The 288358-nt window shown below is 38.4% G+C and overlaps 4 protein-coding genes across 10 annotated transcripts; 1 reads left to right on the forward strand and 3 right to left on the reverse strand.

The window, feature by feature from the left end:
* Positions 11622-38616, forward strand: TMEM165 (transmembrane protein 165). The gene is made up of 6 exons (XM_018049465.1): positions 11622-12071; positions 22201-22426; positions 32286-32461; positions 33005-33187; positions 36914-37019; positions 37793-38616. The coding sequence occupies exons 1-6, from the start codon at positions 11865-11867 to the stop codon at positions 37867-37869; spliced, it is 975 nt and encodes a 324-aa protein (XP_017904954.1). The 5' UTR covers positions 11622-11864; the 3' UTR covers positions 37870-38616.
* CLOCK (clock circadian regulator) lies at positions 39971-168846 on the reverse strand. 7 transcript variants are annotated; one of them, XM_018049470.1, is made up of 24 exons: positions 168356-168846; positions 167028-167102; positions 134213-134299; positions 109565-109655; positions 106031-106120; positions 103219-103278; positions 99578-99726; positions 96482-96573; positions 89404-89493; positions 80119-80239; positions 76204-76317; positions 75949-76067; positions 74119-74201; positions 73801-73907; positions 70881-71028; positions 70197-70272; positions 63192-63333; positions 61353-61453; positions 60726-60815; positions 56280-56432; positions 55228-55437; positions 54298-54500; positions 50282-50531; positions 39971-47635 (listed from the first exon to the last, which is right to left on the reverse strand). In XM_018049470.1, the coding sequence occupies exons 5-24, from the start codon at positions 106075-106077 to the stop codon at positions 47456-47458; spliced, it is 2535 nt and encodes an 844-aa protein (XP_017904959.1). In that variant the 5' UTR covers positions 106078-106120; positions 109565-109655; positions 134213-134299; positions 167028-167102; positions 168356-168846; the 3' UTR covers positions 39971-47455. The 7 variants fall into 7 exon arrangements, with proteins under 7 accessions (XP_017904959.1, XP_017904955.1, XP_017904957.1 ...); XM_018049466.1 differs by having other exon boundaries at positions 54298-54503; XM_018049468.1 differs by lacking the exon at positions 168356-168846 and adding an exon at positions 168056-168220 and having other exon boundaries at positions 54298-54503.
* Positions 177083-199625, reverse strand: PDCL2 (phosducin like 2). Its single transcript, XM_013964523.1, has 5 exons — positions 199511-199625; positions 198776-198866; positions 191857-192000; positions 183104-183312; positions 177083-177260 (listed from the first exon to the last, which is right to left on the reverse strand). Exons 1-5 carry the CDS (start codon positions 199539-199541, stop codon positions 177103-177105), a joined length of 633 nt encoding a protein of 210 aa, XP_013819977.1. The 5' UTR covers positions 199542-199625; the 3' UTR covers positions 177083-177102.
* On the reverse strand, positions 222354-252685 carry NMU (neuromedin U). Its single transcript, XM_013964524.2, has 10 exons — positions 252450-252685; positions 245246-245304; positions 238447-238494; positions 234581-234640; positions 233151-233180; positions 233008-233058; positions 231163-231237; positions 228111-228164; positions 227316-227355; positions 222354-222537 (listed from the first exon to the last, which is right to left on the reverse strand). The coding sequence occupies exons 1-9, from the start codon at positions 252556-252558 to the stop codon at positions 227320-227322; spliced, it is 522 nt and encodes a 173-aa protein (XP_013819978.2). The 5' UTR covers positions 252559-252685; the 3' UTR covers positions 222354-222537; positions 227316-227319.

Here is a 288358-nt window from a genome sequence, read left to right on the forward strand (position 1 = left end):
ATCCCACTGCTCTACATCGTCATGGAGCTCTGAACTGAGCTCCGTGCTGTACAGGCACTTCCCACTAGCTATGTGTTTTACATGTGGTGATTCATGGGGTCACAAAGAGTCAGACACGACTGAGAGACTGAACTGAACTGAACTGAGTGTATAGTCATTACTACTTTCCCAGTTTTTCCTACCCTCTCCTTCTTCTCCTGTGAATGAACCGGTTTTTAATGAGGAAAGCCATAGGGAATTAATTTTCTTTCCTTGTAATTGAAGCTAAAATGACAGAAAGCTTAAACAAGATTTTCAAATTATAGTCAAATCACAAAGTCACTTTCAGTTACTTGTACAACCTCCACAAGTTTCAAGAAACATTGCTTTATAACTGAGGAAACATTAAAATGACATTATGCACACTCATACTTTAAACTCAGACTTACGTAAAACAAAGCCATGTGAAAAATTAAATCTGTTTAGAAAAATAGTCCCACAAGAACCAACACTCGAATAGACTAGAACTACTAAAATATCTATTTCAAAATAAGTCATTAGAAATGCATCTTAGTGTTGTCACAGCCTATAAAATATTCTCAGCAGTTGCATTAGCAGAAAGATCCTTTCAAAATGAAAATGATCATAAGTTGTGATCTTACATTTGCTGAGTGACTGATAATGCTTTCAGGCATAGCTCTTGAAAAAGAAACTAAATGGAATGAATTTCTTACCTGTTAAAATGACAAGTGTAAATCTTAATTTGCAGACAAGTGAGCCAAAACAATGTTCATAATAAATCAAGATATCATATGAATATACTATTGTAGTTTATTGTATTATACAGAATATTGACGACCCCCCCCATATTACTTTTGCAGTTTTCAGATTCACTGAGTTTCCCATTTACCACCATTACTCCTATTAAGCTAGTACCTTTAGCTGCCCTTTTTCCCCCTGCTTTTGAACAGGGGTCCCACATTTTCATTCTGCACCTGACCAAGCAAATTATGTAGCCAACCTTGGTCAGGTAAGAGTATGACAGATTTTTCATCATAAGCCATCATTACTCAAGACAGTTTGTGTTGTGAATGCTTAAGAACATAGAAAAGAGCAAGAAATACAAAAAACAAAAAAGATGCCTGTTCTTAATGTGTTCCATACAAAATCTATCAGCTGGTGGGCATTTTATCTATGTTAAGAGGAAAACTGTGTAATACAATGAGTCAGAGTGCAGAATTTGGCATAAGGAGAAATCTGCATTTGATCCAAAATGGATGTCACAAAAAAACAGTTTGGGACAATCCCTCCAGTGGGTTGGCATCCTGATTAAAATTACAGCGTTTGCGGTCCAAAGCATAAGTTTAGCAGGGATAAACACCCATTCACATGAGGGTCAAACTCGTACTTTATAAGCAGTAAGTCAGTCAGATTGTCCTGTCAGTATGCTGAGATTTTCAAGTAGGAAGAGCTATTTTTTCCCCAAATCAAAGAAATGGCATCACAATATGGGCCCTCCCCTCCTAGGCTTCTTCAGAATTGACAACTTCCAATAAGCTTTAGTGAAAGTTGCTCAGTCATGTCCGACTTTTTGCGACCCCATGGATATATAGTTCATGGAATTCTCCAGGCCAGAATACTGGAGTGGGTAGCCTTTCCCTTCTCCAGGGGATCTTTCCAACCCAGGGATTGAACCCAGGTCTCCCGTATTACAGGCAGATTCTTTACCAGCTGAGCCACAAGGGAAGCTACAAAATCACCATAGACATGACTTATATTTGAAAATGAAATATCAGGGAAAATCACCTAAATCAGATAAATCAAATTTGCTTTCCATAGAGCTAAAAAAAGATCCATTAATTATAATTATTTTATTTTATTTTATGATTGTAATATAAAACAACTTTAAAAGAAGATGCATATTTACCCAAAACAAATTTAGTTCTATCTTCTGACTTTGAAAGAAGTTATGGATTTCTAAGTGATATAATTTGTTTATCAATGCTTTTAGCAAGTAAGTGAAGTCACTCCGTTGTGTCCGACTCTTTGCGACCCCTTGGACTGTAGCCTACCAGGCTTCTCCGTCCACGAGATTCTCCAGGCAAGAATACTGGAGTGAGTTACCATTTCCTTATCCAATCAATGCTTTTAAATGGTCCCATTTCTAGTATCTATAATGTTAAAATAGACTGAGAAAAGCTATAAGAATGTACAGAATTACAGAGAAAGGCATGATAAACAGGGTTTCTAAAATTAGGAAAAACAATAGCAATACATATAAGAATAAGAAAATAAATTTCATAATGTGTAAAGCCCTCTTACAAATTAGTGACAAAATGACTTGGCAGCAGGCTTCTGTTTTCTAGGCTGACTATATCAAAGTTAGCTTCGAAGGACAAAAGCAAGTTTAAAAAAAATGTCCGAGGAGAGTGTGGAAAAGAGTGGCCTTCCTCTGTCTTTGTGGTCCTCAGAGAACGGAGTGACTGGTGATTGATGACAGATGGAAAAGTCACAGGGCTTTAGCAGCCAAAATGCCACCCCACCTACCACCTCAATCCTCCTTCCTGTGCCGCTCTAAACCACTGGCATCAGAAAGCTTGGAATTTACAGTGAAAATAATTTGATGAGCTAGAACAAGGACAAAGAGAAAAGGATGTTATCAGATACCATCAACACAGCAGTGAAACAGAAATAAAAACAGAAACACACATACACACAAAAAACCTGAGACTAGCTATTTATCTAGATAGAGTCTCCAGAAAAGGGTGGGACCTCAGGCCTCTTATTATCACATAGGTGTGATTCCAGCCGTGTTGGGGGTGTATGGGGTTGTTATACATGTATAGGGTTAAAGAACCAAACTTTGCTCTAGTGTAGGCAAAGGATTGCAGACCAGCAGCCTGAAACCCAAATTGGACTCACAATTTAGTTCAGTCATTCAGTCGGGTATGACTCTTTGCAACCCCATGGACTGCAGCACACCAGGTTTCACTATCCATCACCAGCTCCCTGAGCTTGCTTAAACTCATGTCCATTGAGTCAGTGATGCCATCCAACCATCTCATCCTCTGTTGTCCCATTCCCCTCCTGCCTTCGATCTTTCCCAGCATCAGGGTCTTTTCCAGTGGGTCAATTCTTCACATCAGGTGGCCAAAGTATTGGAGTTTCAGCTTTAGCATCAGTCCTTCCAATGAATATTAAGGACTGATTTCCTTGGGATTGACTGGTTTGAGCTCTTTGCAGTCCAAGGGACTCTCAAGAGTCTTCTCCAACACCACAGTTCAAAAGCATCAACTCTTCTGTGCTCAGCTTTCTTTATAGCCCAACTGTCACATCCATACATGACTACTGAAAAACCATAGCTTTGACTAGATGGACCTTTGTTGGCAAAGTAACATCCCTGCTTTTTAATATGCTGTCTAGATTGGGCATAGCTTTTCTCCCAAGGAGCAAGCGTCTTTTAATTTCATGGCTGCAGTCACCATCTGCAGTGATTTTGAAGCCCAAGAAAATAAAGTCTGTCACTGTTTCCATTGTTTACCCATCTATTTGCCATGAAGAGATGGGACCGGATGCCATGGTCTTAGCTTTTTGAATGTTGAGTTTTAAGCCAGCTTTTTCACTCTCCTCTTTCACTGTCATCAAGAAACTCTTCAGTTCCTCTTCACTTTCTGCCATAAGGGTGGTGTCATCTGCATATCTGAGGTTATTGATATTTCTCCCAGCAATCTTGATTCCAGCTTGTGCTTCATCCAGCCTGGCATTACACATGATGTACTCTGCATATAAGTTAAATAAGCAGGGTGACAGTATACAGCCTTGACGTACTCCTTTCCCAATTTGGAGCCAGTCTGTTGTTCCATGTCCAGTTCTAACTGTTGCTTCTTGACCTGGTTTTTCAGATAGGTGCTATTTTGCCTGTACAGTTTTAAACAGTTCTGTTTTTTAAAAAAAATAATTTTGGCCATTCTACATAACTTGTGGAATCTTATTTCCCTGACCAGGGGATGAACCCAGACCTCAGCAGTGAAAGCACAGAGTCCTCATCACTGGACCACCGGGAAATTCCTGGAGAGGCTGACTTTAGATGGATGGGCAGGAAGTTGTCTTTGAGGAAGTAATATTTATCCTAAATGACCCAAACCAGATCTGAAAAAAAGTATTCTAAAAAGAGAAACAGCAAGTAGAAAGGTCCTGAGGTGGAACCAAGCTTGACTGGGCAGGGCATATGAGGTAGAGAAAGAGATGAAGTCACACAGAAGGCAGGGTTTAGATCACATAGAACTTTAATTCAGACTTGGACTTTATTCTAAGGACATTAACTGGACTTAATTATAAGGGCATTTGGAAGCTGTTCAGTTCAGTTGCTCAGTCGTGTCCGACTCTTTGTGACCCCATGAATCACAGCACACCAGGCCTCCCTGTCCATCACCATCTCCCGGAGTTCACACAGACTCACGTCCATCGAGTCACTGATGCCATCCAGCCATCTCATCCTTGGTCGTCCCCTTCTCCTCCTGCCCCCAATCCCTCCCAGCATCAAAGTCTTTCCCAATGAGTCAACTCTTCGCATGAGGTGGCCAAAGTACTGGAGTTTCAGCTTTAGCATCATTCCTTCCAAAGAAATCCCAGGGTTGATCTCCTTCAGAATGGACTGGTTGGATCTCCTTGTAGTCCAAGGGACTCTCAAGAGTCTTCTCCAACACCACAGTTCAAAAGCATCAATTCTTTGGTGCTCAGCCTTCTTCACAGTCCAACTCTCACATCCATACATGACCACTAGAAAAACCATAGCCTTGACTAGACGGACCTTAGTCGGCAAAGTAATGTCTCTGCTTTTGAATATACTATCTAGGTTGGTCATAACTTTTCTTCCAAGGAGTAAGCGTCTTTTACTGCAGTGATTTTGGAGCCCAAAAAAAAAAAAGTCTGACACTGTTTCCACTGTTTCCCCATCTCTTTCCCATGAAGTGATGGGACCGGATGCCATGATCTTCGTTTTCTGAATGTTGAGCTTTAAGCCAACTTTTTCACTCTCCTCTTTTACTTTCATCAAGAGGCTTTTTAGCTCCTCTTCACTTTCTGCCATAAGGGTGGTGTCATCTGCATATCTGAGGTGATTGATATTTCTCCTAGCAATCTTGATTCCAGCTTGTGTTTCTTCCAGTCCAGCATTTCTCATGATGTACTCTGCATAGAAGTTAAATAAGCAGGGTGACAATATACAGCCTTGACGTACTCCTTTTCCTATTTGGAACCAGTCTGTTGTTCCATGTCCAGTTCTAACTGTTACTTCCTGACCTGCATACAGATTTCTCAAGAGGCAGGTCAGGTGGTCTGGTATGCCCATCTCTTTCAGAATTTTCCACAGTTGATTGTGATCCACACAGTCAAAGGCTTTGGCATAGTCAATAAAGCAGAAATAGATGTTTTTCTGGAACTCTCTTGCTTTTTCCATGATCCAGCAGATGTTGGCAATTTGATCTCTGGTTCCTCTGTCTTTTCTAAAACCAGCTTGAACATAATGTTAAACAGGGGGATGCACTGATATATTAATTTTGAAAGCTTCTTCTGGACACTGGTTAGATTATAGATTGGCAGTTGTGCAAGAGGGGAGGCCAAGTAGGAGCCATTGTAACAATCCAGGTAAGAAATGACACCTAGTCTAGACAAGGTGGTAATAGTGGAGATAGAGGCAGATTCAGGATCTGTTTTAGAGACAGAGACAACAGAACTTAGCAGGGGGACTGGATTCAAGGCAGGAGCAAATGAGAGGACTCTGCAGGGGTATGCTGCTTCCCTCCACGGAGATGGGAGACTGAAGGAGCAGGATTTCCCAGGCTTTATTTGAAATGCCTATGAAACACCTAGATGGAGATGGCAGGCATATAGGTGGATAAATAAGAATTCATGGAGCACGTGTTTAGCATTCTTTTGGGAATTTTCATCCTGCCTGTGGAAACCTAGAAATGTTCAAGAATGGACCTGAAAGGGCAGTTCCCCTTTACTCAGGAGCAGAGGAGTTGTCCTACAAGGTCCAGATCACCATCACCTAAAGGGTTTAAGCACACCTAGGGCAATGGGATGCTTCATTTCACATAGCAGAAGTGCTTTAAAGAATTGTGCGCGTCAAGCAAATTGCAAATTGCTATTTGCCCTTCATTTACATTTCAATTTGCCAAGTACCTTCTCCTTAGTTTTGAATGATCTTCAGTTGAGCCTGGTGGGCCACAGTCCACGGGGTCGCAAAGAGTCGGACACGACTGAGCGACTTCACTTCGCTTTCAGTTGACACTTAGCGGGAAGTTTCTAGTTTCTGCTTCCCCTTCTCCATCCTCATCACTCTGGTGCCCTGGCTTTTCTAACCAGCCTTTACTCTGTGGACTGTTTCAAGCTGAAAAGCTTAAATTCACCCTCTATGATTCCGGGGTGCAGGGAGAGGTCTCTAAGAAAAGATACAGCTCAGGAAATAGCTGGCCTCTTCCCTACTTCTGAAAAGTTGAGAAAGAAAACAAAAGAGGGAGACCAGCCCCCAGAAGTGATTTTAGGTCTGGTAGCCAGGTGTGCTGAGCTAATACTGAATTCCAGAATGAAGGGCTGTCTCCACCCAGTTCCAAGCAGCTCTAGGCTGGGAGCATGCAGGCCCTGGGAAGAGCAGCAGAAATTAGTTTTTCCCTGTGGGTTGTATCTCCCAAGAGGAAGAAAAAGGCAGAAATGAGCCTGGTATACTCAATTACTCTGCCCAAATTTACTTTCCATCATCAGAGGTGAGATGCTTAAGCCTTGGAGAGAAGCCAAGAAACAGTCCCCCTCATGGAAACTTGGAGTGGAGAAAGGACATTCTCCTCTAATGATAATAGAAATGTTCATTAATTGGCTGGTTTTGTATGTTTGGCTTTTCAGTAAGTAAGACACAGTTAAGTTCAACAAGCAGATACAAGCACAAGTCTGACACAAACTATGCAATTTGGGGAAAGTTATTTGAGCTGTTTCAGGTTTCTCATTTGTAGAAATAAGGATAAGAGTATCTACCTCATGAGATCATTCATGTAACACACAAAATGCACTGCATGGATCAAAAGACGCATTCGATAAAGATTTGCCACTACTATTACTAAGGCGAGGATGACTATCACTATCACCAAGTTAGAAAATCTGTTAGGTGCCAGGGATAAAAAAGATAAAAGATAGCTTTTATATATAAAAGATTTAAAAGATAAAACATAGCCCACCAGGTTCCTCTGTCCATGGGGATTCTCCAGGCAAGAACACTGGAGTGGGTTGCCATGCCTTCCTCCAGGGGATCTTCCCAACCCAGGTCTCTGCCTTGCAGGCAGATTTTTTACAGCCTGAGCCATCAGGGAAGCCCATTTAAAGCTAAGGAGACAGGAATTTTGAAAACAACAACTTTAAAATACAGTGGTATGCACATGTAGTAGAGTTTCTTGCCAGAGGGGTGCCTACTAGCGATTCCATTTTAGTGAGACTACATCTATGCAGGCCAGGACCAAAAAAAATCATCTTGGAATTGTTGAGCATCCAACATCTTTATTGGGTGGGGGTCATGTAAGTAGCTCTGTCTGCAAGAGAGATTATCAGGAAACTGCTTGTTTTTAGGTGTTTTTTTTTCTTTTTTTCGAAAGGAGTTAGTTATCAGTGATGACTAAAACAATGATGGCTCTAAATCTTCAAGGCAGTGAAAGCTAGAACCAGCTTTGATTTAGCACACAAGGGCATGGAAAGAGCTGATCACTTTGGAGTCTGACACTTGTAGCCTAAATTGGCAGAGTCTGAGGGCCCCTGACTCTCAGACTGAGAGTTCCAAAGAATAGCAAGAAGAGATAAGAAAGCCTTCTTCAGCGGTCAATGCAAAGAAATAGAAGAAAACAACAGAATGGGAAAGACTAGAGATCTCTTCAAGAAAAGCAGAGATACCAAGGGAACATTTCATGTAAAGATGGGCTCAATAAAGGACAGAAATGGTATGGACCTAACAGAAGCAGAAGATATTAAGAAGAGGTGGCAAGAATACACAGAAGAACTCTGCAAAAAAGATCTTCACGACCCAGATAATCACGATGGTGTGATCGCTCATCTAGAGCCAGACATCCTGGAATGTGAAGTCAAGTGGGCCTTAGAAAGCATCACTATGAACAAAGCTAGTGGAGGTGATGGAATTCCAGTGGAGCTATTTCAAATCCTGAAAGATGATGCTGTGAAAGTGCTGCACTCAATATGCCAGCACATTTGGAAAACTCAGCAGTGGCCACAGGACTGGAAAAGGTCAGTTTTCATTCCAATCCCAAAGAAAGGCAATGCCAAAGAATGCTCAAACTACCGCACAATTGCGCTCATCTCACACACTGGTAAAGTAATGCTTAAAATTCTCCAAGCCAGGCTTCAGCAATACGTGAACCGTGAATTTCCAGATGTTCAAGCTGGTTTTAGAAAAGGCAGAGGAACCAGAGATTAAATTGCCAACATCTGCTGGATCATGGAAAAAGCAAGAGAGTTCCAGAAAAACATCTATTTCTGCTTTATTGACTATGCCAAAGCCTTTGACTGTGTGGATCACAACAAACTGTGGAAAATTCTGAAAGACGTGGGCATGCCAGACCACCTGACCTGCCTTGAGAAATCTGTATGCAGGTCAGGAAGCAATAGTTAGAACTGGACATGGAACAACAGACCGGTTTCAAATAGGAAAAGGAGTACGTCAAGGCTGTATATTGTCACCCTGCTTATTTAACTTCTATGCAGAGTACATCATGAGAAATGCTGGACTGGAAGAAACACAAGCTGGAATCAAGATTGCCAGGAGAAATATCAATAACCTCAGATATGCAGATGACACCACCCTTATGGCAGAAAGTGAAGAGGAACTAAAAAGCCTCTTGATGAAGGTGAAAGAGGAGAGTGAAAAAACTGGCTTAAAGCTCAACATTCAGAAAACGAAGATCATGGCATCCGGTCCCATCACTTCATGGGAAAGAGATGGGGAAACAGTGGAAACAGTGTCAGACTTTATTTTTTGGGGCTCCAAAATCACTACAGATGGTGACTTCAGCCATGAAATTAAAAGACGCTTACTCCTTGGAAGAAAAGTTATGAGCAACCTAGATAGCATATTCAAAAGCAGAGACATTACTTTGCCGATTAAGGTCCATCTAGTCAAGGCTATGGAGAAGGCAATGGCACCCCACTCCAGCACTTTTGCCTGGAAAATCCCGTGGACGGAGGAGCCTGGTAGGCTGCAGTCCATGGGGTCGCTGAGCGTCAGACTCAACTGAGCGACTTCACTTTCACTTTTCACTTTCATGCATTGGAGAAGGAAATGGCAACCCACTCAGGTATTCTTGCCTGGAGAATCCCAGAGACAGAGGAGCCTAGTAGGTTGCTGTCTGTGGGGTCGCACAGAGTCAGACACGACTGAAGCGACTTAGCAGCAGCAGCAGCAGCAGCAGCAGTCAAGGCTATGGTTTTTCTAGTGGTCATGTATGGATGTGAGAGTTGGACTGTGAAGAAGGCTGAGCGCCGAAGAATTGATGCTTTTGAACTGTGGTGTTGCAGAAGACTCTTGAGGGTCTCTTGGACTGCAAGGAGATCCAACCAGTCTATTCTGAAGGAGATCAGCCCTGGGATTTCTTTGGAAGGAATGATGCTAAAGCTGAAACTCCAGTACTTTGGCCACCTCATGCGAAGAGTTGACTCATTGGCAAAGACTCTGATGCTGGGAAGGATTGGGGGCAGGAGGAGAAGGGGACGGCAGAGGATGAGATGGCTGGATGGCATCAGTGACTCGATGGACGTGAGTCTGAGTGAACTCCAGGAGTTGGTGATGGACAGGGAGGCCTGGCGTGCTGCGATTCATGGGGTCGCAAAGAGTGGGACATGACTGAGCGACTGAACTGAACTGAACTGAGGGCCCCTGACTCAGAGTGACATTGAAACAGGCCAATAGGGCCCCACTCTGGCCAAATTCTGACACTGCACTGACCTCCTGGCAAGTGCCCCCTGAGGGCAAGGCTGTTCACATCTGCTAAATAGCTTTGCTGCCTTGCCCGAGCCACCCCTCACCCACAGACATCCTGCAGCTTAACCCATAAGTCCTCATTGCCACACTTGCTGAGGTGACTGGGAATTCAGCCATGAGTACTTCCTGTTAGCTCTGGAGTATGTGAGCCCACCCCCAGAAAATAAGCCAAGCATCTTCCAGGAACCGGGGACACATGGCCTGTTTTGTTGCATTTATCCTCTGCCTCAGCCATTAGACTGAGCCACCAGACTTCCCTTCAGGTAGCTCTCAAGCACTGCTCGGCTGTAGGCATGGAGGAGAGGGAGTTGCAGGGGGAGGACAGTTCACACCTCTGGGTTCTCTATTACTAGTTTGTGAGGCTCAAACATTTGCACCCTAGGGATACATTGGGAGGCAAAACAGTTGTATGCCAAACTGTAAGGCATCCTTGTTACTAACACAGTAATACATCATGCATTAGGTACAGCAGCATGAAGCAAGTAGTGATGAATTCTGTAACAGGAGGTGTTTAGGGAAGACTTCTGAGTGCTCAGATTTCAAAGTAGGAGTAGGAGTTTACAGTGACAGAATGGAGGAAGTTAATTACAGACAGGAAAAGTGGCATGGACAAAAGCTTTACTAACCCATGACATAACATGGTATCTTCAATGAATTAAAAGGTTTGTCCACTCTGCCACAGATTGTTTTGGCGGATTCGTTTCTTGTTCCACTATTTACTGATAACCTTCCTTAGTTTTTTCACAATGCCCAGGTTTAATATATGTAATATATATAAAGAATAATGGTGCCTGGCACATGTTAGCACAACCTTAGTCACACTTAATAGCTCAACTTTTTTTAATAGGATGGAAAAATATTCTCAGCCAATCGTTCTTTTCTGTTTTCTATTTTTACCTACGCCATTCTCATCCTTCAAAAATCCTAAACACTCCATTTCAAAAGCCAAACAAATATGTTAAGAGGCCAGTCTAAAATCGATATGGCCCAAAACATGTAAAACAAAAAGGCGTTGCAGTAAAAGGGTAATGTTAGATGTTTTTGATCTGGGGGTGATTATAGGCAAACAATATCTAAAACAAAGCTTGAAATTTTTCTTCTGTTATTTCCTAAGTCTCATTTCAAAGGTTTGTTCACATAATCGCATCTTGAAGCTCAAGAATACTGTCCTCAGTAGATCACCAGGTCGGAGACGGCACCGAGAATCCGTGAAGTGAGGAACCTGTCTAAGGCGTGGCGATTCCCGTAAGTGCCACGTAACCAGGACGCCCGAACTAACTTGACATTTAGGAAAGGCTGAGAAGAGATGGGGGTGGGGGGGACGGTCTGGATATTAGGGCAGAAGACTCAGGAGGAAACAAGAAATAAAGAGCCGCACGGTTCTGGGACGGTGGGCACAGCGAGATGAAGAGGCTCCAGAGCGGGCCGCGGGAAGGATGCGAGACGAGGAAGGTCACGGGGCTCCCAGCACCTCGGGAGCGCCGGGTCCAAAGGAAGGAGGGCGCGAGCCGCATCTCAACCTGCCCGAGGACGTCACGACGCCGAGGCGGACGCCGGGCCAATGGGAGGCCGTCACAGGCAGGGGCGGGGCCCGGAGGAATTGGGCCGGGCCGCACTGAGACAGTTGGCAGAGTCGTGTGGTCAGGGCCGGGGGAGGACCAGTCGCCGGCGGTAGACGCCGGCCCGCCCTGTCTCACGTCCTCCGTTGGTTACTTCCCGCATGCTGCAGGCTCCTCCCTGAGCCGCGGCGGCGAGGCGTGGGGGGCGCGTCCAGGAACGGCTTGGGGTCGAAGCTTCCAGTCGCCCGCACTTCCTCCTGAGACGCCGGTCCGCGGCCGTCTCGGCGGGCGGGATGGCGGCGGCGGCCCGGGGTAGCGGCCGCGCATCTGCGCCCGGGCTGTTTCTGCTCCTGCTGGTTCCTCTGCTGTGGGCCCCGGCCGGGGTCCGGGCCGTACCCGACGAAGCCCTCAGCCACCGGAACAAGGAACCCCCGGCGCCTGCCCAGCAGCTGCAGCCGCAGCCCGCGGCTGTGCAGGGCCCCGAGCCGGCCCGGGTCGAGGTGAGCGGGACGGGCCCGGGAGGGCGAGGCTGCGGAGCCGGCGGCGCCGGGTACCAGGCTCGCCGCTGCCGGAGCGCCGCCCTCGACTCAGGCTGCCGGCGCGAGGAGGGGACCTCGGCCCCGGCTTCCCGGGGTGGAAGACCTGGGAGTGTGCCCTTCCCGGGTGGGCCCTGGCCTCGCCCGGCTCCTTATGGGGGAGGGGAGAGCAGAGCTGGGAGGCCACTGTAAACCTTTAGTTCGGGAGGATGCAGATGCTGCTGAGGAAGGGGGCGTCTTGTTGATCAGATGGATCCTAGAGAACTGGAAATACTCATCCCAAGTAGAAAAGTTTTAACGGAGGGCAGCTGGGAGCCTTTTCTTATTCTCTGAGAATAATAACATCTGCCATTTCATTGTTGAAGCAGCTATCCCGAACTGTTTACCAAATTCAGTTCTGCACAACTTGTGATTTTTGCCAAATATATGTGGATAAGGAAGGGTGACTGTTAAAAACGTGCTCCGGCTTGTAGTAAGTAACCCTGAGGAATGCAGAGGAATAGTCTGTCTTTGTATGCAAGCAGTGTGGGATGCCAAAGACTAAATTTTTAAGTGTACCAGAATCTTGCATTTTGGCCCTCACTAAGTAGATGTTAACATCTTAATTTATGTTAATAGAATCACTTAGTGATCAGTGTTCAAAATCTCAGCAGCGTTTTTTATATTTAATCCCACTCTGGGTCCTGAGCTTTCTCCTCGTTTCCAGTTTGGATTTCTGAACTCAGATCCTCTGTAGTCTTTTCTAGTAGAGGACATGGGCACTCAACCATCACATTTCCACCCCAGGCTACCTCCAGCCTGTCCTCACCTAACTAATCTTCCTACCATTGAATTGCATTTTCCTTCTCAGAAATCGTCAGTGAGTTGCCTGGCTTACTGATTTCAGTCCAGCCTCTTCAGCAGGATATTCAGGTTTCTTGGTAATCTGACTGCAGTCAACCCCTCCAGGCTTTTTAGCCCCACTCCCAGTCATACCACTACTCACATCCAAGGCCTGCCATGTGCTCTGTTGCTTTCCAACAAAGACCTATAAATAAAAGGGGATTAATGAGCTTGAAGCCCACTGATCAGAACCTTTCCCACTTTTCAAGAAGCAGCCGGTTATCTCCTCTCTGAAGACTTCCCTGAAATTTCCTGACTTAGATGATTTCTCTCTCCTGCCTGTGACTCCTGGATCCAGCTGACCCAGCTTGCCATGTCCACTTCCAAAATTGAACTGAAATGCTGATTCATGAAATTCATTCTTAATGTTCATCTTTTAGCCTTCTGTCATTTCACTCTTTATCAGAAGTTTATTTTAAAGCAATAAGTATTTTGGGTTATGTAATTTTCCAGGTCTTACATTAAAGTTTTGGTCATATAGTGATTTTTGAGATACAAATAGTGGTAGGTATGCCGGTTGATACCCTTTTAGACAGCTGGGAGAAGTATAGCTGTGTAAAAAAAAAAAAAAGGCAAGAGTGTCCAGTGACCGTATTTAAGTGTCCGAAGAATCCTGTCTTTAAAACTGGGGGTGTGGAGGGAAGGGACAGGCACAATATAATTTTTGTTTTTCTATTTTGATACATTCATGGTGGTTCTTCTTAGACACTAGGAACTTTTTCTGTATTTTAGTAGAATCTAATTATTTTGTTTTTAATTGTATTTTCATGTAACTTTTTGTTTTGGCTCAAGTGTTGGCTTTTTTTTTCCTCTTGTATTACAGTATGTTGGAAGAGGTTTTTTTTTCCCCACATATTTGCTAAACTATGTAATGTCAATATCATTTGCTTTTTTTTGTCCACTTGGTAGAAGTAAGATATCATCAGAGTTAAGTTTAATAGCCATGTAGGCAAGGATTCAGCATCACCAAATATCAAAAAGTTTCAACTGTTTTGCTTTGCAGCTACATGCAACAGATCTTTTAAAAGTGTAGGATACATCAATATATGTTTTCATGCCACTATGTTAGTTTCCTCTTTTGAAAATGGAGAGGGAAAAAAAAATCTCCTTTATTAGGGAGCTTTCAAATGTAAGATGTATTGTAAAAATGTAGTTGTATTTTATAGGGTGCTTTGAAGCAAGATTACTGAACTTCTAATAGGATTTTCTACATTGGATTTTTTTTTCTCTCTCCATAATCAGGTGAAAAAAAGTTGAGGGAGTTTACTCTGAACTTATAAATAAACCGCATTTCACAAACCCATGAAAAAAGCCCTGTTGATCACTAGGATCCTTTCATTTATGCAGTTCACCTCTAGTGACATACTCAATTTTTTCTTAATTTCTTTCCTGTCGCGAGTATGAACTCCAAGAGGCATTAAGTCCCTTTAGGTCAGGGAGTTCAGATAGATTTAATAGAGGTAATTTGTAATTTGCTGTGTATTCTGGAAGACTAAAGAGGGACTGCTCTGGTTGCAAAGCACTGTTGATAAATCCACAGAAGCCTACCACTTGACCCAGAACAAATTCTCTATACTGTATTTCTACTTTACTATTTCTTGGCATTTCTTTTATGTAGTATCTTTTAACACAAAGGCCTTTCACACAATATTTTAAACTTTTGTCTGTTTTCATTAAGTTTCAGTCCTGCTCCATCCAATCCAAACTCCCAGTTCTAACGTCTTTACACCTAAGACTGAAGCTATCAGGCATGAAGACCCTTGTCTTACTCATTGTTGCTTCAGAATGAAGTGATCTGATGTTACTGCATTTATTTGTTGGTGTTCTACTATCAGAGCAGTTAATTTTAAAAAAAATCAATGAAACAATACATTTCAAATGTCAAAATTTATAAACACATTGCAAAACCATAACATTTATATAAGCAAACATAAACATTCATTAAGATAAAAATGTAATTGTTAAATATATTATTCTGATATGAATTAACAGTAAATTCATAAAAAATACTTAAAAAGCTAAGCCATTCACAAAAAGACGATCATGAGTATTTATAATAAAATGTAATTTTATTTATTTTAAGGTCATCTTTCAAAACCAAGCTTATCAATGGTGTCGCGGTTTAAGTTATACATGTATTTTTACACACATTTTTTCAACTTTGGAAAGGTTTTTCTGGCTTGATACAATAAAGCAATGGCAAGGAGACAGTTATAAGCCAGTTTTAAGCGCTTTCCTCTAACTCCTTTATCTTCAAATAATCTCACTTCTTGTGTGGTAACTTGTTGAGGGACTTTTGTTTTTATTTTTGCAGGGACATCAATCTTTTTCTTGGTAGCAGGCTGTAGATTTTGTTTAAAAGAAAGCATCTTCATCTTCTCTAGTTTCATTATGTGTAGATGGAGATTCTGATGCAGCTATCTGTATGAATTTTAATACATATGTGTTCATTTGAACTCTGGAACTAGAAATTATTTTTTTCATTGTTAATTGTTATTTTCTTCCTTTTCTTGAAGATAAAGGGAAGAATCTTTAGATATTTAGAATATTTTTATTCTAAAGAATAAAAGGTTATTCTCTAAATGAAGGTGCTTTTTCACAGTTTTTCAATTTCAAACTAATTTTAGCTTTAAGTAAAGAAGAGTTTTCTTAAGTTTTTTGTCTTTAGTTTTTAATTATAGGTTATTGACCCTACTCTTAGGATGTAAATAATTTGGATTTTAGATCCAAATCTGCAAGAATGGTATTTGTACTGAGGAGAAGAGTGTATTTCATTACTTTGACGCTGTGTAACTGACCAGTGGAATGCCAAAATTGGAGTTATAGTCACTGCCTCTGACCTTCCTGTACTAATCTAAATGTTCGCTTCTATGCTAGTACTTTCTGCCTTCCTTCTGTAATGGGCAAACTATCACCCTTTCCATACCTCCTCTCTCCCTGTGCCCGTACTCCTGACCTCTAGTACTTTACTTCCTCAGTATCTTTATTCTCTCCTTTTCTTTGGGTCCTTTTTATCTGCTTACACATTCCCACAGGTTTCTCCTGTTTGGAAGGGGGGAGGGGAAAGGCAGTTGTTTTAACTGCTTGCTTGTATTAGTTTCTTTTCTTCAGCTTTATAAATGAAATTTCTAACTAGAGAGTTAGCGGCTTTTTCACCTTGCTTTAGTCTTCTGTTATCTGGCGTCATCCCATGTCTTTATACTGAAAGTTCATTTTTGAAGGATACCTGTAACCTAATTAATTGCTAAATCCAGGGCTCTTTTTCAGTTCTTCTTTAACACTGTTAACTCTCTGTTTTTAAGAGTCCTACTCTTACCTCGGTTTGCGTGAACTTGAGGAAGTTATTTAACCCTATTGGTTCTCAGTTTCTTCTTTTATGTTAAATTGGGATAACAGCTTTAAGGTTTTGAGTGTCAAATAAAACTGTGTATGAAAATCCATGGCATTTAGTTAGTAGCTCAGTGAAATGATGATTGCCCCTAACTTGACCATCTGTGGTGTTCTTCTGCCTGCCTCTCTAAATATCCAAGACAATTTTCTCTTTGTTTCCCTCCTCCACTCCCTTCCCTAAATATAGACATTGTCTGAAGCTCATTTTTTTTCAGTGTAATTTCTGCCTTTTCCCATAGAAATCTAGTCTTGCAAAGCTCTAGCTGATAAATTCAGGTTGCCAGCAACCGAATACATACTTTGAGACTATGCTGGCCTAAACTCAGGTGTTTCATTTCTGAAATCTCTTGGATTTCCAAACCTCTTGGAAATCTTTATTTGAAATGCTTTTTATCCTCAAGTCGAACATGTGTGAAACCAGGCCCCTTATTTTTATTCCTCTTTCCCATATACCTTAGAGGAATATGGATAGTATCTTTGATTCTTTGCCTTTTAAAAATTTCATAATTTTTCTTTCTCATCATGTACAGGATTTTTTCCTTTATTTTGTCTTCAACATGAGTCTTGTGCAGTAGACCTCCTAATTAATTGGTTCAGTGGCTGGTATTCTTTACTTTCTGTCCTGATCTATTAGTCACGGTGCCTTAATTACGTTTGTGTCTTCTACTCAAAAACTTTAAAAGGCTTCTCCCTTGCCTCTTAGTTGGTCCATAAACATACAGGCGTTTCAGTGTGGGCCCAGTTTATCTTTCTTATCTTACTCCAGTCATTCACCTGATGGTTTACTCCCTGTTCTCAGAATAAAGCCTGTTTTCTTTCAAATTGTCAGTCCAGGGAAGGAGGTCGATGTACCTCATGAATTTTCAAGTTATCTGCTCCATGAGTGACTAGCACACATCCTGCTGAGACTTTCCAGGAGCTTTATGAAATGAACCTCAGAATTGATTCCTCGGTATTGGTAAAAGATTGGCCCGTAGAGTTTGATTCCTCCACACTTCTGGGTAGTGTAGTGAATAAGGGTGTGCAGAACAGTTATTTTCTGGTTGGATCTGCCTGAAGCCAGTTACAGCTTGCAGAATTGATCATCCATGGCTGGGGTAAGAGATTGGGTCAAGTGATTTTTGAAGTGGGGCATAATAGGTGTCTTTAATCATGAGCATGGTGAAAAATCCAAAAGGTAAAAGTGTGTCTCCTCTTGTATTCTAGCTCAGGGGTCAGCAAACTAGTTTACCACTGATTGCGTCTTATTGTAAGTAAAGTTTTATTAGAATAGAGCTAGGCCATTCACTGGAGAAGGAAATGGCAACCCACTCCAGTGTTCTTGCCTGGAGAAGCCCAGGGATGGGGGAGCCTGGTGGGAGGCCATCTATAGGGTCGCACAGAGTCGGACACGACTGAAGTGACTTAGCAGGAGCAGCAGCAGCTGGCCATTCATTTAAGTATTACCTATGGCTGATCTCAGACCATAGCACCAATTGGGTAATTACCAGAGAAACTTTATGGCCCAAGAGGTTAAATATTTGGCCCCTTAAGAGAAAGTTTGCCCACACCTGTTCTAGTCATCCTGGTTCCTTCCCTGGCCACTGTTACTGTTTCCTGAGATTTCTTGAGCATTAGCAACTGTGTGTATACTTTATAAACCTGCCTGACTCTCCACCCCATAACATAATACAGTGACCACATACGTAGGACATACTTTTTTCAACTTAAAAATGTCTTAGTGATTTTTTTCTTACTAGTGTATATAAAACATTCTTACTTTCAGCCCATAATATTCCAGTAAATGCAGCTACCATTTATTAATCAGTTCCCTGTGTATGGGCATTTAATTATTTTGTCTCTTTTAACTATTTCAAATGATAACAGTATGTTTATACTTGTTTCTAATACAAAAAGTTTAACTCCCTGAGTGTTCCTGTCTCAAACTATTTCCGTTATGTACTTGCCATGACTCATTGCCCACAGCATGCCTTCAGTTTGAGGAGAGTGGGATCCTTAGGGGCTGGAGTTGTTGGGGTAGGCATTGCTCAACAGGTTCCACAGAAGTTGGATCTTGAGGAATCTAGATAAATAGGAGGATAATAGGATGGTAGGAAGGGAAGTAGGACTGCATGATAGAAAGTTTGTGGTTACCAAAAGCTCGTACTCTTGAACTGCACTGTTCAGTACTACAGCTATGAGCCGTGTGACTGTTCTTAACCACCTGAAAAGATGTGGCAGGTCCGAATTGAGAGGTGCATGAGATGTGTGCAGTGAGTAGATACACACTAGCATTGGAAGATTTGTTGAGGAAAAAAAGAGGGTTAAATATCTCATTAATTGAAAAATATTCCTAGAGTAGTATTTTGGGTCTATTGGGTCAAATAAAATAATATTAAAAATAATTTTATCTGTTTTTATTGTTTAATATCTGGCTAACCACTGGACTGCTAAGAAATTCTCTAGAAATTAAAAAATTACATTATGTGCCTTGCATTATTTACTGTTGGACAGTGTTGCTCTGGCTCATCCTTCACTAGGAAATGTAAGATTCATTTTGGGAATTAGTATGTGATTACATGGGACATATTGTATAGTTACCAGAATTAAGTATTTGTATTTTATGTTCTAGGCTTAAGGTCATGAGGAAATTAGTTTTGGGATGATTTAACTGGTCATTTGTGATGTGCTGGAATAACTAACTGTAACTGTTTACTGTGTATTAGGCACCATTCTCAGGGCTTTACGTGTAGTAATTCATTTAATCCTAACACCAACCTTATCAATCTATGATAGATACCCCTCATCATAGAGACGTAACTTGAGTCACAGGGAGGTAAACTTACTGGCCCAAGGTCATACAGTAACCAGTAATGTCTTGGCTACGAACGCTGACAGTCTGACTCCAGAACCCATGTATTAACCATTACATTCTGCCCCTCTGGAGATGAACTAGGAAAAGAAGCTGGTCCCTGCACATAGTAATTACTTGGGTAATTGACAACAAATGAATGAATAGTAATTGATCATTTTCTGCATTTATCAACCTTTTAAGTTTTTAAATCCTCTGTCTTCATAGTGGGCTTCCCAGGTGGCCCAGTGGTAAGAATTCGCCTGCCAATGCAGGAGCTGCCCAAGATGCAGATTCCATTTCTGGGTCGGGAAGATCCCCTGGAGGAGGAAATGACAGCGACTCCGTATTCTTGTTTGGAAGATTCCACGGATAGGGGAGCCTGGTGGGTTACAGTCCATGGGGTCACAAATGGACACAATTGAGTGTACACACACACACACACACACACACACACACATATCTTCATAATACCCTGATACGTTTTTTTTTAATTCTTAATCACACCATGGTTGGTGGCTGTTTAACACTAATTTGGGCTATCCAGGATCAGCTCAATATATAACAAAAACTATAAGTTGATTTTTTTTTATGCTCTGTAAATAGAAAGATTTTAAGAATATATAGTTTTGGTTTTGCTGTTGTTGAGTCACTGAGTTGTTTCTGATTCTTTGTGACCCCATTTACTGCAGCATGCCAAGCTTCCTTGTCCTTTACTATCTCCCTGAGTTTGCTCACACACGAGTTTGCTCGTGTCCATTGAATTGATGATGCCACCCAACCATCTTATCCTCTGTTGTCCCCTTCTCCTCCTGCTTTCAATCTTTCCCAGCATCAGGGTCTTTTCCAGTGAGTTGGCTCTTCGCATCAGGTGGCCAAAGTATTGGTAGCTTCAGCTTAAGCTTCTAATGAATATTCTTTTAGGATTGACTGGTTTGATCTCCTTGCTTTCCAAGGGACTCTTGAGAGTCTTCTCCAACACCACAGTTCACAAGCATCAGCTTTTGTTTTGCTTTGTGCTTACAAGGCAAGATTTATTTTATCCTCATAATTTCATAGAGGAATGGAGAGGCTATGTGGCCTCTGTTTTATAGCTGGGAAATAAGAAACTATGAAAATATGTGTTTTGATCACTATTGTGTTTGTTTTTAAAAGTAAACATTTTCTGTTTGAAATTGGTTGTAAATGGTATATATATATTCCTAAAATATTTTCTTGGATTTCAGGTCCTAAATATTTTGCAACAAGATTTTTTCATACAAAAAGTATTTCCAAGAGGAAAATACTGCATTAGTGAAAACTGAATGAAAATGCATATTTTTTTTATCATGTTTAATGCTCTTAGGGTATTTAAATAGAAAGGAAACTCATTTTCAAAAGAAAACCAGCATAGTTGGAATTAAAATGATGATGGAGAGAAAGCTAGAATAAATGGTACTTGGTTAATCACGAGCTGGCCTTCCAAGGCTGCCCTTTCAATTTAGCCCTAATGCCAAATATTTTCTGAATTGTTAAATTTCCCAAATCTTTACCTTAGAGGTCTAGTCTGAGTAATGCTTTAATAAAGTTTTCTGATCCTTATCGTGGACTTTGGGAGTCAAGTTTATGTCATATGGGCTTCCCAGGTAGCTCAGGGGTAAAGAATCAGCCTGTCAATGTAGGAGACGCTAGTGTCATCCCTGGGTCGGGAAGGCCCCCTGGAGGAGGAAATGGCAACCCACTCCCGATATTCTTGCCTGAAAAATTCTATGGACTGAGGAGCGTGGCAGGCTACAATCCATGGGGTCACAGAGAGTTGGACACAACTGAGAATGCACGCAGGCTAGCAGTGCGTTTCAACCTCTGGAAACCCTCATGAGGTAGAACTCTCTTCTCTGTGCTCAGCTATATATAACCTGCCACCTGTAACTTTACTTCTACCTCTTGGGCCCACAGAGACTTTCATATAGACTTTCTCAGTTATTGGAACATTAGGTACCCAGTCCATATGTGATTGTTTTAGAGCCTGAGTTAGCAAACCTTTTTTTTTGGTCATGGGCCAGGTAATAAATATTTTAGGTTTGGCCACATATTTGTAGGCTCCCTTAAGGTCTCTGTTGCCTAATGTTCCTTTCCTACTTCTCTCCAACCCTCTCCCTTCCTCCTTCCCTTTTTCTTTTTTTTGCAATCCCATAAAAAACGGAAAAGTCATTTTCAGCTGGATCTGCTCTTACCAGTAGCTTGCCAGCCCCTGGTTTTAGAGTCTCTTCTGTCTGAGGTTACCTTCAGAGGGCGGTGGTGCCTTAGAATGTGGTGCCTCAGAGCCAGTACAGAACTTTGAGGAAGGACTGTGAGGCACAGAAGATGAACTTGTCATTAACTCTTTAAAGTGCTTGGTGCTTTTTTGGAACTTTGTCACATTTGCAACTCAAAATGGCCTTAACAGCAACAAAAACTCAGCTTATCTTCTGTGTTAGGCCACGTTACAGCCTAGGGTATTGGTGTAGGACCATCCATATATCCAGTGATATTAGATCTCAGCTTAGCTACTAGAGCCAGCTCTTCCTTTAGCCTACTGAGCTTTCAGATCCTGCTTTGTTCTTTTAAGTGTTCATGAAATTTCTGTCAGCTTCCTGTTACTTGAAAGTTTGATAAGGATACCTTGGGTCTTACACCTAAATTATGAACAAAGATTTGAATGAGGCATAGCTAAGAACTCAGTTCACATGCATTTAGAAAATAGGATAATCTTAATGTGTGGCTAGAGCTGGTCTCTGCTCTTTTTCTAAATTGTTTTGTAGACTTGTGCTTGGATTTCCATTTTAACAACCATCAATCAGAGGTTGCTGTCATCATTGAGGCAGTGGTTAGACAGTAAATAAGTCTAATGACTACAATAGAAAAACAATTTCAATTCACCTACAAGTTAAATAATTTAAAATAATGCTATTATTATTTTTATTTTTATTATTTTTAATAATAAAACAGCTAATATGTATTTTCTAATTTCAGAAAGGATTTACACCAGCTGCTCCAGTTCATACCAATAAAGAAGATCCAGCTACCCAGACTAATTTGGGATTTATCCATGCATTTGTGGCTGCCATATCAGTTATCATTGTATCTGAACTGGGTGATAAGACGTTTTTTATAGCAGCCATCATGGCAATGCGCTATAACCGTTTGACAGTATTGGCTGGTGCAATGCTTGCCTTGGGCCTAATGACGTGTTTATCAGGTGAGTGCTTTTTCCTCTTGATGAGTTCACTGCATTTAAGAGAAAGCATGATCGCCCTGAGGGGCCCCCTTAGTGGCTGAGCACACATGCGCACGACAGCGTTGAGTCACTGGATCGTTCACACAGTTATGTTGGAATTTGGTTTGTGCTCCAGAACTTAGGAAACAGAAAATGTTTATAGTACAAAAATTCCTAAAAACCATATTGCACTTTTAAAATTAAATTTTTAGCTATTCACAATCAAGATACATGCCCCTCATTTTTTTTTTAAGATTCTTTTCCCATTTAGTCCATTATAGAGCATTAAGTAGAGTTTCCTGTGCTATGCAGCAGGTTACTGTTAGTTACCTATTTTATATATAGTAGTGTGTATATGTCAGTCCCATTTTCCCAGTTTATCTCTTGCCACCCAGCCTCCCCCTGCCCTTATTCCCTGGTAACCATAAGCTTGTTTTCCGTATCCATGACTCTTTCTGTTTTGTAAATAAGTTCATTTGTATCCCTACCCTTTTTTAATTTTTTTAGATTCCACGTGTAATCTGTGGGCTTCCCTGGTAGCACAGATGGCACAGAATCTGCCTGCAATGCAGGAGACCTGAGTTCGATCCCTGGGTCAGGAAGATCCCATGGAGAAGGGAGTCGCAACCCACTCTAGGCAAGAAACTTAGAGAACTCCCATGGATAGACCATGGGTTGCAAAGAGTCAGACACGGCTGGCTGACTTTCACTCACTCACTATAAGCAGTGTCATATAGTATTTGTCTTTCTGTGTCTTACTGGCTTTACTCAGTATGACAAGCTCTGGTTCTATCCATATTGCTGCAAATAGCATTATTTTGTTCTTTTTTTTCTTTTTTACTGCTGAGTAACATTCTGTTGTATATATGTGCACATCTTCTTGATCTGCTTCTCTGTTGGTAGACATTTAGATTGCTTCCACGTCCTGGCTGTCGTGGGCTGCAGTTGCCATTTGGGTGCATGTATCTTTTTGAGTTATGGTTTTCTCTGGGTATATGCCCACCTGGGTCATACAGTAGTTCTGTTTTTAGTTTTTCAAGGAAACTCCACATAATTCTCCATAGTGGCTGTACCAGTTGATATTCCCACCAACAGTGTAGGAGGGTTCCCTTTTCTTCACACCTTCTCCATAATTTACAGACTTTTTGATGATGGCTGTTCTGACCGGTGTGAGGTAATGCCTCACTGTACTTTTGATTTGCATTTTGCTAATAATTAGTGATGATGAGCATCTTTTCATGTGCTTTTTGGCCATTTGTATATCTTTAGAGAAATGTGTATTTAGGTCTTCCATTTTTTGATTCGGTTATTTAGTTTTTTAATAATGAGCTGCTGGAGCTGTTTGTATATTTTGGAGATTAATCCCTTGTCAGTTGTTTTGTTTACAAATATTTCCTCCCATTCCAAGGATTGTCTTTTTCTTTTGTTTATGGTTTCCTTTTGCTGTGCTAAAGCTTTTAATTAGATACCATTTGTTTATTTTTGTTTTTATTTTAATTACTATAGGAAGTGAATCAAAAAAGATCTTGCTGAGATTTATGTCAAAGAATCTTCTGCCTTCGTTTTCCTCTAAGAGTTTTATAGTACCCGGTCTTATATTTAGGTCTTTTAATCCACTTTGAGTTCATTTTTGTGTCTAGTGTTTAGGGAGTATTCTGATTTCATTCTTTTACATGTAGCTGTCCAGTGTTCCCAGCACCACTTACTGAAGATACATACTCCTCATTTATTCACTAATGCTAATATCCAAATGGAAAAAATAGTAAAATTATATATTTGATTCAAAGTACTCATTATAACATGTTTAAAATGACAGATTTTAGCAAGCACATGTAATATGAATTTAAATATTATGTAATAAATGTTAAAACACTTAAAAGACAAACATTTTAAAAAAACAACTGTAACAATTTTACCCACTATACCAAACATTAGATCTTTGAAACTCCTTGAACTTAAGATGAAAAGTGAGAGGGCTTAAGTAGTTTTTCAAAATGATTTTAGAGATATGCAAGGAAGAGGTTTGAAGACCACCGATACAGCTTGTTCCTTTAAATAGTCCAGGTGAAAGGAGCTGTCAGTACCTTGATCCTTGCTTTCACTATGGATATTTTTGCTTTCTTTTCTTCTTGTTAAGTCCAGATAAGTTTATTTATATCTGATATCTAAGAAATAGGACTCAAGCCACCACAGAGAAATGCGTGTTTCCTGTTGGTGGATATTTGGAAGTCAGATAATGAGGAATCATGTTCAGTGTATTGTGTACTATTAAGCTATTCTTACCCATTATCAGTAAAGGAATGAAACATTCTTAGAGTCCCAGTTTGTATTACTATTTGAGTTACTATTATATAGGCTTCAGTTTTTCAAAAAAAAAAAATTAAGACCAAGAGAATGTAAACCTTACACTAAATAACTGAACATATTTTAGTCTCTGATTCAGAAGCTACCTTGAGCCATGTAGTTGGGTGGAAAAGAACAAGTTTCCCCCTTAGCATCAAACTTGGATTAAAGTTTAATTCTGCCGTGTTTTAACCTAATGACAAGTTACCTAACCTCTTGGGGCTTCAATTCCCCCTCTGTTAACTGGAGATAGTATATAACTGCCTCATGGGGTTGTGGTTTGTATTAAAACAAGCTCTTATATTTCAAGTACTCATTCACCCTTCTCTTTCAGCATGCAGCAGATTTCTCCTGAAACACAGTATGGGACAGGTTCTATTACTGGCTGCTTAGATGCTTGTTAAAGTCTGTCTTTTTAAACATAATGAGTATTTTATTGAATTTAAAAATTTACTACTTTTCACATTTGGGTATTAGCATTATTCATATTTCACAATGAAAACAACTTTCTCTTCAAAAGCAAATTCTGATTCTAGGAAATAGGATAAGTGGGACAGGTTGTAAATGGTGAAGTCACTTGTTTGGAATGAGTTTGAGTAATACCAGAGAATTTTATTTTTGAAACTTCCATCTTTAAGGACCACTGGAAGACTGTCCTCTCTCTGCCCATTCCCTGCTCGGAACCTGGCTCCATACATTCTCCCTGCTCTGCTTGGGTTTAGCTTGGGTTTAGCTCCTGTCCCTTAGCTCTGAGCAGGGCTGATCTCTTCTGTCCTGACTGTTGGCCTGTCTCCCTCTGACTGCTGGCACTGATAGCTCCTCACGTGGACTATTTGAAGGAACAGGCTGTATCAGTGGTCTTCAAGCCTCTTCCCTGTATATCTCTAAAATCATTAAAAGACTATGTGCCCCCTCTCACTTTTCATCTTAAATTCAAGAAGTTTCAAAGATGTAATTTTGGGTATGTTGAACGTTAAATTGTTATAGTTGGTTTTTTTTTTAAATCTTATCAGTGTTTTAACATTTATTATACAGTATTTAAATACATATTGCATTTGCAAACTGATGAAAAAAGAAATTCCAAAACGAAAGAAGTCCCTTATGTCATGCATGTTTAGCAGTCTTTCAGGGCAGGTTAAACCCTGCTGCGCTGCTCAGATCTGTTTGCCACTCTGTTTTCTCATCAGCCTTGTCCATACTGAACTGATGCACCCTAGACGGTTGAGTTCAGTGCTGGCGAATTTCAGCAGTCTGTAAGTGTGGGGATATTGCTTTCCTTTGTGAAATTTCCAGTTTGACAGTTTTTTTTTCTTGTTAGCATTCCAGATTTGCTCCTAAACTGGCTTGCCTTTGCATCCTGAGCCCTTTCTCTGCGTTCTATTTAGGGGCCTGGAGCTGCTTTTGGAGGGTGCAAGTGGCAGGAAAGGCATGGAATCTGACAGCTTGAACCTGGGGCTGAATCCAGCCTCTACTGCCTGCTCATTATGCAAACAGGAGCAGTCACGTGGCTGCTGTCTGCTGAGCGCCATCTGTGTGCATGACACTTCAGGGCCTCTTTAGGGCAAGCCCTCTCCTGGTACAGATGGACAGAGAGAGGGACATATCATCCGTCCATGGCTCACAGGCAGTGGAGCTGGGATTCAGAGGCAGCTGTGTCTGACTCTGAATCCAAGGGTTTCCAATGGCTTTCTTCAGGATGAGAGGTTCTGCAGGGAGAGGGGGATGAAGCCTGGAGGCTACGCAGTCGGGTGAGCTATGGGCCCCCAGTCTTTCCTTTGAGAAAAATTTTACTGTCATCTGCTTGATAATTGAGACTTTGTTGGGAAAAGGTTTGAAGCTAAAAAGTGATTGGAAAATAATTACATTTTTACTCCACTGTCTAAGTTATTTAAGCCCCTGGAGAATCTTTGCTGTAAACTCAGGATAATATTAGCACCATCCTTAAAGAATAGTAAGATTAGATGAAATAAAACAAGCAAGCCATCTTGTTAGTTCTACACCAGTTAGCTCTCTTCCTCCTTATCATAAAAGGGCTTTGCATCTAGGTATGGCCCAGCTGTGCCCAGGACACAACTGTTGAACCATTTATTTCGATATTTTCACATTATTTGCAATGCATGCTTAGTTGCTCAGTCGTGTCCAACTCCGTGACCCTTTGGATTTGGACTGTTGCCCACCAGTCTCCTCTGTCATTGGGATTCTCCAGGCAAGAATACTGGAGTGGGTTGCCATTTCGGTTCTCCAGGGGATCCTCTCCAGCCAGGGTTCGAACCCAAGTCTCCTGTATCTCCTGCATTGGAGGCCGATTCTTTACCCGCTGAGCCATTCAGGGAAGCCCTTAATTACAATTAATTCAATAGATACTTGTTTAGAACCAACTGCTTGCCTAGAAATGTGTTGGGTCTGTGACCAGGGATGCCTGGTGGAAGTGGGATGGGCAATACAGCGGTTCTGAGAGTGTCTCCTCCTACATCCCACCGTGAAGAGAGCTTGATGTCTGAACAGCCTCCATCTGGCATTCCTGTCTTTAGCTTTTTTCAAAATTTCTCACTAAAATTCAGACCCATCAAGAGAGGCAGTTTCTCTGTTTTTGTGAGTTTGTTCCTTGGGAGGAGCGACCATAGAAAACTCAAGGCAGATCTGGATGAGGGCCTCGAAGGGACGAGCTGGGAGATAGAGCAGCTGTGGGCTTGCTGGTGGCACTAGCGGTAAAGAACCTGCCTGCCAATGCGGGAGACCTGGGTTTGATCCCTGGGTCAGGAAGATCCTCTGGAGAAGGAGATGACAGCCCACTCCAGTATTCTTGCCTGGAGAATCCCATGGACAGCGGAGCCTGGCAGGCTACAGTCCATGGGGTCTCAGAGAGTCGGGCACAACTGAGCAACTAAACAAGAGGCAGCTGTAAGGTTGCCATTGATTTTCTTCTGACTTGGCCAAAGTGGGCCTGTGCCAGTTGTCCCAGGTCTTGGGTCTACTTGCCCTTTTCTTTTAAAATACACCCAATGGTGGACTCTGCTGTGCTGTGCTGCCATTGCAGGAAATGTGGGTTCGATCCCTGGTGAGTGAAGTTCCATATGCTGAGATGTGGCCAAAAATAAGATACACCCAGTGGAATCTAAATACCATTGGGAGTTTGATCCTTAGCTTTACCAACACCATCATTCCTTTAATATTAAATAAACATTTGGAAATTTACATTGTTCTTTTCTCTCCTTTAATTCTTATTTTCATTTACTTTCCTCACAGAATTTTATCCCTATGATAAATTTTTTGCTTGAAAGTCTTCTGTGGATCACATTGTCATATTTATCTGTAGCAAAAACGCCTTTAAATTGGATTATAGAACATAGTGAAAATTTCCTTTATTAAGTCTATAAATGTTAAATTTTTTTATCAGTTGAATTATAGTTACTAGGACAGAGTTGATCATAATAAAATATATCACAAATTTAAGTAAACATTTTTTAAAAGTTGGAAATGCATCTTGTAATGAGATGATAGAACTGTACTTTTAAAATTATCCATTTTTTATACTTATCGCTAGAATGAAGCTAGGTTTAAAGTCAATTCTGATCTTTAAAAAGAAACATAGATATAAGGGCTGAGATATTTTATTCACAAAAGCAGACAGGAAGGAATTTTGTTATAGCCTTGTCACTCAGTTCATTGAACTCTTGGGTTATATGCTAAAAATCACATATTAGTCTGTCACCAAGTGATTTCAAGTGATTTACCAACTGACAACTTAATAAGGCCTTCTGTCAATTTTGTTAAAAGCATTTGGATACCATCACGTATAGCAAAAAAATTTTTCTAAAATTAATCAAATGACTGTACTTATACATATTAGTCTTTTATTTAGAGGTCCTTTGTTTAACTGGATATATTTAGAAGGAAGTAATTGAGAAAATTGAAATATTTTTGATTTCAGTGTACTTTTATCAATAAGGGATTTTAAAGTTGTGTCATATTACATGTTTAATGGGGCCTTGGAGCCACAGATTTAGCTCATTCAGTTTATGAAAAATGTCTGTCACACTGCTATGACAATTGGTCCATAGTAAACCATCTAAATCAGGTTTATTTTGTATCAGCAAACATTTACTTGGTTTTTTAACTTAATAAACATGATATATGTCCATGGCAACTGTCTGTTTAGAATTCTGATTCTAAAATGACTGGCTGGCGAGACTGGGCCTGGAAGCCCAGCTAGGCTTGAGCTGCATGGGAAAGTAAGCCACTGAGATTTAGTATCTTTGTGATGCTCTCTTTGTTATAGCAAGACTCTGCCTTAGGGAAGAGCATGCCCCTGGTTTGGGGATGAAAGAAGCACAATTTCTAAGTAAAACTTATTGAAGCCAAAAGACTCTCTTTCTCATCCACGGCCATTGTTTGCAGTGCCTGTCACGCTCTTATTTCAGTGCCACGGCATCAGAAACTTGTGTAAGACAGGGAGGACCGAAGCCCCATCTCTGGTTTATGATGTCTTGACTAGGTGTATCAGTATTTCAGACCCTCTCTTTGGTGCCCTATGATACCTTTTTATGCTGTGAGAAAGGCACTGTAGGAAGCTGCGTGAAAGTCATCTTGGTTAGAGGGGCAGAGGGCAGCTGTGAAGGGATGTGGGCATGGAGGACCCGCATGTGCGAATGTGCCTGTGGAAGTTGAACTTAGGGAAATAGATCTCATAAACTTCATCTTCCACAAACTGGAAACTCTTTGTGTTTCAAAGCCTTCAGTAATCAGCTTTCCTAATTACAGAGTTCAGTTTTCATTTTAATGAGCCCCTCTTACCACATTCATGGGCATTCTCATCTTTTTATTCTCTTGGTTTCTAAGACATCCCCTGCTTCTAGTTACATTCTTATCTCTGAAAAAGAAGGTACCGTAAATATTGACATTCCGCCTAGTTTTTAACCCTTGGCCCGTTTATTCCCCCACAACTAATATTCTTGTGCCACATGTTTTCAGTTTAATTACTTGTAAGTCAGTGATTTTTGACTTGATGCAAATCACTTGCTTAAAGAGAAATAACCTCTCATTGTTCACAGAACCAAAGTACTCAAGTGTCTGAGGAAAGGCTTCCAAAGAAAGAGGAAATAGAGGGACAGTAACCAGGGGAAGAAGAACAGTGTTAGAGTGCCAGATAGTTTTTTGCTCTCTATGGAGATGTCAAGGCAGAAATCATGGGACTGTGTCAGTAAGTAGTTCTTTTAGATTATCTGAAGATAAAAGGAAAACTAAATTGAGGAGATTTAAAAGATCTGCTGCATTTCTTTCTAAAATTTTAAAAACCATTTATGGAAAATATTTTAAATTTACAAAGTTGCAAAAATAAGATCGTCAGATACCTATATACCTTTTATCCAGATTCACCTGTTAACATTTTTACCACATTTTCTTTAGCATTTGTGACCTCTCTCTTTATATCTCTATGTATCTCTAGGTGTACAATATGCACATTTTATATATCTGTAGAGAAAGTATATATGCACAGTATACATCTTTATAGACATAGGTTGATACGTTAATCTTATCATCCATATTTTAATTTTGTCAGTTGATCTGATAATAGTCTCTGTCCTCCTGTAGAGGATCTAGTCTAGGTCAGATAATGCATTTAGTTCTCTTTAGCTTTTAATCTGAAATGTTTCTATAGGCCTTTCTTATGTATAATACTTTTTCGAAGCTACATCCCCCTCCCCCTTTAATGGGCAGCTCCTCATATTGTGTTTGTGTGGTTTTTGCCTCGTGACTGGGTTGGGGTTATGCATTCTTGACTAGAACCCCGCAGAGCTGACGGGTGCCCCTCTGAAGAGAGTCACACCTGGAAGCACGAGGCGCCCACTTGTCCCTCACTGATGGTCTCCCAGTAAAGGCTACACTGTCTTTATCCTCCCTCACAGTTAATTTGTAATCTTTTGGGAGACATTTTAAGACAGTACAGATAACCCTACTCCCCATTGTTTAGCATCAGTTGATGGCTCTTACATGATCTGAACTCTGCCTCGATGCTTGCAAAATAATGGCTAATTCCAAAACCCCATCCACATTTACCAGTGAGCCCTGATATGCTATTCCAAGAAAGAACTCTCCCCACTCACATTGGTTTGTCTGTTTATTATTAATGTAAACTGATGAACTCCTTTTTTTCAGTGGTTTATAGTTAATTACTTAACTATATTGTTCCTTAAATTACCCAAGATAGGGCAGCTGGGAACCCCTCCAGGCCGATGACTCCTGTGTCCTTGTGACATGCTTTTTTTTGTTTTTGTTCTTCCTTTTTTTCTAATATAACAAGATAGTGCAGGTTCATCTTATACCTGCTTTGCCCGGTCCTGGAATTAGCAATTTCTCTGAAGAGCCTTTTAGTGGGAAACACATTAGAAACCAAGAGCTGAGTGCAAAGTTCGAACATTCATTGTTACTGAGACATTTGGGCCTTCTCAGTGGACAGAACTAGAAAATATGTCTGTATTATGTGTGTGTGTGTGGGGGGGCACATATATACACATATGTGTATAACATATATTGATATGCACAGAAGCATAGACTTACATTTCTAAACATGATTTTAAAGTCTTTTTCATTTTGTAATATAATGATTCAGGGAATGGTTCACCTATGCAGTTATATATCCGATTAGGCAGTTTTATAAGTGTTGTGCCCATTTTAGAAAAAGAGCTGGTAAAATGAAGAGTAATTGTATTTATTATATATATGGAAATGCCCTCTGGCCCTGCCATAGTTTTTAATTACTAACTTTATATTATCAATGTGAATGTGTTTCACAGTTAGGGTTTGGATTCTTGATATAGTTCCAGGTGTAGATTTTTGTGTAACTTAGAGTTATCCCTCTATACTTTAATGAGAGGAAAGAATAATACTGAGGAAGTTTGAGTCTGTTATGTATATATGTGTGTGTATATGTATATATGTATGGAATTATTTTCCTTCATAAAGTATTTTTATTTTAAATAGTTGCAAAGAAGCATAGTTTGAACATGCCACATAAGAATCTTGTCATGATTCTTCACGATAGAGGTTTGTAACTTAGATCTGTGATGAAGAAATATCATGTAGGACAGTTGTATATAGCTTCCAGGTTATAAGATCATGAGATGTGTAGAGTACATCAAAGTTACTCTCCTAACTAAAGAACTGTGCCCTGCATGACCTGTGGCAAGCCAGCCTCTGGCGGAAGGTGTCTGAAGAGATGATTATCTTCAGATCTCCCGAGAGTCTGTGTGGAACCTCTGCCACCTTCAGCTGCACCACTGATTTCTTGCTAAACTGTGATAGATAGGTCATTGGTTAGACGTAAGGGCTCAATATTATTGGAGAGAAAGAAGTAGAATTTAAGGTTCTTACCTGTTAGCTTCTAATGTGGACCATTTTCCCTTTAAAACGGGTAAATGATGACTTCTGAAGTTAGCTGTTTCTTTGGTTGGTGTATAATCTGCTAATTAATCAGACACATCATTGCATTTTCTTGCAGTTTTGTTTGGTTATGCCACCACTGTCATCCCCAGGGTGTATACATACTATGTTTCAACTGCATTATTTGCCATTTTTGGCATTAGAATGCTTCGGGAAGGCTTAAAGATGAGTCCAGATGAAGGTCAAGAGGAACTAGAAGAAGTTCAAGCAGAATTAAAGAAAAAAGATGAAGAAGTAAGTCAGAGTGCGGTTAAAAAGGCACTCAACTATTAAGAGTAAACACGATATAGAATTTTTTCAGTGGTCATCCATATCTGTGAGATGTGTGGGCTACACAGAAATAGCTTATTTTGTTTGGTTTCCATTCTTACATCTGGCTGTGATAGGACTGGGTTAGTGGAAATCTGGTAGAGAAGGGCCTCAGGGATAAATATTGAACACCTGTAATCAGGTTTCTTAATTAGATGGATTATAAGCTCCTGAAAAATAGGAACTTGTTTATAATTTTCCCTGTTTCTTTCCACAGCATCTAGGGTAACAAGTGATCAATAAATGTTTTATTTATTTTGTTGGGAAGAATTGGAAAAATTGAGAATATTGCATTTGTTGCCATATGAGACCAGTGGTTCACAAAATAAGTTGGGATCAACATAACTTTAGCTTCTGAGAGCATATTCCCATAGACTTTAAACACTCTTTAAAAGAAAGATTAAGCATTTTGGGCTATACTGGCTTGGTTTCTGGGGTTACTGTCTTTTTTTTTTTTTTTTAATTTAGTTTCAACGAACCAAACTCTTAAATGGACCAGGAGATGTTGAAACTGGTACAAGCACAACAATACCTCAGAAAAAGTGGCTGCATTTTATTTCACCCATCTTTGTTCAGGCTCTTACATTAACATTCTTAGCAGAATGGGGTGATCGCTCTCAACTGACTACAATTGTTTTGGCAGCTAGAGAGGTAAGTGGTACTTGGAGACAATTGCTTCTGTATTAAAACTATCATTACTTTGCTCCAGAGGTCACTGGACAGAGTCAAGGTGGGTCAAGGGATGACTTCATATGCTTGACAATATGTTTTAGGTCTAATAACAATGCTAACCTTTAAAACTGACCTTTCCCCAGTTTCTACAATCAGTCAGATTACTCTCTTCTGATTCCTCTTTGAGTTTTGCCAAAATGACAGTGTGGCTGTTGTTTTGGCTTAGTTTTTTTTTTTTTTTTTTCTTTTTCTTTTCTCAGAACCTTCCTTTATATATTTGTTGAAAACATAAACTGGTATATAATTATTAAAGGCCAGTTTGGCAAATACCTAAAGCATTAAAAGTAGATATCTCTGGTTTCTTCCATTCCTTGTGCTAAAAAAATTATTTGAGTGTTGCAAAGGTTACTTAGAAAATTTAAGTCTTAGCCCTAGGCTACTCAGTCCTAAGATACTAAGGCAGAGGAGATCTCAGATCATCTTGTCCTAGCCTTTTCTTTATAGATCAATTCCTGAGGCCCAGAGAGACTGGGTGGTTTGTCACTAGGACAGAAGCTAGTTGTTGGTAGCAAGGTCAAGGACTAGAGCCAAGACTGTCTGCCTTCTAGGCGTTTCTCCTGTATCTTGTTCAGAGTTGTCAGGTGCCACTCTGTAAAAGATACCTTTTTAAAGAAAATGTTAAATCCTTATTTATTTTGAAGGGAATAGTAAAGTTTACATGAGGGTCTGTTGTTCACACGGATTAAGATCTGCTGAGGAAACAGTTGTGGGACAGAAATGCTGCTACTTTTCAGCTCTTGTTGATCTTAACTAATGCTATTTCTTATTTTATATCTATTAAATCACATTGTTTTTAGTCAGATGAAAAGATTTTAGATAGTAAGCTTGATTTGAATTTGTTTTTAACTCCTAGGAGGTATCTACCATAAAAGAATGAGTTGCGTAGGCTGCAGTTCAGAATATAAAACAAGAATTGAAGGCCAGGGCTAAAATAGTTAAAGCTGGACAGTTTTGTCAAAGCAGCCTCAAAAATGTTGTATTTTTGGGGGAAAAAAGGGAACTCAATTTTTTGAGTCCTATGTTTAAAAATAAACTTTCTTTTTAAATGTCATTTTAATCGCTTTGCCCTATGTTTGTCTTGATTTATAGCCTTTTTTACTGGCATTCAGATTGCCAGAACTGGGACTTGAAAGTAAGTGATCATTTCATGGTGGTGGTGGTGGTTCTGCCATGTGAGATGTCATGATGGCGGAATCGTTGCTTTTTTCCTAATACTGTCACCTAAATGGCCCAGAGTAACTTGGGACAGGCTCAACATTCCCTGGGTTCCTGTGGCCCACTGCTTGCCTGCCAGCAGTGCAGTGAATGCTTCCTGGGGTCGAGTCTCTTGCCACGTGAGCACATGACTGCAGCATCTGCTTCCTGGGTGGTTTGGGGCTGAAACTAGACAATGCATGTGGGGTCCCAGACACAGGGGGCACTGGGTGTTAGCCACCTTCTACACTCAGCACCACAGGGACAGGTAATGAGCTCTTCAGGGGCACAGATGTACTTGTCTGTTTTTGTTACTTTAATATTCTTAATTTGGGGGGGCAACGTTTTTGTATAATCCATGCTGTAGTCTGATTCACTCCATTTTAGTCTAAACTTCATTTCTGTTTCCAGTAGAATTCAGCATTCCCACTTTGAATTTCACAGAATCCTCTAGTGCCCTTTGAGATGTTGATAGGTACTAAACAACAACAAAGAAAAAGGTTGAGGAAAAAGGTTCCAATGTCCAGTAAATTTGGCAAATACTATAACGTGGTTTTTCATTTTGAAGATGGAATATACAAAATAACAAAGACTGAAAAATCCTGTATTAAAGGAACCATTTAATTTTATTTAATCCAGTGATTTTTCAGGTGTCATTTTTAAATAGAATGAAACCATCTTCTGTTAGTTTTACAGGGTGTGATGCACAGAATTTGTGGAATGCGGTCCCACTTTTCTGTTCCGCATGAACACATTTCCAGTTGTCTCCATTTCCCCAGTTGGCACACACACTGCCCACCCCAGCAAATGGGCCTGCTTCCTACTTCACGGAGGAAAGCAGAAGTCGTTTCTTCATTGCCACCCGTCACAGTGGTAGTCCTCTCCCGCCTGTTCGGGTCTCAGCCCTCTATGCTCCACTTAAAGCTTAGAATCTCTGCCTTCCTTCCAGCCCAGTCTTGTTAGCATTTTAGCATGCACGAGTGTTTCTCATCTAAAAAAGTTCTACCCCTTCCTTAATTCTGCTTCTCTTCCAAATATAAAGCTTCTTCGTGCCCTACTTCCCTCAGCCTCGGAGAGCTTGGCTGTGATGGGAACAGGAGTTGGCTCTACTTCCTTGCTTGCCAAACACACTGGACTCAGTTTCTGACTCAGCGGTGCTTTAAGCTCACTGCGGCCACGGATGGGTCCTGCTGTGGTGTTCTTGGGAGGCTACTTGCTTGGTCACCTGCTTAGTCTCCCTTGGGCTCCTCTCTGCTGTCATCCTTCAGTGTTGCCTTCCTCATGACCGTATCGTCAACACCTTCCGCCCTGCTCTCCTGGGATTATTACTTTCAGTCCCATCGCTGCTTCTCCAGCGACCCCAGCTGACTCTTGAACTTCTCTACGTTTAACGTCTGTCGGCATCCACACCCCCTTCTCCATTTTCCTTTATTCCTCTGCCTGTTTTACTCACCTTGGTATCACTACAATTCATCTAGAGAATTATGGGTGAGGAACTTGAGTGTCAAGTCTGATTTTTTTCATACCTGTCATTTGTCATTAAGATGTATCAGTCATGTTTCAGTTTCTCTCAGAATCTATCTGCTTTTTTCTGCCTGGGCTCCATGCCAGTCCAGGCCAGCATTCTCTTCCCAGGGCTACTGGAGGAATTTCTCAGTTGATCACTTGGTTTTGTCTTCTTTCCCTCCAGTTCACTGTAGACTTAACTTTTAAAACACAACCTGTCATGTCACTCCCCAGTTAGAAACCAGTCAGTGTCTTAAAAAGTCTAAACTCGAGGCTTCATGACACACCCCCTCCTACCATGATGGACTCCTTGCTTGTGACTGACTGGTTCTCTCTAGAAACACACAGGTGTTTCATGGCTGTCTCCTGCTGCTGGCCTGCTGCCAAGTCAGGTGATCCAGCTTGTCTTTCAGTGCTGTCTTTTCTGGGAAACTCTCACTGGTCTCCCAGTCTGAGTGCCTCCAGTCTGCCTTGGTGGCAATTGTCTACTGAATGATGCTGTGTCCTGGTGCTTTAGCTCAGCAGAGGCTGAGAGGCACGGTCTCTTCTTAGGAAGCACCATCAGACAACACTGTAAAGGCTGGCCTAGTTTCTTAGAGAGTATCAAATACTGCCTGAGGGAAGAGGTGTCCAGGCTGTCTCCTTAGCACTCACTTGAGTGAAATATTGCCTGTGAGATAGGGTTAGCAACTGCTGAGAGACTGCATTAGTTTTTTTTGATCTTGCACATTGAGTTTATTTTCCTTTTATCTCTAGTCCTAGGTATAATTGGAACATATTCCTTCAAGCAGCCATTACCCATTTTATAAATTACACACCTGAATTTGTAGAACTTTTTCCTGCTTTGGTGTTGTTGCTGACCTCTTTTCATGGCTGGAAAGTAGTCATCTTTCTCAGGTGGCAGTTTCCACCTTGGTTTTAGATTAACGGTGCCCTTGTTTCCAGGATCCCTATGGTGTAGCAGTGGGCGGAACAGTGGGACACTGCCTCTGCACTGGACTGGCCGTCATTGGAGGAAGAATGATAGCACAGAAAATCTCCGTCAGAACTGGTAAGTCTTTTATTTTTATTTTAATTAGAAAATACCATTTAACTTTTAGCATCACTGAGGTTAGAAAAAGAATGTGTGTCTTCAAAAGTAAACTATGTCTTTGTTACGATAATCAGAAGTCCAGCGTATCGGTTCTGCTATTGCAAACATGGGCTGTTTTTCACATGTGTAGATGTTAGTAAAATATAAAGTCACGTCAAAGCATTACTGGATTCATAGTAGGTTTTTGTCAAGTTATGTGGACACTTGAGAAATTTTAAGCTTTGAAACATATACGGAATTGGAAATCATAGGTGGAGATTATATTTACTGATTCAGCTGAAAATTTCCTATGTACCTGATCTTAAAAATGAAATAGAAATAGTCCCTTTGCTTGTTCAGAAGTTGCTGAAAATTTTTATAATTTTTTTTAGTTGGAGTAAAATTGCTTTGCAATATTGTTTCTGCTGTACAAAAGTGAATCAGCTATATGTATATATATCCCCTCCCTTTTGAGCCTTTCTACTCCTTCAACCCCCATAACTGGCTTTTAAGATGAGTTATAGTTCTGTTGTTGCCTATCAGCATTGTCTGAATTTAATGTAATTGTTTTTAAAACAGTGCTGGAAAATAAGTTGATTCTTACCTGTTTAGTGTTGGGCACGTTAAGTATTTTACTGTGGAAATGAGGTTGAAGTGTTTCTAATTTTTTTTTAATGTGAGTTTATTAGAAGAAGAGGCAATTATCATGACTTAGAGGAATTTGCCTTTAACTTTTTTCTGTTCTCTTACAGTGACAATCATAGGAGGCATTGTATTTTTGGCGTTTGCATTTTCTGCACTATTTATAAGTCCCGATTCTGGTTTTTAATGTGCTATTGTTCATTTGTATTTAGTTTAAGATAGGTAACTTTATGTACATAGTGTATATTATAACTAAAAGTGATGGAAAATACTGTATTTTGTAGCATTGATTTGTGAGTTTGACCCACTTAATGGAAGTATTATGTCCAAAAGAAATAATCACTGATTCTATTTGCAAAATGGAGTTTTAAAAGAAACCTGATACTTGTGTGAGTTTTTCCTTTTCTCCAGCATAATTATGTTACTATAAAGTCCATTTTTATTTTATTGGCTTTTCCTTTTTGGCTGGGGGTGAGGTGGGCGTAGTATTATATAGAGAACCATTGTTCAGGGGAGTCTGCCACTTGATTTTTTTTCAGCACTGACTGATCCCTTTGTAAAGAATATAAATTTTCTCCTGGATAACCGGGTGTTTTAAGATGTTTACCTTAAAATTCTTCCTGGAGGAAAGAATGAATTAATTTCTGTCTTTTAAAACATTTTCCTGAGCCAGTAAGCAGTAGTTTAATCAGAAGTCTTTTCAAAATTTGTCTTTTAAGAGCAAGAGAAAGGTATTGCTGTTATTAACATGACAACTGTTTGCCAGGTCCTTTCTTCCTCTTTCTTAATTGGGTAGAAGACCCAATACAGTAACAGTCAATATTTGACCATGTGGAATTACCAAATTAAGAGAATACTGTGAGTGTATTCATATTTTTTCTATATTGAATAAACAATGTAACATACAACATAAATAAAAGTGGTATGACCAGTGCTTGTTTTTCCTTGTGTGTTACGCTAGCTCCTAATTTCCTAATTTATCAAAGTCATATTGGTATTTATAGACCAGTTTCTGAAGTTGACTGTTTTAAACCACTATCTTAGCCTTCACAATCCTAAAGGAAATCAACCCTGAATAGTCACTGGAAGGACTGATGCTGAAGCTCCAATAGTTTGGCCACCTGATACAAAGAGCTGACTCATTGGAAAAGACCCTGATGCAAAGATTGCGGGCAGAGGAGAAGGGGGCATCAGGATGAGATGGCTGGATAGCATCACCAACCCAATGGATATGAGTTTGAACAAACTCCGGGAGATGATGAAGGACAGGGAAGCCTGGCGTCGCCAAGAGTCAGACATGACTTAGCGACTGAATAAGCCTTCACAAAGTTCTGTGAGGTAGTAGGTACTAAATGTTAAGTTTTTTTAAAAGGTTAACTCTTGGTACAGCAGGGGGTCAAATTGGACAGTTTAGTTCTAGAGACCACAATCACTGATTATGGTGAAGGCTGCCTCATCATAGCAATTTCAGTAATCACTGTCATTTAAGTTGTAACTTGGCGTACCAAATGTTCCATCCAAGCAGCATACCTGCCTTCTCCCAGCCTGATGTGCTCTATTACCACGTGCGGTAACACTGCTACCAGAAGCTGCTACAGACCTGAAGAACAGTTCTATAGAAACCTCCACGTGTTCCTTGTGTGAAGTATATATAATAGGAGACCCAGAGCAAGTCAGGTTTACTGAGCTACTTACAAAGTGCACAGTGTATGGTCATTGGTAACTTGAAGAGACTGTGAAATAACCCAGTTAATCACCCAGCATTCTCAACACAGCAGTCATTCTGCAGTAGTAACTTTGTGGGAGACAGCTGACCACTATTGTGAGGAGATCTAAACATGATTGTCAATTAAAAAGCAGCAGTTCACGTATTTCTGAAAAAGTCATTTTTAGAAACTTTTCTACCATGAAAAGTGTGTATTACAGGGTAGAAAAACACAATGTCCATAAAACACTGCAACGAAATCTCAGGTTAAGTCCCCAGACTATACCAGAAATCTCTGCAGTTAAAATATCCCTAATACTGCCTTAAATTGTTACAAACAGAATTAAGTGAGGAACTGTATTACTTCCTTGTTAGAAAGTAGCTGGTACACCTGGCAGTGAAGGCAGCCTGGTCCCAGCACCAGCCTAGCGAGTAACGATGAGGCTTTCTGAGGCCCCACACGCTCGTAACAGGACACAACTACTCAAGAGAATTCGGCAGATCAGAGCTTGCTTAGCTACCAGGCAAAAATTGCTAAATGCTGCTAACTCCATGGCTGAATAAAAGAGAAAAATGTCATTAGTAGTGATTTTAAAATATTTAATATTCTTTAAAATCCAAAATAATGTGATTCTTACAAGTTATGTGCCACATAAAGCAGGTGTTAAATTGAGAAATGTAGGTGATACTGGGAAACACAGCACTGAGGTATTTTTATTTTTAAAACTGAATAGGAAACAAAGTGAATCTAATTTTTACATTTATAAAAAAAACAAAATGCTACTGCTTGGCTCTTTTCATTGTCAATTTAGGTTCTGAATACATTACAGGAGCCTGTGGGAAAAAGCATTATAATAGAGAACATATAGTTTTTAAAAACTGCACATCATAACCTGAAAAAATGACCATACAGCAAGAGGCCTGAGTGGAGGTAGGCTAATAACACACTTTACACTCTTCTCAAAGGACAGCTCTGAGAAACAAGTGTAACCAATTTAAACACCAAATCAGAATGGCAATATTAAATCGGTAACAAAATGATCCACATTTTATACAATACTGTATTTCCAAACAGGTCGTGAAGATTAGCAGAGAACCTATTATAGCACCGTTAAAACCATTATTACCCATCATGCTGCTGTGTATTTTAGGATTTGGGCTGAAGACATTACTTGGAAAATGTCAGCCTTGTTTTTTTGTATATCAATCTGGATTTTAATGAAATGTTTGCTTTAGGAAAAATAGGTATTCTCAGCCATTTACAGCTCCACCCTTTCAGAAGGAAGAATGACAGGCTATATCTAATTTTAATTTTAAACCAAGAACCAAGCAGTAAGGACATACCAATGTCAAGAGTAGCACACTAAGAACCACACAGAACATAATAGAAATAATTTGGTGTGTGTTTTTACAACTACCAACTGATGTTAACAATTAAAAATTTACAGAGATAAATTTTTTTTTTTTTTTTTTGCACTAACTGGTTTCAATACAGCACTGAATTTAACTCGTCTTTGGGCTTCAGTCTTTACATAGAATGAATGTGCAAGTGCCATACTGAGGACCTTCCCCAACTTACTTACACCATGATAAAACAGATCTCAAAGTGACTCCAGGATGATCTAAATGACAGCTGTTCTGGCTGGCTGAAATCTATAAAGGAAAATGACACTTCCTGGCCAGTTGTTTTTTTTTCTTTTTGCATGATTGTCTGGTTACATAATACATCCACCTGAACACAATATAGCTTCTACATTTTAACTCTAGTATTGGCACAACCATTGCCAGTGGTGAATCTGCACCAGTACAGGCCAACTCAAAACACACATCATAAAACATCTGAATGTCACTTTCAAAGCGATGTCACAGTTTGTTTCCTCAGAAACCTAAAAGCATACATTTAAGAACAGGAGCGCTCCAATTTACCCTTAAAGAGTCAAGAAACACTTTTTACATCATTAAATCCAACGTGTGGTTGACTTGTTTTAATTACCGTTCTCTAAGGGTTCCCAAAGCTGGAGTGCACTCTGGATGTGGCCTGTGGGACTCAAAAGCCCTAAGGTGGACAATTCTGTTCCAATGCAGACCAGCAATAAGTATCCTCAAATTTCTAGGCTTTAGATGTTCACACACTGCTTTTATTGGACGGTGCTGTGTAGGAAGGTTTGGTTTGGCTTTGGTTTTAAAGGACCACGCAACATTATATATAAAAGACAGCGCACGTTATTTTTCTTTGCAGAAGAGTTTGCAGTATTTATACATTGTTCCGCCTATATTTAAGGACTTTAGATGGATTTTAATATGGATATGAGTGATGGCCATCAGAAGATGCTGATTGTTTTAGTAACATTTTCTAAATGGGCAAAACGGGCAACGTGTGCCATGGGTTCTGTCATACTGGCCTTGGGCTGTGTTGGGGAAGTTATATAAAAAGTGCCCATTAAATAGAAAAGGCAGCAAGTGAAACTAGAAAAAAGTTGGCGTTACTTTTACTTTTTCTTAACGAAGTTGAGAACAGGAGGGGAGCCTTCGGGGCACCTGGGCTGGGCTCCACCGCTGTGCTGAAGTGGAACAGATTTGGAGCGCCACCAAGAGGTGTCGCAAGGGCTGAGGACCACACGCACTCCCAGGAGGCAGAGCCAGTCCTCTGCACAGAAGATACGAGGCAGAACAAAACAAACCACAATTAAATACACGACACTGAAATCACGCTGATGAGGAAACAGAACGCAAAGATATTTAAAAATATAAATAAATACATGTAGCCATTTTTATTTAAGAAACCCAGACAACTACTTTCAAAGCAACTGCTTCTTTAAAAACCCTTTTTTCAATTCTCCTATAAATACTATTTTGATTGTCACTTAATGCAGCACCTCAGTGTTTGCTGGTGGTGGTAATGGGATTTCACTTAATGTCTTTTCATGAACTATATCCTGTTTCACCTAAGAACATTTTCCCTAGGAAAACCCGGGCAGCTTAGAAAATAACTTGCTAAATACTCAAAAACAGAACCCGCAAAGTTATTTTATTTAAGAAAAACAAGGAATGTAGTGTTAAATTATGACATGGGGATAAAGTATGCAAACAGTCACATGGAAAGAGTTTTAATTTTTCAATCCATTCACGGTTGCTTAATTTGTGAGCTGTTCAATACTGTTTCAAATATCCTGAAAATAACTGTACCAACAAAATTCATCCCCAGTGTTTCCACAGGAGACATTAAAATACGACCAAATTTTTTTTTTTCCTTTTCTTCAACCAAAGTAGTATTTCTCAGTTCTTTTTGTGCAAAAGCATTACAAGAGCAATTCAAATGGAAACACTGAAATGACATGCCAACATTTCAGAGCACATTTAAAACACTCAGAATAATTCTTGAAATTACTGGATTCTAAAATATGACTACCAATCACTTTTAGGTTAGTTCTATACATCTATTTCACACTGATGCAATTCTCCTAGACCTCTGAAAACAAACAGGCTCATTGGTCTCTTTTGGTGTCCACACAATAGGCAAGATAGGTTTACAATAGTGTCTAAATGGAACTAGGCATTTACAATCCCTTGACTCTACCACATTCAAAACAAAAGTCAAAGTTCATTTGGCTACCTTGAAATCACTCCCTTAAACCTACTATGGTTCACTGCATCTAAACATTTCTCAGAAATGTGTCATTTAAAAATTTCACCTAAGTGATGAGTTGGGGATCCTTTAGAAATGGTAATATCTAAGATAATAAACTTTATCAAAATGAATAATTGCAATAAAGTGCTTGTTACCTTTCAGAATGATGCTTTTCGACTGTGGTGTGATGTCTGCAAAGTGTGTGCTATTCCTACATAAAGGATCCCCAGGCATGAGAGTTGGGTCTTCTCACCTGTCTCAGAAAGCAGCAGCACTATCTTTTGGTAGGCTGACAATAGGCACGGTACCCATGCGGATGAGGCTATGCTAGTGCTATGGCAATGGGGGAAGTAAACTAGAAAAGTGGGAGGCATGTGAAGGGTTCCTATTATATTCATAGTTATATACAAATATATTAAATATACTATAAAAATAGTCAACTCTTTTCCTTTGCAACTACTTCAGAAGCTCCTTTTAGAAGAATGCTCACCCGCCCCAAACGAAAAAGACTCTTTTTTCTCTGATCACTAGAAAAATGGCAAGCGCCTTTGTGCTGTTTCTTTTCCTCCATTTAAAAATTCCCATCAGCTTATTTCTGGCTAGACTCACTCAGCAATAGTAATATCCAGTGTTTATACCTTCCAACACTGACTCCCGAGGGACTAAGAACAGGGTCACAGATATTGGAAAGGTTATAGACGTGAATGAGTTTTACACAAATGTTCATCAACAAACTTTCAATCACCAAAGAAATACAGAAAAAAAAGTAAAAATGTGCAATACCAGAGCAAAATGTTATTTGCAGTCCACTTTAAAAAATAGTTTACCTCAATGTAGTGGAAAATTTTAAAACTTGTTGAGTAATATCCAGTTTAAAATAATTTTCCCCTGTCTGTGTAGAGCAGGCAAACAAGTTCTATTTTAAGGGGCCCCTTTCTAAGGCTTCTTGAACAAGGGTTCATCTCCCTTCAACACACAGTGCCCTTAACTAACTGCAAGCAGAATGCTTTAAGGCAATGACCATCAACCCAAGCACTTTTGAAAAATTCCAGTAACATTTTCACTAATCTGCATTGCGTACTCTGTAACAAACTATTCAAAGTTACTGGCATCCCTTTATTACTAGTACATTCTTACACCAGATTTAAGTGATAGAGCACAGGACTCAAATTCCCCCTTCAACTTGGGACAGAGTTGGGAGATGGAACTATAGTTATTTACTTACATGTTATCCCCGTCCCCCGCATATGCTTTTCCACCAATATTTTCACTCAAATAATAAAGTACTTTAAAGTGTCTTGATTCTGCTTTGACACCACTCTCAGTAGCAACTTTATTAATCCTTATAATCCTCACTGGTAGTTTAAAAACAATAGTGACTCACCCAGGGCCACAGCAGTTCAAAGCAGCTAACACCTGACAATTTCCACCCAGAAAAAAAGTGTTTTTTTTAAGAAAAATGGAATATCAATGAGAGTAAAGAAGAGGGAAGATAAGATTTTTAAGTAGCAGAAAAGTGTCCCTATTTGGTATTTTTTCATGACTGAGATTTGGATTTCAATTAACAGCTTTGGCTACAGAAATGAAAGAATTACAGGCAACTGCTGAATCTTCCATCAGGATGCTCAAGTCTCGATTCATGGAGGAGGGGGTGGGAACCGCTTTTCGGTCCAAGTTCCAGGGAAGCAGGAGGAAAACAAAGTTAAAGAAGGAGCTGAGAGGCAGTTACTAGCTCTTCGGACACAACACTTCGTTCTGACAGCAAATGAAAAGCAGCCAGCTGCTTCTTTAAATGTAGCAACCATTTCTAAGCAGGAAAAAAGTGAGCTGTGAGAACAATAGGATTTATAAAGCAAAATCTTGTCTAATTTGCTTTCCCAAATATTTGAGGATGGAAAAATACTTGAAGGGATAGGGAGAGGAGAATGTGAATGAACTGTCTACAAATTTACCTTGTGGCTTGTCTCACACTTTGCTTGTGTTACTAAGTACACAGTACTCATGGTTCACCATCTTTCTTTTCACATATGGGACTTGGAAGATAAACTATAACAGTTCTTCATACCTTTTGTTTGCTAAATTTGCATCACTATATATTGCCAATAAATAGATGAGGCACAACTCAGAATATATGGAATGGCATGATAAGGTTAGGAAAGGCAAGTTTGAAGGGGAAAAAAAAATACTGTTGCCATACTCTACAACATCAACGTTGCCCATTGTGGGCATATGCTTAAGTACACACATATTATGACATCTATTCTTGACATTCATGACAAAGTCAGAAATCTCTTCTGGATGGTCATTTAGCTAGAAGATGAGCTCCTTGATATGTTAATTACTGATTGGCATCTAGTAACACTTCTTTTGTAGAAGGGTAGGTACCAACTTTCTTTGGTTGTTTTCTTTCAACATGAATTTTCTAGTTTAAGTGTGGCCAGGTATGATTTTCTACAGAAAGATAAAGTATATCCCTTAAGGATGATAGCTAAGCTAAGAACAGAAAAGTCTTAAGAACCAACTGAGAGTTCCCCTGACACCTTTATCTAGCAATTCGGTATTATTTTCATTGCCAAAATCTTTTGTTTAACCACCTCAATTCTGTTATACGTTTTAAGGTTAATTTTGATTTCTTACAGCTTCCTATCTTCCCTTTCCTCAGTAATAATTTTTGATAGCCAATAAGATATTTTCCCATTAATTTTCCTTTGTTCTCTAGTTATAAATTTAATTATTAGTACCATAGAATCTATAAAATGCTTTTTTTAATGTATGCAATTCTGGTTGGAACTTACTACCTTTAGAATATGGTATCACCAAACGAAATCTTAGTTCATATTTATAAAGCACGTGAGTTACAAGATTCTAGCGCTATAGTGAAGATAAAGCCAATCCCTAACCCTTCTTTTGTTTTTGCAGGATTTTAAGATCACACTGAGAAAATATTTACTGGTAATTCCTAAATGAATAAATTTAAGGAAAATGCTAATTTAGAAAAACAACTTTGTGGTCACAATAGTAACTCTGATAGTGTCACTAGGATGTTATCTTTTCTTTTGAAATTATTTGTACCTCTAATCCAAGAGAGTCTTCATTAGGAACTTCATGGTGCTGACACCCACATGCTATTAAAAATGTACCAAGATTTCAAAACTGCTACTGAAACTAGACAATGAGTTTAAGATGGTGAGTAATCACCTGAATGAAAATCAAGGCACTATGGGTTTTTTTTTTCTTTTTTCCCTTAAATAACCCTGAATCATTTCTGATTAAAATAAGCACTGAAACTGTGGAGGATAATAAAAAGATTCCAACAAATCCTAAAAGTTAAAATTCCCACCAGTGAGAACATTAAAAAGTGCCTAAAATATTTTGTGTGCAAATTCACTCCTATAACTGAAACATACTTGAAATAACTGTCAAGCTTGTTAAAAACCGTTTACACAACTATTTCCAACTAGGAACTAGATCAAAATATGTGCTCAAAACTCCCAACCATCTTAAAATAAAGCAGTGCAAATCCTATTCTTAAACATAATTGAAGAATAATGAAATGAAGGATATTTCTGAGTAACTTGAAAATCCTGTTTCAAATAATTTAACCTGAAAAAAAAAAAACAAAAAACTCCATTCCCAGCAGCACATCATACCTCACTGAACAAACTGTGACATCACAGTCAAAGTATGAACCAAAAAAAAAAGACTTGTGCCCCGGAAGAGTGAATAGAACACTACCATACTGTAAACAAAAGGGAAAAGAGGATGTATTAGTCTGCACATGGCGTCAGAATCTAAGGAAATGTACTCATACCTAAAGGAAGAGATAATGCTTTCATGCAGCATACAAAATGTTTTGCTTTCTCTCCTTTTATCCAGACATATACATAGTATTATTTTTACAGCATCTGTACATAGAGAATTTGAACCCACACAACATTCTGAAATTAATTACTATTCCATCATTATCTGAAAAGGGAAGGGGGGTCTACTGAGTCTACTGGACTGTCTTCATGGCATCATCGTAAGCAAACCCCTGACATGGATGGCAGTGGTGTGTCCTCTGTAACACTTGAAAACAGGCACAGAACCACTCAAAGTTACTAATGTTATTAGTGCCTTTCTGATTCACTGGAGGTCCTTTTTCATAGCTGAGCTTCTTAACATTTGGCAATATACTCTTTTCCCATTAAAAAATATCTGGGCAAGTAAAACACTGTCAGAATTGGCTGTGGCCCTATGATCACCTCCTGCTGGCTGGTATTTAATGTACATCTGCAGTGCTAGGCAGCATTTTCCCTGCTAACTAATTCCAGGAACTAGAACACTCAGTATTGCATCCCATGAAACCGCTGGAACTTTTCATCATATCCTTAGATCATCCGAGCAACTCTTTATGGACCACCCCCATCCTCCCTTGAGGGCAGAGAGGATGCATGTGTGCTACTGTGGTTGAACCTTGGAAGGATCCGTCAAGCTTTCAGTCCTGTGCCGACTCAGTTGCTGCTGTTGCTGCGACTGGTGTTGCTGGTGATGTGACTGAGGGAAAGTGCTCTGCTGTAGAGGAAATGCAGCAGAGAGGATAAGCTGAGTTGAAGGGTTCCCATGGAGCAACCTGGAAGTCTAAAAAGACAAGCGGATTATGCAACACTGCTTCACCCCCATTATACTGGGTACATTAAGACTACTCAAGTTTTCCACTTATCCATAGGGTCAAAACCTGTACATAAGTCTTGTTTTTGCTTTTGTTTTGTTTTTTTTTCTACTTAAAAATAGTATTCTGGAAAATGCTTATGAGCATTTCCCTCTTTTTGAAGGATATCAGAATTTCACTTTTTAGAAGGAAATTGAGCTAGAGATAATATGATACAGAAAGCTATTTATGTCCTGAGACAAACCACACATACTCTTTTACTTTATGTCCTAAAGACCACATTTTTAAACAGATGACACAATTTAAGCATTGCTAAGAGCACACGACATATGAACAATCTGTGGGCAAACAGAAAACACCTTCTGCACCAGCTTTTTGGCTGGTTAGAGCAGCAGTGGCCAGGAGCATGGGCCCCGAGGTACACCGCCTGGGTTCAAACCCTGGCTGCCCAGTTCACCAGATGTGCAACTTGGTCAAGATATTCACATCTCTGGACCTCATTTTCTTCATTTACAAAATAAGGATAGTCAGAGTACCTCCCACACTGGGTTTTTACGAAGATTAAATATTAACATTATTATTTAAAAGTACCATAAAACTGAGGACACAATTACAGACTTATGTCCTTTATGTAACAGTGTGATAAACAAAGAACAGAACAGAACAAGAGCACAGGATCTGAAAGCAGAAGCAGCCCTGGCTTTGAGCTTTGCTCTCTATTTATTAGGCCTTGGGCAAGTGTCAGCTCCATGAACCTCAGTTTCTTTTGCCTAATTTTCTCCTTCTAGAGATACAAAGGAAACTAGTCAAAAGAAAGTGGAATTTTAAAATTAGTATCTTTCTTCACTAAGGACAATATGTCTTAATGCAGGGTTCATAATTTTTAAAAGGAACTGTAGTCAGTGATTTCTGCAAATGTGTATGAAAGACACCTATACAAACACACAGAAGGATAGATCTCTGAAACTTAAAGGCCACTGAGCTTTGCTAAGCACTTGGAGACATTTTCTTTTTCTCACTGTTATTAGGAAAAGCTTTTGTAAGATAAAAGAATTCAGGGTATTTATGAGCCTTATAGGGTTACAACAAAAGTATATTTTGCAACTAGGTGTTACATAATCAGAAAAGACAAATTGTGTATTTCTATCTACATATTAGTGTATTTCTAAAGGATACTGCCTATCTTGCTTCTTAGAAATGTTTTTTTTTCCCAGAAGTGGAAGAGAATGTTCATTCTTTTAAGAGCCTTTGTTCTCTGAGAGACTCAGAAAACTGAGTTCCTAGGGCAAGTCTTCTTCCTTTCTAAGCTTCTGCCTAATTCTCACTACATACATTTCCCCTAGAGAATAGTTTCTAACTTATCATAAATTCTTGTCATTAATTCATTTGTAACAATTGCTAACCCAGTCATTAATGGCTTAATGTCTAAAGGGCTGTATGACTCTCAAGAGATAATTAAGTAACTAGCCTCTTTTTGTTTAGCACATCATCAAGTTAAGAAATATATCTGCACCAGAACACCAATGATGATGAACTAACAGTGTATTTATGCGTGAGTATATAGTATAATACTGAAATCTTCTAATTATACCATATGTTGTATAACTTTAAAAACTGATGATATTTGCCTGGAATAAGTGGAATGGTATCCAGCACAAATTGTGGCTTAGCCTATATTCAACAGTGCTGGCCTCTTGGACCAGTAAGGAAAAAGCTGGATTTTCAGATATCACAATCTGCTATTGTGATGCCCCAAAGAGGGCACTGAGGCCCAGAAACCTGCCTGCTGCTTTGCTGAGGACCCCAATCTAGGTGGCTCTGTCCTGCATCCTGCAGATAAGCAGGTCTTGTCTGCTGTGCCCATAAGACATCTGTGTCTGCATTTTGGTTAATCTGAGTATCTATTACATTATTCAAGATAGTGGTCATTTATGAAGGCAAGTTATACTTAAAAGGTGTTTAAGTATATACCTTATACCAGCCTCAGTGATTCACTTGCATCTTACTCATGAGATATGAATGACTAGCACCGCCATATCATAGATGAGGAAACTGATCTGAGCAAGTTAAGTAAACTGCCAAAGTTCACACAGCATGTGGTGCAGCAGTAACTCAATCTCAGAACAGCCTGTGCCTTCACAGTATTTTTCTTCCAATATTAATTTATAACAAAAAAGTTATAAAATTTAATTCAATAATTTAACATAATGCCTAAAGTAATTAAAAAAAAAAAACCCTTTCAATACTTATGATCTGTAGAGAGCACAGCTTGATGGGCCCTAGAGTAACAAGAGAAGAGAGAATGGTGCCTTTGCTTGAGTTCCAGAAACTCTAGCCAGACAGAGCTCTCTGTAAATTGCCTTGATATGGGTAGGAAGCAGCCACGTATTGTATCCACCAATTTAGATAACTGGGTATCTCCACAGCAGTACTAAAAGTTTCCTAAGAGAAGAAAAAGTAGCCAACTGGGATAAGCTTTCTGTATTTATAGAAATTTAAGTTGTACAATAAGTTTTTGCAGATTTTTCAGCTCATTTACAGAACTTATCATTTAATCCCTAATTTCCCTATAAAAAGGTAAACACGTTTGGGACATTCTTCCCAGGGAGAATTACCTGTAAAAACTGCTGCGGTGGTTGAGTCAGCTGAGCCTGAGATGGTTGCTGAACTGAAGGGAGAGGCTGTTCCTGGGAACTCTGCTGCTGCTGCGTGACTGACAGTGTCTGTGACTGCGGTTGTTGTGGAGCAAAGGTAGGGTAGGCAGTCACTACCTGACCCATAAGCATAGCGCTAGGTACCATGACCGCCCCACAGGCTACAGGAGCAGTTACTAATTTGGTCACAAGTTGCTGACCTTGAGAAAATCTGTTAAGAGGAAAGAAAGGGAAGGGGAGTCAGAAGTACAAGTATACACTATGAAAGGCAGTGGGCTGAATATTTCTCTAAGATAATACCCATGATATTACCAATTTAGCTTTTTAAAAGCCGTATGTTCCAATTTTGTTTCCCTTCAGGATACCAGTGAAACAAATGTACAGAGCAAAATGAAGCGATCACAAACAAAAATACAAGCTCTTTTTTTGATATCCCCATGCAAAAGAATGAAATTTGACCTTTACATCATATAAAAATTATATAAAAATTAAGTCAAAATGGATTAAAGACTTAATAAACATAAATGTCGAAAACTGAAACTCTTAGCATAAAACACAGGGAGAAAGTTTCATGACACTGGACTGGGCAATAATTTCTTAGGTTATGACATTAAAAGCATACACAACAAAAGAAAAAACAGGTAAACTGAAAAACAAATTGAAAATTTTTTATGTAGCAAGGGACACTACCAACATAGTAAAAGGGCACTCTAGAGTGGGAGAAAATATTTACAAATCATGGATCTGGTAAGGGATTAATAACTAGAAAATATAAAACAATACTACAACATAGCAACAAACAATCTGATTAAAAAACTGCCAAGGGTCCTAAATGATATTTCTTCACACTATATACAACTGGTTAAGAAGCACTGAAAAGATGCTCAATATGACTAATCATTAGGGAAATGCAAATCAAAACCACTATGAGATACATCACATTCATTAGGATGGCTACTATCAAACAAAGTAATTGTGTTGACAAGGATGTGGAGAAACTGGAACTTCTGTGCACTGTTGGTGGGAATATAAAGTGGTTTATCCATTATGGAAAATAGTATGGTGGTCTTTCATCAAAACTAAAAATGTAACAACCATATGATCCAGCAATTCCATTTCTGTACATATGCTCAAAAGAATGGAAAATAGGGACTCAAACAGTTGCACACCAATGTTCACAGCAGCTATTCACAATTTTCAAAAGATGGATATAACCCAAGTGTCCATCAGTAGACAAATGGGTCAACAAAATGTGGTATATATGTTACAACTGAATAACACTTAGCCTTAAAGAGGAAGGAAATTCTGATGCATGCTATAACATGGCTGAACCTTGAAGACATTATGGCAAGTGAAATAAGCCAGGTAGAAAAGACATACATTATATGATTCCATTTACATACAGTATCTAGAGTAGTCAAACTCACAGACTTATGTGCTTAGAAAGTAGAATGGTGGTTTCTAAGAGTTAGGTGGAAGAGGAATGGATATTGTCTGATTAATATAGATTTTTAGTTTGGGAAGAAGAAAAAATTTCTGGAGATTGATGGTAGTGACTGTCACAATGGTGCCAACCTGCTCATATGTCAATGAACTGCACATGTGAAAATGGTTAACATAGTGAGTATTTTGTTATGTGTATTTCACCACAATAAAAAAATGTAATGCACGCATGCAAAAAATTCTTAATCTGTTAAAAATATCAACTTTTTTCTTTTTATAAAACTACTAGGTACTTGGGAGTTAGATATATGTGACACATGGTTCATTTTGCTAATCAAACTTAAACCTGTGCTGAAGGAATTATTTTAAAAAAACCTCTAAGTTTATAGATGTTTACATTGTAAGTTGTGTCTTATAAACATAACTGACATTTATGTTTCAAAACTAAATGACATTCTAACAGCATATAAAAATACCCTCAATTTACAAATTTATCAAGAGGCATAGTACCCACTGTACTATGTACTATTACAATTCACTAATATTCCATCCCACCCACTATCTTCATGCTTCCACAGTTTTTAATAAAAGAACAACAGAAAACAATGCCTTTTCAGGGAAAAATATCATTTCTATCTGCCTTTTCTGTGAGATAAAGTTAGTTTCTAACATTGGTCACTAAGGTGAGGAAATCAAGATAAGACTCTACTGTAGATTTAACATGACCTAACTGCAATTACAACCTGTTTTAAGGTAGATAATTATAACTACACTTAGCATATCTATGCTAACAGTTTAAATGTTCCACAAGACAAAACAATTCTATTTTGAATCCATGCAAAATCTTAAAAATAAAGCATTGTATATTATGTACTTTAGGATTAAAGTTATTATTTAATACAAAAACACATATAATGAAAAATTTACAAGCAAATAACATTACAGAGTGGCTTAATCACAGAAGTGCTAAGCACTAATTCCTCTGTAATCTTAAAAGAATTTAGTATCTGAATTGCCCAACTGCCCACTGCTAAGTATGAGAATATCTCATTCCTCTCTGGCACCAAAAGACATTCTGCAATTTACTTTGGCTTTAACTTCTTTCTTTGTATACACTGCTCCCTCTGCCTAGAATACCCTCCTGTGACTCTCTGCTACACACATATCTAAAGCAATGTGCTTCAGACACAGGCCAAGTATCTCCTCCCTGAAATTTTCCCTGACCACATTCCTCTCTTCACCTGCTTGCCTCAACCCATAAAACTGCTCACTTCCTCCTTTTCAAAGATCTACTACGTATTTATCATATCAAATAATACTGATTTATTCACCTTTCTACAGCTTTGACTATTCTGATCTTTTCTGGGATAAAGAATGTGCCATACTCATAAAGCAGGCACTCAAATATTTGCTGAAGTTGTTTTTCCCCCTTCAAATACAGCTGTCTACAAATAGTTGCTAAACCGTGTCCTCTAAAATGCATGTCAACATTCTATGTTAATAGATTTTCCCTTGGGCTTTAAATCTAGCCCTTTATAATATTTCTATGGAGTATATTCATGACACTTCCTTTGAAAGCTGGACTTTTTAACTTGAAGGAACTGAGTCCCAAAAAAGCAGCAGTGAGTTTCTCTCTGATCTTATTGCTTCTGCAATCTAGCAGCTTCCTCACACTCTGGAAAGTATTAATAGAGTTTCAATAAAATCTACTACAAAGTCTAATACAACAGCAAGATTTTATTATAAAAGCAGCAGTCTACTTATATTGCACTAAAATTAAAAAAATGCATTTAAAATGTAATTTTTAAGACTACAGAAATCCTATAGTTTTGAAAGATATCTTTCTTCCTAATATTTGAAAAGGTTATTTTTTTAAAAGTATCTATTTCTAGGTCAGCTACTTGGAAGACCAAAATTAGCCACAGATAGTGATTTTTTTCTAGAATTGCCCATAAAACTTTAGTGTAGTGTATGTTTCAGTACTTGAGCTCTGAAATCAGACACCCAGTTTTGAATTCAGATCCTCTTCTTCACTCCCTTCACAGCTTCAGACCTTTGACCAAATTTTTTATTCTTTCCTGGGAAATAAAGACCCTCACACATTTTTTTTAATAAGAATTAAATGAGATAATATACTTTGAGCACTTAGTACAGTACTTAACAAAACTCAAGAAAGGTGAGCTAAACTTACTCCATAACACATATAAACCGTGGTAGCATATACCTTAACCATTGCTACTGCATTGACAACACAAGAGCAGCTGTACTGAAAAGATAAAAGTTTTATAGTGATACAGACAAAACCTATCATAAAACCTGTGTAGAATTTGGATTCTACCATATGTTAGCACATTTTTGAACATGAAATAAAATGAAATAAATTTGCTGTTTCTCTTTTATTATAAAGTACTTCAACAAGGATACATTGTTTTTATTTCAAATTCTAGAGTGAGCAATAAATTAAAATCTCATTAAAAAACCCAAGTATTGTTTTATTATCAAACAACTGACATCTTTGGAAACATGACAACTACCTGATCTGTCTGTCCTGAGTGAATGTAGTTACTGCAGCACTCTGGGAACTGTTTTGTGGCATACTAGATGGAATCTGGACCATGCTTCCGGCCGTCGGCTGAGAAATCACCATAGTGTTATACAGTGGGGCTGCAAGAGTGCTCTGTGTCTGACTGGGAAGAGATGTTTGTTGACTGTGCCCACTCAGTACATTCTGTTGACTCTGCTAGAAAACAGAAGATTTTACAGATAGAAAAAAATTTATTCAGGAATTATGCTTCTACTACTAATCATTCTAACAATAGTTGACATGACAGAAAAAGAAGTGGCAGAACATACTACTCTGGGAGAAACTGAACCATCAAGGAATAACTTGTAATATCTGAGAATGAATTAATCTTCAATATCTCGCTGGAAGGTAAGCTATGATTTTCGAAAAGGAGCATGGTCTTAACAAGGATGACATAAAATATACATGAAGAACTACTAAACACCCAAAGTAACTGACATTTGACATTTTTATGTATTTCATTCGAAGTCTTGAGATTTACAATCACAGATGCATGTCAATTACCAAAATTTCCTAGAATGTTAATTAAGCCATCACTGCCCTAACAAAATACATTCTTCACATATGGTAACATATATCCTGGTCAGAATCCTGCAACTTTCTTTTTTTTTTCCACACACAGAAGTAGTTTGTATATTCATTTCAAGCAAACTGCAAAAAAATCTCTGAATGTTGAACTACAGGAAGCATTCAACATTCAACAATTTAAGAACAATTTTGCACAAAATACTTCATCACTCTCAATACTATAGTTTCTAATTATTACTATTAAAGTTTTACATATGATATTGTTCAAAATGAAGCTTTTGTTTTTGTTTTAGCGACACCACACATTTCAATCACTGAACATTCCCTAGCCCACTGTACTCAATAACGTTACCTGACTTGATGTACTTTGTAAAGTCTGCTGTTGTATCATATGCTGAGTTGTGCCAATGTGTCCAGTATTCATTCCACTTTGAATCTGGTTAGTTTGAACAACCTGGCTTTGCATATTTATAGGTGCAAGCTGCTGGATATTAGATGAATTTCCCGAAGAAAGTTGAACAGAACCAAAATTCAATCCAGGGGTTGACTGTTGTAAAAACATCTTTAAAAATAAAGATTACGTTTAAATGATCTTTTTAAATTAAAAAGAATGAGAGCATTTTTAGCAAAAATAGCTAAAAATTAAGTTTTAAAAGCAAGTAACAAGAAGACTAAGCATTCTGAATGAACAATGAGCAACAAATAATTACTGAATAAAATATGATACTCATTTTCATTCTTTCAATCATCCTAACCCCTAATCATGTTTCTAATTGCCAGAAAAAGTGTTATAAATTTCAAAACCTCTACTTGCTTGACACTTTACATGTTGAGGATTATTATACACGCTAATGTTACCCAAACTCAGCTACTCAAAGGTCTGTGGATTGGAAGCTCTGCATCACTCATCATTTATAATTCATGGCATTAGAGAGAAGTGGTTTTCACTTGAAGTTTTTACCAAAGTCCTAGTTGCATCGGATAGATATAACTTTGGCCCTGTTGGTTGACCAAATAAGACTATAATTTGAATCATACCTACCAGTAAGCTATTCAAAAAATTACTGATGATTAATTTTAAATTCTGTACCTACATATACCTAAAAGTCTATGTAAAGTATTATTTTGATATTATGGGAATTTAAGCTTACTAATAATTAGACTGCTAAAACAGATGACTCTAATCTGGAGAAACAAAAATGCTGATGGAAACACTCTTAGGAATCAAATTATCTTTAGCGACTGTAAATGCAATCATAATGAGTAGATAACCAATGAGTATTTACTGAACTAAATGGATGAAACATATCTTTTGCATCTCACTTTTTATTAAGAAAAGTCAATTTCCTAAGAAGCCAAAATACAAACGGCATGCTTTGTTTGTAATCAAATGTAGTAACTTACCTGCAGTCCTTGACCATGGACCATTTGAAGCTGTTCTTGAATTTTTCTTAGTTCTTCTTGTTGCCGATGAATATTCGCCTCTATCATTCGAGTCCGTTGCTCCAATTGGTCTTTGAGATGCTGCATGGCTCCTAACTGAGCTGAGAACTGAAACTTAAGTATTGTGGATGGAAAAAGTGTAACATATTTTACAATCACTTCTCATAATTGTAAAATGTGAAATGCAAGCAGTATAACATGAATTAAGACTGTCATGCCAGTTACTAATTTATTGCTTCTCAACGCCTAATTCACCTATCCTTGCTCAGCTTTGTGGTGCTAGAGCTGGACCCCATAAATGTTTCTCCTTAATCAGCAGGCACCAGCAGTCATGTCAGTGATGATGTGGAGGGATACTGTAAAGGGAGAATGGGTTACCTCTCTGGTTCTAGTGCTTTTCCTTCGTGCTCTTATGCCAGTGGGCAGCATCCTACTGAGTGTCATCAGCATCCAGCAGCTGGCTTTCCAGCAAGTCTCACTGGCTTGCTAGTGGGCAGCTTCCCAGCAAATTTTACTGGTATCCCAGCAAGTGGCTGCTTGCTCCCCAGCCCAAGTCTGTGGCACTTCAGTGAATGTGTGTACCATTCAGTGGCTATAGCCACAGCATCTCCAATGGGACCTGAGTCTCAGCTTGGCCTGGAGGAGCAGTTCAGGAGGGTCGAAGGAGTCTTCTGAGCTGTTGCCCCTTGGCAACTCTCCCTTTCATTTACCTTTAGTGGCTGCTCTCTACACCGGTCTTCCCTGTATCCTTCTGAATTCTCTTAACTGCTCTCAGTAGTTAATCTCTGTTACCATTTAATAATTTTTTATATAATCTCTGTTCAAATTTCTCATCCAGCTCCTGACTAGAGCTTGACTGATTACAAATGACTTCATAACACTGGCTTTTAAAGACCTAAGTTCCTACTGTGGTGCTACTACTTGATAGAACAAGTTCCTGAACTTCATTCCTGATCTTTAAACAAATGAAAAAGTGGTCTGCACCTAGAGTTATTCACATAAAATTCTGTCATCCCAAGAATGTCCTCTTTGTGTAGGTCATTACATATCTGACAGACTAACCAACCATAAAATTTTCAACAAATTGTTCTCAAACACAAAAACCTAGGCTTTTAAAGACTAAGCAATTATAAGTGAATGCACCATATGCGAACAAAAGCACAGTTATTCTACTTACAGAGTAAGGTTTTCAATCTCACTTCTATCTGCTTCACCTGAGTTATAGACAGCTTCTATTTACTACTGCTTGAAACTAAGCACATTTAGTGATTCACCACTTAAGTTTAAATAGGCTCATTTACTTATTTCCAGGAATATTCAGCACAGGATGCAGTATAAAAGCAGAAAGAATCTCACTTCATTGGAAATCTGTCTTACCCTAAGAGTCTCCTACAATGCATGTAAAAGCAAATGACACCCCAAAAGCTTTTTTACCCTATCTTTGAAAGTTTGTTTTGAGAATATTGAACATTACTTTTCAAAGTATACAACTCTGACTTCTGAAGTTGACAATAACCAGATCAAACATCAGATTACACTAGGTATGAAAAAATATTACAAATTTAATATCCTCATGCCTTAATTTTTTATTTGAAATTTTATATTTATATTTATATCATATAAATATATTGTATCCTAAAGTTATTTATACACTTAGGTAAACATCATACTGTCACCGCTTGAAGAATTTCTATTAAATACAAATAAGAAAATAAAAATAAACACAGCAGAATAATGGGAAATAATATCAAAGAACTAAGAGGAAAAGTGTTTGGCTTTATCACTGAATGAAATGAGATTTGAATACTTATTTGAGGATTCAGTGCTGATAAAAACTACTCCAGATACTATTTAATAATATAGTGCTGCTATAAATACCTTACACAATTATGTGTTGCTACAAGTCAAGATTATGACAATTAGATTGTTAGATTATGACAGTTTACAGCAATGTCAATATATTTGTACAAGTATCATAATATATAATAGCTATAATTATATATGTCTGGTGGCTCAGATGGTAAAGAATCTGCCTGCAATGCAGGAGACCTGGGTTCAATCCCTGGGTTGGGAAGATCCCCTGAAGGAGGGCATGGCAACCCACTCCAGTATTCTTGCCTGGAGAACCACATGGACAGAGGAGTCTGGTGGGCTACAGTCCTTGGGGTCACAAAGAGTTGGACATGATTGAGCAACTAAGCACAACTGAAGTAACAACCATATACGATAAAGGTATTTTTAGATACCTAGTGCTAATATTAGAGAAGGCAATGGCAACCCACTCCAGTACTCTTGCCTGGCAAATCCCATGGACAGAAGAGCCTGGTAGGCTGCAGTTCATGGGGTCGCTAGGACTGTTTATAATAGCTAGGACATGGAAACAACCTAGATGTCCATCAGCAGATGAATGGATAAGAAAGCTGTGGTACATATACACGATGGAGTATTACTCAGCCGTTAAAAAGAATTCATTTGAATCAGTTCTGATGAGATGGATGAAACTGGAGCCGATTATACAGAGTGAAGTAAGCCAGAAAGAAAAACACCAATACAGTATACTAACACATATATATGGAATTTAGGAAGATGGCAATGACGACCCTGTATGCAAGACAGGGAAAGAGACACAGATGTGTATAATGGACTTTTGGACTCAGAGGGAGAGGGAGAGGGTGGGATGACTTGGGAGAATGACATTCTAACATGTATACTATCATGTAAGAATTGAATCGCCAGTCTATGTCTGATGCAGGATACAGCATGCTTGGGGCTGGTGCATGGGGATGACCCAGAGAGATGTTATGGGGAGGGAGGTGGGAGGGGGGTTCATGTTTGGGAACGCATGTAAGAATTAAAGATTTTAAAATTTAAAAAAAAATAAAATAAAATAAAACATTAAAAAAAAAAATGGGGTCGCTAGGAGTCGGACAAGACTGAGTGACTTGACTTTCACTTTTCACTTTCATGCATTGGAAAAGGAAATGGCAACCCATTCCAGTGTTCTTGCCTGGAGGATCCCAGGGACGGGGGAGCCTGGTGGGCTGCCGTCTATGGGGTCGCACAGAGTCGGACACGACTGAAGCGACTTAGCAGCAGCAGCAGCAGTGTTAATATTATTTGAAATTAAGACAATGTGGAGATAGCTTCAGCATCAAACAAAACAGAAAATTTTGGATCATTTCTAGCACAACTTAGTACTTTTCATTTGTCTGAGGCACTGAGTGAGTGCAGTGATAAAAGTTGCGAAGTTATAATCAAAAGTGTCACTTTTATAATACCTCTCCTTTGTCTTGCTAGCTTTTATATTTAAGCCTCCTTTGGGACTCAGCCTAAGTAACAATTCTTCCAGAAAATTCTTTCACTTCCTCAGCAATTAAGAGTCCATCTAATGTGCTCACGTGTCAAGCTTTAGACCTTGAGCATAGATATTTGTAGTTATCTATCATTCCCTCTAGATGTAATAAAGTTTCTTAGTATAGATATATTTGCACTGCCAGCACCTACAATATCTGATAAGGAGCTTAATAAATGGCTTATATATAAACAAATGAATATATGAATAAAATTACTAAATTCTTCCAATATCCATGGGAAGAACAAAATGGACAACTACATTTCATCTTTAATATTTTTCTATGAAAAGTGAAAGTGTTAGTCACTCAGTCATGTCCAACTCTTTGTGACCTCATGGACTATAGACCTCTAGGCCTCTCTGTCCACGGAATTCTCCAGGCAAGAATACTGGAGTCGGTAGCCACTCCTTTTACCAGGGAATCTTCCTAACCTAGGGATCAAACCCAGGTCTTCTGTACTGCAGGCAGATTCTTTACCATCTGAGCCACCACAGTATTTCTCAACAGGGATTAATCGGGATAGCTTTTTGTTGTGCCAAAACTGTCATGAATCCTAAAGACAACTAAAGTACCAGAGGCACCCCAATATCACTGACAATCAAAAAATCCCCAGGTATTCTAAACGTCCACAATTGAGATTTACTCCATTACTCTATATTTTTAAAAATCACTAGTAGCTTGAAAGTGAAAGTCACTCAGTTGTGTCTGACTCTTTGCAACCCCATGGACTATACAGTCCATGAAATTCTCCAGGCCAGAATACTGGAGTGGGTAGCCTTTCCCTTCTCCAGGGGATCTTCCCAACCGAGGGATCGAACTCAGGTCTCCCACATTGCAGGCAGATTCTTTACCAGCTGAGCCACAAGGGAAGCCCAAGAATACTGGAGGGGGTAGCCTATCCCTTCTCCAACAGATCTTCCCGACCCAGGAATCGAACTGGGGTCTCCTGCATTGCAGGCAGATTCTTTACCGACTGAGCTGTGAGGGAAGCCCCACTAGTAGCTTAAAGACTATTTATAATTAAAAAATATTTAACAGAAACAAATAAAAATACCTGGGACATGCCTTGTGGAACTGGTAAATTTGCAGATTGAGACATCACAGGCTGTGTTAATGACTGACCAACAGTCTGGGAATTTATAGACTAGAAGCAAAATAAAAAACAAAACTGGGTGACAATCATTTCTATACATGAATACTCCCACCAGAAACACCACCATGGCATCTTTATAACTGAATTACAGCTTTCAGATGAGCCTCCTACATTTTCAGATGAGCACAGGCCTGTCTCTCCCTCTAAGCTGGAAATGCTTGGTCCCTATCTATCTTTCTATCTTTCAAGGCATCTGGTACATTATCTCGCATGGGCTCTCAATAAGAGTTGCCTGGACTTTACTGAAAGTGACTGGTATTTGAAATTAGATATAAAATGGCTCTAAATTATCAGCTTTCCATAATTTAAAAAAAATCTAACATTTTATCTGAAAAATAATCAAAAGGACTTGTATGTTTGACTACTACACAAAAAAATGAAGACCTTGAGTAACTGTTGTATATCAACAACTATTTTGAATTTCATAGCAAGGGATAATGAATAAATGAATTTATGAATATTTAGATGATTCCCCCCCACCCCTTTTAATAAATCTTTATTCAGAAACATACTATATGAAGAGTTTACCTGACTACTAAATGATGATCTCCTTTGTGCCATCTTTTCATGAGCTGGTAAATGTTGTCTAGGAGGAGTGCTAGTATCTGTTGGCATCTTTGTTGGTGTAGCTAAGGTTGGTCAACAGAAACAGAATAGCATTAGTACTTGAAAAATACAATTTTCAAAGATCAATCTCAAAATGCTTTCCAGTGAATAAAAGTGGTCTGTAAAAGAGTTGTTTTTCTAAATGATACAATAAAAGTGAAGTCTGTGACAACAAGATGATTTATTTTAATTACCTCTTTTTAAGGATAAAGAAAACATCTGAAATAGGAAAATTTCAAATATAAAATGGTTACTACCCCTACAATTCTATAATAGAAAAAACCAATAACTTAATTTAAAAATGGCCTAAGGACTTGAATAGATATTTACTCAAACAAGACACAGAGATGGCCAGTGTATGTGAAATAATACTCAATATTCCACTAAATATCAGGGAAATGCAAATCAAAACCACAATGAGACATCACCTCTACCTCTAAAGAATGGTTACTATCAAAAAATCACATTGTAAATCAACAACAACAAAAAAACCTTATCAACTGTTCAAAAAAAAAAATCTAAAGACAAGTATTGGTGAGAACTTTTGTGAAGGTCTGGAAACTTTGCACACTGTTGATGGGGATGAGAAATGATATAGATACTGTGGAAACAGTATGGCCATTTTTCAAAAGAATTAAGATTAGAACTACCATATATGAACCAGAAATCCCACTTCTGAGTATTCATGAAGAAAAACTGAAGCCAGCATCTCAAAGAGATGATAGCGCTCCAGTGTGCACTGCAGCGCCATTCACAACAGACAAGCTGTGGAGACAATCTAAATGTTTGTTGACAGGTGAAAGGGCTAATAAAAGGTGATCTATACATACAATGAAATACTGCTATTCATCCTGAAAAAGGAAGGCTATTCTACAATATGTTGCATGAATGAAACTTTAGGCCATGATGCTAAATGAAATAGGCAATGACAGAAAAAACAAGTATCTCATAATGATATGAGGTTACTTAAAACAGTCAAACGCATTGAAACAAAGCACAATGGTAACTGCCAAGGTGGGGGGCGGGGAATGGGGAGTTATTAATTAGTGGGCATAAAGTTTCAGAAAAGCACAATGAATAAACTCTGGAGATCTGCAGTAAAATATTATACCTAGAGTCAACAATAATGTATCATACACTTAAAGGATTTCATTTTAAGTCTGCTTACAACAGTAAAATAAATTTTTTTCTTTAAAAAGAAATACCTATAATAAGGACATTTTTTCCCCTAAAATCTCAGATATTCTATGTTTAACCACTTTGATGTTCCACCCATGATGTAGATGTCAAGTAGTTCAAACAAGTCCCTTTTTCATTATAGTCAGTTTTAGTATCTGAGAAATAAAAGTGCTAGATTCTTCTAAAAAAATTTTAAAGTGTATTAATTTAATGACAATCATGCATGTTTTCATAAAGACAAAATACACACTAAACACTTTCAAAAAAGTAAACCAAGAACACTTACAGGTGCTATCAATAAAAAAGGAATTACTGTAATAGTTTTGCTTTCTGTCTGAGGGATGATTAAAAATACCAATACCAACATCACTACCTACATGTTTTATAGGTTACTTTATAAATTAATTCTTTGCCAAATGTGAACAATGTGCCTCTTGCTCACTGCAAAAGTTACTGTATTTCAGAAATGTAAACACTCATCATTTGAAAGTGGCAGCTGATGAAAAACGCTGGTAACAATAATGCAAACAATTTAGAAGGGCATCTTTAAAGGGAAGTCTACTTTCAAGCTAGGGTACTCACAGGAAGGGTCCGAGACCGCTGTGTGAGATGATTTTCTTGAACTCCGGGAGGAAGCAGAAGGAGTTGGGCTGTGATCAAACCTTTCCAACGCTTCCTTGAGACTGACTGTATTTATACGATTATCAGACCCAGAATCTTGGCTCTAAGGAGACAAGAGTAAAGTAAATGTCTTCTGTGGTTCAGTTCAGAGGTCCCAAATTAGTATATCGCTTGCTAATTTCCCCTCCCCAAATTCAGTTTTCAACCATAACAAGGCAAGTGTACCTGTGTAATAACTAGGTAAAGAAGTGAAAATTTATTTTTTATAGCCAGAAAGTTTTGGTTTCCTTCTCTACTGAAAGAAACAACAGATGCAAAGGAATAAAGTTGGACTATTACCTTATACCATATATAAACGTTAACTCAAAATGGATCAAAGATCTAAACTTTAGAACTAAAACTATAAAACTTTTAGGGAAAAAAGGAGGGAGGCTTTATAACACTTCACTGGGCAATGATTTCTTGGATATGACACTAAAGCACAGGCAACCGTAATGCACTATGAACAAAGTGGAAATGTACCACGGAATGGGAGAAAACGTTTGTAAGTCATTTAGTTGATAAAGAATTAACACTCAGAATATATAAAGAGCTCCTACCACTCAACAGCAAAAAAAAAAAACCAAAAAATTCAATTAAAAAATAGGTAAAAGTCTTGCATAGAGATTTCCTCCAAGAAGATATATAAATGGCCAATAAATACATGAAAAGATACTTAGTATCATTAATCATTAGGGAAATGCAAATCAAAACCAAGAAATACACTTTACATCTATCAAGATGGCTATTACCAAAAAAATTAGAAAATAACGAGTGTTGGTGAGGATATGAAGAAACTAGCACCCTTGTGCAATGCCACTGGGGGTGGGGGTGTTCAGCTGCTTAGTCACGTCCAACTCTTTGCGACCCTACGAACTGCAGCCCACCAGGCTCCTCTGTCCATGGGATTCTCCAGGCAAGAATACTGGAGTGGGTTGCCATTTCCTCCTCCAGGGGATCTTCCCGAGCCAAGGACTGAACTCAAATCTCCTGTGTCTTCTGCAATGGCAGGTGGATTCTCTACCACTGAGCCACCTGGGAAGCGTGATAAGAATGCATAAAACATTTCCATAGCGACTGAAGTGACTTAGCAGCAGCAGCAGCAGCAGAGCTACTATGGAAAAGTGTAACAGCTCCTCAAAAAATTAAATATAGAATTACTATATGATCCAACAATTTCATTTCTGGGTATATGCCCAAGAATTAAAAGCAGGGAGTCAAATGTGTATTTGTAAGCCATGTTCCTAGCAGCATTAACCACAACAGTCAAAAAGATGGATGCAACTCATGTCCATCGATGGATGAATGAATAAACAAAACATGGTATATATACACACAATGGAATACTGTTTATCTTTCAAAAGGAAACTCTGACACATTACAATATAGATGAACCTTGAGAATATTATGCTGAGTGAAATAAGTCAATCATATACAGACAAATACTGTATGATTCCACTTACATAAGGTACCTATAGGAATCAAAGTCACAGTCGTAAGGTGGCTGCCCAGGGTTGGAGAGGAGGGAATGGGGAGTTGCTGTTGAGTGGGTATGGAATTTCAGTTTGGAAAGATGAAAAAGTTTTGGTGATGGATGGTGGTAATGCTTACACAACACTGTGAATGTACTTAACACCACTGAACTTAAAACTGGTTGAGATGGTAAATTTTGTTACATATATTTCAAATCAGATTAAAAAAAAAAAACAACCAACAGACACTTTAGTTTATAAAGGCACTGTAAGTATCTTTGGAACTCAGCATTTGACTGCTCAAAATCATCTTCTTCACACCAACTCTGACCTTCTCCAGAATTCAGTATCTATATGGATGATTCATGCAATACCCTGTCCTGGCCTCTCAGCTTTCTAGGAACTCCTCATTGCTAATAACTTCTTCCTCTGTTCTACCTGATTCAGTCTCTACTCTTCATTACCAGATTACTCTAAATCTGGTAATCTGTGTGCCTCTAAAAACACAAATTAAAATCCAACTTTAAACCACACTTCCCTGTCTGAGCTTTCCAGTTCACTTGTTCCTTTAGAGACAATTACAGTCAACTTAAAATGATACATAACACTAAGCAGAAACATTACGTTTTCCAGCGGGCTCACTTTCCTACTCTCCACAGTTATTCCATACTTTCCAGAAGTTCTTAAACCTCTTTCTCCCTCTCTCTCCACAGAGAGCTCTGTTTTATATAGATGAAAATACTTGCCACCACCATATATGTAACTCTACGTATTAACATGCTGTGCTATGCTTAGTCACTCAGTCATGTCCAACTCTGTGACCCCATGGACTGTAGCCTGCCAGTCTCCTCTGTCCACAGGATTTCCCAGGCAACAATACTGGAGTAGGTAGCCATTTCCTTCTCCAGGGGATCCTCCCAATTCAGGAATCAAACTGGGGTCTCCTGCATTGCAGGCGGAGTCTTTACCAGCTGAGCCCACCTATTAACATACCAGGTATATAAATAGACCCATCTTCTGTTTGCTCATTATAGTGGAGCAAAGTGTCAAAGAGGGTCCGTCAAAGAACCTCCATATGCAACAGTGAATTAAGCAACAATAAATACTATTCCCTATTGCAGGGAAGCTACATAGAAGGCAATGTGTGCGTATACACAGATATAAATAAATATGATTTCAAAATTACTACTATCACAAAAGGAAAAAATGGGTTATGTGACACAACGCCCACTGTCCTGCACTCTAATTGCTCTTCACATCCTGTTTTGTCTCCATCTCCCACCCTCTCCCAGCTCCTGAAACCCTTCTGCCTGCCTTCAGTTTCCCTAAGCAGCAAAAGCTGTATTCTCAACCTCACTGATGAACATTCCTTCATTGGCGTCCTCTGACTAAAACCTAGAACCCCCCACCCCCTACCCCCAAAGGATACCACTTTCCTTGTAGGTCTCTTAGGCAGCTGGAGTTTCCTTTCCCTCAATCTTCAGACCTCTGCTCCGGAGGTAGAACAGAAGTCTTCCTACTGCTCTGGCCTGAACATTCTCCCTTCCACCTTTCCCAAAACTCACAGCTATGAACGCCACATTATCACACCAAGTAACTCACTATCTCTCCTTGCTGTAGTCATTTACTCACCTTGTGCTTACTCCTCACTAAGTAGCTGAATTAAAGTTTCTCTACTCCTGGCTCAGTACTGTCCTTACTGATTTTTTTTTAAATTGGAGTATAGATGATTTACAACATTGCATTACTTTCTGATGTACAGCAAGGTGATTTTTTTGTATATATATCTATCCTTTTTCTAATTCTTTTCCCATAGGTTATTACAGAGTATTGGGTAGAGTTTTCTGTGCTATACAGTAGGTCCTTGTTGATTAGCTGTTTTATATATAATACTGCACATATATGTTAATCCCAACACCCTAATTTATCCCTCCCACCTACCTTTCCCCTTCAGTAACCACAAGTCTGTTCTCTAAGTCTGTGAGACTATTTCTGTTTTGTAAATAAGTTGATCTGTATCATTTTTTAGATTTCACATATAAGCAATATGATTCTTTCTCTGACTGACTTCACTTGGTATGATAATCTCTAGGGACATCCATGTTGCTGCCTTCTTTTTTATGGCTAAGTAATATCCCACTGTATATATGTGCCACAACTTCTTTATCCATTCATCTACTGATGGACACTTAGGGTGCTACCATATCCTGAATATTGTAAATAGTGTTGCAACTGAACGCTGGGGTGCATGTATCCTTTCAAATTACGGATTCTGCAGATATATGCCCAGGAGGGGGACTGCTGGATCATCTGGGAGCTCTCTTTTTGTTTGTTGAGGAACCTCCCAAACTGTTCTCCATAGTGGTTGTGCTTATTTACATTCCCACTAAAAGTAGGACGGCTCCCTCTTCTCCACATCCTCTTCAGCTGTTACTGATGGTCACTTTTTGATAATGGTCATTCTGCCCAGTGTGAGGTGATACCCTCATTGTAGTTTTTATCTGTAATTCTCTAATGATGAGCGATGCTGAACAATCTTCTCATGTGCCTACTGGCCATCTGTATGTCTTCTTTAGAGAAATGTCTATTCAGATCTTCTGCCCATCTTTTGGTTGAGTCATTTGTTTTTTGATAATGAGCTTCATGAGCTATCTGCATATTTTGGAGATTAATCCCTTGTCAGTTACTTCGTTTGCCAGTGTTTTCTCCCATTCTTCCCATGTCTTTTCATTATGTTTACGGTTTCCTTTGCTGTACAAAAGCTTTTAAGCTTAATTAGGTACCATTTATTTTTGTTTCAATTCCAAAAGACTTTGTATGGGGACTAGACACATTCATTTTGTAATATATTTAAATGCTGAATCACTATGTTGTATACCTAAAACTAATAAATTTTGCATCTTCTATATTTCAATTTAAAAATTGCCTTCCATGGCTCAAGATGCTGAGAATATAGCAGCAAATAACACAGACAAGTTCTCTGCTCTCATGGGTCCCACATGGAAGAATTTTTCCAAAAAGACTATGACGGCTTAGAGGAAAAAGATCCATTATGTTTTAATAAAAGATATTTTCTGAGGAAAGCACTTATAATTTTTCTTATGCTATGGCATATTTTACAACTGAAAGTTTACACCTCTTAACCCCCTTCACCTATTTTGCCCCATCTCACACCCCAATGCCTCACTCTGGCAATCAGCAGTTTGTTCTCTATGAGTCTGGTCTGCTTGCTCATTTGTTTTGTTTTTTAAATTCTACATATAAGTGAGATAATTTGTCTTTTTTGACTTATTTCCCTTAGTATCATGGCCCCAAGATCCATTCATACTGTCACAAAAAGCAATATTTCATTTTTTATGATTGAGTCTACTATATGTATATACCACATCTTTACTTGTTTCTGTATCTTCAGTTCAGTTCAGTTGCTCAGTCGTGTCTGACTCTTTGTGACCCCATGAATCGCAGCACGCCAGGCCTCCCTGTCCATCACCAACTCCTGGAGTTCACTCAGACTCACATCCATTGAGTCCGTGATGCCAGCCAGCCATCTCATCCTCTGTCGTCCCCTTTTCCTCCTGCCCTCAATCCCTCCCAGCATCAGAGTCTTTTCCAATGAGTCAACTCTTCGCATGAGGTGGCCAAAGTACTGCAGATTCAGCTTTAGCATCATTCCTTCCAAAGAAATACCAGGGCTGATCTCCTTCAGAATGGACTGGTTGGATCTCCTTGCAGTCCATGGGACTCTCAAGAGTTTTCTCCAACAGCACAGTTCAAAAGCATCTATTCTTCGGCGCTCAGCCTTCTTCACAGTCCAACCCTCACATCCATACATGACCACAGGAAAAACCATAGCCTTGACTAGACGGACCTTAGTCGGCAAAGTAATGTCTCTGCTTTTGAATATACTATCTAGGTTGGTCATAACTTTTCTTCCAAGGAGTAAGCATCTTTTAATTTCATGGCTGAAGTCACCATCTGTAGTGATTTTGGAGCCCAGAAAAATAAAGTCTGACACTGTTTCCACTGTTTCCCCATCTCTTTCCCATGAAGTGATGGGACCAGATGCCATGATCTTCGTTTTCTGAATGTTGAGCTTTAGGCCAACTTTTTCACTCTCCACTTTCACTCTCATCAAAAGGCTTTTTAGTTCCTCTTCACTTTCTGCCATAAGGGTGGTATCATCTGCATCTCTGAGATTATTGATATTTCTCCTGGCAATCTTGATTCCAGCTTGTGTTTCTTCTAGCCCAGCATTTCTCATGATGTACTCTGCATGTAAGTTAAATAAGCAGAGTGACAATATACAGCCTTGACATACTCCTTTTCCTATTTGGAACCAGTCTGTTGTTCCATGTCCAGTTCTAACTGTTGCTTCCTGACCTGCATACAGATTTCTCAAAAGGCAGGTCAGGTGGTTTGGTATTCTGTATCTTAGTTATTGTAAATAATCCTGCAATGAACATAGGGATATATAAGTCTTTACAATTGTTTTTTCTTCAGGTAAATACTAAGAAGTGAAACTGTTCTATCATACTATTTTTATTTTTTTTATCATACTATTTTTAATTTCTTGAGGAATTTCCATACTATTTTCTGTAGTGACTGCACCAACTTACAATCCCACCAACAGTTCATGAGGGTTCCCTTTTCTCCATATCCTTGCCAATACTTGCTATTTATTGCCTTTCTGATAACAGCCATTCTTACAGGTATGAAGTGATATCCTGTTGTGGTGTTCATATGCATTTCAACCACTAAGTGAGCCTGGAAAGAGAACCTGGAGATGACTGTGGCTCCACTGACACCTTGATTACAGGCTTGTGAGGGACCCTGGACTGAAACCTTGAGTACAGACCCATGACCAATTCTGAAGCAGAGTGCCCAACTAAACTGTGTCTGGATTCTTGACTCACAGAAACTACTGAGATAATATATGTATGTTATTTTATATCATTAAGGTTTGTTACATAGCAATAGGTAGCTAATACACTATATTTCTACCTGATATAATAAAAAAAGAAACCAGTGTTCAAAATCTGACTATAACTTTCCAGTCAGGAGTCTTTAAGCTCAGCTTTAATATTTTCAAAGTGGGGATATATTCACTTTGAGACTTTAAGCTCAGTTTTAATATTTTCAAAGTGGGGATATAAGGATGTCTGAGAAATAAACGACATTTCATGTTTCATATAAAAACCAGAGCCTAGCAGATTGTAATAAATGTTAGTTTAATTCTGAGATCATACATGTTTCATATAATGATCTCTAAATAGCAGGCCCATCAAATCTTTTTTAAAAACACATGAGGTTTTAAAATATTAAATTTAATATAAAAATAAATACTATAGTTATAATTACAAGTAAATGAAATATTTGAAAAACAATTTTTCTATAAATTATTGTCTTGTTATTCATTGAGAAGAAATAATTTTTTAAAAACATGTAAGATACATACTTTGTCAGCAGCTGTCTCTGGAAGAGACTCTTCAATGCCAAGTTCTCGTCGTCTTTCAGCCCTAACTTCTGCATAACTACAAGTGGAAAAAAACGGAATTTCAGTGTTTGATCATTCATTTAAAACACTGCAGAGGTGCAACAATTCAATGTTCATTATGTATCTCATTTGTTCATCACAAATTTGACTATTTTCTATGTACCAAAAAAACCCTAAAACATATACATATATAGCACTATATAGAGTGTATCTTAATTCAAATTTCTTTTTTTTACATATCTAAAAAGTTTAATGTACTACTATAAATGATCTGTAACCACACAGGACCTAAATCAAGAGGAATTAAATAAAGGAACAGTATGCTTTATCTACTCCAGCTCTCCTTTTGCATGACTGACTGTGGTATACAAAAGACAGTTACAACATCTGCTCTAAACCATAAAACTTATGTCAGAAATTATGTTATCTTTATTTCTATCTAATGCCTATAAGTAAATTTAATAATAAATTGAAAATATGAATATTTTCAATAATATAGAAAATAATACTGAATATTGAAAAAAATACTGAGAAATAAAAGAGAAAAAAATCACTCTGTACTTTGTAATAAGTCATACATAAAACTACATTCCAGAATCATTATGAATGTTTCCATATTCAGAAATTCTATAAAAGAAGTATTACCTTACTACGGTATGAGTACAAACAATAAACTCTGGCCTTGAATTCCACTGATGGTAAGTGATATAATAATGAGTTTGAAGCCAAATCCACTGCTGTCCTTTGGTCAGGAACCTATAGTAACAAGATTTGCCTTTTCCGTATTGCATTACTAAGAAGAAAAAATATTTTTTGATTTGTATTACTAGATTTTTACTCAAAGGTATCATTCATATTCATATCTATCTATCTATCTATCATTCTTCTGGCTTTTCAATAACATATAGTAAATCTTCCATAGCACCCAACTTTTAGCCTGTTATTGCTGATCGTAGGTATTTTTCATACACAATAAATGTCCAAATACTTGACAATAAATTATTCACATACTGACTCTCTCCTGCTAAGATATTAAGGATAACAGCAATAAGTAATCACACCTGAGCTGTACTCCCCATACCCTACCCCTCACCCTCTGCAAACACAGCATCTTTTATTTTTTGGCTGTACTGGGTCTTCGTTGCTACATCCAAGCTTTCTCTAGTTTTGGGTGAGCTGAGGCTCTGCTCCAGCTGCGGTGTGCGGGCTTCTTACTAAAATGGTCTCTCTTATTGCAGAGCACAGGCTCCACGGCGTGGGCTTCAACAGTTGTGGTACACAGGCTTAGTTTCCCTGCAGCCTGTGGGACCTTCCCAGACCAGGAACTTGAACCCATGTCCTCTGCAGTGGCAGGTGGATTTTTAACCACTGGACCACCAGGAAGTCCAAGTATAGCATTTTAGAGGCATTTACTTCTAAACCTTAACTTACCAAAATCAGAAAAACTTAATTATTTCAAGTAGCTGGTTTCCCAAAACAGTATTTCAAGCAGTATTTCCCAAAACATTCTTTGCAGATTATAAGTTCAAAAGTCTTTTAGCAGATATTAAGCATAAAATGGGATCTGTGTTAAATTAACTTGGGAAAATTTGTTCTTCTCAAAGCCTTGAGTATGCTAATCCGTCAAGATTCTGGTGTTGGAGAGATTATGAACTCTTACCTAATTTTCTTTGACCATAAAATTCATTTTTAATAGACTGGTATTCAGTGGACAAAACCTTAACACAGGCTGGACCGGAATCGTGTTCGTGCTCTCTCCTCCAACCCGTCACTATTCATGAGGAAATCAAAGTCTACATACTTAAAATTGCTTGTCGAAAATTATCCAGCTAGTTAATAGAGGTGTCAGGTTTTTTTTAATACATCACGGAGCCTAGTGCCCATATCACTCGAAGTGAAAAATATTTCTTTCGTGATATTATGTAACATGCTTTATTTTCATAGAGAGAGGTTTATAAACCAGCCTAAGACATGAAGCTACATTAAATATCTAATTAAGCTTTAGAGGACACTCAAGATGAAAGATTTGGGAAGGAGGATCAGAGAGGCAAATGAAACCTATTTATTAAAACAAACTTCTGAAACAAAGAATGAACAAACAGCATGTGGTAAAGAAGGAGGTCCAGACTCTAATCCTATTTCTGCCACCAAGGTTGTTTGTTTTTTTAATTGGAGGCTAATTACTTTACAATATTGTGGTGGTTTCTGCCACACATCGGAATGAATCAGCCACGTCTACCTGTATCCCCCAATCCTGAACCCCCTCCCATCTCGCTCCCCATCCCATCCCTCTGGGTTGTACCAGTGCACCAGTTTTGAGTGCCCTATTTCATGCATTGAACTTGGACTGGTCATCTATTTCACATATGGTAATACACATGTTTCAATGCTATTCTCTCAAATCATCCCACCCTCACCTTCTCCCACAGAAAAGTCTGTTCTTTACATCTATGTCTCTTTTGCTGTCTTACATATAGGATCATCGTTACCATTTTTCTAAATTCCATATATATGTGTTAATATACTGTACTGCTGTTTTTCTTTCTGACTTACTTCACTCTGTATAATAGGTTCGAGTTTCATCTACCTCATTAGAACTGACTCAAATGCATTCTTTTCAATAGCTGAATAGTATTCCATTGTGTATAAGTACCACAGCTTTCTTATCCATTCATCTGCTGATGGACATCTAGGTTGCTTCCATGTCCTGGCTATTATAAACAGTGCTGCAATGAACACTGGGGTACACGTGTCTCTTTCAGTTCTGGTTTCCTCAGTGTGTATGTACGACTGCTGGGTACAGCAGTTCTATTTCCAGTTTTTTAAGGAATCTCCATGCTGTTCTCCACAGTGGCTGTACTAGTTTGCATTCCCTCCAACAGTGTAAGAGGGTTCCCTTTTCTCCACACCCTCTCCAGCATTTATTGTTTGTAGACTTTTTGACGTCTGCCACCAATGTTATGGGACTGTAAATAAATTAGTTAGCCTTTCTGTGTCTCAGTTTACTTGTGGAGATAATAACAGTACCTACTTTCTATTATACAACTGTGACTATGAATAATGAAAATAATACATGTAAGTTGTTCAGAACAGGGCAAAATGAGATGAGAATGTTCCTTCCATTAATATAACAATGGATGGTAACATTAATGAAGCGCTCGCTGAGTTTTCTGTAACAGATTCTTTAAATGTGGCATTACCTCCCTGTGCAGACTCACATGCCTAGAAATAAAAATTCATGAAACAGTGTTCTAATATAATTTTCAAAGGAATCGACTTCTCTTACTCTAAATATAGAACTTCTATACTTCAAAACAAGGTTTATTAGATGCCATATTATAAAACTGTATTACTACTATAGATTGAAATATATAAAATGGAGGAAGTTTAATTTAGACTTGATCTAGGATTCCTATTAGAAGTAGTTATGCATACAAAAGAAATTTTTCCAATACATTTCAAAAATACAAAAATGGTCTGTTTTACCACTATTAATAACTATTAATATGATAGTTATTTACAGATTAAAAAAGTATTACCACCCGAAGTATTAAAATCTACTTACAGTGCTCATGACATTTTGCCAAATTTTCTAGGTCATCCACATGATAGTAATCATAGCCTGATGTTCCCAGAACTTCAAATGGCAAATATCCTATTATGGGTGGTGCCCTAAATTACATATAAAACAATCAATATTATGACTTTTTCCATTAATAAGAAGTACTCAACTACAAACCAATTTTGGGAGGAAACTTTATTTCTTAAAAATAATGGATAATGAGTTTGAGCATCCTGACTAGAAAAAGTTTGTCTTTGAAATCCAATAATTTCAAGAATTATAATGATTAACCTTTTTATAGAATTTAAAAATGGGAGTTACCTGTGATCTAGAAATAGAAACTTCCACTCTAAACTATGTCTAGATGTAAACTCTTCATTGGGTTCTTCAACAGTGCACATTTCCTACAAATAAATAATTAAAATTGAGAAATACTTTTCTGTATACTCAGCAAATTCCTAAATATTGCTATCTGTATAAGTCATTTTTAGCTAATTTTTCCTTAAACATTTTTTTAAAAAAACATTTTTATTTTCTAGTACTAAGGAATGTGGCAACAAACACATGCAGGCTTCTGGGGGAGTACTTCTCACTCCACACATTTCTCTATTCACTCACATGCCTAAAAAGTCTCATTCTAATCTCTCTCCTGAATTATAGTTCTATATTTCTGTCTGGATGTTTCCACGTACCACAAGCTCAACATGTCCTAAAATGAACCAACTATTTTAATCCTCATATCCAGTTACATAATGTTCCAGCCCATTAATGGAGGGATACCTGTACTGTTCCATTAAATCTAAAATCTAATAATCACAATACACTCATTTTCACCTTTCACCATCTAAATGGCCACTACTAAATCCTTTTGGTCTCACCAAGTTTTTTTTTTTTTTAATCTATTCAATCCCATCCATCTTCAGGGTCTTAGTTTAGACTCTAGTTGCCACCATTGGCTCACATTATTGCAAAATATTCCAAACAAGTTTCCCTGTCCTTCAACTCATCTTCTATTCTGGCCACAATGACCTTATAAATACTCAAACACGATTGTATAATTTCCCTGACAGAAAAATCTTAATAGCTGATAATTCCATTAGGACAAAATCTAAACAAGGAGAAACAAACAACAAAGAAAGAAACATATATCACTGCCATTACTTTTCTAACCTCATCTCTCAACATCCCTACCCTCCCTCCATTCACAGTAACCCTAGACTCTAGTCATACTCAACAATGTATTCCAACCTGCCCGTCTTCTTGAATGACCTTCTGCAGCACAATGTAGTGATTAAGAGTTTGGGTTTAGAAAGAAAAGGAATTAGAATCAATCTCAGTTCTACTACTTAATAGCTGTGACTCTGGGTAAGTAACTTAACTCCCCTAAGCCACAGTTTCCTTATATATAAAATGGTGATCATACCACCATTTGTAAGTATTAAATGAGATAATGCACGTAAACAGCATGTGGTAAGCATGCAAAAAGCATGCTACCACTGCCATTATTTTCTACAATCAAAACAAGTAGAGTCAGAGTGGTTTAAGATCCTCTAACTGCTAATTCAGTACTTTGTCCTATGTATTTCCCTAAATTTAAAATCTTAGCCTGGCTTATTTTCAGCCACTTTGCAGTGACTGAAGTCTTTCATTTTCTGACTTTCCTACTAATCACCTACTTCCTGGACCCAGGATATGAAAATAAAATTATTTAATTGACTTTTTAAATTGAAAAGGTAAATTAAATGTAATAAGAAGGTCACCTGTGTATTTCAAAAGAAAATTTCAAAAGCACTCTTTGGCCTTTCCCCTTTAATGTATTTGTGAACTATACAACAAAAGCACCTTAAAATTTTGCACAAAAGCAGGACAATGGTGATATATAACCACTGGTTAACAGCCAAAAATTTCACAAACCCAACTGAAATTTTTGGCCAACCCAACACAAGGTATATTATCAAAAAATTAGTTCTATAATTTGATGAGTACTTTGATAACTCACGATTTGCTTCAAAAATATTATGATCATACATGTTTAATGACTCATGGCCATTACTACTTTAATGTTTACAGGAAGTATCTGGAAACAATAAAAAAAACAACAGATAGGACCCATAATATGAAGTGAAACCCCTGTGGGAAACAGAAACATACCTTGATGAACTGAGGTGTAGCTAATCTGACAGTAGCTACAAAACAAACTCTATCTTCATAAGAAGGCCTATGCGTGCGTTGTATTGTTCCTTCAAAACCATTGTGTGCTGAAGTGGATACTAAAGCAATAAGGACATAAATGTCATCAGTTACTCCAGTAAAAATCTAGTTTTTACTAATGCTTGAACATTTGTCTTTATGAGCTTAAAAGAATAACAAGTGAAAATACACTGTAAGAGAAGCATTTTAACTTACCACTGTTTAAAGATTTGAAATTTCCTATAAATTTCACATATTCATAAGTAGATGGTTCCTTTGGGTCTATTGTTCCTCGAAGCATATGACAACAAAATTCTAACTGATTTTTTGCTGAAATAAGAGAAAAAATATAACATATTTTGTGATTTATCATAAATAAGCCACACAAAGTGAGATTCTAACAGCTGTGTAAGTTTACAATTACTATTTTCTCATACAGAGGTCCCCAATGACATTGTGTTTAGTCCATAAAAGCAGAGTCTCTTCAGGAGATGATCTCACGTTGTCCTTAATAAAGACAGATCTTCTGATACAAGTAACTCCATGTTCCTCCATGTTTATTTGTCCTGCCTTGTCATTCATCACTAATCTCAAAGAAAGGTCTTGCTTCCTATTCCAATTCTTCTATCTCTACTTTAAACAGTCTTTCCCATCTTCCTTCTCTAGGACACCAGAACCATTCATTTCTTTAGCATTCACACATTATCTTCTTTGGGTCCTTACTGTCTACTTTTAATTTACTCAGGTCTTTTTTCATGCTATTCTATTTAGTAACACAGATCTCCTTCCTTCTCATTATGTGCTCTAGTTCCCGTATGTTCACCCTCCTTAACTTCATGTATTGTGGCTTTTGCCCTCACACTTCTACAGAAATGGCTCTTCACTGTTTCTACCTCTTCTTAAAACTCACAAGTTTTCATTCCCATAGCATGAAACTTACCTTCCTACCTTATTGCCTATTTCCCTCCCTTCTATTAATCAGTCAACAAACTATAGACATTCACGAAAGTTCTTTTGATTGTAATCTATTATGCTTTACAAACTTACCAGCACTGACAAACTTATTTACTCCTAAATCTCTCTCATCAATTTTAACATTTTATCTAAGACCAAGTCTCATATCTGGAGAAGGAAATGGCAACCCACTCCAGTACTCTTGCCTGGAAAATCCCATGGAGGGAGGAGCCTGGTAGGCTACAGTCCATGGGGTCGCAAAGAGTCGGACACAACTGAGCAACTTCACTTTCACTTCACTAAGTCTCATATCACTATTTTTCAGAACATCTGTACCTGACTGTTCCATCAGTAACTTAAATTCAAAATACTTGAAAGTGAATTTTTCCTTCTATCTTCCTAAGGCAGCTGTCATTCCCCTCTGTCCTATCTCCTTAGTTAGAAATCACATCAATTTGTTTTCTCTTCATATCACCAGGTCAAAAACTAAATCTGTAACCAGGATCTGCTGTTTATTATACCAAGAATGCTCTGGTGAGTCATTTTTTCCCATGAGCAGCCAGAACCACCATTTTGGTACCGATGTAAATGACCTTGCATCTAGGTAACTGCAAAAATGTATTCTCTATGCCTCCACACTCCTACCACTCAGACTCACCCTTGCCTACTACTCTTAGATTAGTATTACTTTCACCATTATTATTTCAGTACTCAAGGACTAATAACACCTCTCTTCACTTACAGTATCCAACTCATATTCTTCTGTTATTATCATCAATGGCTTTATCATTAAACTCAGCCAGTTCAAACTCTTACCTTCTTCCTAAAACCTTCCCTACTGACGATCTCTAGCTGTGTGACACCAGTGCCTAACACCAAGTCCTACTGCTGCTGCTGAGTCACTTCAGTCGTGTCTGACTCTGTGCGACCCCACAGACAGCAGCCCACCAGGCTCCCCCGTCCCTGAGATTCTCCAGGCAAGAACACTGGAGTGGGTTGCCATTTCCTTCTCCAATGCATAAAAGTGAAAGGGAAGTCGCTCAGTCGTGTCCGACCCTCAGCGACCCTGTGGACTGCAGCCTACAAGGCTCCTCCGTCCATGGGATTTTCCAGGCAGCAGCACTGGAGTGGGGTGCCACTGCCTCCTCCACAAGTCCTACTGAGTTCACCTCAACACTCACAGGCATGCTTTCCTCTCCATCCTTACTTCTACTGCTGTCCTTTTCATCTCAAGTCTAGTCATTTTTCCAAAATTTTCCACCTGAGAGATTTTCTTTTTGAACCACAAAACCACCCAAATCCCCTTTCTGCTGGCTTCTCATGAAGTAAAAAATAAAAACCAAACTGTTAAGGATGAAATATCAGGCTTTATTTCCTTCTCTAGACACAAACACATCATTTGTACTACCTTACCTTCATTATGATACAAATGACCTATTTGTAGAATCCTGAATTTTCCTAGCAATTTCCCCTCTGTTTTAAGTCATGTTCATTCCTTTGGCATGAAACATCCTTTTCATCTGTGGAAATAACTTTATTTTGTATATCAGTCTATTGGGTCGCAAAGAGTGGGATGCGACTCAACTGAACTGACTTCAAATATTGTTGTTTACAGGTGTATAACTGTCCTCTGCATCATTATATCCAACCCAAATCTTTCTCCTAGATGAAAGACTAGAGTAGTCGCTTAGTCGTCTCATAAGAATTTGGTTTTTTAACAAGTATAAATAAGCTTCAAATGTATTCTCCTGGTCTCTTAACTCCTCTCAACTTCTGAAAGGCTATTCTCATCAAAAACATACATTCACACATACTTACATGTGTGTGTATGTGTATCTCAACGGTTGAACAGTTAGTGTTTTACATAATCGAAGGTTCAAAATATGAAAACCTTTAAAATGATTAATGTCAGCTTCCCTTGTAGCTCAGTCGGTAAAGGATCTGCCTGCAATGCAGGAGACCTGGGTTAATCCCTGGGTCAGGAAGATCCCCTGGAGAAGGAAATGACAACCCACTCCGGTATTTTTGCCTGGAGAATCCCATGGACAGAGGAGCCTGGTGGGCTATGGTCCATGGGGTTGCAAGAGTTGGACACCACTTAGCAACTAAACCATCACCACTATAAGAAAAGTCAAAATTTAAAAGCCATGAAAAAAGTAGTTAAAGAAGACATCTAATAGCTAATGGCCAAATGTAGAGCTGTCATGATTTCAGCCTTTACACAGGATAATTTATTCAAGAAAACGAGGGTGGGAGGGAAGATCCAGAGGGAGGGGCCATATGTATACTTATGGCTGATTCACACTGCTGTGTGGCAGAAACCAACACATCATAAAACAATTAGCTTCCAGTTTAAAAAGAAAAAAAAAAAAACAACTAACAGAAAACAAGGTATTCTGGTCAATAAACCCAGAAGAAAAGTCAGATTATACGTCAATATTTTATACTTATTAAAGGCAGGACTATACTTCCCTATTCTTGGCATTTCTATTATATAGCACAAGTGTCTGCTACACTGCTGCTTTGTTGTTTACTCGCCAAGTCACATCCGACTCTTTTGCGACCCCATGGACTGTACCACGCCAGGCTCCTATGTCCATGGGATTTCCCAGGCAAGAACACTGGAGTGGGTTGGAGTGGGTTGTCATTTCCTTCTCCACGGAGTCTTCCCAACCTAGGAATCAAACCTGCATCTCTGCATTGGCAGGGGGATTCCCATCTGGCACATTAGACATATCCAATAAATTATTTTTTAATTCTGCTTAATAGAGCACAAAATTTCTTTGATTAAGTAATTTTATAAAGAACATGTTTTGTCTCATAGTTTCAGTGTTCAATTGGTTAGTGATGGTGAAAATAAAAGCCCTTAATTTTCTCTTACTACAGTAAGATTTTTGTATAAAAATTAATAAGAATATATTGCTGAGTTCCATTTTTCTATAAAATAGTTTTATGGCATATTATAACAGATGAGATTTCACTGTATTCTGGAACAGAGTTCAGACTTTTAACATGGTCATAATTCCATTATATTTTAATATTTAAAAAGGATCTAATAGGGATTGGGGATGATGCTATGTGTTAATTTGGTTAAACATATCTCTGTCACGAAATTACAAAAGTAAAGGATAATGCAACCAAATCCGTGTAACTTTTCGCTTAAGAGGTACTACTTACATTTTAAATATTCAGGGGTTAATGAATCACTTTCCAGCAGATGGGTAGAGAGTATTTTATAAACTTCTGAATGTTCCCCCTCTGGGATAAAATTAAATATACTTTGATCCACAAGGTCTGACTGGAAAAAAAAATTTTTTTAAATCAAATAATTACAGTGATTCAAGAGAAATTTATTTTAAAAATATATAATCACTCTTAAACATCAGACAAGCATATGGTTGACGTTTCATTATCTGTAAACAGTGACAAATATCAAGTTTCAAGTACAACTCAAAAGACAAGATTGAGAAGGTGAAAAAAGTTTCCATAATCTCACTGTCTCTGATATTAGCATCATCAGATTCTTGATCAATATGACCTTTGAAAGTTTTGAAAATTGTAAGTTTCACCACACGTGAACATGTAAAATATAACAGGACTAAGAAAGCTTATTAGAAGAATCTCTGGCTACCAGATGTAGCCTTACATACCAATTTCTGGTGAGTGGGGTATACACTACAAATAAAGGACCACAGGACGAGCCACAGGCTACATGAAGAGAAGACTTGACTTTGCTGTCAGTTCCGTTGCCCAATGTGTCCTTTCTTTATTTCATCTTTTCCAGTCATCTAACCTGTATCCCACTGTCAAAAAGTCATGCTTTAAGATAAATACCTCTTCCCAAAAAAGATGACTTACATGCTGAGCATTATAATCTATGCTAAGATATGGCTTTGATCAACAGTAATCTGACCAGCAAGAGGTTGCCTACAATGTGACATGGCTGTGGAATCCAAAGCGAATAGGACAGCATCAGCCCATAAGAACCATGGACAATAAAATTTTAGTGAAATCATGTATGTGTGTGTGGTAAGTTGCTTCAGTCATGTCTGACTCTGTGCAACCCCATGGACTGTAGCCTTGTCAGACCCCTCTGTCCATGAGATTCTCTAGTCAAGAATACAGGAGTGGGTTGCCATGCCCTTCTCTAGGGGATCTTCCCGACCCAGGGATCCAACCCACATCTCATGTCTCCTGAACTGGCAGGTGAGTTCTTTACCACTACATTTCCTGCCAAATCCCATCCAGGCTACTTGGTTTCTCTGCATTTCAAACTGCTCTGTGAAATCCTGGGGATAATGAAGTGATAGCTCCAAGACTATGGAAGGCAAGGGAGGTGAAGACAGGGCTAAGGGCTCCACTAAGTAGTTTCACTTTTATTTCCTATTTCAAATATTTTTAAGATTGTTCAAAACAAAAAACCTCAAACAATAACAAAAAACAGAGAGCCACTGAGGATGGTAAGAAGCAGGATAGGGGTGTTAACCACTCTCATACAAGCCATATACACTTTCTTCAGTCCTTTCCCTAGCCTTCAAGGTACACCTCATGAAGTGAATCTTTCCTCTCTCACCACATTTGTACTCTTCTGTCTTTCACAGACCAGCTGAAATTACTCCCTCCAAAAATATGTCTTTTAACTGCATTGCTGTTTATTGTCCAGTTGTTAACTCATGTCCAACTCTTTGTGACCCCATGGACTGCAGCACGCCAGGCTCCTCACTCCTCCACTAACTCCTAGAGTTTGTTCAAATTCATGTCCATTGAGTTGGTGATGCTATCTAACCACCTCATCCTCTGTTACCCCCATCTCCATTTGCCTTCAATCTTTCCCAGCATCAGGGTTTTTTCAAATGAGTCAGCTCTGCACACCAGGTGATGAAAGTACTGGAGCTTCAGCTTTAGCATCAGTCCTTCCAATGAATATTCAGGCAGGATTGATTTCCTTTAGGACTGACTGGTTTGATCTCCTTGCTGTCCAAGGGACTCTCAAGAGTCTTCTCAAGCACCTCCATTCAAAAGCATCAATTCTTTGGTGCCGAGCCTCCTCTATGGTTCAACTCTCACATCTATATAACTACTAGGAAAACCATAGCTTTGACTATTAATATATGGACCTTTGTCATCAAAGTGATGTTTCTGCTTTCTAATATGCTGTCTAGATTTGTCATAGCTTTTCCAAAGAGCAAGTCTTTTATTTCATGGCTACAGTCATTGTCTGCAGTGATTTTGGAACCCCCCAAAATAAAACTATCCCTGCTTCCACTTTTTCCCCTTCTATTTGCCCAGAAGTGATGGGATCAGCTGCCATAATCTTAATTTTTTAATGCTGAGTTTCAAGTCAGTTTTTTCACTCTCTTCTTTCACTCTCATCAAGAGGTTCTTTACTTCCTCTTCATTTTCTGCCATTAGATTGGTATCCTGTACATATCTGAGGATGTAGGTATTTCTCCTGGTAATCTTGATTCTAGCTTGTGATTCATGCACCTCTGCATTTTACATGATGTACCCTGCATAGAAGTTAAATAAGCAGAATGACAGAATACAGCTTTGTCACACTCCTTCCCCAATTCTGAACCAGTCCCTTGCTCCATGTCTGGATCTAACTGTTGCTTCTTGACCAGCATACAGTTTTCTTGGGAAAGAGAAAGGTGATCTGGTACTCCCATCTCTTGAAGAATTTTTCAGTTTGTTGTGATCCACAGGGTCAAAGGCTATAGCATAGTCAATAAAGCTGAATTAGATGTTTTTCTGGAATTCCCTTGCTTTATTCATGACCCAACAAACGTTGGCAATTTGATCTCTGGTTCCTCTGACTCTTCTAAACCCAACTTGGAAGTTCTTGGTTCACATAAGTGTTAAAGTCTAACTTGAAGGATTTTGAGCATAGCCTTGTTAGCATGTGAAATGAGCACAACTGTACAGTAGTTTAAACATTCTTTGACACTGGAATGAAAACTGACTTTTTCCAGTCCAGTGGCCACTGCTGAGTTTTTCAAATTTGTTGTAACACTGAGCACAGCACTTTAAAGCACCATCTTTCAGCGTTTTAAATAGCTGAGCTGGAATCCCATCACCTCCACTAGCTTTATTCATAGTAATGTTTACTAAGGCCCACTTGACTTCTCACTTCAGGATGTCCAGGTTTAGGTGAATGACTACACCATCATGGTTATCTGGGTCATGAAGATCTGTTTTGAAGAGTTCTTCTGTGTATTCTTGACATCTCTTAATCTCATCTGCTTCTGTTAGGTCCATAACATTTCTGTCCTTTACTGTGCCCATCCTTGCATGAAATGTTATCTTCATATCTCCAGTTTCATAGAAGAGGTCGCTAGTCTTTTCCTTTCTATTGTCTTCCTCTATTTCTTTTCATTGTTCATTAAAGAAGCCCTTTTTATCGTTCCTTGCTCTTCTGTGGAACTCTCTGCATTCAGTTGCATATACCTTTCCCTTTCTCCTTTGCCTTTCGCTTCTCTTCTTTCCTAAGCTATTTGTAATGCTTCCTCAGACAACCACCTTGCCTTCTTGCATTTCTTCTTCTTGGGGATGGTTTTGGTCACTGCCTCCTGTACCATGTTAGGAACCTCTGTCCATTGTTCTTCAGGCACTTTGTCTACCAGATTTAATCCCTTGAATATATTCATCACCTCCACTGTATAATCAAAAGGGATTTGATTTAGGTTATATCTGAATGGCCTAGTGGTTATCCGTACATTCCTCAACTCTTTTTGACAGTCTCTTGGACAAAAAGGAGATGAAACCAGTCAGTCCTAAAATAAATTAACCCTGAATATTCACTGGAAAGATTGACGCTGAAGCTGAAGCTTCAATACTTTGGCCACCTGAAGCCAAGAGCCAACTCACTGGAAAAGACCCTGATGCTGGAAAAGACTGAGGGCAGGAGGAAAAGGGGGTATGAGATGATTGGATGGCATCATCGACATAATGCACATGAGTTTGAGCAAACTGGGAGATAGTGAAGGACAGGGAAGCCTGGCTTGCTGCAGTTCACGGGGTTGCAAAGAGTTGCACACAACTTAGCAACTGAACAACCACAGAGAATGAAGTGGGTCAAAGTGGTGAAGATGTTCAGTTGAGCATGTGTCTAGTGGTGAAAGTAAAGTTCAAAGCTGTAAATAACAGTACTGCTGTTATTAATTATAGGAACTTGGAATATTAGGTCCAGGAATCAAGGTAAATTGGAAGTGATCAAGCAGGAGATGGCAAGAGTGAACAACGACATCTTAGCAATCAGTGAACTAAAATGGATGGAAACGGGTGAATTTAATTCAAATGACCATTATATCTACTACTATGGGCAAGAATCCCTTAGAAGAAATGGAGTAGCCCTTATAGTCAACAAAAGGGTCAAAAATGCAGAACTTGGGTACAACCTCAAAATCGACAGAATGATCTCGGTTCATTTCCAAGGCAAACCATTCAACATCACAGTAATATGCTCCAATCACTGATGCCAAAGAAGCTGAAGTTAACCAGTTCTATGAAGACCTACAACACCTTCTAGAACTAACACCAGAAAAAGATGTCCTTTTCATCATAGGGGATTGGAATGCAAAAGTAGGAAGTCAAGAGATACCTGGAGTAACAGGGAAGTTTGGCCTTTGGAGTACAAAATGAAGCAGGGCAAAGGCTAACAGAGTTTTGTCAAGAGAATGTGCTAGTCACAGCAAACAACCTTTTCCAACAACTCTACACATGGACATCACCAGATGGTCAATACCAAAATCACACTGATTATGTTCTTTGCAGCCAAGATGAAGAAGTTCTATACAGTTAGCAAAAACAAGACCTGGAGCTGACTGTGGCACAGATCATAAGCTCCTTTTTGCAAAATTCAGGCTTAAATTGAAGAAGGTAGGACATTCAGATATGACCTAAATCAAATCCCTTATGATTATGCCATGGAAGAGATGAATAGATTCAAGGGTAAGAGTGCCTGAAGAGCTACGGACAGAGCATAAGGGGCAAAGATTCTGGCCCTTTTGATAGGCTTTATTTACTTCCTTCAAATATTTGTTTTCTTATTAAAAATATTTATTTGCAAATAGAGAAGTCCAAATAATCATATAACTACTTTAAAAATTCTAGATTTTTATTTCTGCATACTGCATTTACACCAAACATTGTACTGACTTTCTTAAGACACACTTGTGTTTATATTTCAAAATTTTCAAGTTAAGAAAAATAGATAATGAAAGGCTCATACAATATCTTAATAATAGCAGTGTTATTCCTGGACTCTATCAAAAGTGAAGTGAAGTGAAGTCGCTCAGTTGTGTCTGACTCTTTGCGACCCCATGGACTGTAGTCCACCAGGCTCCTCGGTCCACGGGATTCTCCAGGCAAGAATACTGGAGTGGGTTGCCATTTCCTTCTCTAGGGGATCTTCCCGACCCAGATCTCCCGCATTGCAGGCAGACACTTTAACCTCTGAGCCACCAGATTAACCACGTAAAATGGTTAATCTTCCTCCCTGTATTACGTGGTAACAAATTTAATATACTCTCTTCTCAGGAACACATTTAAGCAAGTGGGAGGAAAGCAATTTTGAATTGTAAAAGTTTACAAATTTTAAGTTCCCAGTAGAGAGACTTTATGTCTTGGTATTCCCACTAAATTATTGAACAATTCTCTGGGGTTCATATATGTTTTTAAAGGGGGCTGGGCGAAAAATGTCTAAAATCTCTTCTGCCCTGGAGGTGGTATGATCCTATAATTTTGTTGTAGAAAACCACTTCAGGAATGAAAATAAAAAATCCATAAATTTCCTTTCCTGATTAGTAGCCACAAATAGGTTAAAATTTACCTAAATTAGCTTCATAAGTACGACATGAAAAAATTTAGAAAAAATATTTTCCAAGACCTATAGAATCAGACATGCAATTTTATAGCTAGATTTAAAATTTAAATTAAAAACAGTTAAGTCATCCTGACCACTGATTAAGATGGCAAATTTTAATTCCTCAACAGAACTGAATTATAAACACTAAAGCTTTATATTTAGAGATTTTCTAATGTTTCTTCCCCTCCAGACAAGAGTCAAGAATGTATTTTAGATAAAAAGGTATGTATGTTAAAACAGAAAGAAAGGGACACCACTGTTTTAAATCTTTTGCTTAACATCTGTAACAGTTTAATTATTAATGGCAGGCCAAAAGAGAAAAATCACTTTTTTTTTCCTTATTGGGTTTGATCCTAAACAAGTTTTATTTCATTTTATCAAAACATCCTTCTGGGGACTTCCCTGGTGGTCCAGTGGCTAGGAATCTACGCTCCCAATGCAGGGGGCGTTGGTTCGATCCCTGGTCAGGGAACTAGATCCCACATGCCACAACTAAAAAAAATCCTGCATACCACAAGAAAGATCCTAGGTGCTACAACTAAGACCAGCTCAGCCAAATAAACAATACAGCAATGTAAGTGGTGTGAGGGAAAGTATCCATCGTAACTGGAGAGCAGTTAAAAGAAAAAAAGAACCCAAAAAACCTGTTTTACTAAAGGATACTATTAACTCAGTATGCAATGAAATGGGTCTGCTGTATCAGCAGCAATCTCTTCTGCCCAGAAACTCACCTGCCGGTCTCTACATGCTTTGGGTGACACCAACGGTTAAAAACACCCAGAAGATGTTACTAACAGAGGAAACTGGGTAGGCATATATGGGAACTCTGTACTATCTTCTTAATTTTTCTATAAATGTAAAAATAGCTCCAAAATTAATTTTTTTTTAATCCAGAAGGCAATGAGAAGGTCATGAAGCTTTTCACTGAGTGGAGTATGTTAATTATCAAACAGCTGGGTCCTAACTAGGTCTGTTGCACACATGTTTGTTATTTCAATATGCCATGAAATATTCCCTCACTGAAGATCCAGTGTGGCCTTAAGGAAGGAATCTTTAAAACATATTTCAAATAATCTACTCACTTTCTTATACTCAATCAATAATTACTAAACGCCTCACTAAGAAACTAGCCAGCATATGTGGATACAGACATAAAGTCCCTGCACTTAGAAAGCGTACCATTATTATCCAAATAAACAGAAAATTACAATTCACTGTAAGTGTCATGGTGGCAGTAGGTATAAGGTAACATGAGAACAGAGAGAAAAGGCATCTAATTCTCAGTGAAGTCCAGGAAAAGTGCCCAAGAAGCAGGCATTTTAAAAGTCTGACCACACTGCAAATTACACCCTGATTATGACTAAAGATTATGTAGTTTTTAAAATACATAACTGAAAGAAAATCCAATAAAATTGTTTATAGGTTTAAAAGCCTATAATTATACGTTTATTCAAATTACTCAACCTCATTTTATTACAGTTGATTTATAGTATTATTAGTTTTAGGTGTACAACATTAATGAATCAATTGTTTTAACAGATTACACTCCACTTAAAGTTATTGCAAAATAATGGCTATATTTCCCTTTGCTAGACAATATATTCTTGTTTCTCGGCTTTTATACCTTGCACGGGTAATCCCCTCCCCCATCACACCCTTCTCCCATCCCCTTCCACACTGATAACTGCTAGTTTTTCTTTATCTGTGAGTCTGCTTCTGTTTTGTTATATTCATTCTTTTGTTTTATTTATTATTCAATCTTAACTTAGTCATATCATAATCCTACAAAGGATTTCTTTCCCTGGCTTTTCTTACTATGCAAATTTTTTCTTAAGGAAACAGTTATCCAGAAAAATTCAGTTATCAGTCTGTCCTTTGGTCTGCCCCCAGAGAAGTAGTAAAGCCAAGTCTTTTTCTGTGTGACACAGAAATCAGCAAATTATTTACTGCCTGACTTTCAGAAATAAAGTTCCCTTATAGAATCTGGCCTTTTAAGTATAGAGTAAATTCTCTTCATAAAGTACAAAACAGCAGCGTAATCAGAGAGAAGGAGATACTGCTTTTCAACATCTCTTTAAAGAAATCTTTATAGAACAGATGACTTTGTACTGTTACACATTTTCAAGAGATGGCATTTTAAGAGTAATTTATAAGTAACTTCAAAATATTTACATCCAAACCCTATTTTAAGCCAATAAATTAGAGGGTTGCCAGAGAAAGAGAACCAGAAATAGCTTTCTTGACATAAGAAGCCATTTTGTAATCTAAACCTGGCCACAATGCTTGCCCCTGAAGGAATATCAGTAATGAATGATCTTACAGGAACAAAGGAACACAGGAACAGAGAAAGGGCAGGCAAACAACAGTGCAGTGAGAGCAGAGTTCCAGTTCCTCCTCAAAGGATATTTATAAAATATGCCCGAGTTCTATAGGAAACCAAGGGCCTCTGCTAAGTGGAGAATATGATGATGATGTTGACCCTTTCTCACTTCAATCAAGTAAAGCTTAGATGCTGTTGACCTTTGCCCTACTTTTATACTGAATTCTCCTCTGCTCAAGTCCCTTCATGAATATACATGTATTCTTAGCTTAAAAATTCCCTAATTTTGCTGTTCGGAGAGATACTGCTTTGGGAAAGATACTTCCCAAAGTATCTTTGGTGTTCTTACTTGCTCCAAGTAATAATAAATCCTTCCTTCTCCTACTCTTTGGCTTGGTTGTGTCTAATGGCTTGACATCCACCAAGAGGCAAACCCATTTTTGTGTAACATCACCTTAGATGAGAATATTACATATTCAACAAAAACTTCAAATTCATAAAAACTGTCAACTGGAGCACAGCACCTAGCATAGTATCTGGTAGCACAGATGTTCAATAAATATATCTTAAGTAAAACAGCAAACACTAATTCAGGTACTCACCATTCTAATCAAAATTTACATATATCTTTTCTTATTATCTACCCTTTGGGTCATATTAAGAACAAATGGAATATGGGAATTAAAATATTATCAACTCAAGTCACAGAGCACAAAAGTTCTGTATCTATTATTTTCAGCATGTTCTTGTAAGTAATTCTTTTGAGAAAATTATTATTGAGCTGCAACAAATATCTCAGTAGAAATTTAGTTATTCCCAAGATATTTTCAATGAGTAAGTGACATCACCACCACACTGATTAAAGTTAATAGTGAAAACTCAGCATTAGAATAAAGAAGACAGGAAGAATAGAGGTTAAAGTAGGAGTTGAATATTTAGTTACTACAGATGAGAGTCATGACTGACCTGAAAAAATACAGCCATACTAAAACTAAGACATACTTAGAGGTCTCATCCCCACTCTGATCATTGTTCAACAGTGCTCTGGGGCCTTCACTTCTTAAGGTTTTAGAACATTTAAAAATAGGCATTAAGTGAGAAAGACAGGGTGGGAGGTAGGAGGGAGGGGACATATGTATACCTATGGTTGATTCTTGTTGATGTATAGCAGAAACCATCACAATACTATAAATCAATTATCCTCCAAAAATAAACATATTAATAAAACAATTTTTTTTTTTAAGTGAGAAAGAGATCATAGGATTTTTATACTTACCGGTAAATGTTCAAGCAATGAAGTTACACTCTCAGACACATATATTATGCTTCCATCTGTCATGATTGCTAAAAAAAAACCATCAAGAGCCTGAAATTAAACACAATGGTCAGTTAAATGAAAAGAAAAAAGTATTTCACAGGACAGACATAAAAATCTAAGATAAATCACAAAGAACTGGAAATTTCTAGAGCACTGTCAAAATACTAGCTTTTCCCCTTTACAATACCTTAGTATCTATCTTTGTGCATTTTAAGACGCTTCTGGAAGAAAAATATCACTCTATGACCATTACTGAATGGCAAGTTTCTAAAAGATAGAGACTTAATGTTCTACCTTTATCATATGTTATTATACAATGATGGTCTTATTTGAAGATATTAATATTTCCAAAGCACAGATGCCATCAACAATATGTCTTTGGCCATCAAAAGAACACATTATCACCATAACATATATAATCTTAACAGAAGTATATGTCTGAAGCACAAGGAATAAACTTTGAAAGGGAATAAGCTGAAAAAATAGAGCAAGCTCAGATCATGCAAGGCTTTGAATATCAGGGCAAGACAGATGAACTTAGCTTAAGAGTGGTCTGGAAGCAATGCGTAAAATGGATTTTGAGGGAAAAGTGAATTAAGAGGAAAATTTCAGTGGCCTTTGGAATAATCAGAGATGTTAAGGAGAATCTGAATGAAATTAATAGCAGTAAAAACAGAGAAAAAAGGACGTAGGCAAGCATTAGGAAATGTGATGTTAAGAGTTCAGGAGAGGAGTCAGCACAGGGGAACAATACTTAACAAAAAGCAATACTTTATTCATGTCTCACAAAGTTTTTCATCTGAGAATCCTAGGCACCAAAGTGGAAGCTGAAGAAATGAGATCTGCAAAAATGAAAAGGATGCCAAAGACAAAGGTTTGGGGTATTATCTATGTACGGAGATGAGAACGAGCAAAAGTGCCAGAGAAAATGACAAAGACAGGACAGAAGACACTGCTGTTGATGAAGTCAATGGAAGAAAGAATGACAAAGTGAGTGAGGAGGAAAATGGATGGTTCAGTAAAAAATGGGATCAAACAAGACACGGAATAAAAAAATGGACTGACTTTTGCTGACTTTCAAGAGTTATGTCAACAGGAAGGAGATTCATACTACAGTGTGTTTAGAGATGGGTGGATCATCAGAAGGCTATATTATAAAACACTTTGTTCAAGTTCATGAAAGGACACATTTTGAGAGGACAAAGTATCAAGGGAAGTTATTTTTTTAGAAAAAGAAACAAATATATTTTCAGGCTGAGGAAAAGAAGATCCAATGGAAAAAATGTTGAAAACTTCCCTGGTGGTCCAGTGGCTGAGAATTCACCTGCCAAGGCAGAGGACATGGGTTTGATCCCTGGATGAGTGAGATCCCACATGCCATGAGGTAACTAAGCCCATGTGTTACAACTACTGAGCCTGCATGCTGCAACTACCGAAGCCCGCACGCCTACAGCCCACACTCCACAACGAGAGAAGCCATGGCAATGAGAAGCCCATGCACTGCACTAGAACATAGCCCCCACTTGCTGCAACTAGAGCAAGCCAGCATACAGCAACCAAGACCCACAGCAGTCATAAACAAACAAGTAACTTAAAACAAAAAAGAAAAGATACTAAAGATATACAGCAGATAAAGTATATCATCAGAAGAGTTCCTCTTCTATCAAATAGTTATCACACTTCATCTGAATTTCTTGTGTAAGTACAGGGCTCTCTCAAAGGATGCAATTCTGGTAAGAACTATATTGTATCTGCAACATTGCGTATCTGCAGCACCTGGCATATGTGTGGCACACAGCAAATAAAAAATACTTGTATGTTACTCATGTATTTGAAAGTTAGAGCAACCTCCCTCTAATTCTAAGTAATTGTTGAGGTATATGGTGAATGGGATTATATATATATATGTAATTTGTTTTTCTCTCTTAGCATAAAGGGAACATCTTTCCTATTCAATAGAGACCTACCTAAAATCATCCTTTTTAATGACTGCAAAGTGTTCCCTTTTATCTAATTATTCCTCTTGCTGAAACATATTAGTTCTAGATTGTTGTTACTGTAAATAACATTACTAGAAGGCAATGGCAACCTACTCCAGTACTCTTGCCTGGAAACTCCCATGGATGGAGGAGCCTGGCAGGCTGTAGTCCATGGGGTCACAAAGAGTTGGACACAACTGAGCGACTTCACTTTCATTTTTCACTTTCATGCATTGGAGAAGGAAATGGCAACCCACTCCAGTGTTCTTGTCTGGAGAATCCCAGGGACGGGGGAGCCGGTGGGCTGCCGTCTATGGGGTCACACAGAGTCGGACACGACTGAAGTGACTTAGCAGCAGCATGGTGAATGTATGGGAAAAGGCATCCCCCACCTCCCCTTAATTGAGGGAAGACGTTTGGGTATCAGAAAGTAATTAATTTGAGCAGATGTCTGCCTTCCAGAATGGCTCAGACAAACTCATTCTTGGCTAATGTAAGGTGAAGGGATGAAACCTTATAATTTAAGCAAATGCATGAAATTTTCACAAAAACTCTTTAGTACGATTATGCCAGTATTGTTTCCTAAGGAAAAGGGTCAAAATGATGTTCAGTTCAGTTCAGTCGCTCAGTCGTGTCCGACTCTTTGTGACCCCATGAGTTACAGCACGCCAGGCCTCCCTGTCCATCACCAATTCCTGGAGTTCACTCAAACTCATGTCCATCAAGTCAGTGATGCCATCCAGCCATCACATCCTCTGTCGTTCCCTTCTCCTGCCCCCAATCCCTCCCAGCATCAGGGTCTTTTCCAATGAGTCAACTCTTCGCATGAGGTGGCCAAAATATTGGAGTTTCAGCTTCAGCATTAGTCCCTCCAATGAACACTCAGGACTGATCTCCTTTAGAATGGACTGGGTGGATCTCCTTGTAGTCCAAGGGACTCTCAAGAGTCTTCTCCAACACCACAGTTCAAAAGCATCAATTCTTCGGTGCTCAGCTTTCTTCACAGTCCAACTCTCACATCCATAGATGACCACTGCAAAAACCATAGCCTTGACTAGACAGACCTCTGTTGGCAAAGCAATACCTCTGCTTTTGAATATGTTATCTAGGTTGGTCATAACTTTCCTTCCAAGGAGCAAGCGTCTTTCAATTTCATGGCTGCAATCACCATCTGCAGTGATTTTGAGAATATGCTTTTCTCACATGAAGCTAGACTGTGTCATCTTTGAAAGCAAATTACTGTGATGATCTCTATGATGATCTCTACTCTACTTATTCCTAGGAGATCTACTAGGAATTAGGATGCAGCTCTCTTCTGTGAAGTGAATGAACTAAAATCAGAACTCTTAATGACCTGACCCCACTCCCAGAAGCAGAGCCTACCCCTTTCTCTTCTGAAGCAGGTAAAGATTCAGCAGAGAAAGGCCTGCATCAGCATCTCACCAAGTCTTAACACAAGAAAGGATCCAGAGTTCAAATTTCTTTTGAATGGAAGGATGTAATTTTCCAAGAAAGTAGGTACGTACACCAAAACGGGGAGGGCTTTGAGTAGGAAGACTTGAGAGATGTGGAACAAGACAGAAGGACGTCCTTATCCCAAGACTGAAGACTGCGAAGGTTATCCCTTGTCCACTTTGTATGATAGGAGGGAAAGGGCTCATTAGTTAAAACTCATCTTCCTATTTGACATCTACTTTAGATCAACTTTGGACATATCAAGAGGCCTGTATACAGTAGCTTGGGTGTTTACTTAGTGATTACTTAATCTGGCAAGACTGGATGGAAGTCCCAAGGGAGGGGACAGAACCTCCTTGAGATGAGGCAGGCCGGGCCCTGGCCCTTCCCTTGTAGAGTACTGAGGAGAGCTGCCAGCTGTCAAGAGGAAAGAACTCTGTACCAGGATATACATACAGAGATAACTTGGCACAGAGGTCTAGTAAGGCTAAATTGCCCTTATTTCCTTAGTTAATCTCAACATCCCCAACAAGGGTACCAAGGAATATTCCTTAAGCATCAGAAACAAGAGGGAGAGGGATGGGTGGCAATGGAAGAATGAAGAGAGACAGCCAACACACAAGGTATAAATGAATTTTAAGATCTCAGTCTCAGTTCTTTGATTAACTGACTGGACAAGCTACAATCTCTCCAGGCATCAGCCATAAAACGAAGAGTTTGAGCTGAATGACCCCAGCTCTTCTGCTAGCAGCTCTAACATTCCTAGACAAAAACTACATCTGAAATTCTGCTGAAAAGGGCATCCAGACTGCCTAACTGTAACCTGATCAACATGATAAGCCAACAATAACACAACTAGGTTAGCTGAACCCAGGTTACAATACACACAATTACACAAAGCCTTCAATCCTGGCATATGAACATTAAAATGCCTACTTAGCAGTTGCAAATATTCACTAAAAATCAAAAATATGCTTGACATATTAAAAGTCAATGTAATATTTTTCAGGAATATAATTTTAAAAGCTGTGAGGATAATCATGAGAAAACTAATTTATAATTTCAAATTAACATGTTTAAATATTCTCTTATATATAAGATTATAATCTCTAGACTCTCTGATTTCGTTATTTTTAATACTACATATGTACTACATGTCTTCGCAATTAAGTTAAAATCTGTTCACTGTAAAGAAAAATTTGAAGACAATTCTTTTCGATTTAGCTTATTACTGAATAGGTAATTTACCTTCCTAAGTTTCTTAAATACAGATATTACATTAATTTATGAATTTATAAGAAAATTTGGGGGGACTTCCTGGCAGTCGAGCAGTTAGGATTCTGCACTTCCACTGCAGGGGGTGTGGGTTCGATCCCTGGTTAGAGAAATAAGATCCTGCATGCCGCTCAGTGTGGCAAAAAAAGTCAAAAATATAAATGAAGAAAAATTATTAAAAAAAGAAAATTTTCACATCAATAAAGCAGGATAAGTAAAGAGTTTATGACTGGGACTTCCCTGGTGTCGAGTCGTTAAAAATCCGCCTTGCAGTGCAGGGGACACAGGTTCAATCCCTAGTCAGGGAAGTAAGATCCCACGTGCCTGGTAGCAACTAAGCTCGCTAGCCACAACCTGAGCCCCTGTACTCCAGAGCCTGCATGTCACAGCTAGAGAGTCCATGCACCACAAAGAGGATCCCACATGCCGCAACTAAGACCCAACAAAACCAAATGAATTTTTAATTTTTTTTTTTAAATTTTAAAATCTTTAATTCTTACATGCGTTCCCAAACATGAACCCCCCTCCCACCTCCCTCCCCACAACATCTCTCTGGGTCATCCCCATGCACCAGCCCCAAGCAAGCTGCACACACAAAAAAAAAAACCAAATGAAGAAAAAGGTTTTAAAAAGGATTTATGATAACACAGATGGTATTGAATCATGGCACTGAGAAATAAAAAAAAAATTTAAAGAACAATTAAATGAGTTGATTTCTTCTTGGGGTTACAAACATTAGCTTGTTTGTACCCTTTCATAAATGTATTACTTAATCTAAAGAGAGAATTTTGGACAATGTCAAACTTCTTTTTAGAGAAGAGAAAATTAATTGGAACTATTATTCGGTTTGTAACTTGCGTCCATTAATTTAAAGAACTAATTGCTGGTTACCAAGCTAAAAGTTCTGTGCCACAGCTAACTTTCACTGAGAAGAAGTGCCATGAGCGGCAGTGGGCACAGGGTCTAGGGCCACAGGGATCAGAGGCTAGTTTTCCTGCAGTGAATCCTAGCTCAGGATTAGTTTTATTTTGAGCAAATTTCATAATCCCTTTGCCCAATTTCCTCATGTGAAAGTAAGAAAGGGATGCTAATAGTGTATCTTCATAAGATTACTGTGAGGATTCACTGAGGTAATGGTATGTAAGATGTGCTCAGTTATTCTTTGAGATGTTAAGCATGGCTTTAAGTATATATACAATGTATTTACACTCAAATAAATTTTCATATGGTGACATTTCTGCTGAATATATAAAGACTTAATCCAGCAATTAACTGTTATACCTAGTAAAAACAGAAAAATAATTCAATAATTTGTAAAATACTGTTGCTTTGGACTTTAGTCAACTTGCAAAGACACTTGAGACATGGTTCTTACATAAACATACAACAGAGATATATGCTTAAAGTCTAAAATAACAAACCTGAACAAATAGAATAAGAAATGTAAATTATTTAACAATCTCTACTTCAATTGTTTTCTTCTACTCCTTCTATCTCTAGCTTCTTTTGCTTATCTACTTCTCTTGTCCTTAACTGTTAACACCCAAGTATAATACCACCTTTATTTATTATTTGTTTTTTTGGGGGAAAAAAAAGCTATCATAGAAATCTGATACTGAACTCTGTACTTTGTGTACATGAAGATATCCTTATTAATCTAAATTGGAAATGTTTAAAAAGTAAAACTGATAGGTATGAGTGACTCAAAATTTTTGTGGATTTTATAACTGATTGTGTGACATATTAAGTTTTGCAATTCTAAGCAAGTATGATCTGAACTGTATTCAAAAATAATTCTGTCATAGAAGAATATCTACTTTTAGAAGGAAAACCTTTTAGAAGTTTCTATTTAAAATGAGAAGAGTTGCCTTTCAATGTATATTTCACTATTTTAATAGTTTCAAAATACTTCATTTAGTATCATTTTATGCTGTGTTTAGGTGGATTTTAATTTGTTGAAAAAAATCCTACTGTCCAGTAAAATACATTTCATAATATTTACTATGTGATGAATAATATATTTTATTTTTCATTTAAATGTTAGTTTTGTCCAGGTAGAGAACTTGGTAGTTACAGGTTTCTAACTTATTAAGCCTCTCAAAAATTCAGATGATATTGAAAGCACAAAGATTTGGCATTATTTTACCACATATAGTACTATTTTATTACAATACTTACATCAGTTAATTTTAAATGAATAGTTGGTTGACTTACACTGAATTAAGATTTTTCAGTATTAAAATAGTATTGCTAAATCTATACTAGAATTGGCAACCCCTGTGATTTCTTAAGAAAATAAAACTTTTCAAAAATTAATCTGGACATACCTCTAGCATTAATTGCGTAAACTCTTCATTACTAAGGAATGTAGGTTTCCAGTCCTGTCGAATTTCACTAGCATCTGACTGTGCAGTGATTTCTGTAAACAGATTGACACATTAGTGGCACTAATTAAAGAGAAGAGCCATAGTCAATAACATTTATTGGTCTAGGTAGGTATCAGGAGGTCCAAATTTTGGTATGATGAAATATTGAGCTAATGTAGCAGGTCATCTGCTTGAATAATTTGGATAACTTTAAGACTAGTCTCTTAAAAATGCCAGTCTCTGAATTTTCTCTGGGGAGCTTTGAGAACCTTTGTTCCTGACTGGCCTGAGATTGCTTCCTGCTTTACACAATGATCAAATAAGAATCAAAATAAGCAGACTATATCAAGCATTAGAAATATATTCTTTCCCCTTTCTTTGCCTTTCAAACAGTAGTACCTAGAACAGACCTAAGGACATAAACCTGGAGGAAAGGAGCCAAGGAGATCAGTCAGTCTGCTTTTAAAAAAGAATTATTTTAGGCCTGCCTATTGCCAGGCAGAGATTCTTCTCAGTCTAAGGTGTTCTATTCTTAATTAATCAAAGAGACTAAATTAAAATTCTAGGCAAAAACTTTATAGTAATAAACCCAGAGTGATTCTGCTCTGTGTCCTCTGGCATGTTTTCTTAGTAGTAGGAAGCTGGTCAAAATTTGGAGATTCCCTAGGTTTCGGCACATATTTTAACACAATTAGTATAGTTTATTTTGCAACATACTTCTAATAGATTGTTATAAAAAGCTATTCATAAATGATGAAATCTATACTTAGGCAATATTTTTTCCATATTTAAATGCAGACATATTAAAACAACCAAGTAAAATTAAAATACATATCATAGATTTTACTCTACAAAATATACTCTATCTTGCAGTGGAAAATATGGACTAAATTGTTTTGATTTCTCTATTACCAGATATATAAATACAGCATAAAAAATTGGCACCCCAAATTTGGCATACTGGAAATGTCTGTATTAGATATGAACAATTATAGCTACTAATTCTGTGGAATATAATCATGCTTTTCAAATTCACATCAATTATATACATTCAGAAAAAAGGACTTAAATACATAAACAAATTCCATCAAATTTAGCTAAACCCAGGTTTATTTTTAGAGTAATAAGTATGTAAGAATTACCTTTCAATTTCAGGTAAATTTTAATTTTGTGAGAACCATAAGCTCAACTTTAAAAAAAATCTAAATGCCAAAATTAATCCTCTATTGTCAGGGGGAAATAATTATGCATGCATATCATTTCATTTCATTCAACAATCATTTACTGAACTGCTACAATGTCTGAGGAATGAGTGCACTAACAAGGGACAAAAAATTAGTGAGAATACCATTTGTAGAGATAAAATGTAATGATAATGTAGGCAGTAAATTTCGTAAACCAGCAATTTTGACACATTACCAGAAGAATCAAAAAAATTTGGCAACTGTGATACTGTACACTAAAGAAGATGAAAAAATGCAAAACACTTCTCAGGTTTGAGTCCCAGGGGAGTGAAAGGATTGTGGTGTGAAAATGGAAAACTGAAAGAAAGAGATGACTTGACAAAATGAAAATGAATTCAGTTTTAGACGTGTTGAGTCTGAGAACATTTAAAACCAAAGATTCAGAAGTTACCTGGAAATGAAAAACTAAAAAGTCTGCATCTAAAAATACAGACTTAGTAGTTTAACAGAGAGGCAAAACCAAGGGTAAGAACATGGAGAAAGCATGAACACAAGATAAGACCTAAAGAAATGTCATGTTCGGAGGGCAGAAAGAGAAAAGAAGTTAGCTCGGTTGGGAGAGGGAGGTGAATGAAGAAGTCCAGCGTATCTCAGAACAAGGAAAAAGAAAGCCAGTGGAGGGCAGGTAAAAATTCCCAGTGCTTCAGAGATGCAGAAGAGGATGAGGTATAAGAAAGAGCTACTGCCTCATCGGCAGCAGAGAGGGTGGGGATCATGGTATTAAGAAAAATAATTTTAAACAGTGGTGGAGCATAAACCAGGCTAGTAATATATTACAGAGTGAGCCATCGAGAAATAAAAGCACTAGTTATAAATTCTCTTTTGAGAAGTTCTGTAGTTTATTTGCATCTGAAAAAGGAATGTCCTTCTACAAGCTTTTCACCTATTTTCTATTAAGTAGCATCTGTTAAGTACCAAGATACTTACTATTCTCTAAAATTTCCTTTCCATGACATATTTTCTCAAAGTGATTTTCTTTAACAAATAATCACTTTAAAATGATGTTTATTTCTTAGTCATTGAAGTAATCTGTTTAAATTACATATCTCATGATCTGACTCGATTCTCTTCCAAATACACTCCTAACTTTCCAACTCAATTCTATGCTCCAGTTAAACTGACCTCTCCTCGCTTCTCTGGTTTTACATATGCTCCTCCTTCCATGTGAAATGCTCTTTTCCTTAAGATAAAAGGAAGACTCGGTTGAAAAATGAACTGGTTTTATGACGTCTCTGACACATTCTTTCCTCTGTATTCTCACATAAATATTCTTTACAAGCACCACTCACAATAATTACTTGCACTGTAATTAGATATTTATATATTATTTGTCTCCCTTGGTTTGAGTTACTTGAGGGTCAGAACTATTACCCTGCACCACAAGAATCTAGGCTATGTGTGTTAGTTGCTCAGTCATGTCCCACTCTTTGTGACCTCATGGACTGTGGCCCACTAGGCTCCTCTGTCCACGGGGATTCTCCAGGCAAGAATACTGGAGCGGGTCACCAAGCCCTCCTCCAGGGGATCTTCGCAACTCAGGAACTGAACCCACATCTCCCGCACTGCAGGGAGATTCTTTACCATCTGAGCCATCAGGGAAGCCAAGGATATAGTAGGCACTAAATAAATGTTTGTTGAATGAAAGAAAGAACATACCAGGGAATCACTAAAAGGCAATTGTTTCTTTCTCTTGAAAAAAGGTTAGGAAGCACCCAGTCTCAAGCATTACTGCCAAGATTCTATCACATTATGCTTTAAGAGAGAGTCTGTTATTAAAAAAAAAAAAATCCATTTTACAAAGTTAAAAATGTACCTTTATGTTTTCGTAAAAAATCGATGCTCTTCTGTAGAACAGTAGATTTGTCCATCTTTCTAGCATTACCAGGAAGCATGGATCCCAGTTCTTTAATGAGAACATTAAACTGATCTCTACGTTTCTTTTCAGATTTGTTTCTAGATACTCTGATGGAATAAAAAATTACATAAGCAGCTTTCAAACAATCCATTTAACTACACAAATAGTTTAACACAATGCTCAATATGGACATGACCACAGAGCACGTACTTCTGTGACTACAAATGGTAATGAATGTTCATATTCTAGGTTACTAACAGTATAGTTAATTAGGACAGTAATTTTTCTTCTTGGCTTAACCACTAAAGAAACTTTTACATATTAAGCACTTGGCATATCTGTTTTTAAGACAAATTACGTTCAAATCTCAAGTTTTACTAAATCTAATATTTATCAAGAATTTGTGTTTCCCTTACAAGGCTATTATTATTACTTGAGATAGTTTGTGAAAGTACATGTAAAATATAAATACAAATTATTATAAATTACTGAATAGGAGAAAGTTATCCATCTCCTGTGAGCTTTAAATTATAAACAGAAATCTAAAGATGAAAATCTCTCTACCCTCAGGCTCACCCACACATTCTTCCTCTTTACTCCTCTATCCCAGCCTCCAATACAGAGCTGTAACCACTTGCTTGCATATCTATCTCTTCACTGGGCTGTGGGCTTAATAGCAGAGCCCAAATTTTTTCATCTAAGCACTTAAGCATAATACCTAACAAACAGTAAGGGATCAAAATATATGTGCTAAATGAATAATTCCCACTGTTCTATGTGAAGCAGTAACCAGGAGCAAATTGTTAGCTGCATTGAGAACTTGTAAAATAAATATAATTATTTGCAGAGCAACTAATCATTCTGTAACACTTCTAACTATATGCTTTTGTGAAGTCAGACTTTAGAATTCAGTTTTTGTTTAAACAAAGTATACTACTTTGCCAAAAGGTCAGAGGATAATTCTATTAATTTTTTTCAGTAAAGAAGTAGCATTTATTCCATATTAGTACTGAGAAGAAACACAAAAAAAATCTCTTAAGAAATGTAATAGAAATTAACTGACCCCCTCACCAAACACTAAACTCTTTGTTATAATGATACAGACTGGGCTAACAATGGCTAGGAATACTGGACAAAGATAACCCCTTTCAAGAAATTTACCTAAATCCTATGGAAACTCCTAAGTGTGCTAAATCGAATCATGAAGGCTGAGTGAGAAAGAGGGGGTAGTGATGTGTGAGAAGACCATTCCAGACACAGGCAACTTGTACAAAGATGAAAACCCATCACAAGTAGCTCAGCTTGGCTAATGCGGCTAGTACAGGCTTTCTGTGCCCAAGTATGCTGCAGCCGGGGGTGTAACTGGTGGGCAGTTCAGAATAATAAGTACTCAGAAAAAAAATCATTAAGTTTTTATGCTACACAAAAGGATTTTAGTTTTAGTGAAAGTCATTAAATAATGAAAGGTACTGAAAGGTTTTAAGCAAAGAAATGCCATGAACAGAACTGACGGATAGTAAGACCATTCCAGGAACTGAGTAATGAAAGAATCAATGCTTGGTAAAACAATTCATTTAACAAAAGCTACTGAAAACTTACTGTATGCCAAACAAGACTGGAGGCCAGATGACCATTTAGGAGGTAACTGCAATATCCTAAGCTAAAAACCACAGTAGTGGCAGTGTTAACACAGCAGTGTGGGTCTGAGGATTAATAGGCAGACCTAGCAATTCTAGGTAAATCAGATTTGGAGTGAGGAAGCAAAAGAAAAATCAAAAGGAATTTCCAAGTAATATAACATGAGATATTAGTTTGGGTGGAGAGATGGTTTGGGGAGAATTTAAATATGGTGAAATTGCTTGTTTGACATTTTAAAGGACATATACTAGAGGAAGTGAGACAGATCTAATTCTACTCCTCTAGAAAGGAGTAAGCAGGAAATAAGCACCAGAGAATTACTATCTATGCAATATCTGAAGACATGTGTAGAAGGTAAAATTTAGAACCATTATTGTATATTTATATGCTAGGCATTATTGGAAACATTTATGAAATTTCATTTAATTCCTATGAAGTAGATCTTATTATTTTTCATTTTATAGGTATGACAACTCAGGCATAAAAGAGAATATATGCCCAGGACCATACAGTTATCATGAAGTAATCATTTAAAACCGGCATTTTAACTCAAGTGTAAGAAATACATGGAAATCAAATATCATTGCTAATTCTACCACTGGATCACACTCATTAAAGCAACGTTACTTCATGTTACACTCAGGTTGGAAGTACTCAGCCCTTGTGATGACCTCAATAATAACAGCTCATAGATGTCAGAGCCCAGTGCGGTCTGGGTAATTCTGACAGCATTATTATGAGGTCTTCTTTCTCCAAGGTTTCCCACAACCATAGTATTTTTGGTTCCCTAAAAACATGATCAAACCTTCAAAGTCTCTGCAAACAGAAAACCCTTAGCTCACCTTATCCATCTATAAATTTGGCCTTTAAATCTGTCCAAGTTAATTCCTCAAAGTTCTGCCTCTTCATTCAGGCAAGACTGATTATTCCCACCTTAACAGTGACTTTACCTCGACCCTAAAATATTTTATAGAAACTTTCCCCCACTAGACTGAAAGGAAAGGAGTTATCCTATATATGTTTAGCTTCAAGTACAGGTCTTTTTATTTACTTGAATAAAGTTATATAGCTTTCCTCAATATTTCCCTTATCCTAGTACCTTTTATTTTGCTAAAACACACATTTAAGAACTATTACTTATTACATGTTTATTTTTTGTTTCTGAATGTAATGCTACAACACCCTCTACCCTCATCTAAGCACCCACACAGTTCACTGTGACTGGGAAAAAACCAGAAAAGTACTGCTCACTCTCAATGACTACAAACTTGGCTGTAATGCTATCTGGACCCTCCCTCCTGCTACTTTAATTACCATCAAGGCCCTTATTTAAGGTTAAACCCTCACCATCGCCACCATGGCTCTAGACGCCATCCACTCACCTACTTGATGACACCTCTCCATCAATTCTCCCTGTCCTCCCCCATCATCTATTTTGCCTTCTACTGGAGAATGGAGGCATGTCAAAAGACACAGAGAAGCCAACTCTGAAAGACCCCCAAATGCCAAAGCTGGAGCAAACCAAGCAATTGAAGAAATAACACAGCACTGGAGTATAAGATCCCCCCATGGGAGGTGAAGCTTAATTCTCCCATCTCTGCTCTGAAGGTGTGCTATACTAGATAAATTGCTTCCAAAGAATAGAGTAGGTTAAGGGAAAATAGTAACTACAATGATGACTCTAGGCAAACCCTCTCTTGGCAAGTGATTGAAGGCTTACGTCCCCAGTGATGTCATGTAAATACTATGTGCCATAATGTGATGTGGTGAGAAAGGCACTTTTAGAGGAAAATTTTACTTAATTTATAAACTACACACTGATATCCTCAGCTCTTCTCCTTTCTAACATATCTAAGTTCTTACGGCAGACAGCTTTTGGAAATCACTGATTTACTATTTTTTACCATTACATTTACTTGTTACTTATTTTTTTTACTATATTACATCATAAGTTTAACTACCTTTTTGCTTTGTCCTTGTCATCTTCTTCCACCAACCCATCAAAAATACTACCATCATCTCTAAAAGAAAAAGAAAGATACAGAAAATAAGAGCATGATTTGGGAGAATGGGAATTCTAACATGTATACTATCATGTAAGAAATGAATCGCCAGTCCATGTCTGACATAGGGTGCAGCATGCTTGGGGCTGGTGCATGGGGATGACCCAGAGAGATGTTGTGGGGAGGGAGGTGGGAGGGGGGTTCATGTTTGGGAATGCATGCAAGAATTAAAGATTTAAAAAATAATAATAATAAAAATAAATAAATAAATAAATAAATAAAAAGAAAATAAGAGCAGATTCGCTAAGGAACAGCAATACTGAAACAAAACGTAAATCAATCAGTTATAGCCTAGGATCTTTGTAGAGTTACAGACTGTACAAATTCAAATTCAATAATTATTAACCTGTTTTCTAATACAAACAGACAAAGTTCAACTATGTTTTACATTTTTAAAAGTTTATTGGAATAAATAATAATTTAACCAAAAGTTAAATATTTTATTTCAAACTTTTAGTAACTAGTGAAAACCTAGAGAAAATCAGTGTATTTGCCATTATAAAAATGATTCACTTAAAATCATAATTAATTATAGTCACACATTTTAAAAATAGACATTTACTTTATAAAACACAAATCACTCAGAAACATCACAATATCTAGCATGTTAACTTATATTGATATAATTTCATTCATTACTGATTCATTTGACAAACATTTTTTTTTTTGTTAGCACTCTCGTGCCACGCTCTGTTCTAGACATGGCTACCAAGCAGTTAGCTAGACATATAGGCCCCTCCTCCCTTACAGCTTACTTTCTAGTAGAAAAAAACAAATCAACATGAAAATGTATGAGCTGTTCTTTATTTTTAAAGAAGTGATGTGTTTATTACTGGGTGGTTATTTTAATCTGTGTGGTTAGGGAAGGACTTGAAGTGGGAACATTTGAGCTGAGATCTAAAAGACAAGAAGGGGTTGGTTATTGGAAGACCGAGAGGAAGAGCATTCTAATAAAAGTCTCTCTGAAATCTAGAGACCTGGTGGCTAACTCCTTAACCTAAGGGGCAATACTAAATAGTTTCAAGTGACTTATGATCTTTTACATGAACTCACTATTGATTCCTTTAAGCACATCTCTCTGTGGCCTATAAAGTGCCTATGAGTCTCACAATTGAGATCATCTACAAATCTTCTATCATAGCAAACTTTTGGGGTTCCATGTAAACACTAAAATTTATTAAAAAATTCTACATGTAAATGCACATCATTGAGGAGAGAGTCCATTAACTTTCATGACATTCAGAGAGAAAATGAATTCATATTAAGAACCACTGCTTTATGTCTGAGCACTCTGTCATCCCTAGATGTCATATTATCTAGAATGGGAACTGGAAATCAATCAAAAGCACAACACTGAAATCATATTTAATGCCTAAGGAGTAGTGAAGAAACATTTTTTCTGAGAAGAAGACTACACATAGATTCCACTTGAAACTACTGCACAGTCCAAATCTATGGCAGGGCTCCCTGAGGATACTCCTTGTACTTCAGGTCTTAAGCTCTGGTAAAGTATGGACCTTCACTATTCACCTCACAGAAAAGGGAGGGAAGCTGCCTCTAGATGTCAAAAGTCACTTCTGTGCACAAGTCTAGCTATAAAATTCTTAAAGAATCCCCTATGGAAAAATCACACAGTATACTAAAATAAAAACACAGGAACTTTAGAGTCAGAGAGATCAACACAGGTCATAACTCCAGCTTATTATTTACTATGTGACCTTAAAACAAGCTATTTAACCTCTCTGACCTACAGATCTCTCATCTGTAAAATCTCATGGAATTATTGTGAAGTTAAATGAAGTTAAAACACAGAAAGTGCTCTGCATGTTAGCTGTCAGAGTAGGTATTTTTAAAAAGCTGTCTCTATATTTCATCAAATTTAAGATATCACTGATGATAAGACTTATTATGTCCACTAAAAGTGAAAGTGAAGTTGCTCAGTTGTGTCTGACTCTTTGCAACCCTACAGACTGTAGCCTACTAGGCAGGCTCCTCCATCCATGGGATTTTCCAGGCAAGAATACTGGAGTGGATTGCCATTTCCTTCTCCAGGAGATCTTCCCGATCCAGGGATTGAACCCTGGTCTCCGGCATTGCAGGCAGACGCTTTACCGTCTGAGCCACCAGGGAAGTCCATTATTATGTCCACTAAGAAATTTAAAAATACTACCAATTAAACTCTGATAGGCCTACTCGAAGATGAATTCTAGTGTCAAACATGTTAAAAGGTAAAAAAAAAAGTTAAAGAAGTCTTAAAATCAAAGAAACAAGGAGGCCTATCCTTTACCAAGAGTAAGATTTAAAGATTATAATTTCAACTAACAAAATCCTATTAATAATTACAGTTACCTCTTATGCTAAGATGTTTAACAGGCTGAAGTTAGGACCAATAGATAAGGAGATAGATGATTCCAGAAAGTGCCAAGGAAACCCCTGAAACTGTCATAATTCCTTTCAGAACAGTTCTGACCAAATCACTCAAAATTATAGCTCAAGATCCATTCAGAACACAAGCCACATGCTGCTGACTTTGGCTCTAGATAATTCATTTTACTATTACATGACATTTGCTCAATACAGAAGGTAGGTATAACAGTATTAATGATTAAGCATAACACTTCCTTTATCAGTGATATAGACCATTACTCTAACAGTGAATTTTTAAAATAGCTTTACATAATTCAAAATAAATGAGTCTCTAAAAACATACCTGTCAACAAGTGAGCTCATTTTACTACAGCTTACGGTAAACAACATAACATGTTACGTTTTCGTCTTGTGGTAGACATTTGTACTTCTCCTTGAGTGGAAGGAAAGGTAAATGGTCATTAGTTTTCTAAAACACTTATTTCTACAAACAGAGTATTAAATAATTTGAGAAACACTATATGTTTATCATAGAGATTTCAAAATGTTTTTGTTTCTACAAAGGGCTAGAACATTATTTTCAAGAAAATAATCCTTTAGCTGAGGCACATTTGAAGTTTTGTTTTTTCTTCTTCTATATAAAGAGCTACAGAGGGGAAAAAAAAATTGAAGACCATAATTCATTTCCTTTCTATAATAAAGTAATCAAAAAGCCACTATATTCAGTATAGATTATATAACTATGTACGTAGGCTACATCTGTCAGTCTAGGTAAGTAAGCTTTAAGAACACCAGCTAATGGGTGATGAACATTTGCTAAAAGCCTATTTTCTATTAAACAGTACAGTTAGCTTTGGAAATAGAAGGATGAGAGATACAATTATTATAGGCAAAAATCTGCAATTAAATAGGGAAGCAGATAACTAAATAATTACAGAAACAGGGATAATGAAGGTATATGGGGGGAGTCAGGAAATATTCTTGATGACAGTCATATTGTCAGGCAGCAGAGATTCTTGTTATTGAAAACGTGGTCCTGAGACTGACATCATCATCAGAGAGCTTGTTAAAATACAGAATCTTGAGACCAGCTCTAGTCCTAGTAAAGCAGAATCCACATTTTTAACAAGGTCCCTATGTGATTTGTATGACCATTCAAGTTTCAGACATAACAGGCTAAAGGACAAGAGGTAATAGTTGACAGGATTCTAGGCCACAAGAATAGCAATATGCAAAGGCCCGGGCCTTTATGAGATGAGAGGGCATCATATTTGAGGACTTTTCTCTTTAGATAAAAATGTAGGTATATTACAACGGAAAGTTTTAATTACCAGAGTATAAAGTGAGAGATAACAAGAGTAGTAAGGGGGTGAAGGCAAGTAAACTGAAGAACAGCCTTATTTTGAAGTTTCATATTCACACCAAAAGAATTAAAATTTACTGCTTTAAAACTCAATCATAAGCCTAAAATTTCTCTCTATATTCTATACAGTTTTTCTAAAGTAGAAGGCAGGTTTTACCCATAAAAGATACAGTCATGAGTTAAATATTGAATAAACACCTTAATTCTAATATCCTTACAGTTTTGAGCCAAAAGAAACTTATTAAAATTTAGAAAATAGTGTAAATTGATCTGTCACTCTGAACCAGAGAATATTAAAGAACATGAGATTCTAAAATACTCAATCATTTTCAAATGTATATTCATGAGAGGAAGACAATAACTTGATAAATGATGCTGGGTTGCCTATGTGGTTGTGGCTGAAGAAGTGGAACTGTGCAGGGCTAAGAGTTCTTAAAAGGTAGTGGGGGAGGATAATGGGGTAGGGGGAGGGGGGACGGTGGTTAAGAAAAATAAAAAGAACTAACTTCAGGATAAAATAGTGATTTTAAGTGTCTGGGTCAACATCAGCAAATACAAGACAAAATTACAGAATTTCAGAGTCAGAAGAGACTTTAAAGATCACCTAAGCACAGCCCTCTGGTCCAACAGACATACTTATCATCATGATAATAACAGAGGCTGGTTCTACCACTAGAACAGAAAGAACAGTCCAAAGGTAACAGAGCCAACCTAGGTGAACTAAAAAAGAACAGTTTCAGTTTAAAGTTAAAAGACCAGATTTAAGCCTTATATGAAACCAAGTATCCACCTGTTTAATTATGAGAAGACAGAATAGGGCAAACTAGAGGGGAAAAAAAGACTCAAAGAATAAGGACTTAAAGACTATACAGGAGGGACCATGCTGACTCTAAGGGAGGTGAATCCAAAATCTTTAGAAGATAGACTAATGCTTTCTTAAGCTATTTTATTATTGTTGGTTAAATTTTTCCAAACACTATTTGCTGTCCAACTAATTGAGCAATATAAAATTACATCTCTGACAGCTTAGCCCAAGATCTTTTCTCTACTTGTCCAGCCAAATGATAGGCATACTATATTTAAGGGAAAGATAAGAGGAAAAAGTGAAGTAGGCCCAACTAAGTAAAGTAACTTTTAGAAGATTCCCCTTGATTAACAAAACAAAGTGGTAATGTGGGAGCAGCCACAGGTCTTGTGTTGGGACTATTCTAGGACCCACGTTTTCAGACTAAAAGACTAGGTATAGTTTACACATGCTCATGCTATGAATTCTAAGGACTCATTTTTAGAAGACATGTGAAGTTCCTACTCATAAGCAAGGAATTCCTAATACAGATTAAATATTACTGTTAAAACTCTTGTCTCTTAAATATTGACTTTAATAATAGACCAGTATGGTATGCAATAAAAAGTCTTTAAAAGGAGCAGTTACAGCTGTTGGAACAAATTAAATTATATAAAGGATCAAGTTACAGCTAGGAATCGACTGTTCCTTTACATAAGCAACTTGAGCTCAAAGTCATTCAGTGATATGAATTCCCAGGTGAGTATGCACCACATTACTGTTTTATCACAACAGAGGGCAGGATGGTATAAGTTTTTTATAAACAACATTTTAAAAACAACTTTTTGAAAAATTTATCAAATGGGGAGCTATTAATAACTAATAAACTGTATAAGCAATTCAAAGTTTGCCAATATGGAAGCAGGTATGTTTTAAATTCAGCACACAACATTATAGGTAACTAACAGAAAATCTCAGTACCTGGCAGTCCATATTTGGAAAAGAATTCACATATACAATGCAACACATTCTGCATTAAAAATAAATTATGCAGTATCTAATGATATGATACTACTTCTTCTCTGAATCCCATCTGCTCTCTTTCTCAAAGCTTTCCATTTCTACATCACTGATTTCTCCCTCCAAAACTGATCAAAATCTTAGTGTATTACCTTAAAGAAAAAACAAAACACAAAACTTCCTTGACCCACCAATCTCCTTCAGGTACCGTCCTCCTTTTCTGCTCCCTTTCACAGAAAAACATCTTGTCAATTGTGTACAGTTCGTATTTCAAGATCTTTCATTAATTCCCCTCTCATTTTAAAACTTAGTGTTGATTTTCACAAATGTATAACCGTTCAAAGTTTAAAGTGTCCAAAAAGTTTTACAAGACTTATTAAAAAACCAAAGTTCTCTGATCTCCATATTCTACCTTCAACCCCTTTTATCTTGTTAACTCCTTCCTTTGGTAGTTAACTGCACATCTCTAATACCTCTTACTACTTCTTGATTCTTTCTGTTTTAGGTGGGGTGACTTACAGTCCCAATTTATTCAAGTAGTTCCAATGTAATTATTAAAAGCACTTGCTTCTGCTCCAAAAAGTATCTTTAGCCCATCATCTACTGAATTCCACTATGAAAAATAATAATTTAGCACTGACTCTCCCCAACTCATTTTCCTAGGGAAGTGTCATTTCAAAGTACATTTCAAGATACAATCATTTCATTACCTTTTGTATTTCTGAGATCTTTGAACTGATTCTTCAGAAAACTGTAAGTTCAATATATTCTTCTGTATGGCTGACCATCAGTCTCAGAATTCTGTTTAAATAAGAAAAATTTTTGTTAGATTTACTCAACTTATATAGACATTTATCATAAAAGAGGTTTTAAAATAATTTTGAAACATAAAATTTAGAATTTTGTCACAAAATATATAAGAAACACTAAACACTAATAATTGTTTCTAAAAGAACTTTAAAAACCTACAATCACTTTTAATTCTACTATAGAAGTTAAAAGACAAAAGTACAAAAATAAGTATAACTATAAAGTATGTTAATGAACATACATATGTGCTAACAAACACTCATATATGATGAATATAAACAGATGTAATTTGTAACAGAGATCAAGTGTGGTAGAGGGGAGAGAAGTAAAAAGAGTAGAGTTTTTCAAGTTATCAGCTTAAAATATACTATTAACATTACGGTAAGCACAAAGAAAACACCTATAGAGGATACCTAAAAAGGAAATGAGAAAAGAATCAAAGCAGAATCAAAAAATCAACCCCTATAATTTTTTTTTTTTATCAATGAAACATAAAGGAAGACCAGAGGAAAAAAAGTGGAAAAGGCTACAAGATGGACAAAAAATGAACAAAATAGTAACAGTCTTTCCCTATCAGTAATTATTTTAATTGCAAATAAACTGAAGTTGCCAATCAAAAGAGAAAGCAGGTAAATGGATAAAAATACAAGATCCAACTATATGCTATCTATGAGAGACACTTTAGATTTAAGGATACACAAAGACAGAAAGTAAAAGACTGAAAAAAGGTATTCCACACATACAGTAACCAAGAAAGCAAGAAGAGTTGTACTTGTATCAGACAAAACAGCTGCCACAAGAGATTAAAAAGACATTATATAAAAATAAAACCATCAAATTTATCAGGAAGATAAAACAAATACAGGTACAATTACACTCATTTCACATGCTAGCAAGGTAATGCTCAAAATCCTTCAAGCTAGGCTTCAACAGTACATGAACTGAGAATTTCCAGATGTACAAGCTGGATTTACAGAGGAACCAGAGATCAAAATTGCCAACATCCACTGGATCATAAAAAAAAGTAAGAGAATTTCAGAAAAACACCTATATCTGCTTAACTGACTATACTTAAAACCTTCGACTGTGTGGATCACAACAAACAGTGCAAAATTCTTAAAGAGATGACAGTACCAGACCACCTTAATTGCCTCCAGAGAAATCTGTACGCAGGTCCAGAAGCAACAGATAAACTGGACATGGAACAATGGACTGGTTCCAAATTGGGAAAGGAGTTATGTCAAGGCTGTATATTGTCACCCTGATTATTTATATAACTTCTATGCAGAGTACCTCATGTGAAATGCTAGGCTGGATGAAGCACAAGCTGGAATCAAGATTGCCAGGAGACATATCAACAACCTCAGATATGCAGATGATACCATCCTAATGGCAGAAAGTGAAGAGGAACCAAAGAGCCTCTTAATGAACGTGAAAGAGGAGAGTGAAAAAAACTGGCTTAAAACTCAATATTCCAAAAACTAAGGTCATGGCATCCAGTCCCATCACTTCATGGCAAATAGATGGGGAAACAACGGAAACAGTGGCAGATTTTATTTTGGGGGGCTCCAAAAATCACTGTAGATGGTGACTGCAGCCATGAAATTAAAAGATACTTGCTCCTTGGAAGAAAAGCAATGAGCAACCTAGACAGCATATTAAAAAGGAGACACATCATTTTGCCAACAAAGGTCCATATAGTCAAAGCTATGGTTTTCCCAGTAGTCATATACAGATATAAGTGCTGGATCATAAACAACGCTGAGCACCGAAGCATTGATGCTTTCAAACTGTGGTGCTGGAGAAGACTCTTGGGAGTCCCTTGGACTGCAAGGAGATCAAACCAATCACTTTTAAAGGAAATCAACCCTGAATATTCATTACTGATACTGAAGCCGAAGCTCCAATAGTTTGGCTACCTGATGCGAAGAGCCAACTCACTGGAAAAAACCCTGATGCTGTGAAAGACTGAAGGCAGGAGAAGGGGACAACAGAGGATGAGACGGTTGAATAGCATCACTGACTCAATGGACAGGAGTTTGAGCAAACTCCAGAAAATAGTGAAAGACTGGGAAGCCTGGCATGCTGCGGTCCATGGGGTCACAAAGAGTTGGACACAACTTAGCAACTTTACAACAACAAAAACTCAATAATCACTGTGAATAATTGAATTAACCAAGACCAACCCAACTGTGCCAAAGTTAATGCAAAACTTTACAGTTACAGCTTGCATCTGACCTATGCAATGTCCATTTTACATAATTTTTTAAAAACCAAGAATATGCTATATATGTAATATGACAGCAAAACATAGGGAAATTTATGACAGCAGAAAAAGGGGGTATTTTTGAGCAGAAAAAGAGACTGTCTTTTTATGGCAACAACAAAAGACAGATATCCCTGGAGACTCAAATAAATATAAAAGGTCTGAATCAAAAACACCAGAGCAATAGAACTGAATTCCTAACATGTGCATGAAGCCAATTCAGAAGCCAGTTCCTAGTGTCCTATTTGGTTTTAAGCATTTTGGGATAGAGTCAGTCATAATTAAAGCACCTAATAAACCCAGCATACTGGAGGAGTGAAAGTAGACGTTAAGACCATGAGTTTAGAGTCAGAGAGGTGTGGATGAAAATCTTTGGCACAATTAACATAATTATCCTAAGCCTCAGAATTCTTACCTAAGGCAGCTGTTGTGAAGTCTAAAGGATATGTAGGGATACCAATTATTAACAAAATAAACACAAACAGAAACTCTCCCTTTAAAAGCAAAATAAAAGGCTTAAACATCTGCAGCATGACAAATAGTATTTTTTACCATATTAAGTATCCCTAAAAGTTATTCAAAAGAGTTTAAAACGTAACAAAAACTAACAACAACAAAAAGTAAGACTAAATAAGGAGCCATAAAGAAAACAAACAGCTAATAAATGTAAAAATTATTCCTGGCAAGGAGCTTTCTCTGGTAGCTCAGCTGGTAAAGAATCTGCATGCAATACAGGAGACCTCAGTTCGATCCCTGGCTTGGGAAGATCCCGTGGAAAACAGAACAGCTACTCACTCCAGTATTCTGGCCTGGAGAATCCCACAGACTGTATAGTCCACGGGGTTGGGAAAAAGTTGACACAACTGAGCGACTTTCACTTTCTTTCAAGAGAAATCAAAGAAGTGAAGTAAAAACATATTATAGTTTAATATTAGTGATTCCTTAAAAATTTAACTTCATACAATTATCATTCACCAAATATTTACTGAGTGCTAACACAAGTGTCCAGTAGTACACTGACAGTAGTTTTGAAATGGTGAAATAGACACAGCCACTGCATTTGAGGTGCTTCCCAGAGAAGGCACAAAATGCTCTCTGAACACTCTGGGAGTGACACAGAAGTTAAGGAAGTCTTCTAAAGACTGAGATCTTAAGAATAAAATAAGACTTCACTAAGCAAAGAGAGATGGAGAAGGAAATGGCAACCCACTCCAGTATTCTTGCCTAGAGAATCCCAGGGATGGGGGAGCCTGGTGGGCTACCGTCTATGGGGTTGCACAGGGTCGGACACGACTGAAGCGACTTAGCAGCAGCAAGCAAAGAGAGAAATTTCATAAATGTCAAGAGAAAATTGACACAAAGGTCTGGAGATGTGAGAAGGAACTGTGATTTTAGAATACTACCAAGTACCTTAGTGTTGACTGGAGCAAAAACCCAGGACCAGGGGTAACAGAGGTGGCAGTAAGATGATAATGATGATCCACATGGATCATGAAGGTAACTCCTGACCCCACTCTCCCCAATAAAGACACTGAAAAGTTTTAAGCAGGAAACTGACAATAGACACTTGTTCTTTTGAGCCATCATCTGGTTACAACACAGAAAACAGAATATAAGGAGCCAGGACTAGAACTAGAATGGTAGAAGTATAGTATTGTAACAGTTCAGGTAAAACAATATAGAAGCAGCTGCTGCTGCTGCTAAGTCGTTTCAGTCATGTCCGACTCCTAGTGACCCCATGGACTGCAGCCTACCAGGCTCCTCCATCCAAGGGATTTGCCAGGCATGAGTACTGGAGTGGGTTGCCATTGCCTTCTCCATATAGAAGCAGAGTTCATTTTAAAAATGAGAATTTTAATAGATACTGAGATGACTAGGCAGAATTTGGTGACTGATTAAGAAAAGCTGGGGGCAGGGAGAAATCAGAGTACCACTCAAATTTTGGCTTGGACACATCTGTGGGGTGGATAGGTAATACTGGAGGAGTAAATTGGAGAAAAGAGGGAGGGAATGATGTTGAAAGCACTGGCTAACATTTATTGAACATTTACTACGTGCCAGGCATTCTTCAAAGTTTTCTCTCATTTAAGACTCAACAATCACATGAAGTAGGCTCTATTATTATCTCAGATGCGGAAACTGACACACAAAGAGAATATGCAAGCTAGCTGGCCAAGATGAGCAGTAAGGCTAAGATATAAAACCCAATCATTTAGCTTGAACTGTGCTCTTAATCAGGCTTCCCTGGTAGCTCAGCTGGTAAAGAATCCACCTGCAATCCAGGAGACCCTGGTTCAATTCCTGGTCAGGAAGATCCCCTGCAGAAGGGATAGGCTATGCACTGCAGTATTCTTGGGCTTCCCTGGTAGCTCAGATGGTAAAGAATCCATCCGCAATGCGGAAGACCTGGGTTCAGTTCCTGGGTTGGGAAGATCCCCTAGAGGAGGGCATGCCAACCCGCCAGTATTCCTGCCTGGAGAATTGCCATGGACAAAGCCGCCTGGCGGGTTACAGTCCATGAGGTCACAAAGAACCAGACACGACTGAGTGACTAAGCACAGCACACAGCAGCATGCTCTTAATCACTGTGAAACAAACACCTCACAAATACTTCTAATGATGGATACAGTTTTAGACATGTTATGCTTAAGATATCTATGGGACATGTAAGAGGAAAAATGTCGAGCTGCTGCTGCTGCTGCTAAGTTGCTTCAGTCGTGTCTGACTCTGTGTGACCTCATAGACGGCAGCCCACCAGGCTGCTCCATCCCTGGGCTTCTCCAGGCAAGAACACTGGAGTAGGTTGCCATTTCCTTCTCCAATGCACGCATGCATGCTAAGTTGCTTCAGTCATGCAGGCAGCTGGAAACGGGTGTGGCTTTCAGGAAAGAACTGGGTGAAGATGTAAAGTGAGAGCCATCAAAGTAAATATGCACATTAAAGATAATGATTAAATGGATTTCTCTAGGGGAAAAAAAAAAAAAACACATACAAAAGGATAAAAAAGGCTAAGGCTCAAATCTGATGAAAAAAGTAACATTTTGGAGACAAGCAGAAGAGCTGCCAATAACATGGGGAGAAGGCAGAGCAAAAAAAATGTAAAGAAATGGGTTTCGGAAACAGTTCCTGAATGTGAATTATGGCTCATGGAGATAACAGAAGTACCTAGCCCATAAAATTGTTCTGAGGATCAGCTATGTTACATATTTGAAAAAGTATGTAGAAAACCCAACAAATGAGTGATAAATTTTAAGTATAATTAGTGTTAATAATACCATCAACTAGATGGAAAAAGACCAATCAAAGATAAAGAAGAAAGCCATGAAGGACTATCTGTCACTAAAATTAGAAGAAAAGAGTACTTCAAGAAGCTGACAATGTCAACACTGCACCGAGGACAAGAAAATGACTCTCAAGTGTCTATTACATTTACTAACAGTCTGAGAAGTTTGTGACACAGAAATGAAATAGACACTGAACAATGCTTTAAGAGAGTAAATGAGGACTGCCTTTCTTAAAAAAAAGTTTGGTGAGAAGTGTCAATAACTTGAAACGCCTAAGTCCTTTGACCTAGTAATCTCATTTTGGGGGGAAAAAAAAGGAAATAATCAGAGATGTATCCAAAGTTTGACAGTGAATGCATTATTATTTAAAACAGTAAAGCCAGAAAGATTTAAACATCCAACAGCAGTAACAGTGACATTAAAATATATTGAACATAAATCCAAAATACGTCAAAGTATCAACTGTTGTTATTTGAGTAATTAACATGGATTTTTTCCATTTTTACTTTTTCTTTAGCACTTTCTAAAATTTTTCTAAGAACATGTATTATTTTATAACAAGGAAACCTTAACTGCTGCCTTTTTCTTGTTTCCTTTTAACTGTCCAACATTAGAGACTGGGCTGAGGGAAAAAAAATGAGTAACAAAGTGACATGCTACTATTACCAAACAAGTAAGAGAGACTATCTTCCTATGTACTTGTTCCTGTAACTTAAAGAAGGAGCATTTTATTTCATCTAATTATTAATATTAAATTACTAATTTAAAAGGTTTAACTCAAGAACCTCGGTTTAAAAAATGGAAACTACAGTAAATCCTTTTCTAACCTAATAACCTATTGACCCACTGACCTACTTTGGAATTTAGGTTGGTTAAATCTGATATCACAGACCTTTCTGGGACTGAGGGATCTATTGATATAAACATTAATTAAAAGTAGTGCTGAAATTTAATTGATATAATACAAAACCCAACCATCCTTAACTATGTTTATCATCATTTATGAAAAAGTCAAACTTGCTTCTGTAGATTATTGTTTGTATTATAGTTAAAAAGATAATTATTTCTAAGAGAACAATTTTAACTTGTAAAGAAAGGCTGAAATACTTTTAAAATTATTTAATGAATGAGTAAAGATGAAATTTAAGTTCTCAATTAAATAAAGTTCTCAATTTATTCAGTACTGAATGGGAACATTAGTTCACTTCCACAATGGATATGAAACATTAGCATGATAAAAAATTCTTGGTTCTACAGTAGCTTGTAACACCAATTTAAATCTAAAACAGACAGCAAAAACAAGAAACACATCCTAAATCAAAGTCTCACAATCCAGACCTCTTAGAACCAAAGAATATTCTGGTTCAAGACAAACATCAAATGCTAAAAAAATTCTACCCTGTCAATATCTAGATGTGAAGCATTTTTGAGGCCTTATTAAGTAAACAAAAACTGAAAGATTAATACAGCTCTCTTGGTAGCACACAAGACAACTGCATATTCAACAAATTTATTTCTTCAAATAATGTCTAAGTTCCCTTCTGGCTCCGTCAGTAAAAAATCTGCCTGCAATGTGGGAGACCTGGATTCAATCCCTGGGTTGAGAAGATCCCCCAGAGAAGGGAAAGGCTACCCACTCCAGTATTCTGGCCTGGAGAATCCCATAGACAATGTGGAAAGTCCAAGGGGTTGCAAAGAGTCAGACACAACTGAGCGACTTTCACTTTCACTTTCCCTCTTCATGTGATGGACTGATCTGGTCCATAGAATACATGAGCACCTTAACCCTTTTTTGAGATGAAAGTGAGGGCTGAGACTGTCCTCAGCCTCAAATGAGCCTCACAGAAGATCTGAAGTGCAGCAAGAGTTCAAGCCCAAGACTCAGCATCAACTACATACTGAACCAGGTACCACACCCTAAAGCTGGATACCATCCTGCACCGAGCCCTACATTAGCATTCACAGGAAGAAAGAGGCGACCTTGTGGTAGGCAGAATGAGGTCCCACTAAAAGGACCATGCCCTAATTCCTGAAATCGGGACTACGTAGATGCAATAAGGTTAAAGATTTTGAGATGAGTAGTTAGTTTATGCCAGATTATCTGGGTGATCCAATGTAATCACACAAGTCTTTAAAAGCAGAGGACCTTTCCTGTTCATGGTCAGAGCAATATGAGACAAAAGAGAAGCAGGCAATGTGGCTGGTTTTGAAGGTGAAAGAAGACAGCCACAAGTCAAGGAATATAGGCAGCTTCTGAAAGCTTGAACATACAAGGAAACATTCTCTCTCCTCTGAGGCTCCCAGAAAGAATGCAGCCCTACTGACACCTCTTGCCTTTAGCCCTGTGAGACCCTTATGAAACTTCTGAGCTGCAGGACTGTAAGATAGTAATAATAAATTTGTTCTGTTTTAAAGCATTAAGTTTGCAGTACTTTCTAAGTTTGTCATTCTATGGCAGTAATAGAAACTTAATACAGGTCTAAAATCTCTGGCTGCTCTTGAGAAATCTGCCTTTCCCAAACCCTTTCTCCCTCCATAGTCACAATAATCTACCTAGGAAACCACAGGGACTAATCCCATTATGCCCTACTTTCCTTCATATCAGTCACCAGGAGAGGATCAAGACTCAGGTCACCCCACACCACCCAGACTTCTGTTCCTACACACTCTGTATATACCCACATTAATACCGTCCCCCTTTCCCAATTTTCAAAATCCTTTGATTGTGTCCTACAGACACATTATCATTAGCAAAACATCCTATTTCCTCAATATTGTTTTTGCACACTCTCTTCCCATTTCCTGCCCCAACAGATCTCTCTTCGCCAGGAGTTCTGCTCTCGCTCAAGGCCTTACCATTTACCACTGGGCGGAACTCAAGGCGTCAGCTAGGCTGCATTTCTTTCTGGAAATTTGAACAAGAAAATCTGTTTCCTAGTCTTTACAAGCTTCTAAAGGCGGCCTGCAATCTTTGGCTCAGGGATCCCCTCCTCAATGATCAAAGCCAGGAGCAGGTCACATCCTTCTCAGGTTGTCATCTCTTTTGCTTCCCTCTTACCTTATCAAGACACTTTTAATTACACTGGGCCCACCCAGGTAATCCAAGATAATGATCCCATTATAAGGTCAGCTGATTAGCAACCTTTACTCCTCTTTGTCATCAAACCTAACAGTCCGTTTCTGGAACTTAGAACATGGACATCATTGAAGGACCATTATTCTGCCTACCACATACTATGACCCAAGAAAACTCTCTGGTGAACACAAAATATCTTCTGGGGAAAAACATTAAATAATCTGATCCATCAACAGATAAGACTGTATCACCATTCAGAACTTTGTAACTACGTGAACTCTTTTCCTTTTGTCTTTCTTGAAGGGAACTGAAAAATACTATAGATGAGAATGCCAGTTGCATGAGCTGAAATGCAACAGAATGTCTAACTTTATTGCTACATGCAACAGGCTCAAGGCATGCTTTTCTCAATGGCCAAAGTCTTAGCTTAATATCCAAGTGAATATGACAGCAGATTTCCCTTTTGGACAATTATTTAATGGGCTACACCATATAAAATGGCATAATCTGTAAGTGCCAGGAAGCATTTAACAGGAGGCTTCCTGTGTGCTGTTTTAGATCTGTCAGGAATTCTGCTCCTTATTAATTCCTGAATACTTGGGAATTAAGAGGAGAGGCAAGCCTTTCCCAGGGGCTGAGGAATCCAGGTATTTCCTTCATTAGTTTTTCTATACAGTGATAAGTACCCTCTTCCTTCTTGTGAACCATATGGTAAAAGTGACTGTTTACAACTCTCTCTCTCTTTAATATGGATCGCCTATGTTTTGTAAGTCTGGAATTTTAATCTTTATCTTTGCTGAGAATAACTACCTCGTAAGACAGTATATATGCCCACACCATGTTGATTAAAACACCTTTGCTCCATCAGAGCTCTGGTCCCCGTGTCCTTCTTTCTCTTTCTCTCTCTCAGGCTATTTCTTTGGAGTGCAGAGGCTCTCTAAGTTCACTTTCCTACCTGGGCTTCCAAGACCCTCTCGAGAAGGCGCTCTGCGCCTTCACCCCATCTAGAGGGCACCTGAGGCCTCCGTGAACAGAGCAAGCCTCGTGTCAGGGGCTTTACTGGCTTTCTGTGTAAACCAAGGAATATCAGCCTCTTTCTCTCCTTTACCTTCTTATCGTCGACTCTGGACCACCAGGTTACGGTCCATTAAAGGACCTCAACATGTAAGTATCAAACAGATGTCTAACAGGATTGATAGATCCCAGCCTTTCTGGAATGTTTTATTTTTAAGAGGCACTTTATGTAAATTTCTGAGATGGGTCTCCAGAAAAAGAGAGTAAATTGTATCAACTCAAAAGAAGTACAGAATTTTATCAGTGCTATAAAACTACAGGGACCCGTCAAATAATTTGATTAAGTAATACTATGAAAATAATAGGTTTAGGGTCAGCTCATGAGATGTTTAATAACTTACAACTAATACGTATAAATCTTATAACAACGTTATGACATATACTTCATCAATGAGGCCACCAGATGCACATAAATACTACCAAAACTTACACTGTCAAGGCCACAAATATTCCTCTTTTTGCAGTGCAATCATTGTTTTGATCTATTAAAATTTCGGTAAACTACCAAGTTGCTTTTGTGCAGCCAAGTAGGTCAGGCAAGTTCACAATCACCTGAAAACCAGCTCAAATAAGTTTTGATGCATTCTGAACCACATATTATTCAGAAAACTGTCATCATCAATGTATTTTTTTCTTCACTAAAATTATTATATCTACATTTATTTTCAAGATAAAATTCATTTCCTTTAAATCATAAGATTTTACAGTGCATGATTTATGTATATGTTGTCCATTTCCACTTTTCTATGCATATTTACTTTTAAAGCTCTCAAATAAGCAAAACTACATGGATATATTAAGTACCTTAGCTGACTATTATTTTTGCAATCCACTGACTGACTGCTTGAACCCCACCTGAAATGATAAGGTCTGAGAAAATCACAGGCCAAGACCCTATCTGAATCTATTCCCTTGATACTCCAAGTATCAAGTTCCTTTGATACTCCAAGGGAGTTGGAACTCCCTTGATACAGACACATTTGCAGTATTCAAGTAAGAGTTGTTGTTTATTCCCTAACTCATGTCCGACTTTTCTGCAATCCCACCGACTATAGCCCACCAGACTCCTCTCTTTGTCCATGGGGTATTCCAGGCAAGAATACTGGGTTGCCATTTTCTTCTTCAGGGGATCTTCCTGACCCAGGGATGGAACCTATATCTTCTGCATGGCAGGCAAGATTCTTTACTGCTGAGCCACGAGGGAAGCCGTTCATGTAAGAATAATCAAGGATAAAAGAGGATATGTAAATGGCATGCTAACTCAGCTAGAAGACCTATGACCAGGCTTCACAGGATGCAACCTAGACATAACAAACAAGCATTATAGAAGAGAGACATACCCTTGATACAGAAGAAACATGATTTGAGATTTCCACTGATGATTATCTTCAAGTCTCCTATTGAGTCCATGTAGTAAATTTGTGTTTCATATATTTTCAGTTCTGAAATTACCACTTGTTTCTTTTATATGGTTCTGTATCAGAGGAGAACTATCATTCTATTCATTTCAAAAATGTTCACTTTTGCCTCACTGCCCAGGGATATAACATAGCAGTTACTTTAAAATCTTTTTCTGATAATTCCATCATCTGAATCATCTCAGGGTTGGCATCTATTTATTGTCTTTTCTTGTAAAAAATAGTCAGATTTTCCTGTTTCTTTGTATGCAAAATAATTCTGTATTTTATCCTAGACATTCTGAATATTAGTTTATGAAATTAGATTCTGCTAACATCTTCTGGAGAATCTGACTTTTTTTTTGCCTAAGTTTATACTACAAGTTATATATTGCCTTCTAAGGGTGGTAGTACTATTGTCAGGTCAGTTTGCAAAGTCTTTACTATGTTACTTGGGTTCATCCTCTGCATGCATCACTCCAGCAAGTCTAGGATTTGACAGTGGTTTACATCATAGGTCAGTTCTCTGTCTTTTCTGTGTTTCTTTGGGTCTGTCCATGCATATGTAGCTCGTGAGTAAGGTGGGACCTTTGTGAGTCTCCCTTCACATTAGCCCTCTTCCCTGTGAGATTTCTCCAGCATGCATCAATTCCACAGGCCTTTTCCCCAAATCCTCTGACAAGAAAAATGGTTTTCTCTCAGTTTTAGTGTTTGTGCCACCATGGCAATGCAACTTTATAGGCAGAGATGGTCTCAGGGCAGGCTTGGGAGAGAAAAAGAAAAAAAGGGGAGGTGATTTCCTTTTCCTTGCCTTCTGGTAAGAAATAAGGGTCTTCTCTTGGGGTTTTTGCAAACTTCCATACCCACTGTGCAGTGCCCTAGTTCAGCCCACTATTTGGTCAAAGCTGGGTCGTGGAAAGAGAGAAAAGGGATACTCACCACTATACAGGCTATTTTTCAAGTTATGACTTCTCAATTTGCCTATTATTAATTTTCAGAGTCCTTACATAGCTAGCTGCTTTTGGTATTCTGTTGAGTATTTCGTTCTTATCAGTCACACAGAGGCTTCCTCCATTTTGGCCTATGCATTGTATTATATCTACTTCCCAACAGACTTTCACCTGACGGCTTTAGTAGTTAAAGGTGGTTCAGCAGTAAAGAATTCACCTGCCAATGCAGGAGACGCAGGTTCAATGCCCAGGTCAGGAAGATGCCATCCTCTGGAGGAGGAAATGGCAACCCACTCCAGTATTCTTGCCTGGAGAATGCCATGGACAGAAGAGCCTGGTGGGCTACAGTCTATAGAGTTGCAAAGAGTCAGACACGACTGATCAACTGAGCATGTATGCACACAACTGGTCATTATCTAGATCATAGTTCTATTAGAAATTGCACTGCGGTGAGCTTCTAATCCTTAATCATAGGTAGTAGCATTTCTTAATACCTATGATTCTTCTGTAACAGTCAACTTTCCCTCTGAACTATTAGGTTATCCTGGAATAAAGCCTGTGCAGAAAATAAAAAATAAATGATCTTTCACTTACCAATGATTCCAGAGTAATGAAATGAAAGTTACTTTTAAAGAACTATTATAAACTTTTGAATTCTTATATATTTGGGTTTCAATCTTTAGTTAATACGTATTTTTAAGCCTACTGTTATGGAAAATTTCCAATACACACAAAAGTAAAAAAGAATAATGATTAACTCATGTATCCATCACCTATTTTCAATAATTATCAAATCATGGTCAATATTGTTTCACCTATTCTGTCCCTTCCCCATTCTTTCCTATCTTCCTCTGTATTATTTGAATCAAATCCCCCAAACTATATTATTTCATCTGTAAATACTCTAGTATGAATTTATAGACTGTAAGGACTTCAAAAAAAAATAATCACAGTATAACTAACTTTAAAAGTTAAAAGATGTGGAAGACCTCTACACACAAAACGAAACATTTCTGACAGTAATTTTAAAAGATCTAAATATATGGGAGATAGTAAACTATGGTTAATGTATTGAAAGTCTCAATATGGAAAGATATTTAATATATCCAACCCATCTACAGATTCAACATTAAACTAGACAATAATAAGAAGAAATAAAAAATACTTAACATGCTTAATATTAAGTAGGGATTTATTATTTATTTACTTCTTTAGGAAACTGACAGGCTGAGTATAAAATCTTAATTGAAATTCAGAAGGGCAAGAACAACCAAAGCAATGTTGACTAACAAAGGCTGGAGGATTCAAAGCTATAATAACTAAGAGTATGGCACTGGCACAACAACAAAGAGACCAACGGAACAGAAGCAGAGTCCAAAAATAGACCCACAAATAAACAGTCACCTTAACTACTGAATTCCGTAGGAAAGTATAGTCCTGTCAATAAATAATGCTGAACCAAATGAATTTCCAAGTAGAAAACAAAATACAACATGAATCCTACCAAACACCATGCAAAAACCTACACACTCAAGTTTATAGAGGGAAACATAGCAGAATTATCTTCTTGATAATTTGAGACAAAGAATCCTTAAAACATGCAAAGCACTAACCATAAAAGAAGAGTTTGATAAAACAGACTTTATTAAAATTAACAAATTATATTAGTATACAATATTAAAACAGTAAAGAAGTAGGACAGAGGTCTTCAATACTTAATCTATCAAGAAACTTATCCTAGAAATAAAGAACTGCAAATCTGTAAGCTAGACAATCCAACAGAAAAACAGGCAAATAACATGAACAGGCATTTCTCAAAAGAGGATAAAACAAAGAATCAATAAGCATATATAAATATGTGCTAACCTTTTAAGTTATCAGGGAATAACAAACTAAAACTACAAAAAATTTCACTAGATTTACAGCAGTTCAGTTCAGTTGCTCAGTCATGTCCGACTCTTTGCGACCCCATGAACTGTAGCACGCCAGGACTCCCTGTCCATCACCAACTCCCAGAGTTCACTCAAACTCACGTCCATCGAGTCCGTGATGCCATCCAGCCATCTCATCCTCTGTCATCCCCTTCTCCTGCCCCGAATCCCTCCCAACATCAGAGTCTTTTCCAATGAGTCAACTCTTTACATGAGATGGCCAAAGTACTGGAGTTTCAGCTTTAGCATCATTCCTTTCAAAGAAATCCCAGGGCTGATCTCCTTTAGGATGGACTGGTTGGATCTCCCTGCAGTCCAAAGGACTCTCAAGAATCTTCTCCAACACCACAGTTCAAAAGCATCAATTCTTCAGCACTCAGCTTTCTTCCCAGCCCAACTCTCACATCCATGCATCACTACTGGAAAAATCATAGCCTTGACTAGATGGACCTTTGTTGGCAAAGTAATGTCTCTGCTTTTGAATATACTGTCTAGGTTGGTCATAACTTTCCTTCCCAAAGAATAAGCATTTTTTAATTTCATGGCTGCAATCACCATCTGCAGTGATTTTGGAGACCCCCAAAATAAAGTCTGACACTGTTTCCACTGTTTCCCCACCTATTTCCTAGATTTACAGAAGAGTTATTAATTTGAAACACTAATAATTTCAAGTGTTATTGAGGATGAAGAGAAACAAGAACTTGTGTACAATGCGGGTGTAAGTGTAAATTGATTCAACAACTTTGGAAAACTAAACTAGGAAGCATCTACAAAAGCTAAACATCCAAATACCCTGAGACTCAGCATGCTCCTCCTTGGTTATTTATCCAACAGAAAGGCATACCTATGTGCCAAAAGACATGCTCAAGAATGTTCACAGCAGAACTGTTTATAGTAGTCAAAAACTGACAATAAACCAAATGCTCATCAACTGTACAATGGATGAATAAATTGCAGTATATACAAATAATGAAGTATTACAAAGCAATGAAAAAGGATGAGCTACTGCCATATGAATCAATATGAATGACGCCTGCCAACAAGATGTTAATCATTAAAAAAATGAAGTTCAAAAATAGACAATACCAATGAAGACTGAATGAAGCCAGAATAATAGTTACCTTTGGGAGAGCATGATGACTGTCAGGGGGCATGAAGGAGGCTCCAGGATTGATGAAAATGTTCTATATCTTGACCTTGGTATTAGTGTTGATTAAACAAGTGCTCACTTCATAAAATTTCATCAAAATGACACTCGGTATTTATGCACTGTATGATATGCATGTTTTAATTCAATAAAAAGCATTTAAAAGTTAGCAATACTACATCAGTCCCTTGATCTTTCTATTTTTAATTTTTTGGTTATTTTACTTGGTGAAACTGAAGTCTAGTAGAACTAGGTTTCTATTATCAGTCTGCCTCCTACTTGGGTACTAAAAGTCATATTTACTTTCTTTTTCTGGACAATTACTGAAGAATAGTCTTATGTGTGGATCCATCCCACATTATGAGGGCAACAAAAGCCTACCCTGAAGTTAGACTTATATGTACAAACTAGATAATTCTAAGATAGTATTTCTTCTCAAAATATATATAATCAATTTTCTATATTGAACTCCAAATCACCAGTTCCCACAGTCTGTATCTGGAAAAAAGGAGGTAAGAAAACACAAAGCTTCTGAGGCTTAGCATCTAAGCTCTGGTCTAGCTAAATTTGAAAAGTTAAAGTCACTCGGTCATCTCTGACTCTTTGCAACCCCACAGACTATACATTAAATTCTCCAGGCCAGAATACTGGAGTGGGTAGCCTTTCCCTTCTTCAGGGGATCTTCCCAAACCAGGGATCAAACCCAGGTCTCCTGCACTGCAGGTGGATTCTTTACCAGCTGAGCCACAAGGGAAGCCAAACTTGAAAAAAGCATATCAAAACAAGGTGTAAGCATAATGCTGCTCTGAAATAAAATGAATTATTAAATGTAATATACTTTTAAAATAATGCATATCACAATGTAAATGCTCACCAAAAAGTCTGTGATTCTTTACACCCAGTTTGAAAAACATTATAACAGATCCTTACTCTTGAATTTCCTTTAATATTTAAGATAATAAAAAATAGATCTACTTTAAAAAAAAAAAACGTATTTTATGGAACTAAGGGAAAACTTAAATATATTTTTATTGAAACAAGCTGAAGTGAACATTAAAGAAAAGTACACGATAAACGAAAGTTTAATAAACTATACCTAAGATTTTTTTTTAAGTTCTAAATTATATTACTATTTAACTATGATGTTAGGAGAACTCCTATATATACTTTATCCAGTCGGCCAAATTTTAACATCTACATCGTCATCTTCACATACAGATGAACATATTTTCTGAAACATGTGAGAGTAAGGTGCATATACCATGCCCTTTTACTCCCAAATACTTAAACATGTACCTCCTAAGAACAACGATATCCTTTTATAATCTAGTGTCTATTTTTTAAAAGGAGTAAACAAAGTCCTTTAGGGCATTCGTCTTCCTCCAGTTTAGGAATCAGTTTAGTCATGTATTAGATTTAGCCATTGTATCTCCTGAGCAGATGATATTAAAGAGGTGCCAAGAAAAAGCGTCTGCCTCCAATGCGGGAGACCCGGGTTCGATCCCTGGGTCGGGAAGATCCCCTGGAGAAGGAAATGGCAATCCACTCCAGTATTCTTGCCTGGAGAATCCCATGGACAGAGAAGCCTAGTAGGTTACAGTCCACGGGGTCGCAAAGAGTCGGACACGACTGAGCGACTTCACCTTCACCTTCACCTTCAAGAATACACAGGGGCTTCCGGGTGCCCTTTCCCAATAAAATCTCTTGCTTTGTCAACACATGTGTCTCCTCGGACAATTCATTACCGAGTGTTAGACAAAGAGCCCAGTTTTGGGCCCTGGAAGGAGTCCCCTTCCTGCAACAAATCGCAGCTCTGGCGGGACTCTTCTTCGCTGAGACTGACATCCTGACCACTCAGGGTACTCAGGGGCCAGCTTGCCTGCCAATGGACCAGACCCAGCAGCCACAACTGGGACCCTTTTGTCCCTGGTCTCCTCCTGACGTGGACAACTGGCCAGAGTGCCCCGACCAATAAGGAACAAGAGACTTTACTGACCTCTCTCCCCTTCCCTCTCTCTTTCCTCTCCTTAATCCTTCCTATCCTTCCCTGTTTTTCTAGTCCCCTGGTCCTGGATGCAGGAATCTGGTCGAAGGGCCCTCAGCCTGAGCTGAGGATTGGAGACTGATCACCTCCTCTTGGCAGAGAACTCGAATTCTGGTTCTGGTCTGGTCTGATTTCTGGTAGGGCCAAGTTCCAGTCCTCCCTTCTCTGGAGGCCCAGGGAAAAGTCCCATAATGCCTGGGTATCTGTAGGTGGCAGGAGACGTCTGCAAGTCCACCCCTTTTGCCCCCCCTCTCCTGGCTTCTCCCCCTTCTTCTTTCAACCTGGCTTCCTTTCCTCCCTCAAAATCTTTGATGTTAGTACTTAGATCTGAAGTTCTGTGTCTCTATAGGAGGTTTTCTGAGAGACTGTATTCTTGTACTTAAGGGCTTCCCTGGTGGAATGTGAAGTCAAGTGGGCCTCAGAAAGCATGACTATGAACAAAGCTAGTGGAGGTGATGGCATTCCAGTGGAGCTGTTTCAAATCCTGAAAGATGATGCTGTGAAAGTGCTGCACTCAATATGCCAGCAAATTTGGAAAACTCAGCAGTGGCCACAGGACTGGAAAAGGTCAGTTTTCATTCCAATCCCAAAGAAAGGCAATGACAAAGGATGCTCAAATTATCGCACAATTGCACTCATCTCAGATGCTAGTAAAGTAATGCTCAAAATTCTCCAAGCCAGGCTTGAGCAATATGTGAACCGTGAACTTCCTGATGTTCAAACTGGTTTTAGAAAAGTCAGAGGAACCAGAGATCAAATTGCCAACATTCGCTGGATCATGGAAAAAGCAAGAGAGTTCCAGAAAAACATCTATTTCTGCTTTATTGACTACGCCAAAGCCTTTGACTGTGTGGATCACAATAAACTGTGGAAAATTCTGAAAGAGATGGGAATACCAGACCACCTAACCTGCCTCTTGAGAAACCTGAATGCACGTCAGGAAGCAACAGTTAGAACTAGACTGGAACAACAGACTGGTTTCAGATAGGAAAAGGAGTACATCAAGGCTGTATATTGTCACTATGCTTATTTAACTTATATGCAGAGTACATCATGAGAAATGCTGGGCTGGATGAAGCACAGCTGGAATCAAGATTGCTGGGAGAAATATCAATAACCTCAGACATGCAGATGACACCACCCTTATGGCAGAAAGTGAAGAAGCACTAAAGAGCCTCTTGATGAAAGTGAAAGACAAGAGTGAAAATGTTGGCTTAAAGCTCAACATTCAGAAAATTAAGATCACAGCAACCGGTCCCATCACTTCATGGCAAACAGATGAGGAAACAGTGGAAACAGTGGCTGACTTTATTTTGGGGGGCTCCAAAATCACTGCAGATTGTGATTACAGCCATGAAATTAAAAGATGCTCACTCCTTGGAAGGAAAGTTATAACCAACCTAGACAGAATATTAAAAAGCAGAGATATTATTTTGTCAACAAAGGTCCATCTAGTCAAGGCTATGGTTTTTCCAGTGGTCATGTATGGATGTGAGAGTTGGACTATAAAGAAAGCTGAGGGCCGAAGAATTGATGCTTTTGAACTGTGGTGTAGGAGAAGACTCTTGAGAGTCCCTTGGACTGCAAGGAGATCCAACCAGTCCATCCTAAAGGAGATCAGTCCTGGGTGTTCATTGGAAGGAATGACGTTGAAGTTGAAACTCCAATATTTTGGCCACTTGATGTGAAGAGCTGACTCACTGGAAAAGACCCTGATGTTGGGAAAGAGTTATGGCAGGAGGAGAAGGGGACGACAGAGGATGAGATGGTTAGATGGCATCACCAACTCATGGACATGAGTTTGGATAAACTCCAGGAGTTGGTGATGGACAGCGAGGCCTGGCGTGCCGTGGTTCATGGGGTCGCAAAGAGTCAGACACGACCGATCGACTGAACTGAAACACCTTTTAAATTGTCTTGGTCTTTATAAGGTATTCTGCAAGACACGATTTTAAAACATAGGTTTTTGAGTAAATCAAGCAGGGAAGTTTCATTAAAAAAGAGATTAAATTGAAGAGTTGGGAAAAGTTTTAGAAGACTCAGATGAGAATATATAAAACTTCCTACTCAAGAGTGGCTTTAGTATATATATATTTTTAAAGTTTTATTATCAAAAGGTTTCTAGATTTGATATTGTTAAATCTTATCCCTCAAGATGTCAAAAAATTATTATAACTTAGACAAATTACTGTTTTCATCAAAATTCTCTCCTACAGTAACAAAATGACACCTAATCCCAGTAAACAAATCTTTAAATGAACTGGAATTACTGTGATCATGCATAGAAATAACAACTATTTGAGATATAAGATATCATGTACTTTTACTCAACAAACACTGACTGTGTGCCAACTATGTGCCAGATTTATGATAGTTACAAAGAGATCAATAATTTTTAAAAATTAGGCATGGTACTCACCCTTAAGAAACTTATAGTTTAGCAAACCTAAGATTCCTGCTTTCAGACAGGAAAGGTATTATTTTTCTCTATTCTGAAAACAAAGCAACTAGGATGCAGAGTGGTAAATGTGGCAAACTGCACACAACTGTGAAATGTTCTAGAGACATACGAAGTTAGTAATAGCTGCTCAGTCATGTCCGATTCTTTGCAAACCCATGGACAGTAGCCTGCCAGGCTCCTCTGTCCATGGAATTCTCCAGGGAAGAATACTGGAGTGGGTTGCCATTTCCTTGTCCAGGGGATCTTCTCAACCCAGGGAAAGAACTTGGGTCTCCCACATCGCAGGCGGATTCTTTACCATCTGAGCCACTAGGGAAGCCACAGAAAAGAGCACAAGAAAGGTAGATCCTAAAACTGTGGTCTTAAATCTCCTAATAGAGGACTTAATTTGCCTCTGTCAGGCTGCAGAAGACTCCTTAAAAATATCCTCCAATCTTTCCACTGACTCCAAAAGGGACCATGTTCCTTAATTCCCAATGTACATACTACCCTTGTTCCATTGAGTCAGCCATCAACCACTTTCCAAATAATATATTAGTACTTTTACATAAAAATATGGTAACAGATATATCTCCTTACATAGAAACAGATAATGTCCTTTACAGATAAACTCCTTACATAGAAAAAAACAGAAACTGCACAAAAGGTATATACTACCAGATACTTTTAGAATGGATGTTATAATAAATATGCAAATCGAAGACAGGCTGGTTATAGTGGTTCTTTAATAATTTAACTGTGTTGGTGATAGGCTATAGTAGGCCATATGAGTCAGTGAAGTTTGGTTCTTTCCAAAGTTGTATGTAACCTAATATCTTTTCACTCAATTAGTGTGAGGAATGACACGGCTAGAAGAAACAGGATGAAGAGTGTTAGAATGTTAATTTTAAACATTCTGTTAGGAGGAGAGTTGAACCTCTAATAATAACGATTTTTTTATACAATTACTAGGCTCTGCAGTCTAACCTGTGTTCTCGGGCAGGGTGTTTTCATGAATTAAGATTATATCATTAATTAGTTTTAAAGTGCTTTTGAAAAGTAGGCCTTATTTCTATCTTTTTGTACTGGGAGAAATATATAATAGAAACTGACTTGGATTACTCTGGTGTAAACTCATATTACATAAAACCTTAACTACTGAATAAATGAATATTTAATATTGGTTATACCATTGGGATGTCCTGACTCAACATCAAGATTCTAAACCCTACTGTCGATATGAACTCTAGAGTAGGACTACGCTGTTATCTGTAGTGTAACTTGCTCCACTGATCAATTTTTTGGATCAGTAAGGGATCAAACATTTTGACTATATGGTCTAAATTTTAATCATTCAGAGACTTTTTTGTTGTCTGAGATCACCCCAAACAAAACCGCTAACCCATATAAAAGTGTTATTATCCCATGATGATTTAGTTCATTTGGGGGCGGGGCATTAATTAAATAAAGCTCCATCAGTCTTCTGGTCTTATTTTGTTATTCCCACCTCTTCACAGGAAGGTCAATTTCACTGATTAAGAAATAGGAAAACCCTTGTGTGGCTACTCACACAAGTCTTTATTCAGAAAACAAGCGATTATGCTACCTTAGCATGGTCAGGATAATAGATGTCACTGGGCAAGCAGTGCCTCTAATATTAGTCAGGCTAGAGGTGACACTCTAGGTAAATAGGCAAGGTTTGTATTTGTTGAATTCCTTTTACTTTTTAAAAATCTTTTAGTAGGTGCATACCTCTGTCAGATTAAGAGTAATTTTAATAAATAATTTAACATTGACTTAGATTTGTTGTTATCTACCAATGATTCCATTACTTATATAAGCTTATGCAAGAAGAAACATTTCCTGTTAGTCATATTAACATTATTGTTTCTTTTAATTAATAGATTAGTCCAGTATTAAACTAGGAGTTGATTTATTGTTGGTATTAAGGTCAATATGTTGCCAAGCTTGAACGATTAATCGATGGCTGTTTTTTAAGGCAACTATGGTGTTATTTTTACTTTCCAGATAAGGTTGTACCCTGTTTCTAAGGAGTTGAAACTTTTTAGATTAACATTTAAAAATACATTAAACTTTCTGACTTTTTAATAGTTTGTAAAGTTGAACTAAGATCTCAGATTTTTTTTTTTTTGGACAACCAGCTCTCATCAGGCTTGTTAGGCTTGTCACCTCTACTTATAAATCTTCTCAGAATTTTGCTATATAGATGAGTTTGTTCTTATAAACTGTTCGTAAGGAACTCATCTGGCTTCCGGGGATTTAAGTTCTCTTTGTAAAAAAATTTCCTAGTTAAATCATTATATAAAAAGTAAAAGGGGAAACGTTTGTTATTACTTTCAATGATTTTTTTTTAAATCATGCCCTTACAGTATTTTCCACATAGCACCCCAAATTTTTAAATTTCCATCTCTTATACTTTAAATACTGGGTGAATAATTTATTTAATCTGCTTATAACAGTTGAATTTGTGGGAGATTTGGGACAGATTTAAAGTATCCATAAATTATGAAACTCCTGAGGGTAAAATAAACTAGGTGGTTTTATTTATGCTAGCCTTTGATTTATCCAAGCACACTTTCTAGTATGCTTCCCTCTAGTATGATTTTATCTCCTCACACGTGTTTGGTACTTGCTAAGAAGTTATAAAGGTTATTAATAATTGAGGAGGGTGATGGGTGAAGTGTGCATGCTTGATGGCCTGATTCAACTAGGCACTCTATTCTTAATTTATTACCATAGCCTCCTTTGGTTTTTAGTTTCATAAAAACTTTCATATAATAAGAAATATGTTCTTGAAATAGAAAATATAGTCCATTTCCTCCCATCCCACAAGTTACATTTTGACCTAATATTTTTATGTGTAATAATTATACCTTCTATTATTCCTTTTTAGAATTTCCTGAAGACAGCAGTATACAGACTGAATTAGCAAATGCTGGTGAGCTTTATCAGGGTTTATCAATTATAGAGCAGGCTCCTCTAGAGGGGTATGAAGCACCATCAAGTCTCTTGAGTTTTAAGCTATTGCTAGTAGAACTCTGGCAAATAATTTTGTTACTGTAATTATCTGAGTTTAGGGCTAAGCATACGGGTTATCTAATCCTGGTTTGAGTCTTAGCTGTCGTGTGATCAAGAACTGTTAAAGTCACTTTCGTAGTTTATTTTTATTTTAGCTATAGCTTTTTACGGTTTAGCTAGAACTTTATTTTTCTTTAACACAATTTACACTGGTTTTCTATTAATTTGAGTTAATCATATGACCACAGTGGCTAGCACAAAATTTACCAACCCTAAACAACATAACTAAGTCCAATTTTCATTCATGGCTTAATTTTTATCACTGCTGTTTCCCATGAGGGTGTGGCTTAAGCAAGGCAATATGACCTACTATTTTTGTGTGCTTGATTATCTGCTTCTTTTAATCATGATTTAGAGGACAGTCTGTTGAAGCAGGATTCCCAGCTGGTACTAGTGGTAAAGAACCTGCCTGCCAATTCAGGAGACATAAGAGACGTGGGTTTGATCCATGGGTTGGGAAGATCCCCTGGAGGAGGGCATGGCAACCCATTCCAGTATTCTTGCCTGGAGAATCCCATGGACAGAGGAACTAGGCGGGCTACAGTCCACTGGGTTGCAAAGCTGGACACAACTGAAGCGACTTGCACGCATGCACTGCTTAAGACATTATGGTAACACTAAAACCTGGTAAAAAACTGAGAGTACTATTTTAATTTTCTTCCTAATATGCCCATTTACATTCACTTTAGAAGAAAAGTAATACCAGAATCAACTTATTGCCCGCTTGAAAACAGCAACACAGGTCTAATGAGAATATGGATTCCACTTTCCAGGATAGAAAAAAAGTATAAGTTCACTCACTGAGAATTGCTTATTAACTCTTGTCTCCCTCTAATTTTCCCCAACTCATTTCTTATCTTAGCACTCAATCTATAAATACTTTTCCAACTAGGTAGAGCAGAGGCCAGCTAACTTACTCTATGCTGCTGCTGCTGCTAAGTCGCTTCAGTCGTGTCTGACTCTGTGCGACCCTATAGATGGCAGCCCAACAGGCTCCTCCGTCCCTGGGATTCTCCAGGCAAGAACACTGGAGTGGGTTGCCATTTCCTTCTCCAATTTACTCTATAAAAGGTCATAAAGTAAATATTTTTGGCTTTCTGGGCCCTAAGGTCTCTGATGCAACTCCCTAACTCTGCCTCTATAGCCTGAAAACAGCATACACAATGTGTGAAAAAATAAGATCGGCTGTATTTCAATAAAGCTTTATTCATAAACAGTAAACCTGAGTTTCATATAATTTTAACATATCACAAAGTAGTATTCTTCTTCCAGGATTTTTTTCCACCAACCATTTAAAAATGTAAAGACTATTCTTAGTTCACAGGTCATACAAAACAGGCAGTAGGCTGGATTTGGTAGTGTGTCCCTGGATGGACAGACCTGCTTATAAGCTGGAGTTGCAGCAGGTGACTGGCCCGTCTTTATCTCAGTCAACTGATCTCTAAACCTAAAACCTGACACAAAATAATCCTCAGTCTACTTTTCATTCATTTGCAAATCACCTTTCTCTCAAAAAAGAAAAGACAAGTTGTAGTTCTTACTTTCAGATGGTAACTTTGAAGAATTTCAAGAACTGCTGAAATACATCTGGATATCATTACCTTTCAATAAATAATTTTTCACTTCTCTTGAGAATAAAAATTCTAAAGATAAATAAAAGCTATCAAAGCAGTTAGCAGGCTATGCTCTAAATGTTTTTATAATAATCTGTCCTATGCTTCTTGCAAGGAGACTGCAAACTTCACTGTACCCAATATTTATGTCAAAAAAAAAAAAAAAAAGAAGAGAAGGCATACTTCTGAGCTCAAAATGAAGACTGAAGATATCTAGTGAAACTCACCAAGTTGTAAAGATTCATCTAAAAGGAATGCAGAATTTTCCAAAGTCATCTTACACTGTGACAAAATCAGCTTCTAAGTTTCAGCAGCTTTACAGGGAAAAAAAAAAAAAAAAATCCATGAAACAAGGGCAGCTATGGAAATAATGTTAACCAAATTCTAAGTAACAATACTGCCAGTATATTTTTTTTTTCCATCCATGTATACCACATTAATTGAGGTTTCCTATGTGCCAGGAATTGGGGACGCAGCAATGAACATGTCAGATTCTATCAACCCCTCTGGAGCTCAGTTTGTAGGGTCACTTCAAATGGGATGAAAGGTTTTAAAACCATGATGGTGTGAAATGGGAGCACGGCAGAGACACAAATTAGTCTGGTGGGAATTTGTTAGAAAATGTCTCCTAAAAGAGAGGCAATTAATGCAAGCATGAGTAGGATCTGGCCAAATAAAGCAACTGGGGAGGGGAAAGAAAGAATATGTTACATTAAAGGGAACAGCATGTTCAAAGGGCAGATGTAGGAGAGGATATGGCATTGTGTGAAAGTAAAAGAAGTCAAGTGTGGTTGCTCAGAGTAAGAAAAGAGATGAGAAGGTATATGGGCAAAGGAAGAAAGTAAGGAGTTAAAACAATTTGCCCGGCATCACTCAGTCACACAGAGCTAACATTTGGCAGAGTTCATTTTAAGCCCTCACCACTTGACTGCAATATAATAACCATTCTGCAGCTTTTCTCAGTCCTCTATCATCAAGGGTCTTAGAAGAGGACCCCTGGGAAGAAGGTTGATGGAAAGTCTTAAGGAGGATGATCCTTTCATGGAGCTTTTGCAAGGGCCTGAGAGAAAAGTGCCAACCTCACTATGAATGGAAGAACTGATCAACCAACCATCAGGAGCCCTCCTGCAAAATGAAGGGAAAGAAGAGCCCCAGCACCATCCTCAATTACTAATGAATAGTTGTTAAGCATTTTATTATGTGTGAAGTCCAGTTGTAAGTGCTTTACATGTATTAACTAATTTAATCCTCACAACATCCCTATGAGATAGGTGCTTTTTATTACTCTCTATTTCCAGTATGGTTTTATGAACAGTCCAATGATCATCATTAATTTTTATTAACAATTGGAAATGAAAATTATTAGAAATGTTAATGATATTTCTTTCCACCATATTAAAAGAATTTTAATTACCCTTCAATAGGAAAAGTACAATTTTAAAGACTGATTAACAAAAACAAAAGATTTCACAACATTAACTGGGTTATTTCTCTTTTAACTAGCAGTTCCGTTAGACAAGGAGTTGGAAATTCTGTTCCTTGCTCATTCATTCACTTACTATGATAGGTTCTACATATCTAATGATATGGGGAAAAAAACACCAAATTCCTGCCCTCATGGAGTTTTATTCACTGAAATGAATATTGATACCCCCTAGCAAATATGTTTTTATAACATATCCTACTTATAAAATGTTCTTATGTAAAGAGTCAAACTCTTTGCTTTTTCCAGTTTTTCTATGGTGTTTCCAGTAGTCATGTACAAATGTGAGAACTGGACCATAATAAAGTTGAGTGCCAAAGAACTGATGCTTTCGAATTGTGGTGCTGGAGAAGACTCTTGAGGGTCTCTTGGACTGCAAGGTGATCCAACCAGTCAATCCTGAAGGATATCAACACTGAATATTCATTGGAAGGACTGATGCTGAAGCTGAAGCTCTAATACTTTGGTCACCTGATGTTAAGAGCCAATTCACTGGAAAAGACCCTGATGCTGGGCAAGACTGAGGGCAGGCGGAGAAGGGGGCAACAGAGGATGAGATCACTGGATGGCATGACCAACTCAATGAACGTGAGTTGAGCAAACTGCAGGAGATAGTGAAGGACAAGGAAGCTTGGCATGCTGCACTCCATGGGGTCACAAAGAATCGGACACACCTTAGCAACTAAACAACAACAACAGAGTCAAACTACAGAATCAAATCTTTATATTGTCTATTCTTAATAGTTGCAGTGTCACATCCAGGGGCGAAAAAAATCTTCAATAGAAATTAAAACGGTTTCTTGCCTTCCAAAGCACAATGCTCTACTCTTGGGTCTCATGGAACAGACCACAAAGGGGAAAAAAGTGTCTAAAAAGGGCCTTTAAAGGAATAATAATGAAAAAAAAAGCTTGAGAAACACTGCTTTAGATCAAACTTTCAATTTAAATCAATATAGAAAAGGAGTAAGTAAAATGACATCAAGAAGAAGCAACCAGATAAATTCAGAATGAGAAATATTCTATAGAACTGACCTAGTTTCTTATATATATATATATATATATATATATATATATATATATATACTTAGAAATATTTGCAGATGAATTAGATGTGGAATATGCTTCAAACAGATTCAGGAGAAGGTACATAGCTGAAGGTATATATGAAACAAGACAGGTCCTGAGTTGATAGTTACTAAAGCTGAGAGTTCATCATTCTATTCTGTACTACTGTTCTATATGTATTCCATTAAAACAAAAGCATGTCTTATTTGAAGAAGATTTTGAACTCTTAACAAACTGGAACAGAACTATGTAATACATAGCTGGTACAAACATTGTCTATCAAAGGTGATCTACAAACCAATATCACTCTTCTCCCGAATAAACTGTACTCATAAGAAAAAAAGGACTCAAGAAACATAACTAACTGCTAATATCCCATATTAATTCTGATTCAAATAACATAAAAAGGTATTTTTCAAACAAGTGGAAAAGATCTGAATAAGACCTAGGTAATATATAATATTAAGAAACTATGGTTAATTTGGTTAGATATGATAGAGTTTATGTAAGAAAATATCTTTGCTTTTTAAAAAAACATATAGAAGTATTTTACCCTCCCTGGTGGCTGAGGCGGTAAAGAATCCACCCACAATGCGAGAGACCCGGGTCTGATCCTGGGTCAAGAAGATCCCCTGGAGAAGAAAATCACTACCCACTACAGTATTCTTGCCTGGGAAATCACATGGACAGAGGAGCTGCTGGGCTAGTCTGTGGGATCACAAAGAGTTCAGTTCAGTTCAGCTCAGTTCAGCACAGTCACTCAGTCGTGTCCGATTCTTTGCGACCCCATGAATCGCAGCACACCAGGCCTCTCTGTCGATCACCATCTCCCAGAGTTCACTCAAACTCACTTCCATGGAGTCGGTGATGCCTTCCAGTCATCTCATTCTCTGTCGTCCCCTTTTCCTCCTGCACCCAATCCCTCCCAGCATCTGAATCTTTGCCAATGAGTCAACTCTTCCCATGAGGTGGCCAAAGTACTGGAGTTTCAGCTTTAGCATCATTCCTTCCAAAGAAATCCCAGGGCTGATGTCCTTCAGAATGGACTGGTTGGATCTCCGTGCAGTCCAAGGGACTCTCAAGAGTCTTCTCCAACACCACAGAATCAAAAGCACAATTCTTCGGCGCTCAGCTCTCTTCACAGTCCAACTCTCACATCCATACATGACCACTAAAATACCACAGCCTTGACTAGACGGACCTTTGTTGGCAAAGTAATGTCTCTGCTTTTCAATAAGCTATCTAGGTTGGTCATAACTTTTCTTCCAAGGAGTAAGCGTCTTTTAATTTCATGGCTGCAGTCACCACCTGCAGTGATTTTGGAGCCCCCCAAAATAAAGTCTGACACTGTTGCCACTGTTTCCCCATCTATTTGCCATGAAGTGATGGGACCAGATGCCATAATTTTCGTTTTCTGAATGTTGAGCTTTAAGCCAACTTTTTTACTCTTTCACTTTCATCAAGAGGCTTTTTAGCTCCTCTTCACTTTCTGCCATAAGGGTGGTGTCATCTGCATATCTGAGGTTATTGATATTTCTCCCGGCAATCTTGATTCCAGCTTGTGCTTCATCCAGCCCAGCATTTCTCATGATGTACTCTGCATATAAGTTAAATAAGCAGGGTGACAATATACAGCCTTGACATACTCCTTTTCCTATCTGAAACCAGTCTGGTTTTCCATGTCCAGTTCTAACTGTTGCTTCCTGACCTGCATACAGGTTTCTCAAGAGGCAGGTCAGGTGGTCTGGTATTCCCATCTCTTTCAGAATTTTCCACAGTTTATTGTGATCCACACAGTCAAAGGCTTTGGCATAGTCAATAAAGCAGAAATAGATGTTTTTCTAGAACTCTCTTGCTTTTTCCATGATCCAGTGGATGTTGGCAATTTGATCTCTGGTTCCTCTGACTTTTCTAAAACCAGCTTGAACATCAGGAAGTTCACGGTTCACATATTGCTCAAGCCTGGCTTGGAGAATTTTGAGCATTACTTTACTAGCGTGTGAGATGAATGCAATTGTGTGGTAATTTGAGCATTCTTTGGCATTGCCTGTCTTTGGGATTGGAATGAAAACTGACCTTTTCCAGTCCTGTGGCCACTGCTGAGTTTTCCAAATTTGCTGGCATATTGAGTGTAGCACTTTCACGGCATCATCTTTCAGGATTTGAAATAGCTCAATTGGAATTCCATCACTTCCACCGGCTTTGTTCATAGTGATTCTTTCTAAGGCCCACTTGACTTCACATTCCAAGATGTCTGGCTCTAGGTAAGTGATCACACCATCATGATTATCTTGGTCATGAAGATCTTTTTTGTACAGTTCTGTGTATTCTTGCCTCCTCTTCTTAATATCTTCTGCTCCTCTTAGGTCCAGACCATTTCTGTCCTTTATCGAGCCCATCTTTGCTGAAATGTTCCCTTGGTGTCTCTACTTTTCTTGAAGATATCTCTAGTCTTTCTCATTCTGTTGTTTCCTCTATTTCTTTGCATTGATCGCTGAGAAAGGTTTTCTTATCTCTTCTTGCTATTATTTGGAACTCTGCATTCAGATGCTTATATCTTTCCTTTTCTCCTTTGCTTTTTGCTTCTCTTCTTTTCACAGCTATTTGTAAGTCCTCCTCAGACAGCCATTTTTCTTTTTTGCATTTCTTTTCCTTGAGGATGGTCTTGATCACTGTCTCCTGTACAATATCAGCCACCTCAGTCCATAGTTCATCAGGTACTCTATCTGTCAGATCTAGTCCCTTATATCTATTTCTCAGTTCCACTGTATAATCATAAGGGATTTGATTTAGGTCATACCTGAATGGTCTAGTGGTTTTCCCTACTTTCTTCAATTTAAGTCTGAATTTGGCAATAAGGAGCTCATGATCTGAGCCCCAAGTCCAAGGAGCGGTGGCTGCGCGGGCGCAGGAGGACCTAGAGGAGCTACTCCACGTTCAAGGTCAGGAGGGGCGGCGGTGAGGAGATACCCCTTGTCCAAGGTAAGGAGCAGGGGCTGCGCTTTGCTGGAGCAGCCATGAAGAGATACCCCACATCCAAGGTAAGAGAAACCCAAGTAAGATGGTAGGTGTTGCGAGAGGGCTTCAGAGGGCGGACACACTGAAACCATAATCACAGAAAACTAGTCAATCTAATCACACTAGGACCACAGCCCTGTCTAACTCAATGAAACTAAGCCATGCCCTGTGGGGCTGACCAAGATGGGCAGGTCATGGTGGAGAGGTCTGACAGAATGTGGTCCACTGGAGAAGGGAATGGCAAACCACTTCAGTATTCTTGCCTTGAGAACTCCATGAACAGTATGAAAAGGCAAAATGATAGGATACTGAAAGAGGAACTCCCCAGGTTGGTAGATGCCCAATATGCTACTGGAGATCAGTGGAGAAATAACTCCAGAGCAAGAATGAAGGGATGGAGCCAAAGCAAAAACAATACTCAGTTGTGGATGTGACTGGTGATAAAAGCAAGGTCCAATGCTGTAAAGAGCAATATTGCATAGGAACCTGGAATGTCAGGTCCATGAATCAAGGCAAATTGGAAGTGGTCAAACAGGAGATGGCAAGAGTCAACGTCGACATTCTAGCAATCAGCGAACTAAAATGGACTGGAATGGGTGAATTTAACTCAGATGACCATTATATCTACTACTGCAGGCAGGAATCCCTCAGAAGAAATGGAGTAGCCATCATGGTCAACAAAAGAGTCTGAAATGCAGTACTTGGATGCAATCTCAAAAACGACAGAATAATCTCTGTTCGTTTCCAAGGCAAACCATTCAATATCACGGTAATCCAAGTCTATGAAGTTGAACGGTTTTATGAAGACCTATAAGACCTTTTAGAACTAACACCCAAAAAAGATGTCCTTTTCATTATAGGGGACTGGAATGCAAAAGTAGAAAGTCAAGAAACACCTGGAGTAACAGGCAAATTTGGCCTTGGAATACAGAATGAAGCAGGGCAAAGGCTAATAGAGTTTTGCCAAAAGAACACACTGGTCATAGCAAACACCCTCTTTACAAGAGAAGACTCTACACATGGACATCACCAGATGGTCAACAACAAAATTAGATTGATTATATTCTTTGCAGCCCAAGATGGAGAAGCTCTATACAGTCAGCAAAAACAAGACCGGGAGCTAACACCTAGAGGTATTAAAAAATATCTTTTTATATTGTTTGAATCAGAACTTTTTAACTACAGAAATATTTTGAAGTGAAGCGACAATTCCTTTCATTCTTTTTTTTTTTTTCCCTTAAAAAAAGAAAACCTGGAGAATGAAAGATAATGATGACAGTTTTGTCTTACTTTCCCCTTTGGAATGCCTACTGGTAAGACAGCACAGAAGTACAAAAAGTTTAAGATCTATAAAACAATAAAAAGAATGGAGTAGGAAGTTACAAAGAGATGAAATGACACAGTAAATTTCTAGAGAATAGAAAGAAGATCCAAAGTGTGTTAACAGGTTAAGCAAAACTAGGGAAAGCACAGTGCAAAATTCACACATAGAGGGACTACCATGGAGGCCTGAGTCAATCCTCCTGAGACTCTAGACTCAAGTTAGCAGATAAAGAGGCTGAATACTGGTCACCTAGGAAAAAGTTACCTGTCTCCTTTCTCTACACCCATTCCTTGGCTAGGCAAGGCCCAATGGCACCCCTAAGCCAAAAACTGTGCCACTCTTTTCTAAAGAAATCTAGTAGAAAACTGGCAACCTGTTCATAATGAAACCAGAGGAATGTTACCGTCCAGCAAGTCTGTTGTCAATACGACAAACAGAAAGCTCCTGAGAATCACAATAGGTTTCCTGCTCTTCTGCTCTAAACCTAAACTTGCCAGCAGACAAGAGACTCCAACTATGGACTAAGAATTACCAACCAGTCTTTTCAAACAGAGAAAGCAATTAGGAAAAAAACCCACCTACCCAACAAGAAAAAAACACCCCACTGTAGCTACAGAAAGCAATCAAGACATTCCTGTAGCAATATACATGAGTCAACTATGTAATTTCGTATGAGGAAAAACCACAGCTAGAAAAAGACAAAGGTAAATAATAAATTAACCCCAGAAGACTCACAAAGTATTCAGGTACAGAAGAAAAGGATTAAACAATCAAAATATCCTCAAGAGACTCCTAAAGAAACTGCATTCAATAAAACAAAAACAGAATGCTACAATGATACAGATTTTACAACACCAAGAATTGTTGTAAATACTTTACAAATATGAACGCCTTTGCCCACAAAGTAGTTATCCTCATTTCATAGTTCAGAAACAGAGCACAGCAAGGTTAAATAATTTACCTAAGGTCATATGGTTATTAAGTAGTGGAGCTGGGATCTTAACAGACACAGTCTAGCAGTCTAGTTCTATTGTATATGCTTTTAACAACTATACCATGTTGCCTCTTGAAATAATACAAACAGAAAATAAGCACAGATACTGCAATACTTACAATCTGCTTACAGACATTCACAGAAAAGCAGGAAAATCTAGCTAAAGAAATAAAATAAGGAATAAAAAGGCAATGACAGAAAACATGAGAGATATGACATAAGGATCAAACCAGAAAGCCAATATTCTGCTGATGAGCATTCCAAAGTGGAAGAACATAGGAAACCAAGAAATATTACCAAAAAACAGTGAGAACATTGCCTATACCTTAATGAAAACACCTGCATTTCAACGGAAAAGGTCTATCAACTCCAGAGAGTTCAGATAGAATAACAACAACTCATACCAAGAAGAGATAAGAAAGCCTTCTTCAGCGATCAATGCAAAGAAATAGAGGAAAACGACAGACTGGGAAAGACTAGAGATCTCTTCAAGAAAATTAGAGATACCAAGGGAACATTTCATGCAAAGATGGGCTTGATAAAGGACAGAAATGGTCTGGACCTAACAGAACCAGAAGATATTAAGAGGAGGTGGCAAGAATACACAGAAGAACTGTACAAAAAAGATCTTCACGACCCAGACAGTCATGATGATGTGATCACTAATCTAGAGCCAGACATCCTGGAATGTGAAGTCAAGTGGGCCTTAGAAACCATCACTATGAACAAAGCTAGTGGAGGTGATGGAATTCCAGCTGAGCTGTTTCAAATCCTGAAAGATGATGCCGTGAAAGTGCTGCACTCAATATGCCAGCAAATTTGGAAAACTCAGCAGTGGCCACAGGACTGGAAAAGGTCAGTTTTCATTCCAATCCCAAAGAAAGGCAATGCCAAAGAATGCTCAAACTACCACACAATTGCACTCATCTCACATGCTAGTAAAGTAATGCTCAAAATTCTCCAAGCCAGGCTTCAGCAATACTTGAACCGTGAACTCCCTGATGTTCAAGCTGGTTTTAGAAAAGTCAGAGGAACCAGAGATCAAATTGCCAACATCCACTGGATCATGGAAAAAGCAAGAGAGTTCTAGAAAAACATCTATTTCTGCTTTATTGACTATGCCAAAGCCTTTTGACTGTGTGGATTACAATAAACTGTGGAAAATTCTGAAAGAGATGGGAATACCAGACCACCTGACCTGCTTCTTGAGAAACCTATATGCAGGTCAGGAAGCAACAGTTAGAACTGGACATGGAACAACAGACTGGTTCCAAATAGGAAAAGGAGTATGTCAAGGCTGTATACTGTCACCCTGCTTATTTAACTTATATGCAGAGCACATCATGAGAAATGCTGGACTGGATGAAACAGAAGCTGGAATCAAGATTGCCGGGAGAAATATCAATCACCTCAGATATGCAGATGACACCACCCTTATGGCAGAAAGTGAAGAGGAACTCAAAAGCCTCTTGATGAAAGTGAAAGAGGAGAGTGAAAAAGTTGGCCTAAAGCTCAACATTCAGAAAACGAAGATCATCGCATCCGGTCCCATGACTTCATGGGAAATAGATGGGGAAACAGTGGCAACAGTGTCAGACTTTATTTTGGGGGCTCTAAAATCACTGCAGGTGGTGACTGCAGCCATGAAATTAAAAGACGCTTACTCCTTGGAAGAAGAGTTATGACCAATCTAGATAGCATATTCAAAAGCGGAGACATTACTTTGCCGACTAAGGTCCGTCTAGTCAAGGCTATGGTTTTTCCAGTGGTCATGTATGGATGTGAGAGTTGGACTGTGAAGAAGGCTGAGCACCAAAGAACTGATGCTTTTGAACTTTGGTGTTGGAGAAAACTCTTGAGAGTCCTTTGGACTGCAAGGAGATCCAACCAGTCCATTCTGAAGGAGATCAACCCTGGGATTTCTTTGGAAGGAATAATGCTAAAGCTGAAACTCCAGTACTTTGGCCACCTCATGCGAAGAGTTGACTCGTTGAAAAAACTCTGATGCTGGGAGGGATTGAGGGCAGGAGGAGAAGGGGATGACCAATGATGAGATGGCTGGATGGCATCACGGACTCGATGGACATGAGTCTGAGTGAACTCCGGGAGATGGTGATGGACAGGGAGGCCTGGCGTGCTGTGATTCATGGGGTCGCAAAGAGTCAGACACGACTGAGCGACTGAACTGAACTGAACATACCTAGACACAGGGCTTCACTGAGGGCACAATGGTAAAGAATCTGCCTGCCAACGTAGCAGACACAGGCAATGTGGGTTCAATCCCTGGGTTGGGAAGATCCCCTGCAGGAAGAAATGGCAACCACTCTAGTATTCCTGCCTAGAAAATTCCATGGATAGAGGAGCCTGGCAGGCTACAGCCCATGGGGGTCACAAAAAGAGTCAGACACAAGTGACCTACTGGGCACATACCTAGATATATAACTATAAAAGTCCAGAACTACAAAGACACAGTAAGATACTAACGTTTCCAAAGAGAGAGAGGGAAAGGGTTATTAAAATATAACAAGACTCAGAGTAGCATCAGATTTCCTACCATCTTGATCTAAACAAAAGAGAGAAAAGCTCCTAAGTTCAAAAGAAAATTCACTCTGGATCTAAATTTCTACACTCAAACTACCAAGCAATTATGAACCAGGTGAAAGCCATGTTTAGGCATTCAAGAATGTTTACATCTTAAGTATCCTGTATACTGAAGTTAATCTGGAACATATTCCAGCAAAAAGGGGAGAATGCCATGAAACAGGAAGGTGTGACATCTAAGGAACAGTAAATCTAACCCAGAAATGCAGTGAGAGAATCTCTCAGAATGTCAGACACTCAGCAGGCTTCCTTCTTACGAAGACTGAAGGAAGAAGCAGGAAAACTCTAAAAGGGATGTCTCTAGGAAAACCAGGGATTCCTTCCAACAAATAAGATACTGTGATTCAAGCAGGAAACATTTCTACCAAGGGAAAAAAGGAAATTACAGACTGCAGGAGGGGAAGATGAACAAGATTAAACAAACAACTCAGAATATAAGGCAAACTAGTGGCATGATTGTGAAAAAATTTGCCCTAAGATAACCAAACTTACCTTGATATCCTATTTTTTTTTTTACTTCCATTATAACTTTGTACTCATAAAAAACAAACAGCTCAATGAGTAACTGTAATTTATTGTTTTCAGCTTTTAGAATCAACCTACTGAAAAGCCTGAATGTTTTTGTTTTGTTTTGGCCATACCATGCAGCACGCAGGGTCTCAGTTCCCCAACCAGGGATCAAACCTGTGCCCTCTGCATTGGGAGCGTGGAGTCTTAACCACTGCAATGTCTTAAATCTCCTTATACAACAGAATAAAAATGTTATGTGATCAACTGGGTCAAACACAAAAGAAAAGGTAAAAATGAAAGTGAAGGAGAAGAAAAGACAAGATAGAGAAATGGATAAAGGCCCTACTATCCTTATCTTACATAGTAGGGACTTAAAATATAATGTCTAAGAAGCACTTTATTTACAACTGCACAGGTACCAAATGAAAGAACTAATTATACTGTTTCAAACTTTGGGATGAAGAGAGATGAGTGATTAAGGACAGCAAAAGTAAGCTAAATCCTCATCGCTCTCAGCAAAATCAAGAGAATAATTTAAAGTGAATTAATCAAGAAATAAACCTTACCCGCCTCCTGAGAAACCTGTATGCAGGTCAAGAAGCAACAGTTAGAACTGGACATGGAACGATGGACCAGTTCAAAATTGGGAAAGGAGTACATCAAGGCTATAAATTGTCACCCTGCTTATTTAACTTCTATGCAGAGTACATCATGAGAAATGCTGGACTGGATGAAGCACAAGCTGGAATCAAGATTGCTGGAGAAACATCAATAACCTCAGATATGCAGATAACACCACCCTTATGGCAGAAAGTGAAGAGGGACTAAAGGGCCTCTTGATGAAAGTGAAAGAGGAGAGTGAAAAAGCTGGCTTAAAACTCAACATTCGAAAAACTAACATAATGGCATTTGGTCCCATAACTTCATGGCAAATAGATGGGGAAAAAATGGAAACAGACTTTATTTCTTGGGCTCCAAAATCACTGCAGATGGTGACTGCAGCCATGAAATTAAAAGACACTTGCTCCTTGAAAGAAAGGCTATGACACACCTAGACAGCATACTGAAAAGCAGAGACATTACTTTGCAGACAAAGGTCCGCATAGTCAAAGTTTTTCCAGTGGTCATGTATGGATGTGAGAGTTGGACCATGAAGAAAGCTAAGCACTGAAGAATTGATGCTTTTGAACTGTGGTGCTGGAGAAGACTCTTGAGAGTAATCTTGGACAGCAAGGAGATCAAACCAATCAATCCTAAAGGAAATCAATCCTAAATATTCATTGGAAGGACTGATGCTAATGCTGAAGCTTCAATACCACCTAATGTGAAGAGCTGACTCGTTAGAAAAGACCGTGATGCTGGGAAAGATTGAAGGCAGGAGGAGAAGGGGATGACAGAGGATGAGATGGTTGGATGGCATCACTGACTCAATGGACATGAGTTTGAGCAAGCTCCAGGAGATGGTGAAGGACAGGGAAGCCTGGCATGCTGCAGTCCATGGAGTCGCAAAGCGTTGGACAATGACAACAACTCAAGAAATAAAAGCAGATCTCAATAAAGAAAAGCTTAGGACCAGGTGGCTTCACAGGAAAAAATTCTCCAAAACATTTAAAAAAGAGTATACCAATCCTCCTCAAACATTTCCAAATAATTAAACAGGAAGGAACATTTCCAACTCATTTCATGATGCCAGCACTACCCTGATACCAAAAGCAGAAAAAGACACAACAAAAAAAAATACAGACCAATATTCCTGATGAATACTGATGCAAAAATCCTCAGACAAAGTACTAACAAGTCAAATTCAATAGCACATTAAATGGACTATATACCATGATCACATGGTATTTATACCCAGAATGCAAGGATGATTTGAACCATGAAAATAAACCACTGTCATATACCACATCAACCAAATGAAAATGGTGGGGAAGATGACTTCAAGTAATGAAGGCATTTGAAAACATCAAACATTCTTTCACAATAAAAATGCTAAACAAACTGGAAACAGAAGCAAACCACCTCAACATAACAACAGCCATATATGAAATAGTCATAGCTAACATCATATTCAATAATAAAAAATGAAAGCTTCTGGACTGAAAGAAAACTGAAAAATTATGGACAAAGCAAGGATGTCTATTCGCATCACTTGTATCCAACATAGAGCTGGAAATCCTAGCTAAAGCAATTAGGCAAGAAGAGAAACAAAAGTCATTCAAATATGGAAGGACAAAGCAAAAAATTACCTCTGTTCACAGATCGTATGATCATATACGCAGAAAACCCTAAAGATTTCACACGTAAAAAGATGGTTGAAACAAACGATTTTAGCAAAGATGCCCAACACAAACTCAACATTCAAAAATCAATTCTGTTGCTAAACATTAATAATGAACAATCCAAAATGGAAATTTAAGTAGACAACTACATTTACAATAGCACCCCCCCCCAAAAAAATGTAGGAATAAAGTTAACCAGAGAGGTGAAAACGTGTACAATGAAAACTATAAAATATAGCTAAAACAAATCAAAAGACAATCTATGTTTGTGTACTGGAAGGCATGTGGAAAATTCTTAAAGAGATGGGAATACCAGACCACCTGACCTGCCTCCTAAGAAATCTGTATGCAGGTCAAGAAGCAACAGTTAGAACTGGATATGGAACAACTGACTGTTTCCTAATAGGAAAAGGCGTACGTCAAGGCTGTATACTGTCACCCTGCTTATTTAACTTATATGCAGAAAACATCATGAGAAATGCTGGGCTAGAAGAAGCACAAGCTGGAATCAAGATTGCTGGGAGAAATATCAATAACCTCAGATATGCAGATGACATCACCCTTATGGCAGAAAGTGAAGAAGAACTAAAGAGTCTCTTGATGAAAGTGAAAAAGGAGAGTGAAAAAGTTGGCTTAAAACTCAACATTCAGAAAACGAAGATCATGGCATCTTGTCCCATCACTTCATGCTAAATAGATGGAGAAACAATGGAAACAGTGACAGACTTTATTTTGGGGAGCTCCAAAATCACTGCAGATGGTGATTGTAGCCATGAAATTAAAAGATGCTCACTCCTTGGAAGGAAAGTTATGACCAACCTAGACAGCATATTCAAAAGCAGATACATTACTTTGCCAACAAAGGTCCATCTGGTCAAAGATGTGGTTTTTCCAGTGGTCATGTATGGATATGAGAGTTGGACTATAAAGAAAGCTGAGCGCCAAAGAATTGATGCTTTTGAACTGTGGTGTGGAGAAGACTCTTGAGAGTCCCTTGGACTGCAAGGAGATCCAACCAGTCCATCCTAAAGGACATTAGTCCTGAATAGCCCTTGGAAGGACTGATGCTGTAACTGAAACTCCAATACTTTGGCCACCTGATGGTAAGAACTGACTCACTGGAAAAGACCCTGAAGCTGGGAAAGATTGAAGGCGGGAGGAGAAGGGGAGAACAGAGGATGAGATGGTTGGATGGCATCACCGACTCAAAGAGTTTGAGTAAGCTCTGGGAGTTGATGGGCAGGGAAGTTTGGCATGCTGCAGTCCATGCAGTCACAAAGAGTTGGACACAACCGAGCGATGGAACTGAACTGAAATGTTCATACTATACAAAGTGCTCTACAGATTCAACATAATCTCTATTAAAATTTCACTAGCATTTTTTGCAGGAATGAAAAAACAACCACTCATATGATTCATATGGAGTCTCAAAGTTTTCCAAAATAATACCAAATAGCCCAAAAGGTATGTTGAAAAATATAATAATACTGGAAGATTCACGCTTCCAAATTTCAAAACATACTACAAAGCAATAGTGATCAAGACAGTGTGGTGTTGGTATAATGACAGATATGTAACACCGCTGAAACAAAATACAGAGCCCAGAAACAAACTGTTGCACATATGACCAAATCATCTTCAACAAGGGTACCAAGACTACACAAGGGAAAAAGGACAGTCTCCTCAACAAATGGTGATGGAAAAACTGGATATTCACACAAAAATTAACTCAAGATGGATTAAAGATTTAAACATAAGATATAAAACTATAAAAGCCCTAGAAGAAAACATAAGAGGAAAACTCCGGACATTGAACTTGGCAATGCTTTCCAGGATATAACATTTTACCAAATGTTTTCTACACGTTCTGTAGTTCCCTCGCTTCTGTTCTTCATCTTTTGTTGTCTTTCTTTGTGAACTGATGTCTGACCAACTAAAGTTATCACAGCATTAATTTTAAGTGGCTAATGAGTAGGCTAGTATGAATGAAAACTCTCAACTGGCACAATAAGACAATCTGCATTTGGGCAACTAAGTTATAATGTGAAGTGATACTCCAATTTACAGTTTAGTATTTAAGGATAAATTAGTAATAGCATATTCCCTAAATACGTAGTTTCTGCATTTACTTATGTTAAAAAAATTACTGGGTATATATTATGGCCGGGCATTTTAGTCTACAGCTATATGATTGAACAAGACAAAGTCTCTACCATTAAAAACTGTGGCTTATGTTAGCAACACAATATTTTCATTTTCATTCTTATAAAATCTACATAAAGCATTCACTAGCAACATCTGTACAGAATTTTAAAATATCAAGGCTTTCCAAAAGCCCTGTAGTGAGAGATAGAGTGAGCCTAGCTTAAGGATGAAAAGACACTCTCCTCCAAACATATACAGGCACATGGCTTGATGGCAGCTGAAAGAACAGAATAAGCACTTGTTTCAGGCTGGGTACTGTTTCAGTGATGCCATTAGACTTTTGCTGCATACTGCAAACCAAGTAATCAAAGTAGTACAGTCTATAAACACATTTATAGAACATTTCATTACTGATTTTTATAAACAGGCACTAATTTTTTTTAAGACAAAGACAAATAAGAAAATATCAAAGACATATTGAAAAGCAAAGTTTCAGACTGTGTCTTAAAAGTCAGGAGAGAAGTCCCCAATCTCCTACACCTTCAGCAAGCACTTTGTAATTGGTTTAAGGATAATCATAAAGAGCTTTAGTCATTAAAATGATATAAACTACACTCCAAGGCAGAAAAAAAAAAAAACCCTAACATTATGTCTAAAATATTGAATTTTTAAATGCTGGAAAAGCTTTTGGAGAACCAGACTTTTAGATTATAATAAAGACAAATTATTTTTTTTTTTAATTTTAATTTTTTATTTTTTTTTAAATTTTAAAATCTTTAATTCTTACATGCGTTCCCAAACATGAACCCCCCTCCCACCTCCCTCCCCACAACATCTCTCTGGGTCATCCCCATGCACCAGCCCCAAGCAAGCTGCACCCTACGTCAGACATGGACTGGCGATTCAATTCTTACATGACAGTATACATGTTATAATTCCCATTCTCCCAAATCATCCCACCCTCTCCCTCTCCCTCTGAGTCCAAAAGTCTGGTATACACATCTGTGTCTTTTTTCCTGTCTTGCATACAGGGTCGTCATTGCCATCTTCCTAAATTCCATATATATGTGTTAGTATACTGTATTGGTGTTTTTCTTTCTGGCTTACTTCACTCTGTATAATTGGCTCCAGTTTCACCCATCTCATCAGAACTGATTCAAATGAATTCTTTTTAACGGCTGAGTAATACTCCATTGTGTATATGTACCACAGCTTTCTTATCCATTCATCTGCTGATGGACATCTAGGTTGTTTCCATGTCCTGGCTATTGTAAACAGTGCTGCGATGAACATTGGGGTACATGTGTCTCTTTCAATTCTGGTTTCCTCAGTGTGTATGCCCAGAAGTGGGATTGCTGGGTCATAAGGTAGTTCTATTTGCAATTTTTTAAGGAATCTCCACACTGTTCTCCATAGTGGCTGTACTAGTTTGCATTCCCACCAACAGTGTAGGAGGGTTCCCTTTTCTCCACACCCTCTCCAGCATTTATTGCTTGCAGATTTTTGGATCGCAGCCATTCTGACTGGTGTGAAGTGGTACCTCATTGTGGTTTTGATTTGCATTTCTCTAATAATGAGTGATGTTGAGCATCTTTTCATGTGTTTGTTAGCCATCCGTATGTCTTCTTCGGAGAAATGTCTACTTAGTTCTTTGGCCCATTTTTTGATTGGGTCGTTTATTTTTCTGGAATTGAGCTGCAGAAGTTGCTTGTATATTTTTGAGATTAGTTGTTTGTCAGTTGTTTCAGTTGCTATTATTTTCTCCCATTCAGAAGGCTGTCTTTTCACCTTGCTTATATTTTCCTTTGTTGTACAGAAGCTTTTAATTTTAATTAGATCCCATTTGTTTATTTTTGCTTTTATTTCCAGAATTCTGGGAGGTGGATCATAGAGGATCCTGCTGTGATTTATGTCTGAGAGTGTTTTGCCTATGTTCTCCTCTAGGAGTTTTATAGTTTCTGATCTTACATTTAGATCTTTAATCCATTTTGAGTTTATTTTTGTGTACGGTGATAGAAAGTGATCTAGTTTCATTCTTTTACAAGTGGTTGACCAGTTTTCCCAGCACCACTTGTTAAAGAGATTGTCTTTACTCCATTGTATATTCTTGCCTCCTTTGTCAAAGATAAGGTGTCCATATGTGTGTGGATTTATCTCTGGGCTTTCTATTTTGTTCCATTGATCTATATGTCTGTCTTTGTGCCAGTACCATACTGTCTTGATGACTGTGGCTTTGTAGTAGAGCCTGAAGTCAGGCAAGTTGATTCCTCCAGTTCCATTCTTCTTTCTCAAGATTGCTTTGGCTATTCGAGGTTTTTTGTATTTCCATACAAATCTTGAAATTATTTGTTCTAGTTCTGCGAAAAATGTGGCTGGTAGCTTGATAGGGATTGCATTGAATTTGTAAATTGCTTTGGGTAGTATACTCATTTTCACTATATTGATTCTTCCAATCCATGAACATGGTATATTTCTCCATCTATTAGTGTCCTCTTTGATTTCTTTCATCAGTGTTTTATAGTTTTCTATATATAGGTCTTTAGTTTCTTTAGGTAGATATATTCCTAAGTATTTTATTCTTTTTGTTGCAATGGTGAATGGAATTGTTTCCTTAATTTCTTTTTCTACTTTCTCATTATTCGTGTATAGGAATGCAAGGGATTTCTGTGTGTTGATTTTATATCCTGCAACTTTACTATATTCATTGATTAGCTCTAGTAATTTTCTGGTGGAGTCTTTAGGGTTTTCCATGTAGAGGATCATGTCATCTGCAAACAGTGAGAGTTTTACTTCTTCTTTTCCAATTTGGATTCCTTTTATTTCTTTTTCTGCTCTGATTGCTGTGGCCAAAACTTCCAGAACTATGTTGAATAGTAGCGGTGAAAGTGGACACCCTTGTCTTGTTCCTGACTTTAGGGGAAATGCTTTCAATTTTTCACCATTGAGGATAATGTTTGCTGTGGGTTTGTCATATATAGCTTTTATTATGTTGAGGTATGTTCCTTCTATTCCTGCTTTCTGGAGAGTTTTTATCATAAATGGATGTTGAATTTTGTCAAAGGCCTTTTCTGCATCTATTGAGATAATCATATGGTTTTTATTTTTCAATTTGTTAATGTGGTGAATTACATTGATTGATTTGCGGATATTGAAGAATCCTTGCATCCCTGGGATAAAGCCCACTTGGTCATGGTGTATGATCTTTTTAATGTGTTGTTGGATTCTGATTGCTAGAATTTTGTTGAGGATTTTTGCATCTATGTTCATCAGTGATATTGGCCTGTAGTTTTCCTTTTTTGTGGCATCTTTGTCAGGTTTTGGTATTAGGGTGATGGTGGCCTCATAGAATGAGTTTGGAAGTTTACCTTCCTCTGCAATTTTCTGGAAGAGTTTGAGGAGGATAGGTGTTAGCTCTTCTCGAAATTTTTGGTAGAATTCAGCCGTGAAGCCGTCTGGACCTGGGCTTTTGTTTGCTGGAAGATTTCTGATTACCATTTCAATTTCTGTGCTTGTGATGGGTCTGTTAAGATTTTCTATTTCTTCCTGGTTCAGTTTTGGAAAATTGTACTTTTCTAAGAATTTGTCCATTTCTTCCACGTTGTCCATTTTATTGGCATACAACTGCTGATAGTAGTCTCTTATGATCCTTTGTATTTCTGTGTAAGACAAATTAGTAATAGCATATTCTCTAAAGCTTTCACTACAATGGGGATCTATTTTCACTCGTTTTGATGATTTGCTACGTAATACTGTTCCTCTAAGTTAAGTGTTTAGATTTAATTCCTATGTTTAATTTTCTTATTTATGTGAAAGGTTACGTGAATTATGAAACTACAATCTATGGACAGTATCAGAGTGTCAAGTTATAAAAACTGGCTTGGCTAGTCTATTTGGAAAACTGGAGAACAAACATTACACACATTCAACAAATGACACTGTGAACTAGTCTGCCTAATATATGCTTTCAAGTAACATTAAATCACAAAGCAAAACTTTTTCTCTTTTCCCCTAACCCTTATCTATAGTCCCTCTCCCATAGTGAATCTGCAAAAAGATGTAGTAATCTGAAAATAGATAATAATTATGGCAATATGTTGTGAGTAAATAATACAGTATTAACTGGCATCTTAAATAATAGCAAATACCTTCACTACATAAGCAGTAAAATTTTCGTATAATCATTTGTCATAAATCCTTATTACAGATGTCATTCTTCACTTATATTTAAGATACTTCCTAGAAATTGCAGAGAAATTACCTTTGAAATATATCATCAGTGCTCACGGGCTGTGAGTATAGGCTTTGATTTTTATTTCTTGACCCATGTAAGTCTCCTTTTATTGTCTGAAAGATGTTTATTTAGATTAAAATCTTACAGCACTCCAAATATTTTGTATGAATCTTTTGTTGTTGTCGTCCAGTCACCCAGTCCTGTCTCTTTGTGACACCATGGACTGCAGCACACCAGGCCTCCCTGTCCCTCACCATCTCCTGAAGTTTGCCCAAGTTCATGTCCATTGCATCAGTGATGCCATCCAGACATCTCATCCTCTGGAGCCCTCTTCTTCTGCCCTCAATCTTTCCCAGCATCAGAGACTTTTCCAATGAGTTGTCTCTTCACATCAGATGACCAAAAATACTGGAGCTTCAGCTTCAGCATCAGCCCTTCCAGTGAATATTCAGGGTTGATCTCCTTTAAGATTGACTAGTTCGATCTCCTTGCTGTCCAAAGGACTTTCAGGAGTCTTCTCCAGCACCACAGTTCGAAGGCTTCAATTCTTTGGCGTTCTGCCTTCTTTACAATCCAGGTCTCACAACCGTACCTGACCCCGGGGAAGACCACAGCCTTGACTATACAGACCTTTGTTAGCAGAGTAATGTCTCTGCTTTTCAACACACTGTCTAGGTCCGTCATCACTTTACTGCCAAGAAGCAATCATCTTCTGATTTCATGGCTGCAGTCACTGTCTGCAGTGATTTAGAAGCCCAACAAGAGGAAATCTGTCACTACTTCCACCTCTTCCCCTTCTATTTGCCATGCAGCAACAGGCTGGATGCCATGATCTTAGTTTTTCTAACATTTAGTCTTAAGCCAGCTCTTTCACTCTCTTCCATCACCCTCATCAAGAGGACCTTTCATTTCTCTTCACTTTCTGTGAGTATAGGCTTTGATTTTTATTTCTTGACCTAAGTAAGTGACCTTTGGTTGTCTGAAAGATGTTTATTTAGATTAAAATCTTAAAGTACTCCAAATATTGTACACGAATCTTTTACTAACTACTGAAATCAAATTAACTATTTTTATCAGTTAAAGATAAGTAGTATACACCCAAAGTCACATACTTTGGCTTACCATCCACATTCGTAAATGGAAGAGAAGACTGGCAACTGGTGTCTGAAAAAAATTACTATGTTCAGTACAAATTAACTGTCATCAAATTTTAAAAAAAGGATGCTTTTTACTTTATGCAAGGGAATAAAGTTGCACTTAACATTTACTGAATAAGAAGCTATTATGCAGAGAGAGTTTATAAGCTGCTTTTATTCTGTATGTGTATCCTATTAGTCTCTTAAAACTTGCATATTAAAACAAATAGTAAAAAACTGTAGTCCTGTTCCCTATAAGCAATCACTTTCACTTATGTGTTATAGTTTTTATATTTATCTCAATAATTATAGATAACATGTCTGTCTTTATTCCTTGATTAACTTCAAATTTTGTCTACTGACTCCTTGCTATAGAAGAGAAGGATTTAGCTCACGTGTACTATCTTCAGTCTGCTTTCTTCTCTCCTCATTCCAAGAGCAATCAATCCTATTTGAGCATTTGAGATGTAATTAGTAAGACTGAGAAACTGAATTTTAAATTTTACTCAATTTTAATGAATTTAAATTGCTAGATGTGGCTAGTGGCTATCATACTAGATAAGTAGTTCTAAATTATTTCTATCTTTAGGAATGTACCAAAGTTTTCTTTATGATCTAGCACTCAATCAATTTTTGTATACTTTCTGTAAGTGCTTGAAAAGAAGGTATAGTCTCTATTTTGACAGTAGGATTCAGTTTATCCATCAAATTTTGCTTATTAATTAGGACATTTAGCTGTTCCATAGCCTTAATTTTTTGTTCACTTGATAACTTCAGTCTAAGAGTCATTATAAAGGCTGCCAGCAAAGTTGATCTGAATAACTTTCTAGGATCACTTTTACTTTTTGAATATTAACACTATACTATTTTTGCACATATATTTGGTATTTCTTCATTGTAAATTATAAACTTCACAATCAAAATACCCATCTTTGTCTTATTTAATTCCATCTTCTCTTTATATTTACACTTTACCGATTGCTTGCCATTTAGAGCTAAGCCATGTCCAACTCTTTGTGACCCCATGGACCACAGCCCACCAGGCTCCTCTGTCCATGGGACTTCCCAGGCAACACTGGAGTGGGTTGTCAGTCCCTTCTCCAGGGCATCTTCCCCTCCCAGGGATCAAACCCACACCTCTTGCATTGGCAGGCAGATTCTTTATCACTCAGCCAGCAAGGAAGCTACTCTTTACCAACAGTTGTTATTTTAATGAGGTTTTTACTAAATTGCTTTTATAATCATATCCACATGTAATGAAGTTAGTCTTCCAATTCACGGTATCTGTTAGCTCTCTACCATAAGCTATGTTAATATATTAAGATAAACTTTCTCATCACCAGATTTCAACCAAAAACATGATTTTTTTACTGTCTACCTTTCTGCTGTTAGGTACACTTCTATTACTACACCTGTTGATTTTAAATGCTTTGGCCTCTTAGGAGGCAACTAGCATACTCAGCACACATTCAAGCTCCTACCTTCTTTCCCCCTTTCTTTCTGAAACTGTTCATTGGTTATGAACATGATATAAAAACCAGGCTGAAGTCTGCTCAAATATCAATTTCTCACTAAAGAAATTTCTCTATCCACACACCTTAAAATTACACATCCCTCCCTCCCCATCCCCATACTGCGACCTCCTACACCCTGATTTGTTTTCCTCCATAGTACTAATCACCATCTAACATAAATTTCTCATCTGGTTTGCCCCAGTTGTAATATAAGCTCCCCAAGGGGAGGCCTTTTTGCATTCTTTGTTCTCTGTTGCAATAACCAGCAACACAACAGAGCCCAGCACACAGCAGATGCTCACCAGGTATCTGCTGAACAAACAGGGTAAGTCCACTACTAAAAGTATATTCAAAAATTAAAGGCCTAAGTAAATACAGAATTATACTGTGCTTATGGTACTGAAGAACTTCCATTACCAGGTTTAAAGCTACAGTAATCAAGACTTTAAGATGCTGATGTTAGGATAGACATATGGTCATTACATAAAATAGTTTTAAAAAAGACCCACACACATGTGACTGATTTTTGACAAAAGTAACAAATAATTCAGTAGAGAGAATAGTCTCTCAATTAATGGCACAGAAAAACTGTATATTATGTGGGGAAAAAATTTTTTGTAAGAATCTCTACCATAGGGCTTCCCCCACTGGCAGCTTCGTGGTAATCTGTCTGCCAATTCAGAGGACACAATTCAGCAGTTCAATCCCTGGGCTGGGACGATCCCACATGCTGCAAAGTAACTAAGCCCGTGCACCACAACTACTGAGCCTGTGCTCTAGAGCCTAGTGCTACAACTCCTGAGCCTACGTGCCACAACTACAGAAGCATGGGCACCCTAGAGCCCATGCTCCACAACAGGAGTAACTGCAATGAGAAGCCCTTGCACTGCAACCAGAGAGCAGCCCCTACTCACCCAACTACAGACAAACCCACACAGCAACGGAGATCCAGCAAAGCCAAAAACAGATAAATAGATAATCTTCAATTAAATTTAGAAAACTGGAAAAAGAACCTCACAACACTTTCTTCATTTCCTATGTAAAAATCAACTGAAATGAATCATGCACTTAAACATAAAAGCTAAATTATAAAATGCCTACAAGAAAACATGAGAGAAGATCTTTGAGATAGACATATTTCTTAGATAGGACCCAAAAATATGAAGCATTAAAGAATTAATAAATCAGATTTCATCAAAATTTAAAATTTTATTCTTCAGATACCACTAAGAAGATATAAAGGGCAGCCATGATGATCTTTCACAATTCTAATATCTGATAAAAGTCTCATATCAGAATACAAAAAACAAAAACAAAAAAACTCAGTCATGAACAAGCAACCCAGTTTTTTAAATGGGCAAAAGATGTGAGGCGACACTTCACAAAGGAAAATATATGAATGACCAACAAGCACATGTAAACGTATTTAATATGTTAACCACTAGGAAAATGTAAGTTAAAATGACAATGAGATATAACATTACACATCCACTAGAACTGCAAAAATTTAAAAATGCTGACAATACCAAGTGTTAGCAAGAATGTAGAGAAACTGAAAACCTCACATTGCTGAAGGGAAAGTAAAATAGTACAACCACTTTAGAAAACAGATCCTCAGTGCCTTACAAAGTTAAACATATAATTATCACATAACCCAGCAATTCTAGTCCTACATTCGCCGAAGTGAAGTAAGAATACGTGTCCAAAATGCTTAGCAGTTTTGTTTATGATAGCCAAAAACCGGAAGCAATCTAAAAGCTCAACAACTAATAGTTATAAACAAATTATGCCATATCTCATACAGTGTAAAATATTCAGGAAAAAAAAAAGAGAAACTACTGACACAGGAGAGTGTCAAAAGCATTATACTAAGTGCAAGCTAGACCCAGAAGGCCATACATTGTATTAATCTCAATTATACTACATTGTGTGAAAGGAAAAACTGTATTAAGAAACAACAGATTGGTGGTTCCCAGGGAGAGAGGTGGTTGCTGGGAAAGACTGAGGAAAAGAGAAGGGGGTGACAGGGGATGAGATAGTTGGATGGCATCACTGATCCAATGGACATGAGTTTGAGCAAACTCCAGGAGATAGTGAAGGACACGGAAGCCTGGCATGCTGCAGCTCATGGGGTCACAAAGAGTCAGACACAACTTAGCAACTGAACAACAAGGGAGAGAGAACTTTTCAGGTTGACAGGAACTTTCTGTATCTTGATTGTGGTAGTGGTTACAAAAACGCATACATCTATGAAAATTCAACAGGTATACTTACATTGAGTGAATTTTAACATATAAAAATTATATCCCAATAAATCTGCTTTTTTTTCTTAAAATAAATTTGGCTTTTTTTGCTAGGTCTGAAACTAAAACCCCACTACCTAAAGCCTAGAAGAAGAATGTTTAACACAAATCGCTCATGAAAATTGAGTTCTTCTGTGAAGCTTTAAAAATCAATAGGGAAGGAGTTTCCTGGTGGCTTAGTGTTGGGATTTGGCACTACTGCTGCCATGGCCTCAGTCTGACCCCTGTCATGGAACTGAGACCCCACAAGCCACAACCAAAATATTAAAACAACAACAACAAGGAGTTGTCTACATCTGAGTAGGATGCAACAGTCTGCAGCAGGCCAATATCCTTCTTGAGAACAACTAGAAAAGCTAAATAAATTATAAAAATCATATTTTTAAAGGCAGTACAGAGATGTCCTTAAAGCATGGGAGACAAGAAGGTCTACAACTCCAAAGAAGGGGAAATTTTTTCAAGGTGTTTAGATGATCTGCTGTTGTCTTTTCCCAGGGGGTATTTCCAGATTATAGGATGGGGTGAAGGCTGAAAAACTTGAGATTTGGCCTGTATGAAATGCTGCTACTAAGGAACCAAGAAGTCAGGAAAGCTTTTGGTGTTCACATAAGGCTGGAGTAACAAAAATGGGAAACTGCAGGGACCTCAAATTCAAGGATATTTGCTTAAACAATGCAGGGTTAAAAAGCTAAATAATAACTGAAAAACTTGAGAAGTAAAGTGAAATTTCCCACCTTTGGCACTATCAAGGGGATAAAGACTACCAGGCTTTGAAATGAAAGTCTTAGAAAACCACACCCTACAAATAACATAAAGAAGAGTATCACCAAACTACTCAAATAGCAACCCAGCCTTCACATAAATTAAAGTGACTGACTCCCTATTCTATCTGCCTGAAAGAAAATGTAAACACCCTCTGGCAGAACATACTTGGTAATGCTTGCTTTATTTTGTTTTTTAATTCACAATGTCTGGCATTCAATCAAAAATTACAAGACATAAACAAAAATAATCAACCAACTTGACCTAAGTGATATTTATAGAACACTCCACCCAACAACAGAATACAAATTCTTTTCAAGCACACATGGAGCATTTACTAATGCTAGCATTTACTAATCCAGATGATATTCTGGGCCAGAAAACAAATCTCAACAAATTTAAAAAGATCCAAGTCATAAAAGTATAGTCTTTCATCACAATAGAGTTAACTTAAAAATAACAGATCTCTGGAAAACCCTCAAATTTTTGGAGACTAAATAATATAAAGAATCTATAGGCCAAAGAAGACATCAAAAAGTAAAATAAAAAATATTCTGAACTGAATGAAAATTGAAAAATATATAAATATTAAACCTGGTAAGCAATATTTAAGGGAAATTTATACCACACATATATTAGGGGGGAAAGATCACAAATTAATGACCCCAGCTTCTATCTTAAGAAACTAGAAAAAGAAAACAAACTAAGCTCAAAGCAAGTTAAAGAAAGGAATTAAGATCAGAGAAGAAACAAGGAAACAAAAAACAGGAGAACTAGAGGAAATCAGTTAAACCAAAAGCTGGTTCTTCAAGAATCTTAATCAAAGTTAATAAATCTCAAGCCAGACTGATCAGGGAAAAAAGAGAGAAGACACAAATTATCTACATCAGAAATGATACCAAATCTCTGTAGATTATACTGATATTACACTCACAATACATTCTGCTGCTGCTAAGTCGCTTCAGTCGTGTCCGACTCTGTGCGACCCCACAGACGGCAGCCCACCAAGCTCTGCCGTCCCTGGGATTCTCCAGGCAAGAACACTGGAGTGGGTTGCCATTTCCTTCTCCAATGCATGAAAGTGAAAGTGAAGTCGCTCAGTCGTGTCCGACTCTTAGCGACCCCATGGACTACAGCCTACCAGGCTCCTCCATCCATGGGATTTTCCAGGCAAGAGGACTGGAGTGGGGTGCCATTGCCTTTGCCCTATTTAAAGGACAACCCACTCCAGTACCCTTGCCTGGAAAATCCCATGGATGAGGGAACATGGCAGGCTACAGTCCATGGGGTCGCAAAGAGTCGGACACGACTGAGTGACTTCAGTTACTTCACTTACTTAAGATATAAACAACTTTACTAATTCAACAACTTAGACGAAATGGGCAAGTTCTTTGAAAAACCTGTCAACATACAGAGAGAAAGAACCCCACAGCTATATGAAAAACAATCATCAGAAAAACAATGTATGTAGATGAATGGATGACGCAGATACTGAAATTATTTAATAGACAATTATGTACACAATTATAATCAATATGTTCAAGAGAACTGATGTTTATTAAAAATCTATAAAATAGGACCAAACGGATGTTTTAGAACCCAAAGTTATAATGTAAAATTAACACAACATTTTCACTTGGAGAAAAATAACGTAGTTTTTGGTGTACTGTAAGACAGTTCATTATAAGATATCCAATTGACGTTCGGAGAGAAAAAAATTTTTAAGAGACATTTGAAACATGAAGATAGGGTATAATAAATATTTAAATTAGAATCCACAAAGGATGAGACAGGCAGAAGCAATAATTGAAGATGTAATGACAGAGAACTTTCCAAAACTAAAAGGCACCAAGCTACATATTCAAAAAAGCTCTAAAAACCTTAAGCAAAATGCAAAGAAAACCACACGTCAACACTGTCAAATTGCTAAAAAATAAGAGAAGAAAAAGCATTCTGAGAAGTCCTTTGAGAAAAATAGAAGACATTATTATTAGCAAGACATACACTGATACATTACCTTCAATAAGTCTTTAACAGAAAGAAGACAATAAAATAACTATCAATGTAGAGTTCCATACCCTGTGAAAATATTATTTTAAAAAGGTGAAATTAAGATGTTTTCAGACAAACAAAAAAGGAAAAATTCACTGTCAGTAGGTAGACCAGTATTAAAACACATATTACTAAAGGAAGCTATTCAGACAGAAGGAAAAACTACCCAGACAGAAACACAGAAAATGCAAGAAAGGAGAACCCTGGAAAGAGTAAATATGAACAAAAATTAACTGTCCAAAACCATACTGTTTAAAATAAGTATAAATAAAATGCAGAATGGTAATAATGCAAAAAGACTGGCATATGAGTTAATGCGTAAGAAACAGTCATTATTGGAGAATGGTAAAAGTAATAATTTGAACTATCTGTATTATAAATAATTTGCATTGTAAGTCAAGTATGCTTATTGTATGCAACCTCAAGAATAACCTTTAATGGTATAATGAAAGAATATATAACTAACGAATTAATAGGAAAAATGGGGAAAAATTAGATTAACACACAAAAAAGCAAAACAGGAGTGATAAAAAGGAATGTAAAACAGATGACTCAAAGAGATGTCAAACTCAGCTATTATCAGCAAAAATGTAACTATAATAGACCCCTGAGTAACACAGGTTTAAACTCCCTAGGTTCACCTGGGCCCAGATTTTTTCCCAATAGTAAATAAATACTTGAGTAACACATGAACTGTGATTGCTTGAATCAAAGAATGGGGAACACTGGATACTGAGGAACCACAAAAGGGGCCAACTATAAGTTATAAGTGGATTTTTTACTTTTCCAATCATGCAGAGAGTTAGTGCCCCTAACTGCCACGTTGCTCAAAGGTGAACTGAAAACAAAGTAAAAGACTAAAACTAAATTTAAAAAAAAAAAAAAAAAAAAAAAAAAAGGCCTTCCCAGGTGGCTCAGTGGTAAAAGAATCTGCCTGCAATGCAGGAGACTTTGGGTTTGATCCCTAGATCAGGAAGATCTCTTGGAGATAGAACTATATAAGTTATAAAATAAAATCTGAGTCCTAACATTTTGCATTTTAATTTGTGGGGTTTTTCCAAAGTAACCTCTAATATTATTTCAACTAAAATTTTTAAGTTTCAACATAGGAAAAACAAATCACCAGTCTTTCAAAACTCTACTTGGCAAAGGGATTTCAAAGAAATATGCAATACCAAGCATCTTGGCAACATTTTCTAATAACATTTTCATTGTTCTAAGTTACATAAAAAGGTCAAGTACTCTCAAATTCTGGAGAAGGAAATGGCAACCCACTCCGGTATTCTTGCCTGGATAATCCCATGAACAGAGGAGTCTGGCAGGCTACAGTCCACGGGGTCGCAGGGAGTCGGATACAACTGAAGTGATTTAACACACACACTCTCTCTCAAATTCTCTACATAGAAACAAAATTTTAAGCAACTTACGGAAATTAGGATTCCCGTCTCAAAAAGTAAGAGCCATGTTTGGTATACACTATGAAAGTAACAAAACAACAGAAATAACAACAGCTAACATTTTTTACTGAACAATCAACTATATGATACTCATTGTTCTACATAATTTGCATGTACTGTTTAATCCTCACATAATATTATGAACTAGCATTATTGTCATTTCATAGATGAGAAACTGAGGTAACATTTGTCCAATCACTAGTAATAAAGCCAGGATGTGAACCCCAAGCAGGCTAGCTGTAGAGCCCTGCACTCTTAATCACTACACCAAGCTACAAACATAAGTAATTAAGACCTTGTTAAAATAGTTTGCTGTTATTGAATTTCAGGCAATAAGTAATAATAATCTTTATTCAACATAAAACCAGATATTTTAATGATCTGATTATGTCACTGAAAATAAATGAACAAAAGAAATAAACACCTAAAAACTTCCTATTTTTGTGACAAAAAAGTAAAAAGTAGTTGCTATCAAAATAGTCACAGAAATGTGAGTAAACATGTAACTTCCAAAAACATGATGACAGAAGACACATTAAAACTACTGCACTGAGCTTTAATATCGTATCTATTTTCTATTGAAAATAGGTTAAGCAGTTCTTCTCCCTGACTTAATCTAGAGGATACAGACACCTAAGAGGTATATAAAATGTCACAGAAATCCTACAGAAAGATAATGTCAGTTCTGTGGGTGAAAGTATTCTTTCTTAGTATTAAGATTTTCCTTTTAAGGAAGTTTTGAAGCAATCAAACAAACTCTCTGTAAAAAATATTATAGCTTAAATTTTAATGGAGAATGTTCAGCCTGCTTCATAGATACCTACTCTGTTTTTCAGAAATATTTCTGAAAAATAAAAGGTAAATCACATTCTAAACAGTATCTTATAAAGGTTAAAAATAATACATAAAAATTTATTTTTTAAAAGCGATTTTTCTATAAACTTCTAACACTTAAAATAGTAAGTAGAATTACATCTTTGTGAAATACACACCTAAAACAAGTAATAACTCAAAGATGACATTATACTTACAAGGATGAGCTTGGGTAATCTAATATTCATATAATCAAAAACATAGAGAAAAACAGGAATCTCTTACCCACCTAATTCACAGAAGTTACACCCAACAGAGCTATAAAAATGACTAACAGATGGTTGTAAAGTAACCTATAAATATAAATGACATTTTAACAATTACAGTCAATTAGTAAGATTAAATTGTTCTGACACTAAAAAGTTTTCTATAATTTATTCAATTCCACCTAGAATTTTAGACTCAGAAAAGGATAAAATATAAAGTACAATCCCAGGACAATGCCTACAAGAAACTATGAAAGTTTCTCTCTCTCTTTTTTTTTTTTTTACTTTATGCATCTGCAAGGAACTGGAAAGAAATACAAACAATAGAAGGTAATTTTGCTGTAATGAGGAACTTTGACAGATTTTTTCACCATAATGCTGTTTGCTTTCATAGTTTAAAATATTTCAGAATATAAGTATTTTATTTGACACAGCACAAGAAGTAAAAAATATGGGGGAGCAGGTACATTAAATATGTGCTTTGAGGAAAAAAAATGATAGGAAAAAACAATTTACTTTTAATACTAACACTGCCTGAAACATCAGATGGCAGACAACAGTTCACCGGCAGAATTAAATCTCCTATTCTCCAAATCCTGAAATCTAAGAGAGGCTGTATTATAATTATCAAGTAAAACATCAAATGGTTCTTTCTAGTGGGAGAGAGTGAAAAAACAAAAATAAGCTATCAACTAGTGCCTGCTATGAGGACACAACTTAACTCCTTACTTTCTTCCCTCTTAAGAGCTAAGACAAGCTAAATTTGCTCTATCCTTTCCTATTTTAAATGTCACGAAATATCTCTACTCTCCATTCAAACTCCATGTCCACAAAAATAAAAAGTTGGAAACAGTCTCACTCTTACAAACCTTAGGTACGTTTTTCTTCTGGAATCTATCATTTCCTAACTTGTGTTACAATCATTACACACATGCTCTTTTAAGGGTGTGTGAGCACTCAGTCATGTCCAACTCTTCAGGGAAGGGTCAACTATACTGCATCCTTCTATGTATCTCACAGGTTAGTAAAGAGTCTTCACTAATAGCCAACTCTCTATCACCTAAAAAGAATGAAGTCTTAGTAATTATTCTCAGCTCGGTTTAAAAACAAAATGAAACAGAACCACCACCAAAAAACACCTCTGGAACTATTAGAAAGGTAATGTTCTGAGAAGAAGTATGTATACAACTTGTCTGCTGTCACTAAAGCAAAAACCAGACCAAAAAGCTTCTTCTCCTGTTCCCCCTGCTGGATTCCTTCCAAGTAAATCAATGTCTCTTAGTTAAAGACAAAGCATGCTTAGATTCACATCAGAGGACCAGGAGAGGCTCAGTTGCTTAACTTTCTGACATATCCAATCCAGGTCATTTCCCTGTCCTGTGAGTAGTAACAGAGCTCACAGTAGAGACAAACTAACAAAGCAAACAATCAAGACAACTTAATTTTTGAGATTAAAAGTCTATGTAAATACACAGAAAAAGAACTCAAAGGTTATATAACAATGTAACAGTAGTTATCTCTGGGGAGAGATGTAAGATAGAAGTGAAGTATGTAAAAAGCATTTTCACCTATTATAAATACACTGCATTGTTTACATTTTTCCTGAACATTGACTTACTTCTCTAATGTTTTCCAAAAAGAATGAACAGACATATATGGAATTCAAATGAAAATTAAATGCCATTTGCAGAAATTTGACTACCAGAGACCAACAGATCAAAGAGAAATAACAAAATTATCCTATCCTCCAAAATAAAAAGGAATGCTAGACAACAAAAATGCCCATAGCAACTGTCACCCATTACTCAACATTCACGACTCTGATTATACGATATTAGCCACCAGAGGAATTTTGAGTACCCTCCCCCCTGAAACTACATACTGTTTTCAGCAACCCATTAAGTCATAAAAAAATTTTAGCGTTTGCACCAACAGAACATTGACTCTCAACTTTAATTCTCTGTAAGTACTATATCTATATACAGGATCTCTCTCTAAACACACACACATATAAATTTACATGCAGTTCATGTCTGACCGCCTTGAGAAAGTATTTCCCCATCTGAAAAGCAAACTATCTAGACAACCAATTCCATTGTCATTTTAATGGAGAGTTCATATTCTCCAACTGTTTGTCATCACAACTTTGGGGTTAAAAAAAGTAAAAGTAAAATTTTATAGAACTAGGATTTCTGGGGGAAAAAAAAGCAGCAAGAAAAACTATGCTCTGAACACAGCATAAGCCAAAATGTCAAATGTAAATAATGTCATATATTTTAGCAAAACAAAATATGACTAAACATTTTTAAAAGTTAAATTTGTAACATTAGCATCTTAAAAACTGGAGCCCAGATAGCCATACTTAAAACTTTCTGTCAAGTTTAGGTCGTTTCCCCTTAAAAAAAAAAAAAAAAACCACTAAGAGAAACCATATTAAAAATGGCCAAAATTACTACAAATTAGGAAAGAAAGAAATTATTTTGAGCAAATTATTTTGGAGAGAAGGATTTTTGTTTAATCTAGTTTACGTACTCATAATATAGTCACAAATACTTTAAAATATAAAGGCATACAGTGTACGTGTCATTTCCCACCATGCCCTCATCAGGTTACTCCTCCCTCTACCCAACCATTATCAATTCTCCGCTATCCTCCCCCGCCAGTTTCTTTATACTTATAGAGACAAACCCAAGTTTATATTCCTATTCCATGGGTGCCTCGTTATCACACAAAGTAGCACGTTATTCACGCTGTCCTATATCTTGTTTTTTTCACTTTATAACATACTTTGGAGATCTTTCCATGTCATTACACACAAAGCTTCCTCATTCTTTTTCACAGCTGATTATGACTACAACTTTCATCTTTCTTCAGGCTAAACTTTAATGACATTCTATACAGTTAACTACTTAACACCTGAGTTAAGTTTCTCCCCCCAAGATCTAAAAACAGACAAAGCAACTCATTATTTAAATTACATCCTTTTTAGAACGTTTATTTTCCAACCAGGTAGACGGAAAAAGTCGCACTATTTTATCACTTAAAATAAAGGTACAAATTAGAATGTAGACTTCAAGTGAAATTACCTTTTTTTGATTGGGGCATCAGCGTAACAGCCAAATCAACAATGACTAAAAGTTCCTTCTAGTGTTTTTCTTTCACTGTAAAAGAAAACATTATTGTTGCTTTTCTAAGGTTAGAAAGCCTTCAAGTCGTATAGTGTGGCATTCTAATAGCAAGCAACCGCCACCTGATTCGATCTTTCATTCCCCAAGTCAGAGGCCGAGGTTTTTACCTTTCAGGATTCTGCTATTAGCAACAGGACGACTTGCACACCAGCGAAAACGCACTCAAGAATGTAAGCTCTGCGGCGCTACACATCGGAAATTACACTCCCGGGGCCAGCACGCCAGGACAAGCTGGAGTCCAGCTTCGCAGGCGAAAAGGTTTCCATAAGAATCAGCCGCCGCGGTGACCCGGGGAGGGCGGGCGCGGGTGGACTCAAGAAGGAAGACCGGCGCCGCCCCGGGAGCGTTCGAACCCGCGCAGCGGCTCGAGTCGGACGCGAGGAGTAGCGCGTTCCCCGGGGACCCAGCCCCGGAACCGCGACCACTAACGGAACCAGCCCACGGGCGGCGGCGGCCACCGCTCGGACTGCGGGCCGCGGCGCGCGGGCCGGGTGCCGGGAGGGCGGGGGTTCCCCGGAGGAGCTGGCCGTCCCGGCGCCCCATTGGGCGCCGCTCCAAACGTGCCCGAGTTGTGACAGGAATAAAGTGGGTCACAAGGCCTAGCGGGTCCCCAGCGAAAGCCCTCTCCGCACCGGCTCTTCGGCTCTCCCCGCCCCTCTGCCGCTCGAATCGGCCTCAACCCAAGGGCGCGCTCCGGCCACCCGACCCCGCCGCACACCCCAATCCCACCCCTGCCCCGCAGGTAACCCCAGCTGTCCCGAAAGGCCCTTCAGACGGGGCGGGCCTCCACCCCAACTCCCGAGAAAAGACACTCTCGAGCGATAAGCAAAACTTGGGCTTCAGCGCCAGCCCGCCCCTCCCCTGGCCGCCGCCCCCCGGCCCCACACACACCGCCCTCCTGCTCCCCCACTTCCCGGCGCCCTCACCGTGTGGCTTGCGGCGGCTTCGGCTTCTTCCCTCCCCCACCCTGGAGTCCAGCTGCGGCGACTCGGAACCACTAGCCTTGCAGCGTCCTGAAGGCGCTGCGGCTCCCAGCTCTAGCAGCACCTGAGGCTGAGTGGCGCCCCCAACCCACCCCCCAAAAATTCACCGCTACAGCCGCCCTCAACTCCTCCCCCTCCCTTCCCTTCCCCTCCTCCACCGGCACCGGGACCACGCATGCGCCGCTCAGGCAAGCCTGCCGGCGGACGTCAGGCCCCAGGCCCACCCGGCGGGGCGCCACTCACCGGGAGCGCGCACGCGTCGGCGGCCAGATTTCCTTCGCGCTCTCGGTCTCGGGGGTTTCCTTTTTTAAGCCGGTAGCCGCAAGACGAGTCTGTGATTGCGCTCCCTCCCGGCGCATGCGTAGTCAGTGACCCCTGCGGGCTCCGACTGCCGGCGCTTTTCTTTCGTCCCTCCCCTCCTCACTCTCTCTTTCCCCGGTGCGTCTCGGTGCGCATGCGATGTGCCCCGTTAGGCAGCTCGGAGCTGCGATGGGGATCCCGGGCGCCGGAGGAGACTCCTGCTCCCTAGGTCTACGCGTCTGCGCGATCCGCGGCTGCCGCCGGGCGTGCAGGAAAGCCAAGATCCCCCCGGCGCCCCGTTCCTCGCACCGGTTACTGGAAAGCAGGGGAGGCGGGGCCTGGTTAGCTGCGGAGGGTGCGGCCGGTCCCGGGAGTTTTAGATCAGGGTGGCTTTGACTTTTACCCTGGATGCAGGAAGCGAGGACAGAGGAGAGTTTCTTGTACGAGGGATCCCGAAGCCAAAAAGGGGGACCTTCTCTTTCTCGAAAACCAAATCACTTTGCCAATGCCAGGGAAAAAAAAAATCGGGCGGGCGAAAAGAATTTTCCTCCTCATCCAGTGGCATCACTTGCGTTTCGTCTCCTGGGACGGGAAGAGGGCGTTTGTGAAGGTGACTGGCACTCCAGACTCCTCCTCTCTCTTCTGGAAGTGCACTGCTTTAGTCGCTTCTTTTTGGAGAGTGGGCCTGGGGATATCGGACGTGAGTCCTTGGCTGGAGGGCCGAGGCCAAAGAAGATAACGGACGTGCTCCTTTGGAGATTTTTATCTAGCCTTAAGGAAGATGGGAGATAAACCAGGATCCTAGCTTGTACCTTCCTTCCCTTGTAGAAAAACGTGTGAATGTTTTCCCCCTTATCTTAGGGGGAAATTACTTTCTTTGATGGTTAAGACAGTTGGTCCGCAAGGGAAAGCACCTTTCAGTAGCTAAAAATTATTGGGAAAAAGTCTACACTCCTAATTCCTAGTAGTTTTCATATTTTAATGATTGTTCTTTGAATTTGAAACAGAAGCCATTTTTTCTTCTTTCAAAAAAACTGTTGTGACTATAAAATCCTCCCTCAAAGGTAACATTCATCTCAGTGAACACTTTAGATTCTTGCTGTGTACTCAAGAGAAAAAGAACATCGATTGAAATTGAGAAACTATTCAGATCCCTTATCATTCACCAGAGGATTCTATCCGGAATGGGAGAGCGTGGTAGAGTCATCATATAGCAGACAAGATTTTAGTAGACAATTTTTCCTGCTTAGCATTCATTCCCTATTCTGATCATTTCCTTTGGAGAACTATCCTTTCTTCACTTTCAGACCAGGACTCCAGAGGAAAACACATTTGAGTTAATCCTCTACCTTAGTTTGGATTTAACTAAGAAGGTTGATCTCTTTTCCAATGAAGTTAAGTCTGCAAAAATGAAAGCCTGAACACATCTTCCTACTCACAGACTCTGAGAAAGAAGGCAACGTGGAATAAAGCAGGTTCAAAAATGGAGATTTGGCCTGTAGACACATTGGATGCATGGAATCCATTGTGGACTAGATAACTCTGGAAATTTCAGTTAAGTTCAACTTCACTTTCACTTTTCACTTTCATGCATTGGAGAAGGAAATGGCAACCCACTCCAGTGTTCTTGCCTGGAGAATCCCAGGGACGGGGGAGCTTGGTGGGCTACCGTCTATGGGGTCGCACAGAGTCAGACACGACTGAATCGACTTAGCAGTCAATAAATTCTTAACATGTATTCATTGCTTAAACCAGTGAGAAGTTATCTGTCACTTGCCATCATGAATTCTCACAGTGGTAGCAAGAGAGGAAGCAAGATTAATACTGATTAGGAAGATTTCAGTTAGACAAGAGGCTTTGAATGCTTTTCCTAGGATTGGATTTTCTAGAGAAAGTGATCTCTCTTCATATTCTGCATCGTATCTTCAAAAATACCTTTGCCCCTTTTAATGGTTCCATGGTCCTCTTAGTCACTAGAAACACATCATGTTCATCTTTGACTCCTTCCTCTCTCATTTTCTGTATTTAATCATTTACCAACACCTGTTGATAGTCCCGTTTTCTGTTCATTCTTCTGCCACTACTCAAACATTTCCCATGATTCGGTTCACAACTTATCTTTCTCCCCATACTCTCCAAGAAGAAAACTGTACCACATATTTTTAATCACATTTCCAGATTCCACTTTTCCCTAAAACAAAAACCCTGCCTCATAGTTTGTCTCCTAGCCTAAATCCTCTCCTTGAACACAATTTATCTGACTCAAATATTCTGCTCATTTCTTCTTGTCTGCCTAGCTATAATTTAAAAGGAACATTTCCAACTCCATTCCTAACTGGTTTCCACAGTTGATGTCTTGATGGAAGCAACATAGCATAGTGGCTAAAATACAGAATTGGAAACTTACTGTCAGGATTTATCCCAGCCCCACTACTTAACATCTGCATGACTTTGAGTCTGTTCTTCAGTTTCCTCATCTGTCAAATGACGGTAGTAACAATCATGTCTCAGGATAATTGAGAGAAGATAGAACAGGTAGATGGAATGTGTGTGTGTGATAGTACCTGGTACATAAAAAATCCCATATTAGTAGTGGCTATTAATGATGTTGCTTTTTGTGTAGTTCTTACATCTCTTGCTCAATTTCTTCCCCTAGTTCTCTGGGACCCTATGTCCTTTCTGTTTTTTCATAATATCATTCTTATCCACCCTTTCCTTGACGTTCCTACTTTTACTACTACAGTTTCAGGTAAACAGGAACATGGGAAGCTTGGTATGCATAATAGGGAATATATTGTTAGGGTTTTGTTTTGTTTTGTTTTTTTAAGAATTCTTCATGTTTTAGTGAATTACTCTTATCCTTGCTAGATCCTTTAAAATAGAAGTCAATAGTATGATGTGATATTGAAGACTTTGTAATCAAAGGTCTAGGCTTCAATCCTGACTAATACTAAGACACACTGAGCAAGTTAAATAATTTATTTGAGCATCAGGGTATTTATCTGTCAAGTGAGAAAAAAGGCATCTCAGAATTGTGATGATCAAATGTAAATTATAAACTACTACAGAAAGGTTAGCTGAAATTGATGATGGCTTTAGATTTTTATGCTTTGTTGTTGGAACTCTAGGAATGGTTGAAATGACTCACAAATTTGTAACTACAGCCTACACCTAACCTTTGGGTTCCAAACACCCATGTCCAATTGTCTCCCCAATGTCTTCTCTTGAATATCTCAAATACTTTGGATGCTCCGTTCAATCTGTTCTCCACAAAGCAGCAAGAATATTCTTTTGAAAATATAAATGAAACTGCATGTTCCTACTTGAAATCCTTATTTTTTCCCACTATACCTAAATTCCTAGTTGTGGCCATAATACCTTTTTGATCTAGCCCCGTCTATTTCTCCAGCTTCATGTCCTACCATTTTTCTCTCTTCCCATAACACTTCCACCCAGAACCTTCCTCAAGTTTCGTGCTAATCTTTGTATTCTCAAGCTCTGATACAGGCACTCACCTGGACGACCCTCCTTCCTTTTCTCCTGGCTGGTTCCTCTTCAGTCTTCATGTCTCAAAGATCTAACTACCCTATTTAAGATGTTTCCCTCCTACCTCTCACCTGCCATCCACCAACATAGTACCCACAATTATTCTCTGTTACCGTGGGTTTTTTTTTAATATTTCTTTTCTTATCTATTAACTATCTCCCCCCCCCCAACTCCACCCCATTGCCACCACATGGTAAATTCCAAGAGTCGAGAACTATGTGTTTTCTTCATCACTGTACATGCAGCATTCATTTCAATGCTTGAGTTAAATGAAAGAATGAATGAAATGAAAGGCAAAACATGCCAGATTTTGGGGATCACTCTTATATTCCAAGTTGTGATCGTAAGCAGATTGTAGTCTTGTCAGGAGGTAAACTCAGCAACGTGTTTTAAAGTACAAAGGAGAGATAAACTGAAAATAGTGAAACACTAGTATGAGACTGCTGAGTGAGGTCCACAATAGGGAACAAGAACATGCAGCACTCACCCTCTAAACCACTGCCCATATTTGAAGCAGATTTTCCTTCAGCCCAGCTTCCCTGGTGGCTCAGACAGTAAAGAATCTGCCTGCAATGCAGGAGATGCAAGAGATATAGTTTCAATCCCTGGGTGGGGACGATCTCCTGGAGAAGGAAATGGCAACTCACTCCAGTATTCTTGCCTGGGAAATCCCATGGACAGAGGAGCCTGGCGGGCTACAGTCCATGGGGTTGCAAAGAGTCGGACTCAAATGACGCACACGCACATTCCTTCAGTCAGGACCAAAAGCTGGACAAAACTGGACTTAACATGGTCGAAACCTCCAACCCCTACTTTCAGGCCATATAAGACACAAGGGAAGAGGAGGATGAGAGAATCATTGGAGCCACAACTTAAAAGAGTACTGTGGCTTTTCCTTTCCTTTTTATTCCCCCACCCCATTCCAGGTTGGGCTTCCTTGGTGGCTCAGATGATAAAGAATCCGCTTGCAATGAGAGAGACCTGGGTTCGATCCCTGGAGGAAGGCACGGCAACCCACTCCAATATTCTTGCCTGGAGAATTCCATGGAGGAGCCTGGCGTTCATGGGGTCACAGAGAGTTGGACACAACTGAGCGACTAAGCACAGCTCACTCCAAGTTAAGTGAACAAGGCTCCAACAGAATCGGCTAGAGAAGCTGGAGTGGCTAAGGAGAGACTGGTATCTCTTCTCTTTCAGATTTGTTGATCCGCCCTGCATCTACCTGTGTGAACAGGAAGATAGAGACTTGGGGAGAAACAATTAGAGGAAGTGGGCTAAAGTGTACTCCTACAGTTTGGCATGGCAAGGAAGTTTCTACGGAGTCCATCCATGCTGGTAGAAAGTACTGTCCCAGTTTGAACCATTTTGACACCTACTGGGAAAAGAAATTCTAGCAACAAGAGGCAGGATATACTTCAAGGAGTGGGAACTGAGAGAGATCAAGAGAGAGAGCCTCAGACTGATCTCATATCAAGGAATTGTACGGTGGAGAGGCTGCCTCCGAGTTTCTAGGAGAACTCAATGTGCCCATTAAAGCGCGAACACTTTGATGCAATATGGATAGTACTTAACTAGTTAAGAGAAATGTATGCCTTTCTTCCCTAATCTGCCTTCCAGTCCCCAACACCACAGAGGATGGGTCTTGAAAAGAGAAGGAAATAATTGGCTAAAAACAACTCCACCTTCCCTTTTGAGTTTCTGAATCACAAGTTCAGTCAGAGAACAGTTGCCTGGGAACTGATATTGGAGCTTGAAACTAGACAGACTTTTAATAACCAAAAGTGTGAAAGAAGAGTTAAAGAATATGCTCAAGATGTCTTTAGGGGACTTGCTACCAGTGCTGCTTAATCACCTAAGGATCTCATTAAAACAGAAATTGCAGTTCAGCCAGGCTGGGATGAGGCCAGAGACTGCATTTCTAACAAGCTCCCTGGGGATGCTGCTGATTCTAGGATCACACTTTGACAAAATAGGCACTATAAAGCAGGAGAGGGAGTTTCAGCGATTGGCAGAAAGGAATAGAGAAAAATATTAGATCATTTTTATAGATCAAAAACATTTGAATATTTAAAATTTCCAAAAAAATCACAAAAATTCATTCAGTAAAATGTGAAACACATTATTAAATAATTTCCCCACATTCTAACAAATACTTAAACCCCACTTAAATGAGAATGTATAAATCAAGTAGGATATGTATGAAGTAGTTCTGATCTACACTGGCAAGCATGAGTACTTGCTAGAAGCGTGTATTTGTGTGCATTATTTGAAAAAGGCTGAGGCTGGAATCAAAACCAGCCACCTCTATTATGCTATAATTTAATGAATTTTACAAATGTTTAAGTTTTCATGAACTGTGCTTACGTATAAAAACTACTGCCACCTAGTGGATTTGAGTTGAGTTAAAAAAAGAAGAATGAATCTTTTTATTCAAACATCTTAAATACTATTACTACTTCCTAATTTTAACTCAAAAAAGAAAACAGGTAAATATGATGGATTTACTAAAAATATTACATTTGGGGGAGCCTTTTGCATTCGGTTTCAATTGGAAGGGAAATAATGAATGCTAGTCACTCAGCTGGGTCTGACTCTTTGTGATCCCCATGGACTGTAGCCCACCAGGCTCCTCGTCTGTGGGATTCTTCAGGCCAGAATACTGGAATGGATTGCCATTCCCTTCTCCAGGGGATCTTCCAGACCCACGAATTGAACTCAGGTCTCCCACATTGCAGGCGGATTCTTTACTACCTGAGCCACCAGGGAAGTCAGGAAATAATGTCTATATTTATATGCATTAGATGGCATTAAAGTTACATTTTAACTTTATGATAATATGGTTTTTCCTTTAATTTCCACAACTGTTTTATTCTCAATAGGAATCTTTCCATCCATTTTGTTAAAGACTCTTAGAAGTTGGACCTTACAGGTAATTATTTCTCTGATATGTGTGCTAACACTATAATAAAGACCACTGTGTGCAACTCCCAACTTTGCTTCTCAACTTTTCCTCCCTTCATCCAAATGTGCATATTTTCAAAAGCCTTTCTTTGCTATCTCAGAAGGGGTCTTCCTAATTCTTTACAAAGTTAGATCATTTGATTTTACCTATCTGATAAAATAAATTATTACTCAGTGTGTGCTGAAAAGCAGAGTAAGCTGACAAGATTCGTATAATCAAGGCTATGGTCTTCCCCGTTATCACATTCAGCTGTGAGAGCTGGACTGTGAAGGAGGCAGAACACAAATGAATCGATGCCTTCGAACTGTGGTGCCGGAGAAGACTCCTGAAAGTCCCTTGGACAGCAAGGAGATAAAACCAGACAATCTTAAGGGAAATCAACCCTGAATACTCATTGGAAGGATTGATGCTGAAGCTGAAGCTCCAGCATTTTGGTCACCTGATACAAACAGCTGACCTACTGGAAAAGTCCTTGATGCCAGGAAAGACTGAGGGCAGGAGAAGAAGAGGGCGCGAGAGGATGAGATGGCCGGATGGCATCACTGATGCAATGGACATAAACTTGGGCAAACTTTAGGAGATGGTGAGGGACAAGGAGGCCTGGTGTGCTGCAGTCCATGAGGTCGAAAACAACTGGGCGACTGAACAACAACAACTCAATCTGTATTTAACTTTCCCTCCACTTCATCATTCTCTGCTGCCTCTATGGTCCCTGCTGCTGCTGCTGCTGCTACTAAGTCGCTTCAGTGTCTGACTCTCTGCGACCCCACAGACGGCAGCCCACCAGGCTCCCCCGTCCCTGCGATTCTCCAGGCAAGAATGCTGGAGTGGGTTGCCATTTCCTTTTCCAATGCATGAAAGTGAAAAGTGAAAGTGAAGTCACTCAGTTGTGTTCGACTCTTCGAGACCCCATGGACTGCAGCCTACCAGGCTCCTCCGTCCATGAGATTTTCCAGGCAAGAGTACTGGAGTGGGGTGCCACTGCCTTCTCCACTATGGTCCCTACCCACCCCCAAGAACAGCAAATACCCTTTTCTGACTTCATGTTAAATTTCCTCGTGCTTGCTAAGCTGCTTCAGTCATGTCCGACTCTGTGCAACCCCTTGGACTGTACCCACCAGCCTCCTCTGTCCACGGAATTTCCAGGTAAGAATACTGGAGTAGGTTGCCATTCCCTTCTCCAGGGGATTTTCCCAACCCAGCGACTGTCTCTCATGTCTCCTGTACTCTTTACCACTAGCACCACCTGGGAAGTCCTAAATTGCCTAGTTCTCACCAATTTATTTTTGTAATCTAATCACTTAAACTTGGATTCTCTCAAAAACATCAGTGAATACCCAAAATCACAATGATGGGTCACCAATACAAACAAACTAGAAGACTAGAATATGTTGTTAAACTATTACATGCTGGATTTAACACCACTTTCTCTAAAAGTGGTGTCAATTATTAAGCCAAGATAAAACATGCTGCAGGTCTTCTGCAGTGTCCAAATATTATATATTTTCTCATGATGAATTCTTCTGAGATTACTATTAAAAGATATGTAAGCTTCACAATATACTTTTCTCACTTCTCATGATTTAGAAACTTGCATGTTATACAGGTCTAATGATTCAATAGCCTACTTAGTAAGCTAATACTTTCTGACAATAATAGAATTATTAAAAATTATAACAATGAGTAGAGATGTTTCTTGGTACTTTTTAGAATCTTTAAATTGCATTTTTCCATTGAGTGCTTAATTTTTTTAATAGGTAAGAGATTTCAAAGAAAAAGCATATGATCATAAATTTAAGTATTTTCACTCAAAGCCTCTAAATAATAGACCTTAATATTAAAGTAAATTAAATTCCATGGTTCTTTTTCATTGTTTTTATTCACGTGCCTCTTTGGAAGTGATTAGGCAACACAGAGGACTTGTAATATATTTGTTATTGTCTAAAAAGGATCAGAAAAAGGATGAAGTACAGAAAAATATTAAGGTTTCAGGACAAATTCTAGTTTTGTCAGAGGCAATAAATATTCTGAAATATCTGGAAGTTTTTGTAATTACATATAAGCTATAATTCTAATATGAAAATGAAAATAAATTTATTTATAAATATTCTGATCTCTGATTATAAAGGCAGGGACAAAAACACTTCATATATAAACACTTTAAAGCTATTTATTAAATATTCTATTTGGTGTCTTCATTATCACTGTTTGAGCTATCAGTGTCATCATAAATAGAAGTGTTTCTAATTGAAGATACCATCACATCTACAATGGCTCTTTTGGGGTTTTCTTCCAAATCAGTCTGTATTGCTCCAACTTCTGCTAGCTTCCATTCAAGTTCTGCAAAAAATAACCCAGCAATAAATCAGATAAAAATCTTGGAACAACTATATGAAACAGAAGTTGACTCCAATAAAATTAATGTGGAAATGATGATATATTTAGAACTTAATTACAATGAAAGTACTATGTCAAAATACACATTGGATATAACAGAGTTATACTTAAAGGGAGAAATTATGGCTAACTTATTTTTAAATGACTGAAAATAGTGCTTTGAAAGTACAAAAATGAAGCTAGGAAAAAAAAATTAAAGTAAATCCAAGGAAAGCAGAAAGAGAGATATAATGAAGAAGAGACTTTAGCAAAGGTTGAAAAGCAAAATCAATAGAGGTGACTAACAAAATCACAAGTTGGTTCTTTGAAGAGACTAATAGACACACCTTAGGCAAAAAAGATCACAAGAAAAAGAAACAAAATAAACAATATAAAGAATTATATTTGGCAAAAACAAGATAAAGATTTTAAAGCCATGAAGCTACTATGAGAAAAAAGTATGCCAATACATTTGAAAATTTTAACGGGAAAACTTCAACAAAAAAATGTGAATTATGTAAACATATTTAAGAGTGAAACTGAAAAAAACTGAACTGATAACAAAAACCCCCCAATCCTGCAAACTGCTTATTTTGTTAAATTTATTCCTAAGCACTGTGTAAATGAACAGAACATTTGTGAGGAAAATTACAAAATAAACTTAAGAGGAAAATTACAAAATATAATACAATTGGCCCTTGAACAGTTGAACTGCAGAGGTTCGCATGTATGTGGATTTTTTCAATAAATGCATATTATAGTACTACACAGTCCATAGTTGTTTGAATCCACAGATGCATAACTGTAAGTACAGAGGGCCAACTCTAAAATTATGTGTGAATTTTTCACTGCATGGGGGTCAATACTCATAACTCTTGTGTTGTTCAAGGGCCAACTGTATATACATTATATTTATGAAGAAAGTTACCAGAAGAAAGATCAAAATTAATGACAAGCTATATCTTATTCACAGTTAGGAATATTCGCTATTATTAGGATATCAAGTCTTCAACAATTAATCATTAAATGTGATTCTAATAAATAACCAACAGGATTTTTCACAGACTAATTCCAACATTTGTATTACATTTTGAAAAAGACTTGCCCTACTACAGACAGCTAAATTGTTAGGAAGGTACAGTAATTAACATAGTACTGTACTGATTCAGGGATAGACAGAGCAGACCACTGGAACTTAGTAGAAACTTCAGAAACAGATTGAAGCATCTTTTTTTAATCCTGAAAATGACATAGGAGATATCAAAAATCAGTGGGGGGAAGACACCTCACATACATTAAGATGGTTACTATTTAAGAAAAGAAAGGGAACGAACAAGTGTTGGTAAGGATGTAGAAGAATTAGAACTTCTCTGCATTGTTGGTGGGAGTGCTACATGGTGCAACCCCTGCGGAAACAGTATGCTGTTGCTCAAAAATTAAAGTAGAATTGTTATATGATCCAGCAATTCTACTTCTGACTATACACTCTAAAGAACTAAAAAGAGGGACCAGACTAGATTATTTGCATATCCACGTTCTTAGCAGCATTATTCACAATAGCCACAAGGTAGAAGCAACAAATCTGTCCATCAACAGATTAATGGGTCTGCCCTGTAGCTCAAAGGGTAAAGAATCTGCCTGCATGCAACGCAGGAGACCCAGGTTCGATCCCTGGGTTGGGAAGATCCTCTGGAGAAGGGAATGGCAACCCACTCCAGTATTCTTGCCTGGAGAATCCCATGGACAGAGGAGCCTAGCGGGTTACAGTCCATGGGACTGCAAAGAGTCAGAACGACTGAGTGACTAGCACTACACTAAAATGTACTATAAAAAGAACAATGAAATATTATTCAGCCTTAAAGTTTTAAAAAGGAAGGAAATGCTGACACATACTACAATACAGATTCATCTTGAGGATGTTATGCCAAGTAAAATAAGCCAGTCACAAAAGGACAAAACTGCATAATTCATTTATACGATGTACTTTGAGAATAGTCAAATTCAGAGTTAGAAAGTAAAATGGTGGTTGCCAGGGGCTGGAGGGAGCAGAGAATAAAGAGTTACTGTTTAAGGATATAGAGTTGCAACTCTTTGCAAGATGCAAAGAGTTCTTGAGATGGATAATGGTGATGATGGCACAACAGTGAAAATATACTTAATATCATTTAACCATATACTTTGGGCTTCCCTGATAGCTCAGTTGATAAAGAATTCACCTGCGGAGACCCTGATTCAATTCCTGGATTGGGAAGATCCACTGGAGAAGGGACAGGCTACTCACTCCAGTATTCTTGGGCTTCCCTGATGGCTCAGCTGGTAAGGAATCCGTCTACAATGTGGGAGACCTGGGTTTGATCTCTGGGTTGGGAAGATCCCCTGAAGAAGGGAAAGGCTACCCATTCCAGTATTCTGGCCTGGAGAATTCCACGGACTGTATATGGGGTTGCAAAGAGTCGGACACAACGGAGCGCCCTTCACTAACCATATACTTTAAAATGATTACATAATATAACTTATTTATTCATAAATTAAGTTCTGGATATATAATTTATTGCAGGGTAACAATAATTAATAATACTGTATTATACATTTTTAATAATTCAAAGGATGAATTTCATGTTATGTGTATTTTTAAATAATTTACATTTTTTTCAGATGTTATAATTTTAAAAAGTATAGTCCAGAAACACACTACTCATGATAGTGACTGCTTAGTGGGGCAGGGAGGGGAACAGAACTAGGAATGGAAATATAGGCAACTTCAACATCTGTACTGTTTATTTCAATAATAAACAAATAGTTGAAGGAAATATGAACAATGTTCACATTTGTTATTTTGGGTAATGATTATGTGAATATTTTCTATATTATTGTTTGTATACTTATGTATTTTTTTAATTAAGAGGATAAGGCACAACAGATGGCCAACAAACATATGCATAGATGCTCAACAATACTCATTATTAGAAAAATGCAAATCAAAACCACAATGAGTTATCACCTCACACCAGTCATAATGGCCATCATTTAAAAAATCTACAAACAATAAATGCTGGAGAGGATGTAGAGAAAAGGGAACCCTCTTGCACAGTTGGTGGAAATGAAATTGATTCAACCACCATGGAACAACAGACTGCTTCCAAATAGGAAAAGGAGTACGTCAAAGGCTGCATATTGTCACCCTGCTTATTCAACTTATATGCAGAGAACATCATGAGAAACGCTGGGCTGGAAGAAACACAAGCTGGAATCAAGATTGCCGGGAGAAATATCAATAACCTCAGATATGCAGATGATACCACCCTTATGGCAGAAAGTGAAGAGGAACTCAAAAGCCTCTTGATGAAAGTGAAAGAGGAGAGTGCAAAAGTTGGCTTAAAGCTCAATATTCAGAAAACTAAGATCATGGCATCTGGTCCCATCACTTCATGGGAAATAGATGGGGAAACAGTAGAAACAGTGGCAGACTTTATTTTTCTGGGCTCCAAAATCACTGCAGATGGTGACCCCAGCCATGAAATTAAAAGATGCTTACTCCTTGGAAGGAAAGTTATGACCAACCTAGACAGCATATTAAAAAGCAGAGACATTACTTTGCCAACAAAGGTCTGTCTAATCAAGGCTATGGTTCTTCCAGTGGTCATGTATGGATGTGAGAGTTGGACTGTGAAGAAAGCTGAGCACTGAAGAACTGATGCTTTTGAACTGTGGTGTTGGACAAGACTCTTGAGAGTCCCTTGGAGACTCTCATGCAAGGAGATCCAACCAGTCCATTCTAAAGGAGATAAGTCCTGGGTGTTCATTGGAAGGCCTGATGCTGAAGCTGAAACTCCAATACTTTGGCCACCTCATGCAAAGAGTTGACTCATTGGAAAAGACTCTGATGCTGGAGGGATTAGGGGCAGGAGGAGAAGGGGATAACAGAGGATGAGATGGCTGGATGGCATCACTGACTCAATGGACATGAGTCTGGGTAAACTCTGGGAGTTGGTGATGGACAGGGAAGCCTGGCATGCTCCAATTCATGGGGTCGCAAAGAGTCGGACATGACTGAGAGAATGAACTGACTGACTGAACGTCACTGATGGAGAACAGTATAGAGAAACCTTAAAAAACTAGGAACAGAAACAGAATTACCATACGACCCAGAAATCCCACTACTGGGTATATATCTTGTGAAAACCATAACTGAGATGGACACATGTACACCAATGTTTGCTGCAACATTTTTTACAATAGCTAGGATATGGAAGCAGCCTAGATGTCCATTGACAGATGAATGGATACAGAAACTGTGGTACATATATACAATGGAATGTTACTCAGCTTTAAAAAATAACGCAAGTCAGTCCTAATGAGGTGGATGAACCTAGAGCCTACTGTACAGAGTGAAGCAAGTCAGAAAGAGAGACACAAATATTTATATTCATGCATGTGTATGGAACATAGTGAGATGGTACTGATGGACCTGTTTGCAGGGCAGCAGTGGAGACACAGATAGAACAGACATGTGGACACAGTGTGGGAGGGAGAGGGGGTGACTTCAGAGAGTAGCACGGAAACATGTACATTACGATATGACGCAGGGAGCTCAACCCAGTGCTCTGTGAAAGCTGAGAGGGGTGGGATAGGGTGGGAGATGGGAGGAAGAGTCAAGAGGGAGGAGACATATGTGTACCTGTGACTGATTCATGTTGATGTGTGGCAGAAACCAGTACAATATTATAAAGCGAATATCTTGCAATAAAAATTTAGAAAAATATACTAAATAAATTTCAGCCCTGAAAAAAAAAAAAAAGAGGATAAGGCACAGGCTGAAAAAGTAAGATGTTAAAATAAAGAAGGAAGGAAAACTCTGGAACAATTAGAATTCTGGAAGTCTTACTAAGGCCAAAAACAGTTCTGGGGGAATGATACAGTGAAAGAAAGACTGTTAAAAATAGCTGTTCACAGTGGCTTTAATTATGATGGTAAGAGAAATGATTTTAATAATACAGAATTATATCAGCTCCAAGAAATGACTAACCGAAGAGTTAGGTGTTAGAACTAGGTTTGGAAGTAAACATTTTTCGAGAACGTAAAACTATAATGCCCTTTGCTATGTACTATGAAAAAGAAAGTAGTAGAAGGCATAGTCCTTGCACCTGTTAGGGAGACAAAACTCAAAGGGAATGGGTTAACCAACAAAATCTGAGAATTTGTAGATAAATGTAAAATAAGTTGTGCATAGAATATATGCTATAGAAATTCAGTAGAGAACATGAAAACAGATTATTAGTTGGTCCAGCATCACATAATGGATTAAATGGAAACCTAAGAAGGAATAGGGTTTGGAAGGAAGGATGAAGCAGGGTAGGGTATTTAGGGTACAGAGAAAGAGTAAGAAACAAAGTGTTGGGTTGGCCAAAAAGTTCGTCCAGATTTTTGTAATATTTTATGGAAAAACCTGAAAAAATTTTTTGGCCAACCCAATATAAAGGCACAAATGAGTTAAGTGTGTTTGAGATAGTGGTTGAAGACCAGCTTGGTTGCAGCAGAAACTGCAGAAAACATTGAGAAATACAACTGGATAGATGGGCTGAAATTTTTAAGCATATGATTCTGAATTTTTAATGTATTTAAAACAAAGAATCATTAAGGATTTAAGCAAGTGGGTGTTATGATAGTATTATAGTAGGCAAATTAATCTGAAGGCATATAAGAAGAAACTAGAAACAAGGGAAAAGCCTAATGTTTTATGAAAATAAATTTTCATATTTGTTATGTAAGTTTTCTTAACAGGCAAATTTTAAAAGTAACATCATTACCTTCGAGCTTGAGATTTATCCCTCCACATTCTATAATTCCAATGAATTTGCCTTCTATCTGACCATTTTTATAAACAAAAATGGTTGGTAAACAATTGTCATGGTAGTGTTCAATACAGCTATTCACGATCGCTTTAACAAATTTAGTTTCAGGAAACTTTCTTGCTAGGAGACTAAGATGCTGGTTAACCAACAAACACATTGGGATGCTAAAAAGAGAAACAATACACACAACATCTTTAAAAAAAAAAACAGGCTACTTATCTCAATCTAATAAAATAAGTAAAACATTTCCATGACAAAAATATATCTTCAGATTTTCTTTTAATATAAGATCGCATCAATTGTAATCCTCTATTTTTACCTTTAGTAGTGATAAACTATAGAGTCTCTGATTTTCATTACAAAAACTGTTATAGCCTGGGAATGAAGCCTGCTACCATGGGAATTTGCAGCCTAACTAAGGCTAACCACATTTGACTTGGCAGCAGTGTAATCGAGTACAATGTAATTGAGGAACCAGTAAGTTCCTAGCTTATAGGACACTGAGGGGGAGGGGAGGGGAAAGAAAGAAAAAAAAATACAAAGCAGGGCATGTCTAGGGGATCCTTAGCAGTTCTGAATTGAAACAAGGGGACCCAATTCTTGGTCATAGGTTATTTCCATATGAGAAGTTTTTATCTCAAACTTCCTTGAATTCCTTTTACTCAAACTTCATCCACCGTTTTCTTTGACATGCCATATCCTGTTCCCCAACACCCAGAACGGTTCACCGAAAATTTAAAATTGATCAGAAATGTAACCAAAATCGGCAATTCTTCCAGCTCTATCCCTTAACTCTCATTACACTGTTTTAATTAGTCACTTTTCTCTATCACTCACTCACAGCTTTATTAAATTCTTTCAAAGCTAGTCCTCAGCTTTATCCCACACTCCTTCCATTTCCTATGGAGCCATTCTTTATTTTGTTATCCTATTTTCTTAAGCTATCCTTCTCTACTCTACACAAACATATTCAAAATACTAGAAAATTTTTAAAAAGTCCTTTCTCATTCTCTCTCCCTCTAATAACTACTCTTTCCTGGTCACAGCTCAGATGAAAAAAGATTTTAAAAATCTCTATATCATTCACTTCCCTTCTTAAAAGGCTCTCCTTTATTGATTTCTGTGATAATTTTTTCTATGAATTTCCTTTTTACTCCTTTGACTTACTCCTTATGTCAATACCTCAAATGTAACTATGTCAATACCTCCTTGTAACTATGTCCTAGACCCTCTTCTCATTCTAGACACATTCACTGGGCATTCTAAAAAAAAACCAAAACACTAAATTTGATACAAGTGTATCTCACCTTCATCTTTGTATACATTTTCTCATCATTCATATGGAGGATATTTGAAACAATTCAGTAGAGGAAAGAAAGATTACTGTGAACCATGTTAATCAGAGAAAAGGTCTTTGTCTAACAGACAAAATTAGTACATTCTTCTCTTGAGATCTTCCCTGGTGGCTCAGACGGTAAAGTGTCTGCCTGCAATGTGGGAGACCTGGATTCGATCCCTGGGTTGGGAAGATCCCCTGGAGAAGGAAATGGCAACCCACTCCAGTATTCTTGCCTGGAGAATCCCATGGACAGAGGACCCTGATAGGCTACAGTCCATGGGGTCGCAAAGAGCCAGACAAGACTGAGCGACTTCACTTTCACTTCACTTTCTCTTACATGTCCTTTCAATACATACATCTATATAGATAGATAAATAGATAGATATACACATGAAATGTTTAATTCGTCTCTTGTACTATATCATAAAAGCATCTTATTCCCATTTGTATTCTCAACTCCTGCAAACCATCATAGGTATAGTTGAAGTTGAAGCTCTCTTAAGTGAGTGGCTCATACCAGGACATATTGCATGCTGCAGGCAGGTGGTAACCCTCCTGGACTTTATCCACTTTCCCCCTCTATATTTGTTTATGCACACTGCATATTTTATTATAATTAACAAATAAATAAAAGTGTGACAACAAAAGTCATTGTAGTTCTGAAGAATATCAAATGCATGCTTTGGAGAAACATGATAAACATGAATCACTTAGAAAAAAATTGTTGTGTAGCTCATTGTAAGCCAGACTAATATAAATGCAGAGGAATAATATAGATTTCTGCACTCAAATTGCTTCATATGTACTTGTGAATTCTTGCTCCATTTTAAACAAACTCTGAAAATGAAACCAATCATAATATACTAGGTCTTATCAATATTGGGGGAAGACTTTGTATATTTTTTAATTTGTCTTCTCTTTGCCAATTTCTGGCTTTTATCATCAATTTTTTTTTTGCTAACCTTGTTTTACAAATTAGAAAAACTCAACAAAGTTTTAATAAAGTTTAACAAAGTTTAATAATAAAGGCCTGATATGATAGGACCACAGCTAATTTCATATTCAACAGTGAAAAGCTGAAAGCCTTTCCTCAAGATGAGGAACAAGGCAAGGATGCCCACTCTTACCACTTTAATTCAACATAATATTGGAAGTCCTAGCCAGAGCAATTAGGCAAGAAAAAAAAAAAAAGGTATCTAAATAGGAAAGGAAGAAGTAAAGCATGTCACTATGACATGGTATTATATATAGAGAACCCTAAAGATTCCATCAAAAAAATTGTTAGAACTAATAAAAGAATTCATTAAAGTATACACAATAGTCAGTCACAATACACAAAAGTCAGTTATGTTTCTATAACTAAGAATGAACTAAGTTATGTTTCTATATACTAGGAATCAGAAAGAGAGAAAACAATCCCATTTGTAATTGCATCAGAAAGAATAAAATACCCAGGGGTAAAAAAACATCTGAAAACTACAAGACATTAATGAAAAAAAGTGAAAAGGAAACAAACAAATGGAAAGATACTCTGTGCTCATGGATTGGAAATTTTCATATTATCCCAATCAATCTACAGATTCAATACAATCCTCATCAAAATTCCAAAGGAATTTTTCACAGAAATAGAACAAATAATCCTAAAATTTGTAAGGAATCATGAAAAAAATCCAAGTAGTCAAAGCAATCTTGAGAAAGAAGAACAAAATTGGAGGCCAAATGTTTCCTGATATTAAACTGTATTATAAGGATATAGTCATTAAAACATTATGTAACCAGTAGGAACACAAACACAAAGGAAAAAAACACACAAAGATCAATGGAAAGCATAGACAGACCAAAAATAAACCCATACTTACATGGTCACTTAATTTATGACAAAGGAGGCAAAGAACACACAACAGGAATGAACAGTGTTGGGAAAACTGGACAGCAACACACATAAAAATGAAATTTGACCGCTGTCTTGCATCACACACACAAAAATAACTCAAAAAAGATTAAAGATATAAATATAAGACCTGAAACCATAGAACTCCTAAAAGAGAACCTAGGCAATGACATAGATCTTGGTGATAATTTTTCGATTCTGACACCAAGAGCAAAAGCAATGAAAGCAAAAATAAATAAGTGAAACTACATTATACTAAAAATCTTCTGCACAGCAAAAGAAAACCATCAACAAAATGAAAGGCAACCTACTGAATGGGAGAAAATATTTGTAAATCATACACCTGATAAGGAGTTAATGTCTAAAACATGTAAAAGAACTCATAAAATTCAATAGCAAAAACCCAAAGAATCTGATTTTAAAATGGGCATAAGATCGGAATAGACATTTTTTCAAAGAAGATATACAGATGGCCAACAGGCACATAAAAATATACTCAACATTATTAATTACCAGGGAAATGCAAATGAAAACCACAGTGAGATAACACTTCACACCTGTGAGAATGGCTATTATTAAAAAGACAGGAAATAACAATGCAGCAAGAATGTGGAGAAAAGAGAATTCTTGTGCACTGTTTGCTGGGAATGTAAACTGATTCAGCTACTATGGAAAACAGTATAGAAGTTCCTAAAAAAATTACAAATAGAACTACCATGTGGTCTAGCAATTCCATCTCTGGCTATTTAACTGGTGAAAAAACACTAACCTGAGAAGATATATGCAGCCCCATATTCATTGCAGCATTATTTACAATAGTCAAAATACGTAAACAATCTGAGTGTCTGTCAGTGGATGAATGGACAGAGAAATTGCAGTATATATACCACTGAATATTATTCAGCCATTAAAAAGAATGAAATTTTCTCATTTGGGACAACATGGATATACCTATAGGGTATTATGATAAGTGAAATAACTTAGAGAAAGACAAATGCCATATGATCTCTCTTACAGGTGGAATCTAGAAGGCTTCCAGAGGGTGGGAGAAGTGGATAAAGGGGGACCAAAAGTTAGAAAGCCAAAGCAGAGAATCACACAAAAATATCTTTTTAAATCTAAATATTTTCTTTTCATCTGACATATATAAACATACATTAACTTAGTAATCTTTGATATTGGCTCAGGAGCTTCTCATTACAGCTTTTCTCATCTAAACTACACAATAATGCATTGTCTTCCATATCTTCTTAGTACATGCAGGTCATATAGGTATATGTATGGATGTATATTTTGCTGTGCAACAGCAGCTAATACTACATCATAAAGCAAGTATGTTGTTCAGTTTCTACATCGCATCTGACTCTTTGTAACCCAATGGACAGCAGCACATCAGGCTTCCCTGTCCTTCGCTATGTCCTGGAGTTTGCCCAGACTCATGTCCATTGAGTTGGTGAGCCTATCAAACCATCTCATCCTCTGTCCTATCCTTCTCCTCCTGCCCTATAATTCTAGTAAAAATTAATTTAAAAAAATAAATCATCTTAACACTAAGTGATGTTATATATCAAGTTATGTAAAAAAAGCTAAGAAAAACAAAGTGCATATAGTTTAATTTATATTTCAGAATATATATATAGACAGATAAGTACAACTTGTTACAAATCTAGATACTGCTTTATTTTACTGGATATTAGAAATATGTACTACCTAACTCAAATCAGTTTTCCACATAAAACTGTGCCATTAATACTTTATAAGCTTTATTTTCCCTCAAACTGGTGAAGTCAGTTTCATGGGAAATATTCATGTGAAATAATCTATTCATGGGAAATAGATGGGGAAACAGTGTCAGACTTTATTTTTTGGGGCTCCAAAATCACTGCAGATGGTGACTGCAGCCATGAAATTAAAAGACGCTTACTCCTTGGAAGAAAAGTTATGACCAACCTAGATAGCATATTCAAAAGCAGAGACATTACTTTGCTAACAAAGGTCCATCTAGTCAAGGCTATGGTTTTTCCTGTGGTCATGTATGGATGTGGGAGTTGGACTGTGAAGAAAGCTGAGTGCCGAATAATTGATGCTTTTGAACCGTGGTGTTGGAGAAGACTCTTGAGAGTCCCTTGGACTACAAGGAGATCCAACCAGTCCATTCTAAAGGAGATCAGCCCTGGGTGTTCTTTGGAAGGAATGATGCTAAAGTTGAAACTCCAGTACTTTGGCCACCTCATGGGAAGAGTTGACTCATTGGAAAAGACTCTGATACTGGGAGGGATTGGGGGCAGGAGGAGAAGGGGATGACAGAGGATGAGATGGCTGGATGGCATCATCGACTCGATGGACATGAGTTTGGGTGAACTCCAGGAGTTGGTGATGGACAGGGAGGCCTGGCGTGCTGCGATTCATGGGGTTGCAAGAGTTGGACATGACTGAGCGACTGAACTGAACTGAACTGAAGCTTTATTTTCCCTCAAACTGTTTAAGCTAATCCACAAATATCTAATTAGAAGAATTTTATGATTACTGTCAGAATAAGAGCTGAGTCAGTGGTATGACCCCACTTATGGGGCAGTGGTCTTAATGCAGGAGGCAGGTGGGAATTGGTGGTAGCAGTGAAAAGTATGGAATTAGGAGACTATGGCACTATAGATTGTGGTGCAGGGAGAAAATGGTTGCTTGAAAGTTCAAACTTGGTGTTGGGGTTTGAGGGCCAGAATTTAACCTCAGAAGAACTGTAAAAAAAAAATAAGCAAGACTTTTGATGTCAACTTATAAGCCTAGTTATGAAATTTGAGGTACAAAATAGGCAATGGGGTATACAAACAAAGCTAGTGGAGGTGATGGAATTCCAGCTGCACTATTTCAAATGCTAAAAGATGATGCTATTAAGGTGCTGCACTCAGTATGCCAGCAAATCTAGAAAACTCAGCAGTGGCCACTGGACTGGAAAAGGTCAGTTTTCATTCCAATACCAAAGAAAAGTGAAGTGAAAGTGAACTCGCTCAATCGTGTCCAACTCTTTGCGACCCCGTGGACTGAAGCCCATCAGGCTCCTCCATCCATGGTATTCTTCAGGCAAGAATACTGGAGTGGGTTGCCATTTCCTTCTCCAGGGGATTTCCCTGACCCAGGAATTGAACCCAGGTCCCCCACATTGCAGGCAGATGCTTTAACCTCTGAGCCACCAGGGAAGCCCAGTCGTGATACCAAAGAAAGACAATGCCAAAGAATGTTCAAATTACTGTACAATTGCACTCATTTCACATGTTAGCAAAGTAATGCTAAAATTTCTCCAAGCAAGGCTTCAGTAGTACATGAATGGAGAACTTCCAGATGTACAAGCTGGATTTATAAAAAGCAAAGGAACCAAAGATCAAATTTCCAACATCCACTCTATCATAGATGCAGAAGGCAATGGCAACCCTCTCCGGTACTCTTGCCTGGAAAATCCCACGGACAGAGGAGCCTGGTAGGCTGCAGTTCGTGGGGTTGGGAAGAGTCGGACACGACTGAGAGACTTCACTTTCACTTTTCACTTTCATGCATTGGAGAAGGAAATAGAAACCCACTCCAGTGTTCTTGCCTGGAGAGTCCCAGGGACAGGGGAGCCTGGTGGGCTGCCGTCTGTGGGGCTGCACAGAGTTGGACATGACTGAAGTGACTTAGCAGCAGCAGCAGCAGCTGGATCATAGAAAGAGCAAGGAAATCCCCCCAAATCATCCACTTCTGCTTTATTGACTACACTAAAGCCTTTGACTGTGTGGATCACAACAAACTGTGGAAAATTCTTAAAGAGATGGGAATACCAGACCACCTTACCTGTCTCCTGAGAAATCTGTATGCAGGTCAAGAAGTGACGGTTAGAAGCAGACATGGAACAATGGACTGGTTCCAAATTGGGAAAGGAGTACATCAAGGTCGTATATTGTCACCCTGCTTATGTAACTGATATGCAGAGCACATTATGCAAAATGTCAGCCTGGATGAAGCACAAGCTGGAATCAAGATTGCTGGAAGAAATACCAACAACCTCAGATATGCAGATGATACCACTTTAATGGCAGAAGTGAAGTAAAGTCACTCAGTTGTGTCCAACTCTTTGCGACTCCATGGACTGTAGCCTACCAGGCTCCCCTGTCCATGGGATTTTCCAGGCAATAGTACTGGAGTGGATAGCCATTTCCTTCTCCAGGGGATCTTCCCGACCAAGGGATCGAACCCGGGTCTCCTGCATTGTAGACAGACGCTTTACCGTCTGAGCCACCAATGGCAGAAAGAGAAGAGGAACAATTAAAAAAAAAAAAAAAGAACCTCTTGATAAAGATGAAACAGGAGAGTGAAAAAGCTGGCTTAAAACTCAACATTCAAAAACTAACATCATGGCATCTGGTCCCATCACTTCATGGTGACTAGATGGGGAAATAGTGGAAACAATGATAGATTTTATTTTCTTTGACTCCAAAATCACTATGGGTTGTGACAGCAGCCATGAAACTAAAAGACACTTGCTCCTTGGAAGAAAAGATATGACAAACCTAGGCAGTGTATTAAAAAGCAGAGACATCACTTTACTGACAAAGGTATGTACAGTCAAAGCTATGGTTTTTCCAGTAGTCATGTATGGATGTGAAAGTTGGACCATAAAGAAGGCTTGAGCACCAAATAATTGATGCTTTTGGTTTGTGGGAGGTCAAAAAAAATAAGCATAAGAGACTTGATACATCCAAATGCACTGCATGATCCCTGATTAGGGATCAAAAATATATGTATTATAGAAATATCATTATGATTATTCAAAAATATATGTATTTATGATAGAGGTTCTGAAGTTACTTGGAGAAATTTGAGTTAAGGACTGGCTGGGTATTAGATGGGGCTTCCCTGATAGCTCAGACGGTAAAGAATCTGCCTGCAATGCTGGAGACATGGGTTTGGTCCCTATTAGGAATTATGGTTAATTTTGTTTGGTGAGAAAATATTATGGTTATATAGAAAAAAGCCCTTAGATTTTGAAGATGCACGCTGAGATACTTAAGAGAAACGCATCATGTAATTCATTTTGAAATGGTTCTACAAATACACACATATAAATATACAAACAAAATGATACAAATACAGCAACATTTTCACTGCTGAAATCTACCTAGCTGGTATGTAGGGTACTCATTTTATCATTCTTCCTGTTTTTTTCTATGTTTGAAATTTTCTATAAGCTTTTCAAATTAACTGACAAAGTACTTGTTTTTCTAATAAGTATGAGAAGTTCTTTAAGTTACACCTGAAAATATATTAAAATAATTCAGTCCCTGAAGCCAATGACTCTACACATATATTTTTCTTTTTTAATTGAAGTATAGCTGATTTACTTTGTTTTCTTGGTAAGTCTTTGTTATATGCTTTATCAACATTAAAATGAAAAATATGTATCTTAAAACATTAGAATATTAGATTTTTACAAAAAGCTACAGTAATTACCTGGATCTGTATAGATGAATTATAACCCACACATCCTTTTCTGCATTTGTGACTTCATTCACATATTGATTTCCAGAAATTTCTCTTAATTCCCCAAATTTTTGTTTTTTCTTTAGAACTTTCCATTCCTGTAACCGCTTTTCCCTAGTTAAAAAAAATTACATAAAAATGTCATATTCTTAAGACTGCTCCCATATACAGTAACAATCTAGGGATGTGAACGGAATGCTAGCACATATGAACCTCTTTAAAGAATAATAATTATTAATGGCTTTACGGTGGCAATTCCTCTTTTTACATGGTTATTTGCTTTTTTCATGGGTATTATAAAATATAAGAAATTAGCTATTGATTTAAATTTATTGTTCTTGACTAAGTCAATTATAGTTATTGAGAGTTTATTTAGACATTGGACCAACAAATTCTTGAATACAGATTAGATAAAGGGAGAGCATGCAGAACAATAATAACTAACATTTACTGAGAGTTTACTATGTTTCCAGACACTGTTTTCAGCATGTTTATTAATTTAACCTTGCAAAAGCTTAATGAAGTTAACACTATTATAAGCTCTTAGCTTTCATGCTAAACTGACTTTCAGTTCAAAGTCTTTAGTGAACATGTATATTGCAGGTAGACAGATGATAGAGAACAGTGATTATGAGTATGAACTCTAAGGTCAGACTAAACTGGGTTTAAGAGTCAGCCCCCACTTACTAGTAGTATGGACTTGGCAAATTTTAATCTTTCCAAGTTTCAGTTTAACTCCAATGTGAAAAAAACTAAAATCTGCTTGCCTGGGACTGTTCAAGATTAAATGTAAGCATATAAATTTCTTGGGGTGGTACCTAGCATCATCCCATGAGTGTTTAATAAAGGTTGCCTAACTATTCATTTACTGTTGTTTAGTCATTAAGTCATGTCTGACTCTTTGTGACCCCCAAGGATTGTAGCCTGCCAGGCTCCTCTGTCCACAGGATTTCCCAGGCAAGAACATTGGAGTGGGTTGCCATTTCCTTCTCCAAGGGATCTTCCTGACCCAGGAATCCAACCCACATCTCCTGCATTGGCAGGCAGATTCTTTACCACTAACCTACCAGGGAAGCCCTATTAATCTTATAGAGAACCTTAAAATGTGGTTAAACAACTCCCTCCAAATGCATACACTTTGATTTAGTTGTTAAATACTTGGATTCATGAAGCGATTCCAAATGGTTCTGACATACCTACAAGTATCTCAAAAGTTACTGACTCTATATACCTAAGGTACCTGAGAGTACTTACTCCCTTTCTTTTTCTCTCATTCACTGCTGGTGAGAATGCAAAATGATACAGCCACTTTAGAAGACAGTTTGGCAGTTTCTTTACAAAACTATACATATTCTTACCATATGATCCATTTATTAAGTGCCTCGGTATTCACTCAGAGGAGTTGAATACATGTCCACACAAAAACCTTCACAGAGATGTTTACAGCAGCTTTACTCATAATTGCCAAAAGTTGTAAGCAACCAAAATGTCCTTTAGGAGGTGAAGGGATAAATAAACTCTGGTATATCCAGATAATAGAATGTTATTCAGTGCTAAAAAGAAAGGAGTTAATAAGCCATGGAAAGACATGGAGAAACTTTAAATGCATATTATTAAGTGAAAGACGCCAACTTGAGAAGGCTATACACGGTACAACAGTCTGAAGAAGGCAAAACTGTAGACACAATAAAAAGATCAGGGGTTGCCAGCAGTTGGCAGGGGAGAGAGATGAACAGATTGACTACAGAGGATATTTAGGGCAGTGAAAATAATCTGAATGGTACCATGCTGCTGCTGCTGCTAAGTTGCTTCAGTTGTGCCCAACTCTGTGTGACCCCATAGACAGCAGCCCACCAGGCTCCCCCGTCCCTGAGATTCTCCAGGCAAGAACACGAGTGGGTTGCCATTTCCTTCTCCAATGCATGAAAGTGAAAAGTAAAAGTGAAGTCGCTCAGTTGTGTCTGATTCTTCACGACCCCATGGACTGCAGCCTACCAGGCTCCTCAGCCCATGGGATTTTCCAGGCAAGAGTACTGGAGTGGGGTGCCATTGCCTTCTCTGGGAAAGGAGTATATCAAGGCTGTATACTGTCACTCTGCTTATTTAACTTATAGGCAGAGTGCATCATGTGAAATCCCGGGCTAGATGAATCAAGACTGCCAGGAGAAATATCAATAACCTCAGATATGCAGATGACACCACCCTTAAGGCAGAAAGAGAAGAGGAACTGAAAAGCCTCTTGATGAAGGTGAAAGAGAAGAGTGAAAAAGCTGGCTTAAAACTCAACATTCAAAAAAAAAAAAAAACTCAACATTCAAAAAACTAAGATCATAGCAGCCAGTCCCATTACTTCATGGCAAATAGATGGAACAATGGAAACAGTGACAGACTATTTTGGGGGGCTGCAAAATCACTACAGATGGTGCATGCAGCCACGAAATAAAAAAAAACACTTGCTCCTTGGAAGAAAAGCTATGACCAACCTAGATAGCATATTAAAAAGCAGAAACATTACTCTGCTGACAAAGGTCTGTCTAGTCAAAGCTTTGGTTTTTCCAGTAGTCATGTATGGATGTGAGAGCTGGACCGTAAAGAAGGCTGAGCACTGAAGAATTGATGCTTTTGAACTGTGGTGTTGGAGAAGACTGTTCAGAGTCCCTTGGACTGCAAGGAGATCAAACTAATCAATCCTAAAGGAAATCAGTCCTGAATATTCATTGGAGGAACGAATGCTGAAGCTGAAATGCCAATACTTTGGCCATGTGATGCGAAGAACTGACTCATTGGAAAAGACCCTGATGCTGGGAAAGACTGAGGCAGGAGGAGAAGGGAATGACAGAGGATGAGTTGGTTGGGTATGGGATGAGTTGGTGGTATGTCCACCAACTTGATGGACATAACTTTAAACAAGCTCCAGGAGCTGGTGATAGACAGCGAGGCCTGGTGTGCTACAGTCTATGGGGTTGCAAAGAGTCGGACAAAATTGAGTGACTGAACTGAAATGTTGTTATATACTGTATGTCCACTAACATTGATTTATAATTATTGTTTTATAAACAATATAGAGAAAAGGGAGTTAAAAACCAAAAGTATAGTAATATTGGCTTTTATATTTACCTATATAATTACCTTTACCTATATTTGTTTATTCTTCCTATGGTTTTAAGTTACTGTCTAGTGCCCTTTAATTTCATCCCAAAGGACCCCTTTAGCTAATTTTTAGGGCACTTCTACTAGTAACAAGCTCACTTATATTTCATCTAGAAATGTTCTTAATTTCTCCTTCATCCCTGTAGCATCAGTTCAGTTCAGTTGCTCAGTCGTGTCCAACTCTTTGCAACCCCATGAATCGCAGCACGCCAGGCCTCCCTGTCCATCACCAACTCCTGGAGTTCACTCAGACTCACATCCCTCGAGCCAGTGATGCCATCCAGCCATCTCATCCTCTGTCGTCCCCTTCTCCTCCTGCCCCCAATCCCTCCCAGCATCAAAGTCTTTTCCAACGAGTCAACTCTTCACATGAGGTGGCCAAAGTACTGAAGTTTCAGCTTTAGCATCATTCTTTCCAAAGAACACCCAGGACTGATCTCCTTCAGAATGGACTGGTTGGATCTCCTTGCAGTCCAAGGGACTCTCAAGAGTCTTCTCCAACACCACAGTTCAAAAGCATCAATTCTTTAGCGCTCAGCCTTCTTCACAGTCCAACTCTCACATCCATACATGACTACTGGAAAAACCATAGCCTTGACTAGACAGACCTTTGTTGGCAAAGTTATGTCTCTGCTTTTGAATATGCTATTTAGGTTGGTCATAACTTTTCTTCCAAGGAGCAAGCGTCTTTTAATTTCATGGCTGCAGTCACCATCTGCAGTGATTCTGGAGCCCAAAAACATAAAGTCTGACACTGTTTCCACTGTTTCCCCGTCTACTTCCCATGAAGTGATGGGACCGGATGCCATGATCTTCATTTTCTGAATGTTGAGCTTTAAGCCAACTTTTTCACTCTCCTCTTTCACTTTCATCAAGAGGCTTTTTAGCTCCTCTTCACTTTCTGCCATAAGGGTGGTGTCATCTGCATATCTGAGGTTATTGATATCCCTGTAGCATAGTTTAGCCAAATATAGACTTCTTGGTTGATGAGGTGTTTGTTTTTTTTTTTCCTTGCATCCTCTAAGATTTCTGACGAGAAACTGGCTGATTGATAGTCTTTCTAAGAGATGTGTCTTTGTGTGGGCCTTTGAGTTTATATTAACTGGAGTCCTCTGAGCACCATAAATCTGTAGATTTATGCCTTTTCTCAAATTTGAGACATTTCCAGCTAGTATTTCTACAGGTATGTTTTCTGCTCCATGTATGACAAATGTACTGCCTGGATTCTCATACTACACGTGCTAGTTTACCTAACAGTGTACCACAAGCAAAGCCAATTAGGCTCATTTGCTTTTCTTTATTCTTTTTTCTTCCTGTTCCTCAGACTCAAACTTTCAATTCTCCATTGTCAAATTTTCTGTCTTATGCTTGTTCAAATATGCTTTTGAAGCACCTTAGTGTATATTTCAATATTGTACTTTTTAGTTTCAAAATGTCTTTTTGGTTTCTTTTTATAATTTCTCTTTATTGCTATTCTCATTTTGTTCATATGATGTTTTCCTGTTTTCACCTATGTCTTTCTTTAGCTCTTTGAACATCTTTAACTAAGGTGTCTTAAAAATCTTTGTCTAGTAAGTCTGACACTTTGGCATCTTCAGATACATTTTGCATTGATTTATTTTGTTCTCTTGAAAGGACCATACTTTCCTGTTTCTTTTTATGCCTTGTGATTTTTTTTTTTGAAAACTGAATGTTTCATGTAATTGATAACCCTAGAAATCAGATTCTTCTTCTCACTCATGTTTTTTGTTTGTTTTCACATCGGGTGTGTCTATGACAGGATTTAGCCTGAGGTAAAAGCATACATCTCAGGTCTTTCCTGCGACTTCCACTTTTCCAAGGCTTTCTAAATTCCCCCATATATATGGATGCTTTTGAATGTTTTTTGTTTTTTTTTTTAAACCCTCAAAACCAAAAAAACAGATGTGGCTCCTTAAAATACCATGGAAGCCACTTGAGCCAGGAGGGTTGACACAATGGCTGCCAATCTCTGTGTCTGTACCTCTGCTTTTAGAAGCAGCAATCTGCAATCAGAACACAGAACCCTGATATTTGAGGACAAAGTTCTTAATGCCTACCTTGGCTCCAGCAAGCTGTGCCAGAAGCATAGGTTGCTGTTGAAACAGCTGTCTCCCATGGGGCTGTGGAAATGAGGGATGGGTAGCTGTTACTACACTGAGGACTGAAATCAACCAATACTAATTGTAATTTACCAGCCAAGCTTTATGCTGGAAATTTCAAGTATTCAAAATAGACTCCAGAGTTCCAAAGTCTTCACTTCAGTTTCTGCTAGTACAATCGTTGCCTGGATAGAGAGATGGATTTCTGGAGCTTTTTACTCTGCCATCTTTGCTGGTGTCAAACTGACCAGTTGTTTTTGAAAAGTCTCTCAAATTTGGGTTTCTCTGATATCTTCTTATGATCAGATTGATGCAATGCGTTATTGAGAATACCACTGATTGTGCATCTGTGATAGAGCTGACGTGTCCTCCTTAGCACATCATATTATTGTGTATTATTGGTGATGTTAATCCTGGTCACGTTGCTAAGATGGGGTCTGCCAATATTCTACACTGTGAACTTTACTTTTTCCTCCTTTATAACTATTAAATATTTGGGGCAATACTTTGAGATTACGCAAAAATCCTGTTTCTATTTAAACTTTCACCCACTCATTTTAGCAACTATCAGTAGATTACTGTGATGTTCTGATGGTGACATTTCCCTTTACTTCATTTTATCTACACGTATTCACTGGAATTCTTCAGTGATGAAGAAGTGTTACTTTGTTGAATTTGTTCATGTATTCACTTACTTATCTGTATTACTATACACTTAAGGATAATCATTTTATTACTTATTTTATAATTCAATATTATAATAATTTAGTTTTTCAACTTGTTTCAACTCTGGCAATTATAAAATCTTTCAGTTTGGCTCTTGTGCCTTAAAATTTTCAGCACTTCCTTAACTTTCTGATAATGCCCCAGACTCATGCTGCTCTTTCTCAACTCACACTGTTGACTAAAGCAGTTCTCTAAGAAACACTGATTCCTTTTATTGAAGAATAGTATTATGAATCAAGAGCTGAATTTTACGTATGTTCATTGCTACCAGAGTATTGCTGCTTCCAAACCAATGCACTGATTTTTTGTGGGTATTAAAACAACCTTGGATTCCTGGAATCAACCCCATTAGATCAGAATGCATTATTCTTCTTTTAAATTATTGGACTTAATTTGCTAATATTTTGATAAAAAATTTTCATACCTACATTCATAAGAGATGTTTTTCTGTAGCATTCTGTTTTTGCAATTTCTCTGTCTGGTTTTGGTACCAGGAGAAGTTAGGAAATCTATGCACTTGTTCTAACTTCTGAAAGAATTTATGACTAGCAATTAATTATTCATTAAATGATAGAAACCCTTAACAGACATCATACTATAAGGAAAATCATGGTCCTCTTTTTATTAGCCTTCTAGTGACATTTTCCACTTTACTCATATGTAACTTGACGAAGTTCTGCTGAGTATTATTGAACAGTTTTTTATTTAAGCAAAGGTAAAAAAGATCAGGGGAAAAATCCATCTTATGTAAAGTGAGTTAGTTTTTAAATGTAACTTAAAAATTAGTTTTGTTCTTTTTAAAATATAGTCTCTACACAAAAATAAGAATTTGTCCTTAGTTTCATCAATACTTCATTCAAAATCTCATAAATTATCCAAATGAATCACTGTACCTATATATTTCAATAGCTCTCATATCTTCATCATCAAATTCATCTTCCGTTTCCTTCAATTCTGCAAGAGTCATCTTTTCATATGGTTTAACTGAAACACAATAAGAAGTTGTAGATAAATGAGTTATTTAAAATCCAATTTTACTTGATAATTACATGTCTAGAAAAACAATAGATAAATGGAAATCAAGAATATCTTTAATGTTGATATTAAAGTTTCTTCATCATATAAAGCTATATTGTGGTTGACTCTTTCAAGTTTGTTTGGAATATTATTACTCCCTCAGAGTTCACAGAACTATCAGAGTCGGACACGACTGAAGTGACTTAGCAGCAGCAGCAACAGCAGCAGCAGCAAGTTACATTTAAAAATAGATGTGAAAATCAGCTAGACCTCATAAATGTAGAATTCCCCAAGTACCTGGAAATACTGGCAAGTAATACATGTATACAGAATGACAAAAATAGAAGGTAATCACAAGGCAGAGAAATGTAACAGAAAAAAAAAAAACTCATTAGGTTGAATACTAGGGCATTTCAGCTCTAATATTAAGATGTAACTTTCAATACATGAATTAGGAATTTTAGGTGTCAGCATCCTAATTTCAATAGTATGAATGGGATTTCTATTAAATTATTTCTAACGTCCTATCTCCCTCTAAATTCACAAAATACATGATCACTATCATAACTGTATTATTCCCTTTACCCAGACCACCAAATGCACAACTATACCCATTGCTTCTTTCTGTAAACGTAAAACCATTTCTTCAATTTCATCTTTGGGCTCTTCTTTTGGAGGAAGAATGCCAAAATCTCTTAAAATATCATTCCATTCTGTATCTTCATTTGGATCCTATATAAAAAAATTTTTAAACCTATTAGAACAGTTGTACATTTCAATATTGTAAAATTGATATGCAGCAGTTCTAACCATGCAATTATTCATGAACTCTACAGATAAACTAGATAATTAGTTTTAAAGACTAGATTTCCCAGTACTAATGCAACTACATATATTGATAAAAAAAAGAATACATCCTGTACCCTCAATGTTATACTGAGATGTTTAATTAAAAAAAAATATATATATATATATACTATTAATGAAGAAACTTGAAAGTCACAGAAAATAATTTGAAGACTATAATAGGCAAAACCAATTCACATCATGGTTGCAATCACCATCTGCAGTGATTTTTGAGCCCAAGAAAATAAAGTCTGTCACTGTTTCCATTTATTCCCCCATCTATTTGCCACGAAGTGATGGGACCGGATGTCATGATCTTAATTTTCGAATGTTGAGTTTTAAGCGAACTTATTCACTCGCCTCTTTCACCTTCATCAAGAGGCTCTTTAGTTCCACTTTACTTTCTGCCATTAGAGTGGTACATCTGCATATCTGAGGCTGTTGACACTTCTCCCAGCAATCTTAATTCCAGCTTATGATTCATCCAGGCCAGCATTTCTCATAAGGTACTTTGCATTTAAGTTAAATAAGCAGGGTGACCATGTACAGCCTTGACATACTCCTTTCCCAACTTGGAACCAGACAGTTGTTCCATGTCTAGTTCTAACTGCTACTTCTTGACCCAAATACAGGTTTCTCAGGAGAAAGGTATGGTTTGCTACTACAATACTTTAGAAGATTTCCCACAGTTTGTTGTGATCCATATATACAAAGGCTTTAGCATAGTCAGTGAAGCAGAAGCAGATGTTTTTCTGAAATTCCTTTGCTTTCTTCAAGATCCAATTAATGCTGGCAATTTGATCACTGGTTCCTCTGTCTTTTCTAAATCCAGCTTGTACATCTGGAAGCTCCTGGTTCACGTATTACTAAAACCTAGTTCAAAGGATTTTGAGCATAACCTTACTAGCATGTAAACCAGTGCAATTTTACAGTAGCTGGAACACTCTTTAGCACTTCCCTTCTTTGGGATTGGAATGAAAACTGGTCTTTTCTAATCCTGTGGCCATTGCTGAATTTTCCAAATTTGGTGACATATTGAGTCCAGCACTTTGACAGCATCATCTTTTAGGAGTTTAAATAGCTGAGCTGGAATTCCATCACCTCTGCTAGCTTTGTTTGTAGTAATGCTTCCTAAGGCCCACTTGACTTCACCCTCCAGGATGTCCAGCTCTAGGACATACCATCATGGTTATCTGTGTCATTGAGACCTTTCTTGTATAGTTCTTCTGTATATTCCTGTCACCTCTTTTTAGTCTCTTCCGTTTCTGTTAGGTCTGTACATTTTCTGTCCTTTATCGTGCCCATCCTTGCATGAAATGTTACCTTGATATCTCCAATTTTCTTGAAGAGATCTCTAGCCTTTCCCTTTCTATTGTTTTACTCTATTTCTTTGCATTATTCACTTAAGAAGGGCTTCTTATCTCTCCTTGTTATTCTCTGGAATTGTGCATTTAGTTGGTTATATCTTTCCCTTTCTCCCTTGCCTTTCACTTCTCTTCATTTCTCAGCTATTGGTTAGGCCTCCTCAGACAACAAATTTGCCTTCTTGCATTTCTTTTCCTTTGCAATGGTTTTGGTCACTGTCTCCTGTACAATGTTACAAACCTTCATCCATAGTTGTTCAGACACTCTGTCTACTAGGTCTAATCCCTTGAAACTATTTGTAGATTAGATTACGCCTCCACTGTATGTTCATAAGGAATTTGATTTGGGCTCCAAAATCACTGCAGATGGTGATTGCAGCCAAATTAAAAGTCGCTTACTCCTTGGAAGAAAAGTTATGAGCAACCTAGATAGCATATTAAAAAGCAGAGTGGCTCCAACAACACATTAAAAAGATCATACACCATGACCAAGTGGGCTTTATCCCAGAGATGCAAGGATTCTTCAATAACTGCAAAGCAATCAATGTAATTCACCACATTAACAAATTGAAAAAGAAAAGCCATATGATTATCTCAATAGATGCAGAGAAAGCCTTTGACAAAATTCAACATCCATTTATGATAAAAACTCTCCAGAAAGCAGGAATAGAAGGAACATACCTCAACATAATAAAAGCTATGAATGACAAACCCACAGCAAATATTATCCTCAATGGTGAAAAATTGAAAGCATTCCCCCTAAAGTCAGGAACAAGACAAGGGTGCCCACTTTCACTGCTACTATTCAACATGGTTCTGGAAGTTTTGGCCACAGCAATCAGAGCAGAAAAAGAAATAAAAGGAATCCAAATTGGAAAAGAAGAAGTAAAACTCTCACTGTTTGCAGATGACATGATCCTCTACATAAAAATCCCTAAAGACTCCACCAGAAAATTACTAGAGCTAATCAATGAATATAGTAAAGTTGCAGGATATAAAATCAACACTCAGAAATCCCTTGCATTCCTATACACTAATAATGAGAAAGTAGAAAAAGAAATTAAGGAAACAATTCCATTCACCATTGCAACGAAAAGAATAAAATACTTAGGAATATATCTACCTAAAGAAACTAAAGACCTATATATAGAAAACTATAAAACACTGATGAAAGAAATCAAAGAGGACACTAATAGATGGAGAAATATACCATGTTCATGGATCAGAAGAATCAATATAGTGAAAATGAGTATACTACCCAAAGTAATCTATAGATTCAATGCAATCCCTATCAAGCTACCAGCAGTATTTTTCACAGAGCTAGAACAAATAATTTCACAATTTGTATGGAAATACAAAAAAATCTTGAATAGCCAAAGCAATCTTGAGAAAGAAGAATGGAACGGGAGGAATCAACCTGCCTGACTTCAGGGTATACTACAAAGCCACAGTCATCAAGACAGTATGGTACTGGCACAAAGACAGAAATATAGATCAATGGAACAAAATAGAAAGCCCAGAGACAAATCCACACACCTATGGATACCTTATCTTTGACAAAGGAGGCAAGAATATACAATAGAGTAAAGACAATCTCTTTAACAAGTGGTGCTGGAAAAACTGGTCAACCACTTGTAAAAGAATGAAATTAGAACACTTTCTAACACCATACACAAAAATAAACTCAAAATGGATTAAAGATCTAAACGTAAGACCAGAAACTATAAAACTTGTAGAGGAGAACATAGGCAAAACACTCTCTGACATAAATCACAGCAGGATCCTCTATGACCCACCTCCCAGAATATTGGAAATAAAAGCAAAAATAAACAAATGGGATCTAATTAAAATTAAAAGCTTCTGCACAACAAAGGAAACTATAAGCAAGGTGAAAAGACAGCCTTCTGAATGGGAGAAAATAAGAGCAAACGAAGCAACTGACAAATAACTAATCTCAAAAATATACAAGCAACTCATGCAGCTCAATTCCAGAAAAATAAACGACCCAATCAAAAAGTGGGCCAAATAACTAAAAAGACATTTCATTTCTCCAAAGAAGACATATGGATGGCTAACAAACACATGAAAATATGCTCAACATCACTCATTAGCAGAGAAATGCAAATCAAAACTACAATAAGGTACCATTTCACACCAGTCAGAATGGCTGTGATCCAAAAGTCTACAAGCAATAAATGCTGGAGAGGGTGTGGATAAAAGGGAACCCTCTTACACCGTTGGTGGGAATGCAAACTAGTACAGCCACTATGGAGAACAGTGTGGAGGTTCCTTAAAAAACTGGAAATAGAACTGCCTTATGACCCAGCAATCCCACTGCTATGCATACACACCGAGGAAACCAGAATTGAAAGAGACACGTGTACCCCAATGTTCATTGCAGCATTGTTTATAATAGCCAGGACATGGAAACAACCTAGATGTCCATCAGCAGATGAATGGATAAGAAAGCTGTGGTACATATACACAATGGAGTATTACTCAGCCATTAAAAAGAATACATTTGAATCAGTTCTAATGAGGTGGATGAAACTGGAGCTGATTATACAAAGTGAAGTAAGCCAGAAAGAAAAACACCAATACAGCATACTAACACATATATATGGAATTTAGAAAGATGGTAATGATGACCCTGTATGTGAGACAGCAAGAGAGACACAGATGTATAGAACAGACTTTTGGACTGTGTGGGAGAGGGAAAGGGTGGGATGATTTAGGAGAATGGCATTGAAACATGTATAATATCATGTAAGAAATGAATCACCAGTCTATGTTCGATGCAGGATACAGGATGCTTGGGGCTGGTGCACTGGGATGACCCAGAAAGATGGTATGGGAGGGAGGTGGGAGGGGGGTTCAGGATTGGGAACTCATGTACACCTGTGGCAGATTCATGTCAATGTATGCCAAAACCAATACAGTATTGTAAAGTAAAATAAAGTAAAAATAAATAAAAAGTAGAGACATTACTTTGCCAACAAAGGTCCACCTAGTCAAGGCTATGGTTTTTCCAGTAGTCATGTACAGATGTGAGAGTTGGGCTATAAAGAAAGCTGAGCGCCAAAGAGTCGATGCTTTTGAACTGTGGTGTTGGAGAAGACTGTTCAGAGTCCCTTGGACAGCAAGCAGTTACATACAGTCCATCCTAAACGAAATCAATCCTGAATATTCGTTGGAAGGACTGACGCTAAATCTGAAACTCCAATACTTTGGCCACCTGATGCAAAGAGCTGACTCACTTGAAAAGACCCTGATGCTGCGAAAGACTGAAGGCGAGAGGAAAAGTGGGCGACAGAGGATGAGATTGTTGGATGACATCACTGACTCAATGGACATGAATTTGAGTAAACTCCAGGAGTTGGTGATGGACAAGGAAGCCTGGCGTGCTGCAGTCCATGGGGTCACAAAGAGTCAGACATGACTGAGCAACTGAACTGAACTGAACTGAAATGGCCTAGTGGTTTTCCCTACTTTCTTCAATTTAAGGCTGAATTTTGTGATAAAGAGCTCATGATCTGAACCACAGTCAGCTCAAGGTCTTATTTTTGCTGACTGTACAGAGCTTCTCCATCTTTGGCTGCAAAGAACGTAATTAGTCCAATTTCAGTATTGACCATCTGGTGATATCCAGATGGCCAATACTGAGTCATTTCTTGAGTTGTTGGAAAATGGTGTTTGCTATGACCAATGTGTTCTTTTGTTTGCCCTGATTCATTTTGGACTCCAAGTCTAAACTTGCCTGTTAATCTGGGTATCTCTTGACTTCCTGCTTTTGCATTCCAACTGCTATGATGAAAAGGATATCTTTTTTGGTGTTAGTTCTACAAGGTCTTATTAGTCTTCATAAAACCGGTCACCTTTAGCTTCTTCAGCATCAGTGGTTGGGACAGAGACTTGGATTACTGTAATGCTGTATGGTTTGCCTTGGAAATGAACTGAGATCATTCTGTCATTTTTGAGGTTGCACCCAAGTACTGCATTTCAGACTCTTTTGTTGATTATAAGGGCTATTCCATTTCTTCTAAGGATTCTCACCCACAGAAGTAGATACAGCAGTCATCTGAATTAAATTCATCCATTCCCATCCATTTTAGTTCATCTTGCCACCTCCTGCTTGACCACATTCACTTTACCTTGATTCATGGAACTAATATTCCAAGTTCTCATGCAATACTGTTTTTTACAGCATCAGACTTTACCTTCACTACCAGACACATCCACAACAAATTCTTATCTGCATCCTACAAAATTTTATATGCTGTATTTTTATTGGTATTCAGTTAACATATTCCCAACCTTATGATTTTTTTCCTCACATTTTAATTTGGAAGGATGCTACTTAATTTTCAAATACTTTGGACTTTTCTAGGTAATAATTTTATTAATAATTTATAATTTAGCTCTGCTTGGTCAGGAAACATTCTTTGTGATGAGGAAGACATTCAATTTTCTGAAATGCATTTATTTGTTTCATGACTCAGCATATGGTATTAATATATCTTAGTGAATGTTGCACCTAGTGTGAAAGGAATGTATATTCTGCCACAGATCAGGGTTTACTTCTCTACAAATCAATATGTTGTCAGCAGATTTGTTCAGATATTCTATTTTGTTAGAGATTTTTTTCTTTAGTTGTTCTGTCAATTACTAGGGGGAGGGATATTAAAATCTCTGATTATGAATGTGGATTTGTCTATCTCTCCCTCTGTCAGTTTTGCTTCATATGTTTGATGCTTGATTATTATGCAAATATGCAGTGGTAGTTAAGATATTTTCCTAGTGAATTTTTCTTATCATTATAAAATTTTCCTTTTTATTTCTAGTATGGGGTGGGAGGTGGGAGGTGGGGTTCAGGATTGGAAACTCATGTACACCCATGGCTGATTCACGTCAATGTATGGCAAAACCAATACAGTATTGTAAAGCAAAATAAAGTAAAAATTTAAAAGTAAATAAATAAATAAAATTTTCCTTTTTATTTCTAGTAGCAATCCTAAAAGATGCTGCTGTTAAAGTACTGTACTCAATATGCCAGCTAAGTTGGAAAACTCAGTAATGGCCACAGGAGTGAAAAAGGTCAGTTTTCATTCCAATCCCAAAGAAGGGCAATGCTAGAGAATGTTCAAACTACGTACAATTGAACTCATTTCACATGTTAGCAAGTAATGGTCAAAATCTTTCAAGCTAGGCTTCAACAGTATTTAAACCAAGAATTTCCAGATGTCCAGGCTGGATTTAGAAAAGGCAAAGGAACCAGAGATCAAATTGCCAACATCTACTGGATCACAGAAAAAGCGAGAGAATTACAGAAAAACATCTACTTCTGATTAGGCTACAGCTTTTGACTGTGTGGCTCACAACAAAATGGAAAATTCTTCAAGAGATGGGAATACCAGATCACCTTACCTGCCTCCTGAGAAACCTGTATGCAGGTCAACAAGGAACACAATGGGACATGGAACAAGGAATGGTTCTGAAATGGGAAAGGATTACATCAAGGCTATATATTGTCACACTGCTTATTTAACTTCCATGCAGTATACACCATGCAAAATGTTGGGCTGGATGAAGCAAGGGCTGGAATCAAGATTGCCAGGAGAAAAATCAATAACCTCAGATATGCAGATGACACCACCCTTATGGCAGAAAGTGAAGAAGAACTAAAGAGCCTCTTGATAAAAGTGAAAGAGGAGACTGAAAAAGTTGGCTTAAAGCTCAGTATTCAGAAAACTAAGATCATGGCATGTGGTTTCATCACTTCATGGCAAACAGATGGGGAAACACTGGAAACAGTGGCTGATTTTATTTTGGGGGGCTCCAAAATCACTGCAGATGGTAAGTGCAGCCATGAAATTAAAAGACACTTACTCCTTGGAAGGAAAGTTATGACCAACCTAGATAGCATATTCTAAAGCAGAGACATTACTTTGCCAACAAAGGTCCATCTAGTCAAGGCTATGGTTTTTCCAGTGGTCATGTATGGATGTGAGAGTTGGACTATAAAGAAAGCTGAGTGCCAAAGAATTGATGCTTTTGAACCGTGGTGTTGCAGAAGACTCCTAAGAGTCCTTTGGACTGCAAGGAGATCCAAGCAGTCCATCCTAAACAAAATCAGTCCTGAATATTCATTGGAAGGGCTGATGTTGAAGCTGAAACTCCAATACTTTGGCCACCTGATGTGAAGAGCTGAATCTTTTGAAAAGACCCTGATGCTGGGAAAGATTGAAGGTGGGAGGAGAAGGGGACGACAGAGGATGAGATGGTTGGATGGCATCACCAACTCAATGGGCATAAGTTTGAGTAAACTCTGGGAGTTGGTGATGGACAGGAAGGCCTGGCATGCTGCATGCAGTCCATGGGGTCACAAAGAGTTAGACGTGACCAAGGGACTAAACTGAACTGAATTGTATGGACATGAGAGCTGGACCATAAAGAATGCTGAGTGCTAAAAATTGATGCTTTCAAACTGTGGCACTGGAGAAGACTTTTGAGAGTCCCTTGAACTGCAAGATCAAATCAGTCAATCCTAAAGGAAATCAGCTCTGAATATTCATTGGAAGGGCTGATACTGAAGCTGAAGCTCCAATACTTTGGCCACCTGATGCAAAGAGCTGACTGAAAAATACCCTGATGCTGGGAAAGAGTGAGGGCAGGAGAAGAAGGGGACAGCAGAGGATGAGATGCTTGGATGGCATCATCCACTCAATGGACATGTGTTCTGAGCAAGCTCTGGGAGATAGTGATGGACAGGGAAATGTAACTTGCTGCAGTCCATGGGGTTGCAAAGAGTCAGATAGGAGTGAGCAACTGAACAACAACAATAATCATCATGTTGATGTCTACTTTGTTTGTTACTAACATAGTTTATATAGCTTAAGACTAAGTACTGTTTAAATAACAAGTCTTTTTCAATTCTTTTATTTCAATCCATCTGTTTCTTTGTATTTAAAGTGTGTCTCTCTTAGCAGTATGTTGTTATATATTGCTTTTTCAGCTATTTTGATAATCTCTACTTTTAAATTGAAACGCTTCCTTCATTTAATATAGTAAATGTTAATGTTAGATGTTGGGCCACTGTTGTCCTATTTTCAATTAGTATTGTTTGCTTTTTGTTCTTCTGTTCCTTTCCTGCCTTCTTTAGGTTAATTAAATATTTTTTAGAATTTAATTTTTTGCAACTAGCTTTTTAGGTATACATCTTTTCATTATTGTTTTAATAATTGTTCTAGAAATTGTAATCCTATCTTTAACTTATTACAGTTAATATTGGACTATTTTATATAAAATAAGGGAATCTTGCTTAGTATAGTTCCATTTTCCACTATCCTATCCTTTGCTTTATTGCTGTTATATATATTAACATCTACAACATATTTGAATCACTTTAATACAATGTTACAATTTCTGCCGTAAACAATTATAATGTCTTTTAAGAAAATTAAGAAAAATTATATTCAGTTTTTAGTGTTTATCTATATATTTACTATCTAGGGTACTTTTCACTCCATTTTAGATAGTTTTTCACCTAATATAATTTTCTTTCAGTCTAAAGAAACTTCCTGTAGTATTTATTACAGTGTAGGTCTGCTGGAAATGAATACTCTGTTTTCATATTTCTGAAAATGTTTATTTTTTCCCTTTGTTTTGATAGATAGTTTAGCTGGATGTACAATTTAGCTTGAAAGCTTTCCCTCCAGCATTTAAAGCATTTGAAAGGCCTTCTGGTCTCTGATGTTTCTGACGAGAAGTCAGCTAATAACGATATTACTGTTCTCCTATACATACATAATGTACATATCTTAATATTATGTCTTTTCTCTGGATGTTTTCAAGATTTTATCTTTCGATTTCAGAAGGGTGTCTATGTGTGCTTGGTGCAGTTTTATTTTTATTTATCTTATTTGGAGTTTCCTGAATTCTTAGATTTTTAGCTTATGCCTTCCCTCAAATTTTGGACAGTTTTATCCATCATTTCCTTAATTTTTTTCCAACCTCTCCACCCTATCTTCCTCTGCCTTCTACAATTCCTTACAGTATGCTACATGTATATACATGTTAACTATGTATTCTAGTTAGATGTATGTTAATCCATTTAACAATATCCCTTCAGTTCACTGAATCTCTATCACTTTTAGTATTTTTCTTTCTGTTCTTAAAACTGGACACTTCATATTGATAATTCCAAGTTCCCTGAGTCTTCTGCCACCTCCAATTTGCCATTAAGCCCATTCAGTTAGTTTTTATTTCAAGTCGTTGATCTTTTCAGTTCAAGAATTTCCATTTGATTGTTTTATTACTGTTTCTATTTCTTTGTTAAGATTCTCCATCTGTTAACTAAATTTCCTTTACATCCTTGAATATATTTATAATAGCTGCTTTAAATTCTTTGTTCACTAATATTAACCTCTGGATAGTCTAAGGATCTGCTTCCATTGGTTGCTTTAATTTTGAGTATGGCTTTTCATTTTTTTCTTGTCTAATTTTTATTGTATATTAGATATTGTAGATGACACATCATAGAAATTCATGATTTTTTATGTTCCTCTGAAGTATGTTGATTTTCATACTTGCAGGCAGTTAACTTGGCTGGACTGAAACATCAACCTCTTTCAACTGAAGTGGGCAGCACCCAAAACCTCAGATCAGCTCAGTTCTTTTCATCTTCTAATGGCTGCTTTCTGCCAGGCAACTTGTGGTCTTGTACCTATATATGGAGTTTAGCTGACAACTAAGGATTTGTGTGAATCTTACACACCGAATTTAAAGATTATCCCTTCTGTGCTTTTCTTTCTGAGACTTCCACATAATTCTCCCACCACTCTACCAACCCATAACTTTGCTCTCCAAAACCTGTATTAAGATGGTTGTTTTCTGCCATTCCATGCCATATGACTATAAAATGCCCTCATCTGTATCTAATCTTTTTAATCTATTGTGGTTTTAAAGTATGTTCACAAATTCTTTCATACTTTTTTTGAGAAGTGAAACTTAATCCCACTTCCATTGAGTATAGGCTGAACCTGTGGTCTTATTTGTAATAAACTGAAAATATGATGGAAGCAATACTATTTGAATTCTGAGACTAAGTCACAAAAGGCATTGCTGCTGCTTTTTCCTTAGTCTCTCTTATCACTTACTCTGGGGGAAATCATGTTTTTTTCACAAAAGCAGCCTGTGTTAGTCTGCGTGGGAGCCATAACATATCACAGACCAGGTGATTTAAATAGACATTTATTTTCTCACAGTTCTGGAGGTTGGAAGTCTAAAATCAAGGTGCCAGCAGGGTTGGTACTGGTGAGAACTCTTCTGGCTTGCAGGATGCTGCCTTCTTGTTGTGTACTCACACAACCTTCCTGCTGTGTGTGTGCAGAGAGTGAGAACGTGCTTTAGTGTCTCTTCCACATCTTATAAGGACACCGATCCTATCAGCAATGTTTTTTTTTTTCTTTCTTTCTTTTAAAAAAATTTTTATTTTTACTTTATTTTACTTTACAATACTGTATTGGTTTTGGCATACATTGACATGAATCCGCCACGGGTGTACATGAGCTCCCAAACATGAACCCCCCTCCCACCTCCCACCCCACATCATCCCTCCGGATCATCCCCGTGCACCAGCCCCAAGCATCCTATATCCTGCATCGAACATAGACTGGCGATTCGTTTCTTACATGATAGTATACATGTTTCAATGCCATTCTCCCAAATCATCCCACCCTCTCCCTCTCCCTCAGAGTCCAAAAGTCCGCTCTACACATTTGTGTCTCTTTTGCTGTCTTGCATACAGGGTCATCATTACCATCTTTCTAAATTCCATATATATGTGTTAGTATGCTGTATTGGTATTTTTCTTTCTGGCTTACTTCACTCTGTATAATCGGCTCTAGTTTCATCCATCTCATTAGAACTGATTCAAATGTATTCTTTTTAATAGCTGAGTAGTACTCCATTGTGTATATGTACCACAGCTTTCTTATCCATTTATCTGCTGATGGACATCTAGGTTATTTCCATGTCCTGGCTATTATAAACAGTGCTGCAATGAACATTGGGGTACATGTGTCTCTTTCAATTCTGGTTTCCTCGGTGTGTATGCCCAGCAGTGGGATTGCTGGGTCATAAGGCAGTTCTATTTCCAGTTTTTTAAGGAATCTCCACACTGTTCTCCATAGTGGCTGTACTAGTTTGCATTCCCACCAATGGTGTAAGAGGGTTCCCTTTTATCCACACCCTCTCCAGCATTTATTGCTTGTAGACTTTTGGATCACAGCCATTCTGATTCACCGCTACTATTCAACATAGTTCTGGAAGTTTTGGCCACAGCAATCAGAGCAGAAAAAGAAATAAAAGGAAAAGAAGTAAAACTCTGTTTGCAGATGACATGATCCTCTACATAGAAAACCCTAAAGACTCCACCAGAAAATTACTAGAGCTAATCTATGAATATAGTAAAGTTGCAGGATATAAAATCAACACACAGAAATCCCCTGCATTCCTATACACTAATAATGAGAAAGTAGAAAAAGAAATTAAGGAAACAATTCCATTCACCATTGCAACAAAAAGAATAAAATACTTAGGAATATATCTACCTAAAGAATCTAAAGACCTATATATAGAAAACTATAAAGCACTGATGAAAGAAATCAAAGAGGACACTAATAGATGGAGAAATATACCATGTTCATGGATCAGAAGAATCAATATAGTGAAAATGAGTATACTACCCCAAAGCAATCTACAGATTCAATGCAATTCCTATCAAGATACCAGCGGTATTTTTCACAGAACTAGAACAGATAATTTCAAGATTTGTATGGAAATACAAAAAACCTCGAGTAGCCAAAGCAATCTTGAGAAAGAAGAATGGAACTGGAGGAATCAACTTGCCTGACTTCAGGCTCTACTACGAAGCCACAGTCATCAAGACAGTATGGTACTGGCACAAAGACAGAAATATAGATCAATGGAACAAAATAGAAAGCCCAGAGATAAATCCACACACATATGGACACCTTATCTTTGACAAAGGAAGCAACGTTTTGTAGTTTGCAGTTTATTCCTATTTTATTCTTTTTGATGTAATTATACATGGAATTATTTTCTTAATTTCCTTTGATATTACAGCATTCACTGTAGTGTATAAAAATGTCTTCATCAAATTTGAATGTCACTTTTTATAGTTTCCACCAGTCCATTCTGAAGATTAGCCCTGGGATTCCTTTGGAGGGAATGATGCTGAAGCTGAAACTTCAGTACTTTGGCCACCTCATGCGAAAAGTTGACTCATTGGAAAAGACTCTGATGCTGGGAGGGATTTGGGGGCAGGAGGAGAAGGGGACAACAGAGGATGAGATGGCTGGATGGCATCACTGACTCAATGGACATGAGTCTGAGTGGACTCCAGGAGTTGGTGATGGACAGGGAGGCCTGGTGTGCTGTGATTCATGGGGTTGCAAAGAGTCGGACACAACTGAGTGACTGAACTGAACTGAAGTCTCTGAAGAAAATTTTAATTTTGTCTTCTGTTTTTTAAACATAATAAGCATAGTTGTTTCATAACCTGTTTCTGATCATTCAGATAACTGAAGTCTTTGCAACTCTACTTTCGTTGGTTTATGTTCATAGTACCCTGTTCCCTTGTGTGCATGGTTACTTTGGCTGACTTCTGCTTGATATCCTTGAGAACTTACAGGCAGGAATTCCAAGATAAAGATGTCTTTATCCACAGAGGATTTGCTGTTTCTTCTAGGCATGTACAAGCAATACAGTATATTACTAATTTATAATAAATTCACAGTTTGAAGTTTTTTGGATCACCCAGACAATATACTTTAGGCTGCAATCTATGTGAGAGCTGTCCTGAGCCACAACTTCTTGGGGATAGGTTTTATTGCTTTTCTTTTTATCCCCTGCTCCACTAAGTATCAAGACAATGTTCCTTGAATTCCCCTAGACATGAGTTTATCTCTGGTTAATATTCCTATTAGTTGCCCATGCTTTCACAGGTCAAACTCTTGGGTTCCTTCTCACCCTGTGATTATACCCAAAACCAAACTGCAGATTGTTAAGATGCCCTTGGGGGTAAAAGCAGCTTTAAAGCTCTAGAAATCCATTCACCTGTTTTTCTACTTTCCCTTTGATTTTGATCTCATCGTTTTCTATCATGTTACCTCTGATGCTTTTAAGAATCAGAGGTAGTTTTACTTATATTCAACAGAGGAGTTGGTCCAAATAACCAAGGTCATTATTATCAGAAAATCCAGCATTCATCTTAAAAAAAAAAAAACCCTCCCTGCACTTCACACACCCTATCACCCTACCTCTCTTTTTTTCCCTCCCTACTCAAACTTAAGATAGTTGCCTGTATATTCTATAATCACTTCCATCTCCCATTCACTTTACATCCTAGTCCAAATTTGGCTTCTACCACCAATACTCCTTTCAAAACCATTCTAAAGTCACCTATGAGCTCCATGCTGTCATTTTCAGTGGATATTCATTATATTTGATCTCTTAAAGAGAATTTGGGAAAGGCTGTCATTCTTTTCTTGTTAAAACACTTTCTTGATATTCATGATATCACAATGTTGTTTAGTTGCTAAGTCGTATCCAACTCTTTTGCCACCCCATGGACTAGCCTGCCAGGCTCCTCTGTTTATGGGGTTTTCCACACAAGAATACTGGAGCAGGTTTCCATTTTCTTCTCCAGGTTATGTTCCCAACCCAAGAATCAAACCTGCATTTCCTACATTGGCAGGTGGTTTCTTTACCACTGAGCTACCTTGGGAAGCCCCCATACTTATGGTTTTATTCATACCTCTGACTGTTCTCCTTAACTGATATGGGAATTAGTTGCAAAGGGATTTAATAGTAAATGCTCTATATTCTGATCTTCCCTTGCCTTTAAGAAATCATCTATGAAATCATAATAAACAAAATAGAAATAGGTACCACAATCCACATTACAAAAGTATTATGGTATTTATCATGACATAGGTATATCTGACTCTTATTTCCCCATAGTAACCTCTTTTTAGAGCCACACATGAACACTAAATAACTGGCTGTTGAATAAATCAATGAATAAATAAACAAAGATTAATGTGCTGTTGTCTTTACTCAATTATATTTCAGCCTATTTCTTGACGAGTAGATGCAAATCAGGACAAATGTGCAATGTTTTTCCATAGTGAATAAAATGTACCTTCCAGGAATCTGTTATTAATTCAAAAAGAGCATCCATTAAAATTATATGTTAATTTGTGTTCAAAACATCCTAATAAATTACATAGCATAAACAATTACCAAAATTAAATATATAAAACCAGAAAAATCCTAAAGGTTTTAATTGGGGGAGCTGGTGCAAAGAAGATATTTGCTAAGTTGGAAAATGGTAATTTTACTCTGATTTTAAAAAAGGAAATAAAAGCACAGGCTTCTTGTTAATAATGTAGCTATAGATAGAGGAGCAGCCTTTTTATGAATTGTTCAGTGGCTAAGTCGTTTGGGACTCTTGCAACCCCAAGGACTATAGCCCTCCAGACTCCTCTGTCCATGAGATTCCCCAGGCAAGAATACTGGAGTGGGTTGCCATTTCCTTCTCCAGTGGCTCTTCCGGACCCAGGTATCCAACCGTGTCTCCTGTATTTGCAGGCGGGTTCTTCACCGACGGGTCACCAGGGAAGCCGTCTTAGGAATTAAGGGAAGTCTAATAGAGTTTTCAGTGGAGAAATAACTCCACAAAGAATGAAGGGATGGAGCCAAAGCAAAAACAATATCCAGTTGTGGATGTGACTGGTGATGGAAGCAAGATCCGATGCTGTAAAGAGCAATATTGCATAGGAACCTGGAATGTCAGGTCCATGAATCAAGGCAAATTGGAAGTGGTCAGACAAGAGATGGCAAGGGTGAATGTCGACATTCTAGGAATCAGCGAACTGAAATGGACTGGAATGGGTGAATTTAACTCAGATGACCATTATATCTACTACTGCAGGCAGGAATCCCTCAGAAGAAATGGAGTAGCCATCACAGTCAACAAAAGAGTCTGAAATCGCGTACTTGGCTGCAGTCTCAAAAACGACAGAATTATCTCTGTTCATCTCCAAGGCAAACCATTCAATATCACAGTAATCCAAGTCTATGCCCCAATCAGTAACGCTGAAGAAACTGAAGTTGAATGGTTTTATGAAGACCTACAAGACCTTTTAGAACTAACACCCCAAAAGATGTCCTTTTCATTATAGGGGACTGGAATGCAAAAGTAGGAAGTCAGGAAACACCTGGAGTAACAGGCAAATTTGGCCTTGGAATGCGGAATGAAGCAGGGCAAAGACTAATAGAGTTTTGCCAAGAAAATGCACTGGTCATAGCAAACACCCTCTTCCAACAACGCAAGAGAAGACTCTACACATGGACATCACCATATGGTCAACACCAAAATCAGATTGATTATATTCTTTGCAGCCAAAGATGGAGAAGCTCTATACAGTCAGCAAAAACAAGACCAGGAGCTGACTGTGGCTCAGATCATGAACTCCTTATTACCAAATTCAGACTTAAATTGAAGAAAGTAGGGAAAAGCACTAGACCATTCAGGTATGACCTAAATCAAATCCCTTATGATTATACAGTGGAAGTGAGAAATAGATTTAAGGGCCTAGATCTGATAGATAGAGTGCCTGATGAACTACAGAATGAGGTTCGTGACATTGCACAGGAGACAAGGATCAAGACCATCCCCATGGAAAAGAAATGCAAAAAAGCAAAATGGCTGTCTAGGGAGGGCTTACAAATAGTTGTGAAAAGAAGAGAGGTGAAAAGCCAAGAAGAAAAGGAAAGATATAAGCATCTGAATGCAGAGTTCCAAAGAACAGCAAGAAGAGATAAGAAAGCCTTCTTCACCGATCAATGCAAAGAAATAGAGGAAAACAACAGAATGGGGAAGTCTAGAGATCTCTTCAAGAAAATTAGAGATACCAAGGGAACATTTCATGCAAAGATAGGCTCGATAAAGGACAGAAATGGTATGGACCTAACAGAAGCAAAAGATATTAAGAAGAGGAGGCAAGAATACACGGAAGAACTGTACAAAAAAGATCTTCACAACCCAGATAGTCATGATGATGTGATCACTCATCTAGAGCCAGACATCTTGGAATGTGAAGCCAAGTGGGCCTTAGAAAGCATCACTATGAACAAAGCTAGTGGACGTGATGGAATTCCAGTTGAGCTGTTTCAAATCCTGAAAGATGATGCTGTGAAAGTGCTGCACTCAATATGCCAGCAAATTTGGAAAACTCAGCAGTGGCCACAGGACTGGAAAAGGTCAGTTTTAAGAAAGGCAATGCAAAAGAATGCTCAAATTACCGCACAATTGCACTCATCTCACATGCTAGTAAAGTAATGCTCAAAATTCTCCAAGCCAGACTTCAGCAATACGTGAACCGTGAACTTCCTGATGTTCAAGTTGGTTTTAGAAAAGGCAGAGGAACCAGAGATCAAATTGCCAACATCTGCTGGATCATGGAAAACGCAAGAGAGTTCCAGAAAAACATCTATTTCTGCTTTCTTGACTATGCCAAAGCCTTTGACTCTGTGGATCACAAGAAACTATGGAAAATTCTGAAAGAGATGGGAATACCAGACCACCTGACCTGCCTCTTGAGAAATCTGTATGCAGGTCAGGAAGCAACAGTTAGAACTGGACATGGAACAACAGACTGGTTCCAAATAGCAAAAGGAGTACGTTAAGGATGTATATTGTCACCCTGCTTATTTAACTTCTATGCAGAGTACATCATGAGAAATGCTGGACTGGAAGAAACACAAGCTGGAATCAAGATTGCCAGGAGAAATATCAATAACCTCAGGTATGCAGATGACATCACCCTTATGGCAGAAAGTGAAGAGGAGCTAAAAAGCCTCTTGATGAAAGTGAAAGAGGGGAGCGAAAAATTTGGCTTAAAGCTCAACATTCAGAAAACGAAGATCATGGCATCTGGTCCCATCACTTCGTGGGAAATAGATGGGGAAACAGTGGAAACAGTGGCAGACTATATTTTTGGGGGGCTCCAAAATCACTGCAGATGGTGACTGCAGCCATGAAATTAAAAGACGCTTACTCTTTGGAAGAAAAGTTATGAGCAACCTAGAAAGTATATTCAAAAGCGGAGACATTACTTTGCCGACTAAGGTCCGTCTAGTCAAGGCTATGGTTTTTCCAGTGGTCATGTATGGATGTGAGAGTTGGACCGTGAAGAAGGCTGGGTGCCGAAGAATTGATGCTTTTGAACTGTGGTGTTGGAGAAGACTCTTGAGGGTCCCTTGGACTGCAAGGAGAACCAACCAGTCCATTCTGAAGGCTATCAGCCCTGGGATTTCTTTGGAAGGAATGATGCTAAAGCTGAAGCTCCAGTACTTTGGCCACCTCATGGGAAGAGTTGACTCATTGGCAAAGACTGATGCTGGGAGGGATTGGGGGTAGGAGGAGAAGGGGACGACAGAGAATGAGATGACTGGATGGCATCACGGACTCGATGGACGTGAGTCTGAGTGAACTCTGGGAGATGGTGATGGACAGGGAGGCCTGGCGTGCTGCGATTCATGGGGTCGCAAAGAGTCGGACACGACTGAGCGACTGAACTATGAACTAATTGAGTTTTCGTGATCATATAGGAGAAACTCCAGGGACACCTGGGCTTTCTCAAGACAGATGCGACTATTAGGGCCTCCTCTCTGACCTTTTTAAATGTCATGGGGCAGGATACTTAAATTGAATTACACTTGGGTTAAAACTGATGGTTTCTCAAGTCATAAATAGTGTGGCAGTAAGATTTACAGAATTTAGGTGTGAAAGGTTTCCTTCAGCGACAAACCTTAAGTCTCTCAAATTTTGAAAAAAAAACGGCGTTCTCCTAGAACTCATTTGCATTTCTCTTCAATCCTGACAGCGACAGACGCAAAATTTAGCTCTTACTGAGAACAAATGGTAGCACCTAACTCCTGTAGGAATACCGCTGGGGAAGCCTTTAGGGTGCCGCAAGGTCACCGGAGTCCGCTATTCCCACCTGCATGGTGTTCCGCCTCGCCTCTCACGCTCCGGCGTCGTCCAACTTCGGGCCGGGACTTCTGGCTCCGACGTCCCTTCAAAGCGGTAAGAGAACCCACCGCGGTCCTGGCGGTTCCCACCGCCCGCAGGAAGGGAGCGCGGAGAACAAGCGCCTAGGACGCACTGCGCTGGGCGCAGCTCTGTTGCCAGGCAACGCTGAGGCGTGGCCTAGGAGGGGGCTTTGGGTCGTGACGCCCCTGGTCTTGGGCATTTTCCCCGAGGTGCCTCTTCTGTTCGAAATATTGGTGCTGGCATTCCTCCCACCCTTCTCTCCTCCACCACCAAATTAATGCGTTGTGTCCGAGCCTCCGGCATCCTTCAATTTCTGAGTCCTGTCTTCACTGGGAAGTAACAAAATCTTGGGGAGAAAAACCCTTCAGAGTTCTTAACCCGGGACCCATAGCTTATATTTGGATGGACTTCAGAGCTTGAGGGCTTGAGCCCGAGCCCTCAATACACACATAATTTTGTTGTACGTGTGCATTTTGGGGGTGCATTTCAGGACGAGAGCTTTCATCAGATTCTCAATTGATTCTCCTCCGTCTTAAAAACCCATTGCTTTTAGGTAGGAATCTCAGTCCTTAGGTGGGATAGTTTGGTTCCTTGGTGTTTCAATTAAGAAAAGGAACTGCGAGCTGCCAGGAACATGAGAAAAACAGATGCTATTGCCAAACACGGTTATACCCATAATCACAAAGATGTGAAAAGATTTGAAAAAGAAAAAATGGTTTTAGTGATAGTTTTAAACTCGGGCTCAGCATTGGACCACTCCATCTGTAGTGTTCAGTTAATACAAATTCTGCACTCCTAATGGCCCATAAGTGTTTTGTTATATTTTCTTCTTTTTCTTATTCCCTGCCTCCTCCTCCCCTCTCCACCCTCTTCTTCCCACCTTCCTCCCTCCTTCTTTTTCTCCTCCTCTTTCTTCTTCTTTGTACTATCATGAAAGCACCTCCAAACATTAAGTGGCCTTAAGTTTCACTAGATTTCCAAGAGGCCCTGGGAGCTGCTTGAATTAGCCATCAACTCCAAAGAATGCTCAAACTACCGCACAATTGCACTCATCTCACATGCTAGTAAAGTAATGCTCAAAATTCTCCAAGCCAGACTTCAGCAATATGTGAACCGTGAACTCCCTGATGTTCAAGTTGGTTTTAGAAAAGGCAGAGGAACCAGAGATCAAATTGCCAACATCCACTGGATCATGGAAAAAGTAAGAGAATTCCAGAAAAACATCTATTTCTGCTTTATTGACTATGCCAAAGCCTTTGACTCTGTGGATCACAAGAAACTATGGAAAATTCTGAAAGAGATGGGAATACCAGACCACCTGACCTGCCTCTTGAGAAATCTGTATGCAGGTCAGGAAGCAACAGTTAGAACTGGACATGGAACAACAGACTGGTTCCAAATAGCAAAAGGAGTACGTTAAGGATGTATATTGTCACCCTGCTTATTTAACATCTATGCAGAGTACATCATGAGAAATGCTGGACTGGAAGAAACACAAGCTGGAATCAAGATTGCCGGGAGAAATATCAATCACCTCAGATATGCAGATGACACCACCCTTATGGCAGAAAGTGAAGAGGAGCTAAAAAGCCTCTTGATGAAAGTGAAAGAGGAGAGTGAAAAATTTGGCTTAAAGCTCAACATTCAGAAAACGAAAATCATGGCATCTAGTCCCATCACTTCATGGGAAATAGATGGGGAAACAGTGGAAACAGTGGCAGACTTTATTTTGGGGGGCTCCAAAATCACTGCAGATGGTGACTGCAGCCATGAAATTAAAAGACGCTTACTCTCTGGAAGAAAAGTTATGAGCAACCTAGAAAGTATATTCAAAAGCGGAGACATTACTTTGCCGACTGAGGTCCATCTAGTCAAGGCTATGGTTTTTCCAGTGGTCATGTATGGATGTGAGAGTTGGACCGTGAAGAAGGCTGGGTGCCGAAGAATTGATGCTTTTGAACTGTGGTGTTGGAGAAGACTCTTGAGGGTCCCTTGGACTGCAAGGAGAACCAACCAGTCCATTCTGAAGGCTATCAGCCCTGGGATTTCTTTGGAAGGAATGATGCTAAAGCTGAAACTCCAGTACTTTGGCCACCTCATGGGAAGAGTTGACTCATTGGAAAAGACTCTGATGATGGGAGAGACTGGGGGCAGGAGGAGAAGGGACGACCGAGGATGAGATGGCTGGATGGCATCACGGACTCGAGGGATGTGAGTCTGAGTGAACGCCAGGAGTTGGTGATGGACAGGGAGGCCTGGCGTGCTGCGATTCATGGAGTCGCAAAGAGTGGGACACGACTGAGCGACTGAACTGAACTGAACTCCCTTTGTTATTCTGACCCTCCCAAATCCAGGCTAGTTGAATTACTGTGCATAACAATAGCTCAGGTTGCCTTGTACATCTGGGGCTTTAGAGCTCATTCCTTAGCAAGTTAAGTCCTGTGGACCCTGCTCAGGCCCTAGACAGGCACTGGTTCTCTGTCTTGGCAGGGAGTGGTTTCTTTATCCCTTCAAGTTCCATCAGCCCAATAAGGAAGCCAAAGCTGAGATAGACAGAGCACAAGCTTTGTTCAGTGGCCAAATGGAGAAGCGGGAACTAAGCTCACAAATTAACTTCTTGCCCAGATGAGGAGAGGGATTTAATTTTAAAGAGTAAAGACAAAGGGAGGAGGAGTGAGGCTAATGATGGGAAGGCATATGCATTAGTCTTCTGGGGTATGGAGTGCCACTCCTTTTTATCCTTTTTGGTTCTTAATGTCAGGTCTTAGCCATCAGAAGTCATGTCATTTAATATGATAATATGGTAAAATCAATGTATAATGAGATGCAGAGTCGCTTAGAGGTCAGATCTGTGAACATCTTGGTCCCAGCTGGTTGCATCTGGTTTTTGTTTTTACCTTCCTTTATTATCTCTAGAGCCTTTAGTTTAAAGATTTATATTAACTCTTGCTAAAGGTGGGGGTTGGCAGGTTTTGAGCAAAGACCTAGAGCAGCTCTGGCAACACTCTGGGTCTCAAGTTCCCATCTTGTCAAGTCAATTCATTTTTTTAAAGAAGATATATTTTGTTCTCTTCTGCTCCTTCTTTCTTATGTTTTTCACATGGGTTGACAAGAAGTGAAATTCAGGGACTCTGTTAGTAAAAGGCATAATTTAGGCTATAATCAGTGGTCCTCATTAGTAAGACAAATGTTTATTAGATACTCTGAAGAATGTAAGACCTAATCCTACCCACACAGAGAGCCAGGCTTCTCTAATCAGTTAGCAACCTGCTGGTAGAGAAGACAGTCATCCAAGAGGCCAGATCAGAAGGGGAAACCCAGGGGAAACTGAAGAGAGATAATCTCAACATCCACATGACATTAGTTGTGCCCACTAAACACTTATTTGATGTAAAAAGTTCACCCACTGTGTTCATGATTCTCTACTAGTAAGAGTGTATTCTTTCTGGTAATGGACAAGGCTCGTTGCCTTTTAGATGCTGCAGGGTGAAACAATTAGATAACTAATAAGGACCTACTGTATAGCACAGAGAACTCTACCAAATACTCTCTAATGACCTATATGGGAAAAGAATCTTTACAAAAGTGGATATATGTATATGTGTATAACTTCTTTACTTTGCTGTACAGTAGAAATTAACACAACATTGTATATCAACTATATTCCAATAAAAAAATTTAAACAAATAAACTTAATACTACTACTTGGTAGAAAAAGCTGGCTCTTGATATGTTTGCAGCAATCAGACTATTTTATGGTCTATAAATAAAAACTTGCATATTAGGCTACTGGATTAATCATGGCCAAATCCTCCAACTAGTAATTGTTTTAGTTGGCATGCACATTCTAAGATTTCTAGCTTTTTGACATTCTGGTATTTTATAAGAGCTGGTATTTTGTTGCTGTTGAAATCTAAACAGAAAAAATTAAAATAGCTCCTTAAAACTCAACTCTACTAAGTGTCTTACATGAAAATAACTAAAGAGCACTGTATATGAGTAGCATCAACAGCTTCAAGAATCTAGGGAACATAATTATTTCCAGCTTTATTATACACTATTTATCATTAAACACTAAGAAAAAAATATTTTAAGATGCTTCTTTAATTTTCAATAAATTAAACATTTACAATCTCAGTCAACTTTTACTAAGAATGTTTACAACACAGGGATTCTTGAACTTGGTAAACTTAGCAAGGATTGCTTTTCAGAAGAAAAGAAATGAAAGTCAGTACATTTTATAGCCCATAGCGTTGATTCTGCAGAATATAGCTGGCATTCTGTTCTAAAAAAAAAGAAAAGAAAAGTTTAAGTACAGATGGGTATATGAATGTATGCATATACAAGTCTATATATACTTCCTTTAGTATAGACATCTTTATAAATGGGCTTCCCAGGTGGCTCACATGGTAATGTGTCTGCCTGCAATGCAGGAGACCCAAGTTTGATCCCTGGATTGGGAAGATCCCCTGGGGAAGGAAATGGCAACCCACTCCAGTACTCTTGCCTGGAAAATTCCATGGATAAAGGAGGCTGGTAGGCTACAGTTCATGAGGTCGCAAAGAGTCAGACATGACTGAGCAACTTCACTCATTTTCGCACTTAGTTTGGTGTTAAAATCAGACACTTTTCCAACTTAGTGTTAAATTTTTGTGTCCACATTTTATAATGTCTCAATATTTATAATATTATAAAAGATATTTCTTTATCGTTAACTCTTTGTTCTAGTTCCTTGAAACAAGTAAAAATTAGGAATGTTTGCTCATATTCTTGATGTAACATAAGCCTTTGTTGAAACATGAGTTAATACCAAATATAGTTGATTCAAGTTCATAAGTATGTCCCATGAGCACATGAAATTTTTTCTTCACTTGTCCAATATTTGTATCTTTTATTTTTTTCTTGTCTAACTGAATTGGCTATTGCATTAATACCTACATGAAATAAAAGGAGACAGAGCATCCTTGTTTTGTTTGTGATGGTAATAGAAATACTCCAAAATGTTTTACTATCAAGCTTTCCACTGACTTTGTTTGAAACCATTATATAAATACTGTTAATTTTTTTCCTAATTTCTTTCTATAGGATCTTCTTTGAAAACAAGAAATGTATGTGGCACTTTACCAAAGTATCTATAGGCATACCTCAGAGACACTGCAGGTTCGGTTCAGTGACTATCTCAATTAAAAAAGTCACAAATTTTTTGGTCTACTAGTGCATGTAAAAGTTATGTTTATACTATACAATAGTTAAGTGTGCAATAGCATCGTGTCCAAAAAAACCCAATGCACATACCTCAATTTAAAAATACTTTATTGCTGAAAGTTGCTAACCACTATCTGAGCCTTCACCGAGTCATAATCTCTTTGCTGGTGGAGGGTCTTGCCTCCACGTTGATAGCTGCTGAAGTCACTGAAGGCTGTGGTGGCTGTGGCATTTTCTTAAAATAACAATGAAGTTTGCCACATTGATTGACTCTTCCTTTCAGGAACAATTTCTCTGTAGCAAACAATGCTGTTTGACAGCATTTTATTCATAGCAGCACTTCTTTCAAAACTGAATTGTATCTCAGGGAATAGGGAAGCCCAACAAGAGGGAGAGTGGCAGTGGAATCACTGGTCAGTGGAGCAGTTAGAACACACACATTTGTCAATTAACTTTGCCACCTTACATGGATGTGGATCATGGCAGCCCCAAAACAATTACAATAGTAGTATCAAAGATCACCGTAAAAAATATAGTGATAATGAAAAAGGTTTGAAATATTAAAAGAATTACCAAAATGAGACAAAACACATGAATTGAGCAAACACCATTGGAAAAAATGTCACTGATAAACTTGCTCAACACAGAGTTGCCACAAACCTTCAAATTGTAAAAAATATATCTGTGAGGTGCAGTAAAGCAAAGTGCAATAAAATGGAGGTATACCTGTACTGAATTGATTATATAATTTTTCTTTTAAAGGTGAAAATATGTTCATACACTTCCTAATGTTGAACCATCTTAGTTGATGGAATGAACTTCACTTCATGGGGTTATATAATTCTTTCAATATATTGCTGAATACTATTTTCTATATTTTTTAATGTTTGCATTGATATTTTTCAATAAAATTGACCTACAGTTTCCTTTCTTATACTAACTTTGTAAGGTTTTGGTATTAGTATTTGCTGACTTCATAAAAGTATTTGAAATTTTTCTTCCTTCTCTGAGCTGGGAAATCCAAAATTTCTTGACCTAGTACCTTGAAGGGAGAGTTCCCAGATGATGTTCTCAATTTTTTCCCCATAATGTCATCGGTCTAGTTAGATTTTTTTTTCTTTTTTCTGAGGTCAATTTTGGTAGCAGCTAATTTGTTATACAACCTCCATTTTATCTAGGTTTTCAAACTGATAGCCACAGTGATTGCAAAGTACTTTTATGATTCCCATTACTTTTATATGTTTTAATTTCTCTCTTTTTATTTGTATTTTTGTATATTTATGGCTTATTTCTTTTTCATTGATTATCAGGCTAGGAAAATTAAGAGAGTTTATTACACATTTTATTAAAAAATCAGATTTTTGGTCTATTTACAAGTTCTTGTAGTTTACTATTTTATAATCAATTAATTTCATCTTCCATTTTATAATTCTTCCTCTGCTTTCCTGAGGTTTACCTCATTGTTCTTTTTGACTTATTGACTTAAATTCCTAATTCACTCACTCTTTCTTGCTTCAGTTCAGTTCAGTCGCTCAGTTGTGTCCAACTCTTTGCAACCCCATGGACTGCAGTGTGCCAGGCCTCCCTGTTCTTCACCAACTCATGGAGTTTACCCAAACTCATGTCCTTTGAGTTGGTGATGCCATCCAACCATTTCATCCTCTGTCATCCCCTTCTCCTCCCTCTCTCAATCTTTCCCAGCATCAGGATCTTTTCAAATGAATCAGTTCTTCGCATCAGGTGGCCAAAATATTGGAGTTTCAGCTTCAACATCAGCCCTTCCAATGAATATTCAGGACTGATTTCCTTTAGGATGAATTCCTTTGGATCTCCTTGCAGTCCAAGGGACCCTCAAGAGTCTTCTCCAAGACCACAGTTCAAATCCATCAATTCTTTGGTGCTCAGCTTTTTTTACAGTCCAACTCTCACATCCATACATGACTACTGGAAAAACCAAAGTTTTGAGTAGACGGAACTTTGTTGTCAAAGTAATGTCTCTGCTTTTTAATATGCTGTCTAGGTTGGTCATAACTTTTCTTCCAAGGAGCAAGCGTCTTTTAATTTCATGGCTTTCTTCCTTGATAGTGCTTAAAGTCTTGAATTTTCCACAAAATATGGTTCTGTCAGAGTCCATAAGTTTTAATATGTGTGTTTTCATTACCTTCATTTTCTAGAAATTGTATAATTTTGGTGTTATCTTTTTTAGTTAAAATATGTGATTTGATTTTTGTTTCTATGAAAAAATATTAGGAATTTTACATTCTTAAGATAAATATGTACTCAAGGGTTGAGATTAAATTATATGAATGAAATATTTGCAAAAGTATGTTCAGCATAGAATCTGCATTTAGGATGGGAAATAGATGGGGAAACAGTGGAAACAGTGTCAGGCTTTTTTGGAGCTCCAAAATCACCGCAGATGGTGACTGCAGCCATGAAATTAAAAGACGCTTACTCCTTGGAAGAAAAGTTATGACCAACCTAGATGGCATATTGTAAAGCAGAGACATTACTTTGTCAACAAAGGTCCGTCTCGTCAAGGCTATGGTTTTTCCTGTGGTCATGTATGGATGTGAGAGTTGGACTGTGAAGAAAGCTGAGCACCAAAGAATTGATGGATTTGAACTGTGGTGTTGGAGAAGACTCTTGAGAGTCCCTTGGACTGCAAGGAGATCCAACCAGTCCATTCTGAAGGAGATCAGCCCTGGGATTTCTTTGGAAGGAATGATGCTGAAGCTGAAACTCCAGTACTTTGGCCATCTCATGCGAAGAGTTGACTCATTGGAAAAGACTCTGATCCTGGGAGGGATTGGGGGCAGGAGGAGAAGGGGACAACAGAGGATGAGATGGCTGGATGGCATCACAGACTCAATGGACGTCAGTCTGAGTGAACTCCGGGAGTTGGTGATGGACAGGGAGGCCTGGTGTGCTGCAATTCATGGGGTCACAAAGAGTCAGACACGACTGAGTGACTGAACTGAACTGTACTGAAGTTAGCTTCCCTTGTGGCTCAGACGGTAAAGCATCTGCCTACAATGCAGGAGACCTGGGTTTGATCCCTGGGTCGGGAAGTTCCCCTGGAGAAGGAAATGGCAACCTACTCCAGTACTCTTTCCTGGAGAATCCCATGGACGGAGGAGCCCGGTAGGCTACAGTCAGTCCAAGGGGCCACAAAGAGTCGGACACGACTGAGTGACTTCACTTAGTCACTCAGTTAGTAGAATATTGTTTTATATCTCTGGTGTAAATCTATCAGTGTGCATTTAATTTTAAAATTTATAGTGTAAGTATTAAGATTAACATATTTATTAAGTATGTGTGGGGGCCATTCAATAGCTACTAAGGGTCTATTGTATCTCTGACACACATATGGAAACTCTGGGAGTACTGAAGCAGAAGTCATGTTCTCCTGTCTTTTCACATTTTTCTAGTTCTCTAAAGATGGTAAGCACAACTCTTACAAAGAATTTTTGAATATAGGTTACTTGGAGGACACAAAGGCATTCAGTCTGTAAGTTCTGGCACACTAATGTGGATACTGATTACCAAAATAAATAGACAACCTCTGACATATTCTACTTGTACAATAAATGATGATTAGGTCAATGTCTGCAAAACTGATGATGACTATTGTGACATAGTGTGAGGCGCATACAACATGGGCAAAGAAAATCTGGTCCTAAAATACTGGCATTTTCCATTGTATTAAGTCCTCACAGCCTCTATCTTTGCAGTGTTTATATAGAATATTAGCTTATACATTAATCAAATAATAGAAATATACTGAGCATAGGTTAATTTGTGAAGATGTGAAAATGACAGAAATTTTCAAACTGAGCTGAATTATGATACACATACCATTTTAAATGTAACCTTCTGATCTTCTTCCATTGCGTGGCTGGAAAATAGTAAGTTAGAAACAAAGCAATGTAACTGAGGAGGAAAGTTAATTTTCATAGAAAGCAAACTAATTATCTCAATGAGTGGTATTATTTCTTCCTTATCTATGTTTTCCTTATCTATTATTTTCCTCCTTCCTTCAGTCCATTCTCCTCCAATTTATTGTTAGAATTAGTTTCTAAAATACAAATCTTACTACATAGCTCTGCTTAGACTTTATAATAATGTTGACATTCCTTAGCTGAATATTCCATTGGCTAATATTTCTTTAGCTCAATATTTCATTAGAACTTAAGGAGTAATATCAGGACTTCCCTAGTGGTCTAGTGGTTAAGATTCTGTGCTTCCACAGCTGAAGGCATGGGTTCAATCCCTGTTCACAGAACTAAGATCCTGAATGCTACATGGTGCAGCCAAAAAAAAAAAAAAAAAAACTTAAGGAGTAATATACCTTTGAGACACTTTTTTCCTGCACATGAAACATTATGGAACTAAACTATGAAACAAGTGAATGCCATTTGGGGTATTTACTAACATGAATACTGGATTAGAGAAGAGATCAGAGATACCATAATATTAGAGCAATAAGGTGGTAACAGAAGTGAATCTCAGACTGTAACCTTGATATCAAATATCTTGGGATAAACTTAAAAACAATTAAAACTTACAAGTCAATATAAATAAATACACAGTGAAAATACTTTTCAATGCTGATATTGATTGAATTTTTAAAGAATTATAGTACATGCATACCCTGAATAAAAAGTATCTTCTACTTTGGCTTGCAATAGGACCTTGGAATTCTTCCTGGAAGAGAAAATGAGGATATTAAAAATCAAACAGTAAAAGTAAGTGCAAATGCTTCTTGAGGATATAGTTATTTTCAACCACCATAATTAAATAAAGAGGGAATCAAGGATTTGGGTATATAATTCATATCATTAAGTAATTTTTGTATTTACACCTGAAGAATCTTCAGTGATACTAGCAGTAAGATCAGAGTGTTGTATTTTAATCTAATTTCCTTAACAGTCTAACAGATTCTATATTCAGGAAATTTGTCAATTATATGTATATTCATCAACAAGTAGGCAGAAGACATTTCATAGATAAGTAACTATATTTATAATCTCCTTTCAGCATTTTGTTAGAATAAAATAAATTCTTTATAGTACATGTTGTATGTGCTAACCAATGAACAGGCAAAAAATATAAAACAGAACTGTGTCATAGCTAAAATATACAAATATAGGAATTTAAATTGAAATTGAGGGATAACTTTGGTAAACTATATTTATTCATTGAGACTTCAGAGGAAATTTTCCCCATATACTTATATTCACTGAAATGGTAATTTTAAAAAAGTAGGAACAAACTGATTATTGACTGTGGATATATTTTGAACTGTTTCTTTTTTCAAACATTTCATTTCAAACTTATTAGAAAAATAGGCAACATTTTATGATTTCTATAGAGTTGGTTCTTGTAGCTTCCTATTTTCAAACTACTTATATAAGTATCAGGACAGTAATCACTATGAAATTTGTCACCAAGATCCTTTTCAAATATTCCATAAACATAATCATATTTTTAGATTTTAAGAAATGTCCCTGACAGCTATTAAAATTTTGAAATCCTTGCTTCATAACAAATGTATATTAAATTCTGAACATTCTATACCTAGTTCTCATCCTGACTATAAATCCCCCTCAAATTACTTTAAAGATGGAAAAATTTAATATTTAAAAATGTAAATATAAAAACTATGTATTTATTTGGTTATATAAAAACAGCTATGTATTTTATATTAAGCAGAGAAAAAGAAAGATAGGATAACATATAAGTTAAAATGTGCCCAAAGTTAAAGTTTTCAAACTCAAACACACAGTTCTTTTTAGTCTTATCATTGGCAATAGAACAGTATATAAAAGAATTTGGGAGGTAATGCTAAAAACCATGTTCGGATGGAGGTAAGGATGTCCAGCAAAGAAAATGTAAGGAAAGTATTTGACTCTACTAAAAACTGAAAATTCATTTAAGAACCCAAAATATTTCACTATCAAAAATATGGTTTAAAATTCGGTGATTTAGGCCCAGAAAAAATACTTAAATGTAATTTTTTTTAAAATTTGTGTTTTACTTTCTTTTCTCATAGATTCCTAGGAAACCTAGCCTGCTGTGAAATACTTTTCGGAGCTATCGTTTATCCAATAAGATATTACTACCAAGTTAGAGTTCAGCGCTTCAGCCGTGTCCAACTCTGTGCGATCCCATAGATGGCAGCCCACCAGGCTCCCCCATCCCTGGGATTCTCCAGGCAAGAACACTGGAGTGGGTTGCTATTTCCTTCTCCAATGCATGAAAGTGAAAATATAGGCTCACTCAAGGTGGAACATTGAGACAAAGTACCACACTGGCCACACTACTGAGTAGTTTTGATTTTGCAAATAATAACACTGAAATGTCGCAGTAAACTAATAATTTTGCTGCTGTATTTTAAGAAACTGGATTTTTAAATTGCAATCTTACACTATTCATAAGTCAAGAAGACTCTTCAGAAAGTAAAAGTTAATTCAAAAAGCATATATTATCTCTAGAAAGTTGACAACTGATTTGATTTTTTCATGTTGGAAATTCTAAAATTTTAAGGGGCTACTATAGTTCCTCTTCCATTTCTCATTAAAGTTGGCAGCAGTATTGTCTTCCATGATGGAAGCTTAGTTCAAACCATGTGAAGAATTTATGGAGGAGATAGTGATCACAAAAATAAATTTTGAGAAATTTATTTGCCTAAACTGTACGCATTTTTTAAAGTATTTGAAAACTTTTGGTAGTAGAAGAATAAAATTAATATGGTACTTAAGAAAAATTTAACAGTAAAATAATAGAAATATTCAAGATTAGACTACCAAGGGAACAGCATAGTGGAAAAAAATATTTCCCTAAACTAGAAGGCAAGAAATTGTTGTAGTCTCTAATCCCACTCACTACTGTGATCTTGGGAAACTCCTTTAACTATTCTGAGTTGTTTTTCTTTTTGTAAACCAGGCATAACAATACTTATGTAAGTATCAACAGAATTGTCAAAAGAATAAAATGAGATCCCGTAAGACAGAAAACTATAATGTATTCCAACAATGGAAGGCATTACATAAGAACAATGTGTACAAACTTCCATCATTGAGAGAATTAGGATTCTTTTCAAAGGGCAGTAAAAATGTCAAAATTTCCAGTTTAAAAATATGTTAATTCAGTTATATTTACCTTAAACATAAGACACTGAATTGGGGCCATATTCTTGCTAATTGTGGAAAAAAACAAAATACCTATATTTAATTTCTGATATATTTACTTCATAAACATTATTCTTACTAATGCTTTACTACCTGGATAGAAAGCTTGTCATTCAAGCCACATGTACACAGAGGGGTCAGTAAAGGTCCTTGATCTTTTCTCCTATTCCTATCTAATGACTCGATAGGAATGTCCTTTCTCTGCCATGTCCTTTCTCAAACCAAGAATGAATAGGTTTCCTCACTGGGAGGGGCCAGTCCTTGAAAGGAAGTCTAATCCAGGCTCTCCTCACTGCCCACAGCCTGAGTTAGAAGGGACATATTATGGGGAGGGGGACAGTTCTCTTCCTGAGTGTGAAAATACTCCTGCAAACAAGTGCTCTTCTGTAGGCTACCTGGCTGTTACATGAGGCTTATCCAGGAGAAGATCTTATAAACCACCACCCCTAGGAATAAGCAGAAAGGGCTGCCCCACACAGAGTGGCGAAGCAAGTGTGCAGTGAGTTACATACGTCCAATCTGAACCTCTTCATTCTTCTCTCATGCAGTTGTGGGACGAGCTGCAGCAGCGGATGCAGGACAGAAGACTGAGAGACACGAACACACACACGTGATGAGCACAGAGGCTCCTCAGCATTGGGCATAAAGACGGCTTCCTATCTGTTTTTGTTTTTACCCACTATCCTCGCTCCAGCCAAAAAAGAACAAGAGAGATGTGACCTAAGACAGTCCTCTGTGAGCATTTCAAAGAGCCGTGGATAATAAGCCAAGAGATGGAATAAAATTTGGCAGTTCTGTGCTGGGAATCTCAGTCATTCCGTTGATGAAGCTCTTTCCTGAGGGCCTGAACTAAGGGAAACACCTGCCTGTATCTTTGAAAAGCAAAAAGCCGCCTATCTACTTCCAGACTTACTAAGAGTGGTCTGGGATAAATGAAACCAACTCTGTGAGAATCAGTTTTTCATCATGAACATGTTCATCTGGAAGATTATACTATACACACATCTAGTAATCTTCTTTATAAAATATATGTTTCATTTAAAACTGAACACGTGGAACAAGACAACAGGAGACACAAAAAATGGCAATGTGTCATTGATAGTGAAAAATGTGACTAAGATACATGTTCCAAAGACGTCAAGATGCCAAGCAGAAGAAAATGAAAGCACATTTGAGATATGTGGCTACCTGATACGGTTTCATTCAATGGAAACTTCTCACAAACAATGAATTCATTCATTAAATGGATTACTTTAAGCTGTCTATAATGGTTACCTGTTAATCAGTTCAATGTGTATTTGGTTTAAAGCCCATATAACCTAACTTTCAACTCCTCACACATAAGAGAAGTTGTATTCAATGAGATAAATATTTAAAACTAAGTTTACAATCACGTTCCTACAGGTAAACATATGTTTAAAGTACACTATGTTCCTCATTCCATAAAATTGTCCATGATTGTGAGTCACAAGCTTAGAAAGAATATTATAGTCAAGTAATTTTTAAGTATTCTAGATCGAAACACTGAAATAGGTTGGTTAGCACTTTATAAATCCATGCATACAAAAAGAAAACCACCACTACAGCCACTACAATTAGAAAACCACCACTATAACCACTACAACTTAGAAGTGAAATGAATTAAAGTTATTGGTATCTGGCTAATCTGAGAGAGTAAATTCTCAAATTAAATGCCTAGTTATAAATAAGGAGCTCTTAGGAATATAAGTCAATATTTCTGAAAAAGTAAAAGAGTTGGTAACTCAGTCATGTCCAACTCTGCGATCCCATGGACTGTAGCCCACCTGGCTCTTCTGTCCAAGGGATTCTCCAGGCAAGAATACTGGAGTGAGTTACCACTCCCTTCTCCAGGGGATCTTCCTGACCCAGGGATCGAACCCGGGTCTCCCACATTGCAGGTAATAATTACATTTTTGACAATCATCTTTTAAAATATTTCTTAAAATGACTTTGCATAAGTCTTTTTCCATTGAAGTAATCAACATCTAAACCAACATGATTTACTTAATCATATTTGCTTTTTTTTTGGCCTCTAAAATGTAAGTTACATGACACTTACTGCCATTATTTCTAGTACCTAGAATTGTCCTTGGCTTGGTACATAGAAGATACGCAGTAAATAATTATTGAATGAATAAATGAATAGATTTAAAGTACTTGTAGCTATTGAGATATAAAATAAATGTATAATAAATACTGAATTCCATTTGTTCATTTATATATACATGTTTAAAGAAAAAAAACATGAATCTTGATCTAGCTCTATGAGATAAATTGCAAAAACAGTTTTTTAAAAAAAATACAAGTGATCACTAATAGGTAATTCTACAACTTACCACAACATTTGAATTGCCCAACTTTCGAGTCTTCGAATAATGAAATAAGAACTGTTAAAAAAAAAAAAGTAGTGAGCTTTACTATGAATGATCAGAGGTTTCCTGATTATTTTAAAATGTATATACTTGTGAAATCACCTTACCCTTTTGGTGTTATCTTTTTCATCTGTTTCCTGTTGAAAAGAGATTTATAAATATCACTATATTATATTAGAAAATAATAAGAAATATGTATAAAATATTATAAATGTAGAGTATACAATTTATAATTTATTATAAGATTATAATTCTTAAAACATGTGCTACGTATGTTATACATAAAATATAAGACTGAAATTAGTTAAGTACATATTGCTCTAAAAATAAACGGGCAATTAACTAAAAACTGTTTATAGATAAGAGTATGAAAAAAGGTCTCTACTACAGCATTATTCATAAGAGCAAAAAATTGGAAACATCCTGAGTGTTCTGTAGTGGTGGAATGGGAAATTCTGATATGATCACATGATAGAATATGCAGAGAAGAAGACTAGAAGGAATCACATCAAATTATTTGTAATTGTCACTGCAGAGTAAGACTTATCAGTTATTTTTGCTTCCTTCCATATACTTTTCTAGAGTCCTCTCTCATTCCAAAAATTTAAGAGTGAGACATATCATTCCCTTTTTGTTGTTCTTTTCTGTTCTTGTTTGCTTTTAATATAAATAGAAACTCATGGGTAAACACCATTGTCATATATTTTCTGTTAATTAGATAAAAAGTCAATTAAGTGGTTTGGAAAATGTCACCATTAAAAACACCAGAAAAAAATACAGTTGTAAACACTTGGTTTCCAAAAATATTTATGCTTCTAAAATATCAAGTTTTCTTTGAATTACTGCATGTGTGAGGTATGGAAGTCAGAACATACCAGCGATAATAGGTTAAACTAGTAATGAAAAATATTTTCTAAACCTGAGGGTTTTATCCTTAATAAGGTAGTTTTAAAATTAGTTCACCTACAAGATACAGAACATCAACTGAGGTATGGCACATTATGCCATTTTTCAAGTTTCCATTGCCTCACTTCAGGACAAAAAGTTCTCCCAGAAGAATCAAATAATAATTTTAATAAGAAACCAAGACATCACAGTAAGAATATAATTTTCAAACCGACATGGACAATATAGTTTGCTTTTTTTTTCATTATTAATGTCCTCTCTGACAAGTACACTGTCCTAACCTCCAAGCTTAGAAAAATGCATCTGTTCTCCATCTGTAGTATGATTCAGGGAGAGAGAAAGAGCCAAAATGACCCCAAATTTCTCTCATCAGAACTAGAACACATCTTATACTTGAGGGGGACACGTGATTTTCCAATTGGATGATTGCAAACTCCACTAATATGACCCTAAATTCTCAGGCATCAAAAAACTGAAGTATTTGTTTCTTATACAAAATCAACTTATGCTCGTTCTTATAGCTCCTCTTAGCATGCTTCCTAAATTGAGTGTATTTTCCTCCAGGAGGAATTCCGAGATATTTCTGAGCAATTGTTTTTTGTCTACAAATTAAACATCATTTGAACCTTACCTGGGGCTTTGGTAGAGTCCGCATAATTGTGAGGCAAATCTCCTCCAATGCATTGGATGACTAATATAAATAAGAAGATACACAGACGATGCTTCTGCTTTAACAATATTTGCACAGAAGAAATAACCATAAAATGTCAGGATCGTGAGGATATATATTTCAATACCCTAAATAGAATTATTCTTGTGGCCCATTGAAACTTTTTAAATTCTTCAATTTCTCTCATGACAAAAAATTTGGCTCCTAAAATAAAACCGTCTTTCCAACAAGGAAAAAAAAAAAAGTTATATATTGCACATATGCACTGATTAAGTCTTCCATTGTGAGTCCAGATACAAAACTTCTCAGTATTTGCTAAAATTCTATGACTGAGAGTAATGAGGGAAGTGCAAAAAGAGGGGTTATTCGTCTCAGCTTGCTGCAAAGTCTGAATCTACATGCCAAAGCTGTGAACCTTGCTGAATTTACTCATTATTGGCTAATTTGAGAATCCTGCAATTGTTTGCAAACAATGGGAGTTTGGATAGGAGGAAGCCCAGGCCATGCACAGCGCACCTAAACTGAGTTCCCACCCTTCCAGGCTGCTGACTGCACACCCCAGGATCAGGTTTTTCAAAGTATCTGAGCGTAGAAGCAGGGCAGGGCTCCTGTGGCTCACAGCCAGCGGGGTGTGGTTAGGAGGAGCACAGAGGGACAAGCAGGGACAAAACCTGCTTTGCATAGAATTCAGCATAGTCACATCAGAAACAATTGATTATTTAATAAATATGTATTGGAAATAATAAGGTGAAATGGGGTGGGGGGCATCTGTGGAGTTGAGCAGCTTGCAACTGAAGAGCAGTGCAACTTCCATTTCTCCTCTTTATTAGTTGTGTAACCTTAGGCTGGTTGCCTAACCTATCTCAACTTCAGTTCCTGCCATCATAAATCAAGGATGGCAACATCAATGCAGAATTCTTGGAAAGATTACATGAGGTAAAGCTCTTGGCACAGTGCCATAGACAGAGCAATTAGTTAACAGCAGTAGCATTAAAAAAATGTGTGATCTGTAAAGCTTGATTTATAGCTTCAGTTACTGCTAATTCAGAAGATGTGTCATGAAGGGCCACCAAGACCCTTGCCCCTGGCACACGCATGTTTAACAGGGTAGGCTATAGCTTAGGGATACAGGTGGAGTCATGAAGCAGCTTCTCTGAATACCCTTCCTAGCACGTCAGAGGCCTGCTTTGTTCTGTTTGCCTGCCCAGTGCAAATTGTTGGGATATTTATTAACTATATTAAATGGTTCATATGTATATAGTATTTCAGTAAATTATAAAACATTTTCAAACACATAATCCACACTTTGTCCTTAAAGCACAGCTTGATATATACAGGATGGGAATTATTATTCTCACATATAAAGCAAGTGAGATTCTAAGAGACTGTGACTTACTTGCCCAGTACCACACACAGCTAGGTTGTCTGACCTAGTTTTGCACTGGTATTGACTGATAAGCCTATGATTAGGAGTTATATGAGAGAAAAAATAGAGTGTGAACACTGATATATCTTTCACTTTTTCCCTTCATGGTTGGGTATGCAGGTCGCCCAGAAAAATCTAGAAATAAATTCCTGAAACTTCATTTTATGGCCCATCTAGAAATGCTACAAAATACAAAACAATAAAAAAGTCTAGTGATATCATGTGTCTCAGCTCAAAGAAGAATAAATTCAGATATATGGGTGTTTCCTTAGAAAACAGCTTCTAAATCAGATGAGGTGTGGCAACAAGACTGAAGTCTGACAGAAAAAGTTTCCAAACAAATTATATTTCCTCCAGCAGCTTTTCACATGAAGCCAATATTCACTGAGCTGCAACTGTTTAAGGATTTTTCTCATATGGGATTTTTAATATTTTATTTTTTTATCATGGACCTTTTGAAAGAACCTTTATTTTCTATTTGGTAAAAATGTTTTGAAGAACTCTTCAGAGAATCATACACATAATAGCTAATGTGAAAATTATTTTTTTTAATGGTATCAATTAGTGTAAAAGATTTCATAGTAAATTTACCAAGATCTCCTCAAAAGGCACACAGTCTCCAAAGCCAATAAAAGCCTAATTTACTTTTATGGTTTTTAGATGAGTGCTTTAAAATTCATCCTTTTAATTTTGCAGACATAAAAGTGATTCTGAGGGTGCTCCTGGATTTTATATATAATGCAAAAGCTTGTGCGCTGACTAATATCCATCCCATGTTATATATCCACCAAGGTTCCTCAAGCAATTTGAAATATCATTCGTAAACGTCAACCTATTGTGATTCTGATTTCTCTTTACCACCTAATGCCTGTAACTTGCTGCAAGTGGTCCTCTGCAGGCTGAGGAACCAGTGCAGCAGCAGAAAGGCAGCACTTTATAAGGCTGCTACTCCACACAGGCCAGGATGACATTCTGGAAGGACTACATAAAGGACAGGCACTGCACCCTGGCCAGACCCTGCAGTGGAGTCACGCCAGGCACACAGCTGACTGCACTGAGAGAGGCTGAGCCAAGAGCCTCTGCTGAGCCCTCTCCTCTGATCAGGAGACTGTGATGCTGATTCAGAAAGCTAAGACACTAAGGCTAACTCTGCTACACCGGCACTAAGAGAAAGAACTGAAGACAGACGGAGCAGCATCCAGCAGAGACGTGTAAGGACACACTTACTTCCCACTCCTCCCCATGTTTTTGAGATAGGCGGGGACCCAGGACCTTTTGCTGTAATGCTTGTACCTGAACAAAGCTCTCCTTGAGCAACCAAATACAAAGAAACTATATGGAACTAAAAATAACTGATGTTTGGGCAGTTGGGGCAATTTATGGACAAAAAGATACAAATAGACCAAAAAACCCAACCGCTACTTCTGAAGAGCCAGGAGCAAAAGCAGGAGTACTGAGTCTGCACTGGACACCACCAGAGAGGTGGGCAAAACACCTAAGCCATCCCTGCAGCCCAACCCCTGGACACACCCCTACGCCCACTCCATATAAGGAACCAGGCCCCACCCCAACAGCCAGGGGGCACGAGCAAGGGAACCTTTACTTGTTCTTGCCCCCTCTGCTGCAACAGGATTCCCCCAAAACCTTTGTCTGAATTTCTCGCCTGGCCTCTAGTCAATTTCTACTTCTTGGGGGAGGCCAGGAACCCTGGGTGGTATCACTTCCAGGTATAGGAGCTAGACTAATACTCCTCTCTCCCCAGCCCTCTCTTAGGTGTTTCTTGTGGGAAGAGGAATGAGTTAACCTGATGATTGGCAGCAAGAAACTGGGCACGTTCTGTTCAGCCCTTTCCTCCTAGGTAGCCAGTTCTCTGGCCCGTTGTTCTTGCCTTGTCACTGCCTGTGGCACAAAACCTGATTCTGGCTGAAGGTTTGAGTCACTGACTAACCTCGGTTTAATTCTGGGGGTAGTTTTAGCAAGGTCAGCGTATCTAAGGCCCATTCACAAACTGACTTTTCAGTTACAATGATATTTTTATCTCCTAAATCTGACTCTGTAAGTACATCTCTCCATGGGTTGAATACTCAATAGAGGGACCAGGATATTAGTCCCTTAATATAGCAATAGACACATTTTAACACAGAATTTCATTTTGAAATTAGTATTTTACTTTTGAAATATGGGTATTTTATCTGCATATCTATTTTTCTTAGAGATAAAGCCTAGCACCTTTCATAAACCCTTGTCACTCATTATTACCTGCCGATGATATAATAATTTCTAATATGTTGACATGTTTTAATAAGTCCATAAAATCCTGACAGGTCCAGAGGGAGAAATGCAGTATTTCAGCATGACACAAATGCTTACATCACTCTGAAACAACTCCATTTGGAATTACCTGAGGCTGTGGCTGCATGGATAACAAAGACAAACAAGCATCATTTATCTGTAAAAGAAATGAAAATTCCAGTTACCTCCTGGAAACAGACAGATGATAGCAAAAAAGAGAAAGCAGATTGTATAGTCAGGTTACTTATAAAACATTAAAACAGTCCTGACTGGTCAGGACTCTGGATTTGAGGGGGAGGAGCCTTTTAAACTATCTAAAGAAGTCCTGGAATTGGAATTTCCCCAAGATCTGACCCCAGGCACAGGGGTATACATCCCCATTTCTAGTCATAGGGATCATCAGAGATAGAGATGCTTCAAACATTGAGGGGAAAAACTTTTAGTGTTATTCAGCCTGAGAAATGTGTGTGGTGACTAAAGAATGGCCTCAAAATTAAGGAGCATCCTGTTACGTGGTTCTTTACTACATATAAATCTAATCACATCATCTAAACTAACAGGAAAATAGCATACGTGCTAAACGATAAAGAGTATACACTAAAAACTTTTTCTTACACAACACGAGCCATCTTTTAGTTTTCTATCAAGAAGCCAGCATTAGAAAATGATTCTATTTTACAATGAAGGTTTATTGACTATGCTTGGCAACTAGCTGTCCTCAGCTTTTATCCTTAAAAGAAACTTTGAAAGATTTTAAACTGTAGTATAAGAGATTTATATTAATCACTAAAAACTGTGCTGATAAGCACTAAGCTGGGTGTCTAGAGTAATTACTGATATTTATTATTTTCAGTTCAGTTCAGTCGCTCAGTCGTGTCCGACTCTTTGCGACCCCATGAATCACAGCATGCCAGGCCTCCCTGTCCATCACCAACTCCCGGAGTTTACTCAAACTCATGTCCATTGAGTCGGTGATGTCATCCAGCCATCTCATCCTCTTTCGTTTCCTTCTTCTCCTGCCTCCAATCCCTCCTAGCATCAGGGTCTTTTCCAATGAGTCAACTCTTCGCATGAAGTGGCCAAAGTATTGGAATTTCAGCTTCAGCATCAGTCCTTCCAATGAACACCCAGGACTGATCTCCTTAAGGATGGACTGGTTGGATCTCCTTGCAGTCCAAGGGACTCTCAAGAGTCTTCTCCAACACCACAGTTCAAAAGCATCAATTCTTCAGTGCTCAGCTTTCTTCACAGTCCAACTCTCACATCCATAAATGACCACTGGAAAAACCATACCTTGACTAGATGGACCTTTTAATGTCTCTGCTTTTCAATATGCTATCTAGGTTGGTCATAACTTTCCTTCCAAGGAGTAAGTGTCTTTTTTTTTTTTTTACTTTATTTTACTTTACAATACTGTATTGGTTAGGAGTAAGTGTCTTTTAATTTCATGGCTGCAATCACCATCTGCAGTGATTTTGGAGCCCCAAAAAATAAAGTCAGCCACTGTTTCCACTGTTTCCCCATCTATTTCCCATGAAATGATGGGACCAGATGCCATGATCTTAGTTTTCTGAATGTTGAGTTTTAAGCCAACTTTTTCCCTCTCCTCTTTCACTTTCATCAAGAGGCTTTTTAGTTCCTCTTCACTTTCTGCCATAAGAGTGGTTTAGTGACCTTTTAAAATGGGACTGGAAAAAATGTGACTGATTCTTGTCTGTCTGAGATGATTTAGGTTGAGCCCTATTTATGACATAAAATCTCAGGGGTTGCCTTTTAATTCTAGAATTGTTTGTTGAATTTAATTTCTCACATTTAACTGAAGGGAGGATAATTATATCCTTTAATCATAATTTCTTAAGCTCCTTATTGTTTCCAATAAACATGAAGTAAACTAAAACATGAACTAAAATATCCACTTCTCTAACTTAGAGAATAACAAAAGTATATGTGGTAACATATAGCATTACAGAAAAGCATATGTTTGTGTCTCCTTTTTATGTTCACAAAACTTGTATTGGGAGAATTGTTTTATTCTATTTGTCCCTTGTATCCAGTCACCTGCTCCCGCTTCTGAAGATTCTCTTCAGAATCTCTCTCTCTCTCTCTCTCTCTCTCTCTCTCTCTCACTCACACACACACACACACACACACACACACAGACACACACACACACGGTAAACTTCTTGAGGTCAGGGGCTATTTAACGTGCTCAAATAAGTGATCAATAAATATTCTTTAATTAAATTGTATTGAGCTTGTAGGACATAAAAAGAAGTCAGTTGAGAGAGGAAAACCAAAAGAGTTTTTAAGCTTTAAAAGGTTTTTTTAGCTTTGAATTATGATCAATGCTTAGTGTATCATCCCCAAATGCAATTAAGTCTGCCTTAGTAGGGTAGGAGGAAGTAGTCCCTCCCCCAAATAGTGATGTTTAGGTATGTGAATATGTTATTTGCTCAAGAGAGAGCTGTCCACCCCCAGCCCAGGCAGCCCATCTGTGTGAAGTAGTTAAGTCCAAAGACCCTTGAAACTCAGGGTTCACTAATCAGTGCATCAATATTGCTTGAATAAAACCATCAGAATAAGAAAAAACTCCAGTTAATCAAATTAGTAGATAATTACAAAGCTTTTCAGTCTTTGTACTCCTTTCTTTAAACGGCAGAGTTGTACTACCTGCCGTCTTTCCCTTTGGGAAAGCACTTGTTCATTTTACTCAGTTTATGGGCCTGATGGTTTTAAGTACCACTAATTGCTTTTGAAAACTCTGTGGAGTCCATTGATTAATCCCTTTGAAAATGGTTAGGTCTCTGTATTTGGTTTGAAAAGTACGTATTTCTAGTGTCTGAATAGCTTTGTAATTTTGAAAACCTCTGGTAGAAAGCTTAACTATATGTTCTAAACATTTTACTTTTTAAAATATTTTTTATAAAAGAATTTATAGAGGTTTACAACTCCATTTGATTTTGCCCCCAGCGTTATCATCTAAAAGTTTGTTTTCAAAGATTTTTCACAGAAATATAATTTCAAGCTAAAATACATGTTTTTATATTCTACATTAATATCTATTATCTAATTTGTCATCTTATTAATATATTTCTAGCATGTGTTATTGGGGATTCCCTGGTGGCTCAGTGGAAGAGAATCTGCCTGCCAATGCAGGAGACTTGGGTTTCATCCCTGGGTAGGGAAGATCCCCTGGAGAAGGAAATGGCAACCCACTCCAGTATTCCTGCCTAGGAAATCCCAGGGACAGGGGAGCCTGGTGGGCTACAGTCCATGGGGTCACAAAAGAGTCGGACACGACTTAGCGACTAAACAACAACAAGCATACATCATGATATACCAAGGCAGAGGCCCTTAAAAGAGATTTTATGAGTTTCTATGCTATTTAAGCAAAGAGTCGGACATGACTGAGTGACTTCACTCACTCACTCACTCATGCTATTTAAGACTCTTTAGTACTCGGTCCTTACCATCAACCTTTTCCATCGTGTATTTTGTTAGGGGTGGCTTAGGTATAAACGTATTCTCCTCACTTCATAGCTTGCCATCATCACTGGATATGCTTTATTTATTTATTCTTTTATATTCCCCTTGCCTACTCTGATGTGTATCCTTTGTTTGTTTATGTTCTTATAGAATCTATACTGTTGTTTGGTGTGTGTGTGTATAATATTCTCTTACTTTTTTTTCTTAATACTACGAGATCACTCTCTGTTCCTGGATGCCTCTAGTGTGTTGCTCCTAACGACCACAGAGTCCTTTATAACGTGCATGCAACTCATGTTGCCTACCTACTTCCCAGTGATGGATAGCCTGTTCCCTCCACCCACCCCATTACCTCCTTGTGTCTGCCCCCATATACGGTTCTGTAGGAGAATATGTTTGGGCTGCATACCCAGGAGAGGGATATTCTAGAGCATGGGGATATCTAGGTGGCTTTCCAGATGGCTGTTCTCAGTGCTGGAGGCATGTGGTTCCAGGCAGTTCTGGTCTGTCCTGAGCACAGGTCAAAGAGGCAGAGTCACAGGTGATTGCAGTTAGAAATACTAAGTTTTGAGTGCGCTTGAATGGTGAATGACAAAGGACAATGACAGCATACTGACAATGTCAGCTAAACTCTCCAAGCTTTAGTCTCACTTCCACCAGTTCATTTGTCTGTTCTTACACCCTCATTATGCCTTTTTTATTAGTACAGTATAGTATTTTTTGATATCTGGTAGGGAAAGTTCCTTAGCTACTGGCAGACCTTTATTTTTCTGTATCAATTGTAGGTTAAATTTATAAATTTTCCAAACAAAAGTTAAGTGGAATTCTGATTGGGGTTACATTGATTTTACGGAATCTACATAAACTATTTGGGGAGAATCAATATTTTTCTTACATTAAATTAATTGTTCCATCCAACAGCAAAGAATGTCTCTCCAAATATTTGCATTATCTTCTAATTCCTTTATTAAAATTTGATTTTTTTCATATAAGCCATTGTGTATTTTTGGTTAATTCCTAAATACTTATAGCTTTTGTTGCCATTGTGAATGATGTAGTATTTTCATATTACTTTTTCTTAGTGAAAAGAAATGTTAGTGATTCTTGTATATTGGTATTATATCCAAAACTCTGCTGAATTCTCATCCTAGCTCTAATAGTTTGAAGTGAGAAATTCGTTAATGTAATTCATCACGATTATAGATTAAAGGAGAAAAGGCATGTCAACTTAAAAAAATGCACAAAGTGAAAGCTGCAAGTTAAGTTTTATTTGGGGCAGTAGAAGGCAATGGCACCCCACTCCAGTACTCTTGCCTGGAAAATCCCATGGACAGAGGAGCCCGGTGGGCTGCAGTCCATGGTGTCGCTAACAGTCACACACGACTGAGCGACTTCATTTTCACTTTTCACTTTCATGCATTGGAGAAGGAAATGGCAACCCACTCCAGTGTTCTTGCCTGGAGAATCCCAGGGACAGGGCAGCCTGGTGGGCTGCCGTCTCTGTGGTCACACAGAGTCGGACACGACTGAAGCGACTTAGCAGCAGCAGCAGCAGCATGAGGACTGTAGCCTGGGAGACAGCACCCCAGTTAGCTCTGAGAAACTGCTCCAAAGAGGTACTGGGAAAGGACAATTTATATGTGATTTTGGTAAAAGGAGAGTACATGCAATCAAGTGCATGTTTTTTTGAGGAGAGTTTCTGCTGGTCTTTTGAAGCTTCTGCTAGTCACAAGAGACAATTGTCAGCATGAAGGGTTTTAGTGCTTTTCTAGAGAAGAGGAGATATAAAAATTCAGATCATAAAACCAGTTCCTGAGAATATCTAACTATCTGAAGACTTGTCCTGCCAGTTTCCTGAAGCACAGAGTGCCTCACTTCTGCTCTCCACCCTGAACTTTTTCAGGAAGTGTTGAAGGTCAGCAGCTACAGCTGCACACGATTTAAACCTTGTAGAAGTAGATGACAAGCACCCACACAAGTGCCAATTTGTGGTTGACAGGCATATTGCTTATCTCAGTATTGGTGCAGGTAAAATATTTGATTAAGTTCACATTTTATTTAGGATTAACAAAACTCTTAAGAAAGGAGAAGAGAAATTCCTTAACTAAGTGAACATTATATAGCAGAATTCTAGAGGAAATTTATACTTTACAGAGATCCTTTAGCTACATTTACTGTATGTAAACATAGTACTGGAGGACTCTGGCCATTGCTTGGAAGAGGCTTTCCTGGTGGTTCAGATGGTAAAGAATTTGCCTGCAATGCAGGTGACCTGGGTTTGATTGCTGGGTTGGGAAGATCCCCTGGAGATCCATTTTAAATGGATCCTTTCTAACTTATGGGAACTTTCTTGTCTTCTAAGACACAGACTACATTTTTAAATGCCCCTATTATCTTCAGAAAGAATGTGTATACTATTTAGTACATGTTTTTTAAAATATTTCTAATAGCTCAAATTCATGAATTGTGTTGTTAGGTCTTTGACATATTTACTTATGTGCTATTTCCTTTAACTATCAGTTTTGAGAGAGGTATATTAAAATCTCCAACTACAAATGTTCATTTATCTATTTTTCCCTGAATTTCTATCAATTCTTAAATAAGTTTGGAGATTCTTCTGTTAATACAGGCTTCCCTGATAGCTCAGTTGGTAAAGAATCTATCTGCAATGCAGGAGACTCTGGTTTGATTCCTGGGTCGGGAAGATCCCCGGAGAAGGGGTGGGCTACTCATTCCAGTATTCTTGGACTTCCCTTGTAGCTCAGCTGGTAAAGAATCCACCTATAACACAGGAGACCTGGGTTTGATCCCTGGGTTGGGAAGATCCCCTGGAGAAGGGAAAGGCTACCCATTCCAGTATTTTGACCTGGAGAATTCCATGGACTACAGTCCATGGGGTCACTTTCACTTTCACTTCTGTTAATACATATTAATGATGGCTGTATCTTTTTGCTCTGTTGCTCTTTTATCAACATATGTTTATCTGTTAAAATGGTTCATGTACTTGAATCCTATTTTATCAGATGTTAAGACTGCTACTCCAACTTTTGTGCAGTTCATATTTATTTGGTGTGTCATTTTCCATTCTCAACCACTTTTGGTTTTCTACTTCAAGTGTGACTTTTACATAGACCATATTGCTGAATCTGTTTTTAACATCCGGTCTGATAATCTCTTTAAATGGTGTATTTTAGCACATTCATATTTATTCTCATTATTCTATTATTAGGATTTATTTCTGCCATCTTCACCATTTATAGTATTTTTGGTTTCTTTTCATCTTTCTTTCTTTCATTTAATAAAAAAAATTATGAATTCAGAATGTTGCTAAAATCACAAAGCTCAATTACATTATTTCACTTTACCATGATAATTTTAAAAAGGGTAAATTTCCACTAATTTGTGTAATGATAATTCTTTACCTCATTCCACAACTGTAATTCTTGTTCAGGCTGTAATCCTTGAGGCAATACTGGAGCACCTAAAAATAAAGTTATACTCACAAGTTAATGTTACAATATTTCTCCTAAAACTAAGCATTATGTATAGTTCATTTTTAGATGATATTTCTCATTTTTCACTGTATATCATCATTCTCCTAGTTCAATTAGGTATCTCCGGATTTGACTTAGTATAAGGATTCCCTGGTGTTTCAGTTGGTAAAGATCCCCCTGCAATGCGGGAGACTGGGGTTCAATCCCTGAGTGGGGAAGATCCTCTGGAGAAGAACATGGCAATCCACTCCAGTATTCTTGCTTGGGAAATCCCATGGACAAAGGAGCCTGGAGGGCTACAGTCCATGGAGTCCCAAAAGAGTGGGACATGACTTAGCAACTAAACCACCAGCAACCAAGGAGACATAATTATTAAACAAACTTTAACAACATTACAAAGACATTACTCTCAAGAGTGAAAGACTTATATGTCCGCACAAAAACTTGTGCATGAACATGCACAGTAGCATTATTCATAATAGCCCCGAAGTGTAAACACTCCAACTGTCCATCACCTGGTGAAGTAACAAAATGTAGTACATCCATACAATGGAAAACTGTGGTCCATAGAAAAGAATGAACTATTGACATATGCGGCAACAGAGATGAATCTCAAACAGATTGTGCTAAATCAAATAAGCAAATGCAAAAGATTATATTCATACATATAAATGTATGAATCCATTAATATGGAACATCCAGAGAAGGCAAATCTATAGCGCTAGATCACTGGCTGCTTAGGGCTGAGGATAGGAATGGGGACTGACTGCAAAGGGACATAACAGATCTTTGGAGGGTGATGGAAAATTCTATTGTTGTGATAGCCACACAACTCTTTCTTTTCTCTCTCTCTCTCTTCTTTTTGGTAGAGATGAATCAATACTTCATTTGTTAAGGAGAAGTAAAATTACTAAAAGTTTTGTAAAACAGAGCAAAAAAAGTAAGAAATCCATTCTACTTAATTCAGAATGCTTGAAGAGTCACTTATGCCCCTATGTATCATAATGCAGGAAGAAAAATTTATTACAGACACATTTTTTTTTAGTTTGGGTTTAATGCTGGCTTGACCTAAATATTATAAAGAAAGATATTCAACCAATTGAAATAACATTTTTCAAGTAAGATAATGCCTCCAGGGTATTCCTAATGTGATTATGAAAGAGAACTTAGATGATGAAGTATCACATAAAATCCATGTAAATGCATGAATACAATGTTGTAGCACAACTTTATGTAAACTTTATGTTTATTTGTATGTAAATCACTAGTACTTGCTATAACTAGTGGGGCTTCCCTGGTGGCTCAGATAATAAAGAATCTGCCTGCAATGCAGGAGATCAGGGTTCAGTCCTTTGGAAAAGGGAATGGCTACCCTCTCCAATATTCTTGCCTGGAGAATTCCATGGACAGAGGAGCCTGGTGGGCTATATAGTCCATGGGGTCGCAAAGAGTTGGACACAACTGAGTGACTAACACTTTAACTGGAAGGTTATACCTTTTGACCACCTTTATGAAAACTTATTTATACCATAAATCACAGATTAATTTAAAAAACAAACAAAAACTCTCAAAATATATGAAACATATTTTTAAAAAGGTAATGGCAGATATCCTTATAGGATAGAACTCTTTCAAATCAACAGAAAAAAAGGAAACATGAATAGGCAAATGGCTGCTCAACTCTTTGCTACTGCTAAGTCGCTTCAGTCGTGTCCGACTCTGTGCGACCCCATAGACAGCAGCCCACCAGGCTCCCCCATCCCCAGGACTCTCCAGGCAAGAACACCAGAGTGGGTTGCCATGTCCTTCTCCAATGCATGAAAGTGAAGAGTGAAAGTGAAGTCACTCAGTCGTGTCCAACTCTTAGCGACCCCATGGACTGCAGCCTATCAGGCTCCTCCACCCATGGGATTCTCCAGGCAAGAATACTAGAGTGGGTCGCCATTGCCTTTTCTGGCCCAACTCTTTAAGTCCACTTAAAAATCACTGAGTTACATAATTAAAACATAAATTTTATGGTACATAAACTGTATCTCAGTAAAGGTTTTTTAAAAAAAGAATTACTTGTTAAGGCCTTAATTATTGTTGAAATAAAATGTTAACTAGCTTATAGCCTCTAAAGTAATATTTTCTTCACAGGTTTAATTTTATAATTCATGCTGTATAAATTATAAATATTAAATGTAATTATTGTTTATTATATATATATATACATTTATTCTTACTAAAATTAAGAAAACACCCTTTTGTGAAAATGAAAGTGTTAGTCTCTCAGTCATGCCCGACTCTTCACAACTCCATGTACTGTAGCCCAGCAGGCTCCTCTGTCCATGGAATTCTCCAGGCAAGACTTCTGGAGTGGGTTGTCATTCCCTTCTCCAGGGGATCCTCCCGATCCAGGGATGGAACCTGGGTCTCATGCATTGCAGGTGGATTCTTTAGCATTTGAGCCACCAGGGAATCCACAGGCACTATGTTAAGCATCAAAACATGTCATGTCCTTAAACCTTTAAACCAACCTTTTAAGGTAGCCATTCTCCTTATTCCCATTTTAAGATGAGGAAACTGAAGGAAGGAAAGATTAAATAATTTGTCTCAGGTCACCAAAATATATACGTAGCAGAAGCAGATTTCAAATCAGTTCTGCGTGCAGGCTCGGTCATGTCTGACTTTTCGTGACTCGATGGACTGTAGCCCGCCAGGCTCCTCTGCACATGGGATTTCTCAGGCAAGAATATTGGAGTGAGTTGCCATTACCTCCTCTAGAGGATCTAACCCAGGGATCCAACCTGGGTCTCCTGTGGCTCCTGCATTAGCAGGCAGATTCTTTACCACTTGAGCCACCTGGGAAGCCCTCAAACCAGGTATGACCGATTCCAAATCCTAACAGATTTTTCCCCCTAATTCTACCACTTTTCAGTCAAGTCTTGCTTTGAGGTCACTCAAATTTATACTGTTATTGAAGCTAAGTTCTAATAAAAGTAACAGTATTTAACTACATTTTCTGTACCCAGCATTAGAAGTAACTTACATGGATCATGTAGTCCCTAGTCAAGAGTTCATTTATTTGAATCCCCTTTCATGGGACAGCTATTCTAAGTACACAAACAGTGTTACGCACTTCTCAATTATATATTTCTTATCCTAGCCCAAAGGTATATCTCAAAGTCACTATTGTCTGGTGACTGTTATTCTAAGTTGATTCTGTTTTCAGAAACAGATAAAGCTGTGCTTCTCAAATTTTTAGACAAAACATCTGGTGATCTGACTAAATGAGATTCTGATTCAGTGATTTGGGTACAAGTCCAGGAATCTGCATTTCTAGCAAGCTTCCTGGTGATAAACTGATGCGGCTAGTCCATGGATAACAGTGAACAGCCAGAGGCAGTGAGCACTGCATTGCAGAAACAGAGGATGCCTCTTATTTGACAGAACTAGGCAGCTCAAAGCAACATTTTAGGTGTAAGGTTTTTAACAAGTCTGAATAATCCCAAAAGAGGGATACAAATATTCTCATGAAAAAAATCTAACAGGCCATCGGACCATTCCTTATAGCTTCAATGCATCACTCACCTACTGTTACTAAGCGTACACAACTTTGAAAAATAGGAAGGTGAAAGAAAGGGCGATAAAGGGAGAGAGCAGTATTTGATTGAAGAGAACCAGAGTCAAGTACGATGCAAGGAAATACACAAGGAATTTTACTTGTTGGATGCAGTCTACACCTGCCTGTACTTTTGATTTCTCCACTCATCACACCAGGGTTAATCTCTGTTTGACAGGGCATTTCTGTGTAAAGAACACAATTTCATATTCTTTCTTTGCTTGACCATCCTCTACCCTCCAGTAAAAGTGGAAGCACCCCCTACCTACAGCCTTACCAAGACCTTTGAGACTTTGTCTCCTTCCATGTCCCCAAGCTGGCCCGGGCCATACCAAAACTGCCACTGTCTAACTTAGTCCCAAATATTTATATAATAAAAAAGGGATACTTTGTGGCTCTTACACAAAACACATAAGCACAGTCTCAGGGTAGAAGGTTAGAGAAACCAGAATTTTTAAATGTTTACCTATAATTTGTAGAAAAGCATTAATATCCTATGGCTGAATCCAAACATAAGAGGAAAAAATGTCCCCTTTGTCTATTTGTTAACTAAAGTTGATGTGCTTCTCCTCTCAACATACCCAGGATGTGGGCTTTACATTATCAAATAGTAGTGCTAGACACTTTCCCAAATACTGTCAGGACAGTGCCACTCTCTTCTATATCCTGAAAACAGCATTGGATTTTTTTTTTGTTTTTGCTTTTAATTTTTATTAAAAGTAGGACTTTTATTAACAGTAGAGCTTCCCAGGTGGCACAGTGGTAAAGAATCTGCCTGCCAATGTTGGGTTTGATCCCTGGGTCCAAAAGATCTCCTGGAGTAGGAAATGGCAACCCACTCCAGTTTTATTGGCTGGAAAATTCCATAGACAGGAGCCTGGTGGGCTACGATCCATGGGGTCACCAAGAGTTGGACACAACTAAGTGCACACACACAGTTGACTTACAACGTTGTATTAACAACTGCACTATTTTTGATCAATTTCAAGACTTATATTTAACACTATCTCATAAAGGGAAATCTTTAGTTTTATACTGAACAATATAACTAATGCAAATAATATGGATCAACAGCTTGGGCATCTGTAAATACACCAGGTGTAAGAGAAAGAAAAGCAGATCCTGCTATTCTAAAAGTAGTGTCCATTTTCTTTTCTCATTGCTAGTACTTAGCCAGTGTAGGATTTGGAAATCAGAAATCATTACTGCTGACTGAATTTCAAGAACTATTTCATGAGTAGGAAAAGACACTTCTTAATTTAGTCTTGAGCACTTCATCACTTCTTGTCAGAGGCCCTGTCAAGAGATATTTTGTTGCAGATATCCAAAGGTACCTCTCTTTAGGAAATTTCTGTCTTCATTTTAATGTTCTTTGAATGGTAAACTGTTTCCAGCCACCAACTCTGTGGCTGGCCCTTTGCCTTTTTATTGCCATTGCAGCTCTGCTAACTCATTTTTGCCGAGGATGCTACACTTATTGACACAATTTTGCCCCCCCCAACCCCGCCCACCCCATCCCCAGCTTTGTGGCATTTGCTTTGTTTTTTGATACATCCACTTGCACCTTGCATAATGATTAACCTTGGTGGATTGTCTCCTGGCTTGGCTTATGTATGTCAAGCTTCCCCTCCAGTGCTAATTGTCAGGGCTCAGGAATATAGCAGATCACCAGGGCAGATCAGATGAGAGTAAATGCACCCTCTTCCCTTCTCATCACATTTTTAGAGGGATAAAATTAATTTTTTAGTATTAACAGCAGGTCTGAAGGGGAAAGAAGACACAAAAGGGTAGTCTAGGGGGATTTCTGTGTAGGGAAAGAGGTATCTCATCCCTTAACTTGAGAAACAGTGGGGATATTTAAGAGATGATTGGTCAACCAGCAGATACCCTCTTTTGGAAACAACACCCCAAACTTGATGTTTTTAGAAAATGGCTGCTGCTTCCTGTAGTTTCTGCCCAATCACCAGTAGCCTGAAAATTCCCCTGTATCTCCGTGCTAAAAGTTCTCTCTCACTGATGCAAAATTCACTGCAAGCATATAGTACTTAACATGCATGGAAAGTATATTTGCTTCGCAGAGAAAAAATTAAACTGTGACCATCTGCTTTCTGAATAAGGTAGATAAAAGCGACCATCCTAATTTTACCAATAACAAATTTAAAACGGAAAAAGATTAACGTGACTTTGCAAAAGGCATGCTGTATCGCTGCTGAATATGCGATGGAGAAGGTTTAGGTCTCCTAGCTTCTATTGCTTACATTTCACAACCAAATTACCCTGCTTTTCAAGCCGAGGAGTCCCCACCTCTCTGAATCTCAAACGCCCCAAGGAAAGGGGGAAAACAATGAAAGGACAGCAATAAAAATAGCTCTATTAGGAAAAGAATGATGTGTCAGTTCCCCCACCTCTAAAAGGGGGCTGGGCTACAGGTTAGGGAAGGTTCCCACACTAATCGCTTTAAGTCCTAACATTACGGACAATTATGAAACGGCCCTCCCTTACACTACTGAGAGGAGAGCAGAGGGAAACTAAGGGGACCCGTTGCGGATCCAGAAAATTCAAGATCTTAGTAGGGCTGCCGCTGGCCCAGGAGGGCCCTAGCTCAAAGCTGGGAGATGAGGGATGGTCCCCTCAGGCTACTTGGAAAGGTAACCTTAAGGGAGCAGGGAAGTGATCTTTTCCACTGGAACAGGTTATATCTACCCTACCCCAAGTCCCAAGCTTCGGACACCCCTTCCAGACCTTGCTTTTGCTCTCCCCCCATCTTCCCTCTAGGCCACGGCTTCACTGGTGGTTCAGATGGTAAAGAATTCTGCCTGCCAATGCAGGAGACCCAGGTTCAATCCCTGGGTCGGGAAGATCCCCTGGAGGAGGAAATGGCAACCCACTCCAGTATTCTTGCCTGGAGAATCCCAAGGACAGAGGAGCCTGGCGGGCTACGCTCCGTGGGGTCTCAAAGAGTCGGACACGACCGAGCAACTAACACTTTCACTTCCTCTAAGCGAGGCACAGAAGTCCTTGTTACTATCGAAGCACAGAGCCCACGCTCTCCCTTTCCATTCTGCTAGAAAGGGGCTTGTTACTGCTCAGGGTTACCTGAACAGTCCGGAGCTCACTCACCAAGAAAGGTGAGCATTTTCCACGTTGACCTCGCATCACACCCACTCTAGTTTTGCTTCATTGTCAATCCCTCCAGTAATTGTAATCAAAGGAAGAGCATTTTGATTTTCACTATTTTAACTCCCGTTACCCATAAATCAAGCGGGCTGGACATCCCGAGTCTGAGGGGGCTGCCCGGCTTGGGAGATTCCCCCAGGCCCAGATCCAGGCTCGAGCCGGGCCACAGACACGTGCGCCCTGGCTACCCTGAGGTGGCGACCAGTGCGCCGCGGCACGAGGGTGTGGCAAATCCCACCAGCCAAGAGTAAAGACGAGAAAAGGAGATAAGAGATCGAGGAATGGAGCGGGGACAGGAGGCACTGGACTGGACGCGGCGCGGGTGTCCCAGGGGGCGCGGGGTCCTCTTACCTCCGCAGTCGTCCGCGCAACAAGACAGCAGTAGCAGCAGCAGGAGCGGGGACCCGGCGGCCACATGCCCCGCCGGCGGCTCGGGGCCACGGCTCGCGGCTCGCAGCATCCCGGGACCCTGCGCTGCACCTGCCGCGCACTCCGAGCAGTGCTCCGGTTCAGCTTCCGCGTCCCCGGCGCGCTGTTCTCCCGGCTCCGCGTCCAGACAGACAGCCCCACGCGCTGCCAACTTTTAAATCTCGCGGACACGTGAGCTGAGGCGGCTAGGTCCCCGCGCGCGCGTCACCTCCCGCCCCCGGCCTTCCTCGCGTCACTCCCAACCCGCCCCACCCCGCACCCCAGGCACGAGTTTCTGACTCAGGGCACCACGCATCTTTCACCCTCCTCGCCGTAGGGTCTCTGGAATGGAGGGTCATAGAATTCAAACGAAGCCTGTCCATTCCCTTCTTTGGAAGCACTGAAGGGGAGCCGGAGGGGAATGCAAACCAGGCGGCCAGCAGAGGCTGGTATCCCGGCTTTTACACTTGGTGGTGGCGATGCTCTGCCAGAGACGACCCGTCTGCACCCTCCCCGGAAAGCCTTCTCTGCCCCACCCGACTGTGCGGCACCTCTTGTCCAGGAGCCACCTCGGTGCAAGCACCTCTGTTCTGTTGCCGTGTTCATCCCCAGCTCTTGGTACACGCCCAGGGGATCTTAGAGCAGTACTGGCTCATGGTGGATAGTTAGTGTTAGTCGCTCAGTCATGTCCGGTCTTTGCGACCTCATGGACTGCAGCCCACCTGTCTCCTCTGTCCGTGGAATTTTCCAGACAAGAATACCAGAGTGGGTTGCCATTTCCTTCTCCAGGGGATCTTCCCAACTCAGGGATCGAAACTGGGCCTCCTGCACTGCAGGCAGATTGTTTACCGACTGAGCCACCAGGGAAGGTGGTGCTGTGCTTAGTCGTTCAATCGCAACTCTTTACGACCCCATGGACTGTAGCTCGGCAGGCTCCTCTGCCCATGGGGATTCTCTAGGCAAGAATACTGGAGTGGGTTGCCATGCCCTCCTCCAGGGGATCTTGCCAACCCAAGGATCAAACTCAGGTCTCCCACATTGCTGGCAGATTCTTTACCCTCTAAGGCACCAGGGATGGTGTTCCCCAAATTCCTATCAGGTCTGAGATCTTTTAGGGGAAAGTAGTTGTCTGTTAAAGACAGTTAAAAAAAAAAAAAAAAAGGACTGCTGAGGCTTGACCACATAGACCTTTCTAAGTTCTGGAAGGTCTTGACTCTCCTGTGGAATTGCAAGCCTTAAGGTAACACCTCCCTTTCTGTGCATTTCTCCTGCTGTCACTTCCTAGCAGTTGCATTCTGATTTCCAGAGTGACCTGACTTCTACTATCCCTCTCTGCAGTTTCCTTCCTAGGGGGAAATATCCATGAAACAGACTTCTCCAGCGCACTAGCTGATGTGGCCTTAATTTCCTCTTCCAGAAACAAGGAAGAGGGATCTTATTTGACCTCCTTTTGAAAGGAACGCTGAGGGAAGGGTAGAAAAGGAAATACACTAACATTTCTTAAGGGACATCTTTATGGCAGGCACCTTCCCATGCTATGCATTTAATATTCAGGGCATCTCGGGGATGTGAAAGTACTTTATTATGATTCTCACTTGATGAGCTTAGAGATATTAAACAATCCACCCAAGGATATCAGGCTTCCCTTGTGGCTCAACTGGTAAAGAATCTGCCTGCAATGTGGGAGAACTGGGTTTGATCCCTGGGTTGGGAAAATCCCCTGGAGAGGGGAAAGGTTACCCACTCCAGTATTCTGGCCTGGAGAATTCCATAGACTGTATAGTCCATGGGGTCACAAAGAGTCGGATATGACTGAGTGACTTTATATACATATATATATATATATATATAAAGATATCAGCATGTGAGGGAGCCACTGGTCATTCTACTCTGTAAAGATGCTTCTCCTCTAAATCAGGGATTTTAATGTATCAGACATGCGCTGTACAGTCCACTACAGGCAAGGCATGTCCTTAAGGATACATTTACTAGTCTTCCTAAAGGATATTACAGTTTGATAAAGGACCCCAAATCTATACTCAAATAGCTGTATTACAAGGCCAATGGGATAATGCTCTGTCATAAATACAGAGAGGCAAGAGAGTAACCCTGATAGAGTGAAAAAGTAATGCCTACACTTTAAAGTTCTTTATATCCATGAAACACGTGAGCAAGGCCATATTATATGGAGTCTGGTCCAGGTTCAAAGATGGATGAGAATAGATTTAAGATTGCATGTGCTTTTATTTATTCCCAAAGTAGTGAAAAAACATTGAGTACAGAGGATGTAAATGAAGTAAGGATGTGGGTGGGTGGAGGGGGCTCTGGTTTCCCACTGCCTTGCTTGTATCTCCTGGAAGCACACTGAAAGATCACTAGTTTCGGCCGCCTTTGTGGGTGAGATGTCAATGAAAACAGAGAAGCCTGAAATAGTGGGCTTGATGCTTTTCAATACTTCTAGAGGTCAGGAAAAGAAATGACTCATGTATGACAAGTTTTTTCTGCATGAATCAGGCTGCTCTGGATGTTCTGATACATGGCCCTTGGTACATGTATGCAAGACTTTTCTGAATTAGAGTAGTAATAATAATAATAATAATAACCTAGCAATAGTGTTATTAGGTCATAGATCCAGTTAAACTATGGATTGTTTTCCAATGCGTTGTACCAATTTATACATCAAAAGAGGACAAGATGGCTGGGGCATCACTGACCCAATGGACATGAGTTTGAGCAAGCTCCGGGAGATGGTGAAGGACAGGGAAGCCTGGTGTGCTGCAGTTGATGGGGTTGCAAAGAGTCAGACACGACTGAGCAACTGAACAAGAACAACACCCCACCAGTAGTGCATGAAGCTTCCATTGCTGCACATTTTTGTAAAAACCTTTGCCATACAGGTGGAGGTGGCATCTCATTGTGGATTTAATTTGCAATTCCTACTACTAATGAGGTTGAATATCTTTTCACAAAGGTATTGGCCATCATTGTTTTCTCTTCAGTGAAATGTCATTTATCTCTTTTCCATTCTTCCCCTTTGGGTTGTTAGGTTTTTCTTACCCGTTATAGAAATGCTTTATGCATCTGGAGCATTTGTTGGTTAATTGTGTGGCAACTCTTTCCTCCCTGCTTATGACTTTTCCTTTACTCAGTATATATGAGTTGTTATTTTTGAAGAAATGCTTTTTAAAAGTCTTGTAGTCAAATGAACATGCTATTGTATGACTTGGATGATAAGAGAAGATAGATGGGGGAATGAAGGAAAACAGACACTTTCCTAAGAGCAAAGGTACGGGGCGGGGGCTGGGGGGCATTCCACAAATGACTAAATGGAAGAAAGCTGATTCCCAAGGTCGTCTTTTGTCCAAGTATTCCAAAGAAGCTAGATTCCAAATCTCTACAGTAGAGGCTTAAGAATTTTCTTAGCATTCTGATCTTTATTTATATTGAGCTTATACATCAGTATATACCACCAGGTATAGTGCAGCATCTAAAGCATTCCTCCTTACTCTGCTCAAGACTGAAAGTTTGATTCTTGGTTCCATGCTGATTCCTCTCACCTATTTCTCTCTTGCAAATTGGCAACTGGATTTTGCTTTTTGTTTATAATCTATAAGAATGAAGGCTTGATTAGACCACGGCCCTTCAAACTACTGAGACCTGCTAGCTTGTGACTGGGGTATCTAGAAAAGTCATCATGGAGAGCATTAGGAAGGGGAGGATGGCTGAATGTCAAGAGAATGGGAGAATCAACAACAGATGGAAACTCAGGCAGGAAGGAGCTGGCAAAGTCTAGTAACAGGTAAAGAGATCCAGCTTTAGGAGCTGAGAAAAGGGGCACAATCTGGAAGATTTAGGAGTTCTAGGCAAAATAGCCATGCATTCCTTCAAATATTACTTGAGCACCTTCTAGGCTCCATTTTAGAAGCTTGGGATACAGCGGTAGCTAAGTTAAAGTCTTTGCTGTCATGGAGTTACAGGCATTGAAAGAGAGGCAGATAATAAGCAAATAAATAAATGAAACAATTTCAGATGGTAGTGAATGCTATAGAGAAATTAAAACAGAGTAATGATATGATAGATGGTGACTGGGAGCTGGGAAAAAGACACGACACAGGATCATCTAGGGTAGCCATTTGAGGGGATGATATGGGAGGCCTGAAAGATAAGAAATCAATCATAGAACGATCTATGAAAAAAAGAGTTCCAGGCAAAGAGACTATCACATGCAAAGGCCCTAAGACAGAAACGGAAAGAAAAGCCAAGCCTGAAATGATCCAGGAGCAGAAGGAAGCCAATGGAACTGGTACAGAACTGTTACAGAGTAAGTACAGTATGGGGGGCTGATATTTGAAGTAGGCAAGGTAGGGTCCTGATCAGTGAAAGATTTTGGAGACTGCAAGAAGGAGTTCAAATTGTTCTCTAAGTAAAATAGAAAGCCTTTAGAGGATTCTAAGAGGAGTGAGGTGATTTGATTTACATTTGAAGAGCATCATCCTGGGTTTCGTGGAAAACTGTAGGCTGTAGGGGATCCCAGGAGAGGCAGGGAGAACACTGTAGAAATCCACACCAGGGCCAGAAAACTGGATGCAGTACTGATGTGTACTACACCATGGATGAACACTGAAAAGATTATGCTTAGTGGCTGCTGCTGCTGCTAAGTCGCTTCAGTCGTGTCCAACTCTATGCGACCCCATAGACGGCAGCCCACCAGGCTCCACCATCCCTGGGATTCTCCAGGCGAGAACACTGGAGTGGGTTGCCATTTCCTTCTCCAATGCAGGAAAGTGAAAAGTGAAAGTGAAGTCGCTCAGTCGTGTCCGACTCCTAGCGACCCCATGGACTGCAGCCCACCAGGCTTTTCCGTCCATGGGATTTTCCAGGCAAGAGTACTGCAGTGGGATATGCTCAGTGGAGAAAGACACAGAAGGCTACCTACGGTATGAGTCCATTTATACATAATATCCAGAAGAGGTAACTCCATACAGACAGAAAATAGACAAGTTTCCAGGGCCTGGGGAGAGAAAAGAGGGACTGCTAATAAGTATGGAGGATTCCTTTTGCAAGAGGTTTCCTTTTAAAGATGATGAAAATGTTCTGGAGTAAGACAGTGGCGATGTGAATATACTAAAAATCATTGAATTTGTACTTTAAAGGGGTGCATTTTATGGTATGTTAATTACATCTAAATTTTTTTTTTTTTTAAAGGAAGAAGTCCAGGTCAGAAACAATGTTGGTGGCAGTCTTTGCAATTTAGCAAAAGAAATATTTGTCTATTTTTGGCATGAAATATCCAAAATTTGCTATTTAATACCTGGATGTTCTTGATAACTATGACACCACCTCCCCTTAAACTTTGTGAAGCCATTCACCTAAGACATGTCTGTATCAATGACCATGCTATAGTCACTAACTATAACTTCTTTCAGGGCAGAAAATACTTTATAAACCCCAGATGGAAAATGTTGGTCTTTATAGTCACTTTGATATAACTGTTAACTATGAATAGAATCATTATATAAATAATGGCAAGTGGATACTATTTGTGAAATAATGATGACCTGTTCTTAGTGATTAGCAGGATACTCACTCATTCATTCACCAAGTATTTATTAAGCCAGTGTCTGCTGTAAGATTTATAGACTAACAAAATATTAAAAATTCTGTATCCTGTTTTAGCTCTTCTAAGACCACCTGTACCCTGTCATGCATCTTCCCAATTATCTGTTATTTATTTCTTATGTGCATGTAGGATGATCTATTTAGAAATACCACCCTGATTCCAAATTTGAAATTTAAAGAAAAGTTTTTGCTTAAGGGTATCTAATCTGAAAAGTAATGTTCTGCTGAGATTATAGTAGTTAAAAGCAAATTACTCCAGGGATTTACCTGGAGGTCCAGTGGTTAGTACTTCGCCTCCAACATAGGTGGTGCTGATTCCATCCCTGGTTGGGGACCTAAGATCTTGCGTGCCTTGAGGCCAAAACACCAAAACATAAATCATAAGCGATATCACAACAAGTTCAATAAAGACTTTTAAAATGGTCCGTATGAAAAGCAAGCTATTAATACTTCAAGGACTCAGTTCAGCCTATGGTCTCTTAAGTAGAATTCTGGACAGAAGCCAATTGTGGAGCTACTGAGCTTGGGTTCAAAGGGAGTAGTCATTAGTAGCAACTGCAGGAAAACAGACCAAATGATTGGGGATCTGTTTGCTTCTGAAGATGAGTATCTATTACTTAGTGACAAGGATACTTTTCAGCTTTTTCTACAAACAGCTTTGGTATCTGGATGAAACTTCCAGTTTACAGCTGCATTTGCCTTTGCTTTGAACAATAATATTTCATAGATTTCATGGTAACTCCAATAATCCCAACTATTCTTTTTCCCATCTATGTTTTCAAACTAGGTAGCTATCAACCTCTCTGCTTTCAGGAAGATCTCCTGATTCAGAGTGACTTTTCAATGAACAACACTGTACTGAGAAATCAACCCAGAAGAAACATGCTTCTAAAATCTAAAAGATAACAAAAGAATAATGAATACAATAAATGGAGGACCACAGATCAAATACATCCACATTTCTTAAGACTTTCTGTTGTAGGATTATTAACTTTGCCCTGATAAAGATGTAGCAGATCATAAAATTTAAGAAACACAACATGATCCTTTACAGGGCAGGGAAACTTTTCTTCTTTTGTCAAATTATTTGATAAAATTTATTTTAAACAGTTTATAGAAATAATGGGCAACATTAATAAAAGTCCCTTCACCCAAGGTTGTTTTTCAGGTTCTTCCAATGCACATAGTGACTGTGATGTAGACTAGTAGTGAATAATAGCTTTATATGTCCAAGAGACATTCTTGCTAATGTCTTTGCAAAAGGAGCTCGATTTCATATCTCCTATCTCCTACACTTAGGAGGATGTGGCTGGAGACACAGTCGGTGAGTTCTCTCAGTACAGGCCAGAGAAGGTTGATGTGCAGCCTGAAAGCAGCATAGGTTTTTCTCAGAGATCCTTTAGAGATAAATCCCTTTTGAGAAAAGTTATAAGAGAATTTTTTAAAAAGCAAAAAGTCAATAACTTTTTGCAGTTACATTGACACCTACAAGGCTAGATTTTCACATGATAGGTGTTCCGAGGGGAAAGCCATCATAGAAAGGCAGCACCATTATTGCTAATTTGAAACATGATGTTAAAAAAAAAAAATTCCAGTCCGTGGAAGGCAGAATCATTCTTTGTTCCTTAAATTGCAATTACAATATTAATACATACTAATGAAAGATCTATTAGAGTTTCTTGATGTGTTTATGAATCGCATCATGGCAAAGCTGGCAGCAAACAAATACTTCCTGACATATGAAGCTGTATACAAATGAAAACGCAAATGACAGCCATAAAAATACAAGGATAGCTAAAGTAAAATTTATTATTTCTACACAATAAGTTGTACATCCATTTCTTATCATAGACTGGCTTTTCAATCTATTTTAAAAGGAATCAAAATATTACATTTTCTAAAGACATCTATATTTATGAAAAATACATAATTTCTCTACATAGATAAGTTAATTTTTGAACAATAATATAAAAAATAAATAATTGAAAAAAATAAAGAAAAATTGATATTATTCGATCTTCCGAAAAATGCTAAAATAAAATAATCAAAAGAGACCTGGAATGAGTTTCTGAATATAAAAACAAGTGACATTTCAGTTAGTATCATAAAAGAAGTAGTCACTACTCATTTTATCTCTAGTGTCTCAAATAATTTTAGCTCTGATTTTTTAAGCGGACCACAGAGATATGAAATTCTCAAAGTTGTGTATGGATGTATGTCATGTTGCTTTAAATTAAATACTAGATGATATTATTCTGAGAAATTTAAGATATTTCTGAGAAGAATAAAATGAGTCATTTTTGAGTAGTTTATTCTCCTTGTTCATCTGTGAGGTGATCAAATACCCTTTTCCTCAAAAATATATCACAGGTCTTTTTTTCTATATTTTCACTCATTAAATATGTAAGCTACTTTCAATCTTGAATTTCAGCCCAAATTTGAGCTTCTAAACAGCTTAAAAGGAAAACGCAGAAGTAGACAAGTTTAGAGAAAACTGAAAATTAGGCCAAACAAAATTAGGGCAATCATTGCCTTAACTTGGTGTGTTCCCAAGCAAATCAACCCTGATATTCTCATCACGACATCTATATGTTTAATGGTTTAACTACCAACACTTGATGTGGTATAAACGGTGATATCCCTTATAATAATATCAGAGTGAGAAAGCGATCTTTCTCTGCATAAGGCATTGCTTAGACCCTTCCTGGGTTGTATTTCCTATTCTGTCCTAGTTAGTGTGGGAGACTCAAGAATCTGGAATTTATAAAGAAAAGAGTCAATAAATATACGGTAGAAAATAAAAATAAATATAGAAATGCTGTTGAAAACTGGTATTATCTAACGAGGAGAGCAAGAGTTCTTAGGGGGAGTAGGACCTCATGATTGAGAACTTGAGCAGTGGAGCTGGACAGTCTGGCTCTGAGTCAGGGAGTACCATTTACTAGCTGAAAGATAGGGTAATTATCAACCTTTGGAAGATTCAGTTTTGATTATTTGTAAAATGTGAGGTGAAAGTCACTCAGTTGTGTCTGACTCTTTGCAACCCCATAGGCTATACAGTCCATGGAATTCTCAGGCCAGAATACTGGAGTGGGTAGCCTTTCCCTTCTCCAGAGGATCTTCCCAACCCAGGGATCAAACCCAGGTCTCCCACATTGCAGGTGGATTCTTTACCAGCTGAGCCACAAGGGAAGCCTATTTGTAAAATAGGAGTGTATAATTGTTTTTTCTGCATAATGTCCCTTCCTTTGGAAAACCACTCCTTTTGCTGTAAGAATCTCACATGATTCAAGGATTTATCCCTGCCTTTGCCTCAGAGCTACAGCAAAAGCTCTGTCTTTCTCTGTGAGTCTGACGTATGAGGATCATGTGGGTTACCACACGCAGAGAAGCTATTCAGTTTTCATTCCAAGCCCAAAGAAGGACAATGCCAAAGAATGTTCAGACTACCCCCAGAACTGTGCTCATTTCACACGCTAGCAAGGTAATGCTCAAAATCCTTCAAGTTAGACTTCAGCAGTACATGAACTGAGAACTTCCAGATGTACAAGTTGGATTTAGAAAAGGCAGAGGAACCAGAGATCAAATTGAGAAATTCTGCTGTCTCATACAGAAAGGAAGGAAATTCTAGGAAAACATCTACTCTTGCTTCATTGACTATGCTAAAGCCTTTGACTAGATCACAACAAACTGGAAAATTCTTCAAGAGATGGGAACACCAGACCATCTTACCTGCCTCCTGAGAAACCTGTATGCAGATCAAGAAGCAACAGTTAGAACCAGACATGAAACAATGGCCTGGTTCCAAATTGGGAAAGAATTGAGTCGAGGCTATTTATTGTCACCTTGCCTATTATCATGAGAAATGTTGGGCTGGATGAAGCCCAAGTTGAAATCAAGATTGCCGGGAGAAATATGAATAACCTCAGATATGCAGATGATACCACACTAATGGCAGAAATCCTAGAGGAACTAAAGAGCCTCTAGATGAAGATGAAAGAGGAGAGTGCTTAAAACTCAAGATTCAGAAAACTAAGATCATGGCATCCGGTCCCATCACTTCATGGCAAATAGATGGGGAAACAATGGAAACAGTGAAACAGACTTCATTTTCTTGGGCTCCAAAATCACTGCAGATGGTGACTGCAGCCATGAAATTTAAAGATGCTTGCTCCTTGGAAGAAAAGCTATGACAAACCTAGACAGAATATTAAAAAACAGAGATATCACTTTGCCAACTAAAGTCTGTCTAGTCAAGGCTATGGTTTTTCTAGTAGTCATGTATGGATGTGAGAATTGGACCATAAAGAAGGCAGAGCACCAAAGAATTGATGCTTTCTAATTGTGGTGTTGGAGAAGACTCTTGAGAGTCCCTTGGACTGCAAGGAGATCCAACCAGTCAATCCTAAAGGAAATCAACCCTGAATATTCACTGAAAGGACTGATGCTGAAGCTGTAGCTCCAATACTTTGGCAACCTGATGCAAAGAGTTGACTGACTGGAAACAACTCTGATGCTGGGAAAGATTGAGGGCAACAGGATAAGAAGGGGATGACAGAGGATGGCATCACCAACTCAATGGACATGAGTTTGAGCAAACTCCGGGAGATAGCAAAGGACAGGGAAGCCTGGCATGCTGCAGGCTACAGGGTCTCAAAGAGTCAGATATGACTGAGAGACTGACAACAAAAGCGATGAGAAGTGGAGAGCCAGGGGAAGAGAGAGAGATGAAAATTGTTATACATATTGACATTTGGCTAGGCCTGAAGCTGGGTCCAGCCTTTGATGGAGTTAAGTATATCAAAAACTTCCATTTTTCTTTTAAGTTGGGATTCTTATATTTGCAACAGGAGAGGCACAAAATAAGTGCACGAGAAGTTTTACTATGTTGGCAATGATTGACAAGTGGAGGTGAAACAAAATCCATTTAATAGAAGAGACAATTTTGAAAACTTTAAAGTTTTACTGCATTTTTGTGTATCCATAATGAATAGTGGCAATGCCTAGAATAGGAAGAACAGACACAAGAAGGATGAGAACTAATTTACGCATGAAACTTCCAAGATCTAGACCCACCAATTTTTCAGGAAGGTGGAAGGAGGAGACAGGACAAATTATTATCATTACAATTTTTTTTTAACCACCCAGACTTTTTACTTAACATACAACTCAAGCTCTCATAAACTTTTTTATTTTGAAATAATTATAGATTCATAGAAATTGCCAATTTACAGAGAAGTGCTATGTGTTCTTTGCTTATTTCTCCCAAAAGTAGTACCTTGTAGTAGGAGTGTATGTATATGTGTGTGTGTGTGCTCAGTTGTATCCAACTCTTTGTGACCCCATGGGCTACAGCCTGCCAGGCTCCTCTGTCCATGGAATTTTCCAGGCAAGAATACTGGAGTGAGCTGTCATTCCCTTCTCCAGGAGATCTTCCTGACCCAGGGATTGAACCCATGTCTCTTGCATCTCCTGCATTGGCAGGCAGATTCTTTACTGTTGAGCCACCTGGGAAGCCAATAGATCAATATCAAAATCAGGCAAGTGACATTGGTACGATCCATAGAGCTTATTCAGATTTCATCATTTTTACATGCATTTGTGCGTGTGTGTATGTGTAGTTCTATGCAATTTTATCAAATGCACAGATTCTTGTAACCACCACCACAGTCAAGACGCAGAACAATTCCATCATCACAAAGCTCCCTGTTCTACCCTTTTTTATCCATATTCACCCCCTCATCTCTAACCCCAGCAGTCATTTGTTTTTCCTACTCTTTTGTTATTTTAGGAATGTTACATGAATGGAATCATATACTATGTTACCTTTTGAGAATGACTTTTTTTTTTCCCCACTCAGCACAATTTCCTTGAGATCCGTTCACATTGTTATATGCATCAGTAGGTTGTTCCCTTTTGTTATATTACATTCACCAGCAGAAGGGCATCTAAGTTTTGGCTATTGTGAAAAAAGCTCTTATGACTATTTGTGTACAGTTTTTGTGTTGACATTAGTTTTCACTTCTGTGGGATACATGCCTTGGAGTGCAATTGCTGAGTCATATGGTAAGTGTTTGTTTAATTTTATAAGAGACTGACTATTTCCCAGCATGGTGGTACTATATTACTTTCCCTTCAGCAAATAGTGATCCAGTTTCTGTGTATTGTTTTCAGCATCTGATGTTATCATTACTTTTATCTTAGCCCTTCTGATGGGTGTATGATGATAACTTGAGGGTTTAATTTGCACTCCGTTAATAGCTATTAAAGTTGTGGATCTTTTCATTTGCTTATTTGCCATCTGTATGTTCTTGGCAATTAAATGTATGTTAATGTCTTATGCCCCCCTTTTTTTAGGGTTTTTAAAATATTTATTTATTTGGCTGTTTCAGGTCTTAGCTGGGGCACAGGAATCTTTGTTGCATCATGAGGGATCTTTTTCTTTTCCTCTCTCTCTCTCTTTTTAATAGAACCATTTTCTAATTACATTGAGTTTTAAGAGCTCTTTCTGTATTCTAGATACAAGGCCATACATTGAGTACATAATTCAGAAATATTTTCTTCGTTTGGAGCTTGGCTTTTCATCCTTCTCATAAAGAGCAAATCAAAAAAATTTTTTTTTTGCCTGGAGAATCCCACGGACAGAGGAGCCTGGCAGGCTACAGTCCACGGGGTCTCACAGAGTCAGACATGACTGAATGATTGAGCACGCATGCAGAATATTTTAATTTTTATTAAAAATTTTATTGACATATAGTTGATGGACAATATTATATAAGTTTCAGGTATATAACTTATTGGTTCACAATTTTCAAAGGTTATACTTCACTTAGAGTTGCAATAAAATATTGGCTATCTACCCTGTGCTGTACCATATATCTGTGTACTATGTACTTTATACATAGTAGTTTGTACCTCGTAATCCCCTACCCCACTTTGGCCCTCCCCTCTTCTCTTCACTCTGGTAACCACTAGTTAGTCCTATCTGTGAGTCTAGTCTTGTTGTTGTTATTGCTATATTCACTAGTTTATTCTTTAGATACAAGTGATATTATACGGTGCAAAATTTTTAATTTTGATGAAATCCTATTTATCACAATTTCCCTTTTATGAATCATGCTTTTGGTGTCAGATCTGGAAGTTTTTCATCCACTCCTGGGTTCTGAAGTTTTATTCTCAAATATAAAAGTTTGCATTTTTATATTTAACCAAGTCTGTGATTATTTTTTAGTTAATTTTTACATAAAGTATAAAGTGTAACTCAAGGTTCTTTGTTTTGATTTGTTTTTGTTGCCTATGAATGTCTGATGGCTCCAGCAGCAAGAATACTGTAGTGGGTTTTCATGCCCTCCTCCAGAGGATCTTCCTGATCAAGGGATCAAACCCAGGTCTCTTATGTCTCCTGCATTGGCAAGTGGTTCTTTACCACTCAGCACCTGGAAAGCCCCAATATTTTTTGAAAAGACTCTCAAAAAATGTTAAGAGTAATAACATCTTTGATTGTATTTTCATCCTATTGGCATTATTTTAAAAGCCAGTCAGAAAGTGGGATAACCACTTTTTATTTTTTTTAAAAAGTTACTTTAGGATAATCCTGTTTGCTTTGACTTGATTTTACTGTATCTGCAGCCTCTGGAAGCCATTTTTGCTAATAGATCCATTGCATCTCATTACAACTCAGGAAAGGGAACAGTACCCCCCCCACCCCCCCAAAACAGAAATGCTGTGACCTTTTCCAGACTGGAGAAAAATGCTGCTTATAAAAATAATATCCAGGCCCCAACATTCCCATCATTAAATATAGTTTCTTCTTCCTCAACAAAATTTGGCATTTACATGGGAATTAATGAGATTGCAAGAAAAATCAACACCTCAAGCATTACATAAAAACTGTTTTCAGAAAGCCCATGTAAGGATTGAAAAGTGAAAGTCCCTCAGTCGTGTTTGACTCTTTTCAACCCCACGGACTGTAGCCTGCCAGGCTCCTCTGTCCATGGAATTCCCCAGGCCAGAATACGGGAGTGGGTAGCCTTTCCCTTCTCCAGGGTATCTTCCCAATCCAGGGATGAAACCCAGGTCTCCCACACTGCAGGCAGATTCTTTACCGTTTGAGCCACCAGGGAAGTAAGGAGTAAGTCAGTTTATGGTAAGTATAGATCCAAACATATGCCGGGACACGACTTCATTTTCAAGAAAATATACACAGTTTAGAACTTGAAAATGTCAAAGGCAAGTGCTGTGTAACCCTTCTGCCAACTGAAAACTATACTGGAATTTGAGTATGGGTCTGTGAATGGATGGAATAATACTGTCTTTTCCCCTGTATCCAACCCAAGAACATTTACAGTTCTCTGGAAAATTTGTGCAGGATTGTGCAGAATTCCCTAGGGGAAGAAACCACTCCATCAGAAGACAGGCAAATTACACACTACTGCTGAGGGTCGGACACGACTGAGCGACTTACCTTTCACTTTTCACTTTCATGCATTGGAGAAGGAAATGGCAACCCACTCCAGTGTTCTTGCCTGGAGAATCCCAGGGACCGGGGAGCCTGGTGGGCTGCTGTCTATGGGGTCACACAGTCGGACACGACTGAAGGGACTTAGCAGCAGCAGCAGCAGCAGCTACACACACATATGTCCTTTACCTACCCAGGCTTAGATATGAACATGATAGAATAACATGCAATAGTATGCTTAGGGCTTCAAATTCAATATGACCAATTTACTAAAATTTACAGCTGCAAACTTGACCACTTCCTTAGCAATATTTAACTGTGAATAATAATAATAATGGCACTATACATGTATTATATTTAAATCAGGTTGTTACTACCACTATCTGAATTTTACTCACTTAAGTCTCATGATATCCTTTAGCATTTTTCCTCTGTATTTCTCTCCTGTTAAACAAGAGACTTGGTAAGAATCATATTTAATGATTTTAGTGAGACTATTTCTAATGTCTGTCTTCCTTTGTTTTTGTAATGTTAGTGCCCATAGATTATCAATGCTCAAATCCATGAATTATTCACAGGTTAGAACCAGACATGGAACAACTGTCTGGTTCAAAATTGGGAAAGGAGTACATCAAGGCTGTATATTGTCACCCTGCTTATTTAACTTATATGCAGAGTACATGATGAGAAACACTGGGCTGGATGAAGCACAAGCCAGAATCAAGATTGCCGGGAGAAATATCAATAACCTTAGATATGCAGATGACACCACCCTTATGGCAGAAAAGTGAAGAGGAGCTAAAGAACCTCTAGATGAAGGTGGGAAAAGAAAAGAGTGAAGAAGCTGGCTTAAAACTCAACCTTCAAAAAAAGAAGACCATGGCTTCAAGTCCCATCACTTCATGGCAAATAGATAGGGAAATAGTGGAACCAGTGACAGACTTTATTTTCTTGGGCTCCAAAATCACTGCAGATAGTGACTGCAGCCATGAAATTTAAAGATGCTTGCTCCTTGGAAGAAAAGCTATGACAAACCTAGACAGAATATTAAAAAACAGAGATATCACTTTGCCAACTAAAGTCTGTCTAGTCAAGGCTATGGTTTTTCCAGTAGTCATGCATGGATGTGAGAGTTGGACCATAAAGAGGGCTGAGCGCCAAAGAATTGACGCTTTCTAATTGTGTTGGAGAAGACTCTTGTGTTGTGTTGTGTTGGAGAAGTCCCTTGGACTGCAAGGAGATCCAACCAGTCAATCCTAAAGGAAATCAACCCTGAATAGTCATTGGAAGGACTGATGCTGAAGCTAAAGCTCCAATACTCTGGCCACCTGATGTGAAGAGCTGACTCATTAGAAAAGACCCTGATGCTGGGAAAGATTGAAGGCAGGAGGAGAAGGTGATGACAGAGGATGAGATAATTGGATGGCATCACTGACTCAACGGACATGAGTTTGAACAAGCTTCGGGAGATGGTGCAGGACGGGAAGCCTGGCCTTCTGCAGCCCATGGGGTCATGAAGAATTGGACATGACTGAGTGACTGAACAACAACAACAATATATAAATTCACAGGTATGTTTCACTGAGGCAGCTGCAAAAAGAGATAAAAAGAAATATACCAAAATTGTGATTGTGATTATTTTCATATTCTCTCATTTTCACGTGTTTTACAATGTGGTTAAATTCCCTTTTAAATTAGAAATACATGTTCACATTCAAAAGGTCATCAAGCTATATACTGAACACTTTGCATTTTATTATATATATATATATTCTCAAAAAAGTACTGGAAAATGGTGTGAAGGAAATGTATATGCAAAACACACTATAAATTTTATTTTTTTTGAGGAGAAAAGAAAGAATTTAGAAATATACTAATTAAGGGCAATGTATGGAATTTGTTTAGATATTAATGCAAACAAATCAATTATACGCCAATAAAAAGAGGATTCAGAACTGGATATTTTATAGTATTAAGGGAATTATGTTATGATTCAAATGAATATATAATTTACATACAATAAAATGAATGCTATGGACTATAATTCTTAGCCTCATCTATGATTTTTTACTTTCTTGCAAGATTTTGTTGAACAAATCAGGTAGTTATTACCATTATCTGAATTTTACTCACTTAAGCCTCATGATACCTTTTAGCACTCCTCTTTTGTATTTCTGTCTTGTTAAACAAGAAACTTGGTAAGATCATTTTACTGAGACTATTTCTAATGTCTGTCTGCAGCTCTTTTTGTAATGTTAGTGCCCATAGATTATCAATGTTCAAATCCATGAATTTTTTATACAGTCTTTTTTAACATTTTTTCCTTTATGATTTATCCCAGGTGATAGGATATAGTTCCCTGAAGAAAATTATCTTTGGATATAGATTTCTAATGTATTATTTCTGTTCTTATTTGTTAAAAGTTAGTTGTTATATTTATTGGTGATGTAAAAACCACCAAACATTAGCATTCTCATGTATAGAGGTTGCCATTTTTTTAATGCAGTAAGGACATTCCAAAAAAACATACCATCTAGATCTAGTCACACAAAATAACTGATCATTCTATGTCAAAGGACAGCTCAGAGAAAACAGCTCATTCTAAACATCATCCCTAAGCATTAATATTCTCTCAGGACAGGGCAAGAAGGCTCCCATTGCCTGTCAGTAGCTTTGACAGCCAGACTTTCATTTCCAAGCGCACATAGCACTCATTTGGAACTTATAAAGAGATCAAGTGGATAACATCTGCTTTCTTCTCTAAGTTTTGATTGATGATTTCATTCTGTGACTTTCTCCTCTGTGAGGATATGATTTCATGAGAGTCCTTTAATTCCTCAAGATAGAACTGAAGTGTTATTTTTTTGTTATTAATTGTGAAATCTTAAAATTCATTTGACTCACTTTTGAATCTTATATACCAAAAAGGGACACACTCCAGGCATCCTGAATTATTTAACTTTATCATGTACGAGTCTAGATTCATGAATCATACTTAAGCTCGACAGGATTATAAGTGCTTATGGTAAATGTAAAATGGCTCTAAATCCCATGTCTCCTCAAGTGAAGGAATCTGTTTTTTAAATATTTTTTTTTTCATGTGGACCATGGTTTTAAAGTCTCTATTGAATCTGTTACAATATTTCTTCTGCTTCTGTGTTTTGGTCCCTTGGCTGCAAGGTATGTGGGATCCTAGCTCTCTGACCAGGCTTCAAACCCACACTCTCTGAACTGGAAGGCAAAGTCTCAACCACTGGACCTCCACGGAAGTCCCAAGTGAAGGATTCTTAAATGTCACAAAAGTACCTGAAAATTATATGCCTTTCATGCGTTAAAAACATCAGCAAATGTCTGTTTCCAAAAGTCTTCTTTTGTATAGACATGCAAGTAACAGAAAAGTGAAAATTTGAAGTTCATAAAAGTTTGTTTTATGAACAAACTTTCTGCCAAGGTAAGTATTTAAAGTGCCCTAGCTTTAGCACCCATTATCAAAAATACATTTACTATTTTTCCTCAATCTCTTGGAGAAGCTTCCAGTTCAAATTATTGAGTTATCCAATGTAAATGACTACTCTTTTCAACACTTTCCTTGCACATGTGTTTCAAGTAGAGACCTTGAAAGAGCATTTTCTTTCATGATTATAAAAGAAAGTCCAGGCTAAGCCTCCTATTTTCTTTTCATATTTGGATGTTTCTCATGGATGTGTCATGCCCAAGGCAAGATTTAGTGGCACATAAAGAACAAAGTATGTATCCACATAAGTGACGAACAGATGTTGTATTTGAGGCAACCAAACAAACCAACAAGTCATTTTTGTTACAACTGCTATTTGAAAAATCATTTCTTATGAACTCCACCCTGGGCTTTCCCTATGGCTCAGTGGGTAAAGAATCTGCCTGCAATGTAGGAGACACAGGAGACATGGGTTTGATTCCTGGGTCAGGAAGATCCCCTGGAGGAGGGCATGGCAACCCATTGTAGTATTCTTGCCTGAAAAATCCCATGGACAGTGGAATCTGGTGGGCTACAGTCCAGATGGTCACAGAGAGACACGACTGAGCAACACAGCATACATAGGAGCTTCACCATCCAGACCTTCTCACTACTGTGAGTTCGAACAGATTGACTAGAGGATAAGCAACTGGGTTTAGTAAAAGTATACTAAACTTTGAGAGAAAATTTGTATTTTCTAGAGATACTTAAGTTTGTAGCTTCATAAGCTCTCAAGATATATCCTGGGAGGAAGCCAAGAGTTCACAGTTATTGTACATATTTTATAGATGAGAAAAAGAAAGTTCAAGGACAGTAAGCAATTTTCTCAAGTTTTATTCAAACCCAGGTCTGTCTAACAAGAAAGCCTATTTCCTTCCACCATGAATAGCACCTTCTAAGCAGTGACACTGAGCAAACATTCTGGGTACAGATAATATTTGCCCTTTTTCATCCAACTTTGATTTTGTAATGATAATAATAATAGAGTCTACAAACACATAACTGCAATTTTAAATCACAAAAGCCAAAACTAGGTTTTATAACTCATTTGGCAGTGAAGTCTGACATGACCTGAACTAATCTGATGACAAAACTTGGCCTAAAATGTAAAGACTTTTCATAGCCCTTATTTATACCATTTACTTTGAATATTCAACATTTTGAGGTATAAATATTTATCTGTTCATTACAGGGTTCTTCCCCAGGCAAAATGGAAGCTGTTTTGTAATACATAGTAAACATATGGTATTATTTTACAAAAACAAAAAAAATCCTGAATTCTGACACACAGCTCCAAGAGATTTAGGCAAGGAATAAGAAATGTGAATAACAGCAGCAACAATAACAATGATAGTAAAAGTTGAGTTTTATAGTTTTATCTCATCTTTAATTTTTATAAAATAATTTCATACAAATTTATTGCATTTGTCATTATAATGTAAAAGTTTCCTAATTACTTTGAATAAATTTTGCCCTGATTATCTCTTTAGAGGGAAGAAAACACAGGACTAAACTCTTGATGCCATGAAGTCTCTTGGTCAAATGAAGACCTGACATCAAACTGACTTTTGACTTCTTAAAACAGAAATTAATTTGAGTCAGAAATAGAGAATGCTGCTGTGTGTATGTTTCTTTTCTCTAAGCTTTTCTTAAATATAAGCCTCTCTGGTGACTTTACTTGAAGAGGAATGATACTACATTTTTATTTAATTGTCTGCTTTTTGACCACGGTAATAAATTAAGAGGTTTAGTGACCAGTGTTGTGAAATAGGATTTCAGCAGATGCTAAGGAAATGGCAAGATATAATTCCCATGTTAGTATAAAAAATGTTTCTTTGTCTCATAAATTATGGATGATCAGTTGTACATATTCAATCAAGATACCTCTTCACTCTGTAGACAATTTTAAATTTAAATCAAGTTTTCAAATATTAGCTGTTTTCCAGATCAGTAGTTTTCAATCTCCTTTTCTGCCTCAAAACACAGGAATACAGCATATTCCCTTCCACAATAGCAATCCACAAAGTATCAATTACACAGCCAGCAATAATTCCCATACCTGGAGTCCAGCAGACCCATACAGTGTATCAGTTTGAGTATTATTAAACATTCAACACATTTCATATATTTTCATATGTTCTAGATGCTAATTTCTTACAGACTGCATTTTGCTGGCCTAGGTAGCAGGTCTAGGGTGAGGGGAATCTGGAATGGATGACAAAGGAATTAGATAATAAATAATTAACTGTAGCCTGAAGGAGGCTTCCCAGGTGGCTCAGTGGTAAAGAATCCACCTGCAATGAGGGAGATACAGGTTCGATCCATGGGTCGGGACGATCCCCTGGAGAAGGGATGGCTACCTTCTCCAGGATTCTTGCCTGGGAATTCCCATGGACAAAGAAGCCTGGGGGGATACAGTCCATAGGGATCACAAAGTCTGACATGACTTACTGACTAAATAACTACAACATAACCTTGAGATCATTTGGAACAGTAGGGACTGTGGCTTGTTCCATTAACCGTTCTGATGAGTTTTTTGTAGAGATTGTGGCCAGCCACCATCTTGAGAGCTATGTTTGGACTCAGTGTAGGACTGGGGCTCAAGCATATAAAAATACTCTAATCAAGCAGGGTATTCTAAGGGATCAGAGGTAACTCCTAGGAACTAGCCATGGACCAGTCCTATAGCGAAAGGCTTCTCTTTGGAATGTACAAGTTTTAGGAACCCCAGACCTGCTGGGCTAACCTTTTACCACACCCTTGTATTGGTCTTATCTTCCTAACTAGAATATAAGGTCCTCAAAGAAAATGATCATATATTTATACAGTTTTACCTGAAGCCAATACCCACTTGACTATATCTTTGCCAGAGTCAGAGGAAATCAGCATTTCAAAATTCCTGAACTCAGATTTCCCTTAAGAACATGTTTTAGCATTACATTTGAAAAATACTCTGGAATTGCTCTATAAAAATGCTTTGACACCCATGTTGATCACATGTGCGCATGCTCAGTTGCTTCAGTCGTGTCTGACTCTTTGTGATCCCATGGACTGTAGTACCCCAGGCTCTTCTGTCCATGGGATTCTCCAGGCAAGAATACTGGAGTGGATTGCCATTTCCCTCTCCAGGGGATCTTCCCGACGCAGGGATTGAACTCATGTCTCTTATGTCTCCTGCACAGGCAGGCAGGTTCTTTATCACTAGCGCCACCTGGGAAGCCCCCGCGTTGATTACATGCAATTATAATTTACCACCATGGGTACTACCCTGGCAGTGCAGTGGTTAAGGATCCACCTGCCAATGCAAGGGGCACAGGTTCAATCCCTGGCCTGGGAACTAGGATCCCACATGCCACAGGTCAGCTAAGCCTGTGTGCCACAACTACTGAAGCCTGCACACCCATGCTCCACAACTAGAGAAGCTATTGCGATGAGAAGCCTGTACATCACAACAAGAGAGTAGCTCCCACTCACCGAAACTAGAGAAAGCTTGCTCACAGCAACGAGGAGCCTGCACACCATATCAAAGACCCAGCGCAGCCATAAATAAATAATTTTTTTTTAATTTGCCACTATGAAAAGCTCAAGGATCCCCATTCTTTTTGGCTTTCTATTCCAAATCTCGATCAGGATCAAGGGCAAGTTTATTTTGTTGGATCACAGTGCCAAGAAGGAATTTCATTGCTAATACAGAGGAGTGAAATGTCCAAGACTTTCCAGAATCATTTCTTTTTGATCCTTTCTTTTTGGCTCTCTTCCATAAACTCCAAACCAATTACATCAGAATATCTGGAGTTTGGGACCAGGAGCTCCAGGCAATTGTAACGTGAAGCTAGGGCCAAGAACCGGTTGCATAGAGTGCCAAGATCCAGGTGATGGCTCAGGCAGGCAGGTGCAGAAGAATCCTTTCTGACCTACTTAGGCTGGTTCCAGCCTGCTGCTGCTGCTGCTAAGTTGCTTCAGTCATGTCCGACTCTGTGTGACCCCATAGATGGAAGCCCACCAGGCTCCTCTGTCCCTGGGATTCTCCAGGCAAGAACACTGGAGTGGGTTGCCATTTCCTGCTCCAAAGCATGAAAGTGAAAAATGAATGTGTAGTCTCTCAGTCGTGTCCAACTCTTCGAGACCCCATGGACTGCAGCCTACCAGGCTCCTCCATCCATGGGATTTTCCAGGCAAGAGTACTGGAGTGGGGTGCCATTGCCTTCTAGGCCTCACTAAAACTGTAGTTTATGGATCAGCAACATTGATACTAGCTGCGAGCTTGTTAGAAATGCAGAATCTCAGGTCCTACTCAGCTTGATTAACTCAGAATCTGCATTTTAATAAAATAGGTAACACTAGTATATTTAGAATTTCAGAAGCACTGACCTAGGCAACAAGACTCCTCCTTGTTCCCCAGGGCCCCACACTGGAACCAGAGATGAAACCTCTAGCTGGGAAGTATTCCTCTGTCTGGCACATTTCTTCCTGTGGTTGAAGAAGAATAGATGGTGAAGGATGGAAACAGGTTCCTTCCATTTCAGTATCACTCAACCTATCATCTTAACTTTACTTACAGTTATCAGCAGGGGGTAAAGAGAAGAATGAGACGATGGCAGAATCTACTCCGTCAATGATATCAGCTTATGTAAAAAGGAGATATATTAAGAGCAGGTTTCCACTATACTCAAGAGGCTTATTTCACAAAGTAAAGATAATAAGGTTCAGGGAATTGGCTAAAAATCTACCATGACTTTTAATGAGTGGAATTTGGGGAAAGAGAAATCAGCGATTAAGATTCCATGGTCATTACACTTGGGCAATAAGCTACTACATGGCCTTGCTGTTGTTCAGTCGCCCAGTCATGTCCGACTCTTTGTGACCTCGTGGACTGCAGCACACCAGGCCTAGACATGCCTTAAAGGAATTTTAGCCAAATCCATCCAGTCCAGGTGCTCTGAGTTGACCAGCCTTGTCTCTGGACCATTCTGCCAGCAGCAGCCTTAGAGGAAGATTTGAGGTTTTAAGATAATGGCTTATAAAACAGACCTTGATAATGATGGTAATGAATCATTTTTGAACACATGCTATGTGCTAAGCACTAAGAGCCTGAAAAGTATTAATTCATTTAATTCTCACAACTATTTGATACACTATTATTTTTCCTTTTGTACAGGTGGGGAAACCAAGATAAAGAGAAGTTATGCAAACGGTAAAGCAGGATTCAAACCAAGGCAGCCTCCAACACAAGGCAGTAGACCTCACTATATGGAGAATCAATACAGAATCAAGAAGGGAAAGATACGCTTCGATTCTTTTGCTCATTTGGGGAGTATTTCTGAGTTCTACAAATGATTACATAGATGCAGACTTCAAAATCTTCCTTCAGCAATATTTTCTCTCTCCAATGCAACATGAGTCAAGGATATTTTTTTAAATGCAGATTCTGATTCCGAATATCTAGAGTAGGGCCCAAGATTTTGCATTTCTAACAAGCTCCAAGATAATGTCAATGTTGCTAGTCCAGGGTCCACACTTTGAGTAGCAAAAAAAAAAAAAAAAAGTGCTGCTACATCACTTCAGTTTTGTTCAACTCTGTGCTCTGTGCAACGCGATGGACTATGTAGCCCACCAGGCTCCTCTGTCCATGGAATTCTCCAGGCAAGAATACTGGAGTGGATTGTGATGCCCTCCTCCAGGGAATCTTCCCAACCCAGGGATCAAACCCACTTCTCTCATGTCTCCTGGATTGGCAGGTGGATTCTTTACCACTAGTGCCACCTGGGAAGCCCATACATATATGTATTACACATATATATATACATATACATATATAATACATATAATATACATATAATAATACTGTACATATATTACATATAATAATACATATACATATAATAATACTATTATATATATAAATGCATAAAATCACAGTCTCACCTCTTGCTAAATAGATTATGTAGCAAGCATTTCATTCTAAAAGTCTGTGAGGCTACTCTTATCTAATTCTTTGTAGGACTTAGACATGCTTCCAGAGGGGCAAAGAGAGAGTCAATGCTTCCCAATGCTCCCTGCTGAGAATCTGAAACTTTCTTTTACTCTTGCAATTTGGTATCACTGATAAGTTCAGCATGAAGGTATTCTAAAGTATGTTTTTTTACCTCACTGATAATAACAGTTACTAATGTTATTTCCTTGGTTGATACTTAACCTGCTTGATGTTCCAGATTTTACCTAAAATAATTAACACATTAACCAAATGGATAGTAAAAAATAGTAATTTAATTTCCAGACTGTAGACACAAGTGAATTCTCTTTTATTGCACTCTGCCATAGTGAAACAACCAATAAAAATGTTTTATATATATTATTTTGAAAAGATGCTGAACCTTGGGTTTGACAAGTTGGCTACAGAAGATAAATCAAAAATATCAGTTAGTGCCTACAATGCACAAGGGAGCACAAATTGAAAAATGGTATCTCCACCTATCTTTTTAAATTTTAAAGTGAGGTAAATGTCAAAGGCATTTTTATAAGATGATGTATCATTCAGAAAGGAAAGTAGTTTTTCAGGCCAGCATATATAATTTGATGTCGACAGTACAGACAGACATATAAACACACACTCACAAGAAGGAGACAAGAATGTGTCCTGAGATCATCAATAGTCATACATGGGCACAACAAATGGTAGGTAGTCTTCTCCCTTCTACTGTTATAAAGTAACTGGAAAAGAGCCCAGCAGTTCCTTGTGAACAAGAAGCTTCTTAAGACTCAAGTTCATCGCATTATATTGAGAAAGTTGAGTTCCACCTTTTCTGCTTGCCTCAGAGTAGAAGTCTCAGTGAAAAGGACAAAAATCTGGGAGGATACACAGAAGCAAACAGTACAGTCATGCAAAGCTTTTCTGAAAAAAGTTGCAATTATTTTAATTTTTTAATGTAAAACTTAAATCACAATATCAGTGCACTGCTCTTTCCAGACCTCATTTGTTTCCAGAAACATGAAAGTTGAATTCTAATCCAAAATTGTCATGGATGCCTATAGCCCACATTCCCAATTCTGAACCTGCAATTTCATCATATACCTGGACAAGAAGCTTAGCAACTTTTTACTCCACAGTCCCCACTGTCCCTCAGGTTGTCATAGCTTCACTTGCGGCATTCAGAACTAGAACTTGAAGCTTCAGGAGGAAGGGCTTTCAGGAAGGAAACTCAGCCCTTTTCACAGGCAATCCAAAGCTGCGTGAACCTCCTCCCTGTGCTGTGCTCACTGGAGGCTCCGCAGACAGTCCCACAGGTAGGAGGGCGGGACTTCCTGGGAGCCAGGTACATCAGATAGGAGCTGCTCCAAACCCTGATCCTGACACTCACTGCTGGCTTTGTGCTCTTTGTTTTGTTTTGTTCTCCTATATTCTAAGAACACTGCTCAGGTGCTTTGACAGCTGAACAACTTATCCTAACTCCTTCAGCACCTCCACCAAAGGACAGCTCTCTATAGGCTCTGGTCTCGGTTGAGCAGCTTTCTCGGTGGATGAAAATTCTTAAGGCTGTAAAAGGAAAGGAAGGTTATGGAGTATTGTACCATATCAGCTCCTATCTGTCCTTCAACAAGGGCAAGTACCTTCCAGAGATGCTGTTCAGTAATGTCTGAACTCAGATATACGGAAATTAGGCAAATCCATAGATTCTACCTCATATGAGCTCTTCTGAAAGCAGAGGGACAGGATAATGGAAACAATAGCATTTATCCAGCACTTGCCACCTCCTGTGTATAAGACACCATTACAAGAAGCTTATACAAACTATCCTTCAGGGCAGCTACATAAAATATTGTCACAAAGTACTATCTTCTGGATGTAAAATGACAGGGCAAGTGACTTAATAATTGAGAACATGTAAAAAGCACTTAAAACTATGCCAGTCACATAGCAGACAAAAAATCTTAGCTATTTTTCAGTAAACAAAGTCACCAAAGCACAAGAGAAGGGAGAAAGGAAGAAGGAAGGAAGAGAGAAGAATTATAAAAACATTCAGAAAACAATTAATAAAATGGTAATAAGTTCATACCTATCAATAATTACTTTACATGTAACTAGATAAAATTCTCCAATAAAATTCACTGAGTGACTGAATGAATAAAAGCAAACAAGCAAAACATCTATATGCTGCCTACAAGAAACTGACTTCAGAAGTGAAGACACACATAGACTGAAAGAGCCGGGCTGGAGAAAGATGTTCCATGCAAATAAACAGAGACCTGGGGTAGGTATATTCATCTCAGACAAAATAGACTTTCAAACAAAGACTGTAATAAAAGACAAAGGGCATTATATAATGACACAGGGATCAATGCAGCAAGAAGATATAATACTTATAAACGTACATGCACCCGAAATGAGAGCACCAAATACTATCAGATTTTAAGGAATAAATTGACAGGAATAATAGTAGGGAATTTAACACCTCACTTACATCAATGGATAGATCATCTAGACAGAAAATCAATAAGAAAACATTGGCCTTAAACAATAGTCCCTTGAACTGCAAGGAGATCCAACCAGTCCATTCTGAAGGAGATCAACCCTGGGATTTCTTTGGAAGGAATGATGCTAAAGCTGAAACTCCAGTACTTTGGGCACCTCATGTGAAGAGTTGACTCATTGGAAAAGACTTTGATGCTGGGAAGGATTGGGGGCAGGAGGAGAAGGGGATGACAGAGGATGAGATGGCTGGATGGCATCACTGACTCGATGGACGTGAGTCTGAGTGAACTCCAGGAGTTGGTGATGGACAGGGAGGCCTGGCATGCTGCAATTCATGGGGTCCCAAAGAGTCGGACACGACTGAGCAACTGAACTGAGCTGAGGTCAAATGAACTTAATTGATATATGTAGAATATTCCATCTAAAAGTAGCAGAATACACATTCTTTTCAAGTACCCATGGAATGTTCTTCAGGATAGATATTATCAAAAAGACAAAAAATAACAAATGTTGGTAGGATGTGGAGCAAGGGGAATCTTCATGCACTGTTGGTGGGAATGTAAACTGGTGCAACTACTATGAAAAAGAGCATGAAGTTTCCTCAAAAAACTAAAAGCATAACTACTGTACAATGCAGCAATTCCATTTCTTGGTATCTATTTTGAGAAAACAAAAACATTAGTTCAAAAAGATATATGCAATCCTATGTTTAGTACAGCACTACAGTCAAGATATGAAAACAATTTAAGTATCCATTGATAGGTAAATGGATAAAGAAAATATGGGGGGAGGAGTGGGGAGAGAGAGAGAAAAATTCTACTCAGTCAAAAAAAAAAAGAAAGAAATCTTGCCATTTACAATGTGAACAAATCTTGAGGCTACCATGCTAAGGGAATAGGTCAGACAGAGAAAGAAAAATACCACATGATTTCAATTATATGTGGATTCTAAAAAGAAAACCAAAACATAATGCAGACTCATACGGAACACAGATTGGTGAATTGCTAGAGCAGAGGGGAGGGGAGGGGGACAAATGGGTGAAAGGGATCAAGAGGTACAAACTTCCGGTTGTAAAATAAGTCATGGGGATGTAATGTACAACATGGGTAATACGGTCAATAATATTGTATGAACTTTGTATGGTGACAGATGGTAACTAGACTTATTGTGATGAACATTTTGCAATGTACACAAGTGTTGTATCATTATGTCATTATGTTGTACAGCTGAAATTAATATAATACTGTATGCCTAATATGGGTTTGCCTGGTGGCTTTGTTGGTAAAGAATCTGCCTGCAATGTAGGAGGCAGGTTCAATCCTTGGGTTGGGAAGATCCCCTGGAGAAGGAAACGGCAACCCATTCCAGTATTCTTGTCTGGAGAGTTCCACGGACAGAGGAGCCTGGTGGGCTACAGTCCATGGAGCTCCAAGAGTCAGTGGTTTAGCAATTAAATTACCACCACCATGCCAAATATATTTCAATAATTTTAAAAATGAAACTTATTTTAATAACACAATTAGTAAGTGGCATGGTTGGGATTCAAATAAAGGCACCCCACACGTTCACATTCTATAGCCCCATCTCTGTAAACTGAGCTCGGAGAAAGCCTCAAGTAGCCCATAGTTACTCCATACATATCTGGAAACAAGATTTTCTAATATATAAATATGATCATGTTACTCATCACTTGTAGGATGAGGCCAACTCTCTACTTAGACTGGCATTTGAAGCTCCTCACCATCTCATCCTAGTCACTGCTCCCCGACACCCCATGTTCCAGCCCATTGCTCCCTCACCATGGCAGTATTTCTGGCTTCTTCAAATCTCTCTGTGTTCATGCTTCTCCTTTTGAAGTGCTCCTATCAACCTTCCCTATGTCATATCACCCCATCAATAAAGCTTCTCCTGAACCCTGTCCTTCACTCCTAACCCCATCCTGCTGAACCACTTACATCTTCTCCCATAGGAAGTTTCTCACATCTCCCTGTACCACTGACTACGTAATACTAGAGTCTCATGCTTTATATGCCTGCCTCTCCCATTGGATTGGGCACTCCTTGAGAGGAGGACCACAAGCAATGATTATTTGAAAAGCATTCGTAGAACAACTATTATCAGGCCCTATGTCCATTATAGTTCATCGGCTGTAACTTCTGCATCTTGATTTGATTGATCCTTTAGCTAGGAGGTTTCCTCTTTGCCATTATATCTCACACCTCAACGTGGCCGCAGGAACAGATGAGTTAAGGATTGCAATGAACGTAGTTTATTTGTGAGGTATAGGAAGCACTGGCAGGGGGTGAGAAAGTGGCAGGGAAAGAAAGCAAGCCATGAAGGGTGAGTTATCAGGCCAGTCATCATCATGGGCAAATGGAGCTTCAGTTCAGTTCAGTCACTCAGTCGTGTCCGACTCTTTGCGATCCCATGAACCACAGCACACCAGGCCTCCCTGTCCATCACCAACTCCTGGAGTCAACCCAAACTCATGTCCATTGAGTCGGTGATGCCATCTAACCATCTCATCCTCTGTCGTCCCCATCTCCAGCTCTTCTCACCAGGTGGCCAAAGTATTGGAGTTTCAGCTTCAACATCAGTACCTCTAATGAACACCCAGGACTGATCTCCTTTAGGATGGACTGGTTGGTTCTCCATGCAGTCCAAGGGACTCTCAAGAGTCAACACCACAGTTCAAACGCATCAATTCTTTCGTGCTCAGCCTTCTTTATAGTCCAACTCTCACATCCATACATGACCACGGGAAAAACCATACCTTTGACTAGATGGACCTTTGTTGTAAAAGTAATGTCTCTGCTTTTTAATATGCTGTCTTAAATCCTGAAATATGATGCTATGAAAGTGCTGCACTCAATCTGCCAGCAAATTTGGAAAACTCAGGGGTGGCCACAGGACTGGAAAATGTCAGTTTTCATTCCAATCCAAAGAAAGGCAATGCCAAAGAATGCTCAAACTACTGCAAAATTGCACTCATCTCACATGCTAGTAAAGTAATGCTCAAAATTCTCCAAGCCAGGCTTCAGCAATACGTGAACCATGAACTTCCTGATGTTCAAGCTGGTTTTAGAAAAGGCACGGGAACCAGAGACCAAATTGCCAACATCTGCTGGGTCATGGAAAAAGCAAGAGAGTTCCAGAAAAACATCTATTTCTGCTTTATTGACTATGCCAAAGCCTTTGACTGTGTGGATCACAATGAACTGTGGAAAATTCTGAAAGAGATGGGCATACCAGACCACCTGACCTGCCTCTTGAGAAATCTGTATGCAGGTCAAGAAGCAACAGTTAGAACTGGACATGGAACAACAGACTGGTTCCAAATAGGAAAAGGAGTACGTCAGGCCTGTATATTGTCACCCTGCTTATTTAACTTCTATGCAGAGTACATCATGAGAAACGCTGGGCTGGAAGAAGCACAAGCTGGAATCAAGACTGCCAGGAGAAATATCAATAACCTCAGATATGCAGATGACACCACTCTTATGGCAGAAAGTGAAGAGGAACTAAAAAGCCTCTTGATGAAAGTGAAAGAGGAGAGTGAAAAAGTTGGCCTAAAGCTCAACATTCAGAAAAAGAAGTCATGGCATCTAGTCCCATCACTTCATGGGAAAGAGATGGGGAAACAGGGGAAACAGTGTCAGACTTTATTTTTCTGGGCTCCAAAATCACTGCAGATGGTGACTGCAGCCATGAAATTAAAAGACGCTTACTCCTTGGAAGGAAAGTTATGACCAACCTAGATAGCATATTCAAAAGCAGAGACATTACTTTGCTGACTAAGGTCCATCTAGTCAAGGCTATGGTTTTTCCAGTGGTCATGTATGGATGTGAGAGTTGGACTGTGAAGAAGGCTGAGTGCCAAAGAATTGATGCTTTTGAACTGTTGTGTTGGAGAAGTCTCTTGAGACTCTCTTGGACTGCAAGGAGATCCAACCAGTCCATTCTGAAGGAGATCAGCCCTGGGATTTCTTTGGAAGGAATGATGCTAAAGCTGAAACTCCAGTACTTTGGCCACCTCATGCGAAGAGTTGACTCATTGGAAAAGACTCTGCTGCTGGGAGGGATTGGAGGCAGGAGGAGAAAGGGACGACAGAGGATGGGATGGCTGGATGGCATTACTAACTCGATGGACATGAGTCTGAGTGAACTCTGGGAGTTGGTGATGGACAGGGAGGCCTGGCATACTGCAATTCATGGGGTCACAAAGAGTTGGACATGACTGAGTGACTGAACTGAACTGAACCAGGTTGGTCATAACTTTCCTTCCAAAGAGCAAGCGTCTTTTAATTTCATGGCTGCAGTCTCCATCTGCAGTAATTTTGGAGCCCAGAAAAATAAACTCAGCCACTGTGTCCACTGTTTCCCCATCTATTTGCTATGAAGTGATGGGACCAGATGCCATGATCTTTGTTTTCTGAATATTGAGCTTTAAGCCAACCTTTTCACCTCCTCTTTCACTTTCATCTAGAGGCTCTTTAGTTCTTCTTCACTTTCTGCCATAACGGTGGTGTCATCTGCATATCTGACATTATTGATGTTTCTCCCGGCAATCTTGATTCCAGCTTGTGCTTCTTCCAGCCCAGCATTTCTCATGATGTACTCTGCATATAAGGTAAATAAGCAGTTGACAATATACAGCCTTGATGTACTCGTTTTCCTATTTGGAACCAGTCTGTTGTTCCATGTCCAGTTCTAACTGTTGCCTCCTGAGCTGCATACAGGTTTCTCAAGAGGCAGGTCAGGTGGTCTGGTATTTCCATCTCTTTCAGAATTTTCTACAGTTGATTGTGATCCACACAGTCAAAGGCTTTGGCATAGTCAATAAAGCAGAAATAGATGTTTTTCTGGAATTCTCTTGCTTTTTCAATGATCCAGCAGATGCTGGCAATTTGATCTCTGGTTCCTCTGCCTTTTCCAAAAGCACCTTGAACATCAGGAAGTTCATGGTTCACGTATTGCTGAAGTCTGGCTTGGAGAATTTTGAGCATTACTTTACTAGCGTGTGAGATGAGTGCAATTGTGTGGTAGTTTGAGCATTCTTTGGCATTGCCTTTCTTTGGGATTAGAATGAAAACTGACATTTTCCAGTCCTGTGGCCACCGCTGAGTTCTCCAAATTTGCTGGCATATTGGCAAATGGATCTTAGTGTGCTAGAAATGTGGGGCAACAGTGTAAAACATATCTCAAACTCGAGGAAGGGTTGCTTTATATTTGTATTACATGTCAGGCTTCCCTGGTGGCTCAGATAGTAAAGTATCTACCACAATGCAGGAGACCTGGGTTCCATCCCTGGGTTGGGAAAATCCCCTGGAGGAAGTCATGGCAACCCACTCCAGTATTCTGGCCTGGAGAATCCCCATGGAGAGAGCACCCCGGTGGGCTACAGTTCATGGGGTCACTAAGAGTCAGACACAATTGAGTGACTAAGCACACAGTCTCATCAGTTCTTGGTTGAGGGTTCTCAGGGATATGAATTCCCCACTCCTTCCTTCTAGCCCGCCCTTTATGTCTAAGGAAAGCCCATGGCTCTGGAAAAGCCCTCAAGCAAGCAGGTGCAGATCCTGGCAGTTGGAAGTGGGCTGGAGCGTGCTGGGGTGGCAGGAAGGAATCTGGGTGAGGCATTGACAGCATCTGCTAGGAATCCCCTCTCAAATACTCTGGGGTTGAGATGTAGAGAAACGGGAACTTTTGTACCCTGTTGATAGGAATGTAAATCAGTACAGCCACTGTGCAAAACAGTATGAAGGTTTCTCAAAAAACTAAAAGGAGAAGTTCCACATGACCCAGCAATTCTACTCCTAGGTATATATCCAAAACAAAAACAAATTCAAAAAGATAAATGCATCCCAGGGCTCCTAGCAGCATTATCTACAATTTCTAAGACATGTTAAGTAACCTGTGTCCATCAATGGATGAATGGATAAAGATCCATCTTCCATTATATATATAATGGTACTGAAAATGAAAGTGTTAGTGGCTCAGTGGTGTCCTACTCTTCTCGGGCCCCATGGACTGTAGCTTGCCAGGATCCTCTGTTCATGGAATTCTCCAGGCAAGAATACTGGAGTGGGTAGCTATTTTCTTCTCCAGGTGCTCTTCCTGACCCAGAGATCGAACCCGGGGCTCCTGAATTGCAGGTAGATTCTTTATTATCTGAGCCACCAGGGAAACCCAATGGAATACTACTTGGCCATTAAAATAAAAACAAATTTTCTATTTGCTGCAACATGGATGGACTTGCAGGGCATTATGCTAAGTGAAATAAGTTAGACAGAAAGTCTATATATCACTTATATGTGGAATCTAAAAAAAACAATTTAGTGTATATAACAAAAAAGAAGCAGACTCACATATATAGAAAGCAGACTGGTGTTTACTAGACTGGGGGAAGTGAGAGGTGCAAATTATTGGATGTAAGATAGGCTACAAGGATATATTATATATCATGGGGAATATTGCCAATATTTTATAATAACTATAAATGGAGTATAACTTTAAAAAAATAGTATTAAAATTAAAAAGAAAAAGAATCCCCCAGGCTTGTAGAGGAAGAATATGAGTTGGAATTTTGGAAGATTTCCAGTAGAATTTCATAACGCCTAAAACACAACCCAAATTCCCTGTCTTTAGCACTAAAGAACATAGGTGATTGGAAGCCTAAAAGTAATATGAGACTGAACTCATGGATAAAATCTAGTATAAATTGGCACCAGGACTTTGCACTATAGATGAGGCTATAACTTCAAGGAATAGGTGAATATTCACAATACATCAAGAAATTTTTTAAAATGTTCTAGTCAAAAGAGGATGAGCACAAACGTCATGTGAAGAGCATGGCCTTCAGTCATGGAGAAGCCAGATAAATACAAAGACATTTAAAAATCAAGTTAATAAAGAAGTCAGCAGATAGGATTTAGGAGAGTATACCTCAAAGGGAAAAAGAAAAATGTATTAAGAACCTGAATAGCCACATGATGCCATTGGGCTTGTGGTCCAAAGATCTCTGGGTTTTCATAAGGGAATTTTATGGAGAGCAAACCAATATAAGAGCAAAGTACAAATGGCTAGAATCTCTGATAATAGCTTATGGGGAATAGCATTATGTTATTTCTTTAATTTCCCCAAGCAGTGTTTCAACAGCTATCTTAGTAAGCGAAACACAAGTTTTAAAAGTAACTTCCTGCAAGGAGCTGTGTGAGTTACCTTTTCAGGTTTGTGTGAGCAGTACAGTGTAGGTAGGGAAAGAAGATCAAGAACTGACTTGACTGAGAAAATCCACACATATGTCAAAGGTAGCCAACATTTTTATTTTAAGGATTCTGGTTCAAAAACAGAAAGAGAAAATTCATCTGTGTGATATTAACATCTCTTAATAAAGAATGTTACAACAGGAGAGGGTGGTCTACATGGAAATACAGAAATGGGGACCAGAACAACTAAAACTGGCAGAGTTGACCTCATTTGTTATTTTTGTTCTTTGTGATGATGGCCATTCTGATAGGTGTGAGGTGGTACCTCATCCAGGTTTCAATTTGGATTTCTCTGATAATTATTGAACAGAGTTTTCTCTTGAATCAACCTCTGTAGGCCTAATTTCTCTTCTGGATTTGATAGTCGTTGGCTTGCTGGACATCTACATGCAGCTGTCCTTAGATACTTCAAATACCCTGTGTCAAAATCTAAATCTATTCTCTCATCTCTCTACCCAGACCTAATCCTCCTTGCACTCAATTATAGGACAGTGGTTTTGTTTTGTTTTTCATTCAATTATAGGACAGTTTATCAGCCAGTATCTCAATCAGAAACCACCTATTGTTCAATTGATAGGTTGTGTTGGACTCTTTGCGACTCTGTGAACTACAGCACTCCAGGCTTCCCTGTCCTTCGCTATCTCTTGGAGTTTGCTCAAACGCATGTCCATTGAATTGGTGATGCCATCAAACCATCTCATCCTCTTTTGCCCCCTTCTCCTTCTGCCCTCAATCTTTCCCAACATCAGGGTCTTTTCCAATGAGTCGGTTGCACCTGCAACCTACTATTTTGTATGTAGCATTAATGGTGCTTGCTTGGTTGGGTGTAAAAGTGAGATTATACAAGACTATGTGCTTTCTCTGAGGAACTATGTGGTTTCTCCACATAGTCATATTTAATCTCACTTTTACACTCACCAAGCAAACACCATTAATTCTACCTACAAAATATCTTGAAAATGCATCATTACTTGTTCTAGTTTTTGGTTGCTGCATCACCCCAAAACTTAGTCTTTTAAACAACAATCATTTTGTTTTCTCTCAAATTTCCCATGACTCGGGAATTTGGTAAAGGCTCAGTGGTGACTACTTACTTATCTCTGGTCCATGATGTCTGGAGTTTTATCTGGGAAGACTTGAAGGGTGGGAGTGACCCGATGGCAGAGTCTGGAATCTACAGAAGGCTTGATCATTTACATGGCTGGTGAACAATGATGGTTGAGGTTCAGCAGATCCTTTATCCTTCCATTCATTTCGTCTCTTTTTGAAAGAAACATCAAACTGATCTACAGGAGTATCAGTAGATCATATGTCTGGTGAATGACACTGGCTGTCAGTAGGAATCTCAGCCTGGGCTGTCAGCTGGAGTACCTATATGTCTCCTTCCATGTAGCGAGTCTTCTTCCTCTCAGCTTTGTAACTTAGTTCCAAGAATGAATATCCCAAGAGGACCAGGCAGAAGCTATACTGCTTTTATGACCTGGCTTGGGAAGTCACATAATGTCACCTCTGGTATTCACAGTGCCCCCTGCCTCCAGAATGTAGGGGAAGGAACACAGACCCCACCTTTGGATGGAACAACATCACTTTCACATTCTAAGAGAAGCATGGGAGATCTTGTTGCACTTGTCTCAGAAAATGCAATCTGCCGATGCATTTCTGCTTGTCCCAAAGGGCTGAACTCTCAGGGACACCATTTACCTGGTAGGGTGTTTGGGGGGCGGGGGGGGGATGGAAACCATTCACATAAAATACATTTGTGTGACTCGAGCCCTTCTCATATCTCATCCAGATATCACCAATATTCTCCTCATTGCTCTCTATGCTGTCATTCTTTAAATATTCCAACCCACCCTTCTCACCCTTCTCTACTCAGAATTCTTTCAAAAATACTATCATCATCATCATTATCATCACCACTAAATTTTATTCAACATTTACTGAATATCAGGCATTATATTAATTTTTACTTATGCAACCCTTAAAAAGGTCCTCATATCTCTCTGGTTTATAGATGGGGAAAGTGAGAACTTGAAAGTTAAAGTAACTTGCCTAAATTCATACTCATAAGGAGTGATAGAGCAAGGATTGATACTCGAAAATCTAACTTCAGTGCACAAAATTTTAGTGTATATCCCAGCTCCTTCATTTCTAGTTATGCACTTTATCTTAATAAACAACTTCTCTGGTTCCAAAGAGCCTTCATTAACCTACTTTTTGATGCTGGTGCCTCCCTTGCCAGCCTGGTTATTCTACCTTAGCTTTTTTGGTTGCTTTAACTTTTGATCTGGTCATGTTGGACTTTTTCCTTTTCCTCAGACATTCAGCTTAATGCCCTTTGATTTTGCTCATGCTTGTGACTCTTCCTAAAAAGCCATAATGCCATTTTTCTGGCTTTCCAAGGCCAGCATAAACCTCACCCTAAAGACATGACTATTCCCACTAAGTGCGTCACTGCCTTCCTGTAGCAGTTACATCTGGCAGCCCTGCTAATTATCGTCTCCTGGAGAGCAGGAACTGGGTCCACCCTCCCTGGAGCTCCCA

Source organism: Capra hircus, chromosome 6, assembly GCF_001704415.2.
Source record: "Capra hircus breed San Clemente chromosome 6, ASM170441v1, whole genome shotgun sequence".
Lineage (NCBI taxonomy): Eukaryota > Metazoa > Chordata > Mammalia > Artiodactyla > Bovidae > Capra > Capra hircus.

Bases quoted from the DNA above. Each gene is read 5' to 3' on its own strand.
- TMEM165 (XM_018049465.1), top strand. From the start codon at position 11,865: ATGGCGGCGGCGGCCCGGGGTAGCGGCCGCGCATCTGCGCCCGGGCTG. The intron at 32,462-33,004 runs GTAAGTCAGAGT...TTTTTAATTTAG, and splicing joins TAAAGAAAAAAGATGAAGAA to TTTCAACGAACCAAACTCTT. The intron at 33,188-36,913 runs GTAAGTGGTACT...CCTTGTTTCCAG, and splicing joins TTGTTTTGGCAGCTAGAGAG to GATCCCTATGGTGTAGCAGT.
- CLOCK (XM_018049467.1), bottom strand. From the start codon at position 106,077: ATGTTGTTTACCGTAAGCTGTAGTAAAATGAGCTCACTTGTTGACAG. The intron at 96,574-99,577 runs GTACATTTTTAA...ATCTGTTTACAG, and splicing joins TTTTTTACGAAAACATAAAG to AAATCACTGCACAGTCAGAT. The intron at 61,454-63,191 runs GTGAGTACCCTA...GACCAACCTTAG, and splicing joins AGCGGTCTCGGACCCTTCCT to CTACACCAACAAAGATGCCA.
- PDCL2 (XM_013964523.1), bottom strand. From the start codon at position 199,541: ATGGTTTTACGTTTACAGAAAGAAGCAATGG. The intron at 192,001-198,775 runs GTACAGTGATTC...TTTTTTAACTAG, and splicing joins AGAGCTATTGAAATATATAG to GGAAAAGCGGTTACAGGAAT. The intron at 183,313-191,856 runs GTAATTACTGTA...TTCTCTTTTTAG, and splicing joins ATTCATCTATACAGATCCAG to CATCCCAATGTGTTTGTTGG.
- NMU (XM_013964524.2), bottom strand. From the start codon at position 252,558: ATGCTGCGAGCCGCGAGCCGTGGCCCCGAGCCGCCGGCGGGGCATGTG. The intron at 231,238-233,007 runs GTAAGTTGTAGA...CGTGTCTCTCAG, and splicing joins TGGGCAATTCAAATGTTGTG to TCTTCTGTCCTGCATCCGCT. The intron at 227,356-228,110 runs GTATGCATGTAC...ACTATTTTCCAG, and splicing joins GAAGATACTTTTTATTCAGG to CCACGCAATGGAAGAAGATC.